Source organism: Sturnira hondurensis, unplaced genomic scaffold (assembly GCF_014824575.4).
Source record: "Sturnira hondurensis isolate 20B ecotype Veracruz unplaced genomic scaffold, ASM1482457v3 Scaffold0008196, whole genome shotgun sequence".
NCBI classification, from domain to species: Eukaryota; Metazoa; Chordata; class Mammalia; order Chiroptera; family Phyllostomidae; genus Sturnira; species Sturnira hondurensis.
Window position 1 is genome coordinate 21,957,387 of NW_028080827.1, and position 288,358 is coordinate 22,245,744.

General features: G+C 37.8%; 4 protein-coding genes and 1 pseudogene across 15 annotated transcripts in view; 1 reads left to right on the forward strand and 4 right to left on the reverse strand.

Moving 5' to 3' along the window:
* Positions 1–6,625: 6,625 nt before the first annotated feature.
* LOC118992534 (thymosin beta-4-like) lies at positions 6,626–7,196 on the reverse strand (annotated as a pseudogene).
* A 5,678-nt stretch (positions 7,197–12,874) lies between these two features.
* On the reverse strand, positions 12,875–117,980 carry MAP4K5 (mitogen-activated protein kinase kinase kinase kinase 5). Of its 3 annotated transcripts, none has more exons than XM_037054264.1 (33): positions 117,793–117,979; positions 117,341–117,569; positions 94,089–94,146; positions 81,572–81,662; positions 81,000–81,064; positions 78,244–78,299; positions 70,178–70,225; positions 70,051–70,093; positions 68,887–68,959; positions 66,412–66,543; positions 64,541–64,603; positions 62,330–62,411; positions 61,373–61,489; positions 56,507–56,585; positions 46,940–46,998; positions 45,735–45,802; positions 44,294–44,336; positions 43,548–43,701; positions 42,137–42,234; positions 41,931–41,972; positions 40,593–40,677; positions 37,262–37,341; positions 36,900–36,960; positions 34,212–34,214; positions 34,014–34,128; positions 32,401–32,459; positions 29,890–29,993; positions 29,343–29,520; positions 25,617–25,685; positions 23,052–23,144; positions 19,415–19,485; positions 16,685–16,740; positions 12,875–14,468 (listed from the first exon to the last, which is right to left on the reverse strand). In XM_037054264.1, exons 2-33 carry the CDS (start codon positions 117,446–117,448, stop codon positions 14,381–14,383), a joined length of 2,541 nt encoding a protein of 846 aa, XP_036910159.1. In that variant the 5' UTR covers positions 117,449–117,569; positions 117,793–117,979; the 3' UTR covers positions 12,875–14,380. The 3 variants fall into 3 exon arrangements, with proteins under 3 accessions (XP_036910159.1, XP_036910160.1, XP_036910161.1); XM_037054265.1 differs by having other exon boundaries at positions 14,290–14,468; positions 117,840–117,980; XM_037054266.1 differs by lacking the exon at positions 34,212–34,214 and having other exon boundaries at positions 14,290–14,468; positions 117,793–117,980.
* Positions 117,981–118,086: 106 nt separating this feature from the next.
* ATL1 (atlastin GTPase 1) lies at positions 118,087–178,918 on the forward strand. 3 transcript variants are annotated; one of them, XM_037054268.1, is made up of 15 exons: positions 118,087–118,260; positions 126,729–126,899; positions 140,985–141,232; positions 143,647–143,781; positions 144,222–144,326; positions 147,983–148,033; positions 150,125–150,181; positions 165,094–165,186; positions 166,254–166,392; positions 172,125–172,252; positions 173,297–173,353; positions 174,202–174,273; positions 175,460–175,891; positions 177,555–177,569; positions 178,555–178,918. In XM_037054268.1, the coding sequence occupies exons 2-15, from the start codon at positions 126,866–126,868 to the stop codon at positions 178,663–178,665; spliced, it is 1,677 nt and encodes a 558-aa protein (XP_036910163.1). In that variant the 5' UTR covers positions 118,087–118,260; positions 126,729–126,865; the 3' UTR covers positions 178,666–178,918. The 3 variants fall into 3 exon arrangements, with proteins under 3 accessions (XP_036910163.1, XP_036910162.1, XP_036910165.1); XM_037054267.1 differs by lacking the exon at positions 118,087–118,260 and having other exon boundaries at positions 126,652–126,899; XM_037054270.1 differs by lacking the exons at positions 118,087–118,260; positions 177,555–177,569 and having other exon boundaries at positions 126,653–126,899.
* Positions 178,919–179,890: 972 nt separating this feature from the next.
* On the reverse strand, positions 179,891–203,019 carry SAV1 (salvador family WW domain containing protein 1). The gene is made up of 5 exons (XM_037054271.1): positions 202,598–203,019; positions 199,488–199,931; positions 190,789–191,059; positions 187,897–188,040; positions 179,891–181,383 (listed from the first exon to the last, which is right to left on the reverse strand). The coding sequence occupies exons 1-5, from the start codon at positions 202,689–202,691 to the stop codon at positions 181,182–181,184; spliced, it is 1,155 nt and encodes a 384-aa protein (XP_036910166.1). The 5' UTR covers positions 202,692–203,019; the 3' UTR covers positions 179,891–181,181.
* A 17,640-nt stretch (positions 203,020–220,659) lies between these two features.
* The window catches only part of NIN (ninein), a 93,334-nt gene continuing 25,635 nt past the window's right edge, over positions 220,660–288,358 (reverse strand). For 3 of the 8 annotated variants that reach the window (XM_037054272.1, XM_037054277.1, XM_037054276.1), the window contains 28 exons: positions 282,061–282,150; positions 280,347–280,519; positions 267,359–267,398; positions 265,878–266,068; positions 261,917–262,063; positions 261,271–261,438; positions 260,617–260,753; positions 260,145–260,285; positions 259,728–259,902; positions 256,814–256,924; positions 256,336–256,425; positions 254,232–254,370; positions 250,095–250,216; positions 248,453–248,958; positions 245,168–247,309; positions 243,762–243,887; positions 243,580–243,649; positions 241,842–242,057; positions 240,831–240,944; positions 239,480–239,602; positions 238,664–238,777; positions 237,531–237,677; positions 236,054–236,233; positions 234,676–234,825; positions 232,614–232,715; positions 228,998–229,198; positions 225,374–225,487; positions 220,660–223,178 (listed from right to left, as the gene is read on the reverse strand). In XM_037054272.1, the coding sequence (XP_036910167.1) occupies positions 222,969–223,178; positions 225,374–225,487; positions 228,998–229,198; positions 232,614–232,715; positions 234,676–234,825; positions 236,054–236,233; positions 237,531–237,677; positions 238,664–238,777; positions 239,480–239,602; positions 240,831–240,944; positions 241,842–242,057; positions 243,580–243,649; positions 243,762–243,887; positions 245,168–247,309; positions 248,453–248,958; positions 250,095–250,216; positions 254,232–254,370; positions 256,336–256,425; positions 256,814–256,924; positions 259,728–259,902; positions 260,145–260,285; positions 260,617–260,753; positions 261,271–261,438; positions 261,917–262,063; positions 265,878–266,068; positions 267,359–267,398; positions 280,347–280,519; positions 282,061–282,150 (6,239 nt within the window). In that variant the 3' untranslated portion in view covers positions 220,660–222,968. Of the gene's footprint in view, positions 223,179–225,360; positions 225,488–226,670; positions 227,196–228,997; positions 229,199–232,613; positions 232,716–234,675; positions 234,826–236,053; positions 236,234–237,530; positions 237,678–238,663; positions 238,778–239,479; positions 239,603–240,830; positions 240,945–241,841; positions 242,058–243,579; positions 243,650–243,761; positions 243,888–245,167; positions 247,310–248,452; positions 248,959–250,094; positions 250,217–254,231; positions 254,371–256,335; positions 256,426–256,813; positions 256,925–259,727; positions 259,903–260,144; positions 260,286–260,616; positions 260,754–261,270; positions 261,439–261,916; positions 262,064–265,877; positions 266,069–267,358; positions 267,399–280,346; positions 280,520–282,060; positions 282,151–288,358 lie in introns of those variants that run through there. The other 5 variants (XM_037054275.1, XM_037054273.1, XM_037054278.1 and 2 more) reach the window with 5 other exon arrangements.

Here is a 288,358-nt window from a genome sequence, read left to right on the forward strand (position 1 = left end):
ACGAGCTGGAGAACTAGGAGGGCTGCTGTTTAAATTGTACTTTTTGCTTTTCAAAATACTTCACAAGGGTCTGTGAAGGACAGAGGGCACATCTGGCATTTGAGGAAACAGATACAGAAAATTTAAATGACTGTTCAGAGTACAAAAAAAAAATTGTTCTAGGCAACAAACAAATGTGAAAACAGTGCCTTAACTCTGAGTTGCATTCTCTCCATTTGCTGTACCACACTGTGGCTTCGAATCAGACTGCTCTAATTATGTGGTTAAAGAAATACAAACTTGTCTTAAGAAAACCCAGTATCAAAACAGAAACATTTGTGTTTATGACAAGGTGATGAAGGAAGGGAGGAGAGGACAGGAAGTACGAATTATTTGCATTTTAAAAATACTCTTTATTTTAAGTAGGTTTTTTCATACACATCATTTTAAAAATGCATCCATTTCTTGTAAGTTCTTTATAAATTTGGATATTAACCCCTTATCAGATGTATCGGCCAATATGTTCTCCCATTCTGTGGACTTTTTATTTTGTTGATGACTTCCTTTGCTGTGCAAAAACTTTTTAGTTTGATGTAGTCCCATTTGTTTATTTTTTCTTTTGCTTCCCTTGCCTGGGGAGATGTACCTGATAAAAAATTTCTACAAGCAATGTCTGAGACTTTGCTGCCTATGCTTTCTTCTAGGGTTTTTATGGTTTCTAGTCTAACATGTAAGTCTTTAATCCATTTTGAATTCATTCTTGTGTGTGGTATAAGAAAATGGTCTAGTTTCATTTTTCTGCACATATCTGTCCAATTTCCCCAAACCATTTGTTGAATAAACTATCTTTTGCCCATTGTATGTGCTTACTTCCTCTGTCAAATATTAATTGGCTATAAAGATGTGGGCTTATTTACAGGCTGTCCATTATGTTCCATTGATTTGTGTATCTCTTATGCCAGTACCATGCTATTTTAATTACTATGGCCTTAAGTATAGTTTGATATTAGGTTGCATGATTCCTTCAACTTTGTTTTTTTTTCTCAGGGCAACTGTTGCTGTGCAGGGCCTTTTGTGGTTCTACATCAAATTTTGAAATATTTATTCTATTTCTGTGAACTATGACATTGGAAGCTTGATAGTTGAATCTATACATTCAACTCAATTCCTATCACTTTGGGTAGCGTGGACATTTTATTAAGGTTAATTCTTCCTATCCATGAGCATGGTGTGTTCTTCCACTTACTTGTATCTTCTTTAATTTTTATTCAGTGTCTTATAATTTTCCAAAAACTCAACACCAGAAAAACAATCCAATTAAAAAAAATGGGCAAAGGATCTAAATAAACACTTCTCCAAAGAGTACATACAGATGGTCAATAGACATATGAAAAGATGCTCAACATCACTAATCATCAGCGAAATCCAAATTAAAACCACAATGGGATACCACGTCACACTGTCAGAATGGCCGTCATCAATAAATCAACAAACAACAAGTGCTGGTGAGGATGTGGAGGAAGGGGAATCCTTCTGCACTTTTTGGTAGGAATGCAGACTGCAGCCACTGTGGAAAGCAGTGTGGAGAAACCTCAAAGAACTAAAAATGGATCTGCCTTTTGACCTAGTGATCTCACTTCTGAAAACATATCTGAAGAAGCCCCAAATGCAAATTTGAGGGAACAGAAACACCCTTATGTTATATACAATTGCCAAGATATGGGAGCAGCTTAAGTGTCCATCAGTAGACGAGTGGATAAAAAAACTATGGGACATCTACACAGTGGAATACAACTTGGCTATAAAAAAGAAGAAAAATTTTACCCTTTGCGACAGCATGGATGGACATAGCGAGCATTGTGCTAAGTGAAATAAGCCAGTGAGAGAAAGACAAATACCATATGACTTCACGTATATGTGGACTCTAATGAACAGACTGAAGTGACAAGCAAATGAGAGACAGACTCATAGATAGAGAGCAGGATGACAGCTCTGGGTGGGAAGTTAGGGGGTGGAGGGGTGGAACAAAAAGGAAAAAGGACTCATGGACATGGACAACAGTGTGATGATTGTAGTGGGGAGGGGTCATAAGGGAGTTAAATGGCAATGGAAAAAACACAATAAAAAGTAAAAACAAAAAAAGAATACACTTCTTGGAGTTAATACTGTAAGTCCTCTCAATTTTTACTTCCCTTATGGAAACTTTGTGATGCTTATTCACTGCTATCTGAACAACTTTGTACAAAGAAAAGCCTCTGGCACCCTAGATAGATTTTCCACGTCAACCATTGAATTTTTAGGCGTCTATTGATCCAAAGTATCTAGATAGTTTTATAAACTCATAATTAAGCTGCATGCATGCCAAGGACTGATCGAAGATTATAGTTACAACCACATGCAGAAATCCTGCTATTGCACAATAAATAGCTTTCATAGGAACGGCTCATTGTCAAATATTAGTAGTGAGATATTATTGAGGCTTCTAAAGCAAACTCATGTGTAGGTCCTTGTAAAAATATTCATTTAAACAACATTCCCCCCAAACAACAAGAAATCCTTCACCTTAAACATCAAGTGTTTATTTTTCTATATATCATCTGACCTGACTTTCCCAGTCAGAGCACGAAGTTTAGAGCTATTCTACCCAGGACCAAGTCCAGCTCTGCTATGAACCATCTGTGAGAATAAGAGCCGGTTACTCAGCCTCCTATGTTTCCTTTGTGTCCTCTGCAACGTAGAAAGTACTTCTTAAAGTTGTCATGAGGATTCAATGAGTGCTATATCCATGTTAGCTTTCACTGTCATCGTCATGATGGTAATAGTCTCACTATGCTCATTTTACTGTTCAGGCAGGAACGTCACTTAACTACTAAAATGTATTCCATACTTTACTGAAAACATTGTGAAGTTCCAGACTCACCTAAGGCCTACTAATCAAGGCCAATTTTCTCAGCATCCCAAGCCACAATCCAGGAAGCCAAGCTTCCCACAGCCAGAGCAGCTCTTCTCACCACACCACGCTCCTGCCGTGCGACAGCCTCTGAGAGAGGAGACAGCATGTGATTGTCTCCTGAATGCTTTGTCAATGTCATCTGAATACTCCTAATATTTATTAAGTAAATACTATTCAAATTATATTAAAAGCTAAATCTTGTCTTCCCAACCTGAAACAATGTGAGTGGTGTGTGTGTACATGTGCGTCATGTTAATTTACACACACAAACTCTTTTATCAAATTGTTTATACTTGATATTGAGAAAGCAATGGTGGAACCAAACTACAGAAAACTGGAAGACATTTTTTTAAAATTGTTGACGTTTCCATATATAACTCTCCAAAATCCAAATAATTTAAAATGACATAATACCACACTTGTATTAAGAATTGCCACACTGTAGTCTAATTATTTTTCTTTTTGTCTTCCCTTCTGGAATTAATGCCTGAGGAAAGGACTGTGCTTATTTAACTTCGTATCTACAGTACGTTACAGGAGATCATTCCTCGGTAAGTGATTTATTTCCATTACTTTCATTATCATTGAGTTCAAGTGGACAGAGAATCTTTTTCCTGTGACTTTATCCCTGACTTGTAGGTTTTTTGTTGAGAGAGACCAGTGTCCCGATAGGTATTGTATAAAACAGCTAACCTTATGATTTCTGAACATTCTTCTTTGGAATTAACTAAGGAAATGGATACCAGGAAGCAGATAGTGCGCTCAAGGCCTCTCCTAGTGCCAGAACTGGCATTTTTATTTAACAAATTTTAATTAGGCACCTACTCTGTACCAAACTGTTTTTTCAGACTATTCCTATCATACATAGGCAAATGAAGCTATGGCATTCATGGTAGCTTACAGATATGAGTAAAGCAGACTATAAAACCAAAGCACGTAATATATTAAGGAAATAACACTTCAGTTATCGGTGAGGATCTAGGCCTGTTGTGCCCATATCAGGAGAGAATTTCAAGATACGTAAGCGATCTACAAAATCTTACCTGCCATTTATTTTGTAATGTTTTTAATGACTCCCACCTTGGAGCAGCCATGCACGTTATGTACGTGTACTTTACTACTGCTAAAAGCATTAACAGTACCAAGTGCTTGCCCGGGCGTGGAGCTCTCCCATACTGCTGACGAGAATGCAAAATGGGGTGAGCATTTTGAAAAACCACACGGCATTACCTTAAAAAGTTAAACATACCATACAATCAAGCCATTTCAATTCTAGGTATTTCCCCAAGAGAAGCGAACACACAGGCCCACAGAAAAACTGAATTACAACCAGGGCCAGGGATGGGGGAAAGGCAACACAAGGGATACTTGTGGTGATAAAACAGTTTTGTAGCTTATCAATGTGAATACCCAGTTATGATATTGTACTATAGATCTGCAAGATGTTACGGGGGGGAAGTGGGTACAGACTACGAGATGTCTGTAGTGTTTCTTACAACTGCGTGTGAATCTACAATGACCTCAGAGTAAAAAAGGTTCATTGTAAAAACACTAAAAAAAAAAAAAAATCCAGACCCATGCAGGAAGTAATTTTTCTGGTTTCACAGAGCTAAAAAAGGATGGGACCCAGGTACGAACCCAAGTGTGATTGGCCCTTCAATCACATCAATCACATGCTGTCTCCTCTCTTAGAGACTGTCTTAGGGTCAAAAGGGTAAACTTGGGGATTGCTAGAACTTGGGGACTCAGAGAAGACCCACAGCATTTATGCTCTGGCCTCTGAGGAGGGGCTGCTGCCTGGCCACTGCTGATGTGTAGGAAGGCTGGTTCTGGAAGGGGTAAAAGACGCTGGAGCTAAGGACAACTTCCACAGTTGAGGAATAGCAAGAAACAGGAACTGTCCTCCACCTACTATCCATTCTCCTAGTGTCTCCAGTTGGGCCAACCTGGCCAGAATGGATTTTTGCTGAGTCGTACTGCATAGCATGGATATGGCATTCGTTAATCAGTTTTCCAGGTGGTGGGTACTGGGGTTACTTCCACTCTTGGGCTATCATGGTTAATGCTTCTATGGACATTTTCATACAAGTCTTTGTGTGGATATATTTTCTGTTTGGTGGGTATGTAGGAGAAGAATTGCTGGGTCAGAGGGTAAATCTATGGTTAACATTTTTAGGAAACTGCCAATCTCCCAAAGGGATGATGCACTATTTTACATTCCCACTAGCAATATGCAAATACTGGTCTCTTCCCCATCTCACCCTCTTATATTTTTCATTTTAGCCATTTTGGTGGGTGTGTAAAAGTATTGCATTGTTGAATTTGCTTTCCTCTGATAACCAAGAATGATGAAGTCATATTTATTGGCTACTTGGATGTTATCTTCTGTGGAGTGCCTGTTCAAAATCTTTTGGCCATTTTTCTATTGGGTTGTTGGCCATCTTCTTAAGTTTCTTTCATCTGGGTAGGTCTTTGGTGATATATGCAATATAAGCCTCTTTTCCATTCGGTGGTTTAGCTTCTCATTCTTGTAAAGGTGTCCTCAGACCAGCAGAGCACATTAGTTTTAATTAAGTCCTTTGTACCAACTTTTTCTCTTGTAGTCAAGGCCTAATTTTGTATTTAGGAAATCTTTGCTTACCCCAAGTTCATGAAGACATTGTTTTCTCTGGTTCGCAGGCCTGCACTCAATCCACTGAGCTACACCAGCCAGGGCATTAAAATATCAATGTATGGTTGCCTCTCGTGAGTCCCCTGCTGGGAACTGGCCTGCCACCCAGGCATGTGCCCTGACTGGGAATCGAACTGCGATCCTCTTGTTTTCTTTTTAAAAGCTTTACAGTTTCATCCTGGATGGTGTGGCTCAGTGGACTGAGCTGGCCTGCAAACCAAAGAGTTGCCAGTGGGTTGCGGGCCAGGTCCCCAGTAAGAACTGCCCAAGAGGCAACCACACATTGATGTTTCTCTCTCTCTCTTTTTTCTTCCAATGTCTAAAAATAAATAAAATCTTTTTAAAAAGTTTAAATAAAGGCTTTATAGTTTTGTATGTTAGATTTACAATCTTTTGGGTGTTTATATTTGTTTTATTGTGTGAGGTAGCTGTTAAGACTCATTTGACTTTCCATTATTATTTTCAATAAAATTTAATGAAAAGACTATCTTTTCTTTCACTTCACTGAGTGTTGATACACTCAGTCACACATAAGGTGACTAAGTGGGTCTGTGTCAGGACTCGTTCTTGTACTTGTCTGTCTGTGCTAATGTCACACTGTTTTAACTGCTGTCACAGCTTTATCACAACCCTTGAAATCTAGTGGCCTAAGACTCTCAGGTTTGTTTTTCTTATTTGAAATTGCCTTGACCATTCCTGGCCCTGTGCATTTTATATAATTTTTAAATCAACTTATCAACTTCCATAAAATATCTGCTGGGATCATACTCTTTAAATCAACGGACATCTTTATAATATCAAATCTTCAAATTCATGAACATGCCATAATCTGTCATTTATTTAGGACTTTAATTTCTTTCAGTGATGTCTTGCAGTTTAAATATAAGATCTATCTTCTCAATTTATTGCTTCTTAGGTAGTTGATATTTTCTATATTGTAAATGGTATCCATTAAAATATTTTATTTTGTTTATTACGGTTATATATATATATATATATATTTTCAGGTTTTAAAGCTTTTATTTGCATATTAAAAATTGTGCATTCCAATAATTAAAATCATTTTAACAAAAAGAAGGCACTCTGATTAAACTGCATTTTACAGCCTGCAGGACACCTTGGACCAGCTTGGTTTTTACTCTGGATTTCGCTGTTGTCCCACCAGCTTCTTCCTTCACCAACATGCAAGTTCTTTTCCTTCCCTGCCAGGTAGGCAGATGGGAGAGGCAGGTGCGGCCTTCATTGTCAGTAGGTCTGATGCGAAAAGGGGCAGCACAGTCATTTAAACTGATCCAACCTCTTTGCAGCTTACAAAGTTAAACAGCTAAAAGAAATAAAATAAGAAGGCAATGCTCGTGGGATGTACAGTGCATATTGGCGGTGCGGGCCTCATTACGATTCGCCTGCTTGCTTCTCCTGTTCAATCGTTTTTTTGGAAGGCAGTGGATTTTTCTCTTGCATTTCTGTCTTCTTCAATTTCGACTTAATTGAATTTCTCAATCTCGGCCATATTGGGTTTATCAGACATGGTTGCTGAGGAAGTCGAGGGAGGTGCACGAACCAGAGACCAGTCCAATCTGCCCGGAGATCGCCACCGAATCTGTATATGTAATTTTTAGGTAGACAGTGCATCCAGCTGCTTTTCTACGTCTACTTATAATTTCTAATAGTTTATTTGCAAATAATGGTATTTTTTATTCTATCCAAATTTTCAATTTTTAAAAAGATTTTATTTATTTATCTCTAGAGGGGAAGGGAAGGAGAGAGGGAGAGAAGTATCAATGTATGGTTGCCTCTTGCATCCCCCTGCTGGGAACTGGCCTTCAGCCCAGGTATGTGCCCTGACTGGGAATCGAACCATGACCCTTTGGATAGCAGGCCTGTACTCAATCCACTAAGCTACACCAGCCAGGGTGAAATTTTCAATCTTTTAATTTTTCTTTGTTTTCTTGGTTAATTGAATTGACTAGGACCTCCAGTACAAAGAGTAATAACTGGTGAGATGGAGAATATCTAGCTCATTCCTGATGTCAATACAGATTTTTAACAAATGTTCCTTATTCTTCTCCTAAGTAAGATCCATTAGGAACAGTGTAAAATTCTCAGTGAAATTAAAGTGATCTCTTCTGCTAGGGTTCCTTGGACCTTTGACATAAAAATATGCTATTTTTTAATGAAAAAGCATTTACGGAATTTGAAAAAAGCAAAAAGCTCCATGGTAAGTCTGCCAATGTGTAACTACTGAAAACAACAACTGAAGAATGAAAGGTACTTGTTAAGGCAGAGCCCTGAACAAACTACTTGGTGAAAAGTAAAGAAGACAATTTTTTTCTTATCATAGAAACTTTAATGCACATCCTCTCTCAAATCTCCTAACACTGAATAATGAAGTGACCATTACTTCCAATCAACAGATAAGATGATGTTGAGTGAGTTGTTTTCGGTTCAGCGGTAAGCGCTACGTGGTTTGGCGAAGTGGCAATTAGTGTTACATCGAATGTATAATCCATATGCACTACAGAAGTTCTGAAAAGCAGAAAACAGTTTGGTTAGGTAGTTAGAGCTGCCATGTAAGTTATAGCTTGAACTATGTGCTTTTGAGTGAAGAATTAAGTTTTTGGTAAAAATTCAGAATTCCAGGGTGGGAAAGCCATAATGAGTCGAGCAATGAAGGTGGAATGATGGTGGCCTCTCTGTGCCAGTGTCCCTGGGGTGACCAGTGGGGCGGCGGAAGAGAAGGCTGGATAGAAGGTTTAGCCAAAAAATGTAGTTTGATGAAAACGACTTCTCTTACAAGACCTTCTGGATTTACTCAACCAGTCCCTCCTGCACCCCAATTACTTTGTCTCCTTCCACATTATGGATACATTAACGACATCAACTAATATTCATTGCCTACTATGCGTACAGTATGAGAAGCGGGACTAATGCTTGTTCATACTGATTGTTGTGTAACAAATATATTCCTACTTAAAAAATTTTTACATGAAAGAAATCAAATGTAGGTATGCACATAGATACCCAAAGTCCTATAAGGTTTGCCACCAAAACAAGGCTGCCCTTCCCCCATTTCTCACTTGCCGTAACACAACTTTTCCTTCTTTTAGCTGATTGTTTCCTTGTCACTAAACATCAAGGCATTCTTGATTTTTTTTTGGATAAACACCTTTATTACACGAGCTAAGACAGGAGGGAGGAGGGTTTGTTTGCCTTTCTGGGGCTTGATTTTCCTCAGCTGTGACTCCAGCGCCCTACCCTCCAGCACAGTCACCTGTGCGGCCACACTGGCCTGGTCTCGGAGCAATGCACACAAAGCTTGTCAGCTGGAACTTTTCCTCTAGAAGATTGCTGATTGTGGCATTCTTTCTCTTTCCATTTATTTCTTCCAAATTTTCTTGTTTTTTTGTTTAAAATCTGTTCCTTCTCAGGAGTCAGCTTGGCCCCCTTCTTGTGGCCCAGGTGTAGTGCACAGTGGGATGCATACCACCGTTGGGTACGGTGTGCTCCCAATGAGCACAATGCAGTTCTTTACTCAGGGCTTGGTGTGGACCAGTTTGTTGTTGGGTGAATTGTAGGCATCCATAAGCCTCATTTTGCAAGGACAACAGTAGGACTCCCCAGAGAGGTTGCCCAGGTCCAGCCTTAAGAAACGGTTATTTCTCGTTGCCTCCCCACACACAGACTGTGTGTGTGTGCAGTAAGATTGTGGCCAATCTTAATGTTAACAGCAGGGTGTCCCAGCTCATCTTTTCATGTCTTGTCTTTCTTTTATCCTCAGTCTTGTGGCGCATGTGCCAGCCGTCCTGAGAGATGCCCAGGGCTTGGCATAAACTGGAAGAGCTCCTTCTTGATTAATTCTTAAGTATTACCCACTGAGTTCCCACTGTGGAAGATGGAGATAACTTCTACCTCACCTACAAAACACCATGTCCTCTCCCCATATAATGATGCTATTTTTATTAGACCAATATTTACTCTTAACATAATGCCATTCTACCACTGTTTACCTTTTCTTTTCTAATACATTTTGCCTTCCTGGAGGTAATAAATGCCAGTTTTTTGTTTGATTTTGGTCTTAGACCTAAGTTTTTGCTTAGAAACAATATCACCACCAATTAAATCCTGGAGGCTTGAACCTCCCCTCTTCTCCCCCACCTGATTTTGGCCACAGAGGCAGTGAACAGTTTAATATAAGCTCAGATGTATCCCTGACTCTTCAACTTTCCTCTCCTTGGGGAAGGCTCTGTGGAAGGTAAAAGTTTTTTTGAGACCTTGCATAATTAAAAATGTTTTCATTTTACCCTTAGGTTTGATTAATCATTTATTTGGATCCAGAATTTTAGGTTGGAAATTTCTCTCAGAATTTCGAAGGCACTGTGTTGGTTACAGAATGGACCCACGGAGTGGGGGGACAATATACTATTACCAAATGGACCCCCTTTCTCCTGGGGTCCCCCTGTATTAGGTTCACCTTGCCAGACGCCAGGTACTTATAGTTCTCCATGTCCAAGATTAGTGAAAAGGAAAGGAATTATTCAAAAGTTATACAGACTTAAGAGTAATGACTTAATTAATGTCTTCATTACAATCCCGAAGTCCCTTAAAATACCCACAAATGCACACAGTCCTTCCTTCCCCCCTCTGCCCAGTCCAGGGTACCGTGTCTCAGGAAAAGAAACAGAAGTCCGTGGCTCAGGTAGCTCCAGGTTCTTCCCAGTTAACTCCTGATCAGCTGGCAGGCCTCCCTCAGTTCCCAGCACCTTCAGTTGTGTCACCCCCGCAATCTCCAGTTAATACAAACCCACGTGGCACCTTCTCCTGGTCCACCAGCAAAAGTCCTCTCACCCCTTTCCTTCCTGCAGCATTCCTCCTGCATTCTTCCAAACCGCTGAGAGAGAGTTCTGCATCACAGCTACATCTTGTTTTCCAGCTTCCTAAGCTGTGTGGCAAAGGGAGCCCCCAAAGCCATGTGGTGCCCCCACTGTAGCATGGCTGAGGCCCCTGGGTTTAAATCCCAGTGCCAATCTTCCTCTGCAGCCCCATTTCCAATTCCTCCCACAATCGGCTACACCTGCCAGCTTTCCCGTATTTTTCCAGCTTTTCTGGGTTGCCATAATAAGTCCGGGGATGCGTGGCTCCGTGGTGTGGAGCCAATCATCTCTAAGCTTTTACGTGGGTGCTGTAACCTGGGGGAGTTGCCTCCCAGTTAAGACATGCGTTGTAGACACTCCCATCTCCCTGGGTCAAAGCATGGCCACAGCTATTTAACATACCCATGAAGCCAATGATAAGTTATAGATACGTTAAATGACCACGCCTGAGGTTAGCTGCACAACTGTTGCTATGCAAAACAGCTCAGTGGCCCTGGCTCCGTGTGTCCCATTCCCCAGACTTGTGGGGTTGAGGACATCTTGTATTTTTTAATACGTCCTGGACACCCTTAGTTCTGGACCCTGTTACAAATCCCTATTGTGGCGGCGGTGGTGGTGGGAGGGGGGGGGCTGGCCCCAACCTGTTACACTTCTGTTGAAATGTTAAATTATTCTGACTCTTACTCCTTGGTATTTGCCCTGCCCTTTTTCTTTGTTAACAGCAGATTTTCTCTGATCCATGTCCCTGAAATTTCATATGATGTGCTTCAGTGTACGGTATTTTTTTCCCATCCAGTGTTCCTTCAATTTAGAATCTCATTTAAAGCTCTTGAGTACTGGAAACATTTCTTGAAATACTCTGATTTATTGTCCCTTCTTTCTGGATCTCTGAACAATAAATATTGGGTCCCCTGGGCTATTATAATTTTTTTCTGAGAAATTATGTAATTTTCTGAGAAATTTAAACTTTATATCCCAAACCTCTGTTCAATTATTCAGGTACGCTATCATATTTCCTTAGAACTTTTTGTTTTGTGTGTTTTTTATTTTATTTTTTAATAGTCCATTTTTATTGTATTTTTTCCATTATCACTTATCCCAACACCCTCTTCCACCTTCACCCCCCGTCACCACACTGTTGCCTGTGTCCATTCTTTTTTTCTCCATCCCTCCACCCCCACCCTGCCAAAATGTCAGCCTGCTCTCTATTAGTCTGTTTTTGTTTCATTTGTTAGTTCAATTTGTTCATTAGCTTCCACATATGAGTGAAATCATATGGTATTTGTCTTTCTCTGACTGGCTTATTTCACTTAGCATAATGTTCTCCAGGTCCATCCGTGCTGTTGCAAAGGGTACAGTTTTCTTCTTCTTTTTTTACAGCCAAGTAGTATTCCATTGTGTAAATGGACCAGCGCTGTTTTACCCACTCATCTACTGATGGTCACTTGGGCTGCTTCCAAATCTTGTCTATTGTAAATGACACCGCAATGCACTGTGCATATATTATTCTGAATTATTGTTTTGCATTTCTTTGGATAAATTCCCTGAAGTGGAATTGCTGGGTTATAAGGCAGATAGTTTTTAAATTTTTTGAGGTATCTCCATACTGCTTTCCACAGTGCCTCCACCAGTCTTCATTCCCACTAACAAATGCAAAAGGCTTCCTCTTTCTCCACATCCTCACCAGCACTTATTTGTTGATTTATTGATGACAGCCATTCTGACAAGTGTGAGGTGATACTTCATTGTGGTTTTGTGTTTCTCTGATGATTAGGGACACTGAACATCTTTTCATATGTCTACTGGCCAAATCTCCTTTTTTTTAGTATTCTACTCTTGATTCGTAGTTGTTACGTTTTTCTGAAGATATTTTTTTCTTGACACTTTCATACTGCATAGTCCATGTCCTCTGGGTGCTTTTCTTCCTCAACTTTTTTTATCTTTAATGTTAGAGGCTTTCCTCAGATGTTTTATAACTCCTGGTAGCTTAATCATTTTTAATAGCATAGGACTAAAAGACTACCTGTAAGCTCTGGACGCACGGGTTGTGGGGGCCCGTCAACTACGGTTTTCACTGTAGAGTTACCTAGCTGAGTAGTTCAGCAAGCACACCTCTGATTCAGGTCCACGTAGGCCTTTCCACTTGCGCGGGCCACACCGCCCTGGAAAGCATCTTCCACTGTTGGTAGAATGGGAAGATCTGGCTGCCGGGATTCAGTGAGAGGAGAATTATACTGGTTTTTATACCTAGTATGTAAATATTTCCTGTTTTTTATAAACAGGATAGACAGCAGGAGGGTGGTCCCTGCTATCTATTATATCCAGTGTTGTTCCACCCTGAAGCCCCATTTAACATACCCCAAATAAACAGCCACACACTCACTGAAATCATATCATACGTACATTTTTAAAGGACAATACTTTATTTGCGTGACATTTTATTGTTTGCATACTGCAGGGTGGAAAGGACAGAGTCACAAGACTCATGGTCTGGCTCAACCACTAATGTGCAGTGTGAACTGGGTCTCTCCAACTCGCTAACCTCTCAGCTCCTCATCTGAAAACTGCTCAAGGCCAAATGAGAGTTACACTGTTTTCCTCTCAAGTAATTTGCTCAAAATAAATCTGTACTTGCTATTGCCAACCCTTTATTCATTATCTCAATGCTAACTGTCCTCAGTGAATGCATTTAGACAGTAAGTACCAATGTGACACTTTAATTTTGGATGCTAACAATAGCAAAAGAGAAGCAAACTCAAAAACGGCCTTATTATTTCCTATTTTTAGAATACTGGTTTTTACAATACTTTTTTATACTATCCTACCAGGAATTCAATTTCATAAATTTTTTTTCTTAAACCTACTCAAAATGAACACCTACATATGCGAAAAACCCAAGATTACACGTGTAGTTGCTTTACAGTGTCCCCTCTGGTATAATATATGTAAATTACATATCATGGGCAGTTAAATAGCTTCACCCCCTACATTAGGGATGAAAATATATATGGAGATTAATTTCTTATGCATTATCCCTAATGTAAAAAACCCACAGGTATATTATACTGCTCGTCAAGAACACATACACATGGTAGTCACATCTACACACATATAATCTCTCCTAACAATGTTTCTACCATCATCAGTGTCTTCTGTATGACTCCCCTAAAGCCATGTGTAGTTGAAAACACAATATTCCCTTTAAGGCAATTCTGGATAATATTGTTTTATAAAATATTTGTGTTAAACAAAATTGCATGTATGTAGCAAACCTCCAAACACACTGCCTTTAACCCCTCTTACTACTCTTAAAAGGTAAACAAAATTTTTATACATTATAAAAAAACTTAAGCTGCTTTGCAACCCTCCTTTGCTAAAAGTTAGATACATTACACCACTCCAGCAAGAGATTAATAAATAAGGATTAAATATTCTATTTTACAAAATGATACAGAATGGCCAATGTAAAAGTGAAAGGCTTATTTGATAATTTCTTTACAAATTATGTTCATTAAGAAGAAATAAAACATGGTATAAAATGAGAAAACTGTCACTGAATTTATCTCTGAAGATAATCACATGAGTTGTTATCTAAAAATATCATGGCACCCTTGTTACAAACATTATTTTTTTAAAAAAGGCTGGGCTTCCTGGAACTATAGGACTATTTATCTCATAGCTTTTATTAAGCAAACTTGATATAACCACCACACAGTGGCAAGAGATAAAACAGCTGTTTCCAGCTACAGAAAACATTGAATTCTACCTTAAAGTACAGATCATTTGAGATGTTCCCCAGAACAGTCAAAGCAAATCACGGTGTAGTTGTGCTGAATTTCCTTAAGACATTTTTCCTTTCCATGGAATATATTTATTTTCCTGTTGTCTAAGATCAGTTTCTGTTGCTTAGTAACTATTTTCATGTCCAGCCAAGATGTAAAGATTGCTGTGTGCAGTAGGATTTTCTGTTGGCCTACTTTCCAAAACGACGACCCTGCAATTGAATCAAACAGAAGGAGTGTGCAAGGGTAAAAACAGAGGTTGTTTCAGATACTACCACCTGACCAGGGAAGAATACCACTGTTTACATTCTTACAAGACTACATAAAAATTACAGCTGTACATCAATTTCAGCTTTACATTTTATAGTTTAAAAACAAAACTGAGTAAGAACTGATTAACTTATGAATATAAAATACTGAAAACATTTCAGGACAGTATCATTCTCTTATTCCAACTAAAAGCAAGCTGGTTTACTCATATGCCAACAAAAGCTATTAACAGCTTTAGAATACACATTAAGAAGGGTGTAGAAGAGTTGGGTGAATAAAACAAGATTTCTAAGTGACACCCATTCAAACTGTTCTTCAAGATATTTTTTTTTAAAAGTTGAAAAACATATGAAGTGGGGTCCAACTCCTTTGTCCACAGAACAAGGGAGGGAAAGAGTTCAATCAAAGGACCCATAGGAAGAAAAGTCAATAAAGGGCCATACCATAGGATTTGCACTGTACTTGAGGGTTTGAGAACAGAATAAAAACGAATGTGTCCAAAGCCCTGGCTGGTGTAGCTCAGTGGATTGAGCGTGGGCCTGCGACCCACACGATTGTGGTTCGATTCCCAGTCAGGGCACATGCCTGGGTTGCAGGCCAGTTCCCAGCAAGGGGACTCACGAGAGGCAACCATACATTGATATTTCTCTCCTTCTCTCCTTCCCTTCCTCTCTAAAGATAAGTAAATAAAATCTAAAACAACAACAACAAACTAATGTGTCCATACAGAGAAAAAAGTCTTGGAGGGGAAAATTCATAAACACTTCTTATTTTTCCAGTGTATGAGTTTTCTACAACTAGCATATTATTACTTTCACAATGAAAACAATAAAAAATAGTATGTACTTTAAATGATGTATTATAGAAAAGTAGAAGGGCAGAAGAAAATTATAATCCAACTGCCCAGAGTTAATTTAACTATTATTATTTTTTGACATATTTAGGTCTTTTTTTCTGGATACAAATATCTGCATTTACAACCACTTTCAAAAATTAAGAGAAAACAAAAACTTCTATATCTTAAAATCAAAGAGATGCCCAAGTAAAATAAGCAGACAAGGCAATGGTCTGAAAAATAAAGTTTTTAGGGCAAATACATGACAGACTGGAGAAAGACAAAGGGAATAGTTGCAGGAGAAAATTCGGGGGAGGGGGTGGATGCCATTTCAGAGAAATGGCTGATGATGCCCGCCCTCTACTAAGCAGAACCCGCTCACACCACGTCTTGTTGAGGTGCCATCTGCGCCAGGGTCACCGGATGACCCACAACCCCCGTCAGCCCCTCCTGGAGGAGGGACAAGCCTCCCACTTTAGAGTCTTTAATAGGGCGGTCTTCGAATTCTCTCTTCTTTGTCTCCTGCAGGACTAATTACTAAGCTGCCATGTTCTGTGGGCTTACTTTTTCTACTCACTAGTTGCTGTTTTTCAAAAGATCTCTTTTCTCTTTACAAAAGTCTCCTAAAATTTTTATGGGGTCATAACACCACCCCTCCTTTCCTTAAGTGTCTAATATTTAAGCAATTATTTTGTGACTAGACTGAACTTGAAGACCAGAGGTTCTCAATCCTTGACCTAGGACTAATGCATACAGCTACAGTCAATTTTGCTGAAGCAACAATATTTGTGAGAAAACAGAAAGGAATAGCTATTTTTATTAGTTGTACAAGTAGACAATATAGACTTTGGGGAACAAAAACCACTAAATTTTTCCATAAGATGGCACAGTTCTGGAATTTGCCTTTCATTTTGATCACGTAGACCCACATAATTGCTTCTAATTTAGACTTAACTCAGAAACTGAGTCAAATAGTTTCTGATATAAAGGCAAATACCAGAGGGTGCATATTCTATTGGATTTATATAGTAATAGCTAATAGCAGGCAATATGCCAGGAAGAAATGCTCAAATCAAAGGAGCCTGAAATATGTCATGGTACTAGGGACATAAATGCCTAAATTAACGTTTGGTCTTGGCTGAGTACAACCATCTCTAGAATCAAGATCCTTCCACTAAGAAGAGATTGCTTAATGAACTGATTAAAATATTATTCTCTCTTTCAATAAAGTTATGAGAAATCCTCTAAGAGTTTTGTCTGACAGTATAATTAAGAACACAACCACCAAACTCCTGTGGTAATTAAAACAACCACACTATTTACCTGTCTGATCCTAATAAGCGGAAAACTCTTGTTTCATCTGAAATCTCCTGGGTAACCTATGAGAGAAAATATCTATTAATAATACCTTCATTGCCATATTTTTAAATAACAGTTTAAAAATCATCCAGATGGAGCAATTATTAAACAATGATAATTTCTGATATGACTCAATTCCTCAAATGAAACAAATTTCAGGAAATATTTTTTTACCCTCTATTGGTAGAAATAAAACAGCGTTTATGAAACACCTATTATGGGTCAGGCACTTTCCCTGGAAGAACGCCTTGTATTATAATTCCCATATGACTGGTGGAAAAGAACAAGTGAACCGAAGACAGATGTTAAGTAAGTTGCTTAAGATTATGTAACTGGTAGACCCAAGATTTGGCAGAACCAGTATTCATAAGATGACATGGTTCTGGAATTTGTCCGTCATTTTGCCATGGAGACCCACATAATTGCTTCTAATTTAGACTTAACTCAGAAACTGAGTCAAATAGTTTGTGACATAAGAGCAAATACCAGGGAGTGGATATTCTGTTGGATTTATATAGTAATAGTTAATAGCAGGCAATATGCCAGGAAGAGATGCCATCTTACGTAACTGGCAGACCCTGCGTGTAGGACTGCAGGCCCCCGGCTCTTTCCTGTATGTCACACTGCAGATTTCAGCGGAGCCGCGGTGGACACTCCCATGTGCCAGTGTCTTATACCAGCACATCTGTGGTCCTCTGCTCTGTCTTTTGCAGATCTGTCGAAGGCACCCAGCGAGCCACAGGTACCACACCGATATGTGGGGAGTTTACACTCCCAGGGGCAAGACTTAATCAAGAGGGATGGCAGTGAGTTTTTAAATGCATCGGATTCACCACTTCCACATGAGTCAATTCTGAGGTGCGCTGTACACAGATCCTCAGTGGTCGGTACGGGATTAAGCCCCGGCTGCCCACAGTGGGAACCGGTCCATTATGGTGCTCTTTATCGGATTTCTGCCTCTCTCCATCTTCCTACATTCCTCACTCCATCACCTGTGTTCTGGAATCTACTCCCAAATAAACTACCTGCACCTGAGTCCTTGTCTTAAGGTCAGCTTTTGGAGAAACCCAAACCATGACAGTGTGGATATAAACGAAGTTTAACAATAGTCTGTCATCAATGAATTTGTAATCTAGCTGGGAAGACAGAATTAACAAACTTCAATCAGAAAATAAATTAGGTGCTATACTAGATAGAGTGATTGTACAAGTCTTAAGTTCAAAAATGTTCCAGTCATTAGGGACTAGAATGGATAAATATTACTTTATTAACATTATAGCAAGCCCAAACTAAAGTGTGAGAACATAAGGAGAAAGGAAGAGGTAAGCCAGGTGAGTTAAAAATAGGAAATACAATTTGTACTTGATATGATGAAAAGAGGTCTCTGCTATAGATTTCTAACTAAGCAGCAACTAAGAAAAATTAGTATTATGACAGTAAGTAGGGCCGTAGGCTTCATTAAATGCAGGGACCTGGTGACATTTAGTGACATGGGTCAGTAACAAGATACAGTGACATACTCAAAGAGAGCGAATTACGTCATTTTTTCCTTTGGAAGCTTTCTAATTCCTCATTTATATAAGAGGTAAAAATACTCTATTACATGTGAGTAAGAGTGTGGATAAAACTACACGTAATTCGAATAAGAGACTTTAAGCTTTAAAATAAGCCCGCATATTTGTGAGGCCATGGCATATGAGGATTATACAGGTACTCACACTAATGGGAAATGTCTGCTAATATTGTCCTAACTGTTAGGATTTATCTGTCAAGATGGGAGCCCACGTTCTCATCTCCTGCAGGAAATGAATCCTGATCGTCTCAGTGAAGTGGTCTTTGGAGGCCCTCCACATTCAGGCAAGTCACCTGACCACTCTGTGCCCGTAAAGACGGGGGCACAACTAGCACCCAGCCCCGCTGAACCACACGCCTTGAAGAGGTAATATTTGTGAAGGGCCAGGAACACAAATGGCAAAAGGGTTTGAAATTATTTATAATTATACTTCCCTATGCCTTACAATGCTATAATAATAGTGTGTCGCATGTATTTGGTACTCAGTAAATATTTGCTGAATTGATTTCTCAGATTTCCCTTAGTCCTGCGAATTAATACATGTCAACTTAGACTTTTAAATATAATATTAAAAAAAGCTACATACTTCTGGCCCTGGCTGGTGTAGCTCAGTGGACTGAGCACAGGCCTGAGAACCAGAGGATCGAGGTTCAATCCCCAGTCAGGGCACATGCTTGGGTTGCAGGCCTATTCCCTGTAGGCCAACTCCCAGCAGGGGACGCACGAAAGGCAACCATACATTGATATTTCTTTCCCTCTCTCCTTCCCCTCTTTAAAGATACATAAATAAATAAAATCTTTTTTAAAAAAAGCTATATACTTCTAGATTTGGAAAAGGCTTATTAAATTTAGAATAGTTTATCAAGCTTAGTAACCATATTTAAAAATTACAAATGAGAGGAGTAAAATTGCATAAACTCATTTTCAAATTTCTTATAGCCACTGAGATGTTTACAATACAAAACTGAACATCTGAAGCAATAATACTGGCCATTTTGCTCTATCAGTTCACAGCACTAAAGGCATAGCAGTGTGGGCTCAAGAAAAAAATGTGTAAAATGAACAATTCAGTGTTTACAGTCTTCAGTGGGAATCACTGGGTGTAACCTGAGAAACCTTACCTCATCTGATTTGAAGCTTTTACCCTGCATTCCATGCTTCCAGAAGGCCAACACACTGTCTTGAAGGCACACTAAAAAAAGATAAAGGAGAACTGAAACTGCAATACAGCACAAGTCAGTCACTATACAGTTTCCTTAAGTGTTTTAATCAATGATAACATAAGGCCATCCAAATGCTTGGTGCAAAATTCTACTGTCTAGACGATTAATTCCCAACGTTTTTGTGGCTAGGCTATGCTTAAACTCTAATTTATTGAGTCAGGGTCATGCAAGTTTTCAAAGATATATGTAACAAGCATTCATTTAAACATGGGCTAAGTTTTTATTTTTATTTTTTAAATATATTTTAATGGTTATGCCATTACAGTTGTCCCATTCCACCCCCTTCCATTCCCCTCCACTCTGCATACCCACCCCCACATTCCTCCCCTTTAGTTCATGTCCATGTGTCATGAGTTCTTTAGCTTCTAAATTTCCCACACTGCTCTTGCCCTCCCCCTGTCTATTTTCTCCCCACTGTCTATGCTACTTATTCTCTGTACCTTTTCCCCTTCTCTCCTCCTGCCACTCCCCTGTTGCTAACCCTCCATGTGATCTCCATTTCTGTGGCTCTGCTCCTGATCTAGCTGGCTGCTTATTAGTATGCTTTTGTTTTAGGTGTGATTGTTAATAACTGAATTTGCTATCCTTTCACTGTTCATATTTTTTAACTCCTTTTTCTTAGATAAGTCCCATTAACATTTCATATAGTAAGGGCTTGGTGATGATGAACTCCTTGAACTTGACCTTATCTGAGAAGCACTGGTTTTTTAAATTATTTTTTATTTTTTTCAATTATGGTTGACATACAGTATTATATTGATTTCAGTTGTACAAAATAGTGTTTAGATATAACTCACGAAGAAACATGGGCTAACTTCTAATGAGTTGATATCAATATACTAAATTTTCTTTCATATACTTTCTTTTTTCTTAGGTGAATAAAAACATATATAATAGGCTATGTGAATAAAAAATCCTTATCTAAATACCCTCACATAAAATTAGAAGTAGCTATTAAGGAAGCACCTTATATTTATGTTCACATTTTCCCTATTATAAAATTACTTAATCCAAAATTTAACCACACTTTGAATATTTTTTGTCTTTGAGCCAACTCTTACTTGGAGGGGCTCTCAGTTACAGACTCCTTGCTACAGCCCCTAGGTCCGACCTCCTCAGGCCTCGGATCACCCTGGGCCTTTGCTCTGGCCACTGCAGATTCCACTGCCCACATCTGGGTCAACAGATTTGAGCCAAGCTTGTCCACTCTGCTGATGGCTTTACATTCAGGAGTGACTATGACTCCACAGTATGGCCGCCATGTGGCATGCCACTGCCCCTTGTGCCCCCCACCCATCTCCCATGTTCCCCTGGAGTGGACTGAGGGTGTTGGAGGGAAACCTATCCTTGCTGTGCCTTATCCATGTCTGTGTCCTGCATGGTGCCAACCACAGGTCTGAGCCCAATGAGACATCCACATGGGGTCACTTAGTCATTCAAAAGCAGATTGGGCAGGTCCCCCAATTGGAAGAGGCAGCAGGACCCTTCCTGGCTGGAGTCATCAAGGAGCAGTGACGAAGGGAGAAACAGTGAGGGAGAGAACACGCTTGCTGGCAAGGGAGCCGCATGCCCTACACTAGTAATGGTGATTGAAGAGTGATTTAAACTTACTACATTTTTTACTAGAATACTGATTCTGTAAAAAGTTAATACAAGAATGGCTTGGAAACATAATTTTGCTCAATAAAAATAAAAATATTTTACAATAACAAATCACACACATTTTACTAACTGTGATGAATACAAAACTCAGTTACTAGTTTATTTTTAAAAGGTGACTTAAAGGGACTCTTCTTTACCCAAGAGGACCACTGTGATCACTCCAAGGCTCTCTGGCAAAACCACTAGTCTAGGAGGAACAAACTTTTGTGCAGCAATTAAAATTCCCTAAAAAATTTGACACATATGAAAAAGTTGAGGTAACAGTGTGTTTCAGTTAAAATGAAGAGGAACTATAAACATCTCCATGTCAGGATACCTACTGGAAATATTAAAGCTTAGAAACTGGCATGCAATAACCAGGACATGAAGATGTAGAGAAAGAAACTAGTTCTAAAATCTCTTTTGTCCTGACATCTATAGAAAATTTAAGCTTCAATAAATTAAAATTTTCAATCATAAGCAAATTATATTTCTGTAAGATATTTACAAAAAGAGTAAAGAGGGCAAATATCTGTAAGATATTTGTGACAAGGCAAAATTCCAGTTGAAAAACCATTAAAATTAAAAAAAAACTCTTCTAAATAATAAGAAATACATATTTAAAAGTACACCATCCTGGCTGGTGTGGCTCCGTGGACTGAGTGCGAGCCTGAGAACCAAAGGTCACAGACTGGCTGCGCTGGAGTGTTGTCCCATACAGAAAAAGGTTGCAGGTTTGATCCCCGGTCAGGGCATGTATGAGAGGCAGCCTATCAGTGTTTCTCTCTCATATTGATGTGTCTCTCTCTCTTTGTCCCCTCCCCACCCCGCCTTCCTCTCTCTCTAGAGTCAATAAACATATCTATAGGCGAGGATAAATAAATAAACAAATAAATAAATAAGAATATATACATTTAATTATAAAATACATATATTTTTAAGGCCCAAATAAAAACTGCCAACGTTGTTTTAACTATTTTTGGCTTATGGTAGAATTATATATCATAAATTGTTCAGTGTTTCCAGCCATAGCATTTTTTCATAAGTTCTATCATCCCTGAGGAGAATACTTACTGACATATAATCAATGAGGAATTTTTATCATAAAACCAATGAGTATTACAGAGTAAAACACTCACTGACAAATAAGTAAATTAAAATGGCATATTAGTTTCTAAGTCCTATGGAAAAGTTGTTAATATAGAAATAGACCTGCCCTGGCTGGCATAGCTCAGTGGATTGAGCGCAGGCCTGCGAACCACACAATCGCGGTTCGATCCCCAGTCAAGGCACGTGCCTGGGTTGCAGGCCAGTTCCCAGCAGGGGACACATGAGAGGCAACCACACATTGATGTTTCTCTCCTTCTCTCTCCTTCCCTTCCCCTCTAAAGATACATAAATAAAATCTTTGAAAAAAAAAGAGAAATAGACCTAAAACAAAACCATTAACACACACCAAGCAGAATCTCACATGACAAAGAATTATAGCATAGTTAATGCCATTATTCATATCATGCAAATATCTTTATGATATACAGTGAATTGACAGACTATAATTTACTTGACACAGTAAAGGGGACAATAAACAGAAATTTTAAAAATTATTTCAATTTTTAAATATTTAGGAAATAAAAGATTTTTGTCCATGCACCATCCAATGCAACAGCAACTAGCCATATGTGGCTATTTACATTAAAATTAAAACTAAAACATAGCACTAGCCATGTTGAAAGTACTTAACAGATATGATTAATGACTACTATATTTAAGAGCACAGGGAACATTTCTAGTAACAGAAACTTCTATGAGGTAGTGATGGTCTAGACAACCTTAGGTACAAAATGAACAAAACCCCAAGTATTCCAATAACATTATTTAAAAAAAAAAGACTTACCTACAGACTCGATGCGAAAATCAAAAGTTAGCTCAGAGGCCAGTTTCTTACTTGACTTTAGTTTTCCTTGTAGATTTACAATTTTTACAAATTCTTAAAAAAAAACAAAACCACAAGTCAAGTCTGAAAATCCAAATCTGTTAAAATAAATTTAACTTGATATGTGGATTTTAAATGCATCTAGAATGTTTTTAATGAAATTCAACTATTTATTTTGATTCAAGCATACCAAGTGAAAAATTATCATTAATATGTTTCATATTCTATGAGTATCTCCTTTGGTATATGGCAACTTCACTGCTATTTTTTTCTTTTTTTATATAGTATACATCAAACACTTTTATTCTCATTTTTAAGAAAGTAGAATGTTTCTTTAAAAGTGGCTACCTTGGTGCCTAAATATATATAGCAGTAAGAATTTTTTCCTTACACATTACGTAACATATGATAAGTATATCTGTAGTCATTCATAACTTTAGTAACAAGTATTACTGGAACAAAAGGGCACCAAATAATACTACTCTCAAGGGCCACAATTTCTTTATAAGTAAACTCCAGGTTGGGGACTATACATAATTTTATTTCCCTTTCATCTATTTGTTTTTTAATTTAAGCATCTTAACTCTGACTTGGCAGATGCCTTTCTCTCTATTGCTTTCTTATCTGCCTAATGTGATTTGTGATTTTAGGCTCATCTCCACTAGTGCTTACTAAAACTGATTTATGCTGCATAGTTGATGCTTAGTTTTTGAAGTCTTATACTACTTAAAAAAATCTTAAGAAAGTCAACTTTTCATTTACCTTGAAGAATTGGGAAATGGAAGCCTTAGTTAATCAAAGGTTTAAAATTTTTTGATAAAATACATAAATCAACAAAATGAAACTAAGCACAATTTATTTTCCTTGGATTTATCAGAAAGTATTAGAGATTTAACATTAAAGGTCAACATTATTAAAATTAAATCCTGATTATCTGATTTTGGTTAACCAGTATAGAACTTTCTACTTTGGGTAAAAAAAGAATTTATCAAATTGACTTAAAATTAATGGAATAATATTCCAATCTTACCAATAGTCAAAGAATCAAAAGTACTTTAAAAAGGAATGATGGGTGCATGAAATCACTCTGAGTTCTGGGTTACTTATCTCTAATGTTAGATAATCTTTATGATTCTATAAGGTAAATCCACTAGGGTACCCTTCAGAGAAGAGAAATTAGGATAGAAACAGGCAAATTCCATAGTATAACAATTTTTAAATAACTCTGAACACCTGTTGGCAGACTCAGTAATTTAAAAAATATTGGAATGGATCAAACACAGCAAATACTGTCAAATTTCAAGTATATTTCTAAGTCTAGGTGAATTTCACCTTACAAGATTCACTGCGTAAAAATAAAATGGGTTTGTTCGCAAAACTGAATATCCAATGCTAAAAGTTTTCTGTTTCATTGATTATAGTACAACACACTTCTATCAATAACTCTTCCTACATCAAAAGAATCATAATGAACAGATAAAGGAATGAAATCTATCTACATTAAAATCTCACTGACATGATTCTGAAACTCACATTATATGACTCCAAGTGACTACAGTTATGTGTTGCATAATGACAATTTGGTCAACAACAGACACTTACATAACATGGTCCTGTGAGATTATAACAGAGCTGAAAAGTCCCTATGCAGCAGAGCTGCAGCCGTCACAACACTGTAGTGGAACACGATGCTCCCATGTCTGTGGTGATGGTGGTGTAAACAGACCTACGTGCTGCCGGTCATGTAAAAGCATAGCACATTCAACTATATGTAGCACATAATACCTGACAATAATAAATCACCGTTACTAGTTTATGCATCTACTATACTGTGTTTTTTACTGTTATTTTAGTGTATTCTTTCTACTCATACAAAAACTCTGTTCTGAAGAACACCATGCTGTGTTATGTTGGCAGCAGCCACATACATCTAATGTCTACAGTGTCTTTTGACTGTATCATTTTCTCTTCTGCTTGGTTTAATATCATGCCGTGCAGTACACTGTGCACATTTGTAGCCTAGAAGCATTGGGCTATGCCATGTAACCTGGTGTGTAGTGGGCTATACCACTGAGCTCTGTGCAAGTGCACTCTTGTGATGTTCCCACAGTGACAAAACCGCCTAATGACACATTTCTTAGAACTGAGTATCCCTGCTAAGTGGCGCATGACGATATACCATCCATTTTTCCATAATTATGAGGTATGGAAAAAACTCAGGAGTAGTTTTACACAGAATTTTATACAGAATAGTTTCATATAGAATTTAACCCCAAGGTTTAACAAAATGTTTTTATACAATGTTTCCAAGTAGGCCAAAGAAAAAGTCACAGAGAAGAGTAATGACAAACAGATCAATTACTACTTACTATATCTGTAGTCAATTTAGGTTTTTCATCAATAAAACAAGGCCACTTGAGATGAAAAAAGTGAAAATGTTGAATTACAGTTTAATAGAATCACCTCCATGAAAACATTTGCTGTATCAAGTAGTAAATTCAGAGTAAATTTTAAAATAGTACTTACTGTCTAAACACACTAAAACGGTATCTCTCTCCAACTGTGTTACATGAATGGAATCTAACTGTTGGCTGCCTGGGAGAGGGAGGACAGGTTACAGTTACACAACATGCTTTAAAAACTAGATCTTAGAAAAAACACAAATTCTGACCTTTTCTGTGATTTAAAACTAGCTTTTGAAATTTAACACAGAAACTGTATTTTATAATGATATATTATTTTTTCAAAAAAATGTCTGTAGGTCATCTTAGGAGAACAAACATTAAGTCCTAAGCATGGCTAAATGACCTGAGAAAAGCTCTATATTATAGTTAATTAACACCGTAGCTAGTTCTAGAAAGGTGAGTTACAAAAATAAAATGAAGCAAAGGGTAAATACAGAAAGAAAAGATGCATGTTAGAAAATGACTAGATTTTGTGCTACATTTTACAGTAACCAATGGGAAGATGGAAACAAGATCAGTTAGGTGAATCACAGCATTCTTGAGATAAAACCAAGCCAGTACTTGAGAAAAACAAAAAAAATTAATAAAATTGTAATCAGAGAGAAATTTTCCCAATGTTGGGGTGTGTGTGTGAGTAGGTGGGAGTTCCTTTCTGAAGAGGACACTGAGTGATAATGAACCATTCTGTCAACAATATCTTTTTGCAGGAAGCAACTTTCATTACTTTGCTGATATTTGCAAAGCTGCTTAACATCTGTGTTAGACGTGATGGCATTTTTGTGTATATATGTGTGATGACATTTCTGCAGAACATTTTTGGCAAAACAACTCATTTTAGGCACTCAGATTGTCTGAATGGTCTAGCTAAATCTAAGGAAAGACTTAAGATTATTTAGAGCAGTTATTCTCGACTGCATTGATTTTGGAAGCCCATGGATCCTCTCCCTTAAAAACTACACATCTAAACATAAAGTTTTACATATTACTTTGGGGTGGTTTTGGACCTTCTAAAGCTCATACATAGAGAAGAATTCAGATCCATAGAACTTATAAACTGCTGGGCCCCTGGATGACACTCCCAAAATAGTTTTTCTCAGTAAATCTATGTTCGTGCATTTATTCAACAAATATTTATGGAGTGCTGACAATGTACTTGGAATAGAGTTCATTTTAACTGTTATAATTGTTGCCCACTCAAGGGCAGGGGGTGGGGTGGGCAGCAGTACTCAACGATGAATACAACTGGGAGGTGGATTAACAATCATTTGTGAAAATGGAGAAGCCTAATCAGGCCAACCTCTGAGGGTTATCACCCTCAGAGTTCTGGCTCTCCTTAGGAAGCAATTTTGGTTTTGCATTATTTTTAGCCTAGTAAATAGTCTAAGTGGTTAGAATAGTACAGGGATTTAAAAAAAAAAAAAAACAAGGAAAAAATCCCCTCAAGACCCCTTGCCCCAAATTTCATAAGAATGAAATGTCTAGCCTTAAGCAATGTAACCTAATACAAGGGGGACCTCCAAAGCTGGAATTTACAAAAATTGTGTATTTATTCTTACATGTATAAACTCCAATCACCTTCAAAGTACTCTCCATTTGATGTAATACACCTATCAAGACGTAAACTTGCTCAAAAACAGTTTTTGAACTAACTCATCAATTTTTATGTCTTTTAGTGCTTTGGCCATTTTTTATTTCGCCTCTTCTACACTGACAAAATATTTCTCTTTGAGAACTTTCTTCATTGGGGGAAATAAAAAAAGGTTGCTCGGGGTGAGGTCAGGTGAATAGGTAGGGTGGAGCAGCATGACAAAACCATGGTGTTTTTGGTCAAAAACTGCAGAACTCTCAGCGTGGTGTTGGCAGGTGCACTTATAAATCACCCATCATGAAATGGGCAAATGCACTGAGTCTTCAAAAAATATCCACTCAAACCAAATGCAACCTCGTAACAATGCCAGCTGGTACACTGGCACAAACGGGTTCCTAGAACACTCACGTCGTGGAGGGAAGCCTGTGCTACAAGGGGCCCACCCTCCAGAAGACAGGTGCATTTTGGGGGGTGCCCCCTTGTTTGTCATACAGAAGAAAGCTGCAGGCACACATTAGAAAACTGTATGAAATGACTTGCTCTATATTATTGCTACATACTAACCAGTAAAAAGAAAGTTGGGACTGTCTGTAAAAATAACTGGTTTTTAAACAAACTGATACATATAATCCTTCTTTTGACAGTAACTATATAATAGGAATATGTTTCTATGTGGAAAACATAGAAACGTATTTTGCTATATATAATGAGCACTTTTTCACCCAATTTTTTTAGGGAAAAATAAGGATGTGCATTATACATTGGTGTAATGATTACATGCTGTGGGCATAATAATCCCATGTATACTGTGCACTAAAACATGTGTATACATTATATGCAGAAGCACAGAGCGGTGCACATTGTACACAGCAAATATGGCATATGTCATGATACTAAAACAATGTCATTTGTACCCTTCCGTTAGCTATGCTAGGAGGATATGCATCCAACTCAACCAAAAGCATTAAACAATAAATTAATAAAAAATGTGGGGTACAGGTGAAGGTAGGAGTGTATAGAATACATTCCAATTTTACTGCACTGGAAATTATGATTTGGTCCATAGAATAACATAGTCCAGTGCATACTCTAACTGGCTTATATTTGGTCTTTAAATTTTTAGAAATTTTGTGAGCCAGGTGACCTCAGGTCGGTAGTTTGAAATTGGTGATGGTGGGAGTATTTACACCACAGAAACAGGCAACTGCTACAAACCAGTTTTCTCTGTGCCCCAAGGGCCTACTGTTAATTACTGACCAGGATACCGGTAGTTCATACTGATTCTTATTCTGAAAGTGGTATTAATGGTTCTACATTAACCTCAGTAGCTGAACTGTATAAAGAGTTGTCATTTAGCCTATAATCAAAAGCTAAAGATATTTAATAAGAAACATCAACCTATGATACTTGTAACAGACTTCTCTACAAGGTAAGTCAGTAGTGGAATTGCTGTAAGTAAACCTTGCCTGACTTCTTATGCAAAAATGTCTTCATAAACTTGGGGTTACAAACGATCAAATAATACTATCTTCATTTCAAATAATATACCCCTCATTCATTTCAATTTGTTAAAATACAAATTGATTGATTTGTCCTAATTTTAAACTTTGAAAAGAAACTTCCCAATCTTTTCTGAACTTTCACTAAGACACATTTGATAAAATGCTAAGCTAATGAACCATTCTCAGAAAGTGTAAGAGATATATCCCTGTATCTTTAAATGGTAAAGCTTGGAGGCCACACATGAAAAGCACTTGAACTAAATGATTCTAAGAATTGTCAGGGGAAAAAAACTCACAGAAAAAAAAGAAATAAAGCCCTTTGCTTGAGAAGCTGATCAAATTTGAAAAGTACATGGTGGGCAAAAGTAGGTTTACAGTTGTTTGGACAGAAAAAAACAAATATTACTACAAGAAAAAAACTCTGGGTTTCAAGTACTCACAACTACAAACCTACTTTTCCCTACCTCTGTATCTTATAAAACTTAAATCATTCAACATTTCCTTGTAAAATAGTTTGTATCAAATTGCCTTAAGCAGAGAGAGATCATAAACTCTATGTACATGATCCTCTGTGCTCGCCTGGAAAGCCATGATCTAAGTGTTTATTTGACTAAGCCTACATTGGTTGAAACCATTCTGCTCCTTTCATATACAAAACCATCGACGTTTTATTTAATGTAAGGTAAAAAACACTTACCAGCACCAATTTCTGTAAACCACGAAGATGCAGAATTCAAATTGATTGTCTCAAACTGAACTACCTGATTTGGTTCAGTGCCCTTGCTAATAGCTACACAGACCATCGGGTATTCCTGTTCAGGTATTACCAGCATTTCAAAAACATTCAAAGGACTTGGCAGAGGAAAATCAAAGTGCTGCAAAAAATAAGCAAGAGAAGTCTAATTCAGAAGCCACCCCTATTCATACTGTTGCTGAATAAAGTCAATGGAAAGACTTTCATTTTCTTGATCGATCTAATTTAAACATGATCATGATAAGCATCATAAAAATCTATAAAATATGTTTTAGAGAACTGGATACATTCAGCTTTATGTCTGTGATGCTTTTGAAAGCTTATTAATATAAGTTAAAGAGAAAATCTTAAGAACAAAACCCGTTAAACCCAATGAAGACCTAGTATAAATAACTGTAAACATGCTGCCACTACACAGGAGCAATGAAATCTTAAAATTTTAACTGTAACTCACACACGAGATTTTCTATAGGAGAAAAATGCCATATACCTTTATCAACATGAATTTCTGCATTGGCTCATACCACTGAAGTAAAACAATTCCCGACTGTAAAGCTCCACAGAGGTATTTATGTCCTGTGTAAGGGTTTCTCACTGGGGAGAAGCAGACAGACACACCCAAAACACTGAATACTTTATATGAAAACATAATCGGTTCATGTCTAACCACTATGCTGTACACCGGAATCGAATACAAAATAATATTGAATGCAAACTGTAATTGAAAAATAAAGATATTTTTTAAAACCCTAATTAGTTTAGTTAAAAGCTAGACTCATCTAAAAGCTAACTCAGCTTTATAAAGGCAATGCCTATAATATACACAGGGGGAAAAGTAAGAAAATGTGGCCTTCTATGGATGAAAGAAAAACTATTTGAAGCAATTATTTAGCTAATAATGGAAAATTGTTTCTATTTACGAGGATGATAACAGTGAGTAGAATTTTTATTGTTTCTATTCACGAGGATAACAGTGAGTAGAATTTTTATCTGTTACCTTTTCCTTTCACTTTCTTATCTCATTTTAAAATTACACACATTTACTTCTAAACATTTTAACACACTATATCCTTAAACATTAAGAACTTTTTACAAGAACAATATTTTAAGCACTAAAACACCTAAACTAGTACGCAACTTAAAAGAGCTGCTTTTTAAGAAAATTGACCGAAAGACAGAATTTGGATAAGAATTCTGGTCTAGGAAGCAAGTGAAATCTATGATTTTATTTTTGGTCTAGTTTACAACTGTGAACTTAAAACAATGTAAAAATAACTGTTTTACCTCTTCCTTGACTCAATTCTATAAATACTTATTAGTCTTTCTTTCCTTGTCTGCAATTTGACTCCCATCAAGAATGACTATAAAAGTAGTTATTTGCAATATGCTGTACCTTAATATATTTGTATGTTTGTATCTTAGGCCGTAAGTTTCTAGACTTTTCCTGAATCATATATCTGCTAACAGATATGAACCTGATTCTGCCCTAGAAAATTTGCTCACAACTAGAGACTATGTTATGGAGCCTTGTAGCATGAAGGTCACTGATCAAACAGAAAGAATAAACAGGAAGTTAGGAGCTCAGGATCTGAAGTCATGGACTGGGTCTGATCCTAGAGTCTGTTACATTCTAGTGACATGACAAGTATTGCGGGTGGTTTTAAAGTTGAGATAAGTAAACGCCACAGAATTTAACCATCCCCCACAGAGAGTTCTGCATTTAGTTGTCACTTCTGCAAGGTACCCTCATGTATGTCTAACCGATAGGAGTCTCTTTGTCTGCCAGGGACCGTGTCTCACTGGATAGTCTAACAGAATGATTTAAAGCAGGGGTCTGGCAACACTAGGGGAAAATAAAATTACCTATAATTCAACTGCCCAAAGTTAACCACTATTAATTTTTTGACATATTTAGGTCTTTTTTTCTGGATACAAATATCTGCATTTACAACCACTTTCAAAAATTAAGAGAAAACAAAAACTTCTATATCTTAAAATCAAAGAGATGCCCAAGTAAAATAAGCAGACAAGGCAATGGTCTGAAAAATAAAGTTTTTAGGGTAAATACATGACAGACTGGAGAAAGACAAAGGGAATAGTTGCAGGAGAAAATTCGGGGGAGGGGGTGGATGCCATTTCAGAGAAATGGCTGATGATGCCCGCCCTCTACTAAGCAGAACCCGCTCACACCACGTCTTGTTGAGGTGCCATCTGCGCCAGGGTCACCGGATGACCCGCAACCCCCGTCAGCCCCTCGTGGAGGAGGGACGAGCCCTCCACTTTAGTATCTTCAACAGGGTGGTCCTCAAATTCTCTCTTCTTTGTCTCCTGCAGGACTAATTACTAAGCTGCCATGTTCTGTAGGCTTACTTTTCCTACTCACTAGTCGCCGTTTTTCAAAAGATCTCTTTTCTCTTTACTAAAACTTTCTATGGGGTCATAACACCACCCCTCCTTTCCTTAAGTGTCTAATATTTAAGCAATTATTTTGTGACCAGACCAAACTTGAAGACCAGAGGTTCTCAATCCTCAACTCAGGACTAATGCATACAGCTACAGTCAATTTCGCTGTAGTAACTATTTTTGGAGATTTGGGGAAGCTTCCAAACTTGTGATTGGAATCAGAAGTGAGGGTATTCATGTGTGCACTGTTTTGTCTGACTTCATAGTTGGCTAAGCTCCAGCAATAATAATGTACATAAAGCACTAAGCACGGACTGTTAAATAAATGAAAGTATATTATTAGCCGAGATACATCCTCATGGACTAAGGTTAAAAAACTTTAGGAACACTACGCTCTGAGAAAGCACTACGCCTATTATCTCTGAGCATTTTTATGCCATGTCCCACTATACATTCTTGTGCTTTGGAGGCCCCTTAATTTCTTATTAAAATAAATGGAAAGCCTGCTTCCTTCCTATTTGATACTATAAGTCTCTTGGGATAACTTTAAAGATGTTACAAGTTCTAACCATCAGTTTGAGAAATGGCATTTACTCACCTATGCAACACTTGTGGCAGCCTTTTGTATCAGGAATCTTTGTAGTTAAAGCAAACTTCCTGAAAGCATAAGAATATAAAAATACTCTACTGCAATAGTTTCTACACTGTGAATCAGTTACATCAGAACCAGTTAAAGAGCTCTACAAAAACTGTCTGGGACTCTCACCCCCAAGTAGAATTTTATAGGACTGAGGCAGGGCCTGGGAATCTATACAACGGAGGGGGACCCCACGCCAAAAAGCACAATGATCTTCTGGAGGGCAGGCCCCTTGTAGTACAGGCTTCCCCTCTGGGTGAATGTTCTAGGAACCCATCTATACTAGTTGGTTTTGTGAGAGGCTGCATTTGGCTTTAGCGGATTTTTTAAAGACTCTTTCAACACACTTATCCACTTCCTTATTTACAAGCACACCTTCTCACACCACTTAGTGTTCAGCAGTTTTTGACCAAAAATGGTATGACCCCCATGCCCCACCCTCTGTATTCACCCTGAATGACATTTTTTTGTTGTTTCCTCAATGAAAAAAGTCCTTAAAGGGAAATATTTTGCTGATGTGGAAGAGGCGAAAAAAAAAAATACAGCAGAAGCATTAAAAGGCATCAAAATCCACAAGTTTGAAAACTGTTTTGAGCAGTAGAAAAAATGTCACAATAGGTGCACTACATTAAGTGTAGAGTACTTTGAAGATGACAAGTTTAAACATGTAAAAATAAACACACACTTTTTAATACATAAATCTGGTTTTCTTGGGGGGGGTCCCCCCTTACTTAAAACTTCTACAGAAACGGACTGAAAGACACAGAGAGCAGACTGGTGGCAGCCAGGAGGGAACAGGGTTGAGGGACTAACCAGGTACAGAGGTGAGAGGATTAAGTGCAGACTGGTAGTTACAAAATAGCCTCCCAACAGACAATATAGTGGTAACTATGTGTGGTACCGTGGCTGGTGGAAATACGGAGGGCAAACATATTATAAAATACATGACTGTCTAGCCACTATGCTGGATACCTGAAAGCAATACAAAATAATATTGAAAGTAAACTGTAATTTAAAAATTAAAATAATAATAAGCATTACAAAAACTTCACAGGTGATTTCATGGAACACTGATTTTTCAAATTTCAGATGACACGTACTTTAGTGTAAACTATCTTTCAAAATTAAGACAAAGTTGTTTTTTTTTAATCCTGAGGAAATTTTTCATCTCTTCCAGAGAGGCAGGAAGGCAGTGGAGGGAGGGAAAGAGAGGAAGAGTGAGGAAGAGAGAGGGAGAGGAAGGGAGAAGGAGGGAGAGGGAGGGAAGGAGAGGAAGGGAGGGAGGGAGGGAGGGAGAGAGAGAGAGAGAGAAGGAGAGACAGAGAGAAACATAAAAGAGAAACATGGATTGGTTGCCTCTAATACATGCCCCAACTGGGGAGCAAACCTGCAATCCAGGCATGTGCCCTGACTGGGGACTGAACCCACAACCTTTTGATTTACAGGACGATGCTCCAAACAGCTGAGCCATATTGGGCAGGGCAAGACAGTTTTTTTAGAAGACAAAGAATAATGACTATTTTAAAAATAAACACTAATTCCCCTCTTTCCCAGAATAATCAAATATTTTGTACCTTGGTAGTATGCGGTCTGGAAACCTGTGAGTTTGAATATGAGCAGCTAATCCTGGTTTTTTGGCTTGTTCAAACAAAGCTATAAGATTATGAGAGTAGAGCTGAAAGGTTTTGCCTATAAAAGAGAAACATGTTATTTTTATTAGAATCATTCACAGCAGAAAAAATGTAATTTTCAAGCAAAGAAAACATAATTACCTTCTAAAATGAGGAATCCAGAAATGTTCAAAAAGCCAAGCAATATGGAAAGACACACACACACACAAACAAACAAACAAAAAACAAACCCAGTTAATACTATTTTGAAAGATAGTAAGTAAAATGAGTTTTAAGAATACAGACAATTGTGTTTCTTAATACACAAATTAGGTATAGTCTGACTAACAGGTGACCTGGATAGAATATACATAGACCTTAATAAAGCCAGCACAGAAACAGAAACTGTTAACTGCCGCTGAACGGGTTGAGTTACAATGATGGGCATGTGATTACTTTCGCATAACATGGAAAAACATGAAAAATTCTATTATGTTATTTTCAAGAATAGACCTCATTAACAATTTATCAAAGTACCCTGATTAAAACTGATTGTGAGTGACACCTTTATTTTATATGTTTTAGTCCTCACCCAAAGATATGTTTATTGAGTTTTAGAGTGAGAGGGCAAGGGAGAGAGAGAGAGAGAAACATCCATCAACTGCCTCCCACACGTGCCCTGACGGAGCCAAACCGCAACCTTTGGTGTGCGGGACAATGCTCCAACCAACAGAGCCATCCGGCCAGGGTGTGAATGACATCTTTGTAACAGACTGAAATACTAAGAAAATTAAAGCAAACTAGTATTATATGCCACAAAACAAAGATAACAGCAATTATGTGGAAATAACAGCAATTATTATGTGGAAATATTATTTCCACATGATCACAACCATAACTGTCTTAAGCATGGGGCATATGGTAACCATCTTCTCATTCCATATTATACATGGTATGGTGCTTTGCCAACAGGGAGAGAGAGCGAGCAAGTTTGAGAACAGAACAAGTGCATGAGAAAGAGCCAGTCTTATCCTTAACAAAATTCTCTGTCGTTTTTCCTAATGCAAACATTCTGCCCAATGTTATGCCACCCTTGCTCTCTCCATTACCTCTATGCACATAGAGCTACATGGCTGGCTGGGCAGCTAAACACAGAAGTACATGTATGCGTGCCCATCTGCACAAATGCAGGCCTTTTCTCCTACTAATCAGAATAATATTTTCTCCTATTAAGCCCTACTATCTACCTTTATTCAGTTGTATGAAACACTTTAACTAGAATATGAGAACTAATTTATAGGCTTTTCTCTATTTTTCTTAAGTTATTTTATAGATATTAAGATGTACTCCATGTGGTTTTTAAGCTTATTTCCAAAGACAAGTATAAGTAGAGATAAAAGTAGTAAATGTTAGAAGAAAGTGATCTTATATGTATACAATTCAGAATTATTAAATGATACAAAATTGGATTTAAGTTTATTTTCATAATAATAAAATTTTTTGTTAAAAGTAAATAAAATTTAGAGGAAACATAATTTAAATTAAAAAATCAAACAGACTAAATACTCTCTAAGGTCCCCCACTTTTTAGAAGCCATTTACGCACAATCAAATAACATGCTCTTTGTAAACAATGTCATTAGCAAAAATATAAAAATTCCTCAAGAATCTCTAATTAGGTGCTGGAGAGTGAAAGAGTTCAAGTTACACACACACATACTTAAAATTATGAAAATAACATTTCTTTGATTAGGACACAATTCATAATGATCTACTAATCGGCGAGTAAGAATGAGTATGAGTGCTGATGCTGTAAAGTGTAAGTAGCTGAAAGGTACACTTAATACTAAGAAGCCTGACAGTATAGTAAATAGAGCAGGAATATAATCCTCATGTAATCTACTGAAACACAGAGCAGCAGAGAGCATCAAACCAAAGAATTTTAAAAAATTAAAATACTAAAATTATTTAATTATTCCAAGTAGAGAAAGGGGTCAGTGTTATTTTAATAGTTAACAACATTAGGATTAAATTAAAGAACAGAGAGAAATAATTAGCTTGTACTCTACTATCAGAATGAAAGCAAGCAGCAAATCTCCAGGTAGCCACTTAAATCTAAAATGTAAAAAAATAAAAAATAGCTTTTAGTAGGCAAGAATTTTTTTTTTAAAGTCTGAAATACCACCCATGAATCTACCGCCAACAACAACCAAACAAGGAAAAACACAAAAACAAAATTAGAATAGGTTGCTCTGGAACCTGCTTGTTTCTAAGACTTGAAAGCAGTGGTCCAAGATAATTAATGTGTGATCTAGAATAACATGAATTCTACCAGAAATATCTGCAGAAGCCTTCACAGCCCACCAAGCATTCTGGATATCATCTCATTCTATCCTCAAAGCAGCCTCTGAGGCTGTTATTGTTACCGAAATTCTTTTCCAATTGAGAAAACTGAGGCTCAGAGAGGGTGACTTGCTCAAGGTAACAAAAAAAGAAAGCAGCTAGATCTTCTGATTCTTTCCCTTCAACTGTTACTACACAACGGAAGGCAGGAACGACAGTGACAGTGGAGGCGGACAAGTGGAAGGACATGGCCTCAGGTCATGTCCTGAGTGGTATTCCTCAGGAGTTGAGGTCCTGGGCAGATCTGAGAAGTGCTACCTTAACTGAAAACAGGGTCCCTTCTCAAAATTTTTTACCATTCTAAGCTGGTAAAAAATATGTGCAAATTACTATACTAGATTATAGTTACCCTGAATCACAAATAACATTTTAAAATAATGCATATTAAAATTACATTTCCCTGCTTATCTATGTATTATAGTTCACATTATTTTCATCATATACATACCTGATAAAGACATTAAAGTATTATTGATAACATAGAGCCACGTACATTTCCTTGGAAATAACTATAAAAAAAAGATAATTAAAACTTTAATTTCCTTATCTCTTAACCTCCAAATTCCAAAAGTCTGATAGTACCAAAAATTATTTTTTATTTTTCAGTGAATTACCAAAAAATAACTATTTTTCAGTAAACTACATTTAAAAAGTGTTCAACAAGGACATGCAAAATATACAATTTCACTTCTTTAAATGTTTAAATAATAAAAATTAAAACTGAGGCCCATATACATTTATTTAAAATTAAGATACTTCTTTTACTCAATTTATCCAAACTAATTTCTTGAGTTAAAACCCCAGAATTACCTGTTCCATTGTTGCCTCATGTAGCTCATTGAGATTCAATGTATAAATACCATCTTCAGTTCCAAAAATAATGTATTGATCTAAAATAGTTGAGATAAACCACCAGAATTTACTATCATTTTCTGAACTCATTTATGAAAATAATGGCTCTACATTTTAATGGTATTAAGAGTAGCCTCCCACCCATTCAAAAAAAATTATTTTCTAAAATCCATGCCACCTTCTCTCCCCAATTCATTTCTTATTTTGAAAAGCAGGTGTGTTCTCTGTTACTCACTCTGGCCTTACCTTACTATATAATCCTTCCTCTCAACATAATGATGTTAATATCTTAAGATTTGTTATTATAGCTATATTTTTTACCAGACATCTCAAATACCCTTTGAATGAGAAAACTAAAAATTAAACAGAAATTATAAATTATGACATATCAGAAACCACGGCAATCCTAGTATACAGACCTTGGTTTCTAAATATTATTTTCCATTTAAAATAAAACTCCTTGGAGAGAAGACTGATTCTAATTATGGGGCAAGGAAAGTATAAGATGATTCCAGAAATCTTGCTAGCTAAGAAAGTAAGGAAGTGCTCAGAAAATAATGAGGACATGTCAAACAAAAGAATATAGGAGCTCCTACAGGTCAAAAATTTTGACAGTTTAAGTGCTAAAATAAACATTAAAAGTGATAGATCATATGTCACAGGATAAAAAAGGATTCATAAGTTCAAATTGGTAAAAATACATAGATGAATAGATGGGAAACAGAGATTGCCAATAGACATCAATGGATTGTTGCTAATGGATGCTAAAATTAGTCAGTGAGAGTCTGAGGAGCAAAGACACTTTATATAGCTTTAATGTATCTCCACACTTACTATTTATCAATCACTTTGAGAAATTAATTACTATAACTTAGGGAAAACAGGAACTTGACAGTGGAGAAAGGTAGTGAACACAACCTTAAACTGGTCAATATTCGTATCGCTAGTATTTGGACAAGCTGGTACCATGTGCCCCCTGCTACGAAGCATTGAGAGGAGCACAATGACACTTTCATGATATTCCTGCCAAAAATGCATTTCCTGATCTAAGCATCAAACAAACCCAGATTAAGAGACATCCTACAAAATAAGTAGCCTCAAAAATATCAGGATCAAGAGAGAGATGGAAAGGTGGGGAAACTGTTTCAGATGAAGATTAAATGACATGGTAGCTAAATATAACCTGTGATCTTGAATTCTGAACTGCGAGGAAAAATGAGGAGGGAAACGATAAAGGACATTATTGCAATAATTAATATAATTAATGAAGACTGTGGATTAAAAAATAGTATTATCGCCAATAAGTTTCTTGACCTTTACAGTTGTGCTGTGGCTAAGTGAGAGACAGTTCTTATTCCTAGGAAATACAGATTGAAGCACAGGGGAAGAGGAGAATGACGTCTTCAACTCATTCTCAAGTGACTCAGGAAAAATGCACATATATAGTAAAACAAATGGGGCAAAATAGAAATAACCAATGATTCTGTGTTTACTGCACTATTTTTTAACTTTTCTGTAAGTTTAAAACTATATCAAAATGCAAATTTACAAACACAAAAAACCCCACTTCCTTACTGTTAAAACTATTTCCTTCTTCTATACTTTGTAATAGTGACATTTAAAGCAGATAATTATATGATATAATCTGTTTTTATTACTGTGAAGTGAATACAAACATTTCCTGAACACCCTCCACTGCCTAACTCCTGTTCACTAATATCCGGATGCCCAGGTAGGCTCCTTACTTCCTTGCAATAAAGTGAGTTGCATTAAGGTTCATAAATGACCATCCCAAGAACCAAAGGTGTTAAGTATCTTCCCCAAGTCACATAGTAATGACAGCAGAAATTCAAACCCAGATTTGTCTCACTAGACATTTTTACTTCTATGTAATATGCTTCCTTACTTTAAAAAGTTTAATTTTTTTAAAATAAATTTATTTGCCATCATTTCACACTTGCAAAAAAGCTGTGATAGTACCAAGGATTCTTGAATGTCCTTCACACAATTCCCACATCTGTTAACATTTACCACTTTGGCTTTACCCTTATTTCCATACACACTATTTTTTTGTTTTCTGAACTTTTTTTGTTTTTTTGTTTCAGATAAGCTGTAAGTAGAATGTCCTATTACTTCCAAATGTATGCATTTCTTAAAGGAAAAAAGGTCTTAGATAACACAGCACAATGATCAAAATCAGGAAATTAACAGTGAAATGATACTATTACCTAACCTATTGACTTGACTTACTGAGATTATCTTCTGTCCCAGCACTGTCTTTCCGCATAACAGAAAATCCCAAATTATGGTTGCACTCAGTAGTGATGTATCATTGGTCTCCTTTNTGACCATCCCAAGAACCAAAGGTGTTAAGTATCTTCCCCAAGTCACATAGTAATGACAGCAGAAATTCAAACCCAGATTTGTCTCACTAGACATTTTTACTTCCATGTAATATGCTTCCTTACTTTAAAAAGTTTAATTTTTTTAAAATAAATTTATTTGCCATCATTTCACACTTGCAAAAAAGCTGTGATAGTACCAAGGATTCTTGAATGTCCTTCACACAATTCCCACATCTGTTAACATTTACCACTTTGGCTTTACCCTTATTTCCATACACACTATTTTTTTGTTTTCTGAACTTTTTTTGTTTTTTTGTTTCAGATAAGCTATAAGCAGAATGTCCTATTACTCCCAAATGTATGCATTTCTTAAAGGAAAAAAGGTCTTAGATAACACAGCATAATGATCAAAATCAGGAAATTAACAGTGAAATGATACTATTACCTAACCTATTGACTTGACTTACTGAGATTATCTTCTGTCCCAGCACTGTCTTTTCGCATAACAGAAAATCCCAAATTACGGTTGCACTCAGTAGTGATGTATCATTGGTCTCCTTTAATCAGAGCAGTTCCTTCATGCCAGGGCTGTCAAACTCATTTCCACTGGGGGCCACATCCGCCAAAATAATTTTAGGACTGTGTAAATGTAACTACTCCTTAACTGTGAAGGAACTGAAATCATATCCGACCCTTTGAAGGCAACTGGGAGGCTGATGTGGCCCCTAGTGAAAATGAGTTTGACACCCCTGCTTTTATACATTTAAATTCTAATGCTTTAAATCAAAACTCTTTTTCACCTACTTAGGTTGTTGCAGGTACCTACACTATTTAGTGTCGAAGTCATATTTATAAAGTAAACAACCTCAGTTCACTAATCATAAAGATCCTTTCCCATAACAAACATTTTATTGGAGATGTGTATAAAACTTCAGAAATTTTACCTTTTGTATCAGGATGTATCCAGGATGTTGCACAATTAATTTTCAAAGGGCAGCCATCAAAAACTTTGGAAAAGCATGCTCCCATCTTATTATAAAGAAAAAAAAGTTGACTGATTTGATTAAATAATTTTATATATTCTTAGAAAAGAGCTAAGATTATTATGAAATGTTAAACTGTCTCTTTATACTTATGGTTTATTACAAAGCAAAATTTGTATTTTGATATAATTTAACCCCTTCTACCAATAATAGAGGCTCATATTCTTTCATTGTATAACTCATATTTTAGGGCAGAAATACCTAATTTATCAAAACATCTACTTACATCAATGATATTCTAAAAATTTTAAGTCACTGCTTATCTTTAGGACTAATATTTAATTATGTAAAACAATGGATCATTTTATTTCAAGGGTGTCAAACCCGTTTTCACCAGGGGCACATCAGCCTCGTGGATGCCTTCACAGGGCTGAACATAACTTTAGGACTGTACAAACATAACTACTCCTTAACTAGGGGCAAGGAGCTCTACATTCGGCCCTTTAACCACAAGGCTGATGTGGCCGCTGGTGAAAATGACTTTGACACTCCTGTTTTATTGAGTAACACTACCATGGTTATAACTGTGCTATAACTCTTTAATAGTGATAACAGAAAAAAAGACTAATCTTTTTTTACACTATATAGTAAGTCTTTTGCTGAATAAAAAGGTATAACTTCTAAAGCATCCTCTTTATATAATTGCCTATACCATCAACTTACAGATAGGTTCTACTGAAGGACCAGAGAACAAGTGTTAACATAAGATTTCCTGATCCTTTCCACTGCATACGGTTCAACGTGAAAATGGCTTCAGATGTAGAAAAATATTTAACCCATATAATGAAGAGGACATAGTACCATTAATATCATCACATTAATATTAATTTGGCCTTTGTAGGCTAATCATACTACTGCCTATATTTACAAAAAGTGACTCTCCACCCTGGCCTGAGTGGCTCAGCTGGTTGGAGTGTTGGCCCATAAACCGAAAGGTTGCGGGTTTGGTTCCTGATCGGGGTGTGTACATGAGAGGCAACTGATAGACGTTTCTCTCCCACACTGATGTTTCTTTCCCTCTCTCTCTTCCTCCTTTCCCCTTTCTCTAAAAAAAATCAATGGGCATGTCCTCGAGTGAGGATAGAAAAAGGTATATGGGATACCCAAATGCACTTAACGCATTTTGTACTTTATAAGTCTTTCCTGTCAATGGCTCAAGATACTTGACAGCGAGTAAACAACCTTCTGCTTCTAAAGAGATAAAAATCAGCAAGTGGTTCATATAAAAATATTCCTTACCAGCACTTTTGGGGTGGGTGGGAGGCCATTGATAACTGGTTTCTGTGAGAAAAATAATTATTAATTCTGTAAGACCTCTTAAGCCTTAAAAAATTATACATTTAGAAATTCAGTTATTCAAAAATTCTTCAATGAAATAGACTATGCCCCTTATAAGAAAATACAGTATTAGTTACAACCAATCGCCAAATGTCTGTTATACTTACAGGGAAATCTCGCTTGTCCTTTTTTAGTGGTAACTGCGGTGCTTGTGCCGATCCTTCTGTATTTTTACTAATCAGTTTTGAAATACCATCACCATTTCCTAGAGAGAGTCATAGTTAAAAGTTGAATTACTATTCAAATAAGTACTTTCCTTAAAAAATAACTTTCTCTCTCCCCCAATGCTTGGTAAATCTTATCTTTCAGTTACATTTTATATTCAATTATGGGTTACAGGTACATAGCATATACCATAGTGGTTGGACAATTATATACTTTACAAAGTGATCCTCTGATAGCTCAAGTACCCACCTGGCACCATACTTAGTTATTACAATGCTACTGACTATATGCTCTATGCTGTAACTTACATTCCCACGACTATTGTGTAAACACCAACCTGTACTTCTTAATCCCTTCACCTTTTTCACCTAGCCTCCCAAACACCCTCTCCTCTGACAATCATCAGTCTGTTCTTTGTATCTATGGTCTGTTTCTGTTTTGTTTGTTCACTTGTTTTGTTCTTTAGATTCCACATACAGGTGAAATCATATGGTATTTGTCTTTCTCTGACTTATTTCAGTTAGCATAATATTGGATAATCCTGAATTGGGAACTATTCTCTGTCACACATGTTAAAGTATCTTCCATGCCTTTTTCCGGATTCTATAGCATCTTCAGCAGTGGTCTTAATGCATGAAAACACCAAATGTCTTTTCATATTGTGAGAAAAATGAAATCTGACCTCTTGATTCTGATATTTAAGGACTTTCATAACTGAATGTAAATCTATTTCCTCAGTCCTATCTCCCAGTATACACCCTTTAAAAGCTCACATTTCTACCATACTGTTGTAGATTGCACTTCAAACACATTCATATTTTTCTGCTCCAGTGCACCTGTTCATTCTTGTCTCCAATAATGCCTGTCAGCACTGACTCTACCTACTGAAGGCTCACCAAGGTGTTTAATATTTTGCAAGGGTTCACCTCCTGCCTCTTTCCTATCCCTATTTCCTTCAGAAATCTCTCATCCTCTATTACATATAGTTAATTATTGAAGAAGACACTTATATAATACAAACTGTCTTGTCTAATGTTATGTGTACAGGGATATAACTTCGGCTACAGATCCTGTACTTCTGGAGGGCAGAACATCCATTTTTCTTTCTGGGTCCTATAATATTTAGTAAGGAATTAAATCAGGGTTGAATTGGACTGAACCTACTTAGAGCCCACCCATGCGGAACTTTAAAGAAATTTCACAAAGATTTAAATACTAATAAAACTGACTAAAAAGACATTCTTTAAAATATGAATGAAATGTCACTCTTTTCAGTTTTCCCTTTCATTCATTTACCCAGATCCCAGGAGCTAGCTATACGCACTCCAGGGCTGCTCACACTGCTGGCCATACCGATTGAGGAAGTCTCGGCCACAGGAACACAGCTTGGGCTGCTCTGCCTTCTGAGAACCTGGGGAGGTCTGTGCTCAGAATCAGGGCAACGCTTTACAGTTGATGATTTTTCTTCATCTAGGAGGTTATCTTCAGGGTAACTGTTTATCCTTGGCTAATGATAAGACACAAAAATACGTGAATAAATTTGAGTGTATTAAACAGTAACACTTCATCATCATCATGCATCAAAGACTTTAGGAGGAGGAGGAGATGCCTTTTTTTCTTTCTCCTATGGAATTCAATTCACTGGGCTCATAAGCAAAGTAAGCAAGAGTTAGGTTGCTGTTGCAACACAGCTATGAATTTGCCATGTGATTTTTAATCAATTCTCATCTAAAATTGATAAAATTTTTACAGCCAGTGAAACTATGTAAATATTTAGCATCTAGAAACAAGGAAATGACTTAATGAAGTATGACTTTACTGAAATATCAAATTGTATCAATAGTAATAAATCAGGATTGTAAATAATGAACTTTTTCACTTTTCATGCAGCCAAGTATTTTCTCAAATGAGTAACAATCTATTTTTTCCTTTTTCTAATAGCTATTTTAATATGCATTTTACATCTTCATAATCCTCTCTCAAAGAAAACTGTATCTAAAATACAGTTTAAAAAATTTTGAACAAATTCAATTACATTATTTTTAAAATTTTAATTATTTAATCAACAATTTACTGTTTAAAATGTATCAACAGCTCACCTTAGGAGGAAGGGGAGGTGGTATTGCTCGTTTTGAGGTTGATCTAATACAAAAAGAAAAATGCAATTTAGATGGTGATAAATTATCATAACATAGATATACTATTAAATGTACATCAAAATCTGTTCATATGCAGGGGATAGAAAAGACAATTAGATCATGGTACACAGAATTTTAAAAATCTATAGGAAAATATAAGATCTCATTCTGTCAAATTGTATTACTATAACTATAAAATACAGATTTTTATACACTAAATAAAAGGCTTTCTTATTTTATGGTTATGCTTTGCAACATTTACTATATAATAAAAACTAAATTAAACTTTGTAGTAAAAAACAGAGTCAGAACTTTAGAGTTGGAACCCACAGTGATCCACAGATATCAAGTCCTTTGCTGCTCTAAGTGAGGTCCACACATCGGCAAGACTGGCGTTACCTGGAAACTTTCATAAATGCACCTTCTAGACCCACTGAATCAGAATATGCGTTTTAACAAGATCTTCAGGTCAGCGTCCAGACACATCAAAATTGGAGAGTCACCATCTAGCCCACTAGTTCCATACACTTATTCAGTCACCGCAATCAATTGGGAAGCTCTCAGGATTCTTAGATTCTAGTCCCAAAGACTGTTTTGTATGGAGTTGACACATTTTTTTTTCTGTAAAGGGCCAGCCAGTAAATACTGTAAGCTTTTCAAACCAAACAACGGTCACAAATACCTAACACTTATGTTGTAGCATGAAAGCAGTCACAGATAACACATAAACTAATGAGCATGGTTATGGTCCAATAAATGTTCATGTATGGACACTGAAACCTAAACTTCACATAATTTTCAAGTACAACAAAATATCACGGTTCTTTTGATTTTTACCATTCATTAAAAAATGCAAACACCATTCTAGTCTGTGGGCTGTACAAAAAATAGGCAGGGGATCAGCTGTGGATTATAAGCCAGTTTACCAAACCCTGGATCTACAGGCTTAATGGGGGGCCCCAGGACTCTTGTATCTTCCAAAAGCTCTCTAGGTGCTGAAATACACAAACAGGGTTGGAACTACTCTTCTAGGCTACCCCTGTCAACGCTGAGGGAAGACAGGTCTGGAATATGATGGAACTGCATGGCAGAGATGAAATTGGAGCTTTTTGGCTCCCATTATAGTATTTTTCCCATGATATTATGTGGCTCATCTTTCAGAATATTAACATTACACATACTACATTCTAATTTAAAGAACAAAAACTAAAAACCTTAAGAATCAACACATGATGCATTCTGGTAATTAAAAAAAAAGTCAGAAACTTTATATTGACAGGAAGCATAGTACAACTTTTTAAAGACTGTAAATGAAAACTTAGTGGGATAAATAAATCACCCACTCAATACTTCTCTTATGTAATCAAGTAAAATAAAGTTTTTATATTAGTAAACAACTTACTTTCCAGTATTTGCACCATCAACAGACAGACTCCACTGTAATACAAAGTTTGAGTCTGATGACACTCCCTGTGAAGGTAAAAACTAGAGTTTAAAATGTTACCTTAAAACAGATATTAACCATTTCACTTGATTCAAAACAATGTTCAGTCATGATTGTTAATCATCTTGCCTTTCAATCAGTTTTTTAATCTCTAGCTAGATTAGCTGGCATTAGACATATTTAGGTCAATGAATCATCAGCTAACTAAAACTTAAGAAATTCCATAAACATAACTATAATATAGCTTCTGGTATGATATGTCCTCTTTATCAGTAAGCTAATATATTCCAAAGTAAAACAAAAACATCTAATTTTGATTTATTTGCATCACTACCTCATTAGCATGGAGAACTAAACATCATAATATCATTAATTTATTGATGCTATTATTTTTCCCTACTAGTATAGAGACTGAGAGTTTATTAAACAGCAATACACAAGATTGGACAAGGTAGGTTTACAGTTGTTCATATGTAAAATAATACAATAATTAACAAAAATCAATACAGGAACAAACTGTTTCACACACTCACAACTGTAAACCTACTTTTGCCCCATGCTATAAATAGAGAAGCACTGTTCCCAAGGGTTAGGATGAAGAGATACATTAACAGAAGATAATTACTCTAGAAACTATACTTTTACTAATATAATGTAGGTTAAGATAATGCCTAGGCTGACTCTAATAATACCTTGCTCTATCTAGTACTTCTTTCCTCCCAGGTAAGGAAAGGGTTAACCAAACAGTAATGACAGAAGAAGAGCAACCATTAAAGAAGAACCTACATTAATAAGTAACTATTAAAAACAGTAAGACAATGCAACAATGTACTATAAGCCTAAAAGAATCAATAAGAAAAAAGATCCTGTGAGCTTAAAGCTGAGCATCAAATTCCATATACAGTACAAAATAACTTCATGGAAGTTTTTCAAGTCTTGGAAGGGACAACATAAATGATTAAAAAAGGAAATTATACATTTTACCTGAGAAAAAATACCCTAGAAAAGCCTAAGGGTAGGGTTTTTCAAATTTTAATGTGAAATACATGATCAAAATTGATGCTTAAAACAGTATATTGCTTTGTTCCTTAGTGAAAGTACACCTAACTATAAGTTTTCTCAAATTTTAATGTGTAAAATATTTTAAAGTCATTAACTCCTACCATTTCATCCCGTGCTTCTGTTTCTTTCCTCAGAGGTGGTTCAAACTGTAATTTGTCAACTGCAAAATACATAATAAGTATTCACAAACTCTATCTTATAGGGTTAATCTAAGACATGTAATGAGGAGCATGTGTATTGGGGCAGGAGAAAAGTAAGAGAAGAGACAAAAACACAATATCTCATTTTTTAATGATAAGAGTACCCCTTACTTTAATGCTTACCAAAAGAAAGTAATAATTTATCTTCCTAACAACTCTGCTTAATTCTTGGTTTTAGTCAGAAAATTTCTATGTGTAAGAGATTTTTAGAAACTAAAGAAGATGACTTAAAGGACTTTAGAGGATTTAAAAACCCTAAGGATTTTCTCTAGACTCTGTTTTGAGACTAACTTAAGCTACAACTTTATGGCAGGGATGCACCCCACCCACCACCACTGAATTACTTATAATTATTTAAAAATAACAAATGATGTTTGTCAAATTAAGTGTTACAATGCATTCAGGAATCTAAATATTTTGCTAAATTTGTATTTTATTTGGCCTAGACTGATTTTAGAATTATTACAAATACTCAAAGAATTCTAGTTTTATAAGAGCTATTCTAAAACAGAGACAAGGATGGCTTATAATTCACTCATAAAGTATACAGAATTTTAAAATTCTAAAATCTGTGACTAAAAGACTACAAAAATTAAAAAACAGCCCTGGCTGGTGTAGCTCAGTGGATTGAGCGAGGGCCTGTGAACCACATGATCGCAGTTCGATTCCCAGCCAGGGCACATGCCTGGGTTGCAGGCCAGTTCCCAGCAGGGGACTCATGAGAGGCAACCATACACTGATATTTCTCTCCTTCCCTTCCTCTCTAAAGATAAATAAATAAAATCTTAAAAAAATGAAAAAACACACTTCTATTACAGAGATGTAAAATTTCTAAATACATTAAACAAGTACTTTTAAAAAGAATTCAGTTGTCCTTATTTCTACAGAGAAAGATTTGTAAGGCAATACAAAGTACCTACATTACTCATTAAACAAAAAGATTAAGTCAAAATTTACAAAAAAGGCTGAAAGACACCCTGGACCGTGTAGCTCAGTGGACTACTGCGTGCTGGCCTGTGAGCCAAAGGGTCACCAGTTTGATTCCCAGTATCAGGCACAGGCCTGGGTTGCAAGCCAGGTTCCCAGTGAGGGGGTGTGTGAGGGGCAACCATACATTGATGTTTCTTTCCTTCTCTTTTTCCCTCCTTCCCCCTCTCTAAAAATAAATAAATAAAATCTTTTTAAAAAAGACCAGAAAACATTCTATTAAATATAATACCTACTTTTAAAAATAACCCCAAATAAAAAGACCCTTGCTCATTAATGGCTTATTTCTTAACATAATTAAAGAACCACTACTATAATTCACAAAGAAACAATTCATTCATTTGAGATAGAGATAAGCTAAGGGTTTTCGGTCACCACTAAAAATAATAGCAAGCAAGTCGAGAGTTGAATTATAAAAGGTGTAAGTATGGAAAAAAGAAAACATCATTTAAGAAAAAGAAATCATACATCTATGGCAAATTTCAAGGCAAAAAGTTTCTGGAGTAAATGAGTTCCATAAATCTGAATTAAAGATACAGTAAAGTATCAACTGCATCCCAATACCAGTTTCAGTGATTAAAAATGAGGGATTTCATTTATAATAACAAATACTTAAGATGTTTTCTTTTAACATGTAATAAAAATATTTCTTAAAAAAACCCAAATTCTTTCTGACTAGCCTAAGGTCACTGCAGCTATGACTCCGGCACAGAATGCAACAGCATCACCGTTGTTCTGGGATGAACCCAAGTTGTTTGGTTTCAAGGAAAATCCTGACAGTACCTTTGCATGCATCTTTGCCCTATGAAAATAAAACGGTGAAAGGTTTTCTGCTTTACATTCTCATTTATCTCCAAAAGATCCTGCAGGTTCTAGCCATAATGAAGTAAGAGGAATTGGACTTACCCTTCTGCTATAAATAACTACATACATATAACACAAATGTGTGTGTGTGTACAAACTATACGAAGCAATATTTAGAGGCAACGGATAACAGACACCACAAGGTTTAAGAGCAGGAAACTACATGGTGGCAAGATCCACATTCACCCTTACTTTCTGCCTGAAGGGAAGGCATTTTCCAAACTAGGGCACCAGATAGTGGAACCCAAAGAGAGAGTAACAGTCTCACTGGGTGCAGGAAACAAAGACTGGAGATTTGAGCTGCTTAGGTGGTGGTAATTTGATGGCGGAGTACCAGAAATGAGAAAGCTGCATAAAGAAGAAATATGCCAGGAAGTATGTTAAGGTTTTAGTTGAACACTCAACTGCCCCAAAGCAAAGCAAAATTATGCAAGGTATGTCAGAGAAGTGCTAGCAATGCAGTGAGCTACATGCAGATCTCGGTGATCAAACAAAGGAAAGACATCTCAGTTTCCACCCAGATGAAGGACTTTGCTAAATACTCCAGTAAAACTTGGTACAAGCCTTGAAAGAATTAAGTTGACCTACCAAAATTAACTAACTCTTAAATGCTCTTTAAAATAAAGAGGACAAAATCTAGGTACTTAATGCTGTATCACGACATCCAAGATACAGTAAGAAACAACTAGAGAAGAAAACAGAAACCATAGCCAGTTGAGAAATAAACAGAAACATCCAGAGATGATACAGATATTGAAATTAGTACCCAATGACTTTAAAACAGCCATTATATACTCAAGAACTGAAAAGATAGATACAGTGAACAATGGAAATTCTTAGAAGAAAAATGGAAACTATATATACCACAATTTGCCATGTATAATGTGGTCTTGTGTATGATGCACACCCATGGTTTTAGCCCAAACTTTCAAGAGAAAAATCTTTCGTTTAAATCTTTAAATTCAACTATTTATTATTTATTTATTTACTTATATTTAGATACTTGTATTTTAACATATTATGGTACAAGATATTTTACATAATTACAAAACGCAAGAACAAATAACAAAGTATTTCAGATACTACCCATGTATAATACACATCCTTATTTTTCCCTCAAAAATTTGGGCAAAGAAGTGCACATTATACACAGCAAATTATGATACACATGTATATTATATGAGGCCTCTCTGGGAAATAGTCTAGCCATTCTTCCTGTAACAAGAACAGTTTGTGCAACATCGATGTAACCTGGCAGCCAAGTAGAGTGGACTGGAATGTGCATGAGTGAACACTGACAACTTCACTGTACTAGTCAGTGCAGACAGTTAGACGCTGTTGAGTGAACACATGTACTATGTGGCCACTGCATTCAAAATGAGTAGAGCAAGAAATCTGCATCAAATTTTTCGTTAAGCTTGAACACTCCTCCACAGACCTATCTGGATGACTCAGAAGGCTGCAGCTACAGGTAACTGGTGACTAGCAGTTTCATCACAAAAATGCACCTGCTTATGCATCATGCCTTGTGCAGAGTTTTTTGGCAATCCATCAAACTACTCAGGTGACTCAGCCCCTGGACAGCCCAGATTTGGTACCCTGAGACTTCTGGCTTTTTCCAAAACTAAAATTACCTTTGAAAGGGAAGAGATTTTAGACTGTCGATAAGATTCAGGAAAATACGACAGGGCACCTGATGGCGACTGGGAGAACTGTGTGAGGTCCCAATGTGCCTACTTTGCAGGGGGCTGAGGCTTCACTGTTCTATGTACAGTATTCTTGTATCTTCAATAATTGTCTCTATTTCTCATATTATGTGGCTGGATACCTTCTGGACAGACCTTGCATATATACATATATGTATACATATAAATGAAAATCTAGGTCTGAAAAATTCAGTATCTAAAATAAAATTCACCAATGTATTTAAAGAGGAAACTGAATACCACATAAAAAAAGATCAAAGTACTTGACAGAGCACTAGAAACAAAACTCAAGTAGAGAGAACCAAAAGCCACATGTAAGTATACGGGAGACAGAAAAACAGAGCCTCAAGTGACCTGTGAAACCTCAAATGGTCTAACATTTAAATGAAGTTCAAAAAGGAGATGAGATCAGCTGGGGCAGAAAATCTGAAGAAACAGTCACCCCAAATTTGATGGAAAAAAAAAACCCCAATTAATAGATCTATGAAACTTGATGAACCACAAATAAAACCAGAAAAACTTGCACCTAGGCACATCATAGTCAAACTGCTAACAAAGTCCAAAAGTTTCATAGTGCAATACTTATTAAGGATCATGATGCACCTGAATATTTTTCTATTTTGTGTCTTAATAACAGTCGCGTGTGTTGGACGTGGCGGGCACTGTGGTAGGTGAGGTGGAAGAGGGTATGGGGGGAATAAATGGGGATGGGATATATGGGTATGGCATGTTTCAGATATTTCTTTAAAAAAGAGTTTATTTACTCTTAGAGAGGGCAAGGGAGGAAGAAAGAGGGGGAGCAAAACATCAATGTGTGGTTGCCTCCAGTACACCCTCTACTGGGTGGCTTGCAATTCAGGCATGTGCCCTGACAGGGAATCGAACCGGCAATGCTTTGGTTCACAGGCCCGTGCTCAATCCACTGAGCCACACCAGCCAGGGGCAGATAATTTTTCATAGTCAGTTTTTCTGTTAACAAAGGCTATATTTTTGGTTATCACATGTTTAATTTTAGGATGGATCAAAGTTTTGTTAAAAAGCTTCAACTTCTAACAATGGCAGAGAAAAGTTGTAGTTTTTTGTCTCCTACCTGGGAAAACTCATGTAACTTCTCTAGTGAATTAAACCCTTCTCTAGAACTGTTACTAAGGAGCTTTGTAAGACAACACATCTTACGCAAAATCTCCATCGCCTCTGTGTTCAGGTAAGATAAGAGGGACAAATGGAATTTTCAAACTTAAGTTGGGTGAACCTTCAGAAATTGTTGGACTTCCTCGGCCTAAAGTGTTTGTTCATTTTGGCGTGAATGACAGTGAGGTCAATTCCCTTCGGAGCTTATTAACTCTCTCCCAATGAACCCAAAACTGGGCATCTTCCATATCTGGGAATACTGCCCCCAACTCCAGTTTCTACATTATAGACTAATATAACTGAGACTTGTACAGTACACACTGTTTTAAATTCAAACATGCCCAGAAGCATTTCCTTTGAAATAACCTTTTCATAATTAAAAAATCAGATTGCCTTCTGGAAAACTGCCCTCTACCCTATTAAACAGAATCTTGCCAGGTACTGTGAACAACTAACACAATACAGTAGAACAGGGTTATGATCCTTGCAGTCCTGTCCCTCAATTACAGAGACACAGGCCAATCTTAAATCAATGCAAATTCTTTCCACAGGACATGTCAAACTTGAGATGACAAAGAATCTTCAGAAGCAGATGACTGCGAAGAGAAGTTTCCACACAAGTCTGTTGGATCAAGCTGAAGATGACATGAAATGCATTATTTGCCAAGATGCATGGAACATGATGACAGGAGACACTGTATGCCATACTTTAATGTGCATACCAGTTTTCTAATTTCTTTCCTCTTTTTTCCCTATCTTTTTTTCTTCTTTGCAAGTTGGAAGACTTTAGACTGTAGACAGCCACACTTGTTATCTCTTATATGTGGTACCTGTAGAGTCCCTATTCTTTTTTTTAAAATATATTTTATTGATTATACGATTACAGTTGTTCTATTCCCCCCTTCATTCCCCTCCACCCGCACACTCCCTCCCCCACCCTTCTCCCCCCTTAGTTTATAATCACGTGTCTCAACTTCTTTAGATTCTATATTTCCCCCACTATTCTCGCCCTCCCCCCTATTTATTTTCTACCTACCATCTATGCTATTTTTCTGTGCCTGTTCCCCCCACTAAGCTGTGGGCTTCCTGAAGGCAAAATTCATGACCCATTCACCTCTGTCCCCAATGTCATGAGGCCCTGAGAAACTGGCAATCACGTTGGTACCACATGTAACCAGCAGTTTCCCCAAGTCGGATATTCGTTCATTCATTCTCCAAACCTTTACCCTGCACGCACTTTGTGCGGGTCCAGGCTGTGCGCTGGGGCCTAGAGCCGGGCACGTGGGGGTAAGCTGTTCCTTTCTGAGGCATCTTCTCACCTCTCTCCTGGGATAGGCCTCGGAGAAGCTCTCCCGGGTCTCAGGTCTCACCCTTCCCTCTTCCATTCTCTCGGTTCACCAGACCAGCTCCTTCACCCACTCAATCTTGCCCGCCGCGAGGGCGGAGGCCTGACCCCCACCCCTTCCTGGGCCCGGCTCCCGAGGGCAGGTGCGGAGGAGGGCGCCGGGCCGGAAGGACTAGTGTCTGCGAGGGGTGCGGGGCGCAGAGCGCGCTGCCCTAGGGGATGGGGTGGCGGGATCGNGGATGTTTTGTTCTTCCTTCTGGTCCATTCCATTGATTTGAGTCCCAGTTTCCTTTCCATCACTATTGGTTTCCTGTGCATCTCCCTTCATTTCAATTAGTTTAGCCTTCATATATTCCTCTAATTTGTGACTTTGTTCCTCTAATTTGTGACTATAATCTACCAATTCTGTGAGCATCCTGATAAATAGTGTCTTAAATTGGGCTTCTGAGAGGCTGGCAATCTGTTGGTCGCTTAGAGTTATTGGCTCTGGGACTTTGAGTTCTTCTTGCACCATCGTTTGGGCTGTTCATGCCTGTTAAGTAGCAGGATCGGAGCCCTAGGTTTTCACCAGAGCAGGGCAACTCAGTTGCTGGGTTGTGACGTTGTATGTGGGGGCGGGGTCAAAGAGGGACAATGGCTTCCCGTCTGCCGCCTGCTGCCGCGACCCCCACCGGCACCGCAGCCACCACCATCACCAGGCCCACGTGCCTCACTCCACTGCACGGGAGTGTGCCACCGCTGTCAGCCCTCCACCACTGGGTTTGCCCCCTGGGGCCTGCATGGTCCGTCTCACTGCGCGCGAATGTGTGACCTTGGTCAGTCTGCCCCGCACCCCGACTAGTTCCAGGCTGCCTGCTCTCCTAGGTCTGTCCTTCCCGACCCAGCTCCGCTGCTGGCTCCACCTCTCTTACCGTTCTCGTTGAACGGTTCGTAGCTGTCGGACTTCCGTATAATTCTGTTTCCTGGTCTCTGGGTGTGTCTTAGTTCTCCAAAACTTTTGTTGTATTGCAACTTGGTTGTGGGAGAAGGCACAGTGTTTCCACCTATGCCTCCATCTTGGCGGAAGTCCTCGAGTCCCTATTCTTAACATTGGTCTTTGCAGCCAGAGTCAGCCCACTGTACAAGTTCGATACCTGGCTAAAACTTGTGAGTCAGCTAAACCATACAATTAAACCTAGTGTTGGGGTGCACTCTTTGTGGATCTCCCTCATCTTCCTTTGGTTTCAACTCCTTGTAATCAGTTTGTTCCCTAGGTAGTTAGACTCAATCACTAAGAAACTTTTTCAGATGACAGAACAATTTTTAAAAAAATAGATAAGTTAACTAATACACCTGTATATAGATCAGACTCAGAAAGTAATCTGCCTTGCCACTCATAAAGCTAGCAGGACAGACACAAATTCAAATGCAAAGTCACTAAGAAAGAATGTTTTTCCGAAGGATATGGTGCATATGTAAAGTATCACATAATGATCCCCTCTCTGAATTACTACTACTTTCTTACTGAGAAACAGCATTCCCTGAAATCACAAGCCATAGAAACCTTGCCGTATGAAATCATATTCACTAGAATAACCATTCTGTTCTTGCCTAAAAGATCTAAGTCACTGACGAGAGAGAAGCAGCTTCAATATCCAACTTAGATATGAAGCTTCAATTAAAAGCATTTCTGAATACAACATTTCAAGTTTCCAAGGAACAGGCTTCTGGGTCTATTTTTATCACACAGATTTATTGTTCACCCTTTCACACACATCCCTACTGAGCAGAAAGGAGAAAGGACCCATGGACACGGACAACTGTGTCGTGACTGCTGGGGGTGGTGGGGTATAAGGGGACTAAATGGTAACGAGGAAAAAAATACAATAACGATTAAATCAAAAAAATAAAAATAAAAATAAAAATAAGAATAAAATCTAAAAAAAAGTATGCCACCAGCACATGATTAGACATATTAATGCAACAAAGTTTCCAGAAAAAGAGTCTTAAAATATATGTGGTAATTTAGTACATAATAAAGATGGCATATTGAACTGATCAGTGAAAATACTAACTTTTTAATAAATAGTAATGAGGCAAATGAGTAGTGATTTGAAAAGAAACTGAAGTTGAGTCAATATTTTATACCTTCCACTAAATAAATTAATACTTTTATCAAAGGTTTAAATATTAAAAAAATGAAACTGTAAAAATACAGGAAGAAACAATAGGAAAATTCTTTTATAACCTTAACATCTAAAATGCCTTCCTAAACATAGCACAACACTAGAAAGTTGTACAAGATGGATAAATTAGAGTGCATTAATTGAATACTACACAGCTGCATAAAATAAAGAGAGCTTTATAATGGAATACCAAGTTTGCTACTTTTCTGTCTGGTGTTTGAAGCCCAGAGTCCACCTGGGATTATATGAGAAGACAGAATAACAACATCACCAATCTAGGGCTAACGCAGAGATAAAATCTTGAATTACTGGTTTGACTACGAAGAGACATGATGGAAACAACTGATAAAGGAATGACATTCTAACTCTTTGCTGACCCACATTTCCAATGCTGTATCCAGAAAGCTAGAAATATTTGGATTCAAGAAAACTCACACTTAAAATGTTCATCTGCTATAATTTCAATTAGCCTAGATATTTAATAAATGATCTTCTTCCTCCATTATGATTTGTAATTTTTATTCATATTTTATTTTACTGTAAACTAATACTTTAGATCTCTTTTGAAACAAACATGCATTTAAGTCAACATAGCCATACTTAAAACTTCTTTGCGAATCTATTCTTCTATATTACTATGGCTAAAATGACAAATATTGTCAATATAAAACTCTTATCTGTCAGTGGTTAATTTAATGAATAAAAATCTATTCCCCCTTTAAAATATATATTTTAGGAAACACTTGTCTTAGTGTTAAACTAACTAAAACCAACCCATGTGTCCAATAATAAGGAACTGTTTGACAATAAGATACCAATCAATAAATAGGATATAACCATCAAACATAATGGTTATAAAGTCTAGGCTAATATGTGGAAAATACATCTGAATATGGTAAACAAAATTTTATGTATAAATTCAGCCATCTAAAAATATACATGAAGAAGCATGAAAAAATTTCAGCAAAGTATCTGTGGGTTGGCACTAGGTGATGTGATTATAGGCAGTATTTACTTTCTAGTTTTTCCTCTTGTGAACTTTCTGTGATGAACATATATTACCTTTGTAATTAAAAATAAAAAACTATTTTATTGTAAACCAAAGGAATACCATGATATACAAGGAAAACAACCCTTGTTTTAGAGGTATTCTAATATGTTAAAGTATGCAGACTCAGTTGGTTTGAGATTTTATTATTCCAAAACACCACATGAATAATCAGCTCAACCCTCCCAAACCACCAATTGAAAATGTATACCAAACACATACAATTTATTTCTGAAGCTGTCCGTTCAGCTCTGACGTTCCTGTTTGTGGATCTAATGGTATGACGAATGATCGCATGGGGCTGTGGATATAAACATGATATACACAGTTAAATTTTAAAAACATTTTCAATTAGCTTACATTCAGTATTATTTGTATTAGTTTCAGAAGTACATCTTAGTGGTTAGACAATCATATACTTCACAAAGTGGTCCCCTCAATATTTCAAGTACCCATCTGGCATTATACATAGTTAATAAAATATGAAGGGGGAACAAAAAAAACCCCCTGGAATTTATTTACAAAAACTTGTGTATTTATTCTTACATGTCTAAAAAGTTGAGTCCCCTTCAAAGTACTCTCCATTCAATGTAACACACCTATTGAGACTTTTTTCCACTGCTCAAAACAGTTTTTGAATGCATTGATTTTGATGCCATTCAGTGCTTCCGCTGTTTTTTTGTTTCACCTCTCCACACTGGCAAAATGTTTCCCTTTGAGGATGTTTTTTATCCAGAGAATAAAAAAAAAAGTCGCTTGGGGGTGAGGTCAGGTGAAGGGACAGTGTGGCACAGGGGTGATGCCATTCTTGGTCGAAAACTGCTGAACAGCCCTGGCTGGTGCAGCTCAGTGGATTGAGCGCGGACCTGCGAACCACACAATCGTGGTTCGATTCCCAGTCAGAGCACATGCCTGGGTTGCAGGCCAGTTCCCGGCAGGGGACACACGAGAAGCAACCATACATGGATATTTCTCTCCCTCTCTCCTTTCCTTACCTTCTAAAGATAAATAAATAATAATCTTTAAAAAAAAACTGCTGAACACTCAGTGCAGTGTGGACAGGTGCACTTGTAAATCACGCATCATGAAATGGGGAAACATACTAAAAGAGTCTTCAAAAAAAAATAGACTGAAGCTGAACGCAGCCTCTCACAACAATACCAGCTCATACACTGATATAGATGGGTTCCTAGAACATTCACCTGGTGGGGGAAACCTATGCTACAAGAGACATATCCTCCAGAAAATATTTCTGGTTTTTCTGGGTCTTCCCTCATATAACTGACTACACACACATTCCCTATGCTGTACTTTACATCCTTGGGACAATTTTGTGACTACCAATTTAAAGTTCTTAATCCCTTCATCTTTAAAAATTTTTCTCAATGATAAAAAGGCCAAACTTTCTCTTTTTCAATTAAATATTCACTTATTTACAAACAGACTACTAATTATAAAGTGTAGGACAAAAATAAAAAAAATACAAGGCACACTAAGATACTTTAAAAGTTTGTTCACTCATTCCATATAAAATAAATATATAAAATATTAAAGAGATTCAATGAAAGACAGAGATCTTTGAAGAGCTTATAGTAGAGGAAGACAACACACAAAATAGTTATCAGATTAGAAAATAGTAAGTGTAATTCATTAAGAAAATTACTATTAACGCCCTGAGGAAGGAGAAATGACTTTCCTCAGAAGAGGTATAGAAGTTCTTCATGCAAGACCTATAATCTGATCTGGGTCCTTGATGGACAAAGTACTGGATGTGCAGCCAGCAGAAAGGGTATGAACAAAGTGAGCCAACAAATAAAGGAAACTGTGGAGTGTTAGAGGGATTGGAAACGGTTTTTAATTGGCTATAGTGAAGATTAAATGAAGAGATGACCAAGTTGGCAAGAGACTGAGGAACAGGACTCTAAAAGACACTGAGTGTCAGGCTAGGGTTCTTGATTTTATTTCTTGGCAAATGTATTCTTTGGAGATTTCACAGAGAGGGAGTGGCATCACCAGAGTCATCTTATAAGTGTGTAAGGGGGCATGGAAGGAAGAAACACTGGATACAGGGAGACTAAGTAAGAATATTACTCACTAAATGAGAAGCATACTATTTCCACTCTTTTGTATAAGTTCCTGATCCTTTTGAAACTATGCCTTCAGCTCAACCCCTGTCTACTAAATTTCTGGTGACTCCTCATTCACTGATGACTCAGACAGTGGCTCATCCACTTCAAGATCCACCATCACACCAACAGACTCCAAAAGCCCATTGTTCTGGACTTCGGTTTTCTGACCTCATCTCTAAACACCTTCTTCCAGACTTCAGTGCACTCTCTCTACTCCTCAGATCACACCCTGGACCCTGTCATCAGCTCTGATATATAAATTTGCACTACAGTCCAAATTCCTTATCCTTTTGAGCTCACTCTTACTTATTCTCATTAAACTTTTTAAATATCCATATTAGAATCTCAAGTTCATCCACTGCTTCTTCACTCTCCATTAACATTTCGCCTACCTTCACTTTTCTTCCTATCCACTTTACATCTGGTAGACTACAACTTCAAGCAATCCCTTGCCAACACGCTAAACTCCCTTTGCCTTAGTGCCCTTCACGACACTGGCATGCCAAAATGACAACCCTGGGTGAATTAAAGTAGCTACCGTGGTGTTTGCATGTGGGATACCAATGACTGCTGGTGGAAAATTACACAGTAGAACACACTGGAAATTTATCTCATCTGAGACTTCAGCTTCCTCAAAACACTTCTCGAGTCATTTAGCCCATAAATTCACCACTACATACCTTCTCCACACTCAATAAATGGCACTTTATAGTCACCTAGCTGACGAGTTAAAATCTGGAATACTCCTTTACTTACTCCCTGCCCCTCATGTCTTCACCCACTCACCAAATCTCTCCTGTGTATCTTGAATTAGTCCACTTCTCTCTAACATTTCTCTACCACCCCGGTCTAAAACATTACCATATCTATTCCAGATAACTTCAATAGACTCTTAACAGGTTTTCTGGAATGGAATCACCATTTTAAAGTCATAAAGATCTTAAAATGCACATTTGATTAAGGGACTCCCTTACCCTTTAACAGCTTCTACTGCTCTTAGACTAAAGCTTTAAATTTTCAACATGGTTTGAAACTGGCTAGTGTCTAGCTCTGTAACTTCATCTCCAACCGCTTCCTTCNCTCCTGTGTATCTTGAATTAGTCCACTTCTCTCTATCATTTCTCTACCACCCCGGTCTAAAACATTACCATATCTATTCCAGATAACTTCAATAGACTCTTAACAGGTTTTCTGGAATGGAATCACCATTCTAAAGTCATAAAGATCTTAAAATGCACATTTGATTAAGGGACTCCCTTACCCTTTAACAGCTTCTACTGCTCTTAGACTAAAGCCTTAAATTTTCAACATGGTTTGAAACTGGCTAGTGTCTAGCTCTGTAACTTCATCTCCAACCGCTTCCTTCCTTGTTTTCTGCTCTAACGAGACTAATTTATCTTTAGTTCCTCAAAATCATCGCCTTCTCTCTTATCACCAGGCTTTCAAACATACCATTATTCCCTCTGCTCAAAACACTTTTACTTGCTCTCTTCCTCTATTTCCAATCTATCTTTCAGGTTCTCAGCACACATATCAATCCTATAGTGAGTCCTTTCTTGTCCCTGTATTTTCCAGTCTGTAACAATTATCACAGTTATAGAGTGGATTTGGAGAGCCAAGCAAAATAGTACAAGGAATAAAAGAGAAGTTTTGTTATTTACATACCCAGTGAAAGACTAATTGGGGAGTTAAATAATAGCCAATTATATATTCAAAGTAAAACAATTTTAATAAATTTTTAATTTTTAAGAGATTAAAGTACGATGAATTATTACAAGTCTATAAACAATGTTTTAAGTAAAAACTATCTATGTATGGTTGATTTAGGTAATATTTTCAACTATTCATTTAACCTTCAACAAAATAGTCATAGGGTACCTATGATAAAAATATGCTATATGAAGTAATGATTCATTTTCAATGATTGGTTTTAAAGATTGTTTAACGACTATTTCTATTAAGTTCATACATAGAAATGATGGTATATTAACTAAGAGAACAGGCTCTAGAGTTAGTTTGTCTGGATTGAAGTCCTGGTTCCACTACTTACTAGTCATATGATCTTGGCCATATTACTTCTATTTTTTCTTCTTCACCTACTCATTTGTAAAATGGGAATGGCAATAATATCTATTGCAAAGGGCTATTCTGAGTATTAGATGAGTTAATATGGAAATTATTTGGCCTAATACTTGGCATACAATGCCTAACCAACGAGTGTTCATAGTTATCATGATATTTAAATGGTGTAATTTAAAACTTAAGAACTTGAAGTAGAAAATTTCCTTCAGTAAATAACAACACAAGGTTTAGTTTTATAGTCTTGCCAAAAATGAATACAGAGATACAAAAAAGAAATAAAGGCATAAAGAGAAATGAAGAGACAGATTCCAGGAAACACAAAAATAAAAAGGAATCAAAGAAGTGGATAAGACTGGTGAAAAAAATATAATAGTTATATACAGGCATAAAAAGGTACACACCAATGGGCAGGAAGTCCTTCATTCTGATTTACTTGTTATATTATTAAATATATTGAAAATAATTCAATATTTTCAGTGACAATATTTTTGAAGAAAGCATACTCATAGTTATAAATAGCCCTACATGTAATTATGTAAGAAATAATAATTCTGAACCAGTACTGGAAAGGACAAATGTTCTATGGGAACCTCAACTCAATTTTTTTTAAATCATTTGTATTCTGTTAATGACCTGTGTAATAAAAAAGCTACAAAGCTCTGGAAAGAACTAAGATAAAGAAATGATTTGTATAATATGTATGCATATTATACAATTTTGAAAAGAATTTCAACTGGTAATTGTATTAAAGATAAGTTTACAGGACTAATTAATATTTGTAGCTAAATCTATTTTAATTAATCTAAAAGAAAGAATTAGAAAACAAACTGTAAGGCCATGTTAAACATTTATTTTCAAATATTAAGACTGCAAATACCTCAAAGTCATAATCATCTTCTTCGGTGTCATGTGCATGGTTATCTGGATTGTTCACTTTGTCCAAAAGTTCAACTGCGAGGGCCCTAGACAGACCTGGCTGCCCTACAAACGTATGCTAAATAAAAACAAAACAAAACAAACCAACATCCTGAGTATGCCTTCGCATCTATGGCTTACAGAAATGTTACTTGTATTTTTCCATTCAGTAAATATCAGAAACAAACATATGGAAGCCTACTAATACAAATAAATCACAGAATATATCAGCAAAATGTTAATCAGAGAATCCAAATTATGTATTATAAAACTAAAGAACCTCTGTGGGGTTAAGTTTATAACATGAATATACTGGGTGTAGAATCAAAACCTTGGCTATAGCAATGACATTTATTACTCTTATCATTATACTGATAAAAATTATGTTAATATACAAAGTCATACAATCAAAATCAGACATTTAAATAAAGTTTTTTAGGTTGCTATAATCATTGCTCTTTTGTATTATAAAAGTATTTAGCCAACACATATACACACAGAGCATTATATAAATTTATAGAAGAAGCCAAGAAAAGCAATTAATTTTAGATGACAGTTACATTTTTAACAGTTTTTTCTAAGGCAGGGTTTGGCAAACTACATACAGCCCATAGGTAAAATCTGGTGCACTGCCTCTTTTTGTAAATAAAATTTGTTTGGGTAGTAAAGCCATATCCATTTGTATGCATTGCCTGTGGCTGCTTTTGTGTTTAAAGGGCAAAGCTGAGTAGTTGTTACAAAGGTTATATGGCCCACAAAGCCTAAAATTTACTATCGGGCTCTTTATAGAAAGTTTGCTGACCCCTGCTGTAAGAGATCACTAACATTTTTATATTAAAAGCCTAAATACTTTTGTTCTAATGATATGCCTAATTAAGGTATAGCTATAGAAAATTCTTCTATAATTTCAATGACTTACAGTCAGAAGTCTTTCAGCAGTTGGTCTTTTTTTAGGGTTTTTGGTTAGTGCTATTTTGACAAAATTATGGAATGTTGATGACCTTCAAATAAAGAGAGACATGTACAAAAATAAGTATTTCACTAATATTAGTTTTTGGTGCTTCTAAATAAACTTAACTTACAAATAGCTAAAAAGTCTAAGACACATGAGGTTTTTTTTTCCTTTAGGTCTCTTAGCTCTCTATATACCAAAAACTAAATCCAAAGCTCAGTGTATTCCTTGAAAACGTGTACCCATTTCATCTCTTAAGTAAAATGCAATTAGTTAAGAAACTAGTAATATATGAGCTCTGAAAAAATACACTAAAAAGTAGAAATGCATAGTTGTATCATTTACAGGATGCATAATCTTGTGTTTCAGGAATTCTAAGTAATCAAAATGAATGCCTTTTCTCAATGCCTAATTTATACAGAATGCAAACATTTCGCTACACCAAAAGAGATGAATGGCATGGAGATGGTGTGGAAATGTAAAAGACTATTTAAAGTCCTTAAAGGTCACTGAATTTGTTAGAAAACAAGGGCAAGGAAGAAGGAGTGATTTTAGCCACTAGAAGAGTTTTCCTGCCCCCGGCATTAATAAAGTGGGGAAAATAAAAAGATATAACTTAAAGGAATCATGTTTGGATTATTAATTAAAAGCCAAAATTCCACTGGAGAAAGGACTGAGTAAGAACCAAAGAGAATAATCTTAGTCATGAGCAATGACAGGAAACACACAGCAGTTCTCTTCAGAGAAATCACATCACTGCATTACATTTGGTGACTTGTGGAGAAGACAACACAGGGTCATAAAGTGCCTGAGACTAGCAAAGGTACTCCAAAGGTACACCAAGGGTATGACTTCTCTGGATTCTGATTGTGAATTCAGTGGTTACAGCTAATAGTCACTCATTCAGGAATGGATATTCAGTCTTTCCTGCCAAAAAGCCCTCCAGTATCAGTTGCTTAAAAACTTAGGGTAACAAGGAACAGGAAGAAGCCCATGTCAATACCAAGGAATACAGGTAGCAGAATATAAACTCTTTTACTTCCGCAGTGTGATCTGCCTTTCATGCCTAGCATCATTCCCAGAATGGCCTGGCTCCTAAGTAATACTATGCACAGAAGGGAACAAAATGGTAATGGAAGAAAATACAATACAGATTATATTTAAAAAATTACACAGTAGTTTAGAACCTGTTTTGGGAACAGGCCTCTTAGAATCTGAAATAAGATATAAACTATCTCACCAGAAAAAGGAATATACATATGTACAGAATATTGGGGGCCCATCAACCCTCAAAGAGATCCATGAAATCTAGATGAAAAATTACTGAATTTAAAAACTTGGAAGCTTATTCGCAATTTTTTTTAAAAATTAAATGAGTGGGAAAACATCACCAAAAAACCACTTTTCAATTTTTATCATTCAATTGAAAACATCCGTATGAACCATGAGAATATTCAAACTGCTTTACTTTGTACAAGAAAGAAGAGATTAAAATAAAAATCAAGTAAAACCTTTTTAAATATTAGGGAAGGAAGGTAGATTAATTTTAAGTGTCATGGTATTTGGAAACCTTTTCATATTATCTTCCACAACAGTCACCATTGTAATCAATGAAAGAAAAGTATAGGGCAAACATATGAAATCTACAAAACCTTAATGTTTTTATTTCAAATCCTTCCTCACCACACCTTTTACCCAAGCTGGCAGAGACATAAGAATATGATCAGAGTGTTTTAAGGGAGTAACACATTATAAAGAAACTGACCAGAAAAAGCTAGATCCTCGCCCTGGCTCTGCAGGTAAATTAATGTGTAACTTCAGGTGAAGCAGTTGTTTAAAGGCTCTGGGCTTCAGTTTCACCTTCTATAAAATAAGAGAACTAGCCCTGGCTGATGTAGCTCAGTGGATTGAGCTCGGGCCTGCGAACCACATGATCGAGGTTTGATTCCCAGTCAGGGCACATGCCTGGGTTGCAGGCCAGTTCCCCGCAGGGGACTAACAAGGGGCAACCACACATTGATATTTCTCTCCTCTCCTTCCCTTCCTCTCTAAAGATAAATAAATAAAATCTTTTAAAAAAAGACTCTGTAAAAAAAAAAATAAAATAAAATAAGAGAACTAAACCTGTATCCCTTTCCAATTGTAAAACTGTACAAATCTATATATTATTTAACTTACCATTTTGTTTTGTCCTTCAGTTTTGGGGGCTGAAAATTACTTTTTGACATTAAGAAGAGGGCCCTGAAATAAAAACTTCAGTTAAAGAGCAACACCAAAATATTTTTATTACTACATCTAACAATCAGAATGAGTATTCTGAAATAAATTTATATAAGATTACTACATATATAGGCAATGATGAAAACTGGTATAAAATATGGAGATAAATTTTTTTTATATTTTGGAAAACCTATGAAAAACTTCTCCTGGCTAGAGAGAGGATCTTTGAATTTCAAACAAGTTCTAGTTCATGCAACAAAGCTATCAAATGTTAGAGAAGGGTTTTGTTATGATACTGTTATATATATAGCTAGTATTATAGCTTAAGTAAAATTCTATATAGTTGTCTATCATTCTGCATATAGGTTGTACATTTAACTGAAGATTTGCCTCCACAATGAGTCTAGGTGTATAGGAAAATCATATTCACTTCATAGTCTGTTTTCCTTTTTGGACAATAACTTTCCACACTCTCTCATGAATAATACAGAAGTCAACCTACAAGAGGACTTTCTCTAGGAATCTACCTTTAATCCATTTACTATGGACTTTAGGCGCAGAAGAATGGCGGGTTTAAGAAGGAAGTTCTAAAATACTCTTATTTCACTATTTTCTATAAAACCCTTCAAGGTTTCTAAGCAAACTCCTTAGTCTTTTTTTTAATACCAAAGATATTTTCTCCTTTTAAAAATTAAATGATTCATATACAAAGGAAAATTCAAAAAGAAATAAAGGTCTATATTCCTACAATCCTAAAACATTATTTCCAATTTTCTGGTCTTCTTTTTAGTCTTTATTTTAATAACCAGTTACTACATCATTGTAGTAGGTAGTATTATGTCTGCCTTTTTTAAAACTAAAAATCAATTTTCCATGTTGCTTTCGTTTATATTATGTACAATAGTTGTGTTTACCTGCTAAATAATCTGCTTAACAATTCACCAACTATTAGACATTTAGATTTTTCCCGTTATCCTGAAATGGATAATTCTTAATTTTTTTGTAAATCATTCCCTAAGTATAATTTTCTAAGTAGTGAAGTCACTGAAACATTTGGATGGCCAATAACAAATAATGCATAAATTATTTTCATAGGAATCTATACATATTGGCATTCCACCTAAATGTGGGTATCTCTTAACTTGCATAATTTCAGTTACTCGTGAGGTCAGTGTTCCATGTTCTTTAGTATCTGATACTTGCTCATAAACAACCTATATTTTGCCTATAAAGTCTATGAATGAGTTCCTTATGCAATATATATCATCGTCTACCATATTAGAAGAACAAGCTCCCCATTCTGTTGATTTTCTTTTTTAAAAGTTTAAATTTTAGCCCAATTTATCTTTTCCTTCAAAATACTAAAAACCCTTTAGAAGTCGCTCAATTTTTTTCTGAGAGACAATCTATCCTAAAATGCAAATAATAATTACATAAAGCATAACTACCTCTTTATTCCTAGAAAGAGGTAAAAAAAAGTAAAAGAAACTGGAAAAAAACCACCATAATTAAAGAATAAATAATCTAATCCATATTCCATCCTTTGTTTATAATTCTACTTAAAACCAAAAAAAAAAAAAAAAAAAAGAAACAAGTTCAATTGATGGAAGAATCAAAGTAAAGACTTAAAAAGACTTCAGACAGTATAGACTTCTGGCTTCTGGCTCCCAATTGTTTTAGAATAGCAATACAATAATTAGTTGAGATTATCCTTAAGTCCCTTTACTATTTTACCACACTTGATAATGAGCTTGGAATGCCTAAGTCTTGGTACCTCACTCTCCAATAAGACCTAGTAATAGCTGCATAACTGTAAACACTGAGAATACCTCATTGGATGAAGATCGAACATAGGTGGCTGAAGTTCTCCAAGTTCAATCGCTGTTATTCCTACTGCCCAGATGTCGCAGAGTTGGTTGTAGCCGCCGTTCTTTTCGACTGCTGCAACTTCTGGGGCCATCCTAGAAGGAATCAGTGAATGTATCATTTTTACTTCTTAGAAAAAATATAAAATCTGCTACTTTTGTTGTATTTACTAGACTTCTTGGAGGAAAGACAGCTGAGAGGCATTTGCTGAGAAAGAAATTTTACTAAAAAAGACTTATAAAGACCTCATACATACAGTGACACACACTCTTTACATTTATTTAAAAATCTTAAATCTTCTCTGAACACTAGTGCTCTGAGGAAAAATCAAGCTGTCTTAATTAGTTTCTGCTGTGAGGATCTTGTTACATAATATGTGAAAAGAACACCTAAGTCCCCACGCAGGTCAGAGATATGACCAGTGAGTCTGCCATGGGTGAGGTACGGGCGAGTGTGGGCCGCTCTTCAGACAGAATAGAACTTAAGATAAACACGGAAGACACATATACCAAGTAGATAGCTAATAACTAGCATCTAGAATAGTGAGGGAACAAAAAAAGTGATAATTTTGACTACGAAGTGTTCAAAGGGGAGGACAGTCATAGGAAAGAGATTGAGAAGGGAAATAGGCATGTGATGAATGGAATTTTATAGGTAGCCTAACTCACCTATGTTTTCTTTCAACTTTATTTAAATGATATTTATTGGGGCTTTTCTTCTGTTCAAAGTGGTATGTGTTGCCCTGGCTGGTGTGGCTCAGTGGATTGAGCACTGGCCTGAGAACTGAAAGGTCACTGGTTCAATTACCAGTCAGGGCACATGCCTGGCTTGCAGGCAGGATCCCTACTCACAGTCGTGTGAGAGGCGACCCATTGATGTTTCTCTATCTTTTTCCATCCCTTCCCCTATCTCTAAAAATAAATATTCTTTTTAAAAAGTGGTATCTGTTGACTGAAGGGAATTTGGAATACGTGAAAAAATATGGAAGAAAACAAGTTAAAGATTATCCCACTTAAATAGAACCACTGTTTCACATATTTCACCCACAAATTTAAAACATACATGTCTTCTATAAAAATGATATTACATTGCATATGCTATTTTTAATCTTCTTTTATTATAATCATGTCAAAACCCTATCCACTGACCATTCATCTTTACAACAGGATTTTTAAGATGAGCGATTTATTCCATTGATTTGAATGAATGTACACAATTTCCTTAACTAACTTTCCATATGCATACACTCCCTCTATTTTTCATAATTAAAGTATTTGATAAAGCTCTTCATATATAAATCTGTGTGTCTCTGATAAATTAGTACAAGCAGAACTGAGACTAGAACATAAACATTACTTAAGGTTTTTGAAAAAACATTATTGCCAAATTATCTTTCAAAACTCTTCGACCAATTTCTACTTTCACTGTCAAATACTTAGTTATAGTCACAGGTATTATCTAGAATTCCAAATGTTTTCCTGGAAACAGAATGTCATTGTTTATTTAATTTGCATTTTTGGCCATCACTGGGGGAAAGTTTTCATATTTCATCATATTTTATATGCATTATTTTAATAACTGTTTCTAAGGAACATTGTTTTTATTGATTTAAACATTAAAACCTACATTGCCATGCATATTTTAGCTACCACTTCCTGGTCTGTAACCTGCCTTTCCCTTTTAAGTTGGTGAACATATAATAGCTTTAAATTTTTGTGTTGTTGAATCTACTAAATTTTCCCTTCTTTATTTCATCCTCTTATTCCAAAAAAGACTTATTCAACTTTTAAAGCAGATAGTCACTGATACTTCTTTCGGTTTTACTTTTATAACTGACTATTTCCATATACACTTTATTTTGATACTGTTATGAGGTATAGAGTTACTTAAATTTCTTTCCAAATAATAAAGAATTCAACCTTTCAACAAAGTTTAAATGGGACCGTTTATAATATTCACTAAATGATTTTACATATTGAAATATACTACTAGGCTTTCTACTATATTTCAATGATCTGTCTTCATTAATAAAAACAGTGTTTTAGGAAAATTATTTTGTCAGTAATTGGAAGGATGCATCAAGAGGAGGGTGGCTAGTGAAGATGAATAGCAGGGTAGGATGCATGAGTTTTAACAACCAGAAAGCAAAGTTCTAGATTAAAGTAGAAGCAATATCAAAAGAAAGGGTAACACAATGACAAAAGACTATGTAATATGAGTCTTCTTTTGAAAATCTCATACCAATGAGAAGTCTCAACACAAGATCCCTGAGATGACAGAAAGTATTAGCACTTTAATATAGGAAACCCTGGACAATAAAAATGAGTATCAAAGTTTCCCAACCCAATTAGAACTATGATAGTATCAAGGCACATGCAAACCTTCACGATTTGTAAAGAAATAAAAATGCACAAAATTCAATCACAATTATGTCTTACCAATAAGGGGTGCCAATGAAAGATTTTCTCTTTGCAATGGTAGCTGTTATTTTTGCAGCTACACCAAAGTCAGCTGGTGGGGAAAAAATAGAACAGGAAATTTTAGTTCTTTTCAGTGAAAGCACTCACATTTCTAAGTATCACCCTTAGGTATGGCATTACTAATAATCCAGATAGTAATACTAGGGAAGTATATAAAAATTGAATACCTAAATCCCTACTTGCTTGGTTTATAACACACTCAATTAAAGAAAATAATATTAGCACTTTACTAGAGTAAAAACATACTTTATTAAGAACAAAGTTAATACAAATATTTTTATTACAAGCACATTAAAGTTAATTTGGAAAAAAAAGCAAAAAACAACAACAAAGCCCACCCACTTGAATTCCTTTTATTCTAATACAACCAGGTTAGTACATATTTTTGTGCTATTATTTTTTTAAAGATTTTATTTATTTATTTATCTTTTAGAGGGGAAGGAGAGAGGGAGAGAAACATCAATGTATGGTTGCCTTTCATGCGTCCCCTGCTGGAAGTTGGCCTGCAGGGAACCAGCCTGCAACCCAGGCATGTGCCCTGACTGGGAATTGAACCCCCGATCCTCTGGTTCGCAGGCCCGCGCTCAATCCACTGAGCTACGCCAGCCAGGGCCTTTTGTGCTATTATTTAAAAGGGTGGTTTTTTTTTAGTGCATCCCGGTGGAAAGAATGGAGGTGGGTGTCGGCCCAGCAAAATGTTCTTTTTTCTATGTATAAACTTTTTATTGTTGCTAAACTTGGTTGCAAAAAACTAAATACATGTGTAGTTCATTCTGTCACTTAACAGACCAGGGGATTTTACTCTTACTCTTCTTAACTATTAATTTTGATGACTGAATAATGTTCCTTAAGTGGATTTATCACAACTTAATAGTTTTTCTAAAGCTAGAACTATATTCTAATTTTCCTATTATATATAAACATTATGATTAATACATCTATAAATATGGATTTTTTTTAATCTTTAGGATTGATTTCCTTAAACTGAGTCTCTAAAAGTAAAATTACTGGGTCAAAAAATGAACATTACTGTGGCTCCTGATATGACTATTACACTTGTATAGTGTTAAATTTAAGTTTTATTAAAATTTGGAAAAAGATTAAAAACTTGAAATAACATACCTAATTTCACATCACCATGATCAGTCAATAAAATATTTGCACCCTAAGACAAAAATACAAACACTAATTAGCATCATAAAATTTCTTCCAATGATATTATCAATTTAAACATACTAAATAAACTTACTTTGATATCTCTATGCATTTTGCCTTTAGTATGCAAATAGGCAAGACCCTAAAGTTAAAAAGAAAAAAAAGGTAGCATTAGCAAAACTAGAAATTGGACACCTAATTTTTGTATTAGAATTCTTATTGAATAAGAAACACATAAATATCTGTTTTGTGGAGGGGACCCCTATATGAGTTTCTTTTTACTAGTCAATGTGTACAATATTGTAAGATTTCAAATTCATTTTCTGATAAAAATTAGGAATATTTTACTATAACACCATCACCACAATGAATAAAATGAACATATCCACTGCTCTCAAAAGTTCTCCCCACACACAAACACTAATCTTCCTTCTTTTTCATTATACAGAATTCACATATACAGGCTAAGTAACAATACAACCAATCTCTACGTATCCATCACCTACACTTAGCAACTGAACTCATGGCCAATTTTGTTTCATCTTCACTCATCACATACTTCCCCTCTACCACCATATTATTTTTAAGTCCCATATTGAATATAATTTCATTCACTAAGGTAGCGACTTTTTAAAAAACACATAATGACAATATTATTATACCTCATAATTAACAATTCTTTAATATGATCAAATATCCAGTGTTCACGATTGTTTAAAATGGGACCCAAACAAAGTTTGTATACTGCAGTATGTGGACATGAGTCCTACTCCTCTTTTAATTTATAGGATCCTCTGCCATTTTATTACTTTTTCCTTGTAAGTTTTTGTAAAAAAAAGTGCTGTTATCCTGTACAGTCAGTCTCCCAGTATTTGAATTTTGCCAGTTACATCCAACTGATGTTGTTATACATGTTCCTCTGACCCTCTGTATTATCAGTAAATGAGCACTTATATCTAAGTTCTTGATGAAATTCAAGATTACATTATTTTGGAAAAGTTACTTTGTGGTGGTGCTGTATCAGAGTCCAATTAGGAGAGACTATAAAAACATTTTGAACTATAGAACTAAAAAGGAACAAAGAGCACTAAAGAATTAGAGTAACAGCAACAAAGAAAGCTGCTAACAAAACTCTGGGACACAGGGGAGCAAGGGAGAAAAGACACTGGAATTATTAATTCTTCGAAGCCTGGAAACAGAGTCCCATGGAACTGAAACTCAGACTGCTGAGGATGCACTGCTCCGTTGTTGCTGATGTCCATTAGAAATTACACATCTGGCGGTCTCTTAGTGGTATTAACAGCCATTGATGCTGATCTACTTTCTGTAACTATAGATTACTTCTGAATTTTCTAGAGTTTTACATAAAAGAAATCACACAGTGCATTCTTTTTTTGTCTGGATATTTCACAATGATTAATGTGACAGTCCTTGTCAATATGTGTATCAACAGTTCATGCTTTGTTATTACATGCCAAAATTTGTTTATCCATTCACCTGCTGACACACATTTGGGTTGTTTCCAGTTTTTGGCTATTACAAATAAAGGTGCTATGAAGATTCAAGCACAGTCATATGATTTTTCCCACTTGGGTAAATACCTAGCAGTATAACAGCTGGATCATATGATGGTACAAGTTAAACTTCTAGTGACCATCAAACTGTTTTCCAAAGCCACTGTACTGTTTTACATTGAAACCACCAGTGTATGAGAATTCCTGTTAATCCACATCCTCACCAACCTTCCTAATGTCAGTCTTTTTGATTATAACCATTCTAATTGCATAGTGGTATCACACTGTGGTTTTACTACACACGTTTCTAATACTAATGATGATGAGCATCTTTTCCATCCATATGTCTTGTTTGATGAGGTGTCTGGTTAAATCTTTTGTCCCATTTGCTTAATGGGTTGCTGTTGTCTTATTATCACGTTTTGACAGTTCTGTATATACTGTAAATACAAGCCCTTGACCAGATATATTATTTGCAAATTTCTTCTTTTAGTCTGCAGGTTGTCCATTTAGTCTCTTAACAGTGCTTCTTGAAGAGGAGAGTTTTTAGTGTTGACAAAGTCTAATTTACCAAGTTTTTCTTTTATGTGTTGTGCTTCTTTTGTTATGTCGGAAAAGGTTTTGCTTAACTCAAGATTGCAAATTTTTGCCTATGTTCTCTTCCAGAATTTCTAGTTTTAAGTTTTACATTTAGGTTTTATGAGATTTTTTTATATACGGTGTGAAGTGAGGCAGGAAGTTCAGTTGCTTGCCTATGGACATCCGATTATTTCAGTACTACGTCCTGAAAAGCCTGTTCTTTCCCCACTGAATTATTTTTTACACCTTTGTCAAAATCACTTGTCTGTATATGGACTTATTTCTGGTCTTTCTATTCTATTCCACTGAACTACTTATCTCCCCTTTATGCCAGTGCCACTGTGATTTGATTAGTATAGTTTTATAAGTTTTCAAATTGCTACTGTAGACTCCAAATTTTGTTCTTTTTGTTTGACTATTCCAGGTCCTTTCTATTTTCACAGAAATTTTAGAATCAGCTTTGTCAATTTCTGTAGAACAAGAGAGCTTTCTTGATTCAAACTCCATTGAATCTATATGTCAGTTTGGGAAGATCTACCACCCTACTGTACTGAGTTTTCTGATCTATGAATACATCCTAGTCCCCCATTTTTCTAGGTCTTCTTTAATTTCTTTCAGCAGTTTTATAGTTTTCAGTACACAGGTGTTTATGCATCTTTTGTGATACATGACTATCCCTAAGAATGTCCTATTTTTATTATTGTAAGATGTATTTCTTATTTTAATTTCTGAATGTCTGGTGCTAGTGTATAAATATCCAATTGATTTTGTATATTGATCTTGAATCCTGCAATCTTTCTAGCTATACTTACTAGCTCTAGTAGCTACTTTGTAGATTCTTCTCTATTTTCTAGACAGGTAATTGTGTAGATTGTGAATAAGGACTGTTCATTTCTTACTTTCTAATATGGATGCATTTTATTTCATCGTTTTTTTTTCTTTTGCAATAGCCAAAATCTCTAGCACAATGTTGAAAAGAAGTGGTGAGAGCAGACACCTGGCTTTGTTTGATGGACCTTGGTGGGGAAGCATCTAGTCTTTCCTATTGATGACTCAGCTGTGGGTTTTTCATAGGTGCTCTTAGTGAGACTAAACAATTTCTGTTCTATTTCCAGTATGCTAAGAATTTTTATCATAAATGTGAGATTTTGCTAAATGCTTTTTCTTTAGATGATCATGTGGTTTTCATTTGCTAATGTGGACAATTACCTGAAATAATTTTTCAATTTTAAAACAATACTGCATTCTAGGATAATGCCCTCCCCACCTTGTTCATGAAGTATTATTTTTTTAATATAATGTTGGATTACCTTTGTTAGCTGTTAATTTCCTTTTGTGTTTATGAAGGATACTGGTCTGTAATTTTGTTCTCTTATAACCTGAGACTGGCTTCAGATCAGTGCTGGCCCCTAAAATGATCTGGGAGGTATTCTCTAGTCTTCAGTTTTCTAGAAGAGTTTATGTAGAATTGGCATTATTTCTTTCTTAAATGTTTGCTAGAACTTATCTATGATGTTATCTAGCTTGAAGATTTAGCTGTGGGAATATATATATACCACTGAGATGATTTCTAATTGAGTGAGCTTTGGCAGTTCATGTCTCTCGAGGAGACTGTCTATTTTACCTAAGTTGTAGGCTTTTTTAAAAGGCTTTATTTATTTTTTAGAGAAGGAGGAGGGAGAGATAAAGAGAAGGAGAGAAACATCTATCTGCTGCCTCTAATATGTGCCCCAACTGGGGGACCACATGGTAAGCCAGGCATGTGCCCTAACTGGGAATCGAACCAGCCATCTTTTGCTTTGCCAAGACCAGGCCCAATCAATTCAGCCTCCCCATCAGGGCTAAGTTGTAGGCTTTATTAGCATAAGTTGTTCTTAAAATTCCTTGGGTACTAATTATCCTTGTTATCCTCTTAATATTTGTAGATTATATCATAATACTCTAGTAATTTATGTCTTCTTTTACTTTTCTTGATCAATCTGGCCAGAGGTTTATTAATTTTATTAATCTCAAAAATCATATTTTTGTTTCATCGATTTTTTCTGCTTTCTATTTAATTGATTTCCACTTACTATTTTCTTTCTCTAATACTTTGTGTTTAACTTGCTCATTTTTATATAGTTTCTTAAGGTAGAAATTGAGGATATTAATATCAAACCTTTCTTTCTAAAAGAGGTTAAACCCCTCTTTAGTGTTATAAATTTCCCCCTAAGTATTGCCTTAGCAGCATCCCAAATTTTGATGCGTTGTGTTTTCATTTCATTTGGTTCGAAATAGTTTTAGTTTCTCTTTTGACTTCTTCTTTGACCCATAGGTTACTTTTCAGTGCTTTAACTTCCACATTTTTGAAGGTTTTCCAAAAATATTTGTTAATTTCTAATTTAATTACATGTGATCAGAGAATATTATTTTGTATTACTTAAATCCTTTTAAATGTAGTGGGACATATTTTATGGTCCAAATATGGTTTTTGTTGGTAAATCCTCCGTGGACACTTGAAAAGCACATGTATTCCACTGTTATTAGAGTAAAATGTCAGTAATTGGTTGATTGTGTTGCTCAAGTCTTCTATACTCTTACTGACTTTCTGCCTATTTGTTCTGCGAAAGTATTGGAAGAGCGGTATTGAACTGTGCATTAATCTATTTCTCCTTGCAGCTCTACTGGTTTTTGATCACTTATTTTGAAGTTGTGTTTTATCAGGAGCATAAACATTTAGGGTTGTTATGTCTTTTGATGAAATGACCTTCTTTGCTAATAGTCTTTGCTGTAAAGTCTACTTTGTCTGATATTAATATGGTCACTCTGGCTCTGTTTTGAATAGTTAGTATGGTATATCTATTTCTTTTCTTTTACTTTCAATTTATTTGTCTTTATAAAAAAGTATTTTCTTATAGGCAGTATCTAGTTGGATTTTGCTTTCTTTCATTCTGACAATCTCTGTCCTTTTTTCTTTTCAAAAAATTATTTAACAAAATTTTATATATTTAAGGTGTATAACATGAGTTGATATACATATGCAATGAAATTATTACTTAAAGTAGTTAACATATCATCTCCTCACATACTTGCTATGTTTTTTTGTATTGAGAGCACCTGAAATCTATTCTCAACATATTTTTACTATTTAATACAGTATTATTAACTATTGTCATCATGTTATATACATTAGTAATCAGTCAATCTACATGACTTCAATTTCATGCTCTCCAACAATATCTCTCCATTTCTCTCCCTTGCCTTCACCCAGTCCCTGGTAATACCATTCTAATTTCAGCATGTGTGAGTTCAACTAGATTCTACAGAGAATGTAGCATTTGTCTTTTTGTGCCTGGCTTATTTCACTTAGCGGAATGTCCCCCAGATTTAACTGTGTTGGCACAAATGACAGGATTCCCTTTTTTATTGCTGAGTAACATATTCCATTACATGTGTGCATGCCCATTTGTGTGCATCACACCTCCTTTACCATTTGTCTGCTGGCAGACACCAGATGTGGAAGTTTGGGAGCATAACAGAATTTTAAAACTGGAACTAATCTTGGAAGCCATCCTTTCCAAAGAGTCATTTTATCCTTGGGGAACTAAAAATGTAGAAGACATTATGGTCATATGCCAGGGCCAGAATGCAAACCCAGCTTTTTGTATCCGTTCTGTCCTCTGTCCATTACTTACACAAGCAATGAATTTTGGAAATTAAAATGTAAAAAAAATTAATGTCAATAATTCTCTGCTATGAGTGTATGATTAGCTTTATATTTCATGTGGATACAAAGAAACTTCTATGTTATGTGAATATTAAGAAAGTATCTATAAAAATAAACGATATATACTCGGGTATGTGTGTATACATATGTGTGAATATATATATATATATATATGGGAGAGAAACTTCAATATATCTAACAATAGAATGACATGGTATATCTTTTAAAGCATGCAGAAACCAACTCTTTTCAAAATGACTAAAGCTTTTGCTGAAATCAGGTCAATCTTCCAGTTTCTAAAATATGAGAGAATATATAGAACATGAAGTTCACTTCTGAACAAACTACATAATCTAGGAAATGTAGGGAGAGAAACATCAATGAACAATTATCTGACTTCTGACCAAAATGGAGGTGTAGGTGGAAACACTGTACCTCCTTGCACAACCAACTTTAAAGACAACAAAGTTTTAGTAACAAAAATGCAACCAAAACACAGAAAATTGAATTGTACAGAAATCTGACAACAACAAACCATTCAGCCAGGCTGGCAAAGTGGGGTCACGCAGGAAAAAGCAGCCAAATCGACCCAGGCGCACAGGCGGCGGCCGGCAGATCCCAGACGTGGGGTGGCAATGGGTGGACCCAATAGGGGTGCAAGGCAGCTAGCTGACCGTGGTCACATTCACATGCAGATAAACTAGGCAAAGGAGTGAGCAGTGAGACAGACTGCACAAAGCAGGGCCCCAGCGATGGAAATTAAGCCTAAAAGCACCAATTAGAAAAACTTTCAGGGTCAAAGTGCCAGGAGAGGCTCCCAGGCTCACAGAAAGTTGATTGGAGAGACCCACATGGTCCTGGAGGGTGCATAAGCCCACACATCCAGGAATTAGCACCAGAAGGGCCCAATGTGCTAGTGGGAAGCAGCAGAGGGAACCGAAATCCAAGACAGAGAGTAGAATAAGCACCACTGTCCCTCTCCGGCCTTGCCCCCATATGAAGCATCACAACTCAGCAACTGGGTTGCCTCGCCCTGGTGAACACCTAAGGCTCCGCCCCTCATATGTAACAGGTAAGACCAGAACCAAATAATTATGGCTCAAATGGAAGAACAAGTCAAAGCCCCAGAGCCAATACTTTTAAGCCACCAAGAGATAGCCAACCTATATGATGCACAGTTCAAAACACTGGTGATCAGGATACACACAGAACTGGTTTATTTTAGTCAAAAATTATATTAAAAAATGAAGGCTAAACTAAGTGAAATGAAGCAAAATGCACAGGAAACCAATAGTGATGGAAAGGAAACTGAGACTCAAATCAATGGAGTGGACCAAAAGGAAGAAAGAAACAACCAAACAGAAAAGAATGAAGAAACAGAATTCAAAAAAGTGAGGAGAGGCTTAGGAACCCCTAGGACATCTTTAAACGTTTCAACATCTGAATTATAGGGGTACCGGAAAGGGAAGAGGAAGAGCAACAAGTGGAAAACTTATTTGAACAAATAATAAAAGAGAACTTCCCCAATCCAGCAAAGGAGACTTCAGGAAATCCAGGAAGCTCAGAGAGTAGGTAGAAAATAGGGAGGAGGACAAGAATAGTAGGGGAAATATAGAATCTAAAGAACTTATGACACATGGACATAAACTAAAGGGGGGGAACGGTGGGGGAAGGGGTGTGGAGGGGAATGAAGGGGGAAATGGGACAACTGTAATGGCATAATCAGTAAAATACATTTTAAAAAATTAAAAAAAAAACAACTATCTGTTGCAAATTACCAAAATAAAAAAACACACACAAGCAGTACAACTTAATCCCTCTTCCTAATTTAAGTGCCTTAATGTGGATGAACATAATAATTAATTATTCATTTTCTCAATGAATAGTCATTTAGGAGACTGAAAAAAATAAGCAAATTGGGAGAAATGCTGCATACTCTTTATTCCTATGAAGATTCACAACCTACTTCAACACACTAAGAAGCTCTCAAACTCTCACAGATCTGAAATAAATATAGAAATCCTTGCTTAATACAATGTTTACCAAGCTCATAAAAAGATTCTGCTTTCGATAAATCTTATTAATATTATGCCAAACTATGATTTCCAGATACCTTTCTGGGTTATCACTATACGAATTTATTTTCTTTCTGAGAGAAATGGCAAAAGACTACTGTGTACACCAGTATTGGCTCAAACGAATTCCTATGAATATTCATGAAAGAAATAACTAGGCTTATAGAATTACCATATGAGAAGTTAACAAAAAAATCTGGTTCACTCTTTTGGGCAGATCCCCATTTTATAGTTATTAATTGTGAAATCAGAACTGCCTTTTCAGCTACATCAGCAAATGTAGTACCTGCAAAGTTTCTCTGCATACATAGGCTATTTGCAACTCTGATAATGGTCCAGTAACTAGAAAGAAAAAAAAGAAAGACCACATTGTAATACATTTAAAATATGACAGATTAAAAACAGTCTACTTTTAAAATGACAAACTATTATAAAACAATTTCTGTGTGATGTCGTTGGGTGGCTTCTCATCATCAACATAAATTATCATTGTGATCAGAAAACAACAACAAGGAAAGATGAGAATTAGAAATGTACTTGAAAAATGAAAAATTTACTTTGGTCAGTGAAAATATTAAGCACCCTTTCTTTATGTGCAAAGCACATTACTAAGCATCACAGGCTGTTCAACAGAAAGCAATGAACATGATCTAAATCTTGAACAACTTTTCAGAAATAAAGCAAGAGCCCTGGCTGGGTGGCTCAGTTGGGTGGAGCACCATCCTGTACACCAAAAGACTGCATTTGATCCCTGGTCAGGACTCATACACCTAGGTTGCAGGTTTGATCCCCAGTTGGGGCATATAGAGGAGGCAACCAATTGATGGTTCTCTCTCACACTGATGTTTCTCTCTCTTTCTCTTTCCTCTCTCTCTAAAACCAATACAACATATCCTCTGGTGAGGATTAAAAAAATAAAGCAAAGAAATGAGAAAAACATATAATTAAATACGGCTATATAGATAAGTCAAGGATTGTAAGGACACTGGTTACTGAAACATGCTAAAAGAAATACACTTTTTAAAAGGACAAGATACAGTATATTTCTCTACTACAGTTATCAGAACAGAGAGGCTTGACCCAGTACCTTATCCAAGAATTTAAAAAGCAAGATCACTTCTGGCAACCAGATCACTCCCTACGATGAAACACAAAATCCTTTTACAAGTGCCCAGCCTGATGCTTAGGAAATATGTCCAGCACCACGAAAGAATATTTGAAATCTGGGGTGGTGTCTGCTAACCGTGAACCTAAATGAGGTCCCTACATGTAATTCTTTCTTAAGAGAAATATTTTACTGCATATTTTAATCACTGACTTTGTACTCCTACTCAGGAACATGAACTTTTGATTGGTAGTAAGTTGATGGAATAGTAGTAAAAGAAGAAAAGTCATTTTGCTAATAGTTTATTACAAGTATAGATGTTCTTGATTACTACGCTAGTGTAATATTTATGGAAATTTATACTTCTTAGATTCAATTTAATTAAACAAATATCAAGTTTTACTAAAGCAAAGTAGAAATTTCATGAAGAAATAAAACCGCCTCAAAACATTCTGTAAGTTTAACATGAGAAATAGTAAAAAAAATCAAATATAGTTTTATTTATCCATATTCTTCAGTTCTCAATCTGTAAAAGTGCAAATGAAGAAAAATTATAATTACTGATAAAAAGTATATAAAAGATCAGAAGTCTTCATAAAGTCATGGAAAAGACTTCAATCAAGTGGCATAGAGCTATTTTCTACCAATAATTCTTTAAAGTCAACACTAGGGTGAAATAAAAGAGAACAGTCATTCTAGTATGATATAATACCTAACAAAATAAAAGACTATTAAGTAAAAAAGTAAAACTTATTTTTCTTTTTTAAAACAAGAAATCAGTTCTTTCTTTAAACATCCTTTTGCATATTTGTAATTTTTATGTGGTATTAAATATTATTTTAAATAAAGAGGCAGTGACCTGAGAGAATCACAACCTTTTTATCATGGGTTATTTGTTGTGACAAAATTAGATAACTACATATTTATTAATGTATAATTAAATAACATATCAATATATTTTCATTGTAATTCAAACTTTTACTTGTGAATGATGTTTTCCCCATAGAGATAATGACTTATTGATTTGATATGTATCATTTTACTTTGGTGTGAATTTATATTCATATGCGTACTTTTATAAAGTCTAAGTATGACTGATTATGTTACACAAATTTTTTCATGATTCATTTTTCCCATTTAAAAAGGTTCTTGGGGAGGTACGCCCAGGTCAATATAAATGAAACTTACTCCATAAGACTTGTAATATAAAAAGATTTCAACAGAGAAATGTTTAAAAATACATAGTAAATTATACAATGCACAGTTGCAATAGGAGTTTTACTATGCTATATCCAGTAAAATTTTAAAAAGTTATTTCATAAGGATTATGCATACTCTCATAAACTCTAGAATTCAAGAAACTGTAAACAAAAAAACAAATTGGAAGCTAAGCTATAGAACCAAAATGAAAATTATTTCTAAATACTATTATGAGGCAAAATAAAATTTAACTCAAAAAGCTGCCTAACAGAATGTGAAATAAAATACTCCATATTTTTTAAAACTATGCATTTTAATATAAAAATATTATAGCAACAATAAATTGCTTTCCTAGATAGCAGGTTAAATTATTAATTTATATATAAACATATATAATTTCCTTTTTGAGTTACCCTTTGCATTTCAATTCTTATTTACATGGAAGTTTAGGCAGTATCACCTGTAGACGAAATACTTTTCTAAAACAGTACATCTAAAAAGTAAAAAAATGGACTGTCCAAGTACTCTTGAATTTCTCAGTTCAGGCTCCAGCAAATTTAACAGAATAAAAAACAAAAAATTAAATTTAGATGTCTTTTATGCAATACTCCAGAAACAGAATCGAAGAATGCGAAATAGTCAATCTACCTGTCAATATCCTCGGTTAGCTAGATATGTCAAACAACAATCATTAAAGCCAAAGTCAGTCTTAAAATATAAAGACAAATTAATAGTACCATGGTAAATATCTTGAAGTGATCCGCCACCACAGTATTCCATACAAATCCACAGTTTTTCCCGACTAATATGAAAGAGAAAGAAAAGTACATTAGCTAGTAATTCTTGACCACTGACATACTCTGAAGGCTTCCACTCTTTAGCACACCAAGATTTACGATGGATTGCAGAGTGTAACAGGAAATTACCCTGACCGTGTCTCTTTTTTTTCCTTTTTATTGAATTTACTGGGATATGGCAGTTTCTCCTCAAGCTACAGAAACACATATTGATTTCAGCTTTTTTCCCACCTTACACTGTTTAAAAGTAGTAAAAAGTATTCATTGTTTAGAATATGACCACTTTTAAGCTGCAATACCTACTTGTAATCATTCATAATAGTTCATTAAAGTTGCCAGATAAGGTATAACTGTGTAAGTGGTGGTGTCACTATTAATATAATGTGAAACAATAACAAAACCTAAGAAATTTTAGAACTTTAGACCTATAATTTTTAAAGTGTATAGATATAAGGGAGAATAGTAGCAGACATAATAGACAAAGAGAGCACAGAAGCTTTTTTATGTTTTACCTGAGATAGCTTCCAAAGTAGGCAACAATGTTGCAATGTTTACATTCTTTGACCATAAATATTTCTTGCTGAATCAAAGAAAAATCATCTCCTGAAAAACAAAGTGATAATAACCTGGTCACTATGTTCATTTTGAATCTTTTTAAAAGAAATTTTTATTTTTTCCATTACCATTTAACAACCTTATACTTCCCTCCCCACCAAAACCTAGCAATCACTACACTGTTGTCCAAGTCCATGAGTCCTTTTTCCTTTGTGCTGGATTCTCCCACCCCCTTCATCCCCTCCCAACAGCTGTCATCCTGCTTGCTCTCTCTGAGTCTGTCTCTATTTTCCTTATTAGTTTAGTTTGTTCATTAGATTCCTGATGTGAAATCATATGGTATTTGTCTTTCTCTGACTGGCTTATTTCACTTAGCATAATGTTCTCCAGGTCCATCCATGCTGTGGCAAAGGGTAAGATTTTCTTTTTTCCTTTCACGGCCGAGTAGTATTCTACTGTGTAAATGTCCCATAGTTGTTTTATCCACTCATCTATTGAGGGACACTTGGGCTGCTTCCATGTCTTGATGATTGTAAATAACACTGAAATGAACATAGGGGTGCTTCTGTTCTTTTGAATTAATGTTTTTGGTTGTTTGGTGTATTCCCAGAAGTGGGACTGCTGGATCAAAAGACATATCAATTTTTACATCTCTGAGGTAACTCCATACTGCCTTCCACAGTGGCTACACCAACCTGCATTCCCTTCAACAGTGCAGTAGAGTTCCTTTCTCTCCACATCACCATCAGCACTTGCGGTTTATTGACTTGATGGTGGATTTACTGATGATGGCCATTCTGAGAGGTGTGAGGTGGTATCTCATTGTGATTTTAATTGGCATTTATCTGATGACCAGTGATGCTGAGCATCTTTTCACATGTCTATTGGCCATCTGTATGTCCTCTTTGGAGAAGAGTCTATGTAGATCCTTTGCCCCCTTTTTAATTGGACTGTTTGCAAAAACTACTTCTTTAAAACATGTTTTAAAAATAAAAATCCAGGAACCCAAAGTTTTTTATATCACTTATAATACAAAAAGTACACTTTTTAAAAATTACCAGAGGATATATTTATTTTTAAATTTTTAAAAAGACTTTTTTCCCCCACATTTTAAAATTGTTGTTTAAGTACAGTTGTCTCCATTTCCCACCTGCCCACTACTCCTTCAATCTGTGGATTTTAAAAAATATATATTTTATTGATTATACTACTACAGTTGTCCCATTTCCCCCTTCACTCCCCTCCACCCTGCACACCCCCTCCCACTCACATATCCCCCCTTTAGTTCATGTCCATGTGTCACACATATTAAGTTATTTGTCTTCTACATTTCCCATACTATTCTTACCCTCCCCCCATCTATTTTCTACCTACCATCTATGCTACTTATTCTCTGTACCTTTTCCCCCTCTCTCCTCCTCTCACTCCCCTGTTGCTAACCCTCCATCTCCATTTCTGTAGTTCTGTTCCTGTTCTAGTTTTTTGCTTAGACTTTATTTACTTTTAGAGAGAGGAAGGGAGGAAAGAGAGGGAGAGAAACATCCATGTGTGGTTGCCCCTCGAGTGCCCCCCACTGGGGATCTGGCCAAAATCTAGGCATGTGTCTTGACTGGGAATCAAACCAGTGACCCTTTGGTTTGCAGGCCTGTGCTCAAGCCACTGAGCCACACCAGCCAGGGCTGTTTATTGATTTTCAGAGAGACAGGAAGGGGAGGAATAGAGACAGATCGGTTGCCTCTTGCATATTCCCCGACTGGGGATAAAACCTGAAACCTAGATATATGTACCCCGACTGGGAATTGAACCCACAACCTTTTTGGTTGTGGGACAACCAAAATGGGACAACGCTCCAACCAACTGAGTCACTGGCTAGGGCTAGATCATTTTTTAGGGTGGGGAGGGGGTGGAGATAGATCTATTAAATGATTATCTGCAGTATCAAGCAATAGCAAAAGCCTTCTGCACTAACTAGTAAGCACTAAATACATTTTTGAATTTTATGGAACAAAATCAACAGTAAAGACAGATACCAAAGGGAAAACTAGTTTTACTGTATAGCTAATAAGTTAGTATTTTCAGAAAATCAATTAGCCCAATGCTAACTATTCTGTCAGATAATTTTCAAGTGTCCATGAAAATATAGTGATACTATAGTTCATGATGGCAATCTTGTGTATTTGTTTTGACTGGTAATAATGAAACATGAATTTTTCCAACTGGGCAAAATGAATGCAGAATGCAAATACATAGGACAATCAATCCTAACAAGGTATTGTCTTTGGGATGCCTATGTAAATTCTGAAAATTAACCTAAAAGAGGAAAACCCTTTCAGTTTTAAATTCACTAATTTAGAGCCTGGATTCTAAAGTCATCTTTTTATTACATAGTAACAAAATATATTTACCATTTCAATTTTATATTGTGTTCAAAAGCACACTGGGATCTAACTGAAACAGAGTACCCTAACATTACAAGTGATTTTTTTCTTATTAAATAGCAGAAAATATCTGTTTAACCTTATTAGTTTTCTGTATCTATTATTTAAAACCAACAAAAGAACATATTTGGTGAGCATTTGTTACCTCAACTTAACATTTTCCACCAATTCAGGTTTGAATTTCCAAAGAGTGAAGATAGAATACCAATATTTTACTTTAAAATTTATTTTTAAAAATCAAAATTATTAGATTTAAAAATATAAGCAAATACAAAAAGCAAGAACACTGCACCTACACAGAGTAACTGACATCTGTCCTATCCCGCCAAGGCCCCTGCTTTGGAATTTCTTTTTAGAGCATTAACAAGGCAAACTAATGGCTGTTTAAATCTTTACGGACTCTTGACTTTTTAAAAACTTGTTCTTTGTTCCATGCTTATACTTCCAGGAAACAAGAGAAACACTGAGAAAAGTTCTAAACATCTATCTATTCAAAGATATTTAAAGATTCTTATTTTGAAAACTGTCTACACTAATGAAATACATTTAACTTGTTATTTTATTTAATCATTCTAAACTACTTCATGAGGGTTTCAAGTTCCCATTTTATTTTTTGCTTATTGAATTAAATTTATTAATTGGAAGAAAGCCAAGAAAATTTCTATAGCCTGTTACTAACTGTAATAATGTAATCAATTTAGCATTTTAAAAAACAAGCAAGCAAAGAAACAAAAGTATACTTATTAATCACTTTGGGTGATAATTTCATTTGACTCAAAGTTTTCAACAAACTATAATTTGTATGACTTTAAAATTAAATATTATATAGTTTCACCATCCAAGAAGGATAATGAGAAAAGAGAAGAGAGAGGAAGGGAAAGCGGGGTTTTGATGATTAACTTTCCCAAGAATCTTACTCCTGTTCTGGCTGTCTGCTGCCACTAGCTACAGACTTGTTTGAGCAAAATGAACATCTGCAAAATGAGTTAGAGAGCAAGCTGAAATTCAGACACAGACAGGAAAACACGGTGACAAACATCATCATAACACCTGCCTGCTTTTCTAGGGCAGTTCTGATGCCTAATCAAAGCAATGGAAAATGCAACTAAAAATCAAAACAGTACCACTGAAATTATTTTCAATACTAATCACTGGTATGTCAAACTTTGTTTGAAACAGGGTACCTATATTTATTTAATAAGCATCTACTATTAAAATGATACAGAAATGGTTACATCATTCTTAGAAATAATCATTTGAGTGTGAAAAGAATAACAAAAATATAGGGACATAGAAATGCTGACTCATTATCTTTTCAATAATTTTTATGACTAATTAAAAAACCAATTCTCTGTGGTAATCTATTTTTATTGTTAATTCTGATGTTCACTTTAGAATTTTTATGAGTATCAGGAAACACCTCAAAGGCAATTTTTCAGTAAAATTTTAAATATAATACTATAAATTTAAATTGCTAGCAGTAAATAGTAAATCTGTAATAAAACACAGGATTCTAAAATTACTACAAATTTCAATAATCTATTTTTTAACTGGAGTGAAAAGTATTATTAAGTTTACAGGTGTGATTCCATTTACTTAAAAAAAAGTCTTGTTGATGTTTTATCAGTCATAAGGCTTTTTCTAAGTCATCTTGGCAACTAATTACCTTTCCATGCTTAAAAACAATTCTAAACCAGCTCATCTGTTAAATCAATACAAGGAAGCACTTCTGTATTACACCGGCTTTAGTGCAATTCTTTAAAAACCTGAGTACAGTTAAGAATTTATTTCTGAAATACAGTTGTCTCTAGAATTATCTGAAGTATCTGAACTAACTGCTGGGAAAATTAGCATACCATCAGACTTTGACCTAAACATTTAAGTTTGTTCTAAAAATGTGGAAAACACCATCTACTTTGGCTTTACTGAAAATGCTAAGATGCTCTAGTATAAAAATCTATGGTCATATAGAAAACATATTTTTAAAGGCAAGAAACAAACAAAAAAATTCCACAAATAAAATGTAATGCAACACCCCAAATGAATAAAATCACCACAAACAGATAATTCCTATAATTCTAAAGCACAGATGATAAAAATAAATGAAACTTTTCTTCTAAAAAGACAAGTATATTTATTTAAAGTATAAGAAAAACTTATTTCTCAGATGACTAATTTTATAGTTGTTATTACTAATTTTTAAAACTACAATTACTATTGTCCTGGCCAGGTGGCTCAGTTGGTTGGAGCGTCATCCTGTAACCCAGAGGTGGTGGCCTTGATGCTGGTCAGGGCACATGCCCTAGGTTGCGGGTTCTCTCTGCAGCCCATGTGTGTAGGAACCTGAGTCCAGGCACATACAGGAGGCAACCAATCCTTGTTTCTCTTCTAGCACTGATGTTTTTCTCTCTCCCATCCTCTGTCTTTCATAGAAATGAAAAAAAAATGTCCTCAGATGAGTATAAAAAATTAAAATAAATTTTTTTTAAAAAAGAGAAAGTCTGAGACTGGGTTATAAAATAAAACTCAAATATGATTTGTCATAAAAGAAAAACCTAGGCCCGGGCTGGTGTAGCTCAGTGGATTGAGCGCGGGCCTGCGAATAAAGGGATTGCGGTTTGATTCCCAGTCAGGGCACATGCCTGGGTTACATGCCAGTCCCCAGCAGGGGATGCACGAGAGGCAACCATACATTGATATTTCTCTCCCTCTCTCTCTCTTTCCCTTCCCCTCTAAAGATAAATAAATAAAAAATATTTAAAAAAACAAACACCTAAAACTTCTGGCCAAGATGGAGGCGTAGGTGAAACACTATGACTCCTCGCACAACCAAATTTAAGGACAACGAAGATTTAGAAACAAAAACACAACCAGAACAGACAGAAAATAAAACTGCATGGAAGTCCAACAAGGTACCATTCATGCAGACCTGTAAGAGCGGTGGAGTCCGTGGCCAGAGGAGAAGGGTCAGCAGAAAAAGGTGGTGTGGTTAGAGGACCTGGGCACCAGGAGGAAGTGAGGCACGCAAGCCAGTTGGCTGACCGCAGACTCACATTTGCGCACAGATAAACCAGGCAAAAAAATGGGCAGTGAGACAGACCATGCAACCCAGGGCCCCAGTGACGGAATATAAAGCCTAAAAGCACTAATTGAGAAAACTTGCGGGGGGTTGAGGTGCCAGGAGAGGCTCCCAGGAGAGTTCACTGGAGCGAGACCCACAGGGTCCTAGAATGTACACAAGCCCACCCACCCGGGAACCAGCACCAGAAGGGCCCAATTTGCTTGGGGGAAGTGCAGAGGGGACCGAAATCTGAGAGAGAGAGAGAAGCAAGAGCCATTATTCCCCCTCTGACCCTGCCCTCACATACAGCCTCACAACCCAGCAACTGGGTTGCCCTGACCTGGTGAACACTTAAGGCTCCATCCCTCATATGTAACAGGCATGACCAGAACCAAAGAATTATGGCTCAAATGGAAGAACAAGTCAAAGCCCCAGAGCCAATACTTTTAAGCAACGAAGAGATAGCCAACCTATCAGATGCATAGTTCAAAACACTGGTGACCAGGAAGCTCACAGAACTGGTTGATTTTAATCGCAAATTAGGTGAAAAAATTAAGGCTACACTAAGTGAAATGAAGCAAAATGCACAGGGAACCAATAGTGATGGAAAGGAAACTGAGACTCAAATCAATGGAGTGGACCAAAAGGAAGAAAGAAACAACCAAACAGAAAAGAATGAAGAAACAGAATTCAAAAAAGTGAGGAGAGGCTTAGGAACCCCTAGGACATCTTTAAACGTTTCAACATCTGAATTATAGGGGTACCAGAAAGGGAAGAGGAAGAGCAACAAGTGGAAAACTTATTTGAACAAATAATAAAGGAGAACTTCCCTAGTCTGGCAAAGGAAATAGACTTCCAGGAAATCCAGGAAGCTCAGAGAGTCCCAAAGAAGCTGGACCCAAGAAGGAACACACCAAGGCACATCATAATTACATTAGCCAAGATTAAAATGAAGGAAAGAATTCTAGAAGCAGCAAGAAATAAGGGGACAGTCACTTACAAAGGAGTTACCACCAGACTGTCAGCTGACTTCTCAAAAGAGACCTTGCAAGCAAGAAGGGAATAGAAAGAAGTATTCCAAGTCATGAAAGACAAGGACCTACACCCAAGATTGCTCTATCCAGCGAAGTTTCCATTTAGAGTGGAAGGGCAGATAAAAGCATTTCTCAGATAAGGTCAGGTTTAAGAAGTTCATCATCACCAAGCCCTTATTCTATGAAATGTTAAAAAAAAGACTTATCTAAGAAAAAAGAATAAAAAATATGAACAGTGAAAGGACAGCAAACTCACAATTATTAACAACTAAACCTAAATCAAAAGTAAACTAAGGAGACAGCTAGATCAGGAGCAGAGCCACAGGAATGGAGATCAGATGGAGGGTTAGCAACAGGGGAGTGGGAGGAGGAGAAGGGGGGAGAAGATACAGAGAATAAGTAGAACAGACAGCGGGGAGAAAATAGACAGGGGGGAGGGCAAGAATAGTATGAGAAATGTAGAAGTTAAAGAACTTATGACACATGGACATGAATGAAAGGGGGGAATGTGGGAGGGAGGGGTGTGAAGGGTGAAGAGGAATGAAGGGGGGAAATGGGACAACTGTAATGGCATAATCAATAAAATGTATTTTTTAAAAAAGAAACACCTAAAAACCAATGATCTAGAAAAGATTAAAGTAAAATGATAGGTCCAAGTACAGCAGCTCCATGCATTTGTAATACTACAATTATAAACAAAAAGGGGGACTGGCAATATCAATGTTGGACAAAGTTATATTCAAGGCAAGAAGGGTTAAAAGAAAGTGAAAATAACAATTCTATCTGAAAAACTATGAAAAATTATCAGAAAAAATAGAAATTCTGTAACACTGCTAGAAAGAAAATAAAACAATAAAATCAATGACTTACAAAAATATATATAGTAAAGGGGAAGGACTCACATGAACAAGTATAAAGGACACATGGACAATAACTAAGGTGGGGGGGCGGAAATGGGAGGGAGGTGGGGAGCACTGGGGGGGCAGGGCTGGGAATACAAGACAGAAAACTGTACTTGAACAAGAATTAAATAAAAAAATTAAAAAAATATATATATATAGTAATAAGGTAGAAAGTACAAGAGGGAAAAATGCCATTCACAATAGCAAGAAATACCATAAATATGAAAATTTATGTGGCAAAAGGTATAGTATTTTCCTTAAGACCTGAATAAGAAACAATCCTCACTTGTGTCAAAATGCCACCTTCTAAAGTAATCTCATACAGTTTTTTTCTTTGATAAAAATAATGTTAGCCCTGGCTGGCATAGCTCAGTGGATTGAGCGTGGGCCTGTGAACCAGACAATCGAGGTTCGATTCCCAGTCAGGGCACATGCCTGGGTTGCAGGCTGGTTCCTTGCAGGCTAACTACCAGCAGGGGACGCACAAAAGGCAACCATACACTGATGTTTCTCTCCTTCCCCTCTAAATAAATAAACAAATAAAATCTTTTAAAAAAATGTTAAACTTCTAGAAAATACAAAAATAGAAATAACTGAAAAATAAAAGCAAAAAAAGATGATAAAATGCAATGAAAAGTTAAGAGTAATAAAAAACAGGAGAGTACTGAGCTACAGATAGGAGTGGAAAAATATCACAGAAACAGAAAACCAAACCCAGGCTTACATGGAAATTCAGTTTATGACAACTGAGGCATTTTGAACCTACGAATAAAAGACAGTTTGTAGTAAACAGCTTTGGGAAACTCTCTAGTCATTTGAAAAGAATAGACCTAGAGCTCTCCTTCACTCCCTGGAAAAAAATTGTTGCTGATAGTACAAGCAAAGTTCAAAGACAGCAGACAAACAAGCAAACTTAAAACATATGAAAAGTAACTATTCTCAAAGTGCATATGGCACCTAAAACTCGGTAACATAAAAGACAACCTATACAAAGCATATGTACAGGCAATTGCCAACATAAAAATGGTCAAATACTAAAATCATATCATCAAATACTTACTGAACTTTTATGTTACTCTTCTGTGAGGAAAGATTTTACACATTAGTCAATCTTTCTGTATGAAATGAACTCTGACATACAGCCAGCAGCTTTTACAAAGCAAGGCAGTGAGAAATTCCAACTTTCTAAACAGTCTTAATTTATGGTTCCAGCAATTAATCATTATGTGCTAAATAGTAACATCATTTTTTTTCTTTTTTATGGCTTATTGAGAAGTCAGAATTGTAGGCTTTAAAAAATACTCTAATCAATTCATTATATAAACTGAAATCAAAAGTAAGCTATACCCTCAAGTCAATTACATGAACCTGTGCTGTCACAAGCCCAGAGGAGTCACTGAGGGCCGAGAAGGGATGAATATTTTTGTTTCCCATTTACCCAGTCCATTCACTTCTGGACTATAACTGTACCTTAAACAATACTCGACTAAATATTCAAGTGACTCCTCCAGGAGAGGCAAGTGCTTGCATAGTTCTGTTTATTATCTTCTATTCGTGTTACTGACATTTTGGAGATTATTCTATGGGGGAAATGCAAATAAAAACTACGATGAGATGCCACCCCCTCCCATCCATTTAGGACAGATGCTACAACAAAACAAAACTTATTGGCAAGGATGTGGAGAAATTGGAACCCTTGAGCACTATTAGTAGGAATTGTAAATTATTAGGTGAAACTTAATAAGAAGACTCAAAAAAAGTATTATTACAATAATTTCTATTAGCCAGGAAAAAAGGATACTAAGCCATACACGAAAGCTTATTATTAAAGTGTATCTCTCTAGTGAAGTATAGACATCATGATCAAAATACTGTATTTGAAATGTAAAAAATCATTTTAACAGCTGAAATTTAGAAACTGTTTAGCATAATTATTAGCCACACAATTATTCTACATATCTAGGTTTATGAAGTAGCAAAAAAACCAAATTAACTATTCACCTAAATGGTCAAAAATTACTCCTCTTCACCCCCATGTCATTTTTTAAAATATTTTATTTCTTTATTTTCAGAGAGAGAGGAAAGGGCGGGGAAGGAAGGGAGAGAAACATCAGTTGGTTGCCTTTCACACACTCCCCAACCATGGACCTGGCCTATAACCCAGGCATGTGCCCCGAGTGGGAATCGAACTAGCAACCTTTCAATTTATAGGCCAACCCTCAATTCACTGAGCCACACCACCCAGGGCCCATGTCATTTTTTGCAGAACTAGAAAGACCCACCCTAAAATTTATACAGAATCTTAAGGGACCCCAAATAGCCAAAACAATGTTGAGAAAGAAGAAAGCTGATTTCAAAACTTACTACAAAGCTGCGTCATCAAAACAGAGTGACAGTGGCACGAGGAGACACAGAGACCAACAAAACAGAGCACCCAGAAGTGACGTTTAGATAATTTTTGACAAGGGTGCTAAGACCATTCAAAGGGAGAAAGGACCATCTTTGCAACAAATGGGTGAAAACTGGATAGCCATAAGCAAAAGAATAAAGTTGGAGCCTTACCTAACACCACATAAAAAAATTAACTCAAAATGGATCAAAGACTTATAAAACTCTTAGAAGAGAATATAAGGCAAAAGCTTCATGACATTAAATTTAGCAATAATTTCTTAAATATGATACCACAGGTATAGGTTAACAAAAGAAAAAGTAAAAAATTGGGCTTCATGAAAATTTAAAAATTTTACGCATCAAGACACGATTAGCACGGTAAAAAGGCAAGCCACAGAATAGGAAAAATATTTGCAAATCATGAATCTGATAAGGAATTACTGTCTAGAAAACACACAGAACTCTTAAACTCAACACCACCAAAAGACAAACAACCGAATTAAAAAATGGACAAAGGACTTGAATACACATTTTCCAGAGCAGACAGACAAATGTCTAATAAGCACCTGAAAAGACACCAACATTAGTAGTCATTAGGGAAATGTAAATAAAAACTACAATGAGACAGATACCCTAGACCTACTCACACCCATCAGGATCACTACTATCACAAACAAACCAAAACAGAAAAATAAAAAGTTTTGTTAAGGATGTGAATAAACTGGAACCCTGAACACTGTTAGAAGGAATGTACCACTGTATGGAAAACAATACAGCCGCCATGCCTCAAAAAATTAAAAATAGAATTACCATACGATCTAGCAATTCCACTTCTGGGTATGTAGCCAAAAGACTGAAAGCAGGGTCTCAAAGAAATGCTTGTAAGCTCATGTTCACAGCAGCATCATTCACAGTAGCTAAAGTGTGGAAGCAACCCAAGTGCCCGACAGATGAATGGATAAGTAAACTGTGGCATACACACACAATGGAACGTTATTCAGCCTTAAAAAGAAACTGACATGTGACAATACGGATGAATCAGTAATAGAAAGACAAATACTGTATATTAAGTACCTAAAGTAGTCAAAATCAGAGACAGAAGACAGAATGATAGTTGACAGGCTTTGGGGGAAAGAGGAGAAGGGGAAGCTACTGTTTCCTGGGTATACAGTTTCAGTTTTACAAAATGAAGAGTTCTGGAGTGGGACAGAGGTGATGGTAGCACATTATGAATGTAATTTATACCACTAAACTGTATACTTAAAAATGGTATAGATGGTCAATTTTATGTAATGTGTGTTTTACCATAGTTAAAAAAAAACCTTGGGAGAAAAAAGCTACTATTGCTCTCATTACAAACAATTGTGATAACATGGATGGACCTTGAGGGTATGATAAGTATAACAGATCTCACTTACATGAGGAATCTAATGAAACTGGAAAAATTCAAGCACACTGATACAAAGAAGAGACTGGAGGTGAAGGGTTGGCGGTTGGGCAAAATGATTGAAGGGATAAAACAGTAGGAACTTCCAGCTATAAAATAAGTAAGTCATGGATGTAATGTACAGCATGGTGACCATAGTTAATAATATTGTACTACATATTTGAAAGTTGCTAAGAGGGCAGACCTCGAAAGTTCTCATCATACGAAAAAACTGTAACTACGTAGAGTGACAGATGTTAACTAGGCTTACTATGATCCTTTCACAGTATATACAAATACTGATCACTGTTGTACATCCGAAACTAATATAATGTCATATGCCATTTCTACTTCAATTTTAAAAAAGGAAAAGAGTATTTACTGATCTAGAAAATGTCCTTTATGTAATGTTGGTGGGGGACAGCATATAGTACATGTAGTATATGCTAACTCTGTAAAATGTTTACATATATGTATAGAAGGAAATGAGTGGAAATATACAAAAAGGCAGTAACAGTTCTCTCTGGTGATAAAATAATGGATTATCTTTATTTTAGTCTTTACACACTTCTGAATGTTCTATTTTTTGCAGTGAACCCAGGCCCAACACCAAGCATTAATACTTCTTTTAAAGATCCCATTGCTAAGCAAAAAAAATGAAACAAAACTTTGAGGATATCAAAATAATAAAATTGTTTCAAGTTTTATACACTACTTTTGTTTTCAAAGCAAATTACTCAATATGTTTTCAAACAAGCTTCTGAAAAACAAGTCTTAAAAAAATAAGCATCAGGCAAAGACCAGAATTATTAAGCCTATATCAATCAGCTAGAAAACAGTTGACATATAAAGTATCATTATGTTGAATATTAACATATATCCCCCCAAAATCAATGAATACTTTCCTAATCAAATTCTCATAAGTCAATATTAAAGTTCAATTATTTCACCATAACTTAACAGAAAATTACTTTAACATTGTTAATGTGCCTTCCAATTTTGAATGTGCACATCTGAAATACATCAACTTGTCTTTAACTAACAACCTCCAATGCAATTAAATGTAACTATATTTGAGACATCCTACTGCCCTAACAACATACAAAGATTTCTTTTGAAGAAGGGAAATAAAGAAAGAAATACAGAAATGCTTTTAAGTTCTACATTTATGAACTGCACAAGAAAAGTGTTCAAAAATTATCTTGAGGATTTTGACACATACCAGGCTCCAATTTGATAATTTTTACTGCAGCCAACTCTCCCGTATGTATATTTCTGGCCTAAAATGAAAATGAAAATAAAATGCTTTAAAAGTTTGTTAACTATATAAAAGTTACTTGGTATTATGTTAATTTGTTGCTTATCAACCATGCTTTTAAAAATGCTAAAAAACAAAATATCAATAAAGTGAGTATATTCATTTTTCTATTAAAGAAAAATATATAATAGATACATATACAAAATATTACCTTAAGTTCCACCACTTAAAACCAGTTCTGTTTAAAATGTTGATGTACTTCTTCCAAGTCTTTTTTCATACCTAAGTTAATATTTTTCTAAATTAAAACACATTCATGGGGAAACTAGACTTCAGATACCAATCATGCAAGAGAATATACTGATGTCCAATTACAATGCTGTACAGCTGAAACTTACATATTGTTATTATTAACCAACGTGAGACAGCACAGGGATCTCGGCTCAGGATCCCAACACCATCACACCAAAAAATCCCACAGAGCTGGCATTACCCATGAGCCCTCACTGAAATCCAAAGGCTGCCTGATGTCCAGAAAAAAACACAGACAGGCCCACAAGAATGAAACCACCCCTCCACTGCCTAAGAAAAGTGTCTTATCTCCCTTCTAATCGCTTGCTTCTTGCATCCTGACAGAAAAATTTCCAAGCCCGCTTTTTTTCAAAAAGCCTGCCTTTTTACACAAGTCTGCTTTGCCCACAGCTTATAAAAATAGCTAAGCAGAGCCAGCCTTTGAGCAAACTCAGAGAACCTTCCTTTCCTCTGTGCTATATCTCTTGTGCTTAAGCATAAACCTAATAATATCTGTCTGGAAACTTCTCTGGGATTTTCTCTTGATTTCTACCTTAGGGAAGTCAATAACAAATGTTACTTCAATAAATTAACTTTAAAAAAATCATAGACAAAATACCCATGGTTGTCATATATTTGATAAATATAGTCACAGGTTATTGAAGAAAAATTTTTTTTAAGATTTTATTTATTTATCTTTAGAGGGGAAGGGAAGGAGAGAAGGAGAGACACATCAATGTATGGTTGCCTCTCATGTGTCCCCCCACTGGGAACTGGCCTGCAACCCAGGCATGTGCCCTGACTGGGAATTGAACCTGGATCCTTTGGTTCACAAGCCTGTGCTCAATTCACTGAGCTACACCAGCCAGGGCTGAAGAAAAATTTTTAATAGATCATCTGTATCTTTTGACCCAGAGGAAAAAAGTTTAAAATGTTAACATTTGGTATATGTGTTTCTCTTTGTGGCCCATCTATGCGTGCATGAGTGCATGTGTTCATGAGAGTGTGTATGTGTTGTAGAAGATGTCAACAGTCTCCTACAACAGGGGCCTCCAATCCGTCGTTACTAACCAGGCCACGGAGCAGGAGGTGAGCCTGAATGCAATGCACTTGAATCATCCTGAAACCATTCCTTCCCCTGCCCCCAGTCCATGTAAAATTGTTTTTCACAAAACCTGCCCCTGGTGCCAAAAAGTTTGGGGACCACTGTTCTACAACATGCTTTGCAATGATGCCTAATTTTTCACTGATAGAACATGTAATTTACTTATTTAATCTCTTATTGTGGATGGTTAGGAATTTAATATTATTTTTTAAGTACAGAGATAAATGTATGTTAAATTTATACCTATCCACAGCTTTATTTAAATTCCTTAATGAAAAACTATTTACCACTTAAAATATAATAGAGACTTACTATAGTTAGTATTGTAATAATTATCACTGTAAATATTTTAGCACATATTAGTTTATCAGTAAGGCAACCTACAAGAATGGTCAGGTCAAAAAGGTATGTGGATTTAAAATGGATTTATTACCATGTTGCTCTAAAATAAATTATGTAAATTTGTATTTTCACCAACCTTGGGGATTAAATCTATTATCTGTCGAGTTCTATTGTACATACAAACGTTTATTGTTTTTAAAATTACATATTTTCTCCGTGCTATACACAATTTTAAATGGCTATATAATAGTCCATAAATCATTCTCCTTTACTGCTAGATATTAAAGATGTTATACTCGGTCTTTTCATTTTTTAAGATTATTTCTTTCTAAATAGATTCTAAAGTATGAAATTACTAGGTCAAAGGGTACGAATCCGAACATATAAGACCATTAACACACACTGCCTAAACACCTTAACAGGGCTGCACCAGTACTCTCCATTGCTCATATGGGTGCTCATCTTCATTGCGCTCATGGCACCCCACAGGTGGAAATCCATTTTAATTTACAACATCTTTCACTTATTAGATTTGAATGTGAACTCTCATAGTTGGCATAAAAAATAAGAAGTGCATGATAAAACAGGGAAGTATGATTACTAATTTGCTGGATTAAATAAATAGGTCATTTTACTGAGGAATAAGTCATTTCCAGAGGAAATAGTTGAAGAAATAGAAAGAAGAATAACAAAGAATATGGGGAAGACAGCCTTACAAGGCATACTTTTAGAAATGACATACCAGAGGTTGAGAGAAAAACTGAATCAGGGAGAGAACCATAGAGGTGCAGACACAAATAGGAAGAAGGAAAAAAAGGACTGTTCTATAGCAGAAGTCTCAAAGAATTTGTGATGTGACATTCACATTTTCCTCATCTGTTATGGTAAATAGGGTACGGAGGACTCTCATGAAGAGAGAACAGACATTTCACCCAGAGTTACCACTCCCCCAATCACTAACACAAATAGAGACTGGGCTCTCCGCCAAAACCTCACACCATTGTTACTGTCTCTTCCTTCTTGCCTTTGGACAAAAAAAATGTTAGCTTTGGTCTAAAATCTCTCAGCACTTTCATCTCTTTTGGGTTATAAAAGTTATGTACATACAGACTTAGGCAGTCCACTGTGACACTTCACATGTCAGTGAGATTCAGGTACAGAAAACATGACCAGAAGTTACAGAATAAGTAATAACATTGACCTTCTGGAAATTTTGTTCAGTGGGCAACAGGATGTGAACTCTGTGACAACGATGTCAATTATATTTGTAAACCTTTATAGTTTGGGGGAAGTTTCACATTCAGTGCTTATTTATATTGATTTAAAAGCATAAAGATTTAGCTTAGTAAGGTTAAGTGATTTACCCAAGACCATCTGCTGACAAGGACAAGAGTCCCACTCAGAACCCAAGAACTATATTCTGATGTCAAGGTTTCACTGATCCTTTCAATATATTAGAATTCTCTTTTCCTTTTTTAAATGCAATAGGCTCATGTGGACATGAGCCAGTTAAGGACTTATTCAAGTTACCACATACAATCAGCCTGCAAATTGTTATTCCATCTCCTAAACATCTCTGGAATTCATCTCCTGTACTCTTCCATTGCTAGTTTTAGTAAAGTTTTTTAAAATAAATCCAACAGATACTAGAGAAAAGTATTAACTGAATAATATTTAACAGATTGTAGGGGTGACTTCTGTTGAATAATTTACCAAGTACTATACTAATTATCTTTTACATTATACTAAGTTATTTTCTATGATGATTGTCAATGTAATAGAATGTGAACTCTTATACATTTAAAGTCTTCAAGAAATAATTTCAGAGTTGATCATATTTACTTCAATCCCTAAATATCAGCACATTTCCTGGTTTTCCCTCTTTCCCATCCCCCAAAAGTGACAGTTTTAAAATTTTTCATTAGAATTCTAAAAAAAAAACCCCAAAACACAGAGAAGCATCTATGAACATAGAGTGGAAATTTCCATATTGGGAAGAAAGGTTTAAGTGCAAAAGACATGATGGTACAAGAAAGCAACATCTGTGTACGCTCACAAATAGAGCCATTTGAACCATTCAAGGTTCTAACATTCAGGGAAGGAATGCAATGATTAACTCATGAGACAGTGACAGTTGCTGACACATTTCCAACAACAAAATATCTTCAGCTTATTCTTTACTTCTGTTTTCCAAGCAAAAGAGGCATTAAAGCAATACACTCTTCCAGTCACTGGAAACCAAAAGAAAATATGAGTCTATGCTTTGCAATTACAGATTATCGAACAAGTGCCAACAACATGAAAAAATCTTACAGGCTTCTCTGAGAGTTTGGAATAATTAATTCCAGTTTCAGTCAGATTAATCAGAAGCAAATGACTTGATCTCTAGTTTGAAAGAAACTGTCCTCATTCTGGTATATTAACCTTCCCCTGCCCCGCTTCCCGCCCCCTTAGCCCAGTTAATCTGGACTGTCCTTCAGATTTCAATTTGGCGTCACCTCCTCCAGGAAGCCTTGCCTAATATCTCAAGGCTAGAATTGTGTTCTCTTCTCAGCTCTGGGTGTGATTCTTTGAAGGTTTGTGAGGTACAGCACTATAAATTTCTTGAGTGGACAATTACGACTATAGGAAGGTTATAACTTTTTGCTTACAAAATAATAAAATATTAAAATCCTCTACAACTCAAAGGTGTTATGAAACTGATAATATACTGTTCTAAATGATCTACTAGTTTTATGTTGGTTGATCGTATTCAATTTTTATTGCTAAGAACTAAATAAAATATTTTGCACCTGGCTGGTGTAGCTCAGTGGATTGAGCACAGGCCTGCGAACCAGAGGATCGATTCCCAGTCAGGGCACATGCCTGGGTTGCAGGCCAGTTCCCAGCAGGGGACCCATGAGGGGCAACCATACACTGATATTTCTCTCCTTCCCTTCCCCTCTAAAGATAAATAAAATCTTTCTTAAAAGAACTAAACAAAATATTTTGGAAAAAAATTACTACAAAACATTGTTTTTAAAAATTCAAATAGTATAGGTAAAAGATGACAGAACCCCTCCTCCTAACGTCATCCCTCTGAGGTAACTCCTGTGAGTAGTTCAGAGGAGATCCTTCCACACTTAATTAGACCGATTCCCAAGAACACATTTACTGACAGTTTGACAGCTCCTTACAAAGTTCAATAGTCTTACCACACGATCCACCAATTCCCTACTTCTAAACATTTATCCAACTGAGTTAAAAACCTACATCCACCACACAAAAACCGGTACAAGAATGTTTATAGAAGGCTTTATTCATTATTGCCAAAACTGGAGCAATCAACATGTCTTTCAACAGGTAAATAAATAAACTGTACATTCACACAGTAAAATATTATTCAGTGACAAAAAAAATGAGCCATTAAGCCATGAAAAGATCTGGAGGAACCCCAAATGCATATTGTGAAGTAAAAGAAGCCAGTGTAAAAAGACTGCATACTATGAGTCTAGCTATATGACATTCTGGAAAAGGCAAAACTATAGAAAAAGAGTATAAGAACAATGGTTGCCAGGGGTTTAGACTGAGAGTGATGAATAGGTGAAGCGCAGGGAACTTTTAGGGTGGTGAAACTATTCTACATGAAACTGTAATGGTGGATGCATGCCATTATGTATCTGTCAAAACTCAGAACTGTACAACACGAAGAGCAAACCATGGACTGTAATAATAATATACCAATATCCATTCAATAACTGTAATAATGTATCATTTATCAAAGATGTTAATACAAGGGGAAACTGTGAGGGCAGGGAGGGGGTGGGTAAATACAACTCTGTATACTTCTGAATTATTCTTCAAATCTATTATTATACTAAAATTCATTCTAGCAATTATTTTTAAAAGAACATAGACAATTCCCTGGCTGGTGTGGCCCAGCAGATTGAAAGCCAGCCTGGGAATCAGAGAGCTGCAGGTTGGATTCCCAGTCAGGGCACATGCCTGGGTTGCAGGCCAGGTCCCCAGTAGGGGACATGTGAGAAGCAACCACACATTAATGTTTCTCTCCCTCTTACCTCCCTTCCTCTCTGTAAAAATAAATTTTAAAAATCTTAAAATAAAGAACACAGAAAATTATTTTAAGTATATACCCTCAGGCATATTTCAGTCAATTTTTATTATTAGAATCAGCAGATACACTGTTTCAATTTAACAGAACCAAAATGACAAGGACCAAAGACACGTTTTTCTTAGTGATTCTGAGAGGTTCAGAAAGAAGCAGATCATTGGATCACTGGAGGATGTGAACAACAATCACAGAACCGCACAAAATAAAGATGGTAGTTTAAAATTCAGCTACACCATGCAGAGGTCTTCAAAATACATGTAGTTAAGTAAAAAGTAAATACCGTAAGCACTAACTCCCACTGATGGAAGAAACACAGAAATGTCAGTCTCCATTTTGATACATATTTCTGTTCTCTCCAAATGAAGAACTGATGGGCAAATGGTCTGACTCTGTAATTTTCCAGCTGGATTTTTAAAACAGAAAGCAGTACCAGGCTCTTTTATAATGAAAGGCAAAGAGGCTTTCAGAAAAAAAGATCTTCTAAACAGAGACTTTACAGATTCAATGTAGTAAATAGATCTTTCAGATATTTAACTATGTAATTTCACACTAAAATCCAAAGCAGTCATATGTAATACTGATTTTTGAAACCCAACATTTCCCTGCAACAAGTTAAATGTGATACTTTCAAGTGTTTTTGTTTTTAACTTTAACACATAAGAATTTGAAGATTCTGGATTATATTTACAGAAAGAATTAATAGAAGTACTATAGCCCTTCTACAAAAAAGATCTAAATATTTTTTTGATTCCTATTCATTTTAGTAGGTTACTGGTATATACTAATATTGGCCTGAGAGTATACCAAACCCTCCGAAATCTAATAAAATATTTTACTACAGTAAATTTCTTATTAGTCAGGAATTGGAATTACTGAGTGGAAAAAAGATAAACTAATGGGATCAATGTCACCATAAAATCCATAAAACAGCCCTTCCAGTTAATTAAGTTCCTCCTCTCATTGCCAATGCAGTTCTCTTTAATTTCTTGACTAATATTTATAGGCCAACTTACTACTGGAGAATTATTTTAACTCAAACTCTCCTGCCTTGGATTTTTAAATTCAAAGTAAAAAGCTACCCCTAGATTTTCACTTGCACCAAGAAAAAGAAGATGTTGATCTTTCTAACTAAGCCATCTATATTTCAATATTATCCAGCCATAAACTTTCCTACATGCTGTGAAAAAGTTTAATGTGCCAAATGAAGTTTTATGTCTAACACATTTTAACTAGAAGTTTTCAACAAAGAATAAGATTTGACTTAATGCACAGTATATCACAATAGCCATGACATTAGAAGATAATTTTTAAACCTAGGGTAATAAAATGAAACTGGCAAGTAATGACAGTCATCTAAAAGCTACAGCAACCCAGGTGGTCACCATGAAGATCAATGAGGTCAGCTCTCGTATTCCATTTTACTGTTCCTCACATCAGGCCCCTCTTCTATCCTGTTAACTTCCTCCCAGGGTATTTTCAGGGTCACAAAATTTTGCCATGAAGCCAACTGGGGGCATCAGCTTTAAACATGCCTCCTTCCACCAAAAGTATTCTTTAACAACAAGAGAAAACCCAGATGTCCCAATATTTAACAACCAACCTCTAGTGGCCAGTGACTACTCCTCAGAATTATGTATCCCAGATTAAAGAATATGAACATCAATACAAAAGTAGTGATACAGCACCTGTAAGATCTGAAGGGATGCAAAGTAGCTACATCCCTTCTTTTGTCCACAAAAGAAGTAAAATCATTTAGGTCATAGGCTGTAAAACTTCTACACCTGATTTTTTAATGTAACATTGCTTTTGACTGATTCATTCATTCAACAAATATTACCAAATACTTACTATGTGCCAGGCATTGTTGTTGATTTAATGAAATAAAATAGTTCTTATCTTCAGGGAGCTTTTATCAGTTGGAAAGACAGAGAAGTGAACAGTAAATACAACACAGCGTGAGAAATGCTCCCAAGGTGATAAACGACCACCTAGTAGCATTCTGAGCCCAGTAAGAGTTGACTGGAGAAAGCTTCCAGGAAGCAGTAAATCTAAACTGAGACTCAGTAAGACTTCCTAGGAGCGAGGTGTAAGGGATTTTGGCAGAATTCCAGGCAAAGGTATAAAGAAAGAAGAAAACATGAGCATTTCAAAGAAGTAAAATTGTCTTGTATTAGAAAATATAAGAGTATAAAGAGGGCATAGTGAGAGTTAAGATTCCTCTGAAGCTCAGCAGAGACTGCACAGACTACCACCTACCGTCCTCCTGTGGCTACTACCTACTAACTTCTTGGTTCACCCTCCCTGGTTCCTGTAAGACTTTATAGCCCCTGGCTCCAGTCTCCCTCTCTACCCCATTCTTGCCACGATTCTTAGAAACCTTAACATCCAGAGCTGCTGACTTCTGATTTTTTTACCTCCTTTCCGAATGTTGGTTTCAAACACTGTACTTTCTGATCATAACCCCAGGGACGTCAATCTCATTTTCACCAGGGGTCACAACAGCCTCGCAGTTGCCTTGAAAGAGCCAAACGTAATTTCAACTCCTTAACAGTTAAGGAGTAGTTACATTAATATAGTCATAAAATTATTTTGGCCTTTTGAAGGCAACCGCGAGGCTGATGTGGTCCCTGGTGAAAATGAGTTTGACACCCCTGTTCTACCCTTTCAGTTACTCACTCTAGTCCTCCCATTCTGGTGATTCCTCAACTTCATCAACCCAATGCATTCCCCACCTTCTCCCTGAACTTGTAAGGGTTCCATGGGCCATTACTCTATTTATAATTACTCTCTTGGAAACATCCTTAATTCCCTTACCCTTCATTCTCTACATATATTAGCCTGACAAAATTCTAATCTTATTAAACCCAATTACCCACTAATTTCATATTGGTATTGAATACCTAAATGTTAATAGAAAAACATTACAAAATTAGCTTAACTGGTCTTAATTTCCAATCATAACACAAATATCAAACTATAGCTTCTCCACTAGGTTTGATTTTTCCACTCTTCACTCTTCGTAAAAACTATTTTACTCCCCTGCCTTCAAATCTTCAATAATGCCCCAGCCTCTCTGTTACTCCCTCCTCTCTTACCTACCTTGTCTGATGATGGAATTTCATCTTTTCTTTCTCTAACACTCTCCTTTAACAACCATCTCCAGGACAATCTCTTCACTGAGCTCCAGATTCCTAAATCTATGGAAACCTGACAGGCATCTCGACTCTAACATGTCTAACAGAACACTCAGTGACACCTGGTCCACAGACCCATTCATCCCCATGCCGTCCCAATCTAAATAAAGGTTATGGTATCCACTCTGTTGATTATGTCCAAAACTCAAGGGCATTCTTCATGTCTTTCCTTCACAATCTTTACATCTGATATATGATCAGCAAATCCTGATGGCTTAAAAATACAAACAAAACCTATTCACTTCCGTTTACCTCCTCTGCTATACTCTGGTCCAAATTTGTCTCCATTAGAAATTGGTTAAGTACTTAATGTGAAACACAAAGAAATAGCAAGTCAAGGATAACTCCTAGTTTCTGGAATGCATGACTGAGAAGGCAGTGTGGACCCATTCATTCATGAAGATGACAGTCACAAGAAGATGGATACATTTAATGGGGGGGGGGCAGTGAAGGGCTCAGGACAATGGGCTCAGGTTTGGACATGTTTAAATTTTATATTCCTATGGAAAACTAACTGGTGCTATCCCATTAGCCACTTAATACACAGCTCCTGAAGCTAAAGAGCTACCCTGGACTGAATAAAAATTTGGGCATCATTAACATTACTGAATCTAGGCAGATAGATGAGTTTACTTAGGAAGGGTATGTAGAATTATGAGAAAAGAATCAAGAGCAAAATCCTAAAAATCAGCCACATTTAGAAGACAGTGAAAATAGAGAAAACTAAAACTACTCAAGAGATACTATTCTATTAGACTTTTAGTTTGGAGAAACTTTTAGAAATCATCTAATTCAATCTCCTTTCTAAAAGAACAATTCTCTTCTATTTAGTCTATGGAGGTCATTTGGTCAACCTAACATTCATTTTCTGGATAACTTTAGTTGTAGAAAGGCCATTTTATAAGCAAAATCTACTTTCCTATAATTTCTCCTCATTAGTCTCAGCTTTGGTGTGTGAGACAATATTGATTCAGTCCATTCCGCCCACTATGACAAATGAGTCCCTATAGCAGCCTGGGGCCTAGGTTCTAATTATAACAATGCTCAGATCAAAAATATAAAAGCCCCCTTCTACCTGTGAATGAATCACGCTAACTTCTTCAACATGACACATATATATTCCAGACCCTTCCCACCATTCTGGTTACTATTTACTTTGACTATGTGCTCACAGTTTGATGTCCAAGACAAATGACAGTATTTAAAATATCAGATTCATGACATTACAGGTGACTTTTCATTTTCATATTCTATAAAACTATGCTATTTTAAAACTTAAATATAAATATTGAAAGTGTTATATTGAAAACATAATGCAATACTTTATCCTCTGACAGGAGCAAAGTAAAGTGCTCCATTTTACTTCTACTGTAAATCCTTTTGGGGGAAGGGAAGTTATAAACACTATACACATTATATATTATATAAATTCTTATGTAAGTTTCAAATAAACCACTTCCAATAAGATTACCAAATTTAGGATACAAAATATAATAAAAGGGGAGCCACTTATAGCATATCCTCTACATGGTAAGTTTAAAATAAAGAAAGTCATTCACCTGGCTGGTGTGGCTAGGTAGACTGAGTGCTAGCCTATGAACCAAAGGGTCACTGGTTCGATTCCCAGTCAGGGCACATGCCTGGGTTGCAGGGAAGGTCCCCAATTGGGGGTGCTTGAGAGGCAACCACACATTGATGTTTCTCTCCCTCTCTTCCTCCCTTTCCCTCTGTCTAAAAATAAGTAAATAAAATCTTTTTAAAAAGCCAAGCCATTCATTGTTCTAACATTTATTCACTGACTACCTCTTATTCATTAGATACTTTTAAGTATGAGAATATTGGGGTGACAGCAAAGATGTATCTGCCCTGTTGCAATGGGACCAATTTTCAACGGGACAGGTATTAGGTAAATACAGAAAAGTTTTAAAAGAAACTGACTTTTTCTAAACATAGCATGTCATTATTTAAATAAGTTAAATGAGCATTTCTCAAGGATAGGGTGTATGTGAGAAGTCCTCTGTGGAGCAAGTTATTTCCAAGCTGTCTTCCACACGCCGTTTTGGAAGTCCGGAGAGGTGCTTCTTCTTCCGTGGCAAGAGGTCCTATTGCAAGTTCCCCCCCACTATTAGACAGCCACGTTCAGAGCCTGAGGCCTGCCCACTAGGGTGACCCCAAATATGGCCACATGATTTGTATCTCAGGACACACTAAAGCCTTAGTCTGTTAGAACACTTGTCTATGAAAAAGAGTTTTTCTAAGACTTTCCTAAAACAAATTAATTTTTATTTGAAAATGAGATCTTTCCAGAAGATCAGTTAAACTAATTATCTGGAATTCTTAATGGTAAAGGAAATGGTTTAAGATTAAAAGAGGTACGACTGCCCGGGCCGGTACAGCTCAGTAGACTGAGCGCCAGACCGCAAACCAAAGGGTTGCAGGCTCAATTCCCAGTCAGGACACAAGCCTGGGTTGCAACATGTCCCCAGTGGGGAGTGTACAAGAGGCAACCACTCACTGATGTTTCTCTCCTTCTCTTCCCACCTCCCTTCCCCTCTGTCTAAATAAAATAAAATCTTTTTTAAAAAGTAGCATGAAAAAAGTAGCATGCATTTCTATTTAAAAAAAAACAACAAACATCTGGTGTAGCTCAGCTGATTGAGTGCTGGCCTGCGAAACAAAGAGTTGCCAGTTCAATTCCCAGTCGGGGCACACGCCTGGGTTGCAGACCAGCTTCACTGGTATGGGGTGTGCAAGAGGCAACCAAACATTGATGTTTCTCACCCTCTTTTTTTTCCTCCTTTCCCTTCCAAAAATAAATTAAAAAATATTTTTAAAAAAGAGGTAGGACTTTCAGCCAAGATGGAGGCATAGATAATACATTTTGCCCTCTCACACAACCAAAAAAAGAACAACAAATTTAAAAACAACAAATAACCAGAACTACCAGAAACTCAAACTGTATGAATGTCCAACCAAGGAGTTGAAGAAGAAACATTCATTCAGACCGGTAGGAGGGGTGGAAACCAACTGCCAAGGTGAGAGGACACGTGACAATGCTGTGGTGACAGGGTGGGCAAAGCAGCTGGTGGACTGGGTTGTCCCACATTTGCATATGGATAAACCAGGAGGAAATGGGAAGCAAGAAAAACCACACAACCCGAGATTCCAGCGCAGGGAAATAAAGCCCCAAAACCTCAGACCGAAAAAACCTGTGGGGGCTGCAGCAGTGGGAGAAACTCTCAGCCTTGCAGGAGTTCACTGGATAGACCCACAGGGTCCTAGAAGGTACACAAATCCACCCACCCAGGAATCAGCACCCGAAGGACTGCATTTACTTAGGGGTAGCAGAGGAAGTGACTGAAAGCCAACCTAGAACTGAGCAAATGGCACTGTTCACTCTCAGACCCCTACCCCATATACAACACCACAATGCAGCACCATGAGTTGCCCCATCCTGGAGAATACCTAAGGCTCTGTCCCTTACCACATAACAAGTGCACCCAAACAAACAAACAAACAAAAAACATGGCCCAAATGAAAGAATAGATCAAAGCTCCAAAAATAGAACTAAGCGAGGAAAAGAGAGCCAATCTATCAGATGCAGAGTTCCAAACACTGGTAATCAGGATGCTCACAGAAATGAGTATGGTGATAAAACAGAGGAAGAAGTGAAGGCTATGCAAAGTAAAATAAAGAAAAATATACAGGGAACCAATGGTAAAGGGTAGGAAATCAGGACTCAAATCAACAATTTGGAGAAGGAAGAAATTAACATTTAACCACAACAGAATGAAGAAACAAGAATTCAAAAAAATGAGGAGAGGCTTAGGAACCTCCAGGACAACTTTAAACGTTCCAACATCCAAATCATAGGTGTGCCAGAAGGAGAAAAGGAAGGGCAAGGAACTGAAAACTTAGTTGAAAACATAATGAAGGAGAACTTCCCCAATCTGGCAAAGGAAATAGACTTCCAGGAAGTCCAGGAAGTTCAGAGTCCCAAAGAAGTTGGACCCAAGGAAGCACACACCAAGCCACATCATACTTACATTACCCAAGATTAAAGATAAGGAGAGAATCTTAAAAGCAGCAAGAGAAAAGGAAAGAGTTACTTACAAAGGAGTGCCCATAAGACTACCAGATGATTTCTCAAAAGAAACCTTACAGGCAAGAAGAGGCTGGAAAAAAGTATTTGAAATCATAAAAGGCAAGGACCTGCATCAGAGATTACTCTTCCCCCATGACTGAGTTGCCCCGCCCTGGTAAACACCTAGGGCTCTGCTTCTCATATGTAACAGGCAGGAACAGTCCAAAATATGGCTCAAGAAGAACTCAAAGCCCCAGAGCCAATAACTCTAAGCAAAAAAGAAATAGCAAACCTCTCAGACGCACAGTTCAAAACACTGGTGATCAGGATGCTCACAGAACTGGTTGATTATACTCACAAATTAGAGGAACATATGAAGGCTAAACTAATTGAAATGAAGGGAAATGCACAAGAAACCAATAGTGATGGAAAGGAAACTGGGACTCAAATCAATGGAGTGGACCACAAGGAAGAACGAAAACATCCCACCAGAAAAGAATGAAGAAACAAGAATTCAAAAAAATGAGGAGAGGCTTAGGAACCTCCAGGACATCTTTAAACATTCCAACATCCAAATTATAGGGGTACCAGAAGGGGGAAAGAAACAGCCATGAGTGGAAAACTTATTTGAACAAATAATAAAGGAGAACTTCCCCAGTCTGGCCAAGGAAATAGACTTCCAGGAAATCCAGGAAGCTCAGAGAGTCCCAAAGAAGTTGGACCCAAGAACAAACACACCAAGGTACATCATCATTACATTAGCCAAGATTAAAATGAAGTTGAGAATTCTAGAAGCAGCAAGAGATAAGGGGATAGTCACTTACAAAGGAGTGCCCATCAGACTGTCAGCAGATTTCTCAAAAGAGACCTTACAGGCAAGAAGGGGCTGGAAAGAAGTATTCCAAGTCATGAAATCCAAAGACCTACAGCCAAGACTGCTCTATCCAGCAAAGCTTTCATTTAGAATGGAAGGTCAGATAAAGTGCTTCTCAGATAAGGTCAAATTCAAGGAGTTCATCATCACCAAGCCCTTATTATATGAAATGTTAAAGGGACTTATCTAAGAAAATGAAGATAAAAAAAAGGAACAGTGAAAGGACAGCAAACTCAGTTACTAACAACCACACCTAAAACAAAAGCAAACCAAGAGGACAGCTAGATCAGGAGTGGAACCATAGAAATGAAGAACACATGGAGGGTTAGCAACAGGGGAGTGGGAGGAGGAGAAGGGGGGAGAAGGTACAGAAAATAGCATAGACAGTAGGTAGAAAATAGATAGGGGGAGGGCAAAAATAGTAGGGGAGATATAGAATCTAAAGAACTTGAAACACGTGGTCATAAACTAGGGGGGGGAATGGTGGGGGAGGGGGTGTGCAGGGTGGAGGGGAATGAAGGGGGGAATAGAACAACTGTAATGGTACAATCAATAAAATATATATTAAAAAAAAGATATGGAAGCAGCCAAGGTATCCATCAGTTAATGACTGGATACAACAATATGAGACATTTACACAATGGAATACTACTCGGCCTTAAAAAAGAAGAAAATGTTCCTGTTTGCGACAGTTTGGATGGACCTGTAGAACATTATTCAGAGTAAAAAAAGCCAGTCAGAGAAAGACACATTCCATGTGATTTCACTCATATATTGTACCTAATGAAGACAACCTGAACTAAGACACAAAACAGAGACAGACTCATAGGTAGAAAACACGATGACAGTTAAGGGCTGGGGTGGAAGAGGAGTTGCTGGAGGGGGAGTGACTGAGCAAAAAGGAAAAAAGACTCATAGACAAGGGCAACTGTGTGGTGATTGCTGGGGGGGAAGGGCTGGTGTAAGGGGACTAATGGTAATGAAAAAAAAAGAAAAATGTATAAACTAAAATAAATAAAAATAAAAGGGAAAAGATGTGGCCAATCACTGTTGGTAGGTGTGACTTTAGGGGGGAATTACTGGTCAAAATTCCCTATAAAAAGCTTAAAAAATTAATTATAAAAATTTATTTAAAGAAATAATTAAGGACATGTGCTATGAATTCGTTCAAGGTTACTAATCACAGCATTACTTGTAACAGGGAAAGACTGGAAACAATTTGCCTGTTCAACAATAATGGATTAAAAATTGTACAACAATTCAAGAATATACACAAATATTAAATATGTATATTTACTGATATGAAAAGTGGTTTGTGATGTCCTGTTAAACAAAAACATACATTATCAAGTATATATACTATAGAATAAAAGTTATATATATAATTGTATATATGCTTATATATGACTTATGTATATGTCTTTAATATGAGTTTCTGTAAGTCTAGAAAGATATATACAACAATGGTTACATTACAGTGACAGAGATAGAGGTAATTTTTCATTTATTCTAACATGAAATTCTTATAAAATGAACACATTATTTAGAAGGCTACCTATGCTGAGGCAAGGAAGAGAGAGGCAAAATAGGAAGGCAGGTCCTAACCATGGATCTATGCTATTGCAGAGAGCATAACAGAAAATTATTCCTGGGGGGAAAAAATGGTAAAGGATCCAAGACTCTCCACCATCTATTACAGTGATGATAGAAACTAAAAAGCTTAAAATGCAAAAGCTGTTCCTAACATATTGAATGTTGTATCTATTAAAATATTAAGTCATGCTCATGTTGCCTCCTCCTGATATTGGTAAGACGAAGGGTTAAAAAAGAAGCTTAAGAAGGTACAGGGTACCTAAAAAAGGGGGTGCATATGTGTGAGAAATAACAGACTAGTTCAAGTTTTTCTCCTTTCGGTATCTTGAATCATCTTCTAACATATCATAGAACTTGCTATCTTTATTGTTTACTGTCTTTCTCTTCCCATATTCTTTTTTATTTTAGTTTTTAAAAAGATTTTAGTTAAAGCCCTGGCTGGTGTAGCTCAGTGGATTGAGCGCGGGCCTGCGAACCACACGATGGCGGTTCGATTCCCAGTCAGGGCACATGCCTGGGTTGGAGGCCAGTTCCCAGCAGGGGACTCACAAGAGGCAACCATACATTGATATTTCTCTCCTCTCCTTCCCCTCTAAAGATAAACAAATAAATAATCTAAAGAAAAATTAAAAAAGGAATTAAAATAAAAAAAGATTTTATTTAATTTTTAGAGAGGGTAAGGGAGGGGAGGGAGGGGGGTGCCTCTCATGTACCCCCCACTAGGGACCTGTCCCACAACCCAGGAATGTACCCTGACTGGAAATCAAACCGGCAACCCTTTGTTTTGCAGCCTGTGCTCAATTCGCTGAGCTACACCAGCCAGGGCTCCTCCCAGATTCTTGATGGCAAGACTCTTTCTCTATTTCGTTCACTGATGTATCCAAGGAACTAGAATAGTATTAAGTACATAAAAGGTCCTCTATAAATACTAGTTAAATGTTAAATACTCCTTTTACCCTGTTACCCTCCCCATCCCACTCCAACCCAGCTCCCCATTCATCAGTGTCTCTCATACTAACCATACTCATAGGAGAATAACTGGGGCTGGAAATCAATGGAGGCTCTATAACAGAAAGTGAGGGAAAGAGGGAGGGAAGGAGAAAGAAAGGGAAGAAAGGCTTAAATTTATAACCTTACCTTGGTTCCTAACAATCCCATCTTAAGTTTCTACCTTTAATCTCCTTTCTAAATTCCCAATGCCTCTCAAATTCTTTGTCTGGTTTCCTTCTATAAACTTAGCAATACTCCTGGTCACTTAGATGATAAAATAAACTTAGGGAATAATAACTGAGCCCTGGCTGGTGTGGCTCAGTTGGTTGGAGTGTCATTCTGTAAACCAAAAGGTCATGATTTGATTCACGGTCAGATCAGGGCACATGCCTAGGTTGCAGGCTTAGTCCCAGTTTGGAAGCATACGAGGGGCGACTGATGGATATTTCTCTCTCTCTTCCTCCCTTCCCCTCTCTAAACATGTTTTCATGTGAGAATTAAAAAGAAGAACTGAAAGCTGTAATCAATTTCAATAGAAAGCAAAACCTAGAAACTGTCAAAGAAACATCTGTGTGTCTCTTTTCCCTACATAGCTAAGATGCTTCAAGGAGAGATCCACATTCCCTCTACTTCTTTATTTACCATTCACACTTCAACTCTTTTTAACCCTTAATGAATCCATGCTGCTTCTTACTTACATGACCATTCTATGGCCCACTCCTTCAAAACATATTTATTGAATACACACTATGTGTTAAGCACTATGTTAAGTTAGCTGATTCAACAGTAAGCACAAGGTCCCTGTTCTTATGCACTTTGAGTAGAGGAGGAAGACTGACAGCAACAACGGTAAGTGACGAATGATGAATATTATGGCAAGAAATCATACAGCAGATAGATACGACCTGTGTAAGGAACAGAAAAGGCCTCCCTGAAAATGCAATGTTTAAAAGGAAAGCCAAAGGGTAGAAGATAAACAGATGAACGAGAAGTGGAAGAGTGTTCAAGGAAAAGGAAATAGTATCTGCAAAAACCTGAAGGACAAAGAGTACAATGCACATAAAGAACTGAAAGAAATTCAGAATGGCTAGCCTTTTGGTATAGGGAGGGCCTTAAAACGCACATTAGTCCAAGATTTTATTCTCTGGATAAGGAGAATAAAGAATGACACAAAACCCAGACAGATTTACGTTTTTTGGAAAATCAACACATTTTCCTTACTGCAGTCATAGTAGAAGACAACAAGAATGGATGTATAGATGATGGAGATGGGCTCTTGAAACTCTTGATTATTTATGAAAAGAACTTCATTACTACCTCTTCGTTTCTTCTCAGACACCTTCAATATACATTACTCTCTTCTGCCTAGTAACACTGCAGTCTTTCCTCAACTCTCCTGGAAACCCTCCTGGGTGACTTCACCTATACTTCATAGGCACCCCCCTCATACCGTGGTGACGACTTCCAGACCTGTAGCCTCAGTCTAATCTCTGAAGGCCAGAGCTGTATTTCCTACCATTTATTAGACATATCCACCTATGCAATGTTCTATGACCAAAACCAAACACAAGATCCAGACCCCACATATTTGGTATTTTCTAATTCTGTTAATGGCACCAATGTAGTCATGCAAGCCAGAAATTCTAAATGCCACTGATGATCTGTTTTTCTGCCATCAATCACAAGGAAATTTTGATCATCTCTTAACACGATTAAAATCCATCCTTTCACTTCATTTCCAGGACCACTGCCTAAATTTGTACCTGAATAAAATTTCATCTGGATTATTCAATAACTGGTCCTTATACTTCCAGCAACTTTGTCTACTCCTCTACATCATGAAAGAGTCCCCCCAAAGTGCTTCCTCAGTTTACAGGAAGAAAATTCTGTAAATTTTGTACAAATTCTTTGACATGACACACAAGGTCCAATATCTGGTCCTTTTCTGCCAGAAAATAGCCTGTGTTCTCCATCTATGAAATCTCTGCCAGGTTTGGTCACTGTGAACTTGGAAAGCAGATGCTTTCTAAGCATCTATAATACATCCCTCAAAATGCATCATGGTTTCTCAAGCTGCCAACTGTTTGCACACTATTCCCACAGCTTGGTATGTCTTCCCATCTTACCCACCTGGAAATCACCCTGCATTCTTTTAACATGCACTTAATGCCCATGCTTCTGTTATTCTTTCCAGGTTTACATCATAGTTCTCTCTTCTCCTATCCCCCAATAAAAGAAGAATTAGATATTTCTTCTACTTTACTACAGCACTTATCAAATTATGACTGTTTACAAGTTTGTTTTCCTGACTAAATTATGTATTCCTTTTTAATAGCACACTTGTGTTTGCATCCCTATAACCTAACATACAATTGGAACTCAATAAATTTTCTTTTTTAAAAAGATTTATTTATTTTTAGAGAGAGGGGAAGGGAGGGGGAAGGAGAGGAGAGAAACATTAGTCTGTGGTTGCCTCTTGCATGCCTCCAAGGCCCACAACCCAGGCAGGTGCCCTGACTGGGAATTGAACCAGCGACCCTTTGATTCACAGGCCAGCAGTCAATCCACTGAGCCACACCAGCAAGAGCTCAATAAATATTTCTTAAATAAGTGAATGCTTACAGAATGTTGTCATTATAGAATAGAATCTTGGAATATACTTCAAAATGCCTAAGCTATCCAAAAATTATGAGTCTGACTTTCGGGAGAGAAGAGCATATGTAAAGGAAGGGCTTACTACAGCAAACCCAGTTCATCAAGCGTCCAGAGGAACACATGTGATAAGACTACACGACAAAATTTCTACACAAATTATAACATTATTTACAATCGCAAGTTTTTAAATTGGAAACAACAAATATGAAACTTAGAATAACGAAATGAGAGTTTGTTCAATGGATCTTTTTAAAATGATATTTTTGAAGAATATTTAATAACCAAGGAAAATGCTGTTCATTCTAAACTAGAAAAAAGAGCTGTATCAGGATACCAATTTATAAAAGCCATTTGTAGAAACATATTGGTATAAAAACATTTAGGAAGAAAGCCTGAAACGAACTATATTAAATCATTAACAGTATTTACCTCTGGGTAATTTTCTACAATTAATCTCACCACAAATATTTATTGAGCATCTACCTGTCTGCTGTTGTAAAGTAATAAGCAAGAGATATCTGTTCCTGTCCTCCTGAAGCTAAACTATTATACTTTTATAATCAATCAAAAAAAGCAAAACGGGTTAGGAAAAAAATAGAAGTGATTGCCCACTCTACATTTGCATTCCATGCAAGATAAAAATGATTCCTAGAACAACTCTGTAATCTAGGATAGGAACACTTTTGATATAAACACTTGGATAAAGACCACCCAAATGTCATGTACTGTGATTGTAAAGTGTGTTATGATACAATAATTGTCTAGATCACTGGGGACAGAAGGTAATACAGACACTAAATCTCCAGACTTCCCGTTAGCAGATTTAAAAATTAACAATAATTATAAATAAAATTCACTCAGTTGATTCTTGATCTATCTTCAATCACATTTCTTTTCTCTTTTGTTTCTTCCCGTCTACCATTTCTTGTTCCTGCCCTCAATGATTTACCCCATCTATATAAAAAAAAGCTTTATATTCCTCTTCCTTCAACCAGGGCATAGCCTGTTTAAGACTGAGCTTTCCCGTCTTGGGGGTTCTCAGGAAAGACGAGAGCCTCAGAGGGGATCTGTTGTGCTAAAGAACATAAAAGTAATTCACAATGAATCTGAAGCTGTAGTCTTTTTAAAGCTGCTGCTTTATAAGCTATCTCAGGTGTAAAAAAAAAAAAGGAGAGAAAAGTAGAGATAATACCTTATTAGAACAGGGACAAATTTACCTTCATTATTCTTCACTGTAATTATGTTACTAGTTTATGTCACTGATTGGAAATACTTCTAAAACTTCCTAAGGTTTTCGGCACATCCGAAACACAGTGATAAACAGCAAGTTACTCTAACTGCTCTGAGCTTATTAAAAACTTCAACACTGTAGCTCAATGATTCATGTTTTCAGCCATATTAAAGAGTAAGTATTAACTGACAAAATTCTGTAGGACTTAGAGTGCTGCAAACGGACGTGCTCTGAAGGAGTTTTCCAGAAATATTTTTTCTCAGAGAACTCAAATAACTGAAATGTGTAATAAAGTACATATGCAGGACATCACATTAGGCATTACAGGAACACAGAATATTAAGTGCTAACTTACTGTTTTTATGTCAAAAGCATATGCCCACAGAACTAGGTGATATAATTACTAATATTTACTTTTTCATTCATCAAATTTTAGGAAGTACTCTGTTTCTAGTCATAATTCCAGGCGCTGTTAGACACCGAATAGTGACCAAACCAATAAAAACTCTTATCCTCATGGAATATGTTAGTAGCTTGAGATGGATAATAAACAAGAAAAAATAAGTAAAACATTATTATAAATGGTGATAAAGAAAAACCAAAAAATAAAGTAGGAAAAAGAGATGCAAAATGTGTAAAATCAAGTGGGGAAGACAGCAATTGCAGCTATCTGAGGAAAAACATTCTGAGGAAAAGGAATAGCAAGAACAAAAGGTCCAAAGGTGAGAATATGCTTATCATGTTTAAGGAAGAGCAAGCAGGCCAGTGTGGCTGGAACAGAATCAAGGAATGGGGAGAGCAGCAGATGAGGTTGGAGAGAAGGGATGCCGGAGCTTCCTGGAGGAGCATTTCAGCAAGGCGTTCATGGACAGGTAGGATGGCAACAGGTTTAAATGAGGGTAGGAGGTGATTCCAGGTCATTAGAACACAGGAAAACAAAAGACAAAGAACCAGAGTTGAAGGTGTTAAGGAATCAGAGGCTTATCTAGTGTATGAATACACATGCAGAGGTGAGGGAGCATGGATGTGGGGGAAGGGGATCATGGGAGAGAGGGTGGTGGTGAAGGTGGTATGTAGAAACTGTGGAAGAGCATCATAGGGTACCAGGGTGAAAGGCAGGTATTAGCTGCCCCTTTATTATAACTTTTATTCCCTGGCAAGAATAAAATCCTGCTCCAGAGAGCTGCTTTAAGTTGTTATATTTTTAAAGAAAAACAGGGAGAGGTCTTGGGATTTTAGTAGGGAAAACACATATACATAGTGAATCATAAGACAAAGATGACTAAAAAGTCAGACTGAGAAGGCAAATAGGAATTTCAATTTTTTAAGGAACATTCCAAAAAATGACTAATTCATGGATAAACAGCTGAGGTAATTATCTCTAATTCTACACAAAGAAAATGAGGATTCTGTTATAATTATCCACTATGAATTCAAAGGCATACAAGGCAAAATCTGGGACCTACCTCACAATTCCACACCCCATATCTAGAACAGTGCCTAGTACAGAAGATTCAAATGCCTATTTGAAGAACTGAAAGCCTTACAGTCCACCCCAGGAGGATCAAACAGTGCTAGAGCTGTTGTTACACCAACTTAAATTGTTAGTACATATGAACAGCATACTGAACAAAAGTAGGAAGAGTGTTTTCCTTCCATATGACCACTTGTGCAAAACAACATACCCCAGAGGACTCTACTGGTTAATTACCCCTATGACATACAAGGCCCTTTGAGCTATATGCAGTAGTGTTGTTTGGAATAATGGGATATATATCATGATTAAATCTAATAAACAATGCTGTTGCAAAATTAAATGAAGTTTCCCTAAAATATACCCATATGAGTTGAATTAATGCTCCCTTTTTGAACACAGAACCAAAAGCACAAGGCGATCTGAAACAATCTCCTTCCTCTTGATCTTTAAGACCTTACTGGATTTAGGGAATTGGGTTTTCTTCTCTATGTTTTGTGTGGTTCGCAGGCCCACGCTCAATCCACTGAGCTACACCAGCCAGGGCTTCTCTATGTTTTGTTAAATCCCAGATTAAGAGTAACTCACCCTGGTCAATTTGTCTCAAATAATGGAAAAAGGCACACTTAAAAATACAGCAGCTCTTATGTTCGTTTGGCCATGAGATGTTATAAATCTCAGAGAGAGAACATTATAAATTCCAGAAAGCATGGGGAAAAACTCATCAACCAGATGCAGATGATGAAACTTCTACCAGGAAAAGCATCTTTCTGCATAGGATAACGTTTGTACTCACGTCGTTTTGACCCAATACTAGACTGTGTACAGTTAAAACTGAGAGGCAGGGTTTCATACTTTTAAAATTAACCTTATTTGTTTTAAAGTGTTTTTTTTAATGCAAATATCGGAATGTCGATAATTTCTCCAGTCTTCCATGAAACATTTTTCCATGCCGCTACTAGAACATCCTCAAGTGCAACTCCGTATATTCAACTCGTTTTAATACCATAAGCAAGCATAGAAAAGCCTTTATACCACAAAAAAGCACAACAGTGGTTTGCAAAACTGAGGTTATTTCTGCTTCTTGGTACCGATTTGAGCAAGCAATGCACATCGGGTGCTTTGAACCGAGTAAACGGCACCCCGGCCGCTTCATCTCCAAGATGCAACAATAAAAGCACGCTCCCCTTTATACTTCGCCAAAAAGTGGCCCTCTTCCCGGGAGCCCTTGACCACAGGAAAAGAGCTGGGTTCGGGGCCGGCCTGCCTCACCTTATAGACGTCCCCATAGGTGCCACTGCCAACCCTCTGGACGAGCTCGTAGTCATGCTGCGGGTTCCGCCTTAGGATGTCTGCGGCAGGCCGCAGCGGGGCCTCCATCTTCGCCCAGCGCCCGGCCCCTGAAGGCTCAGCCCGCGGCGCCCCGGTTCCCGCTAACGAGGACAAACTGCGCCGCTTCCCAACATGGGGCCTCAGCCTGCAGCTCAGCCTGCAGCTCCGCCTGCATGAGGGACAAGTAAAGGCGAGTTGGCGCCGCGGGCTACGACCCCGAGCAACCCAGCCCCCTTCCCTTCCGCCCCGCCGGGAGCCGCGGAGAAGCGGCTCAGAAAGGGTCCCCGGCGCCCCGCAGCCTCGTTCCGGCCGCAGCCCTTCCCCTACTCCGCTGCTCGCGAACTGTCCGGCCCAACCTCCCCGCCCTCCGGGGCCTGGGGACGCCTCGGTACCTGAGTGGGGCGGCCCCGCTTTGTTGAGCACCGCGCCCGAGACCTACTTGCTCGCCGGCGCCTGCGTCCTACGTCCCGGCGCCTGCGTCCTGCTTCCCAACGCCCGCCAGCCAGCCGCTCCAAGTCTTGCGCCGCCGTCTCCCGTCGTACCGCCCGTCCTCTCGCAGGCGGCGGAGGAGCGTACGGTCGCTGCTGCCGTCGCAGCACGTTCCCACCCGGGGCTGCGTCACCGAGAGACACGTTCCCGGTCAGCGTGGGTCGGCGCCCAGCGGCCCGCCCGAGTGTGCTGGCGGTGGGACCACAGTGCCTCCCTGAGGCCTGGTCTGGGCACGACAGCCTCCCTGGCGCGCCCCTGGCCAGGCGCGTCTTTTAAAGGGGCCAGGCTCTGCTTCCCACTCGCAGAAATAGGGACACCCTGGGCATTCGTTGGCCGACGGGCCTCCGCTAAACAGCCCCCAGATTCATCAGGTAAACTTAGTGGCGGGTAGAGGGAGATGGGTGGGCACGAGAGCGATGGGAACGCAGCCCTCCCAGTTCACGGAAAAGGTACGTACATGGCACTGGGCCAGAAGTAACCTGGCATTGGGGCGCTGGGAAGGAGGTGGGGGAGTGCCAGGTTAACTTAAGTTGAGGCACACCCTACTGCACCTTCCTGTTTTGCAAACTCTTCCCAGCGGTACCAGTTTAAGGCTGGACTGCACACCTGAACAACCTGTCTACTACGGAGTTTTCCCGAGACGTTTCTGAAAGCTTGAATTCCTAGGAAGTCTCAATGGCCCTTATTCCAGTTAGCCACATGCGCTCTCACCGCGGCTATTGCCCTTTGGCTAAATCAGAAGTTCAGAAGATAAAACGAAGGACCACCACAACCTGGTTCTGGCTCCACCACTTCTTCAGTATATAATCCGGGAGAAACCCTCGGATTTGGCGATATCTCACTATCCTTATCTGGAGCTTGAAAGGGATTAGTTTTGCACCTGACATCCAAGAAAGTGTTGCAGGGGTGTCCAACCTTCTGGCGTCTCTGGGCCACACAGGAAGAAGTGGAGTTCTCTTGGGCCTCACATTAAATACACAAACACTAATGAAAACAAACAAAACATGTTTTAAGTAAATTTACAACTTTGTGTTAGGCCGCATGCATAGCCATCCTGGGTTGGACACCCCTGCTTTTTACAGGATTATAAAGAGGGTAATCAAATATAAGAGGTTTTAAAATACTTCACAATGCACAGGATATCAAAGAGGAATTCAGGAAAATAATTTGGCTGGTATCTCACAAAATGAATTGAGTTTTTAGTTCCAGTCTTGTTATGAAGGTAGAAACAAATTTGCTGGATTTATATATCAAAGTTATTTCTAGAGCCCAGTAGAAGTTTTGAACAGAAAAGCCAGACAACACTCAGCCAACACATTTAGTAACAGAAAAAATCACAAAGGAGTAAGTTCCAGACATTGGCTTGTGGCTTCAAACATGCAATTCAATTCTGTTCCTGGGCAATATGCTCCTGTTGATGTGATCAATTGTGTAATGTAGAAATTAAATTCACACCTTAACAGGACAGGGCCTATGTATTTTCATGTGCTCCATACACAAAGGGCACTTATTTATGGAATATAAGTAAGCTCAGACTTACATGCTCTATGGACAAAGCCTATGTGTTTGCTGTATTGAAAAAATTGTTGAAGAACAGTTCCTTCTTTCAGAGCTTCTTGGCACTTGTTTTGGTGGGCACATACTTTTGGCTTCAATGACTCAAAATCTTTTCAAATGTTCTGTTAGTATCCTAGTACTTGTTAACTGTCATAGATTCTTTTTTCTTGTTTTCTCCTGTGATCCTATAAGCATTGATCCTTTCTCTAGTCTAAAACTTATTTATTCTTACTTATTCACACCTGCCTTATTTCACAGAGAATTTGAGGCATTATACAGAAAATAGATACAATAATGCAACACAAAAATAAATGAGGAAATGGGGATGATGATAAAGGGAGGGGAAAATAAAATAGTGGAACAATGTAACAAATTAGTCAAAGCAGAGGATTTTATAGTGTTTTTGAGACCACAATCAAGAGACAGGTATATTTTTCCCCCAATACTAAGACTTCAAGAACTTTATCTCATAAGTCTTCATAAAGTGGAAACTTTGAATTCAGTTTGAAATAAGGATAGTGTCCTTCTAATAATCCTTCAAGGGTGTCATTCTTGAAACACAATGTTTGATATGAATTAAGCAAAAGAAAAGTTGAGATCATAGATTTCAATAAGACACTGGAAAGAGGATACTTTATGTTGCCAGTAATGGCAGATCCATATGCTTCAACCATTCACTCAGAGATGGATAGCATGAAAAGAGTTGAGATTCTACATAGTAGTTAAAAAATGTGTCTGCTGTAATCATTATTTTACTTGTATCGAAATTGATGCAGAGAGGAAAGCATTTGCTTTATACTAACTCCAAAAGAATCTTAAGGATTTTTAAGTACTTACTGGTTCAGTTTATTTTAAAAAGATCAGTGAAGTCATAGCTAGTGGTTAAATATTACATGGTTGTAAAGAAATTCAAATTCAATTTCCATAAAATAAACTACAGTGTGTAAATTTAATTTTATATCCTAAATTAGGTACCTACTTTCAAGGTTGACAGGTATAATTATAATATATTATTATATTATGTAATAAAACAATATAATAAAATTATAATAAAAAAGTGTAGCTCACAGGAGAGTTTTTTTTTACAAACTACCCAGTTTTATAATGACAGGGTATAGAATAAGAATAAATGTGGCTTGATAGCCCCTTCATCCCAACCAAATTATCTTCTTTTCTTTTTCTTTTTAAAAAATTTTTTAAATTTAATTATTGTTCAAGTACAGTTTTCTGTCCCCCACTCCCATCCCAGTACTTTTCTTAGTGTCTTCATAATATCTGATATATAAATATAGTCTGGCTTTTGCTCTAATCTATATAACAATCCATAATGGTTTGTTTTGTGCTTTACAGTGTTTTTCCCTTCTTTCAAATTTTTCTAGTAAAATGCTTATTGTAATCTGTGGCCTGTGGTTTCAACTTCAGCCAAATCTGAGTTTTCAAAAATTGGAGACATAAACATTTTCAACTTCTGTGTGGGTAAGGTTCACAATTAACTATGCAAGACACAATAACTAATTAAAACCCTCAGGTGTGGCAGAATGGATAAGGACAATATTTTAGTCTATGGAACATTTAAGCAATATAATCTCCCGATGAGTCTTCCAACATAAATTAGTTGCAAAGTGTAACTCAATGTGATTGAATTGGTTGCTCTATATGTTGGTTAAATATAAATCAGTTAAATGTTGGAAGACATCTGCCATAATTATGATTTGGATTTTCAAATAGCCCATGATTTCTCTTACTAATTGGGGCCAGTTTTCTGTGTGGCAAAACCCATGTTCTCAAAGTACATATAGGAGAATTCTGTCTCGTTCTGGATAGCAGTAGACTGTACTGTATCTCATTCAGAATCAGTATCAGATCACTAGGATGGGATTATTAAAAAAAAGAATTGAGGAAGGCAGTGCACATCCTTTTATCCAGTTTGAATTGCTCATCTGGTATGTTCAAATGCTGTTTCTATCACTCTGATCCCAACATGATGGTTTTAAGGTTTATATGAGAATTGATAGCAGTGTTCCTGTGTTCCACTCAGAAATTGGTTCTGTCTACAAATACAATAACTAGGATACATATTACAAATAACCTTATGTTGTTCCTCATCAGTTTCCTCACATCATGAGTATAATGTTCAGAAATGGTGCCTAGAGTTTGCTTACATCTCACATAGACTAGTATTCTGAGAAACTAATGTAGAAGAAGCCACAGCGCCTGCCTGTTGCCCTATCCTGCAGCTATACAACCCTTTCAGGATTCTAATAAGGTCTTTTTTTCCTTGCCCCTTGAGGGCAAGGATGATAATGTCTCCCCACTGTTGCTAGTTTCAGGGTGCTTCCCTATCCCTTGTTGGTCCCTTTAACCCTGTCCTCATTTTTATAAATAGTCCTTTCATTAGCTTCTCTTTCTGGGCTGCCTCTTTCTCGCCAGAATCCTGATTGCTGGAGGAACTGGAAGTAACCTTAGGAAAGAAACCCTTGCTTTCTGGGATGGTATTACTCACATATCTGATGATTACCTGTATAAAGTACTTGTCATGGAAAATGGAACAATAGTATTTCATAGCATGGAGTGGCATCATAATTACTCAAATAATTATCGCCAGTGGCATGTGATGTAATGCTGCATGTAGAGCCTAGCATTGGGAGATCAACCTCTAGCACTTGGCCGCTTTGACAGTGATGATTGCTAAAACTCGTTATCATTTGCTCCGACTGCTTCTTTGAGAATACATGTGAAAAAAGACAGAAAGCCTTGAATTCCAAACTGAAGACAGGAGTAGAAAATCAGAATGCTTTTTTGACAGCTTGGAAGAAATCTATATCTCTTATTGCTGCAGGCAGGTATGGCTGAGGATTAAGCCCAGGGCCTTATCGTAAAGCCTACAGAGTTGCAATGTCAGTTGAATGTGAGACCTAGATCTGTTGTGTGAAGGTAAGCGCACCAGTAGAGAAGAACTGGGACCCTGATGCATGAAATGGGAGCATTTGGGTCAATGTGAATGAGGATGAGAACTCCGAATAAGAGTTAGACTTCAACAGCCCTGTTCTTGAAAGAGAGAGCTCATGCACTGAAAGAATTATGAGATTTTCCAAATACTTACCTAAAGTTCAGATTTAATTTGTTGATTTGAGCAACTAATAATTCTAAATTGGTTACTTGAAGCTAGTAAGTAGTCTTCATGCTGAGATGCTAGAACTTTCCTATCATGGTGTAGAGGAAAAAATCTTAGATTCAAGGAGATGGAAATGTTGGACTTCCTGTAGTATGTGTATTCTATTCAGTTATGCTCTATCCATTCCATCCCAAGGAGGACCCATAAAATCTACTTTTATCAATACATTGGGTAAAGAGCCACAGATATTGAAAAATTATCTCGTGGCTGTTCTTAGTTGGCTGGAGATGATGGTGGAGATGGCACAATGAAATTGAGATCCATGATTCAGTTGGAATATTGAGATCCCAGTGAAGGCCAAGTCAGGGATTCCTGCTTTAAGTTACATAGAGTAAGGGCTATTATGATTGGAAGGACCATGTGAAACAACCCCAGGTAATTTATGCTCCCCTGTACCAAAGTAGAAATTAAAATTAAACTTTACCAGTGGGGGAATTTCAGAAACATGCCCATGGAAATAACTAATCTTGCTTCAAACCCATCACTTAGAAGCAGCTAATTTGAGCCCTGACCAGGTAGCTCAGTTGGTTAGAGCATTATCCTGATAAACCAAGATTGTGGGTTTGATGACCAGTCAAGGCACATATGAGAATCAACCAATGAATACATAAGTAAGTGGAACAACGAGTCCATGTGTCTGCTTCTCTTCTTTTGGAATGGATATGAGGGGGGACCCCCTCTAAAAATGGAATTGATTTATTAAAAACTGTGTATTTATTCTTACATGTTTAAACTTCAGCCACCTTCAAAACACTCTGCATCTGATGCAATAGACCTATTGAGACTTTTTTCCAGTGCTCAAAAATAGTTTTGAACTCATTGATTTTGATGCCTTTTGGTGCTTCTGCCTTTTTGTTTGTTTGTTTCACCTCTTCTACATTGACAAAAGATTTCCCTTTTTCCATCCTGGGAAACAGCAAAAAAAAAAAAAAGTTGCTTTGGTCAAAATCAGGTGAATAGGGAGGGTGGGGGCACAGGGGTCATACTGTTTTTGATTAAAAAATGCTGAACACTCAGCTCAGTATGGGCAGGTGCACTGAGTGCACTCATAGACCACCCATCATGAATGGTCAAACACGTTTAAAGAGTCTTCAAAAAAATTCACTGAAGCCAAACACAGCTTCTTACAACAACACCAGCTAGTGCAGATGGGTTCCTAGAACACTCACCTAGCAGGGGAAGCCTGCACCACAAGGGGGCAAGCCTCCAGAACATAATTCTGGGACAGATATATATAATATAATAAAATATACATTTTTAAAATAAATATACAGATTATATATATGTATAGATACATAAAAGAGTAAATTCTACATTCATTTTTACAGATGTCTAGTATTCCATTGTGGAGAAGTATTATAGCGTGCCACTTTCCTATAAATGGACATATAGGTTGTTGCCAGTATTTTGCAATTACAAAAAAAATGCTGCAGTTAATAACCCTTATAGAACAAATGTTTTGGGGAATCTACTGTACTCTTTTACATATATATATTTCTTCCTTTCTATATAACTGAATGAGGATGTGAATGCCCAAGCAGTCATCTTCGATTATGCAATAGAAGTTCCAAGTTAAGGTTGAAAGAAAGTGTAAACAGCTTGGGTTCCTTGGTGTTTTGAAGCCACGATATCAGCCCTGGATAGCTTATGCTCAAGTTATTTCATGAGAGAGAATTATCTGTTTTAAGCCACTAATTCTTTTTACAGCAGCCAAATCTAAATAATTTAGCTCATGATGATGTTGAGCTAATGAATTAGCTACTGTAGAACCAACCTATCCTCAAAAACAAATATGTACCAATAAATGTCCTTTTTGTTTAAGCTATTTGGGGTTATAGCCAAAAGCATTCTGATAGGAATATTTCTAGATCGCTAGCTGTAGAGGGAAGCAGCAAATGGTCAGACACATCACTTACTGAGAACTCTTGATTGAGAGAGCCCTTTTCTTATGATGTGGGGGACTGAGCGTGGTGAATAAACCAATGGAAGAAAACATAATTGAGGATACAGGAAGGGGAGGGAATAATTTATGAGGTAACATTCCAAAGGAGCCAGGAAGAGAGAGGACATAGAGTACTAAAGTGCAAATGGAAGAATAGCTTCTAGTTTTCCTTTTTAAATTTTAAAGTAAACCTGACCTTGACTTCTTAAAAACAGCCTTATTGAGATATAATTCATTCACCATATAATTCATCAAATTAAATAGTATAATTTAGTCCTTTTAGTATAGTCACAGAGTTGTGCAGAAATGATTTCACAATTTTAAAACATCCTTTTCTACTTTCTGACTTAGCAATTTCCTGTGTTTCTTTGGCACAGATTAACAGGTACACTTATTTTTCATATACTTTCTTATAGAAAGGAAAAGTATTTACCTTTTGGGTTTTTCCCCACTTAGCAGTGTGTTCTATATCAATCCATAAAGTTCTTTTGTGTTCTTTTTCATAGATGTCTAGTATTCCATCGTGGAGAAGTATTATAGTGTACCACTTTCCTATACAGGGACATGTAGGTTGTTGCCAGTATTTTGCAATTACAAAAAAATGCTATAGTTGATAACCCTTATAGAACAATTGTTTTGGGGAATCTACTATACCCTTTACTGGTCTTCACCTGAAAGAGATTATCAGTCTAGAATCTGATGAAGTGATGGGTTCTGAACAGGAACAGAACCCAGTTCTTTTTGTACTATGAATTTGGTTTGTAGGTTCAGTGTTGAAATAATTTCTGTCTTTCTGTGTTGTTTCATTAGTTGGAAATGCAATTCATTTTGCTTTAAAACTATAATATAAACTTGGTTTAAGGGGTTCACAGTTCTGAGGTCACTAGAACCATTATCTGAAATATGGAATGCAGTAAATATGTAAAATGCCAAATATGTAAAATTTGGCAGTAATATGTAAGACTTGTTGATTTTGCAGTGTCGGTAGCAAAACCAAGTGACGATGACTGCAGACAGCTATAAATTCAGCTGTTATGACCATTCTCTCTTAAGAGAGTTTAACACTAGAAGTACAGGTTTGGGAATCATCAGGTCCTGTATGAAGACACCAGAGTAAATTATATTGAGAGAATATAGAGGGAGGGGTTCCTGATGACTAGGAATAAGTGGAAAGCAAGGACCTGGTGGTTAAGAGGCTAGCAGTGGTCAGTCTCCCAGGCAGAATGTGGCCAACAACCAAATGCAGGAGAAAACTGTGTAAGGAGAGGAATGGGTTGTTGGTATCTTTGAGGGTCAAGTAGCACAAATGGACAGTGTTTCTAGGATACTAAAAACTAAATTTGTAGGCAGAGAGGAAAGAAATCAGTGAAAAGGGAGAGATTGAAAATACTTTTTAAGAGTATTTATCACCTTTTGCTTTCCCTTTAAAATTATCTGCAACCTTTTGTGTCTGCCAAGGCTTACCTAGACTATGTAGTATGAATTTACTTCAAACATTTGTCCATATAAATCTGGATTTTATCTCTACAAATGTAGTGGGGAATTTCGCCCACTAGACGTTTAGTTACAGATTATGATGAATCTTCGGTTTTCATTTATCTTGATCTTCTTGATCTAATTTTGCTAGCCCAATTTTAAAAGACAGGCCTGTTTGGTAGACAGGTGTAATATGCACAATACTTATACTCTGGTTTCTCTTCAGATAGTATAAATCTTTCACCTTTTCAAAATGTGCAGGACTCTCCTAACTACATGATGTTGCTTTCAAAATGGGGGGGCGGGGAATGGTGCTGGGTAAACAAATGTGGATCAATTTAACTTCCTTAGCTGTATAAATATTGCCAGCATGTTTGTACTAATATGTAACTGTTGTAGGAAAACAAGTATTTGAACAACTAGTATAATGCAGTATATGGTTTGTGTATTCCTATGACTAGATAATGCTGTTAAATTCTTTGAGTGTGTGCGAGAGAGGGTGTTGCTTATTTGTATATGTGTTTCCCATTCAAAATATTGCAGTGCATGTCTGTCACTGTCTTCATGCTCTGGGGGTGGGCTGAAGTAGGGAGGGTGTGACGCTGGTATGTGTGTGAACTCCAGCTTTTGATGCTGAGCTTGGTTCTTCCGTTTTCTCCTCCCTTCTCCTCCCCACGCCTTCCCTCCAGCGCCACAGCAACATCCTCCGAGTCTGAGCGAACTGCGCCCGGCGCGGGCACACAGTCTCCCACTGCCAGCAACCTGCGGCCCGGGAGAAGAGCGAGCGTGGTGACAGTGCCTCACTGCCACGAGTCCCTGGACCATCATGGCCAAGAACCGCAGGGACAGAAACAGTTGGGGTGAGTAATATGTAGTGACTTTTGCAGCCTGAATGGTACTGGCCCTCTACTTTCTACTTCTGGAGAAGAGGAGGGCCAAGGGCTAGCATCCAAGGCTGGGAGACGGCCAGGGCCGAGCTGCTCCCTGTTGGGCCGGAGGAACCATGGCAGAGCGGTACCCACGTAAACCGAACAGTGCTGTGGGCGAGCGCTGCAGCTTCACGCAGGCTTCTCCCTGCTTCTCCCCGACTTCCCTAGTCCACCTCTTCCTAGCATTTGGACAGCACCCACCTCGAACCTCTGGGGACTGGCTGGTTCCGCTTTAGCTCTAGGTTGGCAGGAAGGGGATGAAAGCGGTCAGGGGCCTGTTGTTACTCGGTAGAGAGGGGCAGGGCATTGGGGATCCTCAATCCCCTACTTCATGGGGAGCTGCGAGCTCTTGTGCCCCGCCGGGCGCGCTCCGGTGGTGGGTGGTGCTGGAACAATGAAGCGGAGTGAGCCAGGCCCAGTGAGAGCCTTGCAGACCAGAGCAACCCAGGAGGGGGGATGCCTGCTTGGGGGTGCCCCAGTGCTGCAGTACTTGTTTTAATTTAGGGATTGCTTGGAGAATTGGGGGCGCAGGGAAGAAAAGTTGTGATTTCCAGCCTTCTGCCCCGCCCCAACCTGGTACCCCATTCAGGGTGGCATTGTTCTATGATTTTACCTTTTGGAGATATTGGGCTCATGATTCAGCACCAGGCCGAGGGGAGGGGGAAGGAGTGGCTAGGCCCAGTGGGTTCACGCTGTGAGTGGGTGGGCGGTGCTCACGCAGGCGGAGAAGAGAGAGCGCAATGATGCAGGAGAAATCAGGGCCCCGCCCACTCTGCTGCTCCAGACTTGGTTTAGGATGCTTAGTGTGGGCCGGTTAGGCGTCTTTTTCTGCCTTGGACTCCCGATTTTTTAGTCACAGTACTAAACTAATTACCGTAAAGTCCTTTAGGGCATTTTATTATCTGAACCAGAGCGGATCTCCAGCTACTGTGGCTTGGTGGGTACAGAAATATGTAGTTCATTAGCTTTGAATTATTATTTGGAAAGTTTACACCCGCTAGGTGTTTGCAGCTCCTTGATTCTCTTCATGTTTCATTGAGATCTATAACTGTCCATAAGACTAAGACATATAAATTTTAATTTTAATTCATTATTTTGATGTACTTTTATCAAAAGTCCTTGCTCAATTGGTCACAGGACCAACTTAACTCCCAGGAGAAAAGGTTTACATGTAAGAGATTATCCAAGGTCTGTGGTAGACACGGGATGTAGTACGGTGATCTGTCTTTAGTTATCTGAATTCAGAAGAAAGTGGTTCCATTTTACTGAAATCACCAAACCCCCATTTTAGTAGGTGTGACTATTGCAATAACTCTTGTTTTCTTTGCTTCTTCTGAAATATGGGTAAGCTTTTTCAGAGTATCCCCTTTCTATGCCTCCTCTTGGCTTCTAGAATGAAAATTTCTTGAACACTCACAGTTAAGGTGTGTATATTCAAGTCAGTTTTGGTCTTGAACTTCGTTCACTGTTGACTCCACTCTGTTTGGAGACAGGTATGTGAAATTTTATGCTGAGGGTTAAAATTTTTCTCCTTGATGAAGCTTTGGAACATTATTCTTCAGTATTTCCTTTGGTTACAGATCTTTGTTTAGTGGAGGGTCTCTCTCTCTCTCTCTCTCATGTGGTTCTCAAATGGGATTTGCATAAAAATCACATTGGGAACTTATTAGAAATGCAGATTCCCATGTCTTCCAGCCAACACTTTTGAATCAGTAGGTCTGAAATGGGGTCTAGGACTTTTAATTAGCATCTTGGGTGATTGAGAAGCAGGTGGTCTTTGGATGTTACTTTCAGAAACATTATCATTATTTATATTTGATAGAAACATAATTCAGTCGGACAGTTTACCCAGAAGACACCAAGAGAGTTTCCACTCAAGTGATGAATTAGGAAAAGAAATACCAGAGTCACTATATGTTCACTGGAAATGTTCACAGAAAGTAAACAGTGGAATTGTGGAGTCCTACCTTGATGCTCCGTGAAAATGCTTTATTATTTTTCTTTGGTGTAAAGTACAAATGACATAAATGACTTAGAAAATGTAACATATGGATTAGAAAACAGGGTTTTTTGCCAAAGTGTTAGCGATATCTATCTTGATTCCATTTTATTACTGGTACCTAGTAGAATCCCTAATAAATAGTAGGCATTTAATAATACCAATAATAGCTAATATCATTGAGGTAGGTACTGTGACCCTTATTTTACATATTAAAGGTTAAATAATAGAGCCAAGATTCCGATTCGGTCAGTTAGATGTCAGATTCTTTCATCTTTACCTCTATGCTATGCTGCCTCTTTACTGAGTGGTAATATCTTCTCCATTAAATGGAACTACAGTTTTTCAAGGCACATTCACACGCATTACTACATTTGATCTATAGCCTCTTAAGTTGGCAGGACACGTTTCCTATCGTGCAAATGAAAAAAATAAGTCTCCTATCCATTAAATAACTTGGCAGAAGTAATATATTTGGCAAATTGGAGAACTAAGATTAGAACCTAGGAATGTCTTCTAATTTATTTTCTATAACATGATGCTGTGGACTGTTTTATAAGATAATGGGGCGTAGTGTGAGGGAAATAGAGAGAACAAGCCCTTGTAGAAGCCAGAGTCCTCTGATGAGAAGAAACTCAGGTGAGAGCTACAAAAGACTGACCTGATCATCTACCTAGATGAATATTTCCTAGACAAGGCAGAAAGCCGACTGCCAAGAACAAAGGTAGACTGTCCAGAATGGTAATATATAGTGATTTCCAAGAAATGGCAGGAGAGATATTTGTAAAATCTATACAGGAAACCTAAGATTTAGAGAAAGGCTCCCTATAGGACCATATAACAGGTATTACTATTATTTGAGTAGTCGGAGACCTGGTAGGTTCTACAAGGACCATGGAAACTAGAAAGCAGTAAAGCGTCTCTGCTCACACCCAGAACTGGGGGTGGTATTTGAGGATCATACCCAAAGGTACAATTGGGAAGCAGGTTTATGAGTAGGACTGAGAATCTCATCACCTGTACTTAAATCTACATTGAACTAGAAGTTTGGATAAATTTAAGCTTTTAAAAATTAATTCCTCAAAGATAGGCATTATCCTTACTCTAATATATAGAGAATATGAGACTCAGAGAGCATGAATAACTTGCCATAGGTTCCATAATTTTATGTTACACATCTAAGATAGAAATTTAAAGTCGTTTGCTTCCCCAGTTCACGTGATGAGGACAAGGAACTAAAACAGTATGCCAAAAGGTACCACAGTAAGCCTATCTAGGCTTGAGCTGGTATAAGAAATCAAGGCTCTATCAATTTGATCACCTTGGACTAGAAAAGAAGGCAAAGAGTGTGCTGGTGTGAAAAGTAAACGGAACAGATGACTATCAGGAGGCAGTAAGTCGCCCAGTAGGCAGTGTTTGAATGTTGGGCTTGGAGCTCAGGTACTACCAGAAACAAAGCAGAAGTTCATCCTTGTTCTGTTTATTTGTTCTAGTTAATTACAGTTGCTTGAAAATTTGGGCTACCACATAGGAATTTGAGTTTTCCACAACATAACAAACTGTCAGTGCAATGTTGCTTTAGAAAAGTAATATTGCACCAAAATGTCAGCTTTTTCTGCCCTTAGAGAAAAACTATCTTAGCTTTACAGTATGTATAGTAAATATTTATTTGTTGAAAATCAATTTTTAGATTTGTTTTTAAAGAAAGATTAAGAACAAATTTTCTAGTTTTATTGAGAAATTATTAACACCACTGTATATGTTTAAGTTGTATAATATGACGGTTTAACTTACATATATTGTGAAATGATTACCACAACCAGCATCTTATATAGATACAATAACAAGAAAAGAAAAATACTTCTCCTTGTGCTTAGAATCCTTAGGATCTACTCTCTTAACCTTGTTGTACATACTTGTATATCATACAACAGTGTTAAATACAGTCACCATGTTGTACGTTACATCCCTAGTGCTTATTTATCTTGTAAATAGAAGTTTGTACCTTTTGACTACCTTCCTCCAATACCCCCTTCCTCTAACCCCTCACCTCTGGTTACAACCAATCTGATCTCTCTCTCTACAAATTCAGTGCTTTTGTTGATTAGTTGGTTGGTTGGTTGGTGAGATTCTGTGCATAAGATCATACAGTATTTGTCTTTCTCTGTCTGGCTTATTTCACCTAGCATAATGCCTTCAAAGTCCATCCTTATTGTCCCAAATAGTAGGATTTCCTTGTTTTCTATGGCTGAGTAATATACATATATACAAATCACAACCTCTTTATCCATTCATCCATCAATGGATACTTTGGTTATTTTCGTGGCTTAGCTATTGTAAGTAATGGTGCTATGAACATGGAGATGCAGATATCTTGTCAAGTTAGTGTTTTCATGTCCTTTGGATATATTCCAAGGAGTAAAATTGCTGGATCACATTTTTAACTAGTTCCGTTTTTAATTATTTGAGGAACCTCCATGTTGTTTTCCATAGTAGATGCACCAGTGTACAGCCCCACTTTTGCACAAGGCTCCCTCTTCTCCACAACCTCAACAGCACTTGTTATCTGTTTGATGATGACTTATTGTTTTGATAATGACTGTTCTCATAGGTGTAAGGTGGTATCTCATTGTCATTTTAATTTGAATTTCCTTAATGACTAGTGATGCTGAGCATCATCTTTTTTATGTACCTGTTTATATATCCTCTTTGGAAAAATATAAAAACAATCTTGAGTATAGTATAGTTACTTTCTGATCTTTCTTTTCCCATTGGATGTGTTCTGTTTTTCATGTGATAAGACTATTTGTTCCTTTTCTAAAAGTATTTTATTTAGCCCTGGCTGGTGTAGCTCAGTGGATTGAGCATGGACCTGTGAACCAAAGGATCATGGTTCAATTCCTAGTCAGGGCACATGCCTGGGTTGCAGGCCAGTTCCCAGCAGGGAATGCACGAGAGGCAACCATACATTGATATTTCTCTCCCTCTCTCCTTCCCTTTTCCTTTCCCGTTAAAGATAAATAAATAACATCTTTAAAAAATATTTATTTCTTTTTAGAGAGACGGGAAGGGAGGGAGAAAGAGAGGGTGAGAAACATCAGTATTTGGTTGCCTCTGGCACACCCCCTATTGGGGACCTGGCCCTCAATCCAGGCATGTGCCCTAACTGAGAATTGAACCAGTGACCCTTTGGTTCACAGGCCAGCACTCAACCACTGAGCCACACCAGCCAAAGCTATTTGTTCCTTTTTACTTGCCTTATTTTTCCATATATCTAATCCTTCCAAAACAAAATAAAACTTCTAATGGGTTATATATATATATATATATATACACACCTGCATACAGACTCTCCCCTCTAATTTTTATAATTTAATTTGCCTTCTCTACATCTTTTTTCAACAAATTTTCATATATTCATATATATACATACATATATATATATTTATACTTTGTATCTGCTTACACCTTGTATTGATGTCTCCTAGGTTATAGCTTTGCTGTATTTCAAATTCTGTAGCCTTTATTATCTTTAGAACCAGTGGCTAGAGTATAAGCAGAATCTGTAATTATCAGGAAAATGATCATCAGGAAATGAGTTACTGTTAGTCAAAAAGTTGGGTACAGTTAAATTTGGAGGCTCTTTAACATATGAATCCTTATGAAAAATATCCAATATTCAAAAGAACAAATAAAACATAGATGTTGAGCTTTGTTTATTTATTTAGATGTGTGGTTGCTTCTCACATCCCTAACTGGTGACTTGGCCTGCAACCCAGGCATGTACCCTGACTGGGAATCGAACCAGTGACCCTTTGGTTTGCAGGCCAGCACCCAATCCACTGAGCCACACCAGCCAGGGCTGAGTTTTTAAAAGGATAATAGGGAGCACCTGTATCTTCCCTCCCTACATGAAGAAATATACTTTGTCCATATTTTGACACTGTTTGTATGCCCCTCCTTAATGGCAACCTCTCCCTAATTCCTCTCTAAAGATAAACAGTCATATATTTGGTGTTTCTCATTTTATTATAATTTTAAAAAATATTTTATTTATTTTTAGGGAGAGGGAAAGGAATAGAGGGAAAGGAATGCAACCATGCTGGCACCCTGATCTTGGACTTCCAGCCTCCAGAACTGGAAAAATAAAGTTCTGTTATTTATAAGCTACCCTGTCTGTGGTATTTTGTTGTAGAAGCCCAAACTGACTAAGACATTGGGTCATGTTCTTGGCATTATATTCAAGAATGTATTGCCTGATTCAAGGTCATAAAGATTTTATGTTCTGTTTTATGTTTTCTTCCAAACATTATATAGTTTGCTTTACTTTCAGATTTATGATCCATTTTGAGTTATTATTTTACATAGGGTATGATATATTGAGGTTTATATTTCTGCATATAGACATCCAATTTTTCTAGCACCATTTGTTGCAAAGCTATTCTCCATTGAATTGCCTCAGCATCTTTGTCACAAGTCAGTTGACTATTCAGCAGAAATGAAAATATATGTTCAAACAAACACTTGCAAATAAATGTTTATAACAGCATTATTTATTATAGCCAAAAGTGGAAACACATAAAGCCCTGTCAACTGATGAATGGATCAACAAAATATGTCACAGTACTCCCCCCTTATCTGCAGGGGACACATTCCAAGACCCCCAGTGAATGCCTGAAACTGCGGATAGTCCCAAACCCTATATATACTATTTTTTCCTTTGCACACATACCTATGATAAGGTTTAATTTATAAATTAGGCACAGTAAAAGATTAACAACAATAATAATAAAATAGAAGAATTATAACAACATACAGTTATAAAAGTTATGTGATATGGTCTGTATCTCTCTCCCCAACCCTCTCACATATTATAAAAGCTTTACTGAAGGGGATTAAAGGCCAAATATAGATGGAATGATATCTCATGTTTATGGATTGGAACACAATACCACAATAGTATTGTTTCCTTTCAAATTGATCTATAAATTTAATGTAACTTCAGACTAACATATTGATTCTGATATTGACATGGAAAGTGTCAAAATAGTCAATACTGATAATAATTAGAAGAATAAGAGAGGCTGGCCATTTTATATATAATGACATTTTATAAAGTAATTTCAGTTAAAATAGTGTACTATTGATGCTAGTACAGACAAATTGGTGAATGGATCAGAATTGAGAGCTTAGAAACAAAGCCACTACATATTTATGAAACGTGAGTGTATGTTTACATATACATATGTATATGTGTGTGTGTGTGTGATTCTTATTTGTAACAATGATTCATGTGTAACAATGATCACAGGGCAGACCACTTGAGAAAATATGGGGCTTTGATAGAGGTCTGAAAATTTTGTTACTAATATAGAATAAATCAAATTGGATCTCTATGTCATATCTCATAGAAATAACAATTCCCGACAGATTAAGAACTTAAATATCAAAAGCAATACTTAAAAACTAAAAGTTTATACATGAATGTCCTTCATATGCTATGTAAGGAATCATTTCTTAAACATGACATGCAAAATGCTAATTATTAAATAATTTATTAAGGAAATTTAATACATTAAAATTAATAATTACTCTGCATCAATAATAGCTTAAGGAAAGTGAAAGGCAAGCTCTAAGAGATTTTTGCCATACATATAACTAGCAAAGGACCTAGCATTTAAGATATATGAAGAAACCCTATAAATCAGTAAGAAGAAGACAAACAACCTAATAGGAACATGAACAAACACTCATATACTCACCTGATGAGTATTTAGAGAAATATGTACCGGAATCACCACGAGATACCACTTTTTCCTATTTAATTGACAAAAATTAAGAAGTCACACAAAACCAAGTATTAGAAAGGATATGTCTAATAAATCGCTGGGAGTGGGTGGGGAGTGAAAAATTGGTACAGCCATTAAAAAAATTGTATTACATTGTAGAGTATTTGAAAACAGTACAACCCAGAAATTCCATTCTCAGTACATCTTGTATATATGTAGTTTGCTATGAACAATTTTAAAAAATATGTCAGTCTGTAAAAAGTTGTGATATACTTTTCAGCTCCAAAGATATTTTTCTATCAAAAATATGTCTGACCAGAGTCCCTGATTCACATCAGTTGTGTACTCAGATGATAATTACACCGTAGGCTAGGAGCTTCAAAGAAAATGTACAGTTGCTGTCCTAAAAATGGACTTTTGTGCTAAAGCTGAAATTAGGTGGGCAGGTAGTACTGGAATCAAATATGAATAGATAATAATAAATAATATTATTGTTAATAGTGGTGACTGTTATGAAGCACATACTACTTGTAAGGCTCTTTGGTCTTCATTTAATAAACATTATTTAATTATCACAAAACCTTTCTGATGTAGGCACTGTTCTTTTTCTTTTCTTTTTTAAAAATATATTTTATTGATTATGCTATTACAGTTGTCCCATTCCCCCCTTTCATTCCCCTCCACCCTGCACATCCCCTCCCTCCATATTCCCTCGCTTTAGTTCATGTCCATATGTCATAAGTTCTTCAGCTTCCACATTTCCCACACTGCTCTTGCCCTCACCCTATTTACTCCCCACTGTCTGTGCTACTTATTCTCTGTACCTTCTCTCCCCTTCTCTTCCTCATACTCCCCTGTTGCTAACCCTCCATCTGATCTTCATTTCTGTGGCTCTGCTCCTCATCTAGCTGTCTCCTTAGTTTGTTTTTGTTTTAGGTGTGGTTGTTAATAACTGTGAGTTTGCTGTCCTTTCTCTGTTCATATTTTTTATTTTCTTTTTCTTATATAAATCCCTTTAATATTTTATAGAATAAAGGCTTGGTGATGATGAACTCTTTAAATTTGACCTTATCTGAGAAGTGCTTTATCTGCCCTTCCATTCTAAATGAAAGCTGTGCTGGATAGAGCAATCTTGGATGTAGGTCCTTGCATTTCATGACTTGGAATACTTCTTTCCAGCCCCTTCTTGCCTGTAAGGTCTCTTTTGAGAAATCGGCTGACAGTCTGATGGAAACTCCTTTGTAGGTGACTGTCCCCTTATCTCTTGCTGCTTCTAGAATTCTCTCATTCATTTTAATCTTGGCTAATGTAATTATAATGTGCCTTGGGGTGTTCCTCCTTGGGTCCACCTTCTTTGGAACTCTGAGCTTCCTGGACTTCCTGGAAGTCTATTTCCTTTGCTGGATTGGGGAAGTTCTCCTTTATTATTTATTCAAATAAGTTTTCCACTTGTTGCTCTTCCTCTTCCCCTTCTGGTACCCCTATAATTCGGATGTTGGAATGTTTAAAGATGTCCTAGAGGTTCCTAAGCCTCTCCTCATTTTTTTTGAATTCTTGTTTCTTCTTTCTTTTCTGTTTGGTTGTTTTTTTCTTCCTTCTGGTCCACTCCATTGATTTGAGTCTCAGTTTTCTTTCTATCACTATTGGTTCCCTGTGCATTTTCCTTCATTTCACTTAGTGTAGCCTTCATCTAATTTGCAACTAAAATCAAACAGTTTCAGTTCCCGGTCAATCTTTTTCATCTAATTTGCGCTAAAATCAACCAGTTCTGTGAGCATCTTTATCATCAGTATTTTGAACTGTGCATCTGATAGGTTAGCTATCTCTTGGTCACTTTCAAATATTGTCTCTGGGGCATTGATTTGTTCTTCCGTTTGAGCCATAATTTTTTGGTCAGGTTGTGCCTGTTACATATGAGGGGCAGAGCCTCAGGAGTTCACCAGGGCGGGGCAACCCAGTTGCTGGGTTGTGAGGCTGCATGTGGGGGCGGGGTCAGAGAAGGAATAATGGCTCTTGCTCCACTCTCTTGGATTTCAGTCCCCTCTGCCACTTCCCCCAAGCAAACTGGGCCCTTCTGATGCTGGTTCCCACGTGGGTGGGCTTGTGTATGTTCTAGGACCCTGTGAGTCTTTCCAGTGAACTCTCCTGTAAGGCTGGGAGCCTCTCCCTGTACCTCAACCCCTGCAAGATATTTCACTCAGTGCTTTTAGGCTTTATTTCCCGTTGTTGGGGCCCTGGGTTGCATGGTCTGTCTCACTGCCCATTTTTTGCCTGGTTTATCTACACATGGATGTGTGTTCATGGTCAGCCAACCACATGTCTCACTGGGTTGGATCTGCTCGTCTCCTCTCCTTGCCCAGGTCTGCCAACCACTGTGTTTTCCTGCTGCAACCCCTCTCCTCCAGCCTCTGATTCTGCTTCTCTTATCAGTCCAGATGAATGGTTTGTTGGACTTCTATACAGTTCAATCTTCTGTCTGTTCTGGCTGTGTTTTTGTTTCTAAATCTTTGTTGTCTTTAAATTTGATTGTGCGAGGAAGCACAGTGTTTCCACCTATGCCTCCATCTTGGCCGGAAGTCCTTTTCTTATATTTTTTATATCTTCATCTGAGGACAGGCTCATTGATTTTAGAAAAGGGGGAAGAAAGGGAGAGAAAGATGGAGAGAAACATTGATTGGTTGCCTGTCATACGAACCCTGACCAGAGACCTTTCATACATGCCCCAACTGGATGGAACAGGCAACCCAGGCATGTGTGCTGACTGGGAACTGGACTGGTGACCTTTTGGCCTATGGGACAATTCTCCAGCCAAGTGAGATACACTGGTCAGGGCTGCAGGCACCATTCTTAATCTCATTTTTCAGATATAGGATAGTAAGCCATTATGAGGTTAAATAATTTCCCCAACTTCATATATGTAAATTGTGAAGCTGAGATTTAATCAAAGACTCTGACTAGGACATCTATCATATGGCAATATATAGGCCACTATATTTTGGATATAACATCCATCTTTCTTAACTTTGCAGAGAGATCCATGGCTATAGGCAGTGGTTCTGTTGTCTCCAGATGCTTTGTACTATTGTTCAGAAAGTATTGCTGTATATCTCTCTCCATTAATGAAAAACTAAATTTCATGTTAGATGTGCAGTATTTTGATAGCACTATTTTTTATTATTTTTTTAATCCTCACTTGAGGACATGTTTTTTTAGAGAGATTTTACAGAGGGAGGAAGGGAGGGAGAAAAAGGAGAGAAACATCACTGTGAAAGAAAAACATTGAACTGTTGCCTCTCCTTTGTGCCCCAACTAAACCCTGAAACCCAGGCATGTGCCCTGGCTGGGAATTGAACCTATGACTTTTTGGCTTTGGGGACAATGTTCCAACCAACTGAGACACACTGGCCAGGGCTCAATAAAACTGTTTTGTAGATGAACAGCAATATGTAGAGATAGGGTTATACATGTTATGTGTATATGTGTGTGTGATATATATATATAATCAATGTGATCTGATAACTTAAAATTATACCAAGAGATACAATTGTTTTGTTGTTTTCTTTTTTCTGATTTAAAGCTTTCTTGTGCAAAGTCAAAGTGCATTCTTAGGTGAAAATAACTGTGCTTTAAATGCCAAACAATCAAAAGCTTGGTTTCTATATAAAGCTTCTAAGGCAAACATTTTATACAAAAAGAACATGGTCCCTCCCAGTATAACATGGCGATTATTCTGGCCCTCCCATCCTCCTTTTTGACCTTAGCTCCTTTCTCATTCCTGAGCTCCAAGCACCACTCTTGAGAAAGCAGTCCACTCTTTGGATTCCCTCTCAGGGGAAGTGCTGCATTTTTACCAGAGAATTGAATTCACCAAACGCTCCTTGGAAAAACAAAGCCAGCCTGGGCCATAGCCCTACCTGGACAGTTGCCTTGTTTTGTTTTTGTTATAGGACTTATCAAATAGACATAATGAAAATGTCTATTTAAATGTATATTTATAAATTTAGATGAAAGGTTATTTAAAAGCCCAGTTTCAAAAATTAATATTTTTAAGGTTTGATTTGAGGTTAATATTATTTAAGGCTAGGTCATGTCTCTGATCTGAAGAATCAATACACGTTTTGACTTTCTGTTCTTTTGATACAATACAAATGAGCCCATTTATGTGTTGTCTAAGAGTTATTTGATATCCACTAAAGAGGCAGAATATAATAGTAGAAAGGGCTGAGATGGAAGTTAGATAGCTACCTGATCTAATCCCAAACTGACAGTTATTAACTGTGTGAACTTCTATATATCACTTGCTAGGGGATGTGATCTTGGGAAAGTTAATCCAATTCCTAATGTTTTCAGTTGTCAAAAATACAGATAATAAATACCTTGCTAGGCTATTTAAAGTAATAAATAGCACAAGAAGGCATCCATGGTAGATTGCCTGATACAGAAGTTCTATTTCCTTTTCTTGCACAAGGTTAGTTACATCTTTGCTTTTAGCTTCTTAAATCTACAATAATACTAATAGCATTTACTATGTACAGCCACTATTTTCAATGTGTTACATGCATATATTAATTTACAGCAACCTTATGAGGTAGACAGAGAGGTTAAACAACATGCCTACAGTTACTCAGCTGAGAAAGGGGGAAGCCTTGATTTGAATCACAGCAGTTTGATTTTTAACCAGAGGTTTTTTTGTTTGTTTGGTTGGTTTTTTTTACCAGAGCCTGTGTTTTTAGCCACTACATTGTACTGCCTTTCTAAAGGAAGGAGTTGTGGGCTGTATCAGTTGTTTATTGTCTGTTAAACTACATGATAAACAGTCACAAAATCTCAGCGGCATAGAATAATAAGTATTTATTGATTACATGTTGAAGTAGGTGTTTGGCAACTCTGTTGATCTTGGCTTGGCTGGGTGTCAGCTTGCTGCAGAGCTTGTTCCAAGTATCTCTCATCCTGCAGCAGGCAAACTAGTCTAGAAACACTCTCGTGGTGAGAGTGGCACGTCTGCTACAGGAAGTCATGTGGATGCTGGCAGAGTCAGAGCAGGAGGACAGTACAAAGTTAAGGCAGTGGATGTAAGAATGTGTCACTTGACACACTGAGGTTGTTTGTTAATATACCACAACTGCCAAGGTCTAGGGTCCAAAATCCATGTATATTAAGAATGAATTCTAAAAGTTGACCTTGGTCAAAAAATCACATTTCTGACAATAGAAAACTCAGAAAACACATAAATATGCACACACATACACATAAATTAATAGAAAGCGTGCAGAACCTCTTTCAAGAATACTTAATCGGGTCAGCAGTTCCAAGGTAGTGGTGGTGGTGATGATGACAGCTAACCTTTATGAGCTTACCATGTGACAAGCACTGTTCTCAGCACTTTGCATACGGTGACTCCCTTAATCTTTACCACAGCCCTCTTAAATAGGTACTATTAGTAGTTTCCGTTTCACAGATGAAGAAACTGAGAGGTTTAGTAATGTCCTATGTTCACGCTACTTTTTTGTAAGGCCTCCACAAAAAGTAACCTTCAGACAAGATCTGACCCATTCAGGGTGGTATAGCCATACACATAAAGCAACTTTCCAAAGATTCCCCTTTTATTGAATTATTTCCAGACCTTTTTGCTATGGTTTGAAGACCTGTAATATGGCCCTACCCAATTTAATTCTCATCAACTTCCATTGCTATGAGGTATAATTTTAGACAATTGGGAGTCTAGGATTTCGTAGATGGAATGCATGCCTTGGAGGGAGCTGAACTAGATGCTTTAGAGATTCATTCCAGTTTCAAGAATGTATGATTCTGAGTCCCTATATGTATTTCCCCTGTGTATATTCGGTTTTTAAAAATTTCTCGAGTCTCTTTAATGTGAATAAGCTTACTTCTAGAGAATGAGGAAAGTGTCCACTAAAATCACTTTATTCCTCTTTTCTAAAAGTAGATTCCTTTGTTTTTATTTTCTTTCTCACCCTGCAAACAGATCTCTGCACTGATGTAGAGCTGTTTTAAAAACAAAATTGTTTGATTTGGTCAGATGATCAGAAAGACCAGATATAAATCTTTCTGAGATATGTTGTGAATGACATTAATATATGTCATTTAAAACAAGCATTTTTAATTCTACCGTTTTCCTGTTTCAGATGTTTGAGAGTTAAGAGGTACATACATATTTCTTGGTATTTTGTGATGATTACCTGAATAAAATACTGTTTTATTCAACAGGTGGGTTTTCAGAAAAGGCATATGAATGGAGCTCAGAAGAGGAGGAGCCAGTGAAAAAGGCAGGACCAGTCCAAGTCCTCATTGTCAAAGATGACCATTCCTTCGAGTTAGATGAAACTGCACTAAACCGAATCCTCCTCTCAGAGGCTGTCAGAGACAAGGAGGTCGTTGCTGTGTCTGTTGCTGGGGCCTTTAGAAAAGGAAAGTCATTCCTAATGGACTTCATGTTGAGATATATGTACAACCAGGTATGTAGAGGTGTTTTAAAAGTTTTCTGTTTCTGTGCTTCTGTCACTTTATGTTTTTATTTAGTAGTGTCCATTATTTCCATTTCTGTTATTATTTATCCTAAATATGAACCAGTTTTAAAGTGCTATGGTGTAACCATTTCAACTTTGGTGCTTTGGGTACCAAACCACTTGGCCACATTTCACATAGAACGTAACTTATATTTTTTACTCTTTAAAAAATAGACACCGTAGCCCTGGCTGGCATAGCTAGCTCAGTGGAATGAGCATGGGCCTGCGAACCATACAATTGAGTTTCAATTCCCAGTCAGGGCACATGCCTGGGTTGTGGGTCAGTTCCCAGCAGGGGACTCACAAGAGGCAACCATACATTGGTACTTCTCTCCTTCTCTCCTTCCCTTCCCCTCTAAAGATAAATAAATAAAATCATTTAAAAAAAGACACCGCATAGTATAAGATTATAAATTTTACATGCTGTAGGGTTTAAAATGTCAAATAACTTTTGTCATAATTTTTTTATTGTATTCATTTCCCCCCCCCCAACATTTACAATGATATTTTTCAAGCATTCGGCAAAGTTCAAAGAATTTTACACTGAATACCTGAATATCTACTGCCTAGATTCTATCATTGACATTAACATTCTTGTTTTATCACATGTGTCTCCGACTATTATTTCCATCCATCACTTCATATATTTGTGCTTCATTTCAGAGAAAACAAATTAAATTGCTGATATTAGTATACTTTCCATCAACATTTCAATTATGGTAGATTTTAGTATTTAGTTTTTTCATTGTAAAATTTACATGCAATCACATACACAAATCTCAAGAGTACATTTGCATATTTTTTGAAAATGCACATACTTCTGTAGCCCCAAATTTTATCAAGTGTATCTTGCCTTTACCCCAGAAAATTCTACCTTATCTTTTCACACTCATTTCTCACCCCTACCCCAGAAGCAACCAACAGTGTCACAACATTTGAGACAACAGTATAGTGCAGAAATGAGACTTTAAGAGACACAGAATAAACCAAAAGCAGAGGGATAAATAGAAGATTAAAGCTGGGGAACAAAGGTTTGGGAGTAGAGAGCATACCAGTATTTTTTCCTACACTTTTATTCATAGCAGTTCTGGTGCAAATACAAACTTTGAGGCAGAAGAGACAGTAACTAAAGAAAGTTTGCATTATGTATTTATACCATAATTATTCATTTTGGATTGATCTTCTATAGTTGAGTTATTTTTTAACAATTTGGTAGTGTTAACTTTAATATCTTACATCTTTTTAAAATCTTTTTTTACAAAAGATTTTTATTTATTTTTAGAGAGAGGCAGGGAGGGAGAAAGAGAGGAAGAGAAACATCAATGTGTGGTTGCCTCTTGCACGCTCCCTACTGGGGACCTGGCTTGCAATCCAGTCATGTACCCTGACCAGGCATCAAACCAGTGACATTTTGGCTTGCAGGCCAGTGGTCAATCCACTGAGGCAAACCAGCCAGGGCAACACCTTGTATCTTTAATGTCAGTTCAAACAAATCAAGAACAGAACTGCTAAAATACTCAGGCTTTGAAAGCAAGCAAAACTCTTATCATTCTCTACATAAACATTAGTGTGCTACTTAACACATGAGAAAATTGAATGAACAAAATTCATATACTTTACATTTTGGGGAATATACTGTTTTAGATGTATTCATAGTTTTAACTTACACATTTGAGTGAAATACTCAATAACACTTATCATGCTGCTAGTGTTAAATAGCATTTACTCAAGTTAAAGTGGAACAGATTTACTTTGCTTTTGTTTTTTGCACCTACTACTTGGTGCCCCTCCTCCTGCTATTCATTCCCTTCTTCCCGGATATACTTCTTCTTCAAGTAGTATATTGTTGTTTATATCCTGATATAATATATTCTCCCATATCTTTATTTCTGTTTCTGAAATGCCCTCCCTAAGTCCGCTCATCTGGAAAATTCCTAAACATCCTTCAAGTCTTAGTTCAAACATCATCTCTCCTTTAAGTCTTACCTGACCAAAAGTTAGTAGTTATTTCTTTTCTTATGCTTCTATTTTGCTCCCTTATGCTCCTGCCTTTCCATACACTCCCATTTTGGCATGCATATATTGCATTATAATGGTTTGATGGCATGTTTATCTCCCTGTTAGGCTAGGAACTTCCTCTGGTTTGGATATCTTTGTGTCCCCAGAACCCAGTATAAAATGTGGCAGGCAAGTGCTCCTCCACAATTACTTTTTGGATGAATAAATAAAGTAATTGTATCAATACAATACGTGTGAATATGCTGTTTTGACTGGAGTTGGAGAGAGATACAAACCTGAATGGATGAATGGAAAATACTATGCTACATACTTAGTTCTGTATCATAGGCTTTCTTAATTTATAGGAATCAGTTGACTGGGTCGGAGATTACAATGAACCACTGACTGGTTTTTCATGGAGAGGTGGATCTGAACGAGAGACGACAGGGATCCAGATATGGAGTGAAGTCTTCCTTGTCAATAAACCTGATGGTAAAAAGGTATGATGTGAACTTCTTAAAGAAAATAGATATTTCACGTGCAACAGTTACTACTTTTCAGGGTCCTTAAAAACTCTCTTGAAAACTAATTTTTGGCCATTTGACATGATGTTTAGGAGGGAAGTGGATAGTATTCTATTACATGTTTCCTGTTTCCCTCTCCAGCGATCAGGGCAGGGAAAATTGTAGAGACAATGGCACAGCAGATCAGCTAACATCTAAATTTTGTTTCTGTTATGTTGGATTACCTGTAAAAATTAATCATTATAGTACTCAGCAGCTAATTAATATTTTTATTTTCTGTGGCATTCATGACACATGTAAAAAATACAGTATTCATTATTAAAGGTTTACTTTAGTTCTTATAGCGTTAACTTTGTGATAATCTAACACTCTACATGTTCTCTAAAATATCAGTAACATACTCTACTTGCCTGTAGGTTGCAGTGCTATTGATGGATACACAGGGTACCTTCGATAGTCAGTCAACTTTGAGAGATTCTGCCACAGTGTTTGCCCTTAGCACAATGATCAGCTCAATACAGGTATGGAATACAATAAATCCATTTTTATGGAAGCTTCTGTCACTAAAAATTATGAGTCTATGCATCTCTACCTGTGTGTGCTAGGGAGACAAAGAACAGAAATAGTAAATCATGTATATTATTTGGCTCAATTAGCATATTAGTTCTTATAACTGTACTCTGTGAGAAACAGTTGGTTTTGCTATTGTCATCTAATTTCTGGTAAGTTTTCAAATTGCCTATTTCAGTCAGAAAAGGTTATATTATCTTACTGATATTTTTTCTGTTTAAGGCATGTAATAAACTTAATAACATTAAATATATAATGTATGCAGATACATTGGGATAAACTATTATGTTATATTTTATGAAACAAGATTTATAAATACAAAATTTTATTTTACATAGTAGAAACATTTATAAATATTAATTTTAAAATTTACAACTTTTTGAAACATTTTAATATATATTTAGAAAAGTGTCTTTTAATAAAATGTTTATCTTTTCTTCCTTTCTTCTTTCCCTATCTTTTATTAAGTAGTGTCTTTGAGGTTATTGTAGGCTTTACAAGTTGTCCTAAAAGTCCTTTGAGAATTTTACTGTAATCATAGAACCCACAGCATAAAAGATTTTAAGACTATTTAAAATGTTTTCTATTTATTGCAAAGAGCAAGAAGAGATAGAACACAAGGAATAGACTATTAAAAGCAAGGTAAGATAGTTTGAAAAGGCAGGAAAGACAAAGTGGTTAGGATGAGTAAGTCACACCTAAAGTTATGAGTAGGGAAAATGGGGCTAGTGATCTTGCAGTAAAGGCATCTTGTGTGGGTAGGACAACAATGAGAAGATGGATGGAAGGAAAACTGAATTTTTTAAAGAAAGGACTTTAAGATAAAAACCCATAACTATAATGTATGATTGATGAGCATTTAAAAATATATTTCTTAAATTTATGACCCTTAAAAATACTGACTTATCTGATTTCTTCATAATCAACAGTATAAAGTCATTTACACAAACCTATTAAAACCATATTAATTTTAACTTTTTAATATTTACAATTTACTATTTATATTTTACCTGAAGGCATTGAATATTTTCACTGAAAAGTCTAAGTCCTTTAAGTAATGACTATTTGTTATTATCTGAGAAATGATCTATTTAAAAGTGTACTGTTTGTAATAGTCCACAAAAAATTATATCCTTAACTTTTCTTTGAAGTTAGTGATATTTATTGTTCTCAAAATAATGTCATCTTGATGCAGTAATTTGTTCATGAAGCAACAATGCATATGTTTACAGGTAGGGGAATGATATTCAGAACCTAACTTTTGACTTCTGGCCAAGATAGAGGCATAGGTAGACACACTGTGCTTCCTCACACAATCAAAAGAAGGACAACAACAAATTTAAAAACAAAAAATAACCAGAACCATCAGGAAAGTCAAACTGTATGGAAGTCTGACAACCAAGGAGTTAAAGAAACATTCATCCAGACAGGTAGGAGGGGTAGAAACTGACAGTCGGAGCAGAGAGGACTTGCAGCAAGGTGGCAGCTGTTGGGCCAGGTGGTCCCACATTTGTATGGGGATAAACCGGGAGGAACAACTGGAGAGTGAGACAGAACATGCAACCCAGCATTCCTGTGTGAGGAAATAAAGCCTCAAAACCTCTCACTGAAAATCCTGTGAGGATTGCAACTGCAAGAGAAACTCCCAGCCTCACAGGAGAGATTGTTGGAGAGACCCACAGGATCTTAGAAGGTACAGAAACCCACCCACCTGGGAATCAGCACCAGAAGGGTGCAATTTGCTTATGGGTAGCAGGAGAAGTCACTGAAAGCCAGCAGAGAGCTGAGCAAATGGCATTGTTCCCTCTCAGACCCCTCCCCCACACATAGCACCATAGTGCAGTATAAAGCAGGTTGCCCCACCCTGGGGAATACCTAAGCCTCCACCACTTATGACATAATAGGTGCACACAGACAAAAAAATATGGCCCAAATGAAAGAACACATCAAAGCTCCAGAAAAAATACAACTAAGGGATGAAGAGATAGCCAACCTATCAGATGCAGAGTTCAAAATACTGATAATCAGGATGCTCACAGAAATGGTTGAGTATGGTTGCAAAATAGAGGAAAAAGTGAAGGCTATGCAAAGTGAAATAAAAGAAAATGTACAGGAAACCAACAGTGATGGGAGAAAACCAGGACTCAAATCAATAATTTGGACCAGAAGGAATAAATAAACATTCAACCAGAACAGAATGAAGAAACAAGAATCCGAAAACATGAGGAGAGGCTTAGGAACCTCCAGGACAATTTCAAACGTTCCAACATCCAAATCATAGGTGTGCCAGGAGGAGAAGGAGAAGGGCTAGAAATTGAAAACTTATTTGAAAACATAATGAAGGAGAACTTCCCTAATCTGTCAAAGGAAATAGACTCCCAGGAAACTCAGAGAGTCCCAAAGTTGGACCCAAGGAAGCACACACCAAGGCACATTATAATTATATGACTCAAGATTAAAGATAAGGAGAGAATCTTAAAAGCAGCTAGAGAAAAGGAGATAGTTACCTACAAAGGAGTTCCTATAAGGCTATCAACTGATTTCTCATAAGAAACCTTGCAGGTAAGAAGGGGCTGGAAAGAAGTATTCAAAGTCTTGAAAGGCAAGATTACTGTATCCAAGATTACTCTATCCAGCAAAGCTATCATTTAGAATGGAAGGGCAGATACAGTGCTTCCCAGATAAGGTCAAGTTAAAGGGGTTTATCAACACCAAGCCTTATTAAGTTCAAGGGACTTATCTAAGAAAAAGAAGATGATAAAAAATACAAATAGTAAAATGAAAACAAACTCACAAGTATCAACAACTGAACCTAAACTATAACAAAAACAAAAACAAACTAAGCAAACAACTAGAACAGGAACAGATTCACAGAAATGCAGATCACATGGAGGGTTAATAGCGGGGAGTGGGGAGAAGGAATGGGAGAAAAGGTATAGGGAATACGAAGCATAAATGGTAGGTACAAAATAGACAAGGGAAGGTTAAGCATAGTATGGGAAATGGAGAAACCAAAGAACTTTTATGTATGACCCATGGTCATGAACTAAGGGTGGGGAATGCTGGTGGGAGGGGAGGTGCAGGGCAGAGGGGAATAAAGGGGAGAAAAAATGGGACAACTCTAATAGCATAATCAATAAAATATATTTAACAAAAGAAACTTTCATGTGATGAAACATTCTATAGACATAACTAAAGATAATCAGTTGTGAACAAGTCAACAATAGTTTTCAAGACAAGTATATATTTGGGTAATTCAGATTTAGATTGCCATTATTTATAAGTAGGAGTGTTTTATTGACTATTGTTAAATTGGGGTCATAAAGTAACTTTATATTCTTCCTCCAGAACAGGTAGCTATTGCATTTCTGGAACAATTTTATGATAATTGTACATTATTCATTGTTTCTTAAGCTTCATTTAGTTTTTTGATTAAGGTCTTACAAATATCATTATACAAGAATGTACCTGAACAACAACAAAAAATGTCAAAAAAAGAATATGTAACAGCATTCAAGTTTGTGATAATAGATATTTAGAAAAGTAAAGAATGACAAAGTGAGTGCTGAGGATGATACTGATTTTCCCATTTTATTTCTTAAACAAGGTATATAACTTATCCCAAAATGTCCAGGAGGATGATCTTCAGCACCTCCAGGTAACAACATTTATATTCTTGTTCAAATATCTGGTAATATATTAAGCATGTATAGCAGAACTTCAGGATTTGGTTGAGTCTTCTTCTACTTGGAAAACTTAACAATTCAGAAAGCTTTAGAAATGTAACCAAAAGGAGGTTGTCCTATTTCCAGGATATTTTTTCCAACCTTGTATTTTTACGTTCTTTCTAAATTAATTTTGATATTCCTTTGTTTCTGCAAATCAACTTGCTATTGGCCCTGTATATGTGAAAACATGTGGCATATTAGAGTGGAAAAAGAGTCCCTGGTTTAAAAAATGGCCCAAAATGTGAAGTTGGAAGTCTTAGGGTCAGGGATTTAATAATCGCTAATATGATGTGAGTTATATGCCAGTTTTTCCTCCCTGTGGACGGACTGCTTTTCACCTAAAAACTATGGAGGGGCTACTTGATGATAACTCATCAAATTATGTTTTAGATCTGAAAGTGGCTTCAATGACACCTTGTACTTCATGTTTTATACATGAGGAAAATTTGTCTGAAAGAAGTAAGACTTGCCTAAATTCTTGTGGCTAATTAGTGGTAGAGTGGAAATAAAAATGTGGTCATCTGACAGGGCTCGATGCTCCTCCTACTCTCTAAGCAGCATTTAAATCTCAAGTAAAAGATTAGTATTTCCTGCAGATACTTCACATCTCTGTAACACTCTGCTCTTTCAATTCATGTTATATTGGTTACGTAGCAAAGCCTATTGTTTCTCTGATAGTTGCCATCTGCACGTTTTATAGGAAATTTGCTTTTGATGTATTATTTTATCTTGGCAATAAGAGTCATGTACAAATTTAACAGAAAACAAAGGAAGGTAAGGCAGGGTAATTTGTAACATCAGAAATATCATATGAGTTCACAACCAGCATTACTCCCACCAAATATATTTCTTATACATCTCACTGACCATTTTTTGACAACTAGACAATATGCCAAATAATCATTAGATGTTTCTTATAATAAGTTCAATTGTTTCTTCAGGCATGTACTGTTCAATACTAGTTTTAGGAATTTCTAGAAAAGGAATGGTTTGGGACTTTTATATTAAGTAAATTATCTTGTTTGAGATCATTTAAATTTTTCCTATAAATGACAACATCTCAGTCTTCCTCAAAAAAGACTGACTTCAATTTATGTTAACAGATAATTGTAATGAGAGTGTCTAATCTCTAGACCAGCTGCCCTTTAGATATGATAATCCAGGCTTTCACTTAATACTTCTAATCAGATACCTGGTAATTACCCCTGACTGTCTAGATTCCCATAGCCCTCACAGGAGCGACAGTGTGGTACCGTGGAAGTTATTCTAAACGGGCAAGGGACGGGCATCCTTGGTGTCAGCGTTCTTCCCCGGCTCTGAGAGGCCATTGTGGCTTGTTTCTCGTGTGTCTGCAGTGGCATTTCCTGTGCACACATGGGAAACCACTCCGCCTCTCTGGATGAAACTCTCACCAGGGGCCTAATCTCAGTCACCCTGTCAGGTCTGTGTTCTCTAAAACCTTCCATTTCTGGCAACACAAAAACTGCCATGATGCCTCTCAACTGGGAACAATAAGAAAATGTGAGACAGCAGTGTATTTGTTCACTTTTTAAGCCAAATGCCTATGTTCTTTTGTAATAACCCAGGCCACTGTGCCATTAAGTGTCCTCAGGCAACAGCCTTTATAAATATATCCTACATGGTTTATTGCTCTCTGGTCTGATTATGCAAGTTTTGCTTTGACAGGTCATTTAACTTTTTTTCCTCCTCATCTTCCCTACCAAAAAAAACAAAACAAAAACAAACCCAAAACTGTTCTATACTCTAGATATAAAAGGTGTTAGCTTTAAAGTGCAAACTTTATTCTTAAATATACTTTATATACCCTTAACTTTAAAATATCTAATTACTGTACTATTTTATCTACTTAGTTCCTTACAATGATTAGTATAATCTTAATAATATAGTATTATCTTACAGCTTTGGGGAAAAATATAAATGGAAGAAAGCCAAGAAGTTAAACTTTGCAGATACTGAAGTTTTCTTTGTGCATGTGTTTGTGTGTCTGATTTTCCTTCCAGCTTTTCACAGAGTATGGCAGACTGGCCATGGAGGAAACATTCCTGAAGCCATTTCAGGTGAGTTCAGGTTAAATGACGGTAAATTCTTTTAAAAATTTTTTGAAGGCCATAAGCAAGTGTTTTAATGAATTGAGATGGTCTACTCCTTTCTTTTTTAAAATTTCATTGAAGAAGCTTGTTTGAATACCTCTTTAATGCTATTTGATGATTGGAGAAGATAGAAATAGGGAAATAAAAATTTATCAAATTGTATCTTTTTAAAAGAAAGGGAAAATAAAAGAATGAACTAGATATTTTAGTTTCTGCAAGAATATCAGCTTTTCTCCCCTAAACCCAACTCTCGCAATGTCTCACACATACACACACACACACACACACACACACACATTAAGTTCGTCAAACAAACCCTAAAAACAAGTAAGTAATACTCCTGGCACAACAGAAGGTGGTTACAAGCCACAGCAAAAGCTGGCTGAGCACCAGAAACAGACTTCAGAGTTCTCTTTCTTACACATTGACCTGCGGGAACCATTACCTCTCTCTTCCACTGAGTCATAGAAGACAGACAAACAGCTCAGCCTCTGCTGGGAACAGCAGGATAATATCAGGGTAATATCTGTACTTCAATTGGGTGGTATAAGCAGATACTCTGGTCCTCTACCCCTATAATTATATATCAAGAACCAAGAGATTATATCTAAGTCAAACAGCCCTTAAAAACAGTTACTAGAGGAGGAAGAGATTTAACCACCGAAGACTGTGTACTTGAAGCAGGATTGCTTCAGCCTGGGCTTATCAGAGGGGGCTCACGCAAAGCCCTAGAATTTAGCCTCTCCCTTCAGATACATGTTGCCAGTCAAAATGGATAATGCCTTTTGAGGAATGTGAGCACACAAGGAAACTTAACAACTAACAAAGGGCTGCAATTAATGGCTCAGATGGCAAATAATTTAAAAGAGTTATATTGATTATCTGTTGATATATAACAAATCATCCTAAAATCATAAACATTTATTATCTCACACAGCTTTTGAGGTTAGGAATCTATCTGGAGTGGTTTACACTGGGTGGTTTTGGCTCCGGGTCTCTCAAGAGGTCTTGCTCAGAGGTCTTGGCCGGAGACATTCTCTGTGAAGACTTGACTGGATGGTCCAGTTCTAAGCTCCAAAAGCCACTGTGTCTGTTGGCAGGAGACTTCAATTCCTCCGCACATGGACCTTTCTGTAGGGGCTGCTCACAACAGGCATCCTTCAGAGTAAGTGATTCTACTGCCGGAGAGGGCAGCCAAGAGAGAAGCAGCAACACTTATATTCTAATCTTGGAAGTGAAGACAGTATTGGTTCTTCCAAATTCTATTGGTCATACAGACTACCCCTGGAAAAGCATGAAGGAGGCTAAACAGAGGTGGGAATACCAGGACTTAGGGATCTTGGGAGCCTTATTGGAGACAGACTACCATAGGAGCACATTAAATATTCTTCAGAAATAAGGGATGAATGTTTTATGCTTCCAGTAATAGAAAATTGGATAATTTGTATTTACCTTCTTTCTGACAACAATAAAAAAACTCAACAGAAAATCAAAAATTTATTTGAATGAAGGAGTATTAACAACAGTAAAAAATTGTGATCAGAGGGAAGATAGAGGCCAATGACTGGATGAGTATTATCCTGTAAACACCAAACAAAAGAAAGCTATTGTAGCTACATTAATATCAAATGAAATAAACTTTAAGAAAAAAGCATTACTAGAGATAAAAGGATGTTTCTTAATAATACAAGAATGAGTTGTGAGTAAACATATTGGTAAATACATAAGCAAATGTAAATACACACACATATATAAATAATAAGTTCTAATTTATGGTAGTTAAAAAAAGACAGAACCAAAATACTTGGCAAAATAGAATGTAAGTTTTGTTTCTCGTATCAGTTAGGAATTTTAAAAAATTATACTATGTGATTGCTAAAATTTCAAGAATTACCATAAGAATAATAGAACTAGAATGTAGTACATCCAGGGCCATAGAGGATGGAAATGGAAATGGCATTAGCAAAAGCAAAAACAACAAGCAAATATTGCAGCCACTCTAAAAAGGACTAGAAAAAAAGAGAAGCAAGGTAAAAGAGGGACACAAGGAAACCACAAAGCAAGATGGTAAAGTCCAAATGTGTTCATGATTTCAACAAATATAGATTTAAACACCAGGGAAAAGAGATTACTAGTTTCTGCCCTGGCTGGCATAGCTCAGTGGATTGAGAGGCCTATGAACCAAAGAGTCACTGGTTTGAGTCCCAGTAAGTTCACATGCCTGGGTTGCAGGCCAGGTTAGGTCCCCAGTAAGGGGTGTGCAAGAGGCAACCACACACTGACGTTTCTCTCCCTCCTTTCCCCTCTAAAATAAATAAATAAAATATTTTAAAAAGAGATTATTAGTTTCTATAAAGATCAAATTAATCATCTATATGTTATTAATAAGAAACATACTAAAACATAAGAATAAGATATACCAAGCACATACTACGTGAAAAAAACCTAGGTAGCTGTGTTGATATGAGACCTCAAGTAAATAAGAATTATTTAGAATAAAGAAGTTGATAATAACAAAAAGTTCACTTCACCAGGGCAATGTAAGAATTCTAAATATGTATGTCAAATAGTCTCAAAACATATAAAGTAAAAATTGGTAGAATTGTAAGAGGAAATGATTAAATTCATTCAAATACAGCTTTCCTAACTATTGATTGGTCAAACAAATAGAAAATTGGTCAAGAGAAAGATGAAACACAGGGTTAATAAACTTGTCTTATGGGACATGTATGAAACACTATACCTAACACAGGGAATAAACATTGTTCTTAAGCATACAGGGTGCATTTGTAAGGATTTACCACATACAATGCCACAGAGCATGTTTCCACAAATTTCAAAGGACTGAATTCATACTGACCTGTTCTATGACCACAGAATACTTTAGGTAAAAGTTAATAAGAAAGTGTTCATTTAAAAAAGCATATTTTGGAAATTTAAATATATATTTCAAAAATAACTCATGAATCAATTCAGAATAAAAATAAAAATTTGAAAATACTGTGAACCAAATGCTTTAAAATTGTGCATGTTGAAAATAAATACTATAATGAGGACAGTAGTTGGAGGAAAAATATAGCCCTAAAAGTTTATTTTAGAAAAGAAGAAAGGCAGAAAATCAGTTATGTAAGTACAAATTAAAAGAAAGAAAAACAACGTCCTTTAGTACGTGAATGGATAAATTGTGTACATCCTGACAGTGGAATATTATTCAGTGCTTAAAAAGGAACTGAGTTATCAGTCTATGAAAAGGCATGGGTGAATATTAAATACATATTATTAAGTGACATAAGTCAAATTGAAAAGGCTACATATTGTATAATTCCAACCTATATGACATGCTGGAAGAGGCAAAAAAATGGAGACAAAGATCTGAGGATGGTGGGGGTGGTGAGGAATGGAGAGATGAATAGACAGAGGATTTTTAAGGCTGTGAAAATACTCTATGTGATATTATAAAGATTGGTATATGTCATTACACCTTTGTCCAAACCCATAGAATGTACAGCACTAATGAACCCTGTGGATTTTGAGTGATTATGATGTATCAATGCAGGGTCACTTTTGGTTTAAAAAATGTACCACTCTGTGAGTGATGTTGATAAATGGGGCAGCTCTGCATGTGCAGGGACAGGTGGTACTGGCCAATCCTTAATACTTTCCTCTCAATTAAAAATGCTCTAAAATAGTCTTAAAAAACAAAACATTGAAAAATTATAAACTGCACTTAATTTTTAAAGAGAGTCTTAAGTGAATTTGGCAACACAGCAGGGCTCAAAGTAAGTATTCAGAAATCAGAGGCATTTTTATACACCAACAATGAAAGATCAAATCAGAAATCAAGAAAAAAAATTCCATTTCCTGCAGCAACAAGAAAAGTACCTAGGAATAAGCTTTTCCAAGGAGGTGAAAGACCTGTACTCAGAAAATTACACAACACTGAAGAAAGAAATTAAGGAAGACACAAATAAATGGAAGCATGTACCATGTTCATGAGTTGGAAGAACCAATATCATCAAAATGTCCATACTACCCAAAGCAATTTACAGATCCAATGCAATCCCTATTAAGATACCAATGATATATTTCACAGATATAGAAGAAGCATTTCAAAAATGTATATGGAACTGTAAATGACCCTGTATAGCCACAGCAATTTTGAGAAAGAACAAAGTAGGAGGGATCGCAATACCTGATATCAAACTGTACTACAAGACCACTGTAACCAAAACAGTGTGGTACTGGCACAGGAACACACACAGAGAACAGTGGAACAGAATAGAGAGCCCAGAAATAAATCCAAGTCTTTATGGTCAATTAATATTTGACAAAGGGGGCAGAAGCATAAAATGGAGTAAAAATAGCCCCTTCAACAAATAGTGTTAGACTTCCGCCAAGATGGAGGCATAGGTGGAAACACTGTGCCTTCTCCCACAACCAAGTTTGAATACAACAAAAGTTTTGGAGAACTAGGACACACCCAAAGACCAGAAAACGGAATTATACGGAAGTCTGACAACTACGAACCGTTCAACGGGGAGGTAAGAGAGGCGGAGCCAGCAGCGGAGCTGGGTCGGGCAGGACAGATCCCCCGACCTAGGTGCGCAGGCAGCCCGGAACCAGTCGGGGTGGGGGGCAGACTGACCAAGGTCGCACATTCGCGCACAGTGAGACGGACCACGCAGGCCCCAGGGGGCGAACCCAGTGGTGGAGGGCTGACAGCGGTGGCACACTCGCGTGCCGTGGAGCGGGGCGTGTGGCCCTGGTGACGGTGGTGGCTGTGGTGCCGGTGGGGGTTTCGGCAGCAGGCGGCAGAGGGAAGCCATTGTCCCTCTTTGACCCCGCCCCCACATACAATGTCACAACCCAGCAACTTAGTTGCCCTGCTCTAGTGAACACTTTAGGGCTCTGATCCTGCTACTTAACAGGCATGAACAGCCCAAACGATGGTGCAAGAAGAACTCAAAGTCCCAGAGCCAATAACTCTAAGTGACCAACAGATTGCCAGCCTCTCAGAAGCCCAATTTAAGACACTATTTATCAGGATGCTCACAGAATTGGTAGATTATAGTCACAAATTAGAGGAACATATGAAGACTAAACTAATTGAAATGAAGGGAGATGTCCAGGAAACCAATAGCGATGGAAAGGAAAATGGGACTCAAATCAATGGAATGGACCAGAAGGAAGAACGAAACATCCGACCAGAAAGGAATGAAGAAATGAGAACTCAAAAAAATGAGGAGAGGCTTAGGAACCTCCAGGACATCTTTAAGCGTTCCAACATCCGGATTATAGGGGTACCAGAAGGGGGAAAGAAACAGCCATGAGTGGAAAACTTATTTGAACAAATAATAAAGGAGAACTTCCCCAGTCTGGCAAAGGAAATAGACTTCCAGGAAATCCAGGAAGCTCAGAGAGTGCCAAAGAAGTTGGACCCAAGAAGGAACACACCAAGGCACATCATAATTACATTAGCCAAGACTAAAATGAAGGAGAGAATCCTAGAAGCAGCAAGGGATAAGGGGACAGTCACCTACAAAGGAGTACCCATCAGACTGTCAGCTGATTTCTCAAAAGAGACCTTACAGGCAAGAAGGGGCTGGAAAGAAGTATTCCAAGTCATGAAATCCAAAGACCTACAGCCAAGATTGCTTTATCCAGCAAAACTTTCATTTAGGATGGAAGGACAGATAAAGTGCTTCTCAGATAAGGTCAAGTTCAAGGAGTTCATCATCACCAAGCCCTTACTGTATGAAATGCTAAAGGGACTTATATAAGAAAAAGAAGATGAAAACTATTAACAGTGAAAGGACAGCAAACACATAGTTATTAACAACCACACCTAAAATAAAAGCAAACCAAGAGGACAGCTAGATCAGGAGTGGAACCATAGAAATGAAGAACACATGGAGGGTTAGAAACAGGGGGGTGGGAGGAGGAGAAGGGGGGAGAAGGCACAGAAAATAGCATAGATGGTAGGTAGAAAATAGATAGGGGGAGGGCGAGAATAGTGGGGGAAATATAGAATCTAAAGAACTTGAGACACGTGGATATAAACTAAGTGGGGGAGAATAGTGGGGGAGGGAGTGTGCGGGTGGAGGGGAATGAAGGGGGGGAATAGAACAACTGTAATAGTATAATCAATAAAATATATTTTAAAAAAACAAATAGTGTTGGGAGACCTAGACAGCTACATGCAAAAACAATTAAACTCAACCACTAACATACACCATACACAAAAATAAATTCAAGGTGGATAAAACTTAAATATAAGTCATAACATCATAAAAGTCCTAGAGGAGAACATAGGCAGGAAAATGAGATATTCCATGCAGCAATATTTTCATTGATATGTCTCCGAGAGCAAGAGACATAAAGGAAAGAATAAACAAATGAGATCTCATCAAAATAAAAAGCTTCTGCATGGCTAAAGAAAATAGCACTAAAATGGAAAGAGAACCAACTGTATGGGAAAACATTTGCAAATGATACCTCAGACAAGGGTTTTATCTCTAAAATATATAAAGGACTCACACGATTCCACTCCAGGAAGACAAACAACCCAATTTAAAAATTGGCAAAAAGCCATGGCTGGTGTAGCTCAGTGGATTGAGCGTGAGCCTGTGAACCAAACAACCGCAGTTCAATTCCCAGTCAGGGCACATGCCTGGGTTGCAGGCCAGTTTCCAGCAGAGGACGCATGAGAGGCAACCATACATTGATATTTCTCTCCCTCTCTCCTTCCCTTTCTTTCTAAAGATAAATAAATAAATGTTTTAAAAAATGGACAAAGGACTTGAACAGACACTTCTCCAAGGAGGACATATAGAGGGCCCAGAGGCATATGAAAAGTTGCTCAGCATCACTGGCCATCAGAGAGATGCAAATTAAAACCACAATGAGATATCACCTCACACCAGTGAGAATGGCCATCATAAACTAATCAACAAGCAACAGATGTTGGAGAGGTTGTGGGGAAAAGGGAACCCTAGTGAACTGTTGGTGGGAATGCAGACTGGTGAAGCCACTGTGGAAAACAGTATGGAATTTCCTAAAAAAACTAAAAATGGAACTGCCTTTTAGCACAGCAATACCTATTGGGATTATACCCTAAGGATCCTGACACACCAATTCAAAGAACCTGTGCTCCCCAATGTTCATAGCAGTACAGTTCACAATAACCAAGTGCTGGAAGCAACCTAAGTGCCCATCAGTAAATGAGTGGATAAAAAAACTGTTATATATTTACACAATAGAATACTATGCAGCAGAAAGAAAGAAAGAGAGAGAAAGAAAAGAAAGAAGGAGCTCCTACCCTTCTCAACAGCATGGATGGAACTGGAAAGCATTATGCTAAGTTATACAAGCAAGGCAGTGAAAGAGAAATACCGTATGATCTCACCTATAAGTGGAACCTAATCAACAAACAAGCAAAACACAACCAGAGACACTGAAATAAAGAACAGTGTGACAGTAACCAGACAGGAGAGGGGAAAAGGATGATAGGTGATAATAGGGGGGCCATCTAGGAACATGTATGAAGGACACATGGACAAAGCCAAAGGGGATGGGTTCAAGGGTGGGAGGCGGGGATGGGTAGGGCAGGGGTAGGGCAGGGGTAGGGCGGGGGGGGGCATGGTGGGGTGAAAATGGAGACAATTACATGTCAACAGCAATAAAAATAATAATAAAATAAAAAAGAGGCAAAAGATATATAGGCAATCCACAGAAAGGAAACCTGAATGGCTAACACATTTTTGAAGAATGCAAAATCTTACTGATACCAGATAAAAGTTAAAATAGACATACCACTTTACATTCATTAAATAGGCAAAAAATAGAACATGTGGTTAATACAAAAATGATAGAGAGAATTTGGATAAATGGGAGTACCAGGACCTGTTAGTGAAAGTGCAGACTGGAGCAGCCATTCTGTGGAGCAGAGGAAATGTACATGTATACCCACTGAAGCCTTGATAGAGCAGTAGAAGTAATGGGGAGTTGGAGGCAACTTAGGTGTCTATCACTAGAAGAATGGATACATAAAGTATGGCGTAGAGCATACTCTGGAATATCGGCAACATCCAATGGGAGTGAACCTGCAATGTATGTATACAGTAGCATGAATAATAGTGTTAAAATTCATACTGAATAGAGCAGGAAAAAGTTTGAGATCTATAACTTATTATTTATGATTACTTAAAATACTCTACATATTTGATTGAAGAGCAGACACTTGAGAAATGGGAGTGGGATCTGGGAGAAATATGGTAAAATAAAGAAAAAGGGGTCTTAACACGGAGAGACAAAGGTATGCTGTGAGAGAGTATGAATCTCTCCCCTGTGGTCTGGGGAGGGGTGGGGAAAGGAGAATAAAACCATTTCTTTCTGACAATCTTCTATATGGTTTACAATACCTACTAGATTCTGGTGTCTTTTTAACATTTGTCAGGCTGATAGTTGAAGTGTTATATGGTAAATAGGCTACTTGCTTTGATTTTTCTCTTCTCTGAATTTGTTACTCTCAGGATCCATTGGCATAGACTGGGGAACTGCACTGTAAATTCTGGAAAGGAATGTTAAGTCTTATCAGCAGGTAACACTGCTTCTTACGCTTTGTCAGATATACTAAAACCAAATGACTTATGGCCAAGATGGAGATACACTTTGCCTCCTTGCACAGCCAAATGAGGACAACAACAAATTTGAAAACCAAAATAACCAGAACTGCCAGAAAATTGAACTATATGGAATTCTGACAACCAAGGAGTTAAAGAAGAAACATTCATCCATACCTGTAGGAGGGGTGGAGACAGGCAGCCAGAGGGGAAAGGACGATGGCTGGAGGACCGGGTTGGGGGAGGGTGGGTGGGCAAGCTGTCAGTCCAGGCAGTCCCATATTTGCATGCAGATAAACTTGGAGGAACAACTGGAGAGTGAGACAGAACATGCAACCCAGCGTTCAGGCGTGAGGAAATAAAGCCTCAAAACCTCTGAGTGAAAAAATCTGTGGTGGTTGAGGCAGAAGGAGAAACTTCCAGCCTCTCAGGAAAGTTCATTGGAAGGACTCAGAGGGTCCTAGGAAGTACACAAAACCACCCACCTGGGAATCAGCACCAGAAGGGTCCAATTTGCTTACAGGTAGCAGGAGAAGTCACTGAAAGCCAGCAGAGAGCTGAGCAAATGGCATTGTTCCCTCTCAGACCCCTCCCCCACACATAGCACCATAGTGCAGTAAAGTGGGTTGCCCCCCACCCCGGGGAATACCTAAGCCTCCACCACTTATGACATAATAGGTGCACACAGACAAAAATATATGGCCCAAATGAAAGAACACATCAAAGCTCCAGAAAAAATACAACTAAGGGATGAAGAGATAGCCAACCTATCAGATGCAGAGTTCAAAATACTGATAATCAGGATGCTCACAGAAATGGTTGAGTATGGTTGCAAAATAGAGGAAAAAGTGAAGGCTATGCAAAGTGAAATAAAAGAAAATGTACAGGAAACCAACAGTGATGGGAGAAAACCAGGACTCAAATCAATAATTTGGACCAGAAGGAATAAATAAACATTCAACCAGAACAGAATGAAGAAACAAGAATCCGAAAACATGAGGAGAGGCTTAGGAACCTCCAGGACAATTTCAAACGTTCCAACATCCAAATCATAGGTGTGCCAGGAGGAGAAGGAGAAGGGCTAGAAATTGAAAACTTATTTGAAAACATAATGAAGGAGAACTTCCCTAATCTGTCAAAGGAAATAGACTCCCAGGAAACTCAGAGAGTCCCAAAGTTGGACCCAAGGAAGCACACACCAAGGCACATTATAATTATATGACTCAAGATTAAAGATAAGGAGAGAATCTTAAAAGCAGCTAGAGAAAAGGAGATAGTTACCTACAAAGGAGTTCCTATAAGGCTATCAACTGATTTCTCAAAAGAAACCTTGCAGGTAAGAAGGGGCTGGTGAGAAGCATTCTAAGGCATGAAAGGCAAGGACCTACATCCAAGATTACTCTATCCAGCAAAGCTATCATTTAGAATGGAAGGGCAGATACAGTGCTTCCCAGATAAGGTCAAGTTAAATGAATTCATCATCACCAAGCCTTTATTGCCTGAAAAGTTCAAGGGATTTGTTTATCTAAGAAAAAGAAGATCAAAAATGTAAAAGAAGATGTAAAAGAAATGTAAAAGAAAAGAAGATCAAACTGTAAAATGACAACAAACTTACAGCTATCAATGACCAAATCTAAAAAAAAAACAAAAACAAACTAAGCAAACAACTAGAACAGGAACAGATTCACAGAAATGCAGATCACATGGAGGGTTATCAGCAAAGAGGGGGAAGGAGGAGAATTGGAGAAAAGGTACAGAGAATATGAAGCATAAATGCTAGGTACAAAGTAGGGGAAGGTTAAGAATGGTATGGTAAATGGAGAAACCAAAGAACTTATATGTATGACCCATGGACATGAACTAAGGAATGCTGGTGGGAGGAGGAGTACAGGGGAGAAAAAATGGGACAACTGTAATAGCATAATAAGATATATTAAAAATAAAACAAATGAGACCAATGCTCAGATATATCAGTTGATAGAGTGAGTTACTGTTTTGGGTTAAAAATATGAACTGTAAACAAATAATAGGAAAAACTTTAAGAGATCATCACTTGTTAGTAAACTATTGGCATTATGAATGTCTGTGAAAAGAAAAATTTTTCACTAAATTGGAGTGAACTAACTCCTAAACAGTTTTGGACTTGTAAATCTAAGTGTCTAAAATTGGATTGAGAAACTCATTAAGTAGTAGCAAAAGTGGCTTCCAAAGCTATTTATAAATATTTAAGATTAAAGCAACAAAATTCAAACCAAAGGAATACTGGACATTATACAATTAAAAGATAAAATGCAAATATGTTTAAATCTCAGAACATTAAAGATAGCAGCAAAATAATTCATACTTAAAATAGAAAAAGCATGTAGGAAAAACTCCAAACTACAATAACTTTAAATAAAAGTTTGATTAATTTAGCAAGCTTTCTTAGCACCAACCATTTCCATCCTCGTCCTCACTCCAGAATATTCAGTTTTTTCTATTGTGAACCCATGTCACCTCTACAATCAACATAAAGCATGTATTGATATACTTCACATATTTGTAATATTAATAGCTATATATTGGCATTGCAATATGCCATAATTTGTATAGCCATTTCCCAATTGTTAAGCATTTGGATATTTTTCACTATTACTCATAGTAGTGCTGTGACACTCATTTTGAATAATTTCCTAAAGAATATAGTCTCCAAAGGAAAGTTAACAAAGGCGATAATGTTTTTTCAGGATTTAAAAGTATATATGATCATTTATAGGATACAGCATAGGTCCATCTTTTGCCCCAGTTACCTAAATGGATTTAATTCATTTAAAAAATGTATTTATGGCCTGGCTGGTGTAGCTCAGTGGATTGCGTGCAGGCTGCAAACCAAAAGATCACTGGTTCGATTCCCAGTCAGGGCACATGCTTGGGTTGCAGAGCAGATCCCAAATGGGGCACGTGTAAAAGGAAAACACACAAATTGATGTTTCTCCCCTCTCTTTCTCCTTCCTTTCTCCTCGCTCTAAAAATATAAATAAATAAAATCTTAAAAGAAAAAAGAAAATTTATTTAAAAATGTATTTATGGCTTCAAATGTTTCTGAGAAAATTTGGATAATTTATAACCTTCATTTTTATCTCTACCTATATGTATGAACAAACCAGGATTCAGCAGTGTAGAAAACTGATGGCTTTTGAAATAAGGACCAAGATTCATAGAATTCCATGCATGATAAATGTAAATCATACAAATTATCCTGGAAGGGCATGGAACCAATGGGTGTGCTTATTAGCTGGTTTATACCAGTTCATAAGAGCTAATTAGTAAAATATTCAGGACTTAGGTAAGCCAATTATTAAATAGTTAGTAGCTTGAAGTCAGCCATGGTGTGTATACTTACATCACAGAAAGTGTCAAATGCTACAAATCAAGGCATTTTGTTGTTGGAGAGCCAGCTGACCAGCACGTTGGATGGGAACATTAGGAACATGGGAATTTGACACTATAGATAGAAAATAGGATATAGATTGTTGATTTGAAAAAATAAGACTTTATATGTGATGCTATTCTACACATGGTCCTCATTATGTAGACTTTGGAAGGTGTCCAGTGAAAAAAACCAAGAAATGAGACTAAAAATTTCCCAAGAAAATGCAAAGTATAGCCAAACCGACATACTTGGTTTCATTTATCCTGGTTCATGAATTTCTGTTTTGCAAAATTGCTTCCTAGCTAACTTCTGTTTTCAGAACACATGTTGTAGATATAAGTGTTCTGAATACAGGTTGTCATTTTATTTTGACAAAAATTTTGATGGAAATTAAATATATTTATAGATATTTAAATATATTTATATATTCACAAATACCTATATCCACTACCTTTAAATAAATAGCCAACTACCTTTAAGTGTAGATATTTATATATATTTACATATAAATATATATTCTATATAATAGAATACTTATAGAATTTATTCTATATAAATAGAATATAAATATCTACATTTAAAGATACTTGGCTATTTAAAGGTAGTGGATATAGGTCTTTGTAAATTCTTCTCTATATAAGAATCTCTTCCTCATAAAAATCCACAAAATAAGGAGAGAAAGAGAGAGAGAGAGAGAAGGCTCCACTTTAGTGAAACAAGAAATATCCGTAATGCAAACTAAGAAGCATTCCTTTTTAAAAAAAGAAGATGTGAGCCAAGCATTTGTAGCAAAATTGACTTTCAAATATAAATGGCACAAAATGTTATCAATATGTAAGAATGCAAAAAAATACTGTTCCCATGAGCCCTTAATGAGACCTCTACTGAAAACTGAGCTTCACATGAAGATGGTATGACTTCATCAAAGGAGAGGAAATCATATACTATATGATGCCTGATAAAGGGACACTGTGCTTCCCATAGTAGAACCTGAGTCAGATTAAGCCTCTGTATCCAGCTGCCGATTTGTGAAAACATGTTGAACTGCTGAATGAATATGCAATCAACCAGGTCCAAGTTATGGGAAACTCTAGAGGTCAAATTCCTAGGTTCTCCAACAGGTTAACAGTAAGGGAAAATACGGGATGGAAGAGGAACTTGAAGATTAAAAGAGAGTTAAAAGACATAATTTTAATAGACAAGACTAAAAGATTCAGTTAGAAAGTCAGAATATATAAACTTTTAGAAAGAACATTTAAAGACAGCTAATTTTACAAAATATATTTTTTTCTCAATTTCCTACATTTTTTCAGAAACTAAAAGTTAAAGTATTTTTTAATCTAATTTATAAAAGCATACTGTAATCAGCCCTCAAATTGTAAACTACGTTTCATACTTAACTTTGAGGGGCAGTGCAGCAGAGATTTTGAAGTAAAACAAGTTTAAATGCTGACTCTTCCATTTCTAGATGTGTGACTTTGAGAAAGTTACTTAATGACAGGTGAGAGTGGAGGTGATTTTTATATATTTCTTCTGAAAATAATAATAAATTATAACCCATCTCTTAGGAATACATGAACTATTGTGTGTACAATTCCTTCTAGTGAGAAAGGAACTCAATATACACAAGCTAGTATTACTTTGGTTTCAATAGGTCTGGGGTGAAGCCCAAGAATTTTGTAGTTTTAAAAACCTCCCAGATCATTTTTCTAGTTTGGGAAACACTCCTTGATAAATTCCTTCTCGATGTGAATGAATATTTAAATTCAAGAATGATTATTAACTCTTAGAGTAGTGGAAAAACTGGAAGCCATCTTGGAGAATGGCAAAATAAACTATGGTTTATCCATGTGCTAAAATAGTGTTTGGCCATTAAAATCAAAATCAGATAGCTAACAGAGCACTATTTATCAGGCACTGTTCTAAATGCCTTATATGTTATGTCATCTAGTAGACCTGTGAGGTGGGTTCTATTATTATCCCTCTGTGAGAGATGGGAAATGAAAAGTGTCCATAACATTACAAATAAAAGTTGTGAGGCTGAAACATTTCTAAAGTATTAATAAAAATGTTTTATAATAAAAAAAATTTGGCCTTGTTAGAAAAAAGAGTGAATTAGCTTTCTAATAGAAAATATTTCAGAATCATCATATGAAATGTTCAAATCATTTGCAGCCAGTAACTGTAGGGGAAAAATGTATTACAATGATATGTTAGTTATTTTTCTGGAGTGTTTGTGAAGTAGGGGGTGTAGAGAGAGAGATTTGTCAGCTTCTTTGAATTATTTATTTTTGTCATTCTAAATAAATATCCACTTTCAAGCCTAATTTTGTATTCTTTTTCTTATTGAGCCCTCTCCCCACAGATTCTATAGGCTTCAGGTCCCACAATACTTGGATTCCCACCCCTCTTTATACCATTAATGCATAAAGAGAGCCCCTGTAGGAGATGGGACACATGTAATAGAGGAAACATATCTAAACAGATAATAGAAGAAAGGTTTCCTCGAATAAAATTTGAATCTTCATAAAAAGCTGTTAAAACTGCCAAGCGGAATGCACTCCACCAAGAAATGGGAGACGGAGATGCCCTCACATTGGCTGAATAGCACTCTGGTACTATCATCCGTTTTCTAGCAGCTTTGGTCTACACTTAGTGGGAATAAGATGATCTAACAGAGAAGAGACTGCTCAGAAACTTTCAAAGATTTTATGTTTGCTCTTAGTTCCATAATGCGGTAAATAATACTATATAAGTGACAATATAATTTAATTGGTTTTGAGTAAAAAGCAGAAGGAGGCAACTTAGAGTGCCCTTATCAATCCTTTCTTCTAATTATTTCTTAGAGCCTGATATTTCTTGTTCGAGACTGGAGTTTCCCATACGAGTTTTCATATGGATCTGACGGTGGCTCCAAATTCTTGGAAAAACGCCTCAAGGTTTGTTAGATATTTAGGTGCATGAAATTTTGCCAGTAGTAATCTATAGACTTATTTTGTCAAATGATTTCCTGAATAGATATTCAGTAGCCACAACATCATTTGACCTCATAGTCTCTTTATGAACATGCTAAGATAGAGTTAATACTTTCAGAATTATACTTTTAAATATTTTCAATAATTACGATACAGATAGAGTTCTTTATACAATAGATTATCTATAAAGCAATAATTTATTCCTAAAAACAAAACTTTTAATTTGAAGAATTGAATTAGTTCAAAACCAACAGTGCAAAAATCTGGATTCATGTTTTAGTAGAGGTTTAAAAGTCAATTTAAAGGAAATATCTAATTTTTGCAATCCCCAGTCTTAGAACATTTTGCTGATAGTTTACACAAAGTAAAATTAGAAGCTTTTCATTTTCGATGTCATGATGGTTTTATATCAAATGATTCACATTGAACAGATGTCACAAAAAATATCTACTGAGAAACCGCCCCCCCCCCCGCAAAATTGAGATTTTAAAAAGCTCCTTTATAATCAGGATCTCTGGGCTTAGTTTTTTAGGTTTATAATTACTTTTAGGGTAATTTGTACTATTAACTGTTAAATACATGTGAAAAAAGATACAATTCTCAACTATTCAGATACCTTTCTAGAATTTAAATGTATACCTACCAGGTGACAAGAAGCTGTCTTGAATATCTCCTGAAAAGAAGGGAGGAATATGTTATGATCTGTTCATATTTCCTATGAGCACTTTGAATTAAAATCGGAACTTGCGGGAACTAGCCAGAGTAAAGCTCCACTGACTTGTACTACAAAATGAGAGTGCCCGTCTGAGTTGGCACAAGAATGTACACTTACTAATTGTGATAATAATGTCATATTTATGCTATAAGTATGACAAATTAACCCAAGATTTTATTCTTTATTTAGTTATCAGCCCTGTCATGTCACTTTTATAATTGTGGGACTAGATAGAAAATATAAGATGCCACAGAATTCTCTGGGGTTCAGTTTATATCGGCAGCAGTTCAAACTTCAGGATGATTTACTACTGCAGGTCTCAGGGAACCAGCACGAAGAACTGCAGAATGTTCGAAAACACATCCACTCCTGTTTCACCAAAATTTCCTGTTTTCTGCTACCTCATCCTGGCTTAAAAGTAGCTACCAATCCAAACTTTGATGGAAAACTGAAAGGTTTGTCTGTCTTTTAATGAATATATTTGCATCACTTAGTCTGATTATAAAAATGTCTGGGCAAACCACTGCTTGTTTAGTTCATTCACTTACGTGAGGCTGATGATTAGAAACTGTCGGGAGAATTGGGATTCCTAGGCTGGTGCTAGAACATCCATCTCCTTGGTGAACTGTGGGATTCGGTGGGTGCTGAGGATGCACACAGGAAACGGGCTAAGTCCTGTGTCTGCTTGGGAGGCAGTGACTGTCATCCTTTTACCAAGGTTCCCCCTCACCCCCGTGCATTGAGAAATTCTCCTTAATTTCTTCTTGTTTAATTTTTCTTATTTAAATTAAAGGGGAAAAATAGATGTCTATATTATTGGGATGTTGCATTAAGTTACATAATTAGAGATTGAAATATTGCGTAGTACTGAATTCAAGCTCTTTAAAACAGCTAATAAAGAATTTAATTTCAAATTATGAAAAGCTTCAGTGAAAGTGAAATCCTCTGCTGGATGAGGACCAATTTTTTAAAACCAAAAGCACTACAGTGTTTTTCAAATAGTTTGGGGTTGGCCAAAATGTTCATTTGGTTTTTTCTGTGAGATGGCACTTGGTTGTCTTTATCTTCATTCAAAACAATTTTGCTAAGATTGTTTTGGGGCAGCTCTCATATCAGCATGCATTTAAGAAAAACATCAAAATTGGTGAATTTTTGTGTAGCCATTTTAATATTGGAGGTAGGAGAAAATAAGAAATATTTTCAGCATATTATGCTTTATTATTTCATGAAGTTAATATTTGAAAACCACATGGCATTTGGTTAAGTTCCTAAGAATGAAATGTGTATGTTCTGTATGTGTGCCACATACTGGGAGAGGACGCCAAAGAGGAAAAAGGGCCTAACTGTGTGTTTTCAAAATGACATAGTTTAACAATCTTACATAATACTGGAGCTTCTATAGCTCCAAATGAATTAATTTGTGAACACTAATGACAACTAAACCTGGAAATATTGGGTAATAAACTCAACAGAAGTAACTGCTGTTTTTAAATAAACTAAAGAGATTTTATGACCAAAAAAAAAAAAGAAAGGTAAAAACACAACTGAGGCCCTAGCTGGTGTAGCTCAGTGGATTGAGCGTGGGCCTTCGAACCAAAGGATCGTGGTTCGACTCCCAGTCAGGGCACATGCCTGGGTTGCAGGCCAGTTCCCGGCAGGGGACACACCAGAGGCAACCATACATTGATATTTCTCTTCCTCTCTCCTTCCCTTCCCCTATAAAGATAAATAAATAAAATAAAAATAACATCTTGAAAAAACCACACAACTGAACCATAAGAAAAGATTTGTGCAGTGTACAGAGAAAGGTGCTGGGACTGACTGAACATGTCTGAAGTGGTTTGCAGCTTCATGCTTGCGTTTTCTCACTGGACAATGCTGCATGGTCTGGTAGATCCACTGAAGTTGATAGCTACCAAATTGAGACATTAATTGAGAACAATCAACACTATACCACGTGAGAGATAGCCAACATATTTAAAATATCCAAATCAATAAAGTTATTGGTGAAAATAAAAAATGTGTGTCTCTTATTTTTACAGAAAAAAACCATAGTGACTTTTTGGCCAACCCAATATTTGCTAATAGTATGTAATTTTCTCTTCAACAGAGGCATGTCTGACATTTTAAGATTTCAAACCAACTCATTAAAAAAAAAGTGGGGGGTGGAGGTAGAGGTATGGGGAAACAGAAGTTCATCTTCCCTAACAGATAATCACCAGCTCCTTGGATGTTTGCTTTGTAGTTAATACCAGGTAGTACAAAGACATTTCTGACTTGTTTACTTGTAAGCCTCCCATTCAGTACACCACTGAGTTCAGACATTTGCTTAATATACTGTGGCCGATCTGCATTGTGCCAGGGTGGTGAGACGGTGGCATAAACTTCTCAGCACAATTGTTCTCAAAGGACGTACAGTTACTTTTAAGAAAAAAGGACAACGTAACATGTCCAGTTTTATGGAAGGTTTGAAAAGCAACAATCCAGTGTTTACTTTCAGATACCTTATATTATGCTTTTAACTATGAAAGTTAGTGTTAGAAATAGAATCCCAAACTTTTCAATCATCAGCATTGCTTTTATACATTTTAAACTATCTTACCTTTATGAAACAGCAAAATAACAGCAGGCTATTCATGCATGGACTCCAGGATCCTAGCATTTTACTGTCACTTACGAACTCCACTCCCTGAGTGAGCACACAGGCTTCTTGGTACTATGCAATCACCCAATGGCCTCCATGTGTTCTGAATAAACTACATAGAAAGAACGCTCCCACAGGCCTCCCTTTCTTCTCTGAAGCTGGGAAACCGCAAATAGGCAAGGGGAGGGGCAGGCCTTCAACAACAGTCCTTTATTGGACAAAAAGTACTCTTGTTCCATTCCTGCACTATACATCTACAGCTCTTACATTAACCAATACATTTTGCAATGAAAGATCCGAGGAGAGCATTTAAGACAAATCATGCAAATATAGAATCTCAATTTTTAGCAGATCTGTTCTCCATCAAATTTTATTCATGTCTAACATGTACTGACCCACACAATTGGTTTACAGTTACCCATAAGTTATGAGTTTGCCAAAGCAGCTAGCCTGAAAGAGCACTGAAAGACAGCTTTAGTTTCCCACCAAAACTTCCATTTTTATGAGGTTTATAGGACTGCCGCATAATCCGTGTGCCAAAATGTTCTATTTTACCTCAGTTTCTCCTTGGCATTTTTGATAGTCTGTTGTCTACATTGTTTCTCTATCCCATCCTGACTGTTTTAATTTGGTGTGCTTTCTATCCAGGACATCTTGTCTGCTGGCCACACTGTTCTCCAGAAGGCTGGCATCTGACTGTTGCCTCTGGAGAAGAAATGCCTCTGAGTAAAAAATTGGGCAAAAATTGTTCTATAATAGTTTCTCACACACGCCTCACAAGTTATAGAAATAACTTTTCAATTTCATTATTGGTAGTAATAATTGTTGTAATTACTATTTCTTCATGGTCCCTCACATTGTTGAAATTAATTATTTCTAGTGGTATTTAAAACATAATACTATGACCCTGACTGGTGTAACTCAGTGGGTTGGGCCTGCAAATCAACAGGTTGTTGCTTCAATTCCATGCCAGGCACATGCCTGGGTTGTGGGTCAGATCCCTGGATGGGGGTGCACGAGAGGCAACCAATTGATGTTTCTCTCGCACATCACTGTTTCCCATATTTCTTCCTCCCCCTCTCTCTAAAAATAAGTAAATGAAATCTTTTAAAAAACATAATACTATAATTAAATTTCATCACCATTGATTTAATAGTTTCCTACACAGGAAATCAAAAGAACCAGAAGCACTGAATCACAGTCACTCTTGCTACATTCAACCAGTTCTCACAAAAGTCTACTGAATCCTTCTACTAGCATAACAAGTCCAGCCTTTTAATAAACAAAGAATTTCCTCTTTTTGAGTTTGTTCTGTGTTACAGTGCCCCAACTAGAATGGCCAGGGAAACACCGTAAGGGAGCTCCTCCTTAGCAGCTCCGGTCGACTTCAGAAAGCATAGCCAACACCATTGCAAGGGGGTTATTTTTTAAAAGGTGTTTCTAATGACTTGTCAGAGTCAGGTGATGTCAAGAAAATATCTTCCCTGGTTACTTCACAGGGCGGCACTACACCTGCCCTGCAGAGATCTCATAAAGCATGTTTCATGTCCTCAGTTATTGTGACAGATAAGTACTTTGGCCTAGCCCCTGAGTTTCTAGCAAGGTTTTACTCCTGTGGCAAAAAATTATTGAAGAAATGATGAAAACAGAACATCATCCTGCATAATCATCTACCCACACATATTTACTGAACATTTGCAGTGGGCCAAATTTGATTGGTATACTGCAATTTGATCTTAACTGGTCTGCAGATGTTCTGGGTCATGCATTTACTGTGTTTAACTAATATTGTTAGCAAAATCTCACCACTTGTGTATGTTATGAATATACTGTTCATATTTTCTGAATCCCAAATTGAAATGTCTGGCATATGGGTCTCAGAACAAAGTTAGACCATGACTAATGCCATCTTCAGACATATTTTTAATCCAAGTATGCTGATTACTTTAACAATAATTACCACACTTGCTGGCAGATTAGATACACAGGTGTATCTTATTGCATTCCAAATTCATAAGGAAATGTGGAGCAGGGGGTATTTAAGTATGTTTTGAAAGTGATTTAAAAGTGGTTTTAATAGGGAGAAAGCCTTTTGTTTTATACAGAAATTAAGAAAAATTCATGCATCCTAGATAAATAGTAATATTCTACAGATGCTGAAAACAAAATCATATAGCAAAAAAGAAACCTACTACTATCAGTGAATGCAGATACATAGCAGGCAACAAAACACAACACAGGAATGTGGTAACATATACAAATACCAGTATTGTGTTTCAGTGCATTCTGGTAACTAAATAGCAAACCACAATAATAAATACATTTGAATAAATCTATATATAATGCAAAGCAAAACTGTAAGTAAAACTTGGTACAATGCAAACAGCAAAGTAAATTTGAATAAACTCCTATGCAAACAGTCATGAAACATGGGCACTAACATCTCAACGCTATTAAAAATATGAACCAGAAGTCTGAAGGGTTTCCTACATCATGCTCACGCATGGCGTAAAAGTAGTGAGAGAAGAGAAATTCTTAGGTAAACTGGTATTTTAATGTATATTGAGGCTATAAAACCAAGCAGGAAAAATGCAAACACAATCACAAGGTTTTCATCTTTGCCCATTAAGACCTTGGAAATCACCAAACTCAAAGCCTAAAAACTCAGTAACTGCTGAAATTCAGATTTTTAAAAACTATATGCAGTTACTGCATTTACTTAGATATCAAGTCTCTAAACATGTCTTGCTTTTTACATATATTATGTGTATTTTTCTATAGGTTTTGAAATAATGATTTAAGAAATTATCACTGTTCAAAAGGCTTCTTTGAAGATGTTTTCTTTGTTGCCTCACTAAATCTGTGAGGTTAAGGTTAACCTAATGCTGTAACATGGGCTATGTGTAATCACTGTGCCAAACACAATAGGTGAATAACTCCAACTACCTCTGATCACCTCGCTACTCTGTTAGGCCTCCGTATTTTCTTGCCAAGGTATTTCGTGTTGCTGTGTTTCACCACTAGAGGTAGCATCATCATTGCTCTCTTTAACTTCAGTTGCTAGTTACCACACCATACCCAGGTCCATACACTTTTCATAAGGTGGATACTAAACACAGAAAAGTTTTGGATACATTTTCTGGAGGGAATACATCTTCTCACCTGGTAAATATCTGGCTTTCCCCCCATTTCTGAGTGTATGTATAAAATCACAAATGAGACTTAAAGACAGAATACCTGAAATGTTTATGTGAGTAGGGTGTAAAATATGTGTAACATTTTGTATCAAGAAACCTCTTTTATAGGTGGAAGATAAGATAATGTGTAATTGAAATGGAGATAAGAAAGACCAGCAGTAGAAAATTTGGGTGAAGATAATCATTCACCCTAAGAAATGTGGGTTTCAGGAGTTGTTTAGATGGTAGGAAAGTGACAGCTTTATCACTGGGGAAGAAATAGAGGAAATCAAAGGATGTATTATTGTATGGCATGGAGGACTAGATGGGATTTTTAAAATAATGATGAATTTGCTTTTACTTGTAGAAATAGATGATGAATTCATCAAAAACTTGAAAATACTCATTCCTTGGCTACTTAGTCCCGAGAGCCTAGATATTAAAGAGATCAATGGGAACAAAATCACCTGCCGAGGTCTGGTGGAGTACTTCAAGGTATTGCTGTCATTTCCAGCACATTTGTGAGTACTTAGATTTGACATGTTGGGAATACAGTTCCTACTTGAAACTACAACAACAAAATTACAGACTGTACTATGGGGGTGAAGGTATGAGGAATCTATTAAAATGATGAAAAAATTGTAGGATTCCCAAGAGGAACTTGCTTTCTGAAATTAGTTTTTGAGAAAATTCCTTGAGGTAACTTTACTGTCCCCTTTTAGGGGGAAATATATTTTGAAATATGAATGTATCTAAGAGTTGAAAAATCATTTTTTGGGGGGGTCTTTCCCAGCATCATACCACATAGTCCACAGTTATGACCTATACTGAATTTTACTTTCACTCTGAAGATTTTTTCAAAGGGGCTACACCTTGCCTTTGCTTCCACTTTCCCCACTATGCACCAAGGGCCAATTTGAAATGGCCTTTTGCATTTACATGTTTACCTCAGGGTAGCACTGAATACATTTTTTTTTTACCAATCCACATTTGTAGTGAAGAATTTCGGTTACCAATCTAATTTGTGTATTGATGCTCCAAGGACTAAAATATCAATTTTTAAAAGTAACATTTTGTCATTTAAAATGCAGTCATATACCTCCTGTGTGATTACTTACCTTCATCACTCTCAGCCATAAATGACATATTATTTATCTAAAATTTGAATTCTTACTGGGCACAACATTGTGGAGGAACTTAGAAGTTAATAGGAGATTCAGGACCCTTCCAGAAACCTGTTTCACGAAGCTTATGACATCAGCAGGTACATATTCCTGTGGGTAACTGAAAAAGGAAGGTCACTCCCAGCAGAGGGATCTGAGAAAGCTTTCAAAGTGGTAGAAGTGAGTTAAGCCTTTAAGAGTAGGATCAGCAAGGGGGGAAATTCAAAAAGAGAACATGAACTAAGTAAGAAGGAATTAAAGGATAAGAAAAAGATAATAGTTCCTAAAACCACCAAGACCTTAGACCTTTAACAGAATTAGGGAAATACAGAATAGAATTACTTGAACATAAGTCTTTTGTTTTCTTTCTTTTTAGGCTTATATAAAGATTTATCAAGGTGAAGAATTACCACATCCCAAGTCCATGTTACAGGTATTTATTAAGCAGGAGGCAGGACACTTTAAAACATACTCGTCACTACAGCTCAGCTTTCCTTAGCTTTATGCTATGCTAAGAAAAAGATTATGTTCCAATCTGCTGCTTGTCAGAAATTACCAAATTAAAATAGTAGACAGAATGATTTATTACATTACTTTTCTAATAACTGGAGATAAACTATCACATAAACATATAGCAGTGTTCTCCTGGTAGTTAATTTGTTTAGAAAACAGACTTGTACTGTGGTTTAGATTCACACCCGTAACAAGTAGAAAAGCAGGTCCAGGTTTTAAACAAGTGGGCTCTACAAATAACATTTGAAAAAGGAGAAACTGGCCTTTTTCTTATTTAAAAAATTTTCTTTAAGTTCATAATAGTTCCTTTTTGTTAACAAATACATTGTTCTATCAGTAGCAGTCCTTAAACCTGAGATATTGTAAATATATAACTATATTAGTATATATAAAATATACCATATATTATTTCCCATGTGCCTGGATTTATAGATCCCCCCTCCCCCGATTTGGTGAGAGGCTTCAAAATATTTTGAGGAAAAATACTTCCTCAAAAAAATATTTTTGAGGAAAAAAACCTTCCAAATGAAAATTCAGTTTAGAACTATGGTTTATTAAGTAAACATCTATTTATTATGCATTTTGAAATTTTATTTTTACTAAGCTTTTTAAAAATATAATGGAAATATTTCAAGGATTTCAAATTATTTGATGACCTCGGGTTCTTGCATATTTCTTATAAATGAGATGCTTATAAATGATAACTGCCTGTGGAAGTTTAATAAATATGAATTCCATTTTACATCATATTTTGTACTTCGTCCAAAGGCCACAGCAGAAGCTAATAATTTAGCGGCCGTGGCAACTGCCAAGGATACATACAACAAAAAAATGGAAGAGGTAAGAATTAAATTATATTTTAAATGTTTTAAATAAAGTCAGTATTTCTCCCATGAGCTCATTCCTTCCCAGTTAGACTGTATACACATGCAAAGAAGTGGTTTTGACTTTCTCAGCGTGTATGTGTATCACATTTCTATTCCTTGTATTCCTGAAATATTTTACAAGAAATCAAGAAAAGGACACTATGTATTGCACAATTTTCAATGTATTTTAAAGGTTATTTCTGTATTTAATAGACACATTTTTTTGCCCATCTTTCCACTACTTCATGATTTAGTGGCTAAAATAACATATGCTGTCCTCTCCACTACACCTCCTTTCATTCCACAATTCCAGAATTTCTATCTTTAAAAAAATTAAGCATCTAGGGCCCATATTTCTACATATCATATATATTCTTTTTGTTTAACATTCTCAATTAGGATGAAACTAATAATTATTGTGCACGTCTACTGTGGTGGGTGTTCTTTCCCTGAAATGTTATAAAATCAAAATTACATTCAAAATTGATGGAGCCTTAGAGTTAAGGGAAATACAGTAGTACATGGAATATTGTTTGTGACATAACTAAAGGTAATTAGAATGAGATTATCCTTTATATAGTTAAATCTCAAATAACCAAAGTGAATGGTGTGAGTGAAATTTCCTTCATAACTTCCGAAAAAACAGCTGAAAATTTGGTGCAAGAACATTTACTATGTTTCTCCATTTAGTCTCTTGAAGAAAATACTGAATGGGAAACAAAAATCAGTGAAACTGCCAAAGAAAATTTTTTATTTTACTTTAGAGCTTTATAGCATTTCTCATTGTTTTAAATTAAACTTCATTAGTAAAAATCATTTCAGTGCAGTTAGAAGAAAATTCCCAAAGGAACTAGGTTTCCTGAATTTGATTCATTCTGTAAATGAACTCAGTTTGCAGTTCACTTTGTGTCATGCCTTTTCATCTTGAGTAACTTGGATTAAGTTACAGGTATTCTTTCCCAGGTCAAAGAGAAAACAAAAATGAGAATGACTTTATATAAAAGTCACCTATAAAGCATCAGTCACATCTGATAGATGTGAACTGTGGAAAGCTCCTTGATTATAAATGTGTTCTAACAAATTTAGCTAAGTGAAAAATGTTTATATAGTTGCTAATTTTACTCTTCATTGCATAAACAATACTTCTGCATCTGATACAGATTTGTGGTGGTGACAAACCATTTCTGGCCCCTAATGACCTGCAGACCAAACATCTGGAACTTAAGGAAGAGTCTGTGAAGCTATTCCGAGGGGTGAAGAAGATGGGTGGGGAGGAATTTAGCCGGCGTTACCTGCAACAGTTGGAGAGTGAAATAGATGAACTTTATATCCAGTATATCAAGCACAATGATAGCAAAAATATCTTCCATGCAGCTCGTACTCCAGCCACACTGTTTGTTGTCATCTTTATCACGTATGTGATTGCTGGTGTGACTGGATTCATTGGTTTGGACATCATAGCTAGCCTATGCAATATGATAATGGGACTGACCCTCATCACCCTGTGCACCTGGGCATACATCCGGTATTCTGGAGAATACCGAGAGCTGGGAGCTGTGATAGACCAGGTGGCTGCAGCCTTGTGGGACCAGGTAGGAACACTTTTAATTCTCTTCAGCTAAATACAGTGCACATTTGAATGCCATCTATGTACAGGACACTATGTTAGATGTTGAAAATATACAGATCAACATGACCTGGGCTCCAGTTTTCAAGAACTTTAGAATCTGTCAAACGGTTAGATACAAATAACTATGTAATACAGTGTGTGAAGTCCCACACAACTGTTTCCAGTTAACATTTCAATATTTTTTAAAAAAATACATGGATTAGGCAGTGTTTTTTATTTTCTCCTATCCTAAAAGCTAAAGGTTAAAAGTAGTATAAGAAAACACATTTTTTATTTAGCTCATTGTGACTCATTTATATATGTTAGCCTTACAATATACAACCTATTGTTTGACTAGCATTGACTTTGTTAGGATCATACCAACCACTAACGTAAGTTGTCCTATCATTCTCTCATTTAAGTACCAACTCCTAAAAACATTATCTGATTACTTCAGATTATCTTTATTTGAAATAGACATTTGTACCAGGCCATAGCATGAGTCCCAGTCAACCTCCTGACCAGCTGTTCATGGGTCAGTTGTCCTTTATGGGGCAATTAATCATAACCTGGGGAGTCGGGCCCACCACGGTCCATTGTTTACATAATTGATTATAGATAGCGGAGATAATTATAAACACACCTAGAACAATCATCAGTTCACTATGTCATTCTGGAAGTGTCCTCAGTTCCCTCATAAAAATTTAGGGGAATTTAGTGAAGCTAAAGTTGACACTTGTCAGAAAACTTTGAAGTTAAGACTTTTGAACATTTATGATCTGAGGTAGCAAGTAATAACAATTCTCCCAGCATTAAGAATATACTTACAGCCCTGGCTGGTGTGGCTCAGTGGATGGAGTGCCGGCCTGGGAACCAAAGGGTCATCAGTTCAATTCTCAGTCAGGGCACATGCCTGGGTTGTGGGCCAGGAGGTGTGTGAGAGGCAACGGCACATGGATGTTTCTCTCCCTCTCTTTCTCCCTCCCTTCTCTTCTCTAAAAATAAATAAAATCTTTAAAAAAAGAATATACTTATACATACCTTTTAAAACAGAGTTTTAGCTAATGGATTTACCGTGTGCCTTTGAAAAATCTAGTTGAGGTAAACTAATGGTAGCACTATGGGGAAAAAATGAGTTAAAAACTGGATCCTCTGAGCCACTGTCTTAAATAGTCCCTCAACCTCAAGACTGAAGAGGGGCTGAGTAAAATCCCAGTGCTCTCCTAGAATATGATACTGAAACCTGTAAGGGATATAGAATTGGGTTTTTAAAAGAATTTATATTGTCCTGGCTGGCGTAGCTCAGTGGATTGAGCGTGGGCCTTCAAACCTAAAGGATCGAGGTTCGATTCCCAGTCAGGGCACATGCCTGGACTGCAGGCCAGTTCCCAGCAGGGGACGCATGAGAGGCAACCATACATTGATGTTTCTCTCCCTCTCTCCTTTCCTTCCCCTCTAAAGATAAATAAATAAAATATTAAAATAAAATAATTTATATAAAATATATAATATAAACAAAAATCTACAGGGATATGTTCTTAAATGCTCACCAATTAATACTACAAGCAAAGTTGAATATCATAATGCTATTAATGAAACAGGATATATACTTTTCTTTTCTCCCTTTTAAACTGCCTTTGCCACAGGGAAGTACAAATGAGGTAAGTTAAATTTTTTTAAATTAAGAGCTATGTATTTGTAAACATGATGTTCTTATTTTACAAACCAACTAGCCATTAAAGGATGTCTAAATGTGAATGAAAAAAACTTTGGTGACATGATTTCACTCGTATGTGCAAAATAAAACTGAAACTCATTTATATATGTTAGCCTTACAACAACAGCACCGATAGCAGTGTGGTGGTTGCTAGCAGGAAGGAGTTGGGGAGTAGGGGATTGGGGGGAACCTAATACATGGTGACAGAAGAGGGTATGACTTTAGATGGTGGGCACACAGCGCAATATACAGATCTAGTATCATAGGAATGTACACTTGAAACTCGTATGATCTTATTAATGGATGTCACCCCAATAAACTTAATTTTTTAAAGGCTTTCTGAGGTAATGTTTCTGAATAAGGTTTTATAAAATATGAACTAATTAATAGAAACAAGACAAGAAAACATTTAAATGAGGGACCCCAGTGTGACAGAGGGAGGGGACAATTTAGGTGCTCATTTGCTTGACTCTGTCAGGAAATAATGACGCCTAAAAGTGGCCCCATTCTGATAAATCTAAGGGAGCCCTGATAACAAGTGGTCTAGCTATGTACAGTAAAGTAGCTGTTGGCAGTGAGAAGTTTGAGCCCCTACAATTCCTCTAAAACTGGCAAGTTCTTAACATGCCCCTGGGACATAATGAGTGGTTAGGAAGCTGCACTCCCAGACGTGTGCAAGGTAAAAGGAAATGCAGCCTGAGAATAAAACATTTACCACGAAGGTCAATCCGCAGTAGTAGTAACATACACAGGGGAGAGCTGAAAATACTTTTGGGTTCTAAGATACCAGTTATTAGTTTATGTATAGATTCTAAATTTAGCATGTTGTATTGCATATAGTACCATAAACTAATTAATTACACTAAAAAGGAAAAACCTTACATCTGTGTGTTTAGTATGTTTTATAATCTGTACTCTTGTATTTTTAGGCTTTATACAAGCTGTACAGTGCAGCAGCAACCCACAGACATCTGTATCATCAAGCTTTTCCCGCACCAAAGTCAGAATCTACTGAACAATCAGAAAAGAAGAAAATTTAATCCAAATTTTAAAAAGTACAGGTGCATGACCAGTTGTCAGTTAAATATTATTTCATGTCTCCATATAAACACTCACAGTGCTTCCATCAGAACAGAATAAAATACCACACAACTCTGAAGTCTGCAAAATGGTTTAATTCTTTTATTTCAGTGTTTAATAGCAGATATATGCATGGTTATTATCATTTTGTTAACATGTACAGTATCCTGATTTTGTCTTTAAATATGCTGTTATAATTTAAAATTATTTGTCTATTTATGATGATAGTATATGTGTTTTGCTTGAATTTACTAAATTCTACTACTGGGTTATAATTAAAACATGTAGTAATATTACTCCATGTTTGGATATGCTCATTTAATTTCTACAGAAGAATTTTAAAGTTATTTCCATCATTTGTTAAAGCACAGCATTAGAAGTCAACAGGCTTGATCCAATCTGTATCATCTTACATACCATAAGCTTTTATTTTTAAAGACATTTAAGAGAGCTTTTCAGTTGCTTTATCAAAAACTATGTATTGCTTCTTTTATATAATTTAATATAAAATATAAACCTCTTGATCAAAAATGCACAAAAACCACGTTGTATGTGAGTTTCTGCATTGTATACTTTTTCATTTGGTACACAAAGAGATGTATTCATCATAGGTTTATTCTTTTAAAATGTGAATTACTATTAAAGTTTACTTTGGTTCCTAAGATTAAAAACAAATGCTTCCTGAATTTGGAAATGTTTGAGGTGTTGATAAAGAATGGTGATGGTTTATCTTTTTTTATTTAAAAATTCAAAATGCATTTTTTTAATGTTGACCCCATTACAAAGTTAGGTTTTCATTTTAAGAAGTGTATGCTAATCCCTTTAGAGGTATCTTCTCTTTTTAACCAATGAGTCTATACTGCATTTCTAATTACTAAAATCTCTAGTGAAATTTCATTAAGCATACCTGTTAGAGAAAAAGAAAGTGTGGTGATGAAAAAAGAAAAGTAATGCCCCTTACCTGGGAGCTCTAGTAATTTCTAACTTTCTTCGAAAAGGCCTAGCTGTAATGTAATTAGATCATAATAAAGTAAGGCGTAACAGGAAAAAATAATTCAGATAGAAAAGCCTGTGACAGTCCATAAGATATGTAAACTTAAATCTTACAAAAGTTTGACCACATGCCCTGCAAAGTAACTTCCCCACTGATAAAATTCTAGCTTATTTTCATTTTTCAATACCCTGTTCAATATATTGCTTCCTTTGCCTATGTACCTTATGATTTTTCTTATGAAAAATCAAACATTCATAGCACTATGTATAAAACATGAAGTCAAACACATTTACTTTCCACAAAAATATATTTAATAAGCTTGTTGTATAAAATCAAACATTTAACATTTTCAACATTTTATCAACAATTCAAACTCACTGCTCTCTTACTGGGAGTGCTTTGTATTTTAGAAGATTACCTAAACTAAAAATACATTCACATATTTACAACACATGGAAATATAACTGAAGAACTACTTCCACTAATGTTGAAATTCATGGAATTCTAGACACTTATAGGCTAGAAGTGCCATTAATTTGTCTGTAATCAAATGTACTACAGAAATTATGAACAATGTCTTAGTAAGCATTAAATCAAAAGGAAAATCAAACACTGGGTTTTAAAGTTCCTTGACAAACTCTTAAAAAATAAAGGAGAAGTAAAATCAATTTATTGACCAAGCTTTCTCAATAAACCCCTGCCTGTCATTTTTGGCAGCCCAGTCCAGCTTGTTAGGCTGGCAGCACGCTCCGCGGGGGGCCTCCAGTGTCTGATCAGAGCCGTGCTCCTAAATGCCGTTAAGAGCCCTGGCCAGAAGGAAGGAGTGATGTTAGCAACTTCAAGTCCTGTGTATCTTTTCCACACAGGCTAAGGCTTTATGCCTAAATTTATTCCTGAAAGATTGCAAGCCCTTCACCCTTTCGTACACAAAAATACATTCTCATCACATTTAAGAGAGTTTTTTATATTTTGAGGGGGAGGAGAATCTCATAAATTATATATAAAAATTTATCACAATAGAAGTCCCAAATCCCATTTTATATTCTGAACTATACACAATAGTAAACATTTAAAGCATTCGATTCCAGACAATGTTCCACACTAAAGCAGTAAACATCTTTTTTTAAATACTGCATAGGTTATCTCTGTTTATGAAAGAAAGGTCCTGCTACTGTAAGAGTCTACCAAGTGATCACTCCTATTTAGTATATAATGACATTTCTTGCTTCGTCTCTGCCAATATTCAAAGCAGTTTCCTAATATGCAACATTTAGAAGTTTTCCGTGGTGGCTCTTAAAATGATAAACTTTTTCTATTTTTTGCTCAGTAAGAGTACATATTTTTAATAACAAAATACATGTAAAATTAGAATATTACAATTTCTAAAAAGCTGCATTTATTAACCAAAGTAACTGTTTGCAGGTTTTTATCTGAAAATATTTTAAAGCCCTTAAAAACAAATTCTACTTTTTAAAAATTAACTTAAAAATTCTTGCCGTGTTGCTGGGCATACCACTGTTGCCGCTGCTTGCGGTTTTCCAACTCTGTGAGAAGAGCCTGTCTGTAGGCTTCATACAGTTTGACAATCTGTTCCAGTTCTTTCATGAAAAGCAGCTTTAGCATTCCCTGGTATGTATCCAGGTCAGCTAGCTGGAAGAGTTCCCACTTCAGAATGTGGTCATATCTGTTTTAAAACACAATCATATATACACTCAGAGTGCATACATAAATATGTATGTACGTAATTAACTGGTCTATTTTTATGTCAACTTTATTAAAACTAAACAAAGTATAACCCATAATTGAAAATACCTGAGTTATTTACTGCTATCTATACTATTTTTTAGGGAGAGGAGGAAACTACTATTCATTTTAATGTAAGTAATACCCATTTTTTAAATATCTTAAGTATCAGTTATTCTAATATGAACACCAGATAACAATAAACAAATTTCAAACCACCGTGGTTCTATAATTTCTGAAGAACACATTCTATACTATTCATAAGTTCCTCCAAGGCTAACTGTCAGGAACTTGAGAATGCTTTAGACCACACTGTGCCTGCAAACAACAATACATAAAAATGGGCAAGGTCATTAGTGTTGATAGAGCTTTTTGAGGAATGTTCATTACAGCAAACAAGGAACTAAACAGAAGAGGAAAGAAGAACCATCTCATGGGTTGAGTTTGAGGTTGAGTATACAGTATTTTTTAAAAAACCCAAACAACAGAAAAACTCAAGCCGAAAGGAAATAAGCTCTTTTCAAAAAGAATAAGTAGACTGTAGAAGATGCCACAATGTGGGGAAGGACTCATGTAAGATTATATACGCATCTCAGAAGGCCTTCTTCAATAGTAGATTGCATACTGAGATGCAAGTGTGCCACAAAACTACCAAAGCAGTATCTGACACTTTGACCTGAAAGACAGCACTCTAATCCACTTTTCTCATTTTGCAGATAAAAAAAAAACCCTGAAACCCAGAAGCTACACAAAATTGTTTAGTGACTAAAAGATCAGGCAGAAAGAGAACTACGGAACAAGACACTTCAAAATAATAGTTTTGAATGTTAATACTTAGACTAGACAAAAACTTGAACTAGAGCAAGGCATATATATCTATATGATAGTGAAGTTATACTTCCCAAATACTGCAGAGCTGGTATAATAGGAAGCTCTGATTATAAATTCTACTGAATTTATTTTTAATGATCATTTATTATTCCTACTTGATGGTCCTTTGGTAATTCATTTACCATCTAATTCCAAAAGGATCACCTAATATAAATTTTAAAAGGCTTTTTAAAGAAAAGTAAAGCCTTTCTTTACTTTAAACAGTAAAGAATTACTGAGCAGCAAGTATGAGCCAAATACTGTGCTTGGCACATTGACATATATTTCTGTTTAACTTGGGTATATGTACCAGGAATACCAGGAGTACAATATGTAAAACCACAAGGTAAACATATTTTGTTCAGCCCCAATTTTACTCATTTAATTAGTTAATGAGTGCTACAAATTTACTAATAGATTAACTTGGTAGAAAGTTTTATATTCTCAGTAGGAAACTCCAACTACTTGCCAACATACATCAGGGAGATACTGCAAGATAGACTCACTGAGTCTCCATGAAGAAACAGTTGTAAAGTGTTTTCTAGAACATCTGCCATTCATGCAGCTTAAGATTTTACTTATTTGTTTGAAACAAACTCATAATTCCTAACAAAAATATTAACCTTCCAGAATATGAATCCCACAGTTAAGGGGCATTCAGCAACGCCTACTGCTGCAAGATGCTTAAATTTATGCCAGGTGGTGAACTATAATGTAAGAACATTAAAACTCACTTATCATCTGTGTACTTTCTAGTAAGGAAAAAAAGGAGATGAATACATTGGTTAAATGTACTTGTTTTTAAGATATAAATATTTTGTATAAGCATTCAAATTTTATAAAAAATAAAAAGTTTCAGAAAATTTTCTAACCTCCTAATCAGTATTTAGCATCAAGAATAGCATTATGGATAGAAGCACAAAATCAAAATAATTAGCGAAAAACCTTTGGGAAAAAGAAAAAGCACTCTACGGAAGAGCAGAGATGAGAAAAGTACACAACACACCAATTTCCATTCCAAATTCTTGCCCCTGGAATTTCTATATAATTACTTCTCTTCTGCCTATAATACATCCCAATATGCCTGATTATTTTTTAAGAATATAATCACCATCCTTTCCTTAACTAGCCAAATAATCTACTTACCCAACTTTAACTTTTAGCCACTTATACTCTAAATATATAGCAAATCATTTCGAAAATAGGCTGTAAAAACCACTCTAATAGCCTATTCTTTTATTTTTTATTTTAATTGTTCAAGTACAGTTTTCTGTCCTTCACCCCCATCCCAGCCCACCCCCCACCAGTAGCCTATTCTTATAGCATCTCTTTTGCTGTTTTTTTTCTCTAGGACAGAATTCTATCCAAACATTACTAATAAATAGCCCATGGATAGAAATAGCTATTGCTATAATGCTACCAAAAAAAAAAATGTGTTCATACTGCAGTGGATGCTGCTTTTAGGAGCTAAAAGTCCTACCTTTCTCAACTCCAGCTATCATAATGTAGCCTAAGTTCCCTGCACCTGGCCCCGTAACAGTATGCCCACTCTTTCTTTCTATCTACTTACACCCAGAGTTGGGTCAGTGGTGACAGTGCAGGACCACCAAGCCACAGGAGTAAGATAGAATCCATGCCACAATGCTACTGGGGACTGGTGTTGGGGTGTGTGTGAGAAATATTAGAAAGTGTGTTCCTGACAGTCCTCTTTCTGTTAATGATTAAATCTTTTAATTTTATCTGGTAGTTGGGCTTACTTACAGTTATATGATCCATTATAGACTTCTGTGAGTAGACTCAATCATAACCACTAAAATTAATAAATAATAACTTCAAAACATAATGTGTTTCTAATTCAGGTTGTGAAAGTATACACAATCATTATTTTGGTAAGTTATTGCTAGAGGTAGAAACAAAAATTTCAGGAAGTTGGAAGACTGTCAATTGTTAAACAAGAGGAAGAAAGCCTAGTGTTGTTGTTTTTTTTTACTAACACTTCTCTTTCTGGTAAGTAATTGATTCCCATCATCTAATTCATAGATAACAGTTTACCATTTCTTGAAAGAACAATATTAACCACTTCCACACTCTTTAGGGATAAAAATTTAGGAACAACTGAAAAGCAACAGGTTTCTAGACTTTTAAGTGTTTCAGCAAAGTAGTATTTGCTCTCTTTTTCCAGTCTGGCCCATTCTGGAAGGATTCTGAACTAGTTGGGGGAGGGGGGGGGGAAGGTCACTAGTTTCCTAAAGTTTTATAGCTAGCTCATAGAACCAGATATGAAAGGAATTACAATCTTTGGCCTTCTTTTCATAAGAAGCAAGGAATTCTATCAAAGTACTACCTTTTATCCCCCCAAAGAAACGCTTTTTATGTTATTTTTTTCTAACAATGACTGTAGAGTAGAAATAACATCAAATACAAAGAGTAAACCTCTTCAACCTTACCAACTCCCCCCAAAAAGGATGAGCATGTGTATAAAGGCTATATACAGTAGTGGGTCAAGTTGTATTCAAGAGTGAAAGAAGAAGGGATTAAGCAAAAGCAAAAGCAAAAACAAAAACTACTCAGACACAGACAACAGCATGGTGATTACCAGTGGGGAAGAGGGCTTGGGGAGGTAGAAGAGGGTATAAGGGGCATAAGCAGTAATGGAAGGTGACTTGACTTAGGTTGGTGAACAAATGATACAATATACAGTCAGTGTATTATAGAATTGTACACCCGAAACCTATATATTCTTATTAATCAGTGTCACCCAAATAAATTCATTTTTTTAAATGGGGGGACAAAGAGTAAAAGAAGAAGGGAAAGGGAAGAAAAATCCATCTGCCATGACATTCCTAATCCCATTCCTATATCTGTATAGACATATAATCACATAAAGAAGCTTCTGTAGGTTAGCCGAGACGCCCAACCATGCTGAACTTCTATGATAAATGTGTACCTAATTTTCAAGTAAACTAAAACCAACATTACATAAGCACTATGTATCCCTTGCAGAATATCTAATATTAAGAATTTTTTAATTACATTAAAAAAATTAAACATTAAAAAAATTACATTAAAGTTGACTTTGGGGTAAAAAAAAAGAACTGATACTTTTATACCACAACCCTCAAGGATCCTCTTGTCTCTCTGCATCAGGCCACAGATCTTCAGCTATTAATTTATAGACTGAGAAGAATAGAGGGAATGTAGGGGAATGTTTATGTTGACCAAAAATTAATGATCCATAGTAAATGAACAATAACTATGAGAATGTTAAACTGGCCTAAATAACAAGACTTATGGTCAAATAATGATAAAGCATATCCTTTAAGTAATCTACTGACTATTCACATTAAAAGTCTGAAAAGAAGCCAATAACAAGTGCTGCAAGAAAAAAGAATTAAAGGCATATTCGTATGTTCATACACACACAGACACAAAGGGCCAGTAAATACATAGCAGTACAGTAAAAATTTAAATCAGAGTTGGCTTAACCTCTTAGGAATTTTATTTCAGTGATCATCCTTTATAACCATAGAAAAGAGTTACTATTTCAAAAAGTATACGCAAAAGGTCTTATACTCCTTTTATCTGAACATGAAAGATTTAATTATTTTATTCCAAATTCCTTGTCCAATCATCTTAAATTCTCTAAAACTCTTTGGACTATTTTATGCTGATAAATTTTGGTTTCTGAAATACAGAAGGGAAATAAAGAGTAAGGCTACAAAAGCTGGTAACTGAATCTTACCTTACTATTAAAAATACAAGTACATTAAATAACTGTATGTAAAACGCCTAGCAAAGTACCAGGAATTTAATAGCTGCTAAGTAAATGACAATTATTGTTAAATAAGAAAGTACCAGTGACAAAGTTAATGATCTTTGAAGTTAGAGATAAAGGTTCGAAATCTGCCCTGGCCGGTGTAGCTCAGTGGATTGAGTGTGGGCCTGCGCAGAGGATTGTGGTTCGATTCCCAGTCAGGGCACATGCCTGGATTGCAGGCCAGTTCCCAGCAGGGGACGCACAAGAGGCAACCATACATTGATATTTCTCTCCTTTTCTCCTTCCTTCCCCTCTAAAAATTAATAAAATCTTTTTTAAAAAAAGGTGTGAAATCTACCATTTAATAGTTGTGACAGAAGCAGAGATAAAAATCTGTTTTTTCACTTGCAAAATGGGTTTTGGGAAGATTAAATGAGAGAACATGCCTAGAAGTTTAGCACAATAAGGCACACAGGAAGCACTGGATAATCAACTCTTTACTTTCAAACATCCCCTTTTCTGAAATCATAGCACACTGCATAAAACACTATTACTAATCTTTATCATGCTGGGCTACTGAGTACTTACTTTTGTTTTCCCAGATGAGAAAAACTCTTTGAGGACAAGATTCATTAATTCATTCATGATTACATTCCAAGAACAGTGCCTCCTATGGCACCCAGTAAATACCCTCAATGAGTCCAGCAAACTCAGCCATTTTTAAAAACTAGAACATGTTATTTTCCTCTTCAGTGCAGCTTTCCTTGCTCCACTCATAAGGGCTTACACATGGCAGCCACTGCACCAAGTGCTTTAAAACGCATGATCAGCCCTTACTGGTGTAAATCAGTTATGTTGGGCGTTGTCCCTCAAACCAAAAGGTCAATGGTTCGATTCCAGGCACATGCCTGGGTTTTGGGCCAGGTCCCCCATTGGCAACTGATTAATGTTTCTCTGGCACATCGATGTTTCGCTCCTTCTCCCTCCCTTCCCCTCTCTCTAAAAATAAATAAATAAAATCTTTTGAAAAATGCATGATCATTTTTAAATCTCACCATACCAAAAAAGGCAGGTAAGCTTATTATTCCCACATTTCAGTAGATTAAAAATACTTAGATCTGAGTTCAGTAACTTGTACAAGGTCATTTAGTAAGTGGGTGATGGAGCCAGAAATCACATTGTTTCCTTCCTGAGCTATTTAACCACTATTCTACCCTTCTATCCCCAATAACAGTAATAATCATTTACTAGGTTCTCTCTAGGTGTAAAGTACTGTGATATATATTTTAGATGCATCATTTTATTAAATTTTTAATAACCTTAAGTATAGGTACTATCACTATCCCCAACTTATAGAAGACAAAATTAAGTTAAACTTCCTACCCAGGGTTACACAGCTAAAAAGTATCAGTGAACTTAGATCATTTTATTCCAGCACTTGCAGCCACTACCTGTAACATTTCAACACCTCTCTGTCCTGTTTTGTTTCACCCCTGTACCTAGGACTTACCTGGGTCCTTACTCTTATGCCAAGGTCTTATATCACTTATTTGCAACTCAATTTCCCCTCATGAGAATGGAAAGGTTCTTCTTATATCCCTAATATAGTTCAGTTCTGCATACAAAGTGAAGATTCAAAACATGTTTGCAGAACATATTTCTAATCAACTTTATAAACTATAATATCCTCTCTTCAAATAAAATATTATTTAAAAGTCCAATATTATGAAGAGAAAAAACATCTGCCAGGTGAGTTAAGCAGCCCAGAGACTCTATTTAGTTCTCCACTTACTCCTCAACAAAAATTCGTGCTGTAAGTTCACTTACTTCACAGGGGCTCGAGCATAAACCTGAAGCCAGTCAGGGATTTCTGCGGTATGATATGGATTTGCAGGTACCAGAAGGGACTGATTTCTTTCAGTTTGTTGTGGCTGGTAGGTAACAGGAGGAGGCTGATCATACCGAGGCACACTAAGAAGAAAGAATTGACATTCATTAGGGTAAGGGTCCTAATATAAACAAGAACTATAAAAAATAAGTAATATTTAAGCATTTTTTAAAACAAGCCTCGTGACCAAACTGAGTTCCCTCTAAGAAAGTCTAAAGTCTGGCATTAAAAAAAAAATCATACTATAAGGAAATTAAAATCCACCTTCTCTCAGAAACTAGCAGAGGTCACTAGTGATGGGTATAAACTAAGCTAAATCTTTACATGTTTTTAAGAAATTTCTTCCAGCTGGTATTTAGTCTTCTCAAGGATGACTTCAAAGTCTGTAAAAAAAAGTTGGAGCTAAGTTGTAATCTTTATACAGAAACTTAAAACAAGAACCACAAATTCCTGTAATTATTAGTAATTAGCTGTAAATTTATGTTGGAAAGGTTGATAACTTTCTCTCACAATGACAATGGATATTTTCTTCATCCTTTAGGCTGAAAAGGAGGTTTAAAATATTTAGTACAGTTAGGAGTACTTGAAATATCCATATTAAGTGTAGTATTTCCTTTCTGCTTTACCACCTTAAGAGAACATATGGGAGTTAAGAGATGATTAAAACCTATTTCATATCAGACTTTTTCTTAAGCATGCTTTTAATTAATTCTACTAGCCTGTACATGTTGGGTGCAGAAAGAGAATAGCAACTCAGAGAAGGGACTACTATATAGGAAAATGCTAAGGAAAGCATGGAACTATCTGAAGGTGAAGTCTGGGAGGCCAAAATGATCTATTCCAGGACTGGGAACAAAACTGTAAGTGGGCCTGCCTTCCAACATTAAGATTTGTGTGTATATCAGAAAAGGTCACTGCAATACTAATCTGAGATTAAAAGAAGTGTTAGATTTAGACTGTGTTTAACAATGTAAAAATTGGTATGCAAATGGCACTGAATGTTATCTTTAATTCTTCTTTCATAAGGAGGTGTAAAGCGAAATATTCTTTGATAGCACAATTGGGGTAGGGGAGAACTGAGGCTCTGAAGCGAGGTATGCCTAGAGCAGACAGCCATTGAGAAATTATATGAATGTAGGCAAAACTGCTTTACTTCCCTAAGCCTCAGCCTCCTTACTTATAAAACAGAATAAATTCATACCAAAGATGATTGTCCTCATGATTAAGTGATCTAAAGTAAGTCAAGAGTTCTGTATAAGGATTAGTACAATACAGACAATCAAACAGCTATTAATACTACCTACCTTTGTGAGCTTAAGGAAGGTGTTTATTCTCTCCTGTTTAATGTCTACAGAGTTGCAGAAAAAAGCAGATAAACTAATTATGAAAATGCTTTGGAAACTATAAACATCATGTAGTAATGTAAGGTCAATGATGATGAACAGAAACTTAAGCTCAATATACTCTCAAATCTGGTTTTCTGAACCACAAAGTTCTCTGCTACCTGATGAAACTATAACCATATTTTTTTTCCATTGTTCAATAAACATCTGCTACACTCCCACTTTGTGCCCATCTCTGTGTTGGGTGCTGGGAATGTCGCAGGAATACGAGGGGCTCTGAATTATTACCCCCATATCACAGGCCTGAAAATGGAGACCAGGGAGGCAGAATCTTGTCTGATATGGTACAGAGAGTAGGCGAAGGGGCCGCAGCCCAACACAGGCAGACTGCCTGGTCTGGTTCTTCTAAAGGGATGATAACTTCGGTTGTTGAATAAACAATGACTGAGTGCCACTAAATGAAATCATAGGAAAAAACTGCTTTTCAAACTTGAAAGTCCAAATAGGTATGTAAGAATGATCAGAATACAATGATAAAGCTTAGTTTTCTAGGCAATAATATTAAAATGTATTTTCATAATGATTTTTAAAATTTTAATTGTTGTTCAAGTAGTTTTCTGTCTTTTACTCTAAAAAATGCAAACGTCTGCTACAACCAAAGATCTGTATTATGCTAGATGATACTAAACAAAATATCAACACGCTGATGATATTCTATACATTTTTAACTTTATGATCCAGTTCTTGAGAACTCAAATGTAGTTAATTAGGAATACTTGCAAATTCATTATTAAATCAATACTAGCTTTTTACATGCTTTGAAATATAGAGTATTTAATACATTTACAACACATCTCAATTTGGATTAATCACATTTCAAGTGCTTAATCACATGTGACAACTGACTACAGTATTCAGAGGGCTGCAAGTCTGGCCATAAGCAAGATCGACTAATAAGCCCATCATCAATCAAAATAGCCCAAAGGATCACTGGCTACATTTACTAAACAGATGTTTTGTGCAGTTCTCATTTTCACTTTCTTCACCTGGTTATGGTAAAAAGCAGAACATACAATGTCTGAAACTGAATAAAAACAGCAAGATGTTTCAATCCAAAAATATATTTTGACACATTAAGAAATAGGTCTGTATTACTAAAAGGAATTTAAATATAAAAAGGCAGATGTTTTGGGTTAATTTCAATTTCTGAGTATCTGTAACAAAAACATTCTGGCATATTAAAGCAGTATCTGATCATAAGAACACTGAGCCTGTTTTTGAGGTACTTTAAAGAGAAATAGCTTTTTTTGAAAAAAATTATAAAGTCATTCATTAATAAAAAAGAAGTCCTGAGAAAGTTATCATAAACTATGAAAAACAAAGCTTTCAAATATTAAACTTCAGAATACCTTTCCCTTTGATGGATACATGATCTTGAAATCTAACAATAGACATCTCAAAACAAAAAGCTGAAAATAAAGTCAATACCTAGGAGCACAGGGATGCCTGTATTGAGCCTTCTTATTTGTGTGATCTACATAGTAGGTTCCAAATTCTGACGACTCAACTCGCTCCCATCCTGGAGGAAGTCCTTCTCGCTCAAGAGGATGGCTCCAATGAGTTGTATTTGTATTGTGATCTATATAATATTTTCTCCCTCTCATTGTCCAGTCCACAGACCAGCCAGGAGGAAGGGGTAAATCTTCAGAACTGTGATTAGTTAAATTTCCTAAAGATGTAGCAGCAACTCTCCCAATACCTGAGAAAGAGAAAAAAACAGAACAAGTACTCAAAGTGAAAAAGATGCTATTTGAGCAACAGTTCCAAAATTAATTACCCTGATTATATAGTCTTCTGTTAAAATTCATGGTTTTATCAGTATAAATAAAATTCTTCATATAATTAGTCAGTCGTGCCCTGGCTGAGTAGCTCAGCTGGGAGAGGATCATTTGAATACAACAAGGTTGTGGTTTCAAACTCCAGTCAGAGCACATACAAGAATCAACCAATGAATGCATAAATAAGTGGAACAACAAGAGTGACTAAGAGTGACTCTGACACTCTTTCCCTCTCTCAGTCTCTTCCTCTCTCCTTTCTTCTTTTTCTCTCTAAAATCAATCAATAAAAAATTTTTTAAATAGACAGTTTACTATTATTTAATTACAAAAAGAGGGAGGAAGCAGTCTTCCTCTTTGAAATTGGGTGTCTCTGGTTGATACTTCCATCACCAGAACATGTTAATATTTAACTACTAGCAAAGCTACTTAATACTTAAGTATGCATACTGCTAAAGAAAAAGTGAGCAAGAGAAAATTTCATCTCATTAAAGATTTTAGATTTCACATTTCATCTAAAACAGCAAAATGAACTTGTAAAACTATTCCCAGTTTATAATTTCTAAAAATAATCTGGTTGTGCCTTAGAACTACTAGGTAAGTTTATTAAGGTAGCAGGAGATAAGATTAACCTACAAAAATCAAATCTATATATCAACAATAATTGAAAACATTTAACTCCTTATACCATTTACAGTAGTTCAAAAAAATCAAACATTTATATATAAACCTGACAAGACACTTCTAAGAAAAATGAAATAAGTCCTATCATGTTAATGGATTAGAAGACTCAAAATAATTAAGACGTCAATTTTTCTTGAAATGATCTTTAGTTTTAAGGTAATTCCAACCAAATTCCTGTAGGAGTTTTGGTAGATATAGATAAGCTGACTGCAACATGTAGAGGAAAAGGCAAAAAAAGAACTAGTGAAACCAAAACTATTTTTTAAAGAATAAAGTTGGAGGACTCATTAATACCTGATTTTAAGACTTACCGTATAGTAATCAAGACAATATGGTATTGTCAAAAGGACAGATGAATGAAATACAGAATCCAGAAATACATCTACACATAGATGATCAATTAATTTTTGACAAAAGTGAAAAGGTAATTTAATTGAGGAAAAGTTTTATCCATAAATGTTGGAACCAGACATCCATATGCAATAAATTAATCACAACCTATACCTACCAGCTTATATACAAATTGACTCAAGATAGATCATATACCAAATATAAAACATAAAACTGCCCTGGCTGGTGTAGCTCAGTGGATTGAGCACGGGCCTGCACACCATACGATCACGGTTCAATTCCCACTCAGGGCACATGCCTGGGTTGCAGGCCAGTTCCCAGCAGGGGACTCACGAGAAGCAACCATACATTGATATTTCTCTCCTTCTCTCCTTCCTTTCTTCTCTAAAGATAAATAAATAAAATCTTTTAAAAAACGTTAAAAAAAACCCATAAACCTTTTTTAAGTAGGATAAATTTTTATAACCTTTCATCAGGCAAAGGGTTCTTAACCAAATAAAGCTTGGAGTTAAGCTTAAAAAAAAATTCCTGAGTTTATAAAGACACTAAAATAAAGGTAACTCACTGGTTACCTTTACTGTTGTTTCATTATTCTGAAATTAATACTGTTGTTTCATTATTCTGAAACAACGGTAAATAAAAAATCTAGCATTTATCCTGTCTTATATGACCAGGGCCAAGTAATTGATAAGGGAAAGTTCTTCATTACAGAATTCCAACTAATAAAGAAGAAATGACAGAATTAGAGTATCACCATTTGAACACCTAATGAAATACATGGATCTCGCTAAGGACATACAATCACTAGGTGAAAGGCTGAAGGAGAACTTCAGGATGGATGAATGATCCATCCTGAAGTTCATCTAGTTGAATGATCAACCTTAACATCACAGAGAAATCAGTCATTACTGATTATAGTGTCTCTGGAACTAATGGAATAAAATGTACACATCATTTACAAAGTATTGTGGCAAAAAGGAAAATGCAAGAAAACAATAACTCTTGCTTAGTACCTTTTGGGAAGAAAAGGATACATTTCTAAAGCAGATGGTCACTAGAGAACAGAACAAAGGACTTTTGGTGAAACTGACCTTGGCTTCTGTCAAACTGCAACTGAAGGTTTACTTAATAAGCATAATTTATGGAACTTCAGGACTTAAAGAGAAAATATTTAAATAGAAAAGAAATAAGCCAATGTACTAAAGATACACGCATAGCAAATAACTTTGAGATTACATTATATAAGTATGTAATGGCTTTATACTTTTTATACTTCCATCACTAAAAATGTACTACTGGCCACAACCTAGGACAACATTTAAAAAAAATTTTATACATACATACACATACACACATACATACATACACACATACATACATACAGGCTTTGGCAAAAGTAGGTTTACAGTTGTTCCTATGGAAAGTGGTATAATAATTAATAAATAATAATACAGAATAAACTGTTCACATACAACTATAAACCTACTTTTGCCTCACCCAGTATATACATATACACATGGTCAATTCAATGTACTCATATAGAGTTATAAGAACCATAACATTTGGTCTGACAAAGGTCCCCCTGGAAATGTATACATTTATAACAACAGCATTATTTAAAAAAACCTGGACCTGGCTGGGTAGCTCAGTTGCTTAGAGCATCGTGCCAACATACCAAGGTTGCAGGTTTGAGCCTCAGTCAGGGTACATACAAGAAACCACCAATGATTGCATAAATATGTGGAACAACAAATCTCTCCCTCCCTTTCTCCTTCTATGTCTAAAAAATAATAAAAATAAAAACAAAATTATGAGGTCCATCTGGAAAAAGTCCAGCCACTAACATAACAAAAGCAGTTTAGTTTGCACATCGATATAACCTGGCAGCTAAGGAGAGTAGACTGGAATGAGCATATGTGAACAATGACGACTTCACTATACTAGTCAGTGAGATGGCAAACGTCATCAAGTGAACATTTGTACTGTGTGGTCACATTCAAAAAGACTGAGCGAGTAGAGCAATGAATCTGCATCAAAATTTGCATTAAGCTTAAACATTCCTCTGAGGAAACTATTCAGACGATTCAAAAGGCTGCAGCTATGGACAAATAGTGTGTGGCAGCTTCATCATGAAAACACACCCACTCATGTATCACATTTTTTGGCAAAACATCAAATCACCCAGGTGACTCAGTCCCTCTACAGACCAGATTTGGTGCCCTGTGACTTTTGGCTTTTCCCAAAACTAAAATCACCTTTGAAAAGGAAGAGATTTCAGACCACTGATGAGATTCAGGAAAATACTATGGAGCATCTGATGAAGACTGGAAGAACCGTGTGAGGTCCCAAGGGTCCTACTTTGAAGGGACCTGAGGCATCATTGTCCTATGTACAATGTTTCTTGTATCTTATATCTTCAATAAATGTCTCTATTTTTCATATTACATGGCTGGACACCTTCTAGAGAGAACTCATAGTAGTTTAAAACTGTACAGGATCAGAGAGTATTAAAAGGTTTGTGACAATTTCATTCATCTCCTTAGAAAATCCAAAGTTCCATATACTAGACTTGATTAAATCTAGAAACAAATGCACTTCTACATTTAAACAACAATATGTACCAAACAGCAGATTTAAAGCATGATAAACTAGAAATTCACATTCAGAGGAAACACAAAGACCTCTCTGTAAAATCTCATTTCCAGGAACTAATCCTTAACAATTTGCCATATAGTCTCATCAGATTTACCAATGCCATATTTTGGAATCATAATTTTTTACCTTTTTAGAAATCTCCACGAATAGTTCTTTGGTTTCATGACACACTCCACTTGTACTTTTTGAAAGAGCCATGTACATTAAATTTTTTTCAAACTATAATTTGGGATAAGTTTATAAAACCTATTAGAATGGACACCACTTATCTAAAATATAAAACATTACTACTAGTAAAATATGTCTAGCAGACAAAATTTTTAAAAGGCTATATCAAGCTGTAACACACCAGACCTCCACTCTTGAGCTCAGCCTGAAAGTAAAAACTTCAATAACAAACACGCCAAAGCTGGGAAAAGGGCATGAACAATTATGAGTGTCTATTCTGTCCCTGGCCCTTTCCATATGTACTATTTCATACTCAAAACTACTGTAATAAAGTAGTAGAATTACAACCAATTTATAGGAGATGAAACTAAAGTTCAATCAAGTAAGCCACACACACCATAGAGTGATAGTACTACTAACCATGTTATCTTAGCAACAATAGATCATCTATAACTCTTCAAAGAAAAATATGGCTGCCACTAATAAAAGAAAAAACAAGCTACCAATTTTTTAACTCAATCAGTGGAAAATGAGAACTTGTGTCTAAGCTACAAGAAAAAAATTCATTTTTCATCATCTCAATTGATTTCAGAAAAGAATGAGTGGCATTCATAATCCTCAAAATAACTTCCATTTACATAAAATAAAGCACTCATAAACTAAATACAAGGATAGAAAAAGACATGCAGGTTATGATTATTACAATAGATCTACTGTTTTGCATACTCACAACTGTAAACGTACTTTTGCCCATTCCATACATGATTTCCCAAAGACATGGAAAAAATTATTTTGTCTCTTTACTAAGCTCTCACTAGACTTGTCTCCAAAGACCTTAATCTAATGTACCCAGGCAGATTATCTGAGATCTGCCCTTACAGACAAAGCTCAAAAATTCTAACTTCCTAATTTGGTAGCAGCTACAGAGAACAAAATGGAATCTGGAATTCTAAAGGTCTACAGGCTTCTGGGTAATAACTACTAAACATTATAGCCCTATTATTATTGTGGTGTTGATAAAGAGACCCAAGTATTGAATCAAGCTAACTGCCTCCTCTACAAAATAATTACAAAATAAAGTTATATTTTTAATGATTAATACTAATACCCCTCCTCAAAAGATGATTATGGTTCACTAATATTTATGCATATCCTGGAAAAAAACGGAAACTCCAGCGTTTTTTTGTAGAGCCTAACACTTTCCATTTTTATTTTTATAACTTGATGTCTTTGTCTTTAAAAATAAATTTAAAGTCTGCTACTTAAAACTGTATGAAACTAAAATACTTAAGTGCAAAACAACGGAAATTAATCTGCTTTTAGTATTCTAACTAAAGACTTCCTGTTAACAGAAGGATTCCTTCCTTTGGCCATAGAGTAAGTGCCTGATATGCTGCCCAAAATGGTAAAGGTCAAATTTTACAGCTAAATATAGAACTTGCTAGACCCTAAAACCCTTTAAGACATTATACAACTTATTTTTATGCTTCTGCTAAATCCGGTAAGATGAATTTAACTCTGGACATAGGTGTTCTGGAAAGTCTAAATAGTAACTAATTGGCAGGAATTACCACCCTTCTTCTATAAATGTTTTATGCTTATTATCAGGCTGGCCAAAAAGTTCATTTGGTTTTTTCCATAAGATGACTCTAGTAACACTTAGCTATCTTTATCTTCATTGAAACAATTTTGTTAGATCGTATTGTGACAGCTGTCGTATCAGCTGTGCATTTAAATAAAAACTTAACAAAAGTGGTGAATTTTTGTATAGTCATTTTAATATTGAAGATGGAAGAAATACATAACATTTTCAGCATATGCTTTTATGCTTTTATTATTTCAAGAGAGATAAAAACACAACTGAAATACAAAAAAATATTTGTGCAGTGTATGGAGAATGTGCTGTAACTGATCAAATATGTCAAAAGTGGTTTTTGAGGTACCGTGTTGGGAGATTTCTTGCTGGATGATACTTTGTGGGCAGGTAGATCAGTTGAAGCTGACAGCAATTAAATCAAGACATTAATTGAGTACAATCAACATGATACCCCCTGGGAGACAGCTGACATATTCAAAATATCCAAATTAATCAAGTTATTGGTGAAAATTAAAAGTGTATCCTTTTTTATGGAAAAAAAGCATGTGGACTTTTTGGCCAACCCAATATATTAGTAACAGCAATCAAATTTAAAGCCTGTGAAAATAAATCTGTCTATGTTACATCCTTACCCTCCCACAAACTTACTTTATCCTTTCAATTCATTCAAATTCCTTGCTCTCCAGCATAAATCTTGAAAACATAGTAAATTTCAAATCTTTCAAGATGAATTCAAGAAACTTCCAGCTACTGTCTCATATTCACATTTTTCCCCTCTGGAAAAAGACAGTTGTTAGGCTTTTTTGTTTGGTTAGTAATTGATTATTAATCCTTCACTGCCACTTAAGAAACTCCCTCAAAATACTATTTCTTTTTCTAAAATTAGAACATTTAATCATATTGCCCTCATATAAATTTTTCAAGCACATATAACTTCTGCAATAAATGCAATTTTTAAAAAAAGACACTGTTGTCCTTGACAGGGTGGCTCAGGTGCTTGGAGCATTGACCCGTACCCCAAAAGGTTTGGATTCCTGGTCAGGTCACATACCTCTGTTGGAGGTTCTATCCCATGTCAGGCATATGTGGGAGGCAACCAATCCATGTTTCTTTCACATCAATGTTTCTCTCTCTAAAATTGATAAATATATCCTCCGGTAAGGATTTTTTAAAAAGTGACATTTGTTAATTTTACAATGTATCTAAATTAGCTTACATTTTATTTCTAAATCCCGAATAAAAAAATTGTTTTCAGGTTTGTCATTAGACTTAGAAAAACTGTCAGACAGCTCCTAAGAGAGGATCAGTAGAAATATTTTTCTTTTTTAATCCTCATTCAAGGATATGTTTATTGATTTTAGAGAGAAGGGGGAGGGGGTAAAAGGAAAAAGAGAGGTAGGGAGGGAGGGAGACGTGACAGAAACATTGATGTGTTGTTGTCTCCTTTACATGCACCTGATCAGAGATCTAACCCACAACCTAGATATGTGTCCTGAGACCCTGCCAGGGACCTAACCCACGACCTAGGTATATGCCCTGACCAGGAATCAAATCCATTACCTTTTGGTGCATGAGAGAACACTCCAACAAACTGAGCCACCTTGCCAGGGCAGAAACTTATTTCTTAAAGTATTTTCTCAGTGGTATTTGGCAAATAAGAATTTTAAAACGAGATTTTAACTTAGTATTACTAATTCTTCATACTTTCGTTTAGGCAGAAAAGTGTTACGAACTATTAGTGATGTTTGCAATTTAAATACACATGGGTAAGGTGAGTGCAAAGAACAATAATTTGTATTAATAATACAGACTGTTGTAAATTACAATTCCTGCTACCCATTAGCTACCAAAACTGTCTTAAGATTTCAGACTTGAAATCTCTGAATTCACTCACTTACTCAACCATTTATTTTTGCAGCTACTCCTATACACGACCAGGTGCTACACTAATCATATATGACTATTCTCTTTCCCTCAACCTTATATCCCCATTAGTAGCCAAGTTCCATCAAAGCAGATATGTCCTACTTCCCCCCCTTTCCAAACATCCCCAGCCTAGGTCAGGTCTTCATTAACATTTAAAATATTAGCCACCAAATAGAAGTTTACAGAGTCACTGAAACTACTCATAGTGTATTACATTAAGAAACCCATTGAAGAAACAGACAGACATTAAACTATACAGACTTTAATTATAACGACACACACAAAAAATGTCATGGTGTATTCCAGTACTCTAGGACTAAAATGAACTGTGCGTTTCTCCTATCTCTTCTGCTAGTGTAAGCATACTCAAGTCAGAAATATAGAAAGATTTCAAAAACTTATGACTAATAATTTCACCCATTTCAGAAAACAACAAAAAGACAGCTTAACACACAATTAACTATTTCACCAGTCTGTCTGACCAACTTGGGAAGTAATTATTGAACTACAAAAACAGTTTTGTTAAGAGAAATAGTGAAGGTTCTAGCTAAGTAATGATGCATTTGCCCATGGAATTACCTACTGTGCCCAATTCTTCTTATCTGCCTTTCCTTTCCTTGGTTCAAGCGCAGTTTCTTTGAAACCCTAACCTTCCCATTCTACCAACTAAATCTAGATTCAATCTAACTGTAGACTTTGAGTTAACTAGGTTTTCAAGGTTCATACTGTTAAGAGTCAAGATAGCCTTCAAATAAGTACCAAGTTTTTGTAAAATGAGTTAATAAAATAAATGAACACAAAATTCTTTCCCTCTGTGTAGGTTAATAATCACTTGCAAGCTGGCTTAACAAGACTAGCACAATAATTATTTCTCTAGGAACATCTGTTGGCTTCCCAAGAAAATTCACAGAAGAGCATCTTTTAAATTAAGTGTTAATAAACCTAATGTAGTAGGTCTAATTCTAAGTTACCTGAAGCATGCCTCCCCTGATTCTGTGGCATTCTTTGGAAGAGATCCTGGTTGTATTCATAATATCTGTAATCTTCATGTGTACGATCTCTAAGTGGGCGCCTTCGTTGACCATCAAAATAATTATCTGAATAATAATATCGGGAACCAGAGTCTCCATTTTCAACAGCAAAGTTAACTTCTGTTAAAAATGACTGAGATGAGCCATATTCCCTAGGGACATCTGCTAGACTCCTGGCAAGATAGGAAGGTGCTGATAATCTGTTGCTTTCTCTTCTCATTATTTCATGAGGTGTTCTTTGAACTGGAGTTCTAAGGAAACTCTGGTTTCTTGAAACTATTCCATCTCCAGAAGCTGAAAAGGCATTAGGGCTTGAATCTGGAAGACAGATATCAGTTCGTCTTGGAATCGTTGGACCGTGCCGGATGAATGAAGGCATGAGATCTATAACGAAGCAAATAATAAAATGACCACTTCAATCATTCTTTTTAAAAGTTGTTCATTTACATCTATCACTGCAAAATTTCAATGGACTAAAGAAAACACAATTAAAAATTTTTACTTAAAATAGTACTTAAGAAGGAAGGATTTTCAGGAACATCTATAAAGGACACATGGGAAAAACCAAGCGCAGGGAGGATCAAAGGTGGGAAGTGGGGATGGCTGGGGTGGAGAGGAGTTGGTGGGGGAGATGGAGACAACTATTCTTGAACAACAATAAAAAAAGTTATAAAAAAATAAAGTAATTGTTAAATGAGAAAAAGAAAATAGTACTTGGGTATTTTAAAATTGAGGCTGATTAATATTCTTCCACTTGAATAAACTTGTATGTTGCATAAATGTATAAAATCAACTATATTCTGCATACTTACATATACTTTATGATAAAATATCAATATACTTAGTTATGAAATACATATTAATGAAATGTTCATGAATACATGTGTAAAAACAGAAAACAATCTGTTACTAACATAATTTAAAATTATAGTTTGTTTTGTTGATTTCACCTCACATTCAAAATTCCACAAAGTCCTTCTTCAAGCAAACACAATTTCAAAAACAAAATAGAACACAATGTTATTCCCAAATGTATAAAGGTGGATTCCTTTAAAAAGATTTTAAAATTATAAACCTAGTCTTCCTTCCTAGAATTAAATAATACTAGTACAGTAATCAAAAAAGAAAGACAAAAATTTAGCTATGAAAATTAAAAAATAAAAAGTACATAAAAGTAATAAAATAAAATAAATAAAGTAATAAAATAAAATAATAAAAGTACACAAGGCTGAACTCATTCAAGAATTATAAAGCCTGAAACTACGGCTCCTTCAAAGCAAGTAATTATAAGTCAAAATAGAATAGTAACGCAATAGCTTTCAAGATATAGTATTTCAGAACACATAACTTAAATAGCTTGGACATTCCTAATTAGAAAGAAAAATAACCTGAGCCCTGGCAGGATAGCTCCATTGACTGGAGTGTCCTCCCGATACGCCATGGTTTCAGCTTGGATCCCTGGTCAGGGCACATACAAGAATCAGCCCTTGAATGCATAAAGTGCAACAACAAAAAACAATGTTTTCCTTTCTCATCCAAAAAAAAAAGCAAAACCCTTAAAATATCAAGAAAATTGGATTTGGAGACTGCTTTATTAGATGATTAAGTAAACAATATTAGAGAGCAGTCGTTAATAAGCTTCAGAAGCAAACTCTAGACAGAAATTAATATTCAAATAAAGAAGGCTCAACACCTGATGAAACTAAAGCTAAAAAAATACTATATCAACTTATTTGTTTAAAGGTATGCCAAAAATATTTCATGATGTCAAGCAATGTTTAATAAACTTTATTTGCAGCAAACTGTAAGCTATCTATTGTAAACTTTGCCAAAAATGTAAGAGAACATTAAACATTTAAAAATGTAAGAGAACATTTAAAAATGTACCCTTAAAAAAGTTTAAAAATCAAGTTTCTGGTTACTGGTATACCTGTTTGATCTACTTTGTTGTGCTATAAGAAAGTATAGCAAATACAAGGTTAAATCTGGAACGTTGATGTGATTATAATGGAAAAACATGTTCTCCACCCCTTTTCTGTGTGATCGTGGGCAAACACTAGGAATCTCTATGAACAGCTTTTCCAATTAAAATATGAGGTAATGGTTACTACAAGCTTCCAAGAAGGAAACTTACACAAAGGGCCAGCACTCAGTATGAGCACCAAAATATTAGCTTCTTACCTCTCAAATGTTCTGAACACACAGCAAGTTTAAAAAATTTTAAAGACAGCAACAATTAAAAATTTAAAAGATTCAGCTGGAAAACCAGTGTCACTTAAATTGAAGAGAAAAAAAGGTGCGGGGAGTGGGGCGACAGAAATATATCCTATTAAAGTTAAGAGAAAAAAAACTTTTGGTAATTTTCCCTAAAATATGACAGAAACCATTCTGAGTACTTCATCTTTTGGGAGTCCTTGGGGATTTTTATTTTAAGAACGTCACATGAATGTAGCCAAATATACGGGCTTGTGGTTCCTCTCTCCTGAAATCTAAGATTGGTGATGCTTTGGGGAGCGGCTACAGCAGCGACGGTCAGCTTTCACCTCCTCGCGTTTGCATCCAGCTAAGAGCTAAGGAACTGGAGCCAAGAGTTCGCACAACTTCCAGCGTGAGCGGGTGACACCCGCACTATTTGCACACACAAGGCATATCTGGGCACCCGCACTATTTGCACACACAAGGCATATCTGGGCTTATCTAGAAGAGGAAACAAGTGCCCCCGTCTAATCATTTTTACTTAGTAATTTACATTTTTCCTAAAGAACCTCCTTCTTCCAGTAAAACCAGTTACATTCTGCCGTAAGGGGACAGGGAAGTTTGTTATTTCTAGTGGGGGGTTCAGGGAAGGGGGGAACTAATTTAAGTTTCTTAGTCTTTGCTCGTTTCAAGTAACAAACATGACTTCAGGCATAATGAGATTTCAACAAAACAGTAAATTAAAAACCCACACAACAAAACAGCCTTTCACAGAGATCAGTAGGAACGAAAAGGAGCGGGTAGCCGCGGCCGCCCAGGACAGGTAGGAGCAGTGCGCCCCGCCCGACACTCACTCCGCAGCAGAGGGGACGTCTCCTTCTTCACGTACTTCCCCTGCACCTCGGCAGGCTTGGACACTTCGTTCTTCGTTTTCTTTCGGGACAGCATCCTGGTCGACGAGGCCCCAGACCGCGCCTCCCTAGGGCTCCGAGCCGGGCGCCGGCCGTCCTCGTCGCCACCTCCGCCGGCGCCGCCGCCTCCTTCCCTCCCGAGCCGCCGCCGCCGCCGCCGCCTCTCCGCAGCCCGGGGTCGCCCGCAGGGACTGCCGCATGTTCGGGGCGCTAAGCGCGCCTGCCGCCGCTCAGTCGCTTGTCAGTTCCTTCCCGGAAGTCTGCCCGCTCAGTGACGCAGCCCGAGGACTCCGTGAGGGGAGGCCAGGGACAACCGGCCAGGGCCATGATCCACCGCGGGCCGCCGAATGACCGCTACAGCTACCGCCGCCGCCTACGTCCTGTAAACTTTCCCCGCGGCCGCTGGGAATTCTGGGAAACTCGACGCTGCGCAGTTGCCGCTGTCGCCCCTCCTCCACCCCGGCCGGGAGGCGGCTGTGACTGCGGGATGCCGGGCGGCTCTCAGCTAACGGGTTGGCCCCTCCGTGGGCCTGGAGAAGCAGCGGCTGCCTTGACGTCTCCTCAGCGGGAAGGAGGTCCCGAGGACCGGAAAGGACAGGAACGAAGTCGGCCACCCTGAGCGCGGGAGGTCGCGAGCTGAAGCCGTGCAGCCCCCTCTTCCCACCGATTTTTCCCTCTACTTCGAGGGAGTCGGTGACTCCCCCAGCGGCGCGTTCCCGTCGTCATCCTGGAGGGCAGACGCCCTCTTGGAATTTCATGGGGCTGGTGAATGAGTACAGGTTGCTCATAACCCAGAACGTGAATACAGTTGAAGGACCACAACCCCCAGACCAAACAAATCTAGATGTTTCTTGCTGTTGAGAACATTGACCTGTTCAGTACAAATTAAATATAAATCCATAAACTCCTGTGTGCCAGGGAGTGCATCTTGCTGATAAAGGAAAAACTGAGGGGAAAAATGGAGTTTCTACTACATCTTACTAAGATAAATTTCATGTTAGCAAATTTTACTTAATCATTATCATTATACTTAATAGCCATATACTTCCTTTTGGAGTGAAATATTACAATCTTACAATTTAGAGGATTTTGAGCATTAAAGGTCGAGTTCTGGCACTTTAAATCTATAGTGGACCTTAGTTTCTTCTTCGAACTTAGCGAGCTGTCAAATTTGGGTAACATTTGGAAGATATGATGGGATCCAGCTTTCAGTGACCAAATCAAGTCTGATTATGGAGAATGTTTTCTCTGAGATCAAGAACATCTTACAAGACTCCTGCCTGGTATGGTTCAGTGGATTGAGTGCCAGCTTGTGAACCAAGGAGTTGCTGGTTCAGTTCCACACGCCTTGGTTGCAGGCCAGGTCCCCAGCAGGGGGTGCTCAAGAGACAACCACAGAGATGTTTCCCTCTCCCTTCCCCTCTCTAAAAATAAAATTTTTTAAAATAATAAATTAATTAAAATTAAAAAGAACATCTTAGAAGAGACATAAAGCAATATGATTTTTTTACTATACATGATTGGGATGATGGTCAAGTCTTGTTTTGCAATGAACAAACAAGACATTTTTATCTACTGTGTCTTCTTCTTTGCAATCTTTTACACTCCCTTGGTACAGAACTCTCAGTTCATTTCAGAAGCAACAAAAATTTATGGAGCACCCACTATGCTAGGCACTGCTCTAGGCACTTGGAGTATAGCAATAAATAAAACAGACAAGATTCCTTACTCTTGTGAGGAAGAGAGACAATAAAGAAAGAAAATTTAAAAAAAAAACATACTGTGTTGCATAGTAATAAGTGCTTGAGGTGAAAACAAATCAAGAGAAAGAGGACTTCGGATTTTAGACAGTGTGATAGAGTGACCAGAGAAGGAGACAGTGCAGTTACGTGACAAAGTGAGCAGATTGGTAATGCAGCTATCTGGTATTCCAGGCAGAAAGCCAGTGCAGAGTCACCACAAGTTGCCATGTTCCTGGGAGCTTGGAAGTAAAGAAGGTCTGTGTAGCTGGAGCAGAGGACAGTAGTGGGAAATAAAGTTAGGTGACAATGACTAGGGCACCTAGGGCCTTGTAGACCACTGTGAGGAATTTCACTTTAAGTATGATGTGACTTAACGTTTTGATAGGATTGCTTTGAATGCTGTGTTGATAACAGGCTGAATGGAACAAGGGTAAAACTGAGGAAGATCAGTCAGAACCTATGGCTGGCCTGGACCAGGATAAAAGCAGTGGAGATGATGATAAGTAGCCAGATTTTGGACATCTTTTAGAGACAGCCAACAGGATTTGCTGACAGATTGAATATATATAGAGAGAGAAAAAATGCAAGGATTACATCCGTGGGGATATCAGTCTTAACAGTAGAACAGAATGGCACTCAATGGAATAGCAGATTCCATTGAGGAATCTGCTCAATGTACTCTGAAAGGAACATTAGAAAAGTAGTTACTCGTTCCTGTGGGTCCTGTATGGGGACCAGTACTAAACTATTGGTAGTGTGGATGGAAAAGAAAAAGTAGTGAAATATAAATGAGACAATGAGATGTTGTTATAGATAGGGTATGAAGGTGGGAGATGGAGGGAAGGGGGTGCCAATGAAGTGCCAGGTTTCTGCCCAGGGCTAACCTCAGAAGGAGAAGAGAACAAAAGGATTTTAGGACATTGTCAACAATACCAGCTCTTCATACCTGGGATTTTCCCACAGGCTGAAATATACATTTCACAGAATCATAGAATTTTACAATGGGAAAAGAATTCTGAGATCAGCTACAATAACCTCATTTTATTGATGTGAAAACAAAACTAGAAAAATTAAATGTTTGCCTCAGATTATATTCCTTGTTAGTGGGAGACTAGTCTCAGAACTGGAGTATTCTATTCTCCTTTTGAGCCTTTTTTTGCTGTGGCACATTAAGGATCCTTCTGACATGAGTCCAGAGTGTTTCTAACAGTCATTTTGAAAACCATCCACGTTCCTTACAAAGTACTCCCCTTTTCAATGCCATTTCACATATTTGAATTGCAGCAGAGAGAAAGCCTCAATGAGGTGCTGTAAGAGCTGTAATTTGCCTTTTTATCAAGAAGGGTACATTCCAGAATCAACAATGTGCAGGCAGCATCAGCAGTAGCAATACACAGTAACGTGTGAACTTCAAATGCACATCCTTAACTATAGACGCTTTGCATTTACATCTGTTTTCTAGAAATTCCTGGACTTCTGGGAGTTTTTTAGGAATCCAGATTTCACAGCTATAATTCTTCAGACATTGCTCTCAATAAGGCTAATACAATTTTACATAGTAAAGATATTTTGCCCCTTGCAATTGTGTTTTCAGTGGAGAAAATCGTTGATTAGGGAGTTACTCATGTCTTATCAACAATCATTTTAAAAAATGTAACATTAAAAATGTTTTAAAGAAAGTAATAAGACATTATTCTGATCTAACCTCACAGCTCTCTAGATGTTAGTTTTCTCATCTGAATATGAAGAAATCGGAGTAATTAAATTCCACGGCTTCTTTTAGCCCTACAGTTTCATGCCACATGGGCAGAAGGAAATACACCAAGTAGGACAATAGGTATGTAGATGATTTCCCTTCTTTAAAAATATTGATCTTTATTGCTACATTCTTATTTAAAAACTCCTAAAGGAAGTATTAGCATATTAGTATTATATAAAATCATCATTACCATAAAATAAAATTTTATGCCTGACCACTGCTTTCAAAGAGAGGCTAGGGTCTTGTGCTATTTTTACTTTCTCTTGCTAGAATCATATCAAATTTAAAAATGTGAATTATCTAATAAAGGGTTGTCCCAGAAAGAACCAAATGGAACAACTAAGTTGTCCCCACTGCACCACCACCACCACCAAGTAATGTAGAGAATTAGTATCACAAATCTAATAAAAAAGAGTCAAGCTGGGAAATTTAGTGTCCTTAAGCTTAGCACTTGTTCCTATATGTTGTTATTACCTGGATTTGGAAGTCCTCTGAAACCTTGACAGCTAGCCAAAATGAGTCTTTTATTCTCGGCAATGCTACCCTTTGACTTCTGTTGGCTGTCTTTACAAGGCTTTCTGTATCTGCCTCTCTAGACCTAGAACTTTATGTTACTTCTAAAACTGGGTCTTACCTTCAGCCACTTTCAACTTTACGTTTAACTACCCTTTGCAATTATCAATTTTTACTTGGCTGATACTAAGATTTTGCTTTTAGAATTCAGTAAAAATTTACTGAGGACTCTTATTATAAGGTATCTACCAATATATATCTAATATGGAAACATCTGCATCCCTTTCTGCACCACATGGGAGCCAAGGGATCCTCAGAAACACCACGTCTACTCCATGTCTAAGTCGGTCACGCTGCTCTTTTGCTGTGGCCATTCCAAGCTGATGCAGAGGTTCCCTGCAAAGATGATTTTTCAAGAGTCCTAAATGGAAACGGGGACCTACTCTCTCTGTTCAGTCTACCAAATGCTCCATTTCCAGGTCATGACATCTGGGACCTTACTCTGCATCATCTCTTCCCTATCTTCTGGGTTGGTTTCTTGATGGCCCTACTGACCCTTTTCGTTGGTAACAATAAGCTTTTAGCCTCAGGGTGCAAGGTAAACAGGATTTATGGGGAAGGAGGGAATGAAAAATACATTGTTTGAATTATTTTCTCAAGAGAGCAGTTTAAATAAAATTCTTACGATTAGACCAATACACAAAGGATTAAGGGGGAAAAGGAAATGTCCTGCTCTATATGGAGGATGGCCATGTAAATATATCTCCTCTCCCTCTTGGAACACCACTTAATTGACAAAGAAAGAATAAAAGGGAAATAAGCTCATAAATATTATGGAAACAAAATATGAGCCCTCGTTGGGCATAATAGTAATAAATTGCAACTAGAGAGTGATGGGATCAAGGTGAGACTGAAAGGAGGTGAAGAGAGCAGAAGAAATAGGACAGAAGTAGCTGCTGCCTAAAATACTGAGGTTCCTGTGGACACACATACAGCCAATAGACCTGGGAAACAGTCGGGCCTCACAAATACCTGGTTTAATTATGGAAGGTAGGAAAGAAGTGTGGAGATGAAAATAGACATTAATTAAAAGTCAAAATTTCATCCTTTTTTCTTCCTGCCCCTAGAATTTCAGGCAGCTAGGCCCTATCCCACAGAAAGAGGATATTTGGGTTCTTTTCTGGAGAAATAAAATGGCCCTGCCACAAAGGTCTTTGCATTCTAACATTTGTAGGTCCTACAACAAAAAAGCCAACTCATCTCACAGGGAAGCCTGCCAGGCAATGGGCCCTAATTCTTCACACAGACTCCTCAGTGCTTTTTTCTTTTAATATATTATTCTTAAATATAAATGTGCAACCAAGCATCACTAGAAATTTTAGGAAAAATTGCAACATGAGAGACAGTATATAAACAGAAAAATAAAACCCTAAAGAAAGTAAATAATTCAGGAGATAGATGAACACTTTAAGCACCAACACTTAATACCATCAACAGATATCTGAGAGGAGATATTGCCTCCATAAATCAAAAAAGGATGCTATGAAAAAGAAACAATTAGAGAGAGCAATAAAGAGCTCCTGGTATTTAAAGACAGGGGTTGCCAAGTAAAATATTCAGAAGAAAGGGAGGTAAAGTTGAGCAAATCTCTCAGAAAACATAACGGAAAGACAGAAATGGGGAATAAAAGGTAAAGTAAGAAAGCATCTCTATATGAGAGTCCCAATATCCTGAAAATGTGAATTCTAGGAAGAGCTAATAGAGGAAATGGAGAGAACATCACTCCCCTCAAAAAATGCATGATTTTTTAAAAAAGGAAGGAAAAGAATTTCTCCACTGAAAGAGTATCTCAAGTGCCCCTCAAAAATAATGCAAAGAAGATTCATGCCTCAATATGACATTGTGAAATTTCAGAACATCAAGGATTAAGGGAAGGTCTGGAAAGCTTCTCTTTAAGTGAAAGCAAAGGCCAGTGATAAAGGAATGAGGATCAGACCAGCATCAGGTTTTTCACCACCAACAAGGACTGCTCTAAGACAGTGGGACAATGTCTCAGATAAAAGAAGGCAAGCCAGTTTTATTTTACAATACCACATCCATCTAAAACAGCAATCAAAAGGAAGGGGAGACTACAGGCATTTTTGAACATGAAGGAACTCAGAAAGTATGCTTTTCATATATCTTATCCTAGTAAATTATCACAAAATCTCTAACAAAATAAGAGAATAAACTCTCCTACACACAAAGAACAAACAAAACAAAAGCAGGAAAATAGGGATTAAAGAGGTAGTGAGTCTAGCGCAAGCAAGTAACGAATTTAAGTTTCAGTACCACAGCTGTACATCTGGAACTCAATCTAGACTTAGACTGGAATAGGATTAAGTGGGCTCTGGAAGGAAGCACCTAGGAAAAGATGGAATTTATGATGGAATTTAAGACGGAATTTTCCTCTACAGTTTGGAACAAATCGAGAAGGTAATAAAGGTGGAAAATTCAAGGAAAAATGAAAGGCAGTAAAATATGAAAAACTTGGGAGAATACAGTATTATGGGCCCTTCTGAAAAGATCTACTTGAGAATGAGATCCAGCAAACTCGTGGGGATTGGAGGAGCAGTTGAAAATGGACTGGTAGTAAGCATTAAATACATTTTAATATAGAGAAAACAAAACAATTGTGGGAATTAAGATTTTAAAGAAATCAGACTTTGCCTTATGTTTTCCCATGTCAAATACTTCTCTAATTTTTTTTTTTACTTTAAAGAGTTTATTATCTATAAAAACTTAAACCAAATTATGCTTTTAGTCAAAGCAGGTCTGAACAGGACATTAAATGTCAAGATCCTGTGTGTTTGGCTGGCAATGCTGTTTATCTGATCAGGATTGAAGAACCAGAATTAACAATGTAGACAAAGAACAGATTTAGTGGAGTGAGGAAATGGGAGGGCATGAACAGGAGGTTGTGGTCAGAGAGGAATTTCAGGAGTTTTAAATGATAAATTACCAGGTGTGACCACATTAGCCAGTAGTTGGAGCAGAGGTGGAAGTGACGCAATTGAGACAATTAAGTAATGTGAAGGCAGCATGTCAGAAGATACAGCAAATGGTAAAAACAAACCACGAGCCATTGAAAAAGGATGAAGGGAAAGTCCCAGAAATCAGTAGAAAGGGAAGACGAAAGGCTAGTATAAATAAAATACATATAAATAACAGATTTTTTCCTTATGTTTTCCAAACAGACCTATGAATTCCTAGAGCTTCTATTTCAAATCACTCAGTAGTAGCATTCAAATATTATACTTTACTGATGTGCTTCACTGTTAAACTCACAGTGCTATTAGGCCTCTAAACAAACTGTGGTTCAGAATTTCCATAGTCGTCTCCTCCAAATGTAAAGCATGCACAGACTTGCATTTGAGGGCCTGGTTATCTCATACACGGTTAGTTAATATAACTGAATCGATCTTCTCTCTCAATAAAGACGATTTTCTCAATTATAGTACCATTGATCCTCCCAGTGACAACTTTCATGATGTTTCTGATTTGGAATTACCATGAGAAAATGTAGGGGGGAAAAAACGAATTTCAACCTACTTTCTCTGCTCCCACTTAAATTCCAAACTTTGTTGAATTCTAATGGTAATATTAATAACTAATATTTGAACTGACACTACTGAGTGTAATATAATGATTCATGGCTAGAATGGTCCAGATAAAGGAGAATCACTGTAGCTTTTGTTATGGATGTGGAGAAAATCCTTCCAGGATCATCAGTGATTGGTTTCTCAGGTGAATATTTTTTTAATTTTTAAAATATTTGTATTTATTTATCTTTAGAGGGGAAGGGAAGAGAGGGAGAGAAATGTCAATGTATGGTTGCCTCTTGTGCGTCCCCTGCTGGGAACTGGCCTGCAACCCAGGCATGTGCCCTGACTGGGAATCGAACTGTGGTTGTTTGGTTCGCAGGCCCACGCTCAATCCACTGAGCTACACCAGCCAGGGCTGAATATCTTTATAGTTGAACTTCTGAGCACGCTAACTTTGGATTGAAGGCTTAAAAGAAACTCTGAGTCAAAGAATGAGGTAGGCTGGATAATGGCACCCCAAAGATGTCCATGACCTAGTTCCAAAAACCTATGAATATGTTAATATGGTAAAAGGGACTCTGCAGATGTGATTAACTTAAGGATCAAGATGAGGACATTATCTTGTGTTTTCCAGGTGGGCCCAATGTAATCACAGGGGTTCTTCTACGGATAGAAATAGGCAATGGCGATAAGAGAAGTTGGAGCAATGTGAAGAAGAAGCCACGAGTTAAGGAACACGGGTAGACTCCAGAAGCTAAAAAAGTCCAGAAATTCTCCTCTCACAGTCCCCAGAAATAACCAGTCCTGGCAGCACTTGGAATTTAGCCCAGTGAGACTGATTTTGAACTTTTAAGCTCCAGAAAGGTAAGTCAAAATTTGTGTTGTTTTATGCCACTAAATTTGTAGTAATTTGTTAAGCAGGAAACTAATGCAGTGAGTTTGCAAATAGTTTCAAGGTTTTGATTATTAAATTTCCCATCAGCCATGTTTTAATCTGTTTTAATCTCTGCTTTACATTTACGTTCTTTTTCACGTAAGTAGTCTGTAAACTTTTCCAGGGTCTAGAATACGTCCTCTACCTCTCTCACACCAAGTATCCTGAACCCGATAGATCCAGAAAAGTATACATTAACAATGTTGATGGATTTCAATCAAGTAAGAAGTCACTGAAGAAAAGTTTTATCTGATATTCTAAGAAAAGAATTGCATAAGTTCACTTTGAGCCCTCTGAATATGGTGGAGTATCATATCAATGCATTTTGGAGTTAAAAAAGCATCAAGTAGTAGGTGTGAAGATATCAGAAATTCCTTCTATCTCATACTGAAAGGGCAACTCACTAAGTGTATATGTTATTTTGTGACCAAAAGGAGAGTAGCAACAAGGAAAATTATAGGAAAGAAATAGAAATGTCATACTATATAGATTAATATGCAGACCCCTGAACACAAATCGTGATTAACAATCTTCCTCATTCTTTTTCCATCTTCATTTTATTTCAAGTTTCTATCAGGTTATCCTTTTTTTTCTTAATGGCTTTATTGAAGTATAATTGACATACAATAAAGTGCACGTATTTAAAACATGTAACTTGATAAGTCTTTGAAATCTATAAAACCTGAAAAACCATCACCATGATCAAGATAATTAACGTAGTCATTACCCTCAAAGTTCCCTTGTCCTCTTTTATATCTCCCTTTTCCCACAACCTCCCATCTTAATCTGTTTTATGTCACATAGATTAGTTTTCAGGTGCTTGAAATTTATATAAATGAAATTATACAGTATATACTCCTTTGTTCTTATTTCTTTTACTAGAAATAATTGTTTTCAGATTCATTCATCCTGCTGTGTGTACCGTAACTTATTCTGTAACACAGGCCAGCACTCAATCCACTGAGCCACATCAGCCAGGGCTAGCTGGACATTTTAATGATGTTAATTCTTCCTATCCATGAACACGGTATGCACTTCCACTTATTTGTATCTTCTTTAATTTCTTTCTTCAGTGTCTTATTATTTCCTGAGTACAGGTCTTTTACATCCTTGGTTAGGTTTATTCCTAGGGTTTTTTTTTTTTGAAGCAATTGTTTTCTTAATTTCTCTGTTAGTTCATTATTGGCATATAAAAATGCAACTGATTTCCGGGTATTAATTTTATGTCCTGCTACTTTGCTGAATTCATTTATTAGTGGTAGTAGTTTATTTGGTGCAATCTTTTGGGTTTTCTATGTACAGTATCTAGTGATCTGCAAATAAACACAGTTTTACTTCTTCCTTTCCAATTTGGATGCCTTTTATTTCTTCTTCTTGTCTGATTGCTGTGGTTAGGACTTCCAGTACTATGTTGAATAAGAGAGGTGAAAGTGGACATCACTGTCTTGTTCCCAGTCTTAGGAGAATGCTGTAGTTTATGCCTATTGAGTATGATGCTGGTAGTGAGTCTGTCATATATGGCCTTTATTATGTTCAGGTATGTTCCCTCTATTCCCACTTTGCTGAGAGTTTTTATCATAAATGGTGGCGGATTTTATCAAATGCCTTTTGCCATCTATATGATCATGTAGTTTTTTACCTTCATTTTGTTTATGTGGTCAATCACATTCATTGATTTATGAATGTTGTAGCAACTTTGGGGTCTGGGATAAATCCCACTTGATCATGTGTATGATCTTTTTGATACATTGCTGTATTTAGTTTATTAATATTTTGTTGATGATTTTAGCATCTATGTTCACCAGGAATACTGGCCTATAATTTTCTGTTATTATTATTTTTTTAAGATTTTATTTATCTTTAGAGGGGAAGGGAAGGAGAGAGGGAGAGAAATATCAATGTATGGTTGCCTCTCATGAGTCCCCCGCTGGGAACTGGCCTGCAACCCAGGCATGTGCCCTGACTGGGAATCGAACCACGATCATCCGGTTCGTAGGCCCGCGCTCAATCCACTGAGCTACACCAGCCAGGGCGGCCTATAATTTTCTTTTTTGGTAGTGTCTTTATTTGGTTTGGGAATTAGGATAATGCTGACTTTGTAAAATGGGCTTGAAAGCCTCCCTCCTCTGGGGTTTTTTTGAAATAGTTTGAGGAGACATGCTAGTTATTCTATGATTGTTTGGTACAATTCACCTGTGAAGCCATCCTGTCCAGGTCTTTTGTTTGTTGGCAGTTTTGATTAGTGTTTCAATTGCAATTTTACTAAGTATAATTTGTCTATTCAGATTCTCTGATTCTCTTTGATTTATTTTTGGAAGACTGTATGTTTCCAGGAATGTATCCATTTTGTCCAGCTTGTCTAGTTTGTTGGAATATAGTTGTTCATAATATTTTCCTATATTAGACACTGTCAAGGTGACAGCATAGGTAAATATAGCTGGCATCCTCACACAACTACATCAAAATACAACTAAATTGTAGAACAGCCATCACTCAGAACTGTCATACGTCAAGTTAAATGGAAGTCTGGCAACCATGGAATTAAAGAAACCACATCTATCCAGACTGGTAGGAGGGGTGGAGAGGAGGAACAGGCTTGTCCCACATCCATGTGTGGTGGATAACAACTTGGGAGGGATAGCTCAGGATCAAGCAGCCTTAGCCCCACTCTGGGTCATCTAGTCCAGGGTTTCAGTGCCAGAAAGATAAGTCCCCACTACTTCTGGATGCAAAAACCAGCAGAGACTAAGTTAGTGGAAGAGTAGTCTCAAGCTTGTCCTCTTAAAGAACCCACAGACTTACTCTGACTCACTCTCTGAGTCCCAGTACCAGGGTAGCATATTGAAAGACACCAGTGGCATTTCAGGAAAGAAGTGATGTATCTGGCATCAATAAAAGAGCTGGGGGACAGCTTTCTTCTGAGACAGAAAGGCAGGCAGAGGCCATTGTTCCTTCTCCAGACCACCCCCGCCCCCACCAACAGAACAACAGAGGTGGCAGGCAGGTGCCATACCTGAGACTCCATCAACCTAACACTGTTTGCCCCATCCTGGAGATAACCTGAGGGCCCATCCCACTCAACTTATGGGTCTCTATTAACACAAAGTGTTAATAGAGAGTTTTTTCATATGAATGGCTGGTCTTGGCTCATGCTTTACAAATTCCTATATCATCTCAAACAAGCAACAAATGGCCTCAGTGAGCCCCTACCTGTTGCTAAGTGGCCGCAGGTCAGGCACTAGTATCAGCCAGCCTAGATTCACAGTTAGGTTCATCTGGAATCTCCAAGCCCAGCTAAGCAACAGACAACTCAGGCTGCATAGCTACTCTTGCAGGGTAGTTCTGCAGAATACAGGTAAGGACTGATTTTGGCCTGCACCACCCTGGAAATTCCAGAGCCTTCACACCCACTGGATAACTACAGACAACATCAGAGCATTACCACCCTGCCCCTACACAGCTGGTCCTCCACAAAGGGTGGAGATTGGTGGTCAGTGGTCATAGCCAATCCTTGCAGCCTCCCATTGACCTACCTACCAACAGCAATCAAGTCTCAACTATAAGAGGAGAGTATATTCAGCCTACTTAGAGGGTGCACCTTAAGTACCCAGCTTCAGTGATAGGGGAGAGTGTGCCACTGGACCCCACAGTATGCCTACTACATTAGATCACACTACCCAAACAAGGAGTGATGGCAGCTCTACCTAATGCATAGAAACAAACACAGAGAGGATACCAAAATGAATGAACAGATCAAAACTTCAGAAAAAGAACAAAACAGAAGGGAGATATCAAGCGATCAGATGCAAAGTTCAAAACACTAGTTATAAGGGTGCTCAAGGAATTCAGTGAGGTCCTCAGCAGCTTAAAAAAGATCCAGTAAGAAGCAAAGGATACACAACTTGAAATCAACAATATACAGGGAAACAACAGTAAAGTGGATGAAGCTAAGAATCAAATCAATTTGGAATCTAAGGAAACAAAAACCACCAATCAAAACAACAAGAAAAATGAATCCAAAATAATGAGGATAGTGTAAGGAACCTCTGGGACAACTTCAAGCATTCCAACACACATATCACAGGAAAGCCAAAAGGAGAAGTGAAAAAGCAAGAAATTGGAAATCTATTTGAAAAAATAATGAAAGAAAACATCCCTAATTTATTGAAGGAAATACACATGCAAGTCCAGGAAGTACAGAGTCCCAAACAAGATGGATGCAAAGAGGCCCACTCCAAGACACATCATAATTAAAATGCCAAAACTTAAAAATAAAGAGAGACTCCTAAAAGCAGCAAGAGAAAAGCAGTTAGTTACCTTCAGGGGAGTTCCCATAAGACTGTCAGTTGATTTCTGAAAAGAAACTTTGCAGGCTAGAGGGACTGGCAAGAAACATTCAAAGTTATTAAAAGCAGAGAACTTCAACCAAGATTGTTCTACCCAGAAAAGATATCATTTAGAATTGAAGGGCAGATAAAGTTCTTCCCAGACATGAAAAAACTAAAGGAGCTCATCATTACCAAACCATTATATGAAATGTTAAATGGATTTATTTAAGAAAAAGATAAAAATATGAATAATAAAATGCAATAAACACACATCTATCAACTGTTAATTCTAAAAAACAGTCTAAGCAGACAAGAAGAACAGGGACAAAATCATGGATACCAAGAGTGTTTACACTTGGTATCCATGATTGCCAAAGAGGAGTGGGATGTGGTGGAATGGGTTAAGAGGTGAGGAGATTAAGAAGTACAAATTGGCAGTTACAGAATAGCCATAAGGATGTACAGTACAGTAAATGGAGTAGCCATAGATCTTAAATGTTTGACCCATGGACATGAACAATGGTGTGGACTTGCCTGAGGGAGTGGGGTGTACTGGGTGGAGGGGGAAAGGGGGGAAATTGGGACAACTCTAATAGCATAATCAATAAAATATAATTCAATGTAGTATTTTCTTTCTTTTTTAGATTTTATTTATTTATTTTTTAGAGAGAGGGGAAGGGAATGAGAAAGAAAGGGAGAGAAAGCTCAGTGTCTGGTTGCCTCTCTCACAGCCCCCACTGGGGACCTGGCCCACAACCCAGGGATGTGCCCTGACTGAGAATTGAACCTCGACCCTTTAGTTCACAGGCCCGCTCTCAATCCACTAAGATACACCAGCCAGGGCCAAAGTACTAGTTTTTTTTTTTTTTTACAATCTTTTATATTCCTTTGGTATCATTTGTTACTTCTCTTTCATTCCTGATTTTATTTATTTGGGTACTCTCTCTCTTTTTCTTAATGAGTCTGGTTAAAGGCTTGCCAATCTTGTTTATCTTTTCGAAGAACCAGATCTTGGTTTTATCAATCTTTTGTATAATTTTTTTAGACTCTTTAATTTATGTCTGCTCTGATCTTTATTATTTCTTTCCTTCTACTCACTTTGAGCTATGTTTGTTCTTCTAGTACTTTCAAATGTAAAATTAGATGGTTTGAGCTTTTTCTTGTTTTTAGAGATGGGCCTGTAATGCTATGAATTTCCCTCTTAGGATTGCTTTCTTGGTGTCCCTCAGATTTTGGATTGTTCTGTCAGTTTTATTAGTTACAAGGTATCTTTTGAATTCTTCCTCAATCTTGAATGTTGCCCCATTCCCTTCACCAGATTAGGGAAGTTTTCAGTCTTTATTTCTTCAAATGGATTCTTGATCCCTTCCTCACTCTTCTGATATTCCCATGATGTGTATGTTGTTATACTTTGTTGTCCAAAATGTTCCTTAATCTTTCCTCATTTAATTTTTTTTTCCCTTTTCGCTGCTGTGCTGGGTGTTTTTTTCCTACCTCATCTTCCAAATCACTGAGTCAGTCCTCTACTTCATCTAATCTATTGTTTATTCCTTCCAGTGCATTATTTATTTCAGATACAGCACTCTTTATTTCTGGCTGGTTATTTTTTATGGTTTCTATGTCTCTTTTCATGCTGTTGAGTATGCTTACAATCATTACTCTAAACTCTTTATATAATAAATTTCTTGCCTCCGTTTTATCTAGTACTCTGTCTGGAGAATTTTCTTGTTTTCATTTGGAGCCTGTTTGTCTTCCCATTTTGTCTGCCTCTTTGTGTTTGTTTCTATGTATTCGGTAGTTATCTGCAAAAACTCTGGTGCAGACCTTTGTCAGATGCTACTTGTGACTGGCCCTAGGCAACCTGTTTGGAGGTATTAGCAATCCACAGCTTGTGGCTCCCTGTACTGGGCCCGAGTCTGTGCAGAAGGAACAAGGCTGTATACCAAGTCCAACTTTTGCTAGCATTGGACTTGTTGGAGAGTAGCTATCAAGAGCTCCTAGAGATCTGCTTTATTTGTTAAAGATCTGCCTAGAGATCTGCCTTAGTTCTTAATCAATCACTGATATAGCCTCTGGCTGTATTCAGCAGCCTGGCTTAAGCTCCACAGAGTGGGGCAGAGTAATTCCTGTGGGCAGGGCTATTGCTTCCCCTTAGTCTGTGCCATTCAGAGAGAAGTACTGTACCTCAGAAAGATGGCTCTTGCAGCACGGTGAATGACTCAGCACAGGGATCCTGGTGGCTGTTCCTTCAGTTCTACCTCCAGAGCCACTAACCCCAGACTCTCCTCATGTGTCTCTAGTCCACTCTGCCCTCCCTCTGCCGGAGCCAAGGGTAAGTGGCTGCAAATGGAATTTTGTGCACTAGCCCTTTAAGAGGCTGGCTGTGTCTCCAGCTGTCTCTTCCTGGCAGACAGAAATTCTGCTGCTTTTCACAGCTGGATGTTATCTGGGTTCCTTTTCCAGCTCTGGTACTCAAGGCTGGGGAGTCCAGCTTGCAGCTTAGACCCCACAGTTCTCAGGAGGAACCCACCAGCTGCTGAAATTCCTCTAGAACTTCAGCTGATGCCTGTGGGAGCCCAGCCAGCCCTCTCATGCCTCCTCCATGCTTCCTACCAGTCATGTTGTGGTGAAGTAGTTTCTTCTGTCTGTGTTTGGTTACACGGCTTCTTTCCAACTAGTGTTTGGTTGGTTATCCAGAATGATTTCTCTATAATTTAGTTGTAATTCCAGATTTGTCCTAGGAGGAGGCTAGTATAGCTTCCACTTACTCCTCCACCTTCTTAGTTCCCTCTCAATTGTTGCAACATACTAGTGCACACTGACTTGGGCCTTGGGTCCTGTGCCCTCTACTTAGCAGGCTCCGTGGCCTGGAATAAGTCACAACTTTCCTAAGTTGCGGTTTTCTCATCTGTAAAATGGTGATAATAGTTCTTGCCTCATAAAGGCAGTATGAGTCTGGTTTAAAAGCTTTGAAAATAAATAAAACCAGGCTCATAAGGTAGGTCTAGTTTGGGCAACATTGCTCGTTTATATTTCGGTACTCAGCTTATTAAATAATGTGCTTTCAGGTTAACTTTTTCTGTGCTTATAATTGCACTTACATCATCATTCATGCACAGCTCAACTAAAAAAGTCTGTGTCACCCATGAAGACGGCAAAGTGAAGTAGCACCACCACCGAAGCACCCAAAATCCCAAGCATGGCCTTGCCTGTAGTTAAATCAGAATTTTATAAGTAAATTATGAACCACAACAAGAACAAAGACCCTAAACTCGCCAGTGTGAATGTTATCAATTCTGTGACAAAAATGAAGTGCCAGGGACCTAAATAACATACACATCATTTGGGGATTTTTAAAAAATGCATAATCTGATTCATTAAGTCTGGAGTAGAGGATCAGATTCTGCATTTGCAGAATTTTAAATACAATATTTTGATGTTTTCACACTAAATACCAATGATAAATACACCGAAACTGTTTGTAAAAGTTTAAGGTGTATAGAAAACAATAGTCATGTTTGCAAAATGATTTATTTACATTTTAAGCTCATATTTAAAATTTCTAAGATACAATGGCTGAGATGAAATATACAAGGCCGATATAAACACATACACATTAATCTGTATCTGAGAAGATTCCTAGAGACAGCTTTAGACGAACTCAGGTTTTACTTCACAAAACCAGTGTTCCCTTAAATCATGCTGTGATGTCTTCCCATAAGAATAAATTTAACATATCTTTCAGCAACACTGAGAAACAGAAAGCTAACTTGGATTTATTATTAAACAGCTATTCATATGCCATAATACCAATCCTATTTTACAGTTTTGAGATGTTTAAATAGGTCCAAACATGATATAATGAAAACTTATAATGAATAAGTTTTAAATATGGAATGCTTTGGTTATTCGGTTTTGACATGGTTTTTGGCTTACTTGTATGATTATATCATTCCAATGAGTCATTCCAGATAATCTGTTCAAAACCAGCCTTGCTTAATACTATTTATTACAAAGCACTTAGTCTTCCCTTGATTGGGGATACCTTTAAAATGCTGACAGTAGCAACACATTTCACTTTTCCTTCACTCAGGAAAAAAAAATCACAAAAATAAGAAACTCATTTAACATAAAATCTGCTGTGAAGTCTCATTCATTCTTTAAAAAAAGTTCCTCATAATAATAGTATCGGCCTTGGGTATTGGTACATTATTGAAATACTAGGCCTGTAACAGCTCCTCTGATACCATGAAAGCCTGTGACTTGGTGATCCATTTATGTAAAGGATGCTTAAGATTAAATATATCAGAAATGCATTTGAAGCTTCTGGGGAGCATTCACATTTAAAACAGTTTTAAAATCTGAGTTTATTAAATTTTAGAAAAATAAATAAAATACTATGGTGGTTCTACCCCTCCCCTTCTACTTTTTCTCCCTTCACAAATATGAGTTTAAGAGCCCAGGTTTCTAAAAAGCAGAGGAAAGTGAAATAGAACCCAAGTTTTACTATCCACGTTTTCCCCTTCTTAGTGCAACATACTATTATCACAAAAGCAAATTCTCTTTCCTTGGAATGAAGATCCCATCTTCTATGACTTAATTTAAATAACTATTCTTAGGAAGTCAAGTGGAAGTTTAACCAGTGCTTTTAACAAACAAGTGGCTATAAATGTCTATAAAATTATACATAACTTGTGATTTTTTAAAGAGTACTATTATAAAGTCTAAAAGCAGTATCTAATCACTTAATTTTAAGTTTAATCTCTTTAAAAGGTCTTTTGATTAAAAAAACTTTTAAAGAAAGATTTTATTTATTTATTTTTAGAGAGGAGAAGGAAGGGAGAATGAGGGGGATAGAAACAGTAATGTGTGGTTGCCTCTTGTGAGCCCACTACTGGGCACCTGGCCCACAACCCAGCCTTGTGCCCTGACTGGGAATTGAACTCACAACCCTTTGCTTTGCAGTCCAGCACTCAATCCACTGAGCCCCACCAGCTAGGGCTAAAAAGGTCTTTTAAAAAGCTATAAGCTATATTATCAATTGCCAGTTAAATTCTATTGTAAACCACTTCATAAAAATAAACTGCCACACTAATATATCAGTTTAAGGTAACCACATTTCTCACATTGATTTTTTCCCCAGTCTTATAAATGCAGTAAAGCAAGAAATGAAGCACCTAGACGTTGGTCAAACAAACTTTCATCTGAGCAGCATTTTGATTGTTGAGAAAGGGATTCTAAATGCAGTCTGTAACATTCCAGAAAGTCATATTCACATTCACTGTACAGGATTTTATACACACATAAATACAGATTTATGAGAAATACACAAATTAACCTACACTTTTCATAATGTAAAAATTACAACATGAGCCCATGCTAAGGTAAATATTTGAGGAATATTCTTGGTGTTCATTTCTGATGGCAATAATGTTGAGTAAATTATATATCACATAATTATACCATAGACACTTAGTTTATTTATGACCTTAACCTAGGCCTAACCACAGTTTTAAGTGAAAAAGAGTCTCTGTTAAATCCAAAGCGGTAAAAGTAGTTATATTTACTAGCAATCTTTGGAAAAGAAAGATGAGGGAAGGTGTGATAGCAGATATCAAATGCTTTGAAGTGTACTTGTAGGGAAGGGTTAAAATTCCCTTTCTAAGAGGAAATCGGGACTTTCTGATAAAGGCTGTCCAGACGTGAAAAGGCTTGCTTCATGAGTGTGAACTCCCAGTCCCATACACAACCATGCCTTGTCAGGGCTCTTGTAGTGAGGACTCCAGTTTTGGCAATTGGGACACCGTACACAGTTAGGCCTGGAGGAACTCTGAAATTCCTGATGCAACTTGTATCGAGATTGAGTTTCTGACATATGACTTCTTAGGCAGTTTACTTCATCTTTCACAGTTTGCTTCATCTTTCGTTCCTGCCAATAAAGCAGTGTTTCATTTTGCTGTTGTACTGCTTGTGAATGAGTGGGTTTGGCCTTCCTGGGATATAGCAAAGTTTATTTTTCTTATCTAATTGCTCTCTCACAAAAACAAATAGGTGGCTGTGATAGTCTGTGTTAGTGCCCTACACTTACTAAGTCCTCCACCAACTGCTGGCTAATGAAGGCTACTTTGCAGATTCTACTCGGAGGGTAAAAAAGTTATTGAATCTAAAATGTGCATTGCTCCGTAAAGTTCTGGTATTGAGACTAAACGGGAAATGCTCCTTGGCACTCTTTTTCCCCAGCTGGCATGCCAGTACTTACTTTATAGAAACTGTGTCACAGTAAGAAGTTCTTATGATCAGGTTTGAGGTGTAGAGGAATAGGAAGTATGGAAATTTTGATCTATTTAAACAAATAAGCACATAATAACTATTCCACAATTTAGAAGAGGATTTAAATGGTAAAATCAAGGCCTTTTTTCAGAAGATTACATTCACTAACAGTGTAGAAATAAAAATCTCACTATGGCTCTAAATATAAGACAAATAAATAAGGTCATGTGGTTTATACCTTTTAAATTCTTACAAGGCCCTGTGTTATTTCAGGAAGACAGTTTAAAGTATTGTTCCCTGAGTTCTTGAGGCAACCCCAAATGCAATCGCATGAATTCCCAGACTTTTGAGAGAGAGAAACCCACCTGGCGTCCTTCTCTCTCTTCTAAGGGTAGCTGTTCTCCAAAGTGGTTTGTTCAGTGCTTTCCTTATAGTTCAAATGCTTTAAGAATGTGGCTTTATCCATTGTTAGAAGACAAGTTCTCAAGTAAAACTTACAAGAAGAAAAAGGAGTGCTATTTAAGGAAAGTAAAGCTTCAGAACGAGTTAACAGTGCAGCTGAGTAAATCAGTTGTATGTCTGTAATACATCAAGAGTGATAATACTGTCATAGGTCTCGGAAGGTAGAGTTCTATGGATTGTCTTTTTTGCCCTCAGTGGTTATTAAGCCCAGTTTCTGTTGCCAAGTAGGAAGCCTAACAGTTAATTCAAAGAATAAAACTATTAGAAACAGAATGACTTTTCCATATTTAAATGTTAAGAAGGCATACATTTGGTTTAAAAGAAAGATCAAAACAACAAAATTCATTAGCTATCGAACTGAAAACAGCTAGAATTTAATAACTATCTCAAAAAACTCATTCAAAACTGGTGTTTCAAGGTTCTTGAACTGTTTTCAATATCTACCTTCTTGGTGGTTCTTAGAATCTTCTTAAAATTTCAAAAGTTAGGAATACTTCAAACAGTGAAACACGTGACTGCAACTCCATTAGAGTCCGTTTAGAAAAACTCATTACAGTGAATGGAGACTTCAGTTCTGTTGCTGGCGGTCCTAAGTTAGGCTTAACTTGAAGCCATTAAAGGTTTTTTTAACTTAATAATTTAAAAAAAGGTTAAAAGAACCTACTGAAATGTTCCATCCATTCCAGTAAAGTGCACAAACACGAGTGTATCCTTTGGCTTTGCTATGACCTCAAGGGAGGCGTAGAAGTCAATGGTGCTGGTGTCAGACTCCTGACTATGTTGCTGAGGCTGGCAATCTTCTCTTCTAGGAGGTAATTTTTCTTCTCCGCTGTTTTCTGTCGCCGTTCAGTCATTTCCAGAGCTTTCAACAACTGGGCATTTTCAACATACAAATCCTTCACCGTTGTATCTGCTTTAGTATTCTTGCCGAGCTAGAAACAGAATCAGAAACATCTTGACTCCATTTCTGTCATTCTTTGAAGTTAAAGTCTGACAATATGGACAGTTGTTTACAAAGGCAAATGGCTTCTATCAGTTATATTCTCTTACTTTACAATACAGATTTAATATCAGACTGGCATCAGAGTATGCCACAGAGAGACAAGTGGAGCACATCCACTTATTCCAAACTGCTTCTTTACATAATGTTTATAGAACTCACTGACAAAAAGAACAAACTGATATTGGAGGGTTCAGAAATGAAAAGTGTTTTTCCACCTAAATAAATCAGGTACTATTCCTTTATTCATTCTTGAAAAATATTAAATACTTTTATAACTTAAATTTCTGAGTTGTAGGGTGTAAACTGTGTTTAACTCCATTCTTAACAGATGCTTTATCTTCCTATTCATAACTACAACCTACTGACTATTTAAAATGTGGCTCATAGCAAAGAAATAAGACCTGGGCAGTTACTTTTCCTTAACTCTTCCTCTTTACATCCTGCCTTTTCTAGAAGATGTTTATTCTAATATTTATGGTTAGAATATATAGTTTAGGATAGGGTGGGAAAACTTGTCAGCGGCCTTTGGGTAATTTTATTATTGCTTTTGTCAGTATTTTCTAATCCCTCTTTCCTCATTATACCTTTAACTCATTTACACATAATTTCAAGCAGGACAGCTAAAAGTATAAAGGCTGAGGGGGATACAGAGTGGCTAACTGATTTATTAGCATTTCATAGGTTAATGATGAAGCCCAGAACTTAGATGACGTGCAAGTGTAACATACTAGCCTACTCTCTATTGAGCCATTCTAATACAACTTTCCCTGCCTCCCTCCCTTCCATTAAAAGATACTTGGATGGTTCTTTATCACCTAAAGAATGGAATTCAAACTCCAAAGCTCAGCATGTTAGGCCCTCTACTGCCAGCTCCTCCCTATCTCTCTAGTTTCTTCTCCTGCTTCTCCCAGGACAGTGTTACGCCAAACTATTAATGCCAAAGTGTTCGCAGATGTTCATGCCCCAAATATTATCATAACTGCATGATGTTTCCGTAGTTTGGAATGCGCACCGCCCCCCTGCCCCGCCATTTCTTCACCTGTTAAAACCTTACTCAATGCACAATACTAGGTTTAAGAGGCCTTTAGGAAACTTTCTTTAAATTCTCTGGGTTGCAACAGGTATTCCTTCTCACATTCCTCTCTACTGAAAATAGAGGACCCCATTTTCTTTATTCTTGAAATTATTACTGGTCAAATGCTCAACACTTTAGAGGTGAACTATACTACACGTGGGCAGCAATTTTATTTTGTTCACTGCTGTACCTCTAGTGCTTGCAGCAGGACCTGGCACAGGTCACTCTGTACAGCAGTACATAGTAACTATGTACTGAATAAAATAATGATTAAAGGGTTAAATCAAGTAAGTGGTCTTTTTTAATAGGACCTTTTGTTTCCATTGTGTATATTACGATATAGGACAAAGGAAAGGTCCTGTCTACCTCTGAATGAAGACCCTCTCGGGATTATTCTCCTTAAATTTTGCTTATCTAGAAAACCAGGTTGGGCAACTTCTTCCTGCCAACCCCTACCAGTTTTCCTCAAACTTTCCCAGAAAGCAGCCCTTCTTCGCATGTCTGTTTAGTGGCTGTACACACCATTTCTGAACATGGAGGCCGCACCTGCCACCAGAAGGTGAAAAGGTCCAGGCCACTTAGTGGACACAGTTCAGAGTCTGGCTTCTAGTTCAAAGCACAGCCTTTTGAATCTGGCTATAGCTATAAAGTACTTTTTGAAGTTATCATAGCTGTCACAACCAGGAAAGCCAGAGTTCTATATATTATCCTCCATTTTTTTACCAATGTAAATTTTCTGTTTATTTAAGTAGGACTGTTTCCTGTCTTGAGCCAAAAAAAAAAATCTCTGATACTGTTAACAAATACACATTTTTTAAATTGTGGACAAACATATGCCTTAAAGGAGCTTTAGAAAAAATAATGCAGAAAACAGAATTCATATTTTTGAAGTGGTATGGGGGAACATGAATCCTAACTTCTTTTATACATTGATAGTAGAATTGGCCCTTATCAGAAAATAGTTAACGAGTTAATGGCAAGAAAGGAATGTAAAATGAGTTCAAAGTGGAAGGTAGGATGGGCGGGTAGAGATGACCTGGGAGTCTCACTTGTTCTTTGAGCTGATTCACTTTCTCTTGAAGAAGCCTCTTCACCAGTTTCAGTTTCTGTTCAACTTCCATCATTCGTTCCTCCATGACAGTTACCAGTTGCTCCTGGTTTTCCTGAAGGGAAGAAAAAAAACATGTATTATCATTTGAAAATCATGGCACACTGAAGTGAAAACACTAACAGTTTATTGTCCCCATAAGGTGCCTAAGGGAAAGACCGCAAATGTTTGCCTCTGTAACAGGAAGGGTGGATTTCTTATGAAATGGGAGTTCTGAACACTGCATGGGTTGTACATGTTAGAAAAGTAATCCTATCAGAGAAAGAATCGAAGATAAAACAAAAAAGAATCTTACCTGTGTTACAATCTTCCCCTGAGATAAAGCAAAATTCTTAAAACCCACAATTTAATACCTGTGGGCACTTTTAGTAAAATAGGTATCCAAAGTAAGCTAAAAGATGCTTATCAACCTTCCATCTGTGATTTGGGTTTTTGCAATACTGTGTCTCTCTTAACAACAAAACAAAAACTGAGTTTGTTCTGGGCTGTCTAACATTTCCACTAAGCTTGAAGTATGCATATCTGTTTTTCTTTTAAAATGGCTGCTGACTGTGAGGGTGTTAGTGTTTCTTCACGATATTAGCCTCTTCCTGCCAGTTGTTTTATTCATCTGTTTCCAGTTTGACTCGTTCGTGTGAAGCAAACGTCGGGCTGGAGGACTTGTTTATCAACCGAACAGATTTAAAATTAAGAATCTTTTCCCCACAAACAACTGAAATAGGGCAGCAAAAGAGCCCTGGCTTCTTTTTGTCTCCTCACATTACAGCGCAAGTGACGGCCCCTCCCCACAGTCCACTAAAATATTCACATAAGGAATTTCCAATTTAAAAAAATTCTTCAAATGTTAAGTACAACTCAGTTGTTAGTGGCTGATGGTATAACCAGCCTTTAAAAATCACATAGAATGACCAAACATGAGTTGAAAGCCAATGTAGTACGAAATAATAGCATTTATTCAAACATAAAAGAAACAACTAAACCATATGATTACTTTGAAGATGAAAACTGTAGTAGGCAAAAGTATAATGCAGAAAGTAAATTTCAAGAAATCAGACTTTGAAAGCATCTAGCTTTTTAAAAAATCATACCTTTTAAAAGATAAAATGGTTGTTTAAAATTTAAATGGAAAATGGAAAATGCATGATTTCCATTTGCCTTAAAAAAGAACAATAATAGCTAATTAATTTAAAGAACAAGGAGTGTGGCAAAAGAGTAGGGAAAGAGGAAAACAAAGGCAGTCATATTTAAAATTTATTTTATTGTTTCATCAAAAATTTCCTGTCAAAAAAGTATTGTACATCTCATACAAAACAGTACAAATAAACCCTGATTTCCTTCAAATTCCATATAGAAAAGTAGTACCTTTTATTAAAAATAGTTACAACATATGGAATGAGAAATATATGGAATACATCCTTTCAGGAATCTCAAATCCACACTCTTTAAATGGTATAAATAAAATGATTTCCAACAAGCTAAAATTTGTGAATTTGATTCACAAATTCTGTCATTTCTATATAAATAAATGATACATAATACTGCAAAGGCATAATAATAATAATAATAATAATAATAATTTAAAAGAGCACTTGATTCCAAAACATTCCTCAGCTTATGTCTCTGTGTTTGTGTGGTGTGTGTGGGTGTGTGTATCTGAGTGTCTGCCATGGTAAGAAATGCCATCAATAGCAGCCCAGTTTTCACAGGTGCCCAATCCTTCTGTAGGAATCTGCATGCACTGCTCGCTGCTCCGGTAGCAAGGCCTAGAGAAAGAAGGCAAGTGGTACACTTCACCCTGATGTCCAGATTATGTTTTGGGGGGAGGAATCTAAATTCACACATTTACAATGCAAGCAGTTTTTAAAAGCACGCACATTAACACCACATATGCAGGCAGCGCAACACAAAGGCAGAAGAAATCACATCACTCCACGCACAGAGACAACGTGCAAATTCTAATAATATCCTTAAAACTAAGTGTCAGCTCCATTACAGACACAGCAGGGCCTGTGGTGGCGTTCTAGTGACAGCAAGGAGCAGCCCTCCCTGCCGTCTGACTGGAGGGACTTTTTTGTTTTAGTACGAAAATCTTAACCTATTTTTGTCTCCCTGATCCTGAAGTAAGTGGAATAATTATTTTTTCAGTAATTTGGGGTTACTTATTTTAAACATTGGTGGGGGGCTGGGAAGAGCATACTTTGATAATAACGTGCCTGAGAAAGCAACGAATAGAATCTTTGCCTAGTCATTGGTTTAAAATGTCCAGTAAAAAATGAGGTCAAGGTTTTATAAATCAACTCTGTAATGAAGAGCTGAAGCATCTAATACCCCACCATCACAGTTTTTATTTAAGAACTTAATTTTAATATTTGAACATTGAAGTGGAATGTAGGAAGTTTCTAAAAACATGGATTTTAAAGCACAAAAGAAAAACATTGTTAAAGGCTTTGTTGGAAAGAAAATGACAGAAGTACATCATGACAAAGCATAGATACATGTTAGGAGAGGAAAAAAGAACTGCTCTGATGTATAATTATAGTGTGAATGTGACTTTGCAAAGCCACTTTGAGGGGCTTACAGAAAAAGAGTTGGGAAATTCCTTATCAAATGTCAACTGAGAAGCAAAGTGTTTGAAAATAGAAGAGCATCCAAACCAGAAAGAATTAATTTATAATTCTACAAACTGAGGAGTATTTTTAATTTTATTTCTAATTCTGAGTAAACTAAGTGCACAAGCAAAGTGTTAAGAGACTTCTGAAAAAGTATGATTATAAGTGAAGCCCTAAAGAGAGTAACTATTTGAAAACCTAGGTGATATAAGGTGTCTGGTAGTGAGCTGGGATAATGCTAATTCAAAAGGGAGGGGAAGATCTTTATTATCTTAAAAATGATTTTTATATGATGTAGTTTGAAAAACTCTAAGTGAACTATGTCAACTAAAAAGTCACTGACTAAACATTGGACTCTGATAGTTGTGAAAAGTCCCTAGTTGTGTATTCCATGGAACTCAGCAGGCCGCACGCCTCTGGTACAGGAAAATCCAGGAAGCTTGGTTAGTAATGCATGTCCCAGAATTGCACTTGAATTCTGTAATACTTTTAGCACCAGACAAGACTATGTACAAGTTATCCTGATACTTTATCATCAATTATGAGTGTGCAAAGGAGACCCAGAACAAGTAATTACCCAGCTTAGAGGCTGAGGGCTCATGGACAATAACTAAGGTGGGGGGTGGAAATGGGAGGGAGGTGGGGAGCACTGGGCAGAGGGGGAGGGCAGGGCTGGGAATATAAGACAGAAAACTGTACTTGAACAAGAATAAAATAAAATAAAGAACCTGAGGAATTGTGGGTATCTATGGAATACATTTAGAACTGGAATCAAAAAAAAAAGAAGCTGAAGGCTCAAAAGCAGCACTGCAAAAAACAAAAGAAAAAAGGCACTGCAGTTCTGACAGAAGATTTGCATTCTTTATCTCCACCTTTCAACTGGTATAATGTCAAATAAACAGGTCAAATAATTAAGTGATCTGAGTTTCTGTTAAAGGAAAACAAGAGCCCCATACCTGTGGTGTGTTGGTTTCGGAGGTTCTGTTTTCAGGTTCCTCCCGTCGGTGCTGGTTTATCCTTTCTGCCTGCAGTAGCTGCTGTTGAAGCTGCAGAAACTGTTCCCTGGGCACCATTGGACAGGCTTGCTGCTGGAGCAGCTGCAGATCCCAAGCATGAGGGGATGGGCTAAGCATCACAGTGGACCTCAGGTGCTGCATCTGGAGGGCAAGGGCAAAGACTGGTCAGCTGCAGCGCCTTCAGACACACAACTGCCCTTGAAAATGTTAAGCAGAGAGTAATGAAGCCTGACCCCCTGACAACTTGCAAATCAGGATAGTGCATGGGTCTGGGTAAGAAGTGAATAGGATGAATCATTTTGCTTGGGAGATAATATAATTAATGAATCCATAGTCCTTCTTAAAAGTTTTAGACTTCAGATTGTTCTTCCCCACTCTTGACTAAGTATAAGGGTATGGGGTATATGATGTACATAATGTCTGAATTCTATTTCATTTTTTTCCTTAACACTAGATAGGGGTGTCAACCTCATTTTCACCAGGGGCCACATCAGCCTCATGGTTGCCTTTAAAGGGCCAAATGTAATTTTAGGACTGTATAAATGTAACTACTCCTTAACTGTTAAGCAAGAGCTCAGTGCTGCTGTCGGGTAGAAACAAGGTGCTGGGCCGGATGAAACAAGGTGGAGGGCCGGACTCAGCCCGCAGGCCTGTGTCTGCCACCTGTGCACTAGAACATTTAATTATCCCTCTTTAAAAAACAACCACACCAGCGCTGGAGTGCACAAGGGGAGAGAGTGGTTATGCTGTAGGGCTTGCAACTTACCATTCATAACGATTCTTAAAAGCAAACGTTCAATGACTACATATTTTTCAAGTTAGCAACATTTTTTCAAAGAATCTTGCATCTAAAATTATTTTAAACTATCTTAGCTTATCAGTGTTAATATTTTTAAATAGCATAGTAAAACAGGCAATTCTGGGGCATAAGGTGATATCCTAGAACACCTGGGAATTGAAGTACATGGAATACAAGTATTTGTTCGAGACAATGAGGAGGTGGTATGCATATCACATGCCAGTCAGAGTTGGGGAGAGGAAAGAGAAGAATGCATTGCATTTGGCCAGTGAATCATGCCAATTCCCATCTGTTGACGCATCCGGCAAACACAGGGCTCAATGGAAGGCATGCAACAAACAGGACAAGTACTAATCTCAAGAACGACCCTCAGGCTTGTGAGAAGGGAAAGGGTCCTCTAAGACACCGCTATAATGAAAGGTTATCATGAAACTTCAGAGCCACTATCCATTTCTGTCCATCTAAATTTCAGGGGCGGGCCATTACCCATTTTGAAATATGTTATAGATTCAGAAAATCCACCACTTTATTTTCAGGAATAAGGAACATACAGAATTATGATCCCATGATTTTATATCAGTGGGACAGTTTTCATCACATGTCTTCAAATACTGAGTTGTTAATAATGAGCAAAATCCTGATGTAAATGTAAACAGAAACATATTCCATAGTTAAAGCAAAATGAAAATGAATACTGGCTCTTTCCTTAAGTATTTATTAACTGCTACAGTCAACAGAAGTGATTACATGTACAAGGAATTGAATGAGATGTCTCCATGCTATGAAATTCATTGAAAGAGAATGTTCTACCTTCACACACTATCTCAGGCAGAGAACTGCACCCTTCTCTGCCAGTTCCAACCACAGACTTCTAGGTACAGGTTAGCCACAGACAAAACAAAAACAAAATTGCAGGAGTTATAAAAAGAAGAGAAGTAGGAGTTATAAAAAGAGAAAGAAGAGTACAAATTGAGTGTATTATATACCTGAATATGTGTGCTTTTTAGTCAGTAAGAACTTACAAAGAACCAACAATTGTATATAAATTGTACAGATATTAAAAGTTTTAGAAGTAGGTGGTGAAGGTTCTAGAACATCATGAATGTAATCACCACCACCGAATTGTACACTTAGAAATGGTTAAAATGGCAAATTTTATGCATATATTTATCATGATTTTAAAAATGAATGTAATATACAAAAAACATTGAAATGTACACTTTAAGTAGGTGAACTGTAGTATATGAGTTATATTTCAATAAAACTACTAAAAGAATCCAATTTGTTCAGGTCTACATGGAATAATAGCTCAATCTTATTTTTCTAAAGAAAGCTTTGTTAGATTAGTGTATAAGATGTTCTTTTCAGTCTTTCCATTGAAAATTCATGCTTCTTATTTATTCAGCTCTAGTGCCAAGTACACTCCCTCATCCATTAGTAAACACTTACTATTATACTAGGAAGAAAAATAGGAGGAAAAATTGCTTAGGGAGATAAGGGGGTTTCCAAGGCCAGCAAGAGCAGTGGGAGACCTGGCCGGCTGGCAGTGTTTGGAGAAGGTCTGGTAGTGATGGAGCATATACCTGTTACTCTTCAGTGTGGTAGTAGGTACAGCAACCTTAGATGCAGATTTCCCATTTGTTACAGTATATAATTATCTCATCAGAAAAGCATAACTGCATCTAAACACAGCCCGCCGGCTCAAGGTTTTGAGCCTTTGAAGCAGTATGAATTCCTATGACATTTATTATATGCTGTCAGAGAAAGAAAGAAATGCTTTGGATCTCGCTATTTATAGTTCAGTAACCTCTCTATTAGTTAATAAAGCAGAGGACATAAGTGACGAAAACCTCAGTGATCATTTAAATGTCAGTGTGATATGTCTGCCCACGTTTCACATTTCAAAACCAAGCATCTATTTAAAGTTAGCTTTGCATGTGCCCAGCTTCATAAACATATTCAAACATTTTTCTGGTAATTCTGGCTTTAAAATAGTTGTATATATAGTACTGTTTAACAGCACACAAAAAAGGCATTTTCTACTCATGCCTCCCAACCTTACAAAAATTTTACCGTTCACAAACATTGGATTAATATTTCCACCTACCCAAAGCAAAGTATCTCAATGAAATTACAACTTACTAGGGAGGATTTTTACGTAAGTTGTTTCACAGCCATCATTGTTCTCAGTACTCAGAACGCAATCTAGTAAGTAGACTGGAACCAGCCAGTGTCCAGGCTGCCAAGTTTACAGACCCATTTTTGGGTTTAACAGCTGTACCTCTCACAAAGCAGTGCCGAGTTACTAATGTAATAGACAGTGGCAACACTTGAAAGTCAAACTTCTAAATGCTACTGTTCTCGAATATATTGCATGGATTTCCTAGAGGTTGTTAGAGAGCAGTCCTATCTATAAAACACTATATTATGGCAGGCACCAGGAAACTGTTACCACCACAGCAAAGGCAGGAGAGCCATGGGTCTCTTGGCTAGTTTTGGACAGTCCCTGCCATTTCAGGACAGTCAACACCATTCCTTCCTCTGTGAAGCAATACGAATTCCCATGACTGTGTATTCAACTAAAATGTCCATCAAACTTGCTAAGATAGGCCAAAGAATTCAGCTTGGCAGCATACTTAGATTTTCACTTTTTTTCATAATACGAATTCAATGCTATGCTAGGCTCTCCCAACAAATGGCTCATTCATGGATTAAAATATTCTTCATCGCTAAGGCCATTTGCTTAAAAGCTTATACCTCCATTAGCTGCTCATCCAGTTTTACTTGTTTCTTTTTCAGGCCTTCGGTTTCCAAATGAATTGTTTCTAATTCTTGTTCAAGAGAATTCATTTGACTGACCTGTTAAAAAACAAACAAAAAATGCCCTTTAAACAAAGCAAAACAAAACCTCCATCTGAGTTGCTCTACTTTACTTTGACAAGTTTACACTAGTCAGAAATCTCAGCTCTTGAAAGCAAGCTGGGTTCATTCCTTGAAGGAAATCAAACAAAATAATGCAGTGCATTTATCACATTTAAGTAATGTAGTTATAATCACTCTTCATGCAGAGCAGATTTCTTAAGGGAGCTGGCTTTCAAACCTCAGTGCCACTCACTATATGGAATACATTTTACCTTGCAACTCAGAAAATATACCCACTCCCACTTGTTACGTATACACGTATATTAGTTATAAATACATATCACTGAAGGCAGAAATAATACTGATCCTTACCATATACTCATATTTTGGGGTATGTTTTATTAATAAGAATTTTAATGTTTCCCTAAATCAATTTTATAATTCTCTACTATGTATCTGAAGTGGAAAAAACACTATCTTAAGGCAAAGTTTAAAGATTTAAAACTGAGAATACATAAAACCTGATTTCTATAACTCCTTTCTTAATTTTAAAGATGAAATTTGAAGATTTTATGCCTATCCATTTTTGGAATTCTCTTTTTTATAGGAAGAATCTAATGAGCTCAAGAACACTGGGATTTGGAATATTGCTAAATAGAAAACATAAGACAATATGCTAGAATGTTAATTTTTACTTCTACCAGAAGAGACAAAGAGAGTAGCAAGAACCGTTAAACAGAGTGTAGTCTCCCAAGGTACAATTAAATTCATTGTTAAGTTAAAACCTATAATTAGATTTTTCCTTTAGTGAGTAGCTAGATGAAACCTACACTGTCTTATTTCAAAAGTTTACTCAAATGTATCTAAAATTAAATGACATTTCAGCTTTAGAGCACACTCATTCTTCTCACTGCCAATGGTCATCATAACTTTGACAAATAATAACAAAATTATGAAATTTTCATCAAATAAATGATCATCATTCTTGCCAGCTTATTAAACAAACCATAACTTTCAGAAGTGAACAGTGAAAACTATGAGTTTGAGTTTAGAAATAGAAAGAAAAACGAGTAATAACAAGAACTCCCAGAGTTACACTGGCCTAGAATTCTAGCTTCATGGAGCAAAGGACTGAACTGTGCCTCAGAGGTTTAACCACGTGGTAGCCACTCTCCATGGTGGCGCCCCATCATCTCCACCTCCTGGTCTTCACACCCTTGCGCGGTCCCTTCCTCTCTCTCCCAGGGTTAGTCTGTGTGACCAAGAGAATACGGCAGGAATAATGGTGCTTATCATTTCTGGGATTAGTTTATAAAAGGTACGAGAGCTTCTGCACTGGTGGTTTGGGATCTCTTTCTCTTATCGCTCGTTCACTGCCACATCCTGAGAAAAGGCCAGGTGGCAAGGAGCTGAGGCCTGTGACAATGAGTCAGCAGGAAAAGAAGCCTCCTCCTAACAGGTTTATGAGTGGACCTGGACCTGGATCCTCCAGTTCCAGTGAAGCCTTCGGACGAACACAGCCCAGGCTGATATCTGACTGCAGCCTCACGAGACACCCTGAGCCCGAAGTGTTCCTCTAAGCTGCTCTGAATTCCTGACCCACCGAGACTGTGAGACAAATGTTTGTTGTTTTCATTTGTTACACAGAAATAAATCATACAGACGTTAAGATGTCCCTAATGCATACTTCACTAACTTATAAAGGCGTTGTAATACTAAATAAAGATGAATAACTGTCTTCTTTAGGAAAGCTTAAAGTTAACTAATTGTACCTTTAACCACCACTCAGTCAAAAAGAAGCATACTGTTTGACAAGACTAGCAGAACAGACGTGAGGAAAACTGAAAACACGCCACGGCAGGCATTTCCTTGGGAGCACGTGGGAAGAAACGCACACTCGGGGACACGTCACAGTCAGAATATAGTAGACACGCAGTATAAACTCTTAAAAACTCACCTTTCTATTTGTAGGAGATCTTTCCTTTTGAAACTGTTCACACTCTCTCTTTAAGCTCAACTTTTCCTGCTCTGTGGGCTTCACAGTACCTGAGGAGTTGAGATGTTTCTGGTGCTTGGTGGGGAGAAGGCTGGATTCCAGTTCACGGACCTAACCACAACACATGTAAGAGGAAGAAACGCTAACGTAATCACCGAGCCAGGGAAGCAAACCACGAACATAAGGAAAGTTTTCATTTACCCCTTGGGTATCATCGCATTAAAAATACTTTATCAGTCCTGGCTGGTGTAGCTCAGTGGATTGAGCACAGGCCTGCAAACCAGAGGATCGAGGTTCGGTTCCCAGTCAGGGCACATGCCTGGGTTGCAGGCCGGTTCCCTGCAGGCCAACTCCCAGCAGGGGACTCACGAAAGGCAACCATACATTGATGTTTCTCTCCCTCTCTCCTTCCCCTCTAAAGATACATAAATAAATAAAATCTTAAAAAAAAATACTTTATCAGTCCAGTCTGCTAGTTTTTGAAGCCTACTTCATTGTATGTCAAAAAGATCCTTTCTAGGTAAATCTAGTTTTAGTCCAAATGGCTCTACAAGCCCAACACGGTAAGGAGCGCACAGGGAAGGAGGGGACTTCTGGTTCTGCCCAATGCTAGAGGTAAAGAAAACACAGTCCTACACACGTCTGCTCTACATAAGGTCCCATCTCCTTCACTCTGAAACAACATGTTTACATCAGCGAAGTTCCGTTGAGACAGGGATCAGGTCTGTCTTACTCGACACTGAAGCTTCAGTGACAGCAGAGTTTGCGGCCCACAGTAGGTGTGCTAAATGAAAATCTGTGGCTCTTCAGAGAGTTAGTCCTTGAAACAGGTGTTTGAGTAAAGGTTAAGCAAAACTGGTTAGTAGAGGTAAAGAACTTAAACATCAACTTAGTGGTTGGAAGAGATGGTCCTTAAAGACCATTCTGGCCTCTAAACCTGGAAATAACCTTTGAAAAGGGGCATCTTTTCTCTTTAAGGGACTCAGACAAAGAAGATTTGGGTCCTGTTTGGCCATTTTTGTACTACTCGTCTCAATGGCTAGCCTATTTGAAGAATAATGTGTGGTTAACAACTTCCATGAGTCTATACTTTGGATATGAGGATTAAAATACGATTTTAATGTACTGATAGAACTGCTTATACAAAAATGAATAATATGGCATAAACATCAGGATAAACTTTAATGAAAGTGAATGGTAAATAAACCATTCTTAAAGTCTGCTGTAAGAGAACACTCAAATCCATACCTTACAACTATTTTCATTACACCAAACATTCATTTTCACATCAAACTAAGCATTTGCAAACACAGGCCACCACGCACAACATTTCCAGTACCTTCTCCCGGGAGTGGGTGAGCTCCGCGTTGGTGTTTTGCACCACAGTTTGGAGTCTCTCGTTCTCTTGCCAAAGCAGCTGTTGTTCCTCATTCCACAGATGATCCAACTTGTCCCAAGACAGCCGTTGCTGCTGGCTATGGAATCCTGATGGCTGGCTGGCTACTTCTGGGGCCCAGTTCTTAAAAGAGAGGTGTAGAGTTAAAGTTAAAAACAAGCTGATTTCTGGTTTTCAGTGTCATGTTTACCTAATTCCAACAATTCTTAGTAAGTGCCTTTCAACTTTCATCTCTGTCTTCTAAAGAGAGCAAGCGTATATGTGTGTGTGTGTGTGTGTGTATATACACACACGCATATATATGTATATGTGCACGTAGAGAGATAGTTAGAAATAAATAAAACAATGCTACTGGGGTTTGACTTTAAATAAAGGTGTGTAAACGCTCTGTTTAAAACAGTCTTTGGCAAAATAGCCCCATCAACTCTAGTAGCAAAGGTGACTGAACAACAAGTCCTACTTCCATGCAGGACACAAGTACAAAGTGACTGGTGGCCTGGAAAACTGCCTCATTCTTGTGAAGTTATGCCTTGAACCCAGATAACTACTCTCTCGGCTAACAGAAGACATGGAGGGAACTCTGAAATGCACTGATAACTTGAAAGCTTTCACAAGCTCAACTCTACTTCCATTTTCACACATGTAATCATATCCTTTTTTAGATTCCAAAGCACATGTTGTCCATGTAATTGAGGCCTAAACACAGAAATATACTTTAAGCTACCAAAGTGACTTTTGGGATCCTGAAAATTGATTGTAAAAAAAAGGCAACACAACTAGATAAAGATAAGCCTTTTAAGTCAAAACATGAAAAAGATACCATTTCACTTTGATAAAAATGTCAGCTCAAAAGTAATTTTTAAAAATGTAAACTTTTATTTTTTTAAAAAATCACAGTTGGAAAGTATCACCAAGAGATAAAACAACTGAATCAATGCCTACTTTTATGGAAAGACAAAAACCTCAACTACTCAAGGATGGCATCCATAACACTGTTCTTTTATTTGTGCACAGATGAAGCAGCACTGTGATATTAAAATGAGACATGCTTTCTACAACATCAAAATGTTTTAGTTTTACAACAAAACAACTTAGTCATGGTCTTCTGACTGCACAATCAAAAAGTTCCCTTGTCACTACGGTTCTATTTATATGAAGTTCAGAAACAAGGTCCCTGATCTAGTGTGCAGAGGGTAAAGCAGGGGTTCCCTGGGGGTTATCAACTGCAGGGGACAGAAGAGAGCCTGTTGGGTGCTGGAAGCATCTTATATTTTGAACTAGGTGGTGGTTACACAAACACAGACACGGAGATATGTAGACTACATTTTACATATACGTGCATATAAATAACCAAGACATATACTTAAAATGTGTATACTTCACAGTATAAAGTTATACGTCCATAAAAAAAGAAAATTACCTTGTCACCAGCATTCTGAAGTTGCTTATGTAGAGACATCACTTCCTGTTTTAAAGCCTCCTTTTCCTGCTGAGTCACTAGTAGGTCGGATTTAATCCGGGACATTTGCAGGTTCACATTTTGCAGGGTGTCCTCTAAACTCTGAACCTGCACGAGGAGAGCAACCTCACACAGTGACCCAATTCCTTGTGGTCTCGCCTGCAGCATGTCCAGGTATGAATGAGCTTGGAGAAGATAACCCCTGGGTCCCTCCCATTTCTACTCACTACCTTCAGCTTTTTACTAAGGCTTGGTGGAAACTCAGTATATTATGTATATTTCCAAGATGTTAAATTATATTTACAACAATGATGAACTATGCCTAGAGGAAGATATTGCTGATATAATCATCTGGTATATTACCGAGTGCTACCTTACAGAACCAATGTGTACCAACTGGCATCACAAAAGATGGTTTTACCTAATTCTCTAGAAATTATGTTTAAGCCTGTGGTGTTGGCTTGTAAAGAACCTCTTAGTTGAGCTGTGGCTGGCGTAGCTCAGTGGATTGAGCGCAGGCCTGCGAACCAAAGCATCGCCAGTTTGATTCCCAGTCAGGGCACATGCCTGGGTTGCAGGCCATATCCCCAGTATGGGGTGTGCTAGAGGCAACCGCACATTGATGTTTCACTCCCTCTCTTTCTCCCACCCTTCCCCATCTCTCTAAAATAAAAAAATAAAAAAGAACCTCTTAGTTGAAAATAAAAATATATACTTTTAGTACCCTACTCTCTGCTAACATCTGAATTATTTCAATTAAAAAATTAAATTGGTAAAAGGAATGTTGATACAGATCTTTATAACAGGGCATGAACCTGCCTTAGAGAACCCATTTCTAAATCACAAACAAGCAGTTCTTTTGCACACTATTTTCAAGCTTTCATAAGTAAGTAATTTCATAATGATGAGATAATCTCATAATAATGAACTTTGAGGGAAATATTCAAGTTATGCATGTATCAAATATTAGTCAAACTGAATCATTCTGAGCCCTTCAGGCCACCTGCACCTGGAATGTTCTTTCTTCTGTGGGTTCTGTTGGAAGACGCAGGGAAAGATTCACTGTGCAGATGAAACAAGAATTGTCCACACACCTTTTCCTGTGAAGCCACTAGCTGCAACTTCAAGCTTTCATTCTGGTGTTCCCAAGACTTCTGTTCTTGCTTCATCGTAGCAATTCTGTGCTCTAAAAGACTTGATTTGGTCAACTGTTTTGGGAAAAGGAAAAAGGTAATGGGGCGTTTTTGCAAACATATCTAGCCTCAATTTGTGTGCCTCCACTTACACTGAAAAGATCATGTTATTTACCATCTATTTACATGGGGGAGCAGAGCACAGTTAAAGACATGTTCCTAACTGACCCCCTTGTCTACCTTTCATTTTGAGGAGCCTCTTTTCTTTGGGGATTCCCATTTTTCCTTCTCATTGCCTCATATTTTACAGGTTAGACACAATGGACTGGAAGGCAGTTAGAAATCTCAAGAGTGTACCCTAACAGGAAAATAAGGCAGGTGGGACAAAAGCATTGTTTTGGATTTGCTAAGGAAAATGCAACAGAAAAACAAGTGTCTGTGTAATAGATCTCAGATTATTAAATCATACAACAATATGTTTATATTATATATAACTAGATAGTGATAGATTTAAATACTATTATTAAGTAGCATGGCTACATATTAAAATGAGACTAACTTTGTATTGCTGCATTTAATAATATAGTTATTAAGCAACTAATTTAGACTGCTGTTAAAACCATGGCTTTAGCTCTAAGGTCACGTGATGCCGGCTGAAATGCTGTTCCAGGAGACTCTGGAACAGTTAGGCTAACGGTTAGGCCCACGCGCACAGAGAAATGCTCATTGTGGTACACACTGTACGATCACGGTAAAAAGCCGTCTTATTTTCACTACCTTATCAATACAGCTGTTTAATTCTTCACTTAGAGCTTCCTTCTCTTTTTGCAGTTTTTCATTGTAGCTTAGAACACTAGCCATTTTTTGCTGGAAGTCAGAGAGATCGGGACATCTATGCAGCTGTAAGAGATAAGCAAATGAGCCCTCCCGTCACATCTCACGCCCATATTTATAAAAAGGCATTTATAAACAGGGCATTTTCATGGCACCTGCTAGATATTTCAGAGGACATCTAAACTCTCAGGGACTACAGTTAACTTTACCACAATGTTCCCTGCTAAGCTCCTCTCCATTCTCCAATTGACTGTCAGTTCACATAGACTCAACCAGACAGACATTAATAAATAATGGTCCTAGCTTTCTGTTTTACTTTCAGGATAGAATAAATAACATACTGACATCCTGTCATCAATTTAACTTGTGTACATATAGCACAATACATTTTCCTCATTCTTTTTTAACTAAATTCCCTGAGAGTCTCAGAATCCTATTAGGAAATTAAGACTGACAGGAGCCAACTAGAGGTTGACACGAACATAACCCTTGGTGGTAGAAACTCAGTATTTCAGCATTCCGGAAAGGACACTTTTGTGTTTATAGGCTGAACAGACACAAGAAAGAGAATTTTATCATCTAAAAACATTATACTATTAAAATAATCCTTTATTGAAGCAAATTAAATAAAATGAACTAAATTCTTTCAAACAGAAAGATTCCTGTACTCACTGGAAAATTCAGAATAAAGAATAAAATAGGACAGTGTCCAGGATATAACTTTAAAACAAACTCTGTTTTGTACTTAAAATTAAGTCTTTGAAACTTTGAAACAGGCTTCTGAAAGGCAAATTCGTGAGACTGCAACCCTGACAATACTCTAGAATTCACCCTTATGTCTTAGGCACATGCCTCACACTTGCTCTAAGGAAAAGGGATAAGAAGGACCAGCTTCACCTGTGTCTTCATGAATCTGGTGAGCAGTTATTAAAGTTATAAGCCAAAGTGACCTTTTTTTTTTTTTTAGATAAACATATTACTTTTTCACCTGGTTTGGAAAAAGTAGAACAACAAATTTCTTAAACTGAAGTGGTTATGATTCATTTATAGCAACAGAAATTCAGTCGATAACATACATAAGTTACAAACTAGAGCAACATTTAGAGATTTAGCAACAGTAACCCTTACAAACAGATTTGTACTCCAAGCCCTCAACTTGACTAAGCAATATGCCAGTTGCCGTGATTCAGTAAAAGGGACATTCGGTGGCCAGAAAAGCCAGAAGACCATCAGGTGCATACTGTTCTACGGGCCCCCTTCCCCGCGACCCCTCCTACGCCGCACACAGTCTTACTTGTTTCATTCTCTCCAGTTCGTCTTTGAGAAGGAGGTTTTCCTGTTCCACAATGTGGGTCTGTATTTTAACTTCAGAAAGTTCTGCTTCCAGAGAAGACACTAAAGTGGAGGACTAGGAAAAAAATTAACCAGTGAAATAATATACACATTCATTTAGCCTATGGAAACTTAGTGGGGTCACAAAAGGCAGCGTTAAGGACACACTAGTACAGATTCAATGACACACTGTTTTATGACCATCCATCCTTATTCCCGATGGAACTAACTAAAACTATCTTTTCAAAGACTTTCCTCTTAAATGGCATGAACATGATTTCTAGGGTAGTTTTTGCAAGGTTCTCCACAGTAAGGTTACTATCTTTCTCTCGGGGGGCATACTTTCAGGCCGTGTGAACTGTTTGTCCTTAAACTTTTGCTTATTAATTTTGGCATCTATCAGTAGACTCTGCCTACAATAATTATTACTCTGACATTAGCCTTGTAATTTTCCATTTCTTTCTTTCTACATTTATTAATTAGAATTCTACTGTAAGGAAGTCAGTGTGTCTCCCCCCTTTCTTGACTTACTCAGTTCTTTATATAGGTATGGACCTATAGATATTTGTTTTATCCTACATTTGTAACAATATTTATTTTACGTTACACTATGATTATTTATTTTGTCGATGAAATTGTTCCACCTTTGGCCACAACGTGCCCAGTCTTTCTTGAGCCCTTTATTCTTTCTGGCACCATGAAATACTCCAGGCTCTTCTTGAATTTTCCCTGTTTCAGCCTTGGAACCAATCATTTTTCCAAGGAACCCTGGTTCCTTTTGTAGGAGAAAGGTGTTTAGAAACCAGGATCTGGACACTCCGTCAGTGTACACGCATCTACATCTCTGTCTATTCACGTGCCCGGACCACAGTTTTAATTATTAAGACTTTAGGTACAAGAAATTTAACATAAGCATTTCTTTCATTTCTTGGGATTCCCTCCAAAAAGGCCGTATGGTGGCTGCAGACCAGACCTGCACTTTACGGTGTTCCAGTTCCTCTTTCAGACCAGACTTTTCTTCTTCCCATTCGCCAAACGCGCTGAGTTCTGGCACCTTCTCCTTCTGGCACAGCACTTCTGCCAGACGCTGCTTAAGTTCTTGCAGTTCTTTCTGATTTTGAGAATTCTTTTGGCTAAGCTCCGTATTTTCCAAATCCAACTGTTGGTTTTTGGTTTCTAATTCTGAAATCTAATTAAAATTGAGATAAGTTTTACAAACTAGTTAACCTACTTCTGCTAAAAAAACAGATTCAGAGACTAATTGTTTTGTTTCCTCACTATGTAGATAAAGTTACACACACACTTAATCACAGAAATAATACAGAGTAATTGTTCAGTCAGTTCAGAAGTGTATGCAGGAGTGATACATACTCAGTCCAATCCCACTCCATGTGCACAGCTGGATACGTATCTCACCATAGATGGTTTTCTATGCATACACAAAACCCATGCACACACAAGATATTTTTTTTCTTCTTTATAATAAAAATCGGAATCTTTTCAGATGTTAGGACAGCCTGTTTTTTTCCTACTTACCATATATTACAGAGTCTTATCTTCCAAGTCAGTGCATTCAGAAACTACCACATGCTATATTTTTAGTGCTATATTTTTTAGTCGCTCTCCAATATTCTATGCATCAAGACATTACATAATGCATTGAATTTTAATTATGAAGAAACAAACGATCTTTTAGAAAATTCATTTACACACGGTAGCATTTTGTAGTTAGGATCATTTTGTTTAAGCGGGGCTGCTGGGTTAGAAGGCATGCATGTACATTACTACTTTTGTAGATATCCTCAAAATATCTTCCTCACAGTGCTACCAACGTGCGGTCCTATCAGCAAGGTATGAGTGCCTTAATTTCCTCACTACCTCTTTTATACTTGACGATGTCCCTCTCTAATTTTTGCTAATCTGACAGGTAAAAAAGAAAACTCATTTAATTTGCACTTCCCTAGTCATTAATGAGGCTAATCATCTTTTTTATTGATTGTATTCTTTTTTTCTGTGATTTGACCATTCATATCAATTATTCATTTTTCAATTGGGTTTTGCTGTTTGTGAGTGTACAAAATACACTTTGGATGTTAACATTCTGTCTATTTCAAGTGCTCTTTTTCCAGGATGTCCTTGCCTTTTGACTGTTTGAGACAGATTTGTAAATGATCTTCTCCAACACAATTGTGTGTTTTGAGATTATATAAATTAGGTATCAAATGTCACAAGTTATCTAAATAAATCATAAAGATCTGTGAAAAGATACACTGATTAACTGGTATTCAGTATCTGAAATTTTGTCCTTAACTTTCTGCCTTCAGTCATGGTGAGAAAACAGGACGGAGCTAATAGTTAAAACAATAGGATGGATAGAGCCAGTATTACCCAGGTTTGGTTTTAGAGCCGTCACCTACCCATTCCCACTGATATAAAGCTTGTATTAAGCACTCAGAGTCAAGAAATAATAATACATTACTATACCCATACAAAATAGAAACCTAGTTTCTAGACACAAAAAATTCACCTACTCACAAAAAAACAAAAACCTAGTTTAAAGTCAGCATGAGGTGAGTTTATATTTACATCCTTACCATCACTAGCTACATAAGTTATTTCAATAATATGTCCCATAAATTTATAAATTTTAATTAAAAGAAAGGAAAATTTCAGACTCAAGAAGCACTGGGAAATATTAAGCATCTCTTTACCTGTTTCTTTAAATTTTCAACCATCTTCTGAACTGTGGCTTTTTCCTGTCTTACAGTTTCTATATTTTGCCTAAAGGGACAATGAAAATATAACTTAAGAGTTAGGCTTTAGAAGTTGAGGTAAAATACTTTTAGTCCCTGTAAAAACAAACGCCTTAAGGAAATTTAAGTATATGTCTTACCACATTTCTTCCTGAGATCCATTTAATTTCTCCAATTGCAGGTTAGAAATGCTATCGTCTTCATTTAGAGTAGTAATTTCATTTCTCAAAATAGAATTTTCCTCTTGAAGCTTCTCAGATTCATATCTGAAGTACAGAGATTTGAAAAAAAGTAGTTACAACAAGGCAGTCATCTGGCATCTTTGGAAAATTCTTTTTAGTAATTTCCAATGAAACAAGTATTCCATGCCAGTTAAAATGAGAAGTCTAAATTAGTAGTCTCTTAGTTCTTAGAAATCGAGTTGTAACATATTGACTCATTTCTTATGGAAAGTAAGAATTTTACTCAAAGACATTAGGGAAGTGTGGCCGAAACGCCTGAACACGGAGACAGAATGTAGAGCAATGCCCACTCTGGTTGCTGATTTTCTCCATGACAACAGTATTGCTTTGAGCAAATTACTTTATCTCAGTCTCCAGTCCTACCTCCTTCAAACAGACATAAACCATGTCTTAGCTTTAGGTTCAGGCCCCAGGGTACGTAGACAAAGAAAATTCACCACGTGAATAAAAGGGCCATACTGAAATATACACACTAACGTTTACTTTGAGATTTTTTTCATTCCATTATATTCTGTTTTTTAGAATGGAAAATTGTCTGAAGAAAGAAGAGGAAAATCTATATCCAGAATTAAATTATTTTGTCTCATGTCATTAAGATATTTCAGACATGACATAATATTTTACAAATTTTTTAAAAATCCAAATTTGCATGAAGACTATTGCAATCACATTTTATAAAGCCAAGTAAGTAGTGGTACAAGCTGTTTCATTTCTGTCTTTATTTTCAAGCGCATTTATTAGAATCTGATAGCTCCTCAATAAAATTGTATGTTCTAAGATAAAGCTCTATCGTTTACAGAATATGGGCATGTACCTTCAAGTGGTATAAGCAGGAAAAACTATAAGCTACAAAACACATTTATCCTATATTAGTATAAGGAGAGAGTTATCTACCAAGCAAGTTAATATTATACAAAAGGCATTCATTCTCATGTAACATGTGTTCATCACAATAAGGAAAAGAACATTTAACAACAACAAAAAACCCTATCTGTCCAAATGAAGTGCTGGAAAAGGGTTAAAAGGCCGGACACACAGTGATGATGCTCGTGGTTACACAGCACTCTCCGTTATGAACTTTCACACCCCAGGGAACGACATTTATTTCCTACAGAGGAAGGGAATGCCGCCTAGGCAAGGCTATTCTACTTGTTAATATGACACAGAAGCAGAAGGAAGTCTAAAGCACTGCTCTCTTCTGGAAGACTAACAGGTTAGTTTCTCTAGGTACAGCAAGCAGCAGAAGTTAGCTTTGGCGAGGTGCCCTGTGGGGCTCTGTGAGGCGTGGAAGGTACATACATTACCTCAGCAGTTCGACTTTTTGCTGCATCTCACTGCACGTGATTTGCAAGTCATGCATCATTGCCTTCAGCTCTTCCTCCTTTCCTCCTTGAGAAGGTATGTCTCTTTGTTTAATTAAATTAGTGACTTTCTCCCTCAACTTTCTAGTCAGCTCCTGCAGCTTTTGTTTCTCCAGTTCTAACTCTGCTATCATGGCCTGACGCTGAAAATGTTTGTCTTGAAGGCCTAGGAGAGCAGGGTTTTCCTCTAGTACAACTTGATTCTGTTCTCCAGGCTTTTCTCCATGTGTCCGGATTGTTCTGCGCAGCCAGGCAATTTCACGTGCTTTTACTTTTTCTAAAATCTGTGTGTTCTCCTGCTCAAGGTACCGGTTTTCTTGATAATGTTCTTCTATAACCTGGTGTACATTCATAAACTTTGGCACACACTCTCCCAGTGTCTGATTTAGTTCAAGTACCTTTCCACCGGCTTTGCAGTCCAGGTTCTTTACATGGGCCTCCCAGACGGAGACGCAGTCACACTGTAGTACTGCTCTTTCTTGCAGCTTCTCAATCTTGCCTTGAAGTCTCAAAACAACCACATGCAGGTTCTCATTTTCTCTTTTGACCTCATCATAACTCTTTTCCAGGCTAAGAAATGTTTCAATCAATTCTTCTACTTTCTTCAGCTCATCCTGTAATCTGAAAACTTCTGAAGTGAGTTCTTTGTTGTTTTCTAGGGCTTCGTCATACTGCGTCTCCAACACTCTCAGCTCTTCCTGGAGACAGTCATTTTCTCTACTAGCATCTTCGTATAACAATTTATACTTGGAAGAAGCTTCAGGGATTTTCTCAAGCACACTTAGTTTCTTTTTGAGCACAGAAACATCAAAAAGTAGGTCCTGTTTCTTTTCAGAAGCTCGATCACAGTCTGCACGTAAGATTATTAGTTGTTCCTGAAGTTGACAAATTTGATTCTTCAGGTCCCAGGTCTCAGTCCTGGTCTCCTCACTGTTTTCGAGTTCGGAAAAACTCTCTATGGATGCTTCAGACTCCTCTATTTTGACCTCCTGTCTCTGAACAGAGCTCGTCCCAGTGCTGCCCAGATCCTGGACCTCATTGTCTTGCAGGTCACTTCGGATGTGCCGCCTGGTTACACTTTCTACTTGCTTCATCTGGTTCTGCAGTAAAAATGGCTCTGTTTGTTCCACAGACTTTCCAAGAAGTCCAGTAGCTGGCTCCTCTAAACAAGACATTACTGACCCTGGCTCTAACTTTTGCAATCTCTGTTGCAGTCTAGAAATTTCAGTAGCCATTTTCACATTTTCCTTCACTGCTTGTTCGTGAGCTCTCTGCAGGCTTAAGAGGACATCTCCATTCTCTTCCAACAGCTGCTCTCCCTGCTGGAGCAGGGACATGGCTCCACTTCCTTCTGTCTCCTCCTCTCCCATCTCCTGGCAGCCATTCTGCAGCCTGGAGGGAGGAGATGCCACCTGCTGCATTTCCTTAATTCTATTCTGAAGCCGGGAGATTTCTGCGCTCATCTCGGCTCTGTCTCGTTCTGCATTCTCACAGGTCACTTTGTGGATGCTCTCCATGGCCAGAAGCTTGGACATCATTTCCTGCCTCTCCTGGTCACGTTCCATTTCTAGCCTTTCAAGCCTCTGGTTGGCGAGCTGCTCAGAGACGCCTGCCTGGCACAGGACCTGCTCGCAGTCCTGCAGCTCTCTTTCATGACTGCTTTGCAGCTCATGTATCTGGGTGGACAGCAGGCTTTGCTGACTTTCAGACACATTTCTTAGATCTTCCAGGTCTTTGAGTAGCTGCTCTCTCTCCACAACCATACTGTTTAAGTGTTCTTTGTATGTCTTTTCCAGCATCTCTCTCTCCTGGGTCAAGGCCAGGGAAGACGCTTTCTCTCTTTGGAGAGTCTCTTTCAGCTGCTCCTGGGCTTCCGCACACTCCTGGGTGAGCTCATCCTTCTCAAACTCCCACTGAGATCTCTCCTCGCGCCGTTGTTCCAGGAGCTCCTTCAGCTCTTGGCGGTAGTGCCTCTCCAGGCTTTGCACAGCACTTTCACATCTCTCAGTGACTTTCTCACAGTCAGCCTGAAACTGGGCTTCTATCTGACAGGTTCTTCTATTACACTCAGTTTCCATTTTTTCCCTAAATGTGGTCAACATACAGCATTACTAAAACTGCCATTGACTGCGGAAGCAAAAAAACCACCAAAATACAAAAACCATTTCCCAGGCACAGAAGAAGCTGCCAAGCAAACAATTTAAATACTTTCTAACAATAGTTTTCACTTATCCCTCTGTGATTCTTTTATACTGAAAAGGGATCTCATTACTGAGAGCCAAGACCAGCAGCTATAATTCATTTAAAAAACTTCATTCTGCATTTAGAAAGAAAATTTAGAAAAAAAATTCTTTGGCTTACTCCTGAATGTATTTGTTTTTGGATATTTAACCAAAAACTTAAAACTGGTATTTCGTGGTAAATGATCAAGTGCATTCATATTCCCTTAACTTGGGAAATAAAGAAATGTTTCCTTTTACTTAAGTATACATTGGAGAAGGATAATCATATAAACCGCACATATTAAATTCATTATGTTTTTGCCTCTTATTTAATGAAGTAACACTGAGGTCATCAGAGTATGAAGTGTCAAAGCCCTCATATGTGCCTGAGATGTCATATTACCTGTATTTTTCGGACTATACGACACACGCCCCACGCCCAGCCCCTGCCAAATTTGGGAGGAATATGGTTGTTGATGCTGCTGTTGAGTTCTGTTCACATTTACATCGGTGAAATATTATGTTATTTATGTTATTAAATATCTCACCACATTTTTGTTTCAATTATTTCCCCCCTCTAAAACCTAGGTGCATCTTATGGTCCAAAAAATACGGTAGTAACGTAAGCACAAAAGTAGTGTTTCATAACTCTGGGGACAAATGGAACTTTGCCCAGAATCTAGTTCATAGCCTTTCTCAGAAGACAACAAGACTTAGCCAGGAAGGAGCCACATCTGTAATAACCTTATCCTCATCTGTGACCTCAAAAGATACAAGTCTGACGTAAGGCATACTTTCTTCTTTTAAGAGAAAAACAGTTTCAATAACCCCAAGGTAGGCTTATGTCTGAACAATAACAAAACAGCTGGAAAGACCAGACAAGAATTGTGTGAATCCAGGGCCTATCACGCCTTCCGATTCATCCAGGTGTCCTTAACTGACTGGAACTGCTGGTGCCTGTGATGGACGGCACCCCAGGGCGCTCCATTTCTCCCATTTTTCTTACCTTCCCTCTTGAAGCTCCCTTTGGTGTTTTTCCAAGAGCTCTTTGCGCAACTCCTCTTTCTCAAGAGTGTGCTTCTCCACCAGGCTTTTCAGCTGCTCCTGGTGAAGTTGCTCTAGTTCCTGAGTCAAGCCCCTCACCTTCTCTTCTGTCCAGGCACCATCTTGGAAAAGTCCTTCCCTCTCTCGGTGAGGGCTTTCCTCCGACTGCTCCAGTCTGCCCATGAGCGCGGCCTCCTGTTCCAGCCTCAGCTTCCCCTGCAGGACAGTCTTTTCCTCATCCCACTTCATTTGCAGTTGTTTTTTCTCCTCCTCATGCCTGCACTCAGTCACACGTTGAGCCTCCTGGAGCACCACTGCCTGGCCCTGAAGTTCTGCAATTTCATTTTTAAGGTCACTTATTTGTTTTTCCAAGATGTGCACTTCATTCTCATATTTTTGCTTCATGTTCTCCTGCTCCTTTTCACAGGCAACCCTGGTTTCATGTAGCTGCTTTTCATACTGGTGCACCTAAAGTCAGAAAGCAAAACCGCCACAGGGTTATTCAACTCAAGGCCATGGCAATGTGCTGGGGGCAGAAGTACTGTTTTTTTTCTGACAAGACATTCTCCAGTTTTGCAATTTTGTTTTAAAGTAATAATTCAAAAACACGTTAAATAGCATATATTTAAATTGGTCATGGTGTCCTTTCCTTTTATTTTAACTTAGTTGAATTTTATTCATTTCTCAACAACTCTACTCAAACTGACCAGACCTTACCACTGATGCCATTTGTCTTCTTAGGCATCCTTTCTAACTGCAAACTTAGGTGTTTAACATAGTTAAATTCGTGTATTTATTAAACACCTATCAGACATTCTGCAAGCCTTGCAGGGACAGAAAGTTGGGTAAGACATAGTCCCTGCCACAAAGGAGAAACCAGTCTAGACGTGGTTATGACAAATATAAACAAGTTTACTACAAAGCAGAATAAAAAATATTAAGGTAGAGAAAAAGGAGCTACAATTTAAACAGGGGAATCAAAGGAGGGAAAAATCATCTTTGATGGGGGAAATATAGGGCTGGGCTCATGTAAGAGGTAACATTTGATATAAACTCTGAAGACTAAGTAGTCTTTCAACAGACAGAAAGAAATAACATAGCATGTAATAGCATGAGCAAAACCCCCCAATCTGATGAAAAAAAGCAAACCACCTGGTTTGACCAGAGGATAAGGTAACCAAAGGAATAATGTAAGAGAAAAATGGAAAAATAAGTTGAAATGACAAGGTTAAGAAAGGGTTTTGGAGGCCAACACTTAGAACTTGTATCTAATTTAAGATGTAATGTTATACATCTTAAGGCTTTTGTTTGTTTGTTTTATCAGGACATTTTTTAACAAGTTGGAAATAATGCAATGGTCTTCAAGTTCTATGCTTGCTAGATAATGAAGACCTTACATTTTGGAGAAACTCTCTGAGGAAAAGGTCTCATGCGTGGTCTATGAAACCATCCTGAGAAACTGGGTTCCTGGTAGCCACCAAGACAAGAGAAAATTTACAGAAAGTGCTACACTATGAGAACAAGGAGTTGAGAATGTACTACATGCAAAAAAGCTTGTTAGAACTCAAAGAAATCAGAGAGCAAGATTGATAAGAAGGACTTACTTTATCTTCAAGCTCCAGCCTTAGGTGAGACAAGTCCCTGTGATGATGTTCTTTCATCTGTTCGATGACCAGCTCTGCCTCGATGCTCATATTCAAAGGATTGCATTCTTCAGAACCAAGCCCTGAAAATACATGAGATCTGTTGATCCCGATCTTTCAGTAACACAACTGGCATCTGAGGAGGGACATCCATTGAACACAGGAATAATTTCAGCCTAAATTGCCACAGAGGACATCTACTAGGAAACAGTAGAAGTCAAGGGCAGTCTTTTCTGTTTTCAAGAATTAGGAAAAATAGGGAAAAAATGAAGGTGAATAGATTTCACCATATGTAGTCAGTGCATCAAACCCTATACAATCCATCTTTTTGAACAGTAGGTGGGGGGTAGATGTGGAAATTGCTGCTTAAATGTGATCACCTCCTAAAAAAATGCCATGGATTGAAGTAGTTTGCTCAGATCAACCAGCCTTCTATCCATCCAACAAATTCTGAGTAACAAATTAACTAAGGGCAGAGATCCAAGATGGTGGTGGAGTAGATGGAAGGTACGCTCGCCTGCTCCTAGGACCAAACTGGAATTAAACCTGAAATACACAACAATCAACCTGAATAACCAACTGAAGACTAGTTGAACAGAAGTCTTGTAACCAAGGATTTACAGAGGAAGCCACATTGAGACTGGTAGGAAGAGATGTAAAAAGGGCTAGCTCTGCTCCCAGGGGGGTGGCTGAAATTCTGGAGGGACAGTTCGGCTGCAAAGGTTCCCCCTGAGGAGCATGGGGTCTCAACCCCATGCCAGGCTCCTCAGACCAGAGCACCAGAGCTGCAAGAGGCTCCTACATAACAACTGGCTGTAAAGGACAGAAAGGATTCTGTCTAGCAAGGAAACAGGAGTCTGCTACAGACACGGGCACCCTCTCAAGGGGCCAATGCACAAAATCTCATTTGTAGCCATTCAACCTGAGCTCTGGCAAAGGGAGGGCAGAGCGAACTAAAGCCGTGTGAGAAGAGACTGGGATTTGTGGCTTTGGGAAGAACAGCTGATGGGAGAGCTGCTGGGACAGCTGCCGGGATCCCTGTACTGAGTCTTTCTCCCACACTGCAGACACCATCTTTCCTGGATGGAACACGTCCCTCCATACGAAGAAGAAATCTTAAAAGCAGCAAGAGAAAAACAGCTACCTACAAGGGAGCTCACATAAGACTGTCAGCTGGTATCTCAGCAGAAACATTTCAGGCCAGAAGGGACTGGCATGAAATATTCGAAGTGATGAATATAAAGCCAGGACCTATAACACAGACTTCTTTACCCACCACGGCTATAACTGAAAATAGAAGAAGAAATAAAGTGCTTCCTAGAGAAGAAAAAGTTAAAGGAGTTCATTACCACCAAACCAGTATTACAAGAAATGTTTAAGGGAGGAGGAGAAAGAGAAGGAAGAGGAGGAGGAGGAGGAGGAGGAGAGAGGAACATAGTTATAAAAAAATAAAATGGCAATAAATATGTACCTATTAATAATCACCTTAAATGTAAATGGTTTAAATGCTCTAATCAAAAGATATAGGGTAGCTGAATGGATAAGAAAACCCATATATGCTGTCCACAAGAGACAAGCCTCAGAACAAAAGATGAACACAGACTAAAAGTAAAGGGATGCAAAAGATATTTCATGAAAATGGAAATGCAAAAAATGCTGGGGTAGAAACACAGACTTTAAAACAAAGGCAATTGTAAGAGACAAAGAAAGACACTATATAATGATAAAGGGAGCAATCTGACAAGAAGTTATAACCCTTTTATACATCTACTCACCCAATACAGGAGTACTTAAATATATAAAATGAACCTTGACAGACATAAAGGGAGAGATGGACAGTAATACAATCATAGTAGGGGATTTTAATACCCCGTTTACATTAATGGATAGATCTTCCAGACAGAAAAACAATAAGGAGACAGCGGCCTGAAATGACACACTATATCAGATGGATTTAATTCATATCTTCAAAGCATTTCACTCCAAAGCAGAATATACATTCTTTTCAAGTGCCCATGGAACACTTTCTACAACAGACCATATGTTAAGACACAAAATAAATCTCAATAAATTTAGGATTAAAATCCTTCCAACCATCGTCTTTTAAATTTAGGATTGAAATCCTTCCAACCATCTTCTCCAACCATAATGGTCTGAAACTAGAAATCAATCACAAGGAAAAACTGAAACACACACAAAGACATGGAGGCTAAATAACATGTTGCTAAACAATGAACAAGATCAAGGAAGAAATGAAAAGATACCTTGAACAAATGAAAATGAGAACACAACAACCCAAAATCTATGGGACACAGTGAAAACAGTCCCAAAAAGGAAATTCATAATTACAGGCCTACCTCAAGAAAAAGAAAAATCTCAAATAAGCCATCTCACTTTACACTTACAGGTACTAGAAAAAGAACAACAAACAAAGTCCAAAGTGAGCAGACGAAAGGAACTAATACAGATTAGAGCAGAAATACCTGAAACAGAGTATAAAAGACAATCCATAAGATCAATGAAACCTAGAGCTGGTTCTTTGAAAAAATAAAAAAATTAACAAACCTTTAATCAGATCTATCAAGAACAAAAAAGAAAGGACTCAAATAAATAAAGTCAGAAATTAAGGAGCGGAAGTAGTAACTGACGCCACAGAAACACAAAGGACTGTAAGAAAATGTTACAAACAATTATATGCCTACAAACTGGACAATCGGAATGAAATGGAGAAAGTCCTAGAACAAACAATTTTCCAAAAACGGAATCAGAAAGAGTTGGAAAGTCTGAATAGACAGGTTGAAACTAGTGAAATTAAAACGGAAATCAAATAAAAGACCTAGATGGGACGGCTTCACAGGTGAGTTCTACCAGTCACAGAAGACCTAACACCTGTCCTTCTCAAACTATTTTTTAAAAATTCAAGGAGAGGGCCTCATTTTATGAGGCCAGCATTATTCTAATTCCAAAACCAGATAAAGACACTACAAAGAAAGAAAATTATAAGCCAATTTCCCTGATGAATATAGATGCTAAACCCCTCAAAAAATATAAGCAAACCAGATCCAGCAATACATTTAAAAAGTCATATCAAGTAGGGTTTATTCTGGGAATGTGAGGTTGATACAATATCCACAAATATTTTTTTATTTTTTTAAATATATTTTATTGATTATACCATTACAGTTGTTCTATTTCCCCCCTTCATTCCCCTCTACTCTGCACACCCCCTCTCCCACCCTTCCCCCCTTTAGTTTATGACCACGTGTCTCAAGTTCTTTAGATTCTATATTTCCCCTACTATTCTTGCCCTCCCCACTATCTATTTTTTATCTACCATCTATGCTACTTATTTTCTGTACCTTCTCCCCCCTTCTCTTCCTCCCACTCCCCTGTTGCTAACCCTCCATGTGTTCTTCATTTCTATGGTTCTGCTCCTGATCTAGCTGTCCTCTTGGTTTGCTTTGTTTTATGAATGATAAAAATCACATGATCATATCAACAGATGCAGCAAAAGCATTTGATAAAATCCAATTGATAATAAAACTATCAGCAAAATGCATATAGAGGGAGTACACACAGACACTGACACAGACAACAATGTAGTAAAGGTGGGTAGAAAAGGGGATAAATGGGGGATATCTGTAATAGTGTCAACAATAGAAAACAAAATGTAAAAAATCAACAAACAACAAGTGTTGGCAATGGTGTGGAGAAAAACTATCCCCTGTGCAATATTGGAATGAGAATTGGCACAGCTACTGTGGAAAACAGTGTAGAGTTTCCTCAAAAAACTAGTAATGGAACTGCATTCTGATCCAGTGACTGCACTTCCAAGAATATAACCAAAGAATACTGAAATATGAATTCAAAAGAATATATGCTCCCCTCTGTTCATTGCAGCATTATTTACAGTGGCCACAATTTGGAAGCTGTGGAAATGCCCGTCAGTGGATGAGTGGATCAAGAAGCTGCGTACATTGACACAGTGCAGTACTACTTGGAAGTAGAAATAAAGTTTGTCAATTTTACATTCAATCCCGGTTCTAAAAAGAAAGGTAAAGGCAGACACTCTGAAGACCTGGTGCCTGAATGGCTTACCCTGGTCAGGCTCAAGGCAACCACTGTTAACATCAAGTTCTTCTGACAGCGGGTTCTTCAAGGGAAGCCTGAAGACTTTGCCTTGTGTACGATACTCTTCCAGCTCAGACTGGAGTTCATCCACCTGGTCTTGTAATTCCTGGAGTTTAAAAACCAATGTGAGTCTTAGATGTGACACCAGGCAACAAAACGAAGAACAGATAAATAGAACATCATCAAAATTAAAAACTTTTGTGCTTCAAAGGATACCATGAAGAAAGTAAATAACCTACAGAATGGGAGAAAAGTTTTTTTGCTGGACTATATAAAGATCTATTAAAGCTCAATAATAAAAAAGATAAATAATCCATTTAAATATTAGGCAAAGGATTGAAGTAGATATTTCTTCAAAGAAGATATACTGAGAAGCAAATAAAAAGATACTCAACATCATTAGCCACAGGGAAATGCAAATTAAAGCCACAATGAGATACCACCTTATACCCACTGGGATGGCTAGAATAAAGACATACAATAACAACTACTGACAAAGACACAGAGAAATGAACTATTATACTGGGGGAAACATAAAATGGTGCAAAACCATTGGAGAAACTTTGCAGTCCCTAAAAAAGTTAAATATACAGTGACCATATGACCCAGCAATTCCATTCCTTGGTCAAGGAATATATCCAAGAGAAATGAAAGTGTATATCCACACAAAAACTTGCACGCAAATATTCACAGCAGCATTATTCATAAGCTTAAAACAGCCCAAATATCTATCAACCAATAAAATGTGATACAGACATATTACAGAGCACTATATTATTAGCAACGGATAGAAAGGCACTGATATATGTGCATATATCATGTCTACGACACGGATGGACCTTGACGACTTTGTGCTCAATGAACCAAGCCAGATATCAAGGACCACATATTGTATGATTCCATTCATATGGTGTAAACGAGAGGCCAATCCACAAAGACAGAAAGCAGATAATTAATTGTCCAGGGCAAAGTGGAGGGGGCGTTTCGTTTTGGACGATGAAATGTTCTACAATTGATTATGGGAGTGGCTACACAATTCTGTGAATATACTGAGAAACAGTGAATTATATTCCTCAAGTTGGTGAACTGTATAGTTATGAAGTGTTAAAAAAAGAAGTGGATGGATGTGGGAAATTTTTGGAGGCAGAGCTGACAGATTTTTCCTGAGGACAGAATTAAAGACATACAAAGAAAATAACTCTACTTGATTAGAGCCTAGAGCAAAAACTTAATAGTCAAAGTAGCATAAATGTTTCATTGCTTTCCTCCAGATGTGCCTATGTGTTTCCTGAGAAGGCAGCCTCTGAACCACCTCAAAAGGAGGTGACGTTTTCCTCATTTCTGCACAAGTCCAATGTTCATCTAAAGCAGTCAGAACTCAGTTATCCTTACCTTGTTAGAATAAACAAGGGTTTGTGGCTTAAGAAAAAAAATTCAAACACCTAACCTGAGAGTGCTACTTTTTTAAAAAATCCAAGATTTCTATTAATTATAAAAGGATTTTTTGTCTCTTCTGGTAGGAATTTGTAATGATTTACTAGTTAAAGATTTGAGTGGTTTCTGCTTCATTTGCATTTGTAAATAAAGTAAGGAATGTAATCAGGAAAAAAACCCCACAGGACAAAAGCAAATTACATCAGATTAGCTCCCTAATAACCAACCAGGAAAGGCTAATCTGGAAAAAGCACAATCAACATGACCACATATTCCTTCCCTTGAAAGAAAACTGTATTTTCCTCTAAGCACTAACAATTTCTGCCTTAGATAAAGCAGACTTAAACGCAGTGTTCATGATTCCCTAATGGTTCAAGATACTAAGTAATAATATTAATAGCTAACATTTGGGCAAAGTGCTTACTAGGTTCCAGGCTCTGTTCTAAGCACGTTACATTCAGTCACTCATGGACTCTTCAGAACACCCTAGTATTTTTTTTACCATTTTATCGTGCTTAGGAATTGAGGCACCCACAGATTAAGTGACTTGCTAATAGTCACACATAGCTAGTCAATGGTAAAGCAGGATTTGAACCCAGGCATTCCTTCACGAACTGAGTTCTCTTCCGTCACTCACCCTGCACTGCTGCTCATACTCATTTCTCATCTGGGTCAACCTCTCTTCCTGCAGAAAGAATTCAGCACTGCTGGGATCGAGGTCACCAAACTAGAAAAGGAAAAGGAGAAAGCTGTCATTTTTCCCAAGTGCCCTTCTCTGACCTGGTACATACCAGAAGTCCCAGTTTCTGGTGTTCACACAGTCTCTTGGGTAGGAAAGGAACGTGACATTGAACCAGAAACACCACCAGCGGGATGATGGGAAGAACATACTACAGAGGCATGCGCAACTAACACGGGGATCACTTTTCAGGGCCTTACAATGTTTTCCTCACATGCAACGCTTTACATAAAATCTCTGCAAAAATGTCTGCTTCCTTTCGGAAACCACCTACGTAAACCCCTGCCATAAAACTTCCTGGTGGAATTGCTTCTGCTCTTTTCAGTAAACTACACTTTGGGCTGCATGTCAGGAAATTAAATTTAAACAGATTTACCTTTTCTGCTAACACATTTTCCAAATTTCGTTGAAGTTTTTTTGTCAGATTCTCATATTCTGCCAACTTCTCTGCATTTTCCAGAAGCTCATTTTCTAGACGACTGTTTTCCTGGTTTGGGGAAATGAAATAGGCACAGATTTAAAAAAGAAGCAAACTGTTGTACCATTTTTATATGAGGCATTAATCAATGCTCTAGATTAAAAGTCTGTGTATTTTGAAAGTTTCAGATTAGACAAAAATATTAAAAAATGGTTATTTATCTTACAATCCAGAAGTCTGTCCCCCCCCCTTTTTTTTGATCTTATAGAATTGTGCTGTCCATTATCCAGTCGCTAGCAGTCGCCTGTGGACACTGAGCACTTGACATGTGTGTAGTTCAAGCTGAGATATGCTGTACATGTGAAATACTCACCAGATTTCTAAGACTTAACACAAAATATAAAACAGCTTAATAATAATTTTTTTACATTGATTAAATCTAAACGATAATCTTTGGAAACACTAGATTGAATAGAATGACTTAAAATGGATTTCACCTGTTTCTTTTTACCTTTTAATGCAGCTATCTGAAAATCTGAAACAACAGGTATGGTTTAGGTTATAGCACTGCAGTCGAAAGTTCAATGACACAAAAAACATTCTGGATACACTATCACAGAAAGAAAACTGGTTCAGCTAACAGCAAAGGAGAAGTCAGCAAGACTATAAAAAGAATAACTCTGAAATCAATTTTTATTTAGTGATTTATAGTTTGGTTTATATTTAATTTACAATTTTATTTGGATTCAGAGTTGAAGTCCACAAAGGATGGTTTTTTTCCTCTCTCTATATGATACTTGCTAGAAGGATTTCCACCCATATTTGTCAAAAAAACAAAACTGTATCACACAGACGTGCCATTGACCTATTTTCTATGCCAATGTAAAAGGCTGATTAGAAGAACAGTATTTTCAAAGTACATTTTGCCAAAAGAATATAGAGCCAATATACTTTAATACATTCTAGTTCACACCTTCTCACAGCAATATGGAGTAAAAACGAATGTGCTTGAAGCAGTTAAAAAAATACTACCTTCTATGATCTCACCTATAGGTGGAACCTAATCAACAAAACAAACAAGTGAGCAAAACAGAACCAGAAACATGGAAATAAAGAACAAACAGTGACCAGAATGGAGACTGGAGGGGGGATAACGGGGAAAGACAGAAAAGGGTCAAGTCAAGGAACATGTATAAAGCACCCACAGACAATGACAACTGGGGTGGGAGGCAAGAATTGACTATGGAAGGTGGGGATTGGGTAGGGCAGAGTAAAGGGGGAAAAATGGGGACAACTATAATTGAACAACAATAAAAATTGTTTTTAAAAACTGAGGAAAAATACTACCTTCCCCTAAAATGCCAATTCTACAACTCTAACCTTTCAAAACATGTCTGAGTTTAGACGTCAAACAATGAGGAGTAATCTCGGAGCATCAGGACTGTGCCGGTGCTCTGGAGACTGCGGAATCCGATTCTGTGTAGTTCAAACTGAGAGATGCTGACATCAGGGAGGCAGAGTCCCGACCATGCGGAAGGAGTCAGAGGTGAGTGTGGTTAGCTGTGTACGATGCAACAGAAAAGCATGCTATCTCCAGCAAGAACAAATAAGCGAAATGGAAATAAAGTGACCCAGCCTGCAGTATCAGCAAAAGCAGTGAAGGAACGTAAAAGCCTAGTAAGGAACTGAGGGGACTGATGGTTGGTGCAGTGGGGTTGGGGGCGTGACCCCAGGGGGTGGGCGTGGGGTTCCTAAGGTTAGAAGGGTGCGACAAGCCCCATTTTAGGGGCCTTCAGTTCTACCACACTGCAGCCTTACGAAGGGTACCAGTGTGTCCTTCAGTAAGGCAGCTCTGGTGGCCACATGGAGTCAGGCAGGTGGAAGAAAGCCTGCGCATGAGGTCCACTGAGAGATCGTGATGAATTCCGAACTTATTCAGAGCCTGTGGAGGTGAGAGGAAGTGGATGCATCTGAGAAGCATTTCAGAGCATCAATAAGACTTAGAGACTGATGAGTGAGGATGGTTGAGGCTATTACTTTCTGTGACTTACAGCACACGGTGATAATGTAGATTAGGGGGGAAAATGAGGACAGGAAATAGTTTTATGGTAAGGAGCAAGAATTAGCTCAGTTTTTAATGTGTGGAGTTCAGGAAAATCTCATAACCTCAACCTCAAGTAGTGAATATTCCATCTGTACTGATTACCTCCCAGACAATGTATGAGTAGCATCTCATTTAATCCCCATATCAATGCTACAGGGTAGGTATAATGATGGAGCCCATTTTGCATATTAGGAAATGGGTTTGGGTAACTTGATCAAGGTTTTCCAGTAAGGAGTGGTATCAGGATTCGAACCGGGCAGTCTGAGTCTAGAACCCCATCTTTCCGCTTATCTTTAGACTACACTGTACCATAGTATCTGGTGTCGGAGTCTATTAAAGAGAAGGATCACTTCCTCTCCCGAGGCACAGGGAAGGAGAGGAAGATGCATAAGGGAACAGGCACGTTTGAAAGCGCAGAAGCAAAGCTGATAGGCTCTGTGCGGCAGGGGACCAGAACCATTCGCTAAGAGTAGGGGTTGAGGGGAGGGCAGGGAAGGGGGAGGGCATCAACCGGCCAAACAGCCCTGAGGACCCAGTGCGGTTTCAGCAGGAAAGAGGAACAAGATACACTAATCGACACTGTCAGCACGTCAGAAGCCTGGATACTCCAGAAATCTAGACCCCAGGGGGGCTCTGCTACGTCTGGGTCATGGCGCTGCAGGATGAACCTACGGTCACCCCTGGGCTGAGCCCTGTGCAGACCTGCCCTCTTACAGAGCTGCAGTGTCCCCAGCAGGACACAGACCACAAAACTAATAGGGTGATTACCTTTAAAGAGAGGGCAAGGCGGTCTCGGATGTAGTTCTCCTCTGTTTTTGCCTTCTCAATTTCCTGCTCAAGCTCCAAACGCTGCTTGCCCACCTGTTGCATGATCTGCTCTCGCTCCTTTCGGAGTTCATTCTTTAAGGCTGCTATGCGCTCCTTGTACTCTTCATCCAGTTTCCTGTGAGAAGGCAAGACTGATAAGCTGTCATCAAATCCCTCAGAGATCCCCATGAGGATCCATCAAAAATGGAACCAGAGTCACAGAGATGGGAAGCAACTTGAGAAACATCCTGCTTTCCCTCAGGCTTAGCCACACTTAAGTCACCCCAGCCAGGTGTAGCCAAGCAGGCAGGCAGGCCGAGCCCCAGTACCCTGGGCCAGGGGGCTGGGGAAGGAGGGACCTGGCCCCACCAGTCGTACCTGAGGTTGTACTCATTCCGCCGCTCTATGGCCGCATGGTGATCGTCCACCTCCGAGGCCATCAGAGACTTGAGCTTCTCGGCTTTGTCCAGATCTGACCGCAGCTTTTCCTTTTCTCTGACCATTTGGTCAACACGCTCTCTAGAATCAGAAATAAACTGAGTTGAAGGGAAACTGTTTCTAAGCCACAAGTAGACCCGAAAGAGCTCTCATCTGGCTTGCTTCAATACAAACACAAAACCCAACTAAAATCCTCCCAAAACAAAGATAGTTCACAGCTCCCTTCAAAAACTTCTGTGCACATCTAAGCTCTATCTTATTTTCACTGTAGAGAGATGATAGGAGTTTCGCCATATTTGCATATCGAATAAAAGAATGCAAGTCACAGGCAAAGAGATGACCTCCTGAGTAGGTATAAAAGGAAATCAATCCAAGCAGGTGATTGATTTCACCCAACTTCCACCCAACTCACAGTAAATGCCGGATTTCTGCTTTAAAGCTGGCCAGAGCCGCCTGGTGAATGCCATTCTTGGTGACCAGAAGTTCATTTTCAAGAGCCAGCGTTAATTCTGTCAGGTTGACGTTTCCATCGAGGCTGAAATCCAAGGCCTAGAAATCAGAACAAGGTTCAGGACAATCACAAGTTCTATCCCCTGAAAGCAGAGAATGTGAAGGTTAACAAACCCAGGGAGCTAAATTTACAGTCTAGAAGATGGATGATTATAGTTCTTTAGTGATTGTAATGAACAATCTTCAGTCCAGAACATGATTAAGTTCTTTTTAAGGAAACTATAGCATGGTTATTTAAAGAAACCTGGTTATTCAGGTGTTTAAAGAAAATGCTATCTGGCACTTTAAATAAACACAATGGAATAATTCTAATCTTTATCAACTAGAGATCAGTTAAGAGCATTTCTCTTATCAATCATTTAGGGGTTAAAATCCCGGAAAGCAGTTAGCCACAGACTTCTGGTTAAAGGAAGTAGGAAAACTACCTCTTATCTCTGAGGTTTTGAGAAAAGAAGTACCATTAAGGAGAAATCAAATCAAATCAGTTTCAAAAAAGCCTGGAGTTTTTCAACCCTTTCCCGATTTGTCGCTTTCCTCCCATTTTTTGCTGCCACACCTTCAGGACTTCCTGGCTGTTCTCGATGCCCTCTTCCTGCCAGGTGTCCAGTATTCTCTCCACCGGTGCGTAGCCCATTCCATCATCCAGGCAGGAGAAGACCCGGAAGCCAATGCTACTCGTCATCGCCGATGGGGTTGTAGTACGTCGTCCACTCTCATCAAAAGACTGGAAGAAGAAAGAGACTTCAGGAAGCCCAGGCATCCCAACACGACGTTGATGAAGACCAGAACTGGTCAGTCCCAGCCACAGGGAGCAGAAGGCACGTTTCTCTGATTTACGCCACTAGAAGGAAAGTCGTGTGCAGCCCCTTTGCTCTCCTTCCCCCGAGTGCGCCAAGAATGCAGAGCTTATCAGCAACAACTGCTCTGGCGGAGAGTTCCTTGGTGTAGACGAAATGGGTCTCTACTTAACCCCAGGTTTCTTCCTCCGCTAACATGAAGGGGCATAATTAGGGGTCTTCCCCCTCCGTAATTTACAGTCATGTCCTAAACCCAACTTTTCCTTCCCAACAGTTTAGTCTTCGTCTCATTCTTCTTCTGCTTCTTCCTCCCTAGCATTGTCCTCGACCAGTGAAGTCATTAAAAGTTATTCAGGTGGATTTTTCTTCCACTTATAAAGAAGCCACGTCCCACTGCTTTCTTACCTGCATGGAAAGATGCCTTTTCAGCTGTCTGTATGGAGTAGACGCCGACGGTGTCAGGGACTTCCCATTTTTGAACAAGCCGTAGAAAAAATCTTCTACGCTCATTGTACCATCAGGTTCAAGGTTATGGAAGACCTCCTCAAGCATCTATAGAAGGATGACCACGTATTTTAAATATTTCACTCAAAACAACACAAGGCCCAGCGTGTACTTCTGGCTGAAAGAAACTGGCACCACAGTGGGTCCTGGGACTCTGGAGACGGAACGCGTCCCTTTACCGTAACGTCACTGAATTCACTTCCTTCCTGGAGACATGTCCTCACACTTCACACGGACCAAACGAAAGTCCATTTCAACACCTTCACAATCTTTACACAAATAACAACGAACTATTTCCTTTTTTATTCACACTTTTAGAACAGGTGATTAATGTTACTACACAAAAAAATTTAAAAATTACTTAAAAATATAAATATATAGACACCTAGTGTTGTACCAGTAACAGTTAGGCGGACATTGGGCCACTATACTGTGGGGACTTACATAATACTGTACTTATACTGAACTTTTGAAGTTGGCATGACAGCACAGCGAATTTGGCCCGGGACAGATTGGAACGATCTTCACTTGGGTCTGAAACCCCTGCCTTGGGATTTAGAATGTTGTTTGGAACAATGCTGTGTGTTGCGGGTTTTTCATTTGTTTCCGTGCTTTAGCACAGGGGACATGAAGACTGGGTAAGGAGGGTTTTGTGTGTGTGCCATGGAAGGGGTCCCAGAGACTGTGACGAGAAGGGAATTTTGCCCGGCTATGTTGCAACCTCCAACAGTGATCAGGAGCCTTTGTCATGTGACTGGGAAAGAGGACACTGGACTCCGGTCCCTGCAGAGGCAATGGGCTTGCCTCAGAGATGGTCTGTTCCCTGGCTCCACGGAGGAATGGAGAGGGGAATAAAGCAGATGGGTCACTGAAACGCAAACCAGGGAGGGAAGGAAAAGGCCTCTTTCTCCTCCTGGAAGTTGGATTCTCCTGTATTTGGGGAGCAGGAAGTGGGGGCTAAATTTTTTCTATAGGAACATGCCTCCAGTGAAACAGAAATTACCCGAGGATCTTGTTAAAATGTAGACTCTGATATAGTTAAATCTGGGGGTGGGGCCTGAGAGTCTGGATTTCTAACAAGTTCTCAGGTGATGCCCTTGTTGCTAAGTAATAAACAGAATAAACAACAAATTTATTCTTTTTGCATTAGAGCCTACAGTTAATTGGGTCCATTCTAACAAAGGGCTCTTTGTAATACATCCTCAATTTTTAATATTCATTTCATAAGTCTGGACTGTAACTAGAATTCCTGCCATCTCAGAATTGTTGATTTTATTCTTCATGTAATTGCTTGAGGCATTTCTTTAATCTCAAATGCTTTTTTCCAATTCATATCCAATAGGAAACATCTGTTTCTATTCCTATTTATACACCACTTCCTCTGCAGAGGATTCTAAAACAAGAAAACCATTCTGAAGAGTGGAAATCTTTGGCAGAAGCAATGGTTCCTCACAGAGAATTGTGTGGTGAAAACAACGGAAAGGTATTTGGGTCAAGGCTCTGAAGTTGCCAAGATCCTTTGGCTTCTCCATCTCATTCTTATCAACCAGAAGAATACTTTCTTAGTGGACAAAGCTTTCAGGGCCATTAAACCAGGAGTCACAGTAAAACCCAGCTGTGCTGACTGCAGTTAACAGCGTATTTTGGCTCCAACCTTAGTCCACACTGTTTGAGCTTGTGACCCCGGCCAAATCAATGCATGGCTTCCAGATTGCCCAAACATCCATCACCTGACCCACTCAGAATGAGTCCTGCCCGCTATTGTACATGGGGGAGAGGACAAACGGCGAATAAAAAGGATGTGGACTCAGAAGAGGGTGGATAAGCAGGGTTGGCCTGAAAAGAGTTCAAGTCAACTGGGCAAGTGGGGCACCCCCTGCAGCCTGTGCAGGAGCCAGATCTGGAACCCTGAGGACATTCTTATTCCCCATGACACGCCAGCCAGGTCTTTGGACGGTTGATGTCCCGATGTGTAAGTTGCAAAATAATGCACTCGAATAGGGACCATGAACCCAAATACCCAGAGAGGCTGGGGAGGAAAATAAATAAATGATAGGACAGGACAATCTGGACACAGGAGAAAGCACTGCTATTTAAAGCAATGAACTAAACACATAAGGGCAGGCCCTGGCCAAAGGAACTAGGCACCTCTCACTGCCAGTAAAATGAAGCCAAACCCAACTTTTAGAAAAATTTCCCGATTTTTAAAACTGTGGCTCTGACCGACCGGTGTAGCTCAGTTGGTTGGGTGTCATCCTGCAAAGCAAAAGGTTGCTGGTTAGATTTCCGGTCAGGGCACATATAAGGGGGGTACCTAAAAAAACCCCAAAGTTATCTTCTGGAGGGTGGGCCCCTTGTCGGACAGGCTTCCTCCACTAGGTGAGTGTTCTAGGAACCCATCTGTGCCAGTGTACCACCTGGCGTTGTTGTGAGAGGCTGCATTCAACCTCAGTGAAATTTTTTTAAGACACTGTCAACATGTTTGTCCATTTCATGATTTATGAGCGCACGTGCCCACATCATGCTAAGTAGTCAGCAATTTTTGACAAAAACCAGCACAACCCCCATGCCCCACCCTCCCTATTCACCCTAAGTCATGGGTTTGGTCCCAGGTTGGGGCATGTGCAAGGGGCAACCTATTGATGTTTCTCTCTGACATCAATGTTTCTCTCCCTCTCTTTCTCCCTCTCTTCCCCTCTCTAAAAATAAATAAAATAAAATATGTTTTTTAAAAGTGCGGCAAAACAGTTCAATTTTTAAACATTGAGCAGGCCAGATAAAACAGCCATTGGGCCATATTTGGCATCTAGAGCGACAGTGGGCCGTCCCTGCCCTGCAGATGTCCTTGCTTCTGAAAAGCAGGGCACTAGTCACAGACGTAAGCCAGGACTCTAGTTGTCCCTTGTGGTAACGCAACAAGCAGCAGCGATCTCTCTGTCTCCGTCTACGAAATGAGGGGTGACTAAATCTAAAATTGCTTCCAGTTGTAAAATTCTAGGATTCCAAATTCTATGTTGATGAAATCATCTTGAACTTCCAGCTCCTCTGTGGTCTAGAGCTAGTAATACAAACTACCAGAGCAGGCTGGCAGCTCTGGGGGTGGAGGGAGGGGGAATTAGGGGGTGGAGAGATTGAGCAAAAAGGAGAAAAGACTCATGGACATGGACGACACTGCTGTGATTACGAGAGATGGGGAGGGAGGTATAAGGAGGATAAGTGGTCATGGAAGATATACAATAAAAATAAATTTAAAGGACCCAAAATACTACAGTATTTCATGATTTTTTAGAAGAGGAAAGCACTAAGTAAAAGTTGTATTCAATAAGCAATCTTTACTCAACCTGGGATCGGAAGAAAATAACTAAATATGCTACTTCTTTTTTTTTTCATCCTCACCCAAGGACATGCTTATTGATTTTAGGGAGGGGGAAGGGAAGGAGAGAGGGAGGGAGAGAAACATTGATGTGAGAGAGAAATTTCGATTGGTTTCCTCTTGCACATGCAGTGACTGGGGACCGAACCTGCAATGCAGGCATGTGCCCTGACCAGAAATTGAACTTGCAACCTTTCTATTTATGGGACGATGTTCCAACCAGCTGAGCCACACCAGCCTGGGCTACACTCCTTCTTTTCCAAGGTTCTAAAAACCCTACCACAAAAGATGCAACTTCCTGCAGGTGGCTACAGTTTAATTCAAGAGTTCCTCAAAGACAGAATCTCGGTGGCTGACTTCCCAGGAAAAAGAGAAAGGAGTCTCTGTAACACACTGCAGGAAGCCCAAACATGGCTGCTTCTAGCCTGTGGCCAGCTGACCTTTTACCATGATTATTCTTCATGAATAAAAACAGGATGCATGGCTTACCTCTCCATTGACATTCTGCAAACCATACTGCTCACAGATGGAGACCAGCTTCTTTCGGTTCAGGTGACCATCACGGGTAATCCCCAAATCTTCACAAATCTCCTGCAGTTTCTCTTCTATCCAGTCTTGGGGAGGGGAAGACCCGCTTTGGGAGGCAGTCAAATCATCTGGGTTCCAAAATCTTAGCTGGCCTGAAACAAAAGCATACATTGTGTCCTCTCCAACGGGATGGCAAAGAGAGAGACTTAGTTTCAAAGAAAATGTGCTTTTTGAAAGAAAAAAAAACTATTTTAAAAAAGACTATGCATGTTGATTCCATTTTGAGTTGCTTCTGAAGTTCAAATAAAACGGGACCATCAGGTCTCAGGCTCCAGCGGGAGCAAATCGGCACGGTCTGGGGTTCACTGGCGGTCAGACCCGTGTAAGCACTATGTCCCGTGCCGTCGTGCCAAAGCTCTAGTCTTGTTTTATTCCAACAGGAAACAGGCACAGGCTTAGGCTCTGGCAGAGAAGGCTGTTGAGAGGCATTCCAGAGCGCTGTATGCACCCTGCCTCAACCAGAGCTACCATGACTGTTTTTATTATCTCCGTATTCTTTCTAGTCTAAGCACTAGGACTGCTTTTGCTGAGAAGAAAATTTCGTGCTAAGTATCATAAAATAATAACAAAAGTCCCCAGATTACCTTGTTCCCAAATCTTTACGCACGTGAATATTCTGACTGGCAAACAATCCAACGTGAATGGATAAAAGGTTGTGACCCACAAGTTACTGATTATCTATATGTTAAGGATAAGTTCTATTTGAAGACCTAAGGGTCAACCTACTTATTTAAAAATGAAAATTTGTGTTCTAAAGTTCTCACTTCTAGCTAAATTTTCAACTTACCTACTAGAGAGTCTTTAAAGTCATTACTTAAACATGAGATCCTACGGGCAAAATTTTGTGTGCCTGGAAGAACCTTGGAGGGCTGAGCAGAGCATAGTGTTATTCAGCAAAGAGATCAAGTCTCTTACTGCTGTATCTTTAGAGGTTGGAGACCTAGAGAACACACTGTAATTGCACTTCTGCACAGTAAACCTGCAGGGTAGGCAGGTTCTGTCGGCTGAACCACAGTGCCATCTGCTGGCCAGAAGATAATGTGTTTTGATGTTTCTTAAATATATCTACAACTTGTCAAGAGATAGGTCACTATTTAATTCAGGACTGTTCACAAATGAATTTTAAAGTCTATATAAGAGAGTAATTAACCCATGAGTGAAATCCTGCATATCAGTCTCCATATGTTACATGATGTTAAAGGTTAGTATGTTAAAACAAGCTATCCAATTGGGAATGGACTGTTGCTGTTGTTCTTAAGGTTGCTTCTTAGGCCACTGGCTTGCGAGCCACTAGGGAGAAAGCTAGGAGATGCAGACAGGGGAGTGTGGAGAGTGCCTGTGGAGGGCAGCCCTTCCTCCCCTGACACACACTCAGTTCTTACCTTCCGCTTCGTACTCCTCACTGCGCTGTGTCTTCCAGTGCTAGAGAAGGCAAGAGAAGGTGTGTTTAGTGTGTTTTAGAACTTAATCAGTTTTCCCAAGACCAGCTGGCTCCCTGGCTCTGAAATCAGCATCTGAGTGAGTCACATAATCACGACCCTCACACAGGGTAACTCTGCAGTAACTCACCAAGGATTTGCCTTTCACAATTGGAGGACACTTACTCAACAGCAAAATCTATCACAGCCAATATAATCAAGCCAGAGCAAAAATACAGATTCTAGCAACTAATAAGGTTTGTACCTATGCACTGATGAGTTTGCTCTTCAGTAGATGTTTATTGGGTGCCAGGCATTATGCTGTATCTTTGGAATACAACCATGAACGGCATGAACATTTCATGGCTTGAGTAATTTATGTGTTAATGAAGACATGCAGATAAAACAAAACAAAAAAACAAACAAATGAACCAACCAGGAAGTACAATATTGTAGTGTATTGAGTGCTAAGAATGGAAAGTTCAAGATGCTATAAGGATATACCTAAATGGATATCCTTCAGACTTGGGAGATCAGGGTAGACTTCCTGAAAGAACCAAGGTCTAAACTGAGACCTGAAGGATGAGCAGGAGACGGCTAAGTGGAAAATAAGGAGCAGTTACTATCTGCTGACGCATGGAGGCAAGAACAGCTTAGGGTGCTCATGGCACAGTAAAAGGTGGAGATACAACCCAAAGAAAGCTAGGCTGGAACGGTCCAGTGAAATAAAATACACATTGCCAGTAAACTGCATTGAAAGAAGTGAAATATATCTGACCTGGGCCATTTTATCCCCTTTCATAATGCTATGTTATTACTAGTCTTTTCCAAGTCACAGCACACAGCTGTGGTTTGCATTAGTGGACAAAAACACTCAGCCAAGGACATGAGTCAGAACCCAAATCCATGCCTGGCTCCACTGGCCACCATGGCACTGTCTGCTCCAACCAGTGGCAGTGAGAAGGTCCACAGTGACCTTGGCCTCATCAGCATCAGCAAGCTGCCTAATCACTCCTTTTGGGAGGTTCTATGACCAGTGCAGGAAACCCACTGAAAAAAGGTGTACCCCACCCCCTGCCTTTCAACCTCTGGCTGCTGTCTCTGCAAAGAGCCAACTTTATGAATGAAGCTCCTCTGACAACCAATAACCAGCCTACTCTGATAGCCGAACGGCACGTACTGCACTGATTTCTTAGAATCCTGAAATAAACCCAACAGGAAAATGAGTCTAGTTACCTTCTGTCTCCAGAGCTTGGATTCCTCAGGGCAGGCGGTATGCCACCTGCAACCCTTAAACACTGCCTCTCAGTAGTAGCTCGTTCAAGTTGAGACGAGCCGAAGTGCTTCTTTCAGGCAGCCCAAGCACACCTACTCTGTCCCCTCTCCACACTCACCTAGTCCTCTCCTTTTAACTGAAGGACAAGTGTGTCCACCAGGGTGTCACAGCTCCATAGTTTCCTTAGAAACATATTGAAGATGGCACCGATTCAGAGAGTTCGATAAACTGTGCCACACCAAACTGAAACCGCAAACCCACAGGGCTGAGACGGATTATTCTCGCCACACAGAAAACAACACCAAAGGCTGTAACTCCAAATATGTAAATGCACTACAACTCATTCAGATGCCAACTGAAAGTCACTAGTACACACGGTGTCTGTGGGAAATGAGTTAGGGCACAATGTGATTTTTGCTTGTTTGTCTGTGATTACAATTTTACTAGCCCACATTTCCACATAAAGACGTATCTCAGATCTGGAAGCCAGCTAAACATGGTGGGGGTAGGGAGGGAGCAATGGAGTAAATAGTCCACAGATTTTCTTTTTTTATTGTTTCTGGGAAGAATTCAACTGTGTTTTTTTTTAAGATTGTATTTATTTATTTTTAGAGGGGAAGAGAAGGACAGAAGGACAGAAATATCAATGTATGGTTGCCTCTTGTGCGTCCCCTGCTGGGAACTGGCCTGCAACCCAGGCATGTGCCCTGACTGGGAATCGAACCGCAATCGTGTGGTTCACAGGCCTGGGCTCAGTCCACTGAGCTACACCATCCAGGACAGAATTCAACTGTTTTTTGTATTAAAAGTTTTAAATCAATAAAGCTCTACTAATAAAAGCACCCTGCCTATCTGTCCCTCCCTTTTTATTTTCTTATCCAATAGAGCAAATGATTTAAATGCTCATTTAACTTTAGCATCCCAAATGTGAAAACTCACTTAGCATATAATATGTGGGACACACCCTAAAGTAAACTCCATTAAAGCTGCCTAAAACAAATAAAGTAGGCATCTATGGCCTAAGAACCATTTGGTCAAAATAAAACCTACCAATTCACGAGCGGGGGGTGATTTTTCACAGCACAAACTGACAGCAGAAACGGCAGAAGAGCGAGTACCCCTGGACATGAGTGGTGAATACAGTTGGAAAAATGCAAACTCACCTTCAAAAAACCTTAGTAATAATTCCTAAAGCAACAAGGTGTGTATCATGCTACATAGTAGTTTCTTTCTCACATTTGCTCACTTCTCAATGCATTTTAAAACAGCGAGCAACTAGTTCAGGGGAGCAAAAGGCTGCAACACACTGTCTCCAACATCTCCTGAGTCGATGGGACTGGGTGCAGGCACCTGATCCAATCCCCAGGGCAGCACTGTCTGCTGCCCTCTTTTCCTGATTTTCACCCCTAACTAGTAAGAGACCAAGTTCAAGGGATTATAGCACAGAGGTGAGTGCCGGACTGCCAGGCTCTGAATCCTGGCTTACCTACCAGGTTTGGTTTGGACAAGTTTCTTAACATCTCTTGCCTCAGTTTCTCCATCTATAAAATGGGAATAAAGTAGTACATATTTCACAGAGCTGGGTAAAATGCTTAGAATTGTGCCTGGCAGATATAAGCACTACATAATGGCATATTTTTATTGGACAGGCATTTATGTAGTACATATTAAATTTATGTTTGAAGATTTTTTTATTACGTTTAAGCTTAAAGCATTAATTTGGGTCGCCCTGGGGAGGTATTAATTACTCATATCAATTTGTAAGAAAAATGCCAAGTCTCCAGCAAATACCCATAGAATACAGACAATTTACATAAGAGGCAACACAAACAGATGTGGGGAAAGTTTCGTTTCCACAGCAATCAAGAAGTATAAATGAAAACCAAAGAATCACTCTTTTGTCATTAAATTAGAAAAGTAAGATATGACTGTTATTACCATCAGGCTCATCGTTTAAATAGGCCTTTTTATATCTTACTGGTAGCAGTGTAAACGGCTATCACACTTTGAGTAAAGAAAAGGATTTAATGTAACAAAAGCCATAAAAACATTCACACTCTTTGACCCAATAGTTTCATCTGATTTATTATGGCAATAAAGTCAAAGGAAGAATAAATACATACATTTAGCATTTTTTATAAGAGTAGAGTATTGAAAACAATTTAAATATTCAACAATATAATGATACATTAGAATGTAATCACTAAAAGTATAATTATAAAGCCATGTAGGAGCATAGGAAAACATCTTACGAAATGTTGAGTGAAAGACCATAACAAAAATGCCACCTACACCACGATTACTGCTGGCAAAATATTTATACAATTAGACAAAGACTGGAAGGAAACAGATAATAAAGTAGATGCATTTGGCTGAGGGCATATGGAGAACAATTGAATTTCCTTTACTGTTATAAACGTCGTCTATGTAATATACATGGGCGCAACTCCCCTGTTTCTTTTGCCCACCTGCCCTCACATTCTCACTAAATGAACCCCTGGGACCTGGGGGTGTGGAAAACAGCGAAGTGCTCTCTGCAGGGTCCTCCAGCCACGTGGCCCGAGTGCAGAGAGAAGCCTCGGGGGTAAGCCCAGGTGCTGCTCTGGAGGGTGAACACTGCTGACACCAATGTCCTCTATGCTTAGTAGGGTGTGGAAAGATCAGGGACACCCACCTGAGACCTACACCAGGGACTGCGACTACGCCCATCCCAAGGAGGCGTCCTTCAGACAGCCTAACCCAATGGCATCAGATACAGCACAACTTCCTAAACCCTGGGCAGCACCAGCAGCTTACATGCTTTTTTGCATTGACTCTGAGGGCAAGGGGTGGTGGGGTAAGGGATAACTTGTTTTAAAATCCCCAGGGGTGACAATTTTCCAAGTATTTCTCCCATGGCCCTGTGTAAGAAACGCAGAGCCAGCTAGGACCAGGCCATGCTAATGGCTACATTTTAATTCCAAGGCCACCTCAATTGGAGAGGGCGTTTGCCATCCCAATAAAGAGGGATGTTAAGCACACCGCTGAGGAACGTTTGCTATTACACTGCAGTTGGGGAACTGGTGGGGTGCGGGGTGGGGGGATTCAGTTCAGTCACAGCGCATTTATTTTCATTCCCCAATTAAAAAGCAGGAGGAGAGGGAGGGGAAGGCAGGTTAAAAGGCTAGGGGATTAGATCACCAGGCTACTGGAACACCACCAGTAAAAGCGGGCATCGTCCCGGAACAAGGTCATTTAACTGCTGGTGGTTTACCCAGCAAAGTGAGAGCCTAGCAGGTGGCCTCTAGACTCGCACTGCCAGCCACACTGGAAGGGGGATAATCACAAAAATCTCTGGGAAAATGGGGAGGAAGGGAGGGGCAATTGCTGGGATGCGTTCCCAACTCCAATTCACAAAAGAGGAGTTTGAATTTCTGCCCTTGAAATCTTGTGTAGCCTCTCACTGGAGAAAGGATAGGTATCAATAAAATTTAAAAATACCACTCTGTGGGACTTCAGCTGCCCCCGACCCTGGAGGCAAACGGGGGCACACGCGCGAGCGCAGAGGCCTGGCAGGGGCCTGGCAGGGGCCTGGGGCTGCATCTGGCCCTGCCATTTCCTGCGACCCCTCGTACTTACTCCACCTGCAAAGTGGGGACACACAGCACAGGAAAGAATGTGCCTGGCACTCGGGAAATACTAGCTCTTGTTATTATTTCATCCAGAACAATAGTGTGGTTAAGGGTCTGGTCTCCCGAGCCAGACTCCCGGAGTCCAATTTCAGTTCAACTCCGCCACTTACTGGCTGTGCAGCCTTGGGCAAGTTTCTTAATTCCCACTGGGCCTCGGTTTCCTCATGGGTAAGTCAAGATCAACGCCCACCTAGGAGGGAGTACTAATATTCGGAAAGCACCTAAAATGGTGCCTGCTACAAACTGAGTATCTGTTAAGTGAATAAATATTACAGTGACTGTGCCTACTACCCAGGTGTTCAAAACCAGGCCAAAGGCAGAGGAAAGAAGCAGCAGACAAACCAGTGTCAGCTTCAAGAACAAACCCAGAAGAGACTTGTAGGAATAACAGCTTTGAGCATGAAGTTGTGATGAAGCAATCAACTTTTCCTTTGAAATCCTCACCTGAGGACATGTTTATTGGCTAGGGGTGGGGTTGGGGGGAGAGAAAGAGAGAGAGAGAAACATCGATGTGACAGAAACATCGGTCAGTTGCTCCGCCACGCACCCCAGTACCCTGCCTGCCTGGGGATCAAGGCTGAAATCTAGGTATGCACCCTGACCAGGAATTCAACTGAACCCACAACCCTTTGGTGTACGGGACGGGATGATACTCTTACCAGCTAACCCACCTGATCAGGGCATGAAACAGTCAACTTTTGATTCAGCTTAGGAGCAGGGCTTCCCCAGGGGCCCTCCCTACGTGGACAGTGTCCCCAGGGTAGCCACAGCGGGCAGGCCCTATGCTTCCACATTACCACGCCAAGTGTGCTGGCCAACAGCCCCACTGAGAGCAGGCAGAGGGGAGAGGGTCAGAGGTCGCCTGGCTCCAAAATGGTTGCCACAGAAGGCAGCCTCCACCCCCGCAGGCAGACAAAGGGAGCCCCCGACCTGCTTTGGGGGCTGTACATCTCGGTGTCATGCTGGCCACTGTGGCCAGCTCTCTACAGCTGGATGTGTGTGTCCTGCACACGTGGGCCCCACAGGCGGCACCGCTTTCAGGAATGCTTTCTTTGGAGGGACACCTGCTTGGCTGGACTGCAGAGCAGATGGCTGGAGCCTCTTGGATCCCTGGCTTCCAGCGCCGAGGCCGGGCCAGCATCTGCAGCCTGTGGGCCTGGAGCAGCCCCTGCCCACAATAGCCCAGTCACAGCCCCCACCAACCATCTGCTCCAGGGCAGACCTTGTGCCCTGCAGAATGTATGGCTAATTAATATAATTATGGGGGCACACCCGGGGCTATTCTTTTCCAGCAGGTTGCTGAGCTGATCTCAGCAGCTTTAAGCAAAGTTTTTTGTTTGTTTGTTTTTGAAAGGGTAAAGTCTAGCAAGTCCAAAGAAAAGAGAAAGGAAATTTTCTAGAATAACAAAGCTTCCTAAACAAACTGAACTGCACAGTCCATTTTACAAGAGTAGCTAAGCAAAGGAAGTCTTGGAAAAAAAACAAAACAAAACCCAAATTGGTGTAGGAGAATGCTTATGATTGAAACTGTAGGACTTTTAAAGACACAGCATCTATGGCGCTTTTAACTAATAGTCCTAAATATTTATAAAGCCACACTCTGGGCCAGGTACTGGACACTAAGTGTGCCCAACAGGGTTGCCTACTGTTTCTGCGGGGACACACTTCCGGGGGTTTTGGTTTGTTTCCTGCTCTCCCAGCTTCGAAGGCCAAGTGAGCAGTGGAGAACCTGAGGGCCTCGTTCCCATCCTGTCTGTCCTGAACCCAGACACATGCTGTTCAGTTATGGAGCCGTTGTAACCTGGATGCAAATCGGTTCCTGAGACAGATCGTGTATCACAGTCATGTACAGTCCAAACCTACGTGACCCTATTAACCAGTGTCAGCCCAATTTAAAAAAAGGCGATTAAAAGTTACACATCAGTGCTGGGGGTAACAAGAATCAACATTTGCATGATATTCACATGCACACATTTAGATGAATCCTGTTGTGTTGCCAAAAAGCCTTCAGCATGTGAAGAAATGCTCATTTTAAAACAGCTTAAGCCTTAAACCTCTCCGACAAAGGTTGGAGACTGGTTTTGGTTCACTGAATTTTTAAGTCCTTAAAGGAAAAAAATTTTTCTATACACCCACTGACGGTATCCAGCTCATCAGAGTTGCTCTCGATGGATAGCGAATACCGCTGTTCCACTTGGAAAACACATAACAGCGTATAATTGGAAAACGTTACTGTTATTGTTAAAATTGCCCTGTTAATTTTTGATCTGTTGTCTGTATTATTTCCTACTTAGAAAATAAATACTAGAAATTGTTGACCTGGAAGGAGATAGGGGTGGGGGCTGACTCCAAGGGAACTGCCCCTGGGATCAAGCCAGAAAGTCTTTCCAGGACAGCAAAGCTTGAAAGACATCTATTAGCTTTGAAGGGTCTTTTTTTGTATCACTTTCGAGTGATCTGCAATTGCATCTTGGATGAGTGTTTCCTCTCTGAGAATAATAGCCAGATGACCTGATCAGACTTAAGAAATGTAAAGGGAAACACTGGAATTCCACTCATAAAATGTAACCTGCTGATGCCACATCATTTGATGGAAATAAGTGGCAACAGTAATGAAGCTGCTTCTAGACCATCAAGGTCAACAGCCAGGTGGAAATGTAAGGGGGGTGAAGATGATTAAAATGCTTACAGTTTGCATCAGGGCATTAACATATGTGGATTGAAACAAAAGTTGAATGGACCTGGAAAACAGGTCCATTTCCACTACAAAAACTCTTAGCAGAACTTCTCACAGTTCTCAAGATGTTTGCTCCAGAATTCAATATTTACTCTATACCATGTAAATGAATAATTCATAAAATTTAACTGCAAAGTTATGTATATATGAAAATGAGCATAAGGGGAATATAAGTCAGTTTCACACTTCTTGAAGAAGTTTGACTTTTATGTAGGGTAGTAAAATCAGTTTGTTCTTTTTTTTTTTTAAGTTTTTAAACCCCCACCAGCTCCCATCCTGCTACCCACCAGTCCCGGCACAGAGACAATGTCCATTCTCCGGCAAACGGAGCAGCTGGCTTTAACATTTCTCCCAGGTCCTCACTTAAACTGCGTGGCTCTGGCTTTCACTATTATTGTCTACAGTTGAAAAAATAATTGTTCAAGCCCTTTTGCTCTTGATAAGAATCTTACTAGACCTGATTTATTCCCGGTGGAGGAAAACACTGAACAAGGTGTCCCCTGTTTTCAACGGGGGCAGAAAGCAAAGTGGCCCTGCCCCAACTGTGTTACTCGGACAACCTTTCCTACCAGGGCTGAGTCACACCGAGCAGAACTGAGAACTGGCTGTGTTTTTTCCGCCCCTTTCCACCTAGCCTTAGAAGAAACAGGAGCATAAAATCCGAGGTCCGTTCAGTAGCCACAGTAAATACGCATATAAAAGGGGGGAATGTACTCTTTAGAAACTAACAACTCACTTCTGTTTCTTCATGAAGTGAAGCAAAAATGACTGACGACAGCCAAAACCTTCTCACGAATCACACCTTACGTTGGAGTCGAGAATGTGCCCTTTGTTAGTCTGGATTAATTCAGAGTAGAATGCCCAATTGAATTGCCTCAAGGGAAAATGATCCCACGAAAAGAAAAAAAATCACCACTTTCCTTTCAATACCACCCAGAACAAGAGGTCAGACTCCCGAGGGATCCACTTGCCAGAGACGCACACCAAGTTGGAAGGTGGATGCCCATTTCAGGGAACCGGCCCGTCCTTTGTGAGTTAGCACGTTCTGCTGCGGGGTTTCCAGAGAAGTTCTGGAATACACCTTTCTGTGCTGAAAATTGAGCAAGACAGCAATGGTCCTTCCCCATGGAATGGCTTCCCGGGCTTGTAAACTGAACTTGGCAGGGGAGGCATGCTTAGTAGCTAGGTTGGATATTTTCTGGTCCACCAGGAAAGAGTCAAATGGCCTAAATAAAGCTGGGGTGTGGCGGTAAGTGCGTGGGACGGGTAGGGTGAAGATGATTAAAATGCTTACAATTTGCATCAGGGCATTAACATATGTGGATTGAAACAAAAGTTGAATCTAATAAAAACACCTCGTAACAAGATTTATTCTGGTATAATCTATTCGGGGGAAAAGGCCCTGGTGGCGGAGCACGTCACCCCCTAGTAACCATGTTATCCCCCCCTAGTAACCACGTGGACCCTCACCGGCGACACCAGATCACACCGGTGCCCCATTAACAGTCAGGAGAGGAGCTCCAAGTCGCTGCTTTAATGAAGCCTGAAGCTTCGCAGGGGACTTAGATTGAAAATAAGTGTGGCTGCTTGAAAGTAGTCTATACCAGCATCACCCTCACTTGTCTCTGCATTTCTATGTTTTCCTGCGTGGCAGGGAAAGTGTTGGGGTACAGGTAGCCTGCAGAGACGCATGACTGCTGAGAATTACCTAGAAGTTTAGTTACACGTACGGAAGTAGACCTTCCAAGGAATGATGCAGAACCACTAACCCAGGAGCCTCAGGATGAACTGTCAATCAGTAGCAATGCCCCTCCTGTGGAACAACCCTAGAAAGAAGGGGGGTAGGTCACTGTTTTATCCCTGCAGAGGACTGTGTGCTCCCACAGCCCTCCAGGACGAGTTTCTAGAAGGAAGGACGCCACTGTGAGGACAGCTTTTATAGGTGCTTGTGACACCATTCTATCCCCTTGCCCACCTCTACCCAAGTCCTCAGATAAATGAAATAATTATTTGATTCATGCCAGCTAAAATTTGTCTCCTCATGTGTAACAACAGCTAGACTTCCCCTCCATTTAACTTCTGACAACAGTTACAGGTCCTTTTGCCTTCATCAAAAAACTCTCACGTCACTCCAGGAAAAACCAGGCATATCTGAGAGCAGGAGAAACCGTAGCCCAAAGGCAAGCTCAGGTCCCACTTGCCCCTGAGCCAAGATCCAGGAGTCAAAGGAAACCGGTGATCAAAACCAAGAAAACCTGTCTCCAGCTCTCCATCTGACTGCTCCTTATGAAATATTCACGCCAGGGGAGACCAGTCCTGCTTTCTCCTTCAATACTGCCCAGTGGTGCTGAGATGTATGAGCCACTGATAAAAAACACAACCAAAGAATAAATTCTTAACACCCAAGGGCAGGAGACCAAAGGGCCTCAGGCAACCAAAAGGGAGAAAAAAGAAGTCAACAGTACAATAGAGAACTCCTGACAGATTCTGAACTCTTCATAAATTAAGAATAAATAAATCCCACATTTATTGAGAATTGATTGAGTCACTGAGAATTTTTTCCTCTCCAGAGTCCCCATTTAGAGGCTGCCCTAGAACAGGAAAGATTCCCCAGCTGTTTAGGGAGAGCTAAACAGCTTTTGTAGAAGGGGGATGAGGGCATTTCTAGCACAAGCTGCCCAGAGCGTGAATTTCTGTTGGCCAGTTGAATTGAGGCCCCTATGAAAACCAGCCAGGAAACAGGACTGCTATGTTGACCCAACAATGCGCAATAAGACTGACACCCTGATGCAACTATGCCACCAGGCTGCATGCATCTGTGAGTGGGACCTACTACCGTGGTTACCTCACAAAGCTGGGACTGGCCTTACTGCCAATAGGAATATCAAACATGTCACGGGAACCTATTCATTTTTTAGAGTAATGAATCCATTTAAAAACTGACAGGCTCAGTGCAGCTCACAAATCACTTCATTTTTAAACAAGAAAGCAGAGACATGAGCTTCGGTTTGAGTCCACATTCGGCAATTTAAAAAGCCAGGGTGGAAGCTGCTACCCGGAACCCCTGCAGGCTCTCTGGGGTGGGATGTAACAGGCTAACAGAGTGAGTCAGCAGAAGTACTGGGGGGGGAGGAGAGCAGACAATGAGCGAAACAACACCCTCCAGGTCTCCATTAGCTGTTCTGTTCACGGTGGGTACCTGAACACAAATGTTTCTGCGTTTAGCATCACAAGGTCACACCTTAGCGGTTCTGGAGAGGTCAGAGAAGCTTGAGTCCATCAGGGATGAAAAGATTCTCCCAGCATACCCTTCTATTAAGACGCAAGTAGCGAGATTTTGCCCACACTCAGGCCTCTGCTCTTCAATGATACATGAAGGCAGAGTCTCATTTTTTAGACAGTAAATCTCACTGGAAGTCAGCAGGTAAGATAAAACAAGGCTTTAAGAAATATACTGCCAGCAACAAAATCAGCTCTCCCCAAGAACTTTCTGTGTGTTCCCAGGTGGTAACCAGAAACTATCTTATTAAAAACTAAGGAATCATTTCATTTCTTAGCACCAAATAATAATGCCTTGGGTGTTAAACATAGCTGGAGAAGGAAGATAGCAGACTTAAAAGCGTTCTGGAAATAACCAAAGCTAACCTCCTAAAATGTTGAGACATATTTTACCCACTTTTTTTTCATGAAGAAATGTCTCAGATACATTCTGCACCAACTGAGGGTTATTAAACAGACTTCATATAATAAAACGATACTCTTCCTGACAGCAAGATAAATATTACAAACATTGCAATAACTGAAGTGTGCAAATTACTTGCCTCCCTGAAAACGTTTATGTAAAATTTTTGTGCATATGAATGTACATGCTTTATTGGGGGAAACACGCTAAATTCGCACAGGGACCCACGAAAGGGTCTGAAACCAACCAAACCAAGACAGGAAGTAGCCCCCGCCTCGGAGGGCCTGGCCCCAGGGCTGTGATGTTCTAGGCAGCGTTCTCCTTCTTGCTTCTCATTCTCCTTCTTGCTTCTCGCAGCCTTCTCTGTTTTCAGTTGTCACGTCCCACCCACACTACTCTTACACCTTTCCTGCAGCTTCTCTCTCTCTTCTTTAGCTGCCTTTCCTCCTCTCTTTCGGCTCACCTTTTTGACCCTGCCTTTTCACTTCTGGGGTGAGAATAGGTATTGCTTGTTTTTTAAAAATGGTGCGACCTCTGATTGGCAGACCAGTCATGGGTCTTCTAAATTGCAGTATTGTGGCTGGTTGCATTTCTGCTCAGTACTTGGGCCCTTTTGTTACCTTTGGGCTTGTGGGTATTCTGGAAAACTAGATGTTTGATTGCTGGAGACATGATTGGAGCAAGCTTCCAGCAAATTGTAGTGAGCTGAATATTCACACACATGCACACATGAGTGCATGCATGCACACACATGTGCCCCAAACCAACCTATTATCTACAGACTATTTTCAGAAAGTTGAGGCACTTTGCCTCTTTTTGAGTTTATATTAGTATCTGAAATGCTTGTATCCCCAGACTGAGCTGGGTGTGTAAGAAATATTTAGAGCTTGCTCAGCATGGCATTTTCAATCACGTTCTATAAATGGCATGCTGGTAAATGAGCCCCAAAGAAAGAATCAAGAAAATGTTACTGCTTCTCCTTTATTGGTACATTATGGCGACGTGCAAAATGAAAAGCAGGGTGATGAGGGAAGCAGGTGAATCTGACTGTTGGAGAGCCAGACAGAACCAGAGAGAAGAACTGTAGCAACTGCCGAGTGCTGTGACAAGAACCAAATTTGAAAACTGCTGCCCCCCCCCAAAAGATAAGATGCCAGCTCTCAAAGCCCCTAAACACACTGCTTTCATTTCCTACCTGTCATGGATTCTGCTTTATCGTTTGGGGTTGGGGTCAGTTAGCTTTTTACACAACTAAAACTGAGAGGGTCATGGAGGAGAGCTCTATTTCCAAGAAAGTTAGAAGTGGCAGACACCAGATAATCTGAAAATAACTGAATCCAAAATGTACAAATACAAAGCACACACAAAAACATCAACTCTCCCAAAGCTGAAAGAGATGAAAATATTCGAACAATAGAAAACGCAGCCCCATTTATCCAAAAGGCAAGTAATAAGATCAGCAAGGAGTTGGTAACTGAGAAAAGCCATTCACTCCCTCGGGCCTCCCGTCTCCGCAGGGCAGCCATGAGGGTATCCGTGGACACCCACACCTGCTGCCCACTCGATGCGCCTGTCCCACTCCTTACCTCATCACGGTCACCAGCCGGGATGTGTAAAGGCCTTGCTTCTTCTCCTTCTAGGGGCTCAATCACTGTCACCTCTGCAAACTCCTCCACCGATTCTTGAAACTCCGGCAAGGACCTTCGCCCATAGCGCTTCCCACCTCTAACATATTTGGGCTGAGCCTCTAGCGGGCAGTCTGGGCAAGGAGACAAGAGTTGGGGCCACATTACATGACAATCTCAGCCTTTAGCTGATTCTCACGGCCGCCAGATGCAGCCTCTTATACCAGCCCCAAAATAAACCACCACCATTTGCCAGTTGGGGTAGACGTGGGTGTATGTGAGCCACCAGGTCAGATGCAGAGCATAGCTCCTAATTCGGAATGATTTCACCACACCCGAGTCTAGCTCTGTATGTGATGGGAGAGGTACAGAACTGGCAGGGAGGGATCTGACATGAAAGTACAGAATGAGGACCAGGACAGAGAAGGGGTCGTGCTGGTTTTGTTTATGAAGCTGGTGTTTTGCAGCAAAGGGAGAGGGAGCGATCATACTAACAAAGAGGCCCATTGGAGGAAGTCTCGGAAAATCGTGCATCAGCCCTGTAAAGTTAGTATCCACACCAGTGAGTCTGGGACACAGCCCTCTCGTACCTCAGTGGCTCCTCTGTCAACCATCCCACCTTCTGGTCTATCAGTCAAGCAGGATGACAGAACAAAGAAACTGACACCATGGGTTTGAATCAACCAATGACAGTTCATTGCTTATATGAAACCTGGCAGCAAGAGCTCATTATAAAATTAAAGCTGTGGAATTAAATAGCAAACACGAAACTGCATTAAGAAAAATGGTGTATGATGTTTTTTTTCTTCTTCAAGAGCTTCAGTGTCATACAAAATAAAAAGAATTGTGTATAAGGAGACAGTCATCTCTTGACTTTAAAGAGGGACTCCAGCATTCTGACATACCATGTCACAGGTTCAACATTCACCACCGCCACCGTCGCCGCCACCGCCACTGCCACTATTGCTGCTGCCACCGCTGCCACCACCACTACTACAAACTAACCTTTCTCTACAAAGCACCACTTGAAAGCAATAATATAAATACTTCACTCCATGCAAATATCATCTTAGATGCAGGGTTTGTTGGGGGGTTTTGCACAGAATTAGAATAAAATACCCCATTACATACCAAAGACTGGCAATGCTTTCATTCTTATCTCCAGAGAGACAGACATCATGTCTCTCTGGAGAACGTAAACCTGTGTTCTGTTTGAACACGACAGCCCTAACACGATATGTCTGAATTCGGGCATGTAGATTTGTAGATGATGTTGGTACACATACCAGCAAAATGAAGATGGTTGGTTAGATAAGAACTAAAAGAATAAAACCTTTTCTTTATCCTTACTGAAACCATGTCAGAGGTTTGCCATTACTTGGGAGTTTCCCTGGAAGGACGGGTGACCCTGTTAGACTAGCTTTGTCCCTTCCCCACATTGCCTGTCCTTTAGTATGAGCTCCAATTTCACAGATGTGGTCAAAAGCATCCTGAAAATGCTCGGCAAAGCTCAGAGTGAAGTATTTATGCTTGTTCTATAATTTCTAGCGATATTTATAGCCAGCTTTTTTAAAAGTCCCAGCCAAGTCACTGTATTAGGTTGAGTGATTCTCTTACAGGAAGTATTAAGGCATACAAAATTTATATTGAAAGTCACATGCATATTTGAAGGTACCTTTTATCAGAAGAGAGTGTGTCAGCTTGTGAGTATTCAGGATCGGCCCAGACACCCGAGCTACTTGTTGGCAGCTGACACCCACAGATGCTAGTCAGATAAGAGGCAATGCAGAACCATCCTTAATTTATGACATGTTCTTAAATGGTACTGGCAGACAAGATACACCATTCATGACGGTTGGGGGCTTAGGAAAGAGGGAGAGGAACACAGGACTCTCCCAGGGTGTGAGCACAGTCACAGCCTGGAGATGGAGATGGCAAGGAGCCCTGGATGCACGCTGCACTTCTCCCAGAGGAAAACAGTGTGCACAAAGCAACCATGTTTTTTTTCTTAAAAACAAAACAAAACACTGTAATTAATCCAAAACCCACCTGCAGATGAAATGGTTCCTCATTGGTAGCCAGGAAATAGTTCTTTTTCTAAGCAATGCAAGGTTGTTACCTTCGCCCCAGGTTGGGAACCACTAGCAACTATGTGGGGTTTGAGTTGATTTATTCACTTACTTATACTTCCATTGTCAGGAACTTGAAATTTTTTAAAATTTATTTTATTATTGTTAACTAATTTTGAGCAAACTGTAAGATTTTTTTCACAGAATTTTTTTCACATACATCACAAAGTCAATTTTCAGAGAAACTTACTAAAATGTATAATCTTTTGGGGATAAAGATATTAGCACACACAAAGGATAAATGGGGAATTAAGGTTTCCTCATACTGAATGTCCCAAATTGTCTACGTGGCCAGTAAAGACTCAGACTGATCATACCAATTAAAGAGTCACAACTTAGACTCTCTCTCACCTGCCCCTCTCTTATTTAGAGCTTCAGCATCATCATACGATAAGGAGGGAAACGACAGCGAAAGGAGGTCCAGAGAGAACACCGCCAACCCCCATCGCTGCGCTAAGTACCTGAAACTCTATTATTTTCCTTATCAAGCTCCATCGGGCCTTTAGGAGTCCACGGCCGCAGTCCACCAGGCAAGAGGCCTCTGCAGGGATTTTAAGACACTCTTGCACATCCAAATTAAAGAACACCTCACCCCTTTCCTCACCATGCCCAGTGAAGACTCGTAAAACTGAAGCCCTGGGGCAAAGTTTATTGGCTGTCTGAGTACATCCAGATGTAACTTACATAGTTCGGGGCTTCCTACTGGAACAGTTTTATCTATGGGCCATTTGACTTATTAAAAAATAGAATAATTTACATCTATAGCTTCCTTTAACAGAAGTGTAAGTAGCTGCTCCAGTCATGAGCTCCACAGAAAAATGGGAAATGCCGGTGAAACAAAATCATAAAGGAGTGTGGTGCTTTCAGTATTTCATTTCCTTGAACATGTATTTATAATTCTGCCTGGATTGTCAAGTTTCTAGGTCATTTTCCATTTCTCCTATTTGTCACCACTATATACAAATAACAGTGGGCTTTGAAGGAAAGCAGGCAGGCCCAGACTGCCTAGCGGAGTCTTGGACTCCGCCCTGGAGGGCTTATTATGAGACATATCTACCAAGTGAGGTGACTTGATGTAGTCCTACCTGACCTAGTTTGGATGACTTAGGCTTCATTCTATAAACCAAACACTTGGTTTGATTCAATTTCCTAAAGACTGCTGGAATAAGATGGAAGCAATTGACAGTCTTTACAGAGAAAGTGGGCAAAAAAGGAAAAAAAAAATCTACTTACAGTTCAAAAGACAAAAAACAAAACAAAAAAACCATTCCTTCTCACCTTAGAAATTAAACAAAATGTGGGTACTCAGACACCACATTCTTTAAAAAAAGTTATTATCATCTATTTTAGAGAGGGGAAGGGAGGGAGAAAGAGAGGGAGTTGATATGAGAGAGGAACGCTGACTGGCTGCCCTCCCTTCACACACACAGCGACCTGACGGCCTGAAACCCAGGCATGTGTCCTGACCAAACTGGTGGCCGTCCTTTCACTTCGCAGCAGGACAACCAACCAGCTGAGCCACGCCAGCCAGGGCAGGCCCCACATTCTCTCATCTATCCCAAGACGAGGAACTCCAGACCTGTGATAATAATGTTCACTTTCCAGACTCAGGATGAACCACCATAAACATGCATGACTTCGGACCACAAAGCCTTATACTTATAATATAAAAGAAAAATGGAAATACAATGTCAGTGAGAATGACCCTCGGGGGGCTAGGCCAGCTGCGGGCAGGGAGAACAGCTGATACCCACCCCATCTCTCCCTGGCATCCTTCCTCCCCCACCCCAGCCCCCACGCCCATAGCCACAGTGTGATGCAGAGTGCCGCTTCAGAGCAGCCAAAGGCAAAGCAACCAGGACCCAAGAGGAAGCTGAAATAGTTACTCGAAAGCCTAAACACTATGTATTCAATCAATGCTCTCTTTGCAAAAACACAAGCTTAAGACCTGGAATGAAGCAGCATCCACAGCACATATATGAGAAGTTAAAGAGGAGTCTCAGAGATGCACCACGTAACTCATATGTATTGAGCACCTGCAATGGGCAAAGCACTATGTTGTACCTATTGAGGGATAAGATGAATATTTTATCATTTTCTAATCCAATTTTCATGTTCCTGAAAATGACCTGAGGATATTTCCAAGAAGAAGAGGACAGCCCTGCCTTTACAGTGCTGATATTCTTATTTTGGAATGGCTCATGCAGAGAGCCTTGCTCTCTGCTTCCCTTCCTGTCCTGTTCAAGTCAGCCTGGGACATGGCTCCCAGGACTGCACCTGCTTGCAGAGGACCTCAGCATGGGGTATGGCCAGTCTGAGGCTCTCCAAAGTACATTTCTGCCAAGCTCACAGGAATTCTGAAGTCTACCTCAAAATAAGAAAGCAAATATGAAGTGCAAGCTAACCTCAGGACAAGCACTCCAGAAGCTTCCCTGGGAAAAGGCAGTTGTGCAACAAGTGAGAACTTGTGCAACTCGCTGCTCACCCACTTCTTCACCTCCTGTGGCCACACGATTACACAGGCATTTCATACACAGGGAGAGTGCAGACTGATTCTACAGAGAAAAATGGAAGAGAACGCATCAAAGGGGCAATTGAGACAGAAACTGACAGAGACTGACACAGAGAGAAACAGCCAGAGATGGAGGAAGACAGAGAGACAGACTGAGAGGGGACCAGAACTTAAGAAAGAATGTGGGGAGGGGCAAGGAGGAAAGAGGCAGTAGAGGTGAGTTGCAGCAGTGGAAAGAAGAAAGAAGTGAGGTGGATCTGTTCCAAGGAGGGCAGGGGAGAAGAGAGGCCAAGAGAGAATGAACAACATAAAAAAGGTATCAGGAAAGCCTTCCGAAATGGCCCGCCACTCCCTCTGCCTCCCAGCATGCTCCTGGCCTCCCTGGGCAGCTGTCAGGAGGCAGGGCCATCACCCCACCCTTGTGTGCTCACAGCCTGTCCAAGGAAGCAGCTTCTGGGATTAGGTCACGGGGCTCCCCAAATACTCCTCTCTCTTGATGCACATGTTCAATTAGAGCTTTCAGGTCCTCCCTGGATGCAAGGACATCAGCTCTTATCAGTCTCAATGATGAATCTTGCTGGAACATAGCTGCTTCCAGACACAAAGGTAATGAGGGTAGCTTGGAACTTCAGAGGGGAAGGTTAGCATCTCACAAGGGTGCCAAGGAGGCAACCAACCCCCAGGGGTGACTGGTCTGACTCCATGGTCTATCTTAGCCCTAAAGCAGTTGAAGATAGGTCAAGAGAAAATTCCTTTGAGTAGATAATGATGATGTGATTATTTCTCCAGCCTTCTCCTGGAGGAGACGGGGATCAGGGAGAGACACCCACATGGGGTCCCAGAGCAGGAAAGTCAGGCACAGCCTGAGAGCCCTCGATCTCACAGCAAATTTCCCCAACCTCGTTTGACCTCATTTTTTGTAGTGGGTGAGATTAGTAGCAAATGCATAGTGACGTTATCCAGTCCATCATCTCAGAAACCAGAGCTGGCTCCACCTCATTATTGCCCTCATTTTCTCTTCCTTTATCTCAGCAACAGGCTGATGTGAAAGGGACACACCAATTCTCTAAGATTCCTTGTAGAAACGGATCATTGTTTGTCCCACATCTGGAAAACTTCTCATACACTGAGGGTGAAATAAACTTACAACACCTGCAGAACTCCTGAGTAAACTGTTTCATTATCAAAATTCTCACCAGCCCTATTTAATTTTAAATAACATGAGTATTTTTGTACATACCTACAGATTATATTTTTAAAAATTATTTTATATATATCTTTTCATTCACATTTTTAGTATATCTATTAAATATGTTTCTAGAAGTGGAATTTTGGGGTTAAAGTTGTAGGCTTATTTAACTTTTTGAATATTTTATTATTTATGCTGTTACAGCTATCCCAATTTTTTCCCCTTTGCCCTTCTCCAGCCAGCCAGTCACTCCCCGACTCCTTCAGGCAATCCCCACACCATTGCCCATGTCTATGGGTCATGCATATATGTCCTTTGACTAATCCCTTCACCTTCTTTCAACCAGTTCCTCCCTTCCCCCTTTTCTTTTATATAGCTGCTAGTCTGTTCCACGTCTCTATGCCTTTGATTCTATTTTGGTTGTTTTAGTTCATTAGATTCCACATAAAAGTGAGATCATGTGGTATTTGTCTTTCCACTGACTGACTTATTTCACTTAGCATAATAGCCCCCAGGTCCATCTATGCTGTTGCAAAAGGTAGGAGTTCCTTCTTTTTATGGCTGTGTAGTATTCCACTGTGTAAATGTAGCACAGCTTTTTTATCCACTCATCTACTGATGGGTAATTAGGCTGTTTCTAGATCTTGGCTACTGTAAATAATACTGCTATTAACATAAAGGTGTACATATTTTTTGAATTGGTGTTTCAGGATTCTTAGAATAGTTTCTCAGAAGCTGGATCGCTGGATCAAAAGGCAGTTCCATTTTAATTTTTTGAGGAGGCTCCATACTGTTTGTTTTCCACAGTGGCTGCACCAGTCTGCATTTCCACCAACAATACACCAGGGTTCCCTTTTCTTGACATCCTCACCAGCACTTGTTTGTTGATTTATTAATGATGGTCATTTTGACAGGCATGAGGTAATATGGATCAATGGAACAGAACAGAAAGCCCAGAAATAAACCCACACCTTTATGGTCAATTAATATTTGACAAAAGAAGCAGGAACATACAATAGAGTAAAGACAGTCTCTTTAGTAAATGATGTTGGAAGATCTGGACAAGTATGTGCAAAAAAATGAAACTAGACCACCAACTTATACCATACACCAGAATAAACTCAAAATGGATAAAAGACTTAAATATAAGTTGCAATACCACGAAAATCCTAGAGAAAAACATAGGCAGTAAAATTTCAGATATCACATGTAGCAATATTTTTGCCAATATATTTCCTACAGCAAGGGAAACAAAAGAAAATGAGACTACGTCAAAGTAAAAAGCTTCTGCACAGCTAAAGAAACCATCATCAAAATGAAAAGGGAACCTATTATATATTGTGTTCCTATTTTTAGGAACACACTTGCCAATAATACAGTGGATAAGGGTTTAATTTCCCAAATATATAAAGAACTTATATGAGTCAACACCAGTAAGATAAACAATCCAATTTAAAAAATGGGCAAGGGACCTGAATAGATACTTCTCCAAGGAGGACATACAGAGGGCCCACAGACATATGAAAAAAATGTTCAACATCACTAGCCATCAGAGACATGCAAATTAAAACCACAATGAGATATTTTTATATTTTTTAAAGATTGACTTTTAGTTTAATAGCTGCTTAGTCCTTGATTATACAAATACCTCATAATTTGCCTAACAAATACATTGTCAAATATTTATGCTTGATATATTCATTCACTAATTTTGTTATTTTATTTATTTTTAGAGAGGAAGGAAAGGAGAAAGAGGGAGAGAAACATCAAATGCGTGGTTGCCTCTCATGTGCCCCCTACCGGGGACCTGGCCTGCAACCCAGGCATGTGCCCTGACTGGGAATTGAACTGGTGACCCTTTAGTTCATAGGCCAGCACTCAATCCACTGAGCAACACCAGGCAGGGCTGTTCACTATTTTAAATGACTATCATTATACATAAATCTTTGTGCACATCTGTAATTATTTCTGTAGTATAAAATCTGAGAGTAGCATTGATTAGCCAAAGGCATTTGTATAGTTTTTGGTGCCTACTGCTTTACCTGACCACCACTGGGCATGAGTGTTTCCGGTTCTCCCTGACCTCATGAACTGACTCCCCACACCCTCCTCTGTTGGTGGTAGGGGTTTTATTTTGCTTTTA

Coding starts and splice junctions, on each gene's coding strand:
- MAP4K5 (XM_037054264.1), bottom strand. CDS start 117,448: ATGGAGGCCCCGCTGCGGCCTGCCGCAGACATCCTAAGGCGGAACCCG. Junction 46,999..56,506: donor GACAGCTTCAGAAATAAATT/GTATGTGTTTGG, acceptor TGTATTTTGCAG/TTGACAAATTACAGTTTGAA. Junction 43,702..44,293: donor CACCTCCCCTTCCTCCTAAG/GTGAGCTGTTGA, acceptor TCTTATCATTAG/CCAAGGATAAACAGTTACCC.
- ATL1 (XM_037054268.1), top strand. CDS start 126,866: ATGGCCAAGAACCGCAGGGACAGAAACAGTTGGG. Junction 165,187..166,253: donor TCTTGGAAAAACGCCTCAAG/GTTTGTTAGATA, acceptor TTACTACTGCAG/GTCTCAGGGAACCAGCACGA. Junction 166,393..172,124: donor CTTTGATGGAAAACTGAAAG/GTTTGTCTGTCT, acceptor TTTTACTTGTAG/AAATAGATGATGAATTCATC.
- SAV1 (XM_037054271.1), bottom strand. CDS start 202,691: ATGCTGTCCCGAAAGAAAACGAAGAACGAAGTGTCCAAGCCTGCCGAG. Junction 199,932..202,597: donor GACGTCCCCTCTGCTGCGGA/GTGAGTGTCGGG, acceptor GCTTCGTTATAG/ATCTCATGCCTTCATTCATC. Junction 181,384..187,896: donor TATGCTCGAGCCCCTGTGAA/GTAAGTGAACTT, acceptor GTTTTAAAACAG/ATATGACCACATTCTGAAGT.